General features: G+C 37.6%; 4 protein-coding genes across 12 annotated transcripts; all 4 read left to right on the top strand.

The window, feature by feature from the left end:
* The first annotated feature begins 13,344 nt into the window (after positions 1–13,344).
* Positions 13,345–25,803, top strand: LACTB2 (lactamase beta 2). 2 transcript variants are annotated; one of them, XM_081952425.1, is made up of 8 exons: positions 13,354–13,500; positions 13,621–13,771; positions 17,264–17,427; positions 18,917–19,040; positions 20,278–20,456; positions 21,772–21,920; positions 23,364–23,445; positions 25,357–25,803. In XM_081952425.1, the coding sequence occupies exons 2-8, from the start codon at positions 13,650–13,652 to the stop codon at positions 25,398–25,400; spliced, it is 864 nt and encodes a 287-aa protein (XP_081808551.1). In that variant the 5' UTR covers positions 13,354–13,500; positions 13,621–13,649; the 3' UTR covers positions 25,401–25,803. The 2 variants fall into 2 exon arrangements, with proteins under 2 accessions (XP_081808550.1, XP_081808551.1); XM_081952424.1 differs by having other exon boundaries at positions 13,345–13,771.
* A 2,540-nt stretch (positions 25,804–28,343) lies between these two features.
* Positions 28,344–42,385, top strand: TRAM1 (translocation associated membrane protein 1). The gene is made up of 11 exons (XM_081951011.1): positions 28,344–28,686; positions 32,350–32,413; positions 33,874–33,995; positions 34,156–34,272; positions 35,063–35,121; positions 35,413–35,497; positions 38,075–38,145; positions 38,447–38,551; positions 39,160–39,303; positions 40,729–40,886; positions 42,179–42,385. The coding sequence occupies exons 1-11, from the start codon at positions 28,564–28,566 to the stop codon at positions 42,250–42,252; spliced, it is 1,122 nt and encodes a 373-aa protein (XP_081807137.1). The 5' UTR covers positions 28,344–28,563; the 3' UTR covers positions 42,253–42,385.
* Positions 42,386–96,287: 53,902 nt separating this feature from the next.
* Positions 96,288–227,911, top strand: NCOA2 (nuclear receptor coactivator 2). Of its 7 annotated transcripts, none has more exons than XM_081951008.1 (24): positions 96,288–96,565; positions 106,441–106,517; positions 136,853–137,058; positions 169,626–169,730; positions 171,704–171,876; positions 185,468–185,571; positions 188,442–188,619; positions 190,291–190,479; positions 192,506–192,607; positions 192,710–192,850; positions 197,793–197,940; positions 202,485–203,751; positions 207,749–207,959; positions 209,153–209,359; positions 209,960–210,175; positions 210,542–210,671; positions 213,318–213,510; positions 214,399–214,677; positions 215,940–216,017; positions 216,914–217,139; positions 218,426–218,603; positions 219,421–219,619; positions 221,031–221,120; positions 224,327–227,911. In XM_081951008.1, exons 4-24 carry the CDS (start codon positions 169,645–169,647, stop codon positions 224,336–224,338), a joined length of 4,407 nt encoding a protein of 1,468 aa, XP_081807134.1. In that variant the 5' UTR covers positions 96,288–96,565; positions 106,441–106,517; positions 136,853–137,058; positions 169,626–169,644; the 3' UTR covers positions 224,339–227,911. The 7 variants fall into 7 exon arrangements, with proteins under 7 accessions (XP_081807134.1, XP_081807133.1, XP_081807131.1 ...); XM_081951005.1 differs by having other exon boundaries at positions 96,290–96,565; positions 106,444–106,517; positions 214,396–214,677; XM_081951010.1 differs by having other exon boundaries at positions 96,290–96,565; positions 213,345–213,510.
* An 11,268-nt stretch (positions 227,912–239,179) lies between these two features.
* Positions 239,180–250,529, top strand: PRDM14 (PR/SET domain 14). Of its 2 annotated transcripts, none has more exons than XM_081950325.1 (8): positions 239,180–239,526; positions 239,651–240,190; positions 241,578–241,634; positions 241,745–241,902; positions 242,273–242,543; positions 243,411–243,613; positions 246,421–246,522; positions 246,847–250,529. In XM_081950325.1, the coding sequence occupies exons 2-8, from the start codon at positions 239,683–239,685 to the stop codon at positions 247,075–247,077; spliced, it is 1,530 nt and encodes a 509-aa protein (XP_081806451.1). In that variant the 5' UTR covers positions 239,180–239,526; positions 239,651–239,682; the 3' UTR covers positions 247,078–250,529. The 2 variants fall into 2 exon arrangements, with proteins under 2 accessions (XP_081806451.1, XP_081806450.1); XM_081950324.1 differs by having other exon boundaries at positions 239,180–239,552.
* Positions 250,530–288,358: the final 37,829 nt, after the last annotated feature.

The following is a 288,358-nucleotide window of genomic DNA, read 5'->3' as shown; positions in this document are numbered from 1 at the left end:
AAGAGTCAACACCAGCTCAAAGACACCATAGAAAATTTGTTTGGATAATCATTTCTTTAGTTGACTTGAATTGTTCATCTTTTTATCTGATTCCAGCTGTCTATGATAACTTAATAATGGAATAACAGAGTTAGGAGGGACCTTGGAGATCTTCTAGTCCAATCCCCTGCTCAAGAGGAAACTATACAATTTCAGTCAAATAGTTGTCCAATCTCTTCTTAAAAACCTCCAGTGTTGGAGTACCCGCAACTTCTTGAGGCAAGTCATTCCACTGATTAATTGTTTTCACTGTTAGTTCTACATTGGTTCTCTCCTTGTTAAATTTATCCATTGCTTCTTGTCATGCCTTCAGGTGCTTTGGAGAATAGGTTTTCTTCTTTGTGGCATCCTCTTGGATATTGGAATGCTAGTCCTTCTTTTCATTAAACTAGACATACTGTACCTAATTCCTGCAACCTTTCGTATTTTTTATCCTCCCTTATCCTCTAATCACCTTTGTTGTTGTTCTCTAAACTCTTTCTGTGTCTCAACATCTCTTTTATATTGTGAAAATTGAATTAAGCCTTTTTCTTGATTTTTCTGCAAACTAGATTTCTTTTAATGGCAGTGGTATTCTAGTTGAACCATTCAAGATAGGCATTGTGAATATCCTAAAAACTGACAATGCTCAATTCCACATGCACTACCCAGATGTAGTTGGGGTGTGAAATTACCTGATACTAAAATTAATCTGATCTGTGACACTGGAAATATGAGGGTAATCATGTATTTAAATCCTCCAAATTGCTGCTGATGGTGCAATAATTTTATCTCGAGCTCTATTTTTGTTTGGCTTGTACTTCGATGATGGAACAGCCTTTATTCTTATGGTCCCCAATTCCCTAAAATGTGCCCTCTCTGCTCCATGAAGGAACTCAGCTGTGCTTTGGCTGCAATTTTTAGAACACTAATTAGATCCCCAAGGCTTGCAAGTGTCCAGCAAAATCTCCACTTAGAAGCTAAACCAAACATTAGTCCCTCACAACTAAGTCTCCATATGTCTAGTGCCCTGAGTAGGAAGTGACATGAAGAGAAAAATGAGCCAAAAGTGAGAGCTAATCAATCTTTCCTGTAAAACGTTTCCTTCATTAAATTATGTGTTTCACTCAGGATCCCATCTGACTCAAAAAATCCAAAGAGATGCTTTGGATAAAGGGGCTTGGGATTCTGCAAATATATATAAAGTGTCCTCTCCCTTCTAGCCTACTGCTGGATTAATTGCACCTTATTTTCTTGGAAAATAAAAAGTAGAATTTTAAACTGGTAGGATAGGGTTAGGATGGAACTGAAGCTCTGGAATACAGGAAGCAATAAAGATATTAGATGGGATTGTTCCTGAGATTCCTGCCCTTATCTGATAATGGAGGAAGGTTCATTCATTGATATAGTGAGGAGTTGCAAATAATAAAATCTTTGTAGCGTCACTGGAATGAAATAATCAGACATGGTTCTGAACTCAGATCTACTAACAACTTTGTGTACTTCCATTTGTGAAATGCCAGGCAGCAGCACTATTCAGAATTATCAGGAAAGGATGAAACAAAATACTGTGATTTCTTTATGATCAGCACTCTTGTCATTTCATGGATAAAATCATACCTATAGCTCCAGACTGAAAGCCAGATAGTCAAAATCCAATAGATTGGGAGGGGGGCCAGCACCTTGCAATGTTTTATAGAAGTGTCTGTAAGTCTATGCATACCAAAAATAGATCCTTTGTGATCCAGCCTGGCCACCCAGAAGATTCATCTGTGCCCCATCTATCTGGTTAAGATCCCTACACCACTTCAGACAAATGGATATCCAACATCTTCTTAAAAACGTCCAATGTTGGAGCATTCACAACTTCTGGAGGCAAGTTGTTCAATTGATTAATTCTTCCAACTGTCAGAAAATTTCTCCTTATTTCTAAGTTGCTTCCCTCCTTGATTAATTTCCACCCATTGCTTCTTGTTCTACCCTCAGGTGCTTTGGAGAATAGTTTGACTCCCTCTTCTTTGTGGCAACCCCTGAGATATCTGCTATCATGTCACCCCTAGTCTTTCTTTTCATTAAACTAGACATACTCAGTTCCCACAACCGTTCATATGTTTTAGCCTCCAGACCCCTAATCATTCTTGTCAACTCTCTCCTGAATTACTGTAATGTTCCCTAAGTGGACTACCTTGAAGTCACTCAGAAATTTCAGATTAATGTACATGTTAAACCTGTCACGATGTTAAAAAGTTTGCTAGGCCTGAACTGAATGAATTGACACTCAAGAGTTAAACTAAGAAAGCTTTATTGCGCAGGTCATAAAACAAAATGTTATCTGAAAGTGATTTATTGCGCATGCGGTTACACATTCCAAAAATCCTTTTTCTTCTTTGTTCGCCTGCTAACTTGGCAGACGTAGCTTTCATTATCAAAATGTAACCATTAGTTATTTTCTGTTTCATTTACTTTTATTATTTTATTATTAAAGTTTGTTTATTAATTAGAATACTTTCAAAGACTTTTATTTTTTCTCAATATCTCAAAAGATATGCGGAAGGGAATCAGCCACGGTCCATTGATCTCAGATATCAGGCGTTTTTCCCCTGACAACTTGGTTGCAGAGTTTGGTTTTGATGATACCAGCTGAGATGGTTACAATTTATGGCTGTATTTTCTCTTCGCGCTATCTTAAGATAACCGACTAAGGCTAATTAGCCATGTCAAAGAAGAGAAAGAAAAGAAAAAAACACGGACATGGAAAGCGCTCGAAAGAATCCATTCCCTCGGACACAGAGGAGCAAGATTCTTCAGGTGCCGAGCCAGATATGGGGGAAGGAGCTACAGAAGGCAAGATCTACGGACTGAGGTCAGTAAATGTCCCTCATTATCAAGATACAATTAATGAACGGCAAAAGTCTAAACGGCAACTGCCGGCAGAAAAAAAATCCTCCCACGCAGAAAGCAAAGTTTATGAAATCTCCCCAGATGATAAGCAAGAAATGCAAAGCTATCTATATCGATTAAAGCTGTTTGAAAAATATACTAGGGACGTGAGAGAGTGCTTTAACGAAATAAAGCGAAGTAGGAGGAGCTCCCCCACTCCCAAAATGTCTGAGGACGCCATCTTGTCTTCAAAACAACAGCCTAAGACACACCCCACAGAGTTCATTGGTCAATTAGAACAAAGAGACATGTACACGTCACCGAGGTCACGTGGTCCCTTTGAGTCAACTGAACTTCCGCATACGTATAGAAAGGTGAGGCAGCCAAAAAGTGAAGCTGCACTGCCATCTGCTGGCGGAGAAAAATTATTACAGCAAAAGATGAAGCAGTTGGACCAGATTTTTAGAGATCTGTCTATGAGTTTTACAGAAGCCCAAACTTTGCCCTCAAAGGTTAAGTCTTCAACACCCCCTGGCGGCGTTGAATCCTCCCTAGGTGGAAAAAGGCAAAGCCAAAGGCGAATTCGAGGAAGCCAATTTGATGTTGCCACGCAAAGGCCAATGATGCAACCCCAGCATCCCCTGGTTCAACAACCAGATTTGCAACCAGAGCAACAAATTGTTCCTCAGCAGGTATTCACAGTCACCCCCTTGACTGGTGAGTCCAAATTAAAGGAGTCAGGAGAGAATTATAAAGCCTGGGTCAGTGAAATTGTGCTCTTGCTTCGAAGAGAAGGCACATATTCCATGGTTTTTAATCCTCCCCGTCAACCCTGGACACCTGCAATGAGAGACCTCGAAAACAGAGCAATCACGACTTTACTCATGTCAATGGAAATTGAGATCCAAGGTATCTTTCCACCTGATGCAACTGCCCAAGAAATATGGGCTATTTTGGAAGATTGCTACAGGCCCGTTTCAATTGAATCCTCATGTATGCTCATGTCCGAGTTCCATGGTTCGAAGTTGAAACCTGGTGAACGAATTGGTGGACATTTGACCAAACTGAAAAGAATGAGAAGTGAATTGAGACAAAATGGCCATGTAATCGATGATATCCAAATGATTAGCATCATCATTAACTCATTGAATTATGAATGGAAAGATGCTGTTGCAAAGATTAACTACGTGCCTATTGCTCAACGCACAGTTAACCACGTTTGCAGACTTTTAGCGGAAGACGAAGCTATCAGATTAGCTACACCACATCTGCAACGGCCTCCAGCATCAAAGGCTCCAGCCAGACGTCCCTTCCGAGGAAGAGGCTACGCTCCAAGGATGCCAAAATGCTACACCTGCAACCGTGTGGGGCATGACACCCGGGATTGTCCCCAACGAGTTCCAGCTCCCGCCACGTACCAGCCCAGAGGAACAGATTCCAGAGGCAGAGGTAGAGGCGGAAGACAAGGTCGTCGTGGTCCAAGGCGTGATTCACAAGCTCCACTTGTGACACTGGCCATAACCAACGTTCCACAACCTGATCCAAAGTTCGACAGACGTCTTTTGTGGACTTTAGATAGTGGAGCAGCTGTGCACGTTACCCACAGAAGGGAACTTTTCACAGAGATGGGCGAACCAGAGCCCGAGTATCGAGAACTGTATTCCTTCACCAACCACACTTGCAAGGTTATGGGAAAAGGAACTGTTTACATTGAAGAACTCGATACACACATCCCTGATGTTTATTACATACCTTCAGCAACCAGTAACTTGCTTAGCCAAAGTCACTTGTCTAGAGAGTTAAAGTTCCAGGTTCACCACCTCGAAAAAGCAAGTTACTTAGTTAAAGATGGAGATATTATTGCTGAAACCATGCTGATTGGTGGTGTTTATTACTTAAAGCCAAAGCCTAAAGGGCAAGCACAGGCAAGTATGCAAACTCCAAAAAGGCACAACGCAGACCCAGAGAGAGTTGTCCCAGAGAGAGAAAACGTTACTGTGCCAAAGGCTCCTAAAGCCAACAAACAGAGAAAACAAAAACAGATTGCTCAGAGCAAGCCTGAGGGTCCTCATGAAACTGTTAATGTTGAGAATTCACTAACTGGTAAACCTTTACATTCCAGGTGTATTCACAAGTGGCACAGAAGATTGGGGCATGCCAGTTTCCGTGTTCTTAGAAAGATGCCGGAGTTCGCAAAAGGTTTGGATCTAAAGGGGTGTAAGGTGTTTTTGGATTGTGCGGTTTGCAAAAAGGCTAAATCCAAGGCGGCTGCAATTCCCAAACACGCTACACGCCTGTCAACACGCATTTTTGATTTGGTACACACTGACATAGTTGGTCCTTTCCCACCAACAGTTGGTGGCAGAAAGTATTTTTTAACAATTGTAGATAATCATTCTAGATATGGATTTGTATATCCTATGAGAGAGAAATCTGAGACCTTTCAGATCTTTAAAGACTTTGCAGCGTTTGTTTCTACACAATACCAAGTTCGCATCGCCAGAATCCAGAGTGACCATGGTGCAGAATTCATGTCTCAGCGTTTCCAGGACTGGATGCGTAAGAATGGAATTCTTCATCAGACATCTGCTCCATATACACCGGCTCATAACGGAGTCGTAGAAAGAAGACAAGGGGTTCTACAAACCATGATGCGTTGTCTTCTAGAAGATGCCAATCTCAGTAACGCATACTGGGGTGAAGCAATCAAATATGCAAATTACATTGTCAACCGTACTTGGAGCAGTGTAATCAATCAAACTCCTTTCTACATGCTGTATGGCTACAAGCCCGATCTCAAGAACCTCCATATTTTTGGTTCATATGCTATGGTGAACACTCCCTTAAGTCAAAGAAGAAAGGGAGGTACAGTAGCAAAGAGACTGAGATTTATGGGTATTGATGATAATTCAAAATGGTACAAATTCATTGATACTAAACATGTGATTGTCATTTCACAATCTGCTAATTTTGAGGAAGATATTGACTGGTCCAGGATTCATTCCAATGATCCTGAAGTTTATTTTCCTAGAGATGGTGTTCCAGATGCCACGCAGCCTGATGACAATTCGCAGGCAGATATTCCTTCTACCAGCTCTTCACAAACTGATGTTCCGTCTTCGCAAGCCGCGGATGCTGATGCTAGCGACGAACGTGAGGACGAGGATGATGATGATGAAGAAGAAGAAGACTGGTCTGTTGCTCCTAGACGCTCCAAGAGGGCCACAAAAGGAATCCCTCCACAACGTTATTCATGGCAACTGACAAAGTCACCATTACCTTTGATTTGCAACGTTACTCTTCCTCCAGAGACATTCACACAAATCAAACAGCTTCCTGATTCAGAACAAGACAAATGGTATGATGCAATGCAAGATGAAATGGACAGTTTAAAGAAACTTAATGTATTCACACCTGCAAAACCTCTAGCAAACAAGAAAGTCATTGGCACCCGATGGGTCTACAGAATCAAGAAGAAACCAAATGGTGAGTCTTTATACAAAGCCAGACTTGTAGCTCAGGGTTTCGCTCAACGTTATCCTGAGGACTACACAAACACTTACTCACCAACAGTCAGAACTGAAAGTGTAAAAATTGCTTTAACCACTGCAACTATTCTTGGTTTAGAAGTTTTCCAATTTGATGTGGACACAGCTTATCTACATGCAGACCTAGATGAAGAGATCTACGTGAGAAGCCCTCCAGGATTCCGAAAGCAAGAAGGGGATACCTGGTTCCTGAACAAAAGTCTTTATGGTCTGAAACAGTCAGGTTTAATGTGGTATTTATGTCTTACTGACAAACTAAATTCAATGGGCTTTATTAAGTCCGAAACTGATGAATGCGTGTTCACAAAAAGATCTAACAATGCATATGAGATAATTCTTGTTTATGTTGATGATATTGTTTATATTGGTCCAAATAAGAAAATGAGTGAGATTTTTGCTAAAAGTTTGCAGAGATACTTCACACTAAAATCTTTAGGACACATTAGCACTTATTTAGGTGTTCAAATTGAAAAGACACAGAAGGGGTTTAGTCTTTCACAAGAAGAGAAAATTGACCACATTCTACATCATTGCAACATGAAAGATGCTAGCACAACAAAGACACCCATGCAAACAGATTTTCACAACTTAACACATGAACCAAGTCCTGAGTTCGAGGATCAAACACTTTATCGTTCAGTCATTGGTTCACTATTATACATTAGTAGTTGGACCAGACCTGACATCGCACTTAGTGTTAATCTTTTATCACGACACGTAGGTAAGGCAACACAATTTCATTGGTCATGCATTAAGAAGTTGTTGAAATACCTGAAACACACTAAGCACATGAAGTTATTGCTAGAACCAACACACACTGATCAACCAAAGTTGATTTGTTTTGCTGACGCCGACTGGGCGAGCGACAAGAAGTCACGCAAAAGCACTTCTGGTTACATGATGTTCCTAAATGGTTGTCCTGTTTACTGGCAAGTGAGAAAACAGAGTTTTGTTTCATGTTCATCTACTGAAGCTGAATATGCTTGTGTTTCAGATGCTTGTAATTCTCTAACGTGGTTTGATGCTTTGATCACAGATATCTGGACACGTCCGATTCGACCAATCACCGTGATGGAAGATAATGTATCTGTTGTTTATATTTCTGAGTCACATTTCACAGGTTCTAGGTCCAGACACATTGACATTCGTTATCAAAACACAAAGCAATTAGTTAAGCAAGGTTTTGTTAAATTGCAATATGTTTCTACACATGATCAGATTGCAGACATGCTTAACAAACCACTTGCTGCAAATCAACACGAATATCTGCGAAAGAAGATGTGCCTTAATTGATGATTTGATGACGTCAGCCCAGACTAGCAAAAGAAGGGGTGTCACGATGTTAAAAAGTTTGCTAGGCCTGAACTGAATGAATTGACACTCAAGAGTTAAACTAAGAAAGCTTTATTGCGCAGGTCATAAAACAAAATGTTATCTGAAAGTGATTTATTGCGCATGCGGTTACACATTCCAAAAATCCTTTTTCTTCTTTGTTCGCCTGCTAACTTGGCAGACGTAGCTTTCATTATCAAAATGTAACCATTAGTTATTTTCTGTTTCATTTACTTTTATTATTTTATTATTAAAGTTTGTTTATTAATTAGAATACTTTCAAAGACTTTTATTTTTTCTCAATATCTCAAAAGATATGCGGAAGGGAATCAGCCACGGTCCATTGATCTCAGATATCAGGCGTTTTTCCCCTGACAAAACCCACCTAGTGGTGGGTTTCAAAAATTTTTAGAACCTCTTCTGTAGGTGTGGCCTGCTTTGTGGGAGTGGCTTGCTGGCCATGTGACCGGGTGGGCTTGCCAGGCATGTGGCTGGGTGGGCGTGGCCAACTTGTAAAATGTGGTGAAACTCACTTAACAACGCTCTTGCTTAGCAACCAAAACGTTGGCTCAGGAACTCTGGCATTGAAGTGTGCAAGTCTTAAAGCTGTCAAGTTACAAGACCTTTGCAGCCCTAACCCTTTAGAAAAAAAAAACCAGGGGTGTTCAAACTTGACAGCTTTAAAACTTGTGGACTTCAACTCCCAGAATTCCTCCTCTCGCTCTTCATCTTGATGGTGTGTGGACAGGCGGGGAGGGGGGGAGCTGGAACTGGTTCTAAACGGCACTTGTGGAACCTCTTCTATAGAAGAGATTAGAACTGGCAGGAGCCCACCCCTGTTATGAACTGAACTTCTTATTTTTGCAATATACCTAGGCGCTACACTAACTTCAAGTTTGTTTTCAAATGTATTTTAATATGCTGGTTCTTACCATAAATCCCTATATGACTGGGAATCTGCTATCTTCAAGATTGTTTTTTTCTGCCCAGAACCTGTCTGTTCAATACATACAGAATATCTTCTGAAGGTACACACTTATAAGACATTCAACCAGAGGGGGCAAATAACTTTTCTTGGCGTCTTCCCTTTTATTGGTTTAGTTTTCTACCCAAAGCAAGAATAGCCCTTTTCCAATAAATAAATCCTGTTTTTTCTTTTCCAGAAGGTCTTGAAGTCTGCTCACTAGACAGGTACATGCTGAGATCATGAATGATGGATTACCTTATATTTAGTATGTATATTATAGTATAAATATATATTGCTGCTGCTGCTAATGTTATGCATTCAGTCATCGACGAATATTGGCAATTCTATGGGCCAGGTATCACCACGTCTTCTGTCTTTCATTATTTCTTTGAGTTCTCTATGTTCTGACTGGTGTCCAGCCACTGTGTTCTTTCTTATATTGTCCAGCCCTGTGTTCTTTGATGACCTGGTTTCCTTTTATTGCTAACACTTCCAAACATAATTGAACATAATTGCTTTCTCCACATGACATAGCCAAAGTAAGTGAGATGTGTATTGCTATGTTCATGTTAGATTTATATATTAAATATTATTTGTATTTACTGATTTTTATATTTGTGGCTAGAGATGATTTAGAGTCAGTTGGCTAAAGATGGTACAGTGTAGAAGTCATATAATTAATAAATTTTCCCTGCCATTAAAGGACAGAGCTTCCATCTTTTCACCCCACATAATCTCTCTTTTCCACAGCTGTTAGCCAGGTTGATAAGTCAGAGGCATGGGGCAGAGTGACATGAGAGAAGGCACCTCATTCTTATTATCCTTCCTCCAACCTCATGACCTATCATCAAATTATTATTTAACATGGATTTACTATTATTTCAAAACAGGTTATGTTCAGAAATGCCCTGCTGACCAATTACATGCATAGAACATTCCATACCTGACACCAGTCAACTTTACAGGTAGATTTACTTGGTCATACATACCTAACGGAATAACAAAGTTGGAAGGCACCTTGGAGGTCTTCTAATCCAACCCCCTACTCAGACAGGAAACCATTTCAGATATACTGTCCAAGACATTGGCTGTCCAATCTCTTCTTGAAAACCTCCAATGCAGAGCATCCACAACTTCTGGAAACTGATTGATTGTTCTACCTAATCAGGAAAACAGCTAGGCCCATCTCACCCATTTTTAAGGATTTAGTTTGGTGTTTTCTTCCTTCCTGGCAAGATAACTTTTAGTGGAAACAAACTCAAGAAAAACCCATCAGTCAATTTCCTTAATTTGTCCAGGATTTAAAAATGCAAGAATAACAACAGTCTCCTGTTCCATTCTTCAGAGAAAATAGGGCTTGCCCAATAGGGCAAAATAATTTATTTCTTAGTTCAAGGATGGATTGCACTGTAAGGTAGCCATCTCACTATGCAGTGAAAAAGTAATAATGCCTTTGCTGACTATAGTATTATTTAAAGTTGGGGTGGGTAGATTGCCAGTAGATCTTTGGGGGGGGAAACTACAAATCTATTAATTAATGTTTCAGTATTATAAAACCCAAAAAGAGTCATATAAACTTAACTACACACAATATTACATACTTAAGTATACCTTGAAAATTTGATCATCTGCTTTGCACAGATACAATATTGGGGAAATTTTGCAATTTAACTTTCCCTACAAATTTTATTATGACAGTTTGTAATCTTCAGTGCTGTTACTGCCATCTACAGACAAAATGTGTTCTCAAGGACATGTTATTTCAATATCCTGCACAATAATGTTTGCACAGCTAAACATTATTTTTATTCATTTATGCAAATTATTTAATTACCATAAACCCAAGAAGCATACATATTTCACCTTTGCTCTCAGTGAGTTTATCCTCACCATAAACTGTGAGAGATCCTTGAAAAAAAAATCACGGAACTGTATCTCTCAGTATCTTCTACCTCTGCCAGTTAAGGATCTTCTGGGAATTGAAATTCCTTAATAGTTACAGAGATTAGACATTTCCCCAATCTCTATTCGAGGCAATAAAGATTAAAAACAGTAAAGAAACTGGAAATTGTTGAAGTGTTGAATCCCATAACATTTGCAGTCCTTATTGATTATGGTGAATTAAATGGGATCTTATGGTAACTGATTTATAAAACAACTTGAGGGTACCCAAAATATCCAGCTAGATGGAAATGACGAGGGTAAAGGAATTCCTTCCATGAAATTCTCCACAAACTCCTTTTTTGAGGGCTATCAGATATGGAAATGAACTATCTCCATCTGGGTGGGAAATTGGAACACCATCCATATGTTTTAGAATTCAATTAGTTTAATGCTTTGCCTTCAACAAGAATATGTAGCTTTTGTACCTTAGATTCAGTAGTTTCAATTTTATCTAGTAGCTCCCTATCAAATGCTAGGTTGCCTCATTATGGCACTCTCTCACTCTCTCTCTCTCTCTCTCACTCTCCCTCTCCCTCTCCCTTTTCCTCTCCCTTCCTCCCTCCCTCCCCCTCTCCCTGCTTCCCTTCATACTGCAAGAAATGAGCGAAGAATATAGGGAGCATATAATTTTTATTATAGCAATAAAATTGTATGTGTGTATGCATGTAAGTATGTATGTAGAGGTAAAGGTTCCCCTCACACATATGTGCTAGTCATTCCCTACTCTAGGGGACGGTGCTCATCTCCATTTCAAAGCAAAGAGCCAGCGCTGTCCGAAGACGTCTCCGTGGTCATGTAGCTGGCATGACTAGACGCCGAAGGCACACTCCTTCCCACTACCAAAGGTGGTTCCTATTTTTCTACTTACATATACACACATACATACACACACACATACATATATAATTGTATAATTTTTATTATACTATATTATTATAATTTTAAAAACAACAACAACAACAAGATATTAAAGTCCAAACTGAGTGGAGGAAACATCATAAAAGCCATAAATACGTGGGCTATACCTGTAATTCGATACACTGCAGGAATAATTGACTGGACCCAGATGGAGTTGGACAATTTGGACAGAAAAACAAGGAAGCTTATGACAATGAATCATGCTTTGCACCCTAAAAGTGATGTTGACCGATTGTATCTACCAAGAGCAGAGGGTGGTCGAGGACTCCTACAAGTAAAGCAGACTGTGGAAGAAGAAAGACACAGCTTGAATGATTAAATCCAGAAAAGTGAAGAACCAATTATTAAGGAAGTAAATAAAGGAGGCCTTTTGAAGACAACTAAGTTAAAAGCTGAATATAAGAAAGAAGTAATTGAGAAGCGAGCTGAAAATTGGAAAAGCAAAGCTATGCGTGGCCAATACTTGAAAAGTATTGAAGGCAAAGCTGACCAAAAACTAACTTGGAACTGGTTAAGATTAGGAGTACTGAAAAAAGAAACAGAAGGCTTTATTTTGGCAGCTCAAGAACAAGCCTTAGCCACAAACTGCATGAAGGCAAAAATTCAACATTTACCACCAACAGCAAATGTCGCCTCTGTAATGAGAAAGATGAGACAGTCAACCACTTGATCAGCGGGTGCAGCAAAATTTCACAAACTGACTACCTACAACGCCATGATCGCGTTGCTAAGATTATTCACTGGAAATTGTGTCAAAAGTTTGGATCTGAGTACAGCAAAAACCACTGGGACCATCAGGTTGAGAAGGTTTTAGAGAATGAGAAAGTCAAGATCTTGTGGGACTTCAGAATCCAGACTGACAGGCACTTGGCCTACAACACACCTGACATAACAATAATTGAAAAGAAAAAAGTATGGTTCATTGACATTGCAATACCTGGTGATGCACGAATTGAAGATAAACAGCAAGAAAAAATGACAAAATACCGGGACTTGCAAATTGAGGTTGAGCGACTGTGGAAAAAGAAATCATGTGTTGTCCCAATTGTAATTGGAGCCCTTGGAGCAATACCTAAAGGGCTACCTCGCTATTTGAAAATTCTAAATTTACCTGACCTGAACATTCTGACTCTACAAAAAACCACCCTACTTGGAACAGCTTATATCCTGACGTTACGTTAACAGTTCCTAGGTCCATAGTTAGGACTCAAGCTGTTGAGCTACCAACCAGCCCCAAAGGCTGTGAATCTCACCAAAGATTGACCACATAATAATAATAATAATAATATGCTGGGCATCACTTGGCTAACAATAGGAAAGGCATCATTTCATATGGCACAGAAGATTGAAATAGAGCAAACCACTTCTATTTTATCAGGCAAACCACACAGATGTCAACTATAAAGTGATTTAGTACGTTTGCATAGTACCTTATGGGGAGCATATATTTATTTAGCCAGAGGACCAGCTGATTACAATTAAAAAATTTATTCAATAATAATATTATAGAATAGATAATGTAGGACATTTATTGTTTCTGACATACATATTTTAGAAACAAATTTCTCCTATGATTGCTAAAAGCGCTCTCTCTCATCTCTTCTACATACTGGATCTGCTTCCCCTTCTCTCCCCAGCTGGCCTGGGAGGCGCCTCCTCGGGATTCCCGATTTCTATCCAAGTTCTGCCCACTTTGCTTTTAAGGAAGTATCGCGTTAACTCTTTCTTTGCATTTGTAGCCATCTTCCGTTTCCTTGCAAGGTTCGGCACAATGTGTGAACCTGGACCGCTGAAGAATCGCGCTCTTTAAAAACTCTGGATTCCTTCGTGCGCCAACCTATTCTAACCAGGGAAGGGCAAAGAAGAGCGCAGGAGATAAAATTATACTCAGTGGTGCGTTAAAAGAAAGCCAACAAGTAAAATCTCCAAAGTTGTCGCTCTACCCTTTTTCCTATCTCTATATTCTTGGCGCTCTCGCTCACTCGCTCGCTCTCTCTTTGCCCGACTTTTCAGGCTGGCCGCGAGCGAAGGTGGCTGCAAAGATGTTGTCGGTGCTGCCCAAAGTGGAGAAGCTGTCGACGCGTGTAATCCGCGTCCTGGGCTGTAACCCGGGGCCTATGACTCTCCAGGGGACCAACACCTACTTGGTGGGAACCGGGCCCAGGTAGGTGGGAAGCACCTCGGGGAGGGATAGACGCCGGTCCGCTCCTTCGGATCTGTTAGCTCCGGTGGGTAAAGCGCTATCTTCGCATGAGCCCTTCCGTTCCGTTTAGGAAAGCGAGACTCGACGGCTGCCCGGGAATTCCTATTGCGACCTCCTGCTTTTCACGCGCTGCTCTGAGTATTAATTCATACGATTCCTCTTTATTGTACAAGTAGTACTGGCCTAGCTTGGTGGCGGGAGAAGGCAAATCCATAAACATTTGGGGGCGGTGGAGACATCGCTGACCGTATTATTCTATGCATGTAATTAAAGTCGCCTTTGGAGCAGGTGAACGGCACACAAATCTAGTAAATAAATAAATGCAGAAGCCGTGAATGCAACCTAGGAGCGTTGCAATGCAATTTTCTCTATTCAGAAATCCTATTTTAACTCCAGGATCTTACTCCCCTAGAAGTGCAGGCTTGGGACTTTTCCATTGCTGTATTGAAAGTGCTGTTCTCCAGTCTTTAAGCTCAAGGAAATTTGTAAACATCTATTCGGCTTCATTGACAAAGCCTGTAAGTGGTGCTGTTTGCGGGACAAGTTAAGAAAAAGACTTTACTTTTGCCTTCCCAGTAGATTAAAGTGTCTCAAACGTGACAACCTTTAAGATTTGTTAGCTGCAATTGTTGAGATCAGCTTTGTCATAAACATGTTTGCGTGGTTTTTTAATCACTTTTAATTTGTTTTGCTATTCCCTTTCCCTTTTCCCTTGTAGGTTAGTTGGTGTTTTAATGTTTGACTTCGAAATTTAGTAACTTAAAAAAAGAAGAAGAAGAAGCAGCACTGCCTTAGGGGGGAAAACCACCAATGAGTCTCCTTAATGCTTAGTGGGGACTGGCTGGACAAGTGTAGGCAGATTCTTTAGTCAAGTTGCTCAACTAAAAGATTGGCACAGAAGAGCTGCACATCTATGAGGAGTTGGTTGGGCTGTTTCTGAATATGAACCTCACTGTTTTTTTAAAGGGTTCTAATCCTTGTGTCAGAAAATACCATGGTTCAGAGATTGCAGATGTAGAGAACAGGCCATGTTTAGAAATACCCAAAGTGACTCTAAATTAAAGGTAGTCTTCAACTTGTCATCATTTATTTAATGCCCCTTATAAGTCAGCACTGAAAAAGGTAACTTGTGAGTGTTTTTCAGTCTTACATCCATTGCCCAACTCTGTGATCAAAATATGGATGCTTGGTAATCTGACCGACTACATACACCTATGTAATGGGTATAAAATGTAATTGTTATAAGTTCTAATCACTATATGGAAATGTTTATGCCAGAAATGTCCCACTATGTCCAATGTTTTAAATGTTTATCTAATAAAAAATTTTATTTAAAAAAAATTTGGATGCTTGGCAACAGGTTCATATTTATGACATTTGCAGTGTTCCAGGGTCATGTGATACCTTTTGCGATCTTCTGACAGGCAAAGTCAGTGAGGAAGCCATATTCATTTAACAACTTTGTTACTAATTTAACGACTGCAGTCATTCACTTAACAACTGTGGCTCCCTGACAGGATCCGGATTGGAGTTGCCTTATTTTACATGGATCTGCAAGACTTGGCTTTGCCTGCCAGCGTCCACTCCCCCTAGCCCAAGTGGTTGGATTCACATGACATGTGAAGCTGGGCAGGAGAGCAGAGACAGACAGATAGATAGATGAGAGAGAGAAAGAGAGAGAGAATGAGACAGAGCGAGAGAGACAGAGAGAGATACTCCTTTCCCTCAGAAAATAAAACACCGGGAGCCACAAAACCTGGATAGGCATGGCGGGGGGGGGGGGTGTATCTGACTGGGTAGGAGTGTGGCATTGAGTTGGCCCACCCACCCCCATCCAGATTTTGTGGCTCCCAGTGGGTTTTTTTCCCGTGGGAAATGGGTCCAAATGTCTCTTTGAGTGTTTAAGGTTGTAGACCCCTGCTCTAAACCTAAAGCCTGGTGCTTTCAGAATTGCACTAGTAAACTTGTACTAGTTAGTAGGTAACAATAAGGAGCCTAGGTAACACTGACAAATACTTTAGAAAGAGCAAGTTAGCCATTTTATGGGAGAATGCTGATCAAGTGTCTGGAATAGGGCCATTCCCCATGGCCAAGGGGAGGGAGTGAACCCACGAGGGAAGGACTAATCCCTTCCCAGATCAATCAAAAAGTCAATGAAGCATGCTAAGTCATATTCACAGCGAAAATTGTGTCCAATTTAAAACTGGAATAACTGTAGCTAAATTTTAGTTTCCTTTATTGCAGGATAAATGAAATAAAGGCAGTCTCAGGCAATATGCTATTTTAAAGCCGCTAGACCTCGTGATGATTGCTATCTAGGGAACATGTCTGGGTGGTCTACAGAGCCCAATCTGGAATCTTGGCTATTACAATTTAGTTCTCCTCTTAGGCAATATAAGTCTTACTTGGAATCTCATTCAGCTTGTCACTTTTTATTTTGCTCTTGCTCTCCTCTAACTGCAATACTTTTCCCCTTCTGTGGACAAATTTCTCTTTATTACATTTTTATTGGATCATATTGGATCCATTTTGTTATAAAGTATCATTTCTTTTGTTCACTGGATTAGATTTATAGACCAAATGATTTTTTTCACTATTATCTCTTTTCTCATAGTCTTATTATGAGAATAGACTAGAACAGACTAGAATAGAGTAGAATAGAATAATAGAATAGAATAGAATAACAGAGTTGGAAGGGACCTTGGAGGTCTTCTAGTCCAACCCCCTGCTTAGGTAAGAAACCCTACACCATTTTAGACAAATGGTTATCCAACATCTTCTTAAAAACTTCCAGTGTTGAAGCATTCACAACTTCTGAAGACTACTTTGCAACAGCATCCCACTTGAAATGTGTTTTACTGGGTTTAGAAAGGCAATGCAATCTTGCTTTAAGAGTAGATATGTCCTTAAATATTTTTCTTTTGGGTATTTGAAAGCGTGGCTTATTTTTCCTGATATAGAATTTTATTTATTAAATTTATATGCTACCCATATCACTATCAAGTGACTGGGTGCCTATTGTAATTTTTTTTCATATAAAATAACGCATGTAAGCTGCTCAGTGAAAACTGGAATGGCATATATGACCAATCTGATTTATTGATTTGCAACTCCTATAATTTTCTTTAGGATTACGAATTACACAAAAGAAATGAGATATAGAAATAGAACGTAGAATCATAGGGCTGGAAGGGACCTCGGAGGTCTTCTAGTTCAGCCCACTTCTCAAGGCAAGAGTCTTATACCACCTCAGGCAAATGGTTATCCAAGCAATTTTTGAAACCCTCCAGTGATGGAGTATGCACAACTCTAGGAGACAGGGTATTCCATTAATTAATTGCTCTTATATTTCTTTTCATGTCACATTATACTTTTTTAACCTGGATCAAAAAGTTGCTAGCATCATTTTTTTATTAATTAACCCTTTCTTGGCGTAATCTGTTTTTATTATAGAAGGATCCTAATAGATACCGGAGAGCCATCTATACCTGAATATATAAGCTGTTTGAAAAAAACACTCCATGAATTCAACATTTCTATCCAGGAAATTTTAGTAACTCATTGGCACCATGATCACACTGGAGGCATATCCGATATTTGTGAAAATATTCCAGCCAGTAAGTATTTTCTGCAGTTTTTAAAATTTGCAAACTTCGCATACAAAGCAGGTTAGAGTTATATAGAAAATGTTATATAATAGACAGGCAAAGAAGGAAGGACGTCAGAAACATTGGACTTACAGACCCTTGTCTATAGACATGGTGGGGAATAATTAACCAGTTGTTAATATGCTTAGCCAAAATTAAAGCTGGAAAAAATCAGGTACAGGTAATCTTCAACTTAGAACCATTTGTTTAATAACTTTTCAAAGTTAAAACACCACTGAAAAGGTGACACTGAGGATTTGCTTAACAACTGTGTGTTTCAATTAACAACTATAGTGCTTTGCTTAACAACTGTGGCAAAAAAGGACATTAAGTGCAACTCACTTAACAACCATTTTGGTTAGCAACATAAATTGTGGTCTCAATTTTGGTAATAAATTGAGACTACCTGTATTATAAAAATATAACATTTGCCATTCTGTTAAACAGAGAAATTTATCTTAAATAAATTTGCCTGACACTTGCAAAATCAGTTCTTCATATTTATTCATAAAAATTGAAGGTGCCATCTTCTTTCTCTTGCTGATTTGGGAAGAGGCTGATAAATACACTAGCTCATATCTCATTACCCATTTTCATCAGTTTTGTGGATTTAAGTATACAAAAATTAGTTAAAATAAATACTAGTTAAAACTTCCACTGATTTTTTTAAACATTTATTTTAAATAGAAGGGCTTTTATCTCAAAGTATGTGTATGATCTATTTTTCTTTAAAAGTAAGCACCAACCTAAATTACATTATCACTAGGGTGAGCTGAATGATCTCCCAAACACCAAAACAAGTGTTCTTCCCAACTGTATTTGTTCAAGTTAAGATACTCAAAAATCCTGCAGAAATGGGTCTTTTCAAATCTCTTCATGAGAGGAGGAAATGGAGCTTCTTTGCAAAATAAAGAACATTGATTGTTTTAATATTTGTATGCATTTTGCTAATATGCATTTTAACAGTTGTTTCATTAGAACCAGGTAAGGTTGTAGAATTTGATATTCCAAAAAAGAAACGTTTTTTTCTTTGTTTGTTTGTTTGTTTGTCTAGTAAAGAACTTGCTAGACTAGTGAGGCTGTTACCACAATTATTTGAATAATAGGCAGCATGTATAGCATAGATCATACATTCTGCCTTGATTAATCTGCACTTGTATAATAACATAAATCCATTTTATTTTTTTAAAAAATCATTAAAAAGAAAACACTAATAACATGAAGCAACCTTGTAAATGCATTACCAGCTTCCAAAATTTGAAATCATTTGGAGCTATTTTATGTCGGTTTAAGATCAGAGATAGTCAGCTGGCTGGGGAATTCTGGGAGTTGAAGTCCACAAGTCTTAAAGTTCCCAAGTTTGGACACCCCTGATCTAGAAATACTATCTTTTTTAAAAAGGGGTATATGAATTTCCAACTAAATTCTGGTATGGCACATTGTTTAATTTTAAAATTAGGTTATGAATATTGCATAAGCAAGCTTCCACGGAACCCACATCAAGAAGAAGTAATAAAAGGAAAGCAGAAGTATGTGTACTTAAGAGATGGAGATGTTTTAAACACAGAGGGAGCTACTCTCAGGTAAATGTAAACATTTCATATTGCTGTTTGCAACTTTTTCATGTACAAATTTTTTTTTCAGCTCATTTACAGTTCATTTTTATCATTTCAGAACTAAAAGGGCTTGTGAGATTAGTTAAAATAGATTAGATGTTTTGCCTAGTCTTTAATGATAAGGGAGTGCGATGGCTCAGCAATTAAAAAGGCTGAATCTGTCAACTGGAAAGCTAAGAGACCAGGTTTGAGACCTGAACACCACATGAATGGGTGAGCTCCTATTATCTGCCCCAGCTTCTGCCCATCCAGCAATTTGAAAACATGCAAATGTAAGTTGATAAATAGCTACCACTTCAGTGGGAAGGTAGCCGCATTCCGTGAACCTTGGCATATAGTCATGCTGGCCAAAAGACCACAGAGTGTTTTCAGACAGTGGTGGTTCCCTTTTAGGAGATGAGCAGTGCCCCATAGAGTGGGAAATGATTGTACAGGGGAAACCTTTACCTTTAATGCATACAGTACATATATTTATCTCTGTAATATGTGACTATTCTTACTGGTTTCTGATAATTTCTGCACAACTTTCAAAAGAAATTTCTTCAAAACCCTAAATAAGTTGGGTTTCCATCTGTGTGTGTGCTCAGGCTCCAACATCTTTAAGTGATGCTCTTTTCTCAGTACAATTAGTCCGCGACATAGGACCACAAATGAATCATTGCAGGACAATGCAACTGTTATAAACATGAGTCAGTTGCCAAGCGGCTGAATTTTGGTCACATGACCACGGGGGAGGCTACAATGGTCGGAAGTGTGAAAAACGGTCATAAGTCACTTTTTTCAGTGCTGTTGTAACTTCGAACAATCACTAAATGAGCTATTGTAATCAAGGACTACATGATAGGGCTACACAGGTTTCTGTGCTTTTGGTGGATGGCAATGTGCATAAAATTATTCATGGTTGATTTTTTTGGAATGACTTTATCTGCCTTGTTTCTGCCTTTATCTGCTTTGGTTTCTTTAGGAAATTTATCTTAAGCTAGAAGTAGTTAAAGTTTGTCCTTATTTTAAAAATCCTTTTACAGAGAAAAAATTTGCTCATACCTCTGCTTCCACACAGTATAAGGATCATTCATTTAAATTGTGGATCTGAGCTTTTAAAAAGTATCTTCATTTGCCACTCTTAGAACTTACTTCAATTTGAAGAACTTGAAGAACAACTTGAATATTACAGTCACATTTCACTTCTCTTGTCACACTGCAGGGTATTATATACCCCAGGACATACGGATGACCACATGGTTTTACATCTGCTAGAAGAAAATGCAATATTTTCTGGTGATTGTATTTTAGGAGAAGGAACAACAGTGTTTGAAGATCTTTATGACTACATGAAGTCATTGGAAAAACTTCTGGGAATGAAAGCTGATTTAATATACCCAGGTAAGTTATACATTTGATATTAATTGTATTAGCTCTTTGCCACAAGTATAATTATTTTAAGTGTCTCAAACGCTGCGTTGCGGCCTGGAGGTTTTTTATCTCAATGTTTTGTAATCACGGATACTGTGGAAATAGGAATGAGTGTCTCTTATTGATTCCTGTTTGCAAAATATTTCGTATTTTTTCTCTCTCCATAAGAGACTATGCTATGCTAAAATGTTCCAGCTTTCAGAGTCTCTCACCTTGTAAATCTACATCTGGAGCTTCATAGAAAGTGGTCACTGTGGGAGGAGAGTTCAGATGTTTTTTATTTAAATAAAACACTATTTTTGTTCCCTTGTGCTTTAGACTATAGTAATATAATTTGTTGTTTCCTTTCTAGTAAATGAAATGTATCCTCTATTTACTTAACTTGTGAAAAGTCCTTTGGCTGCTAAAATGTCTGTTTTTTACACTCATTCTCTCTGTCTTTCCCCACCTCCCCAATTCTCCATAAGGACAACAGTTCAGAATTCAGCACCTCCAAACTAATCTATGAAAGAAATCATGGAACTGGAATATCACAATAATACTTAAGCCAAAAGTCTTCTCAGATTCAACCTGCTGTTAGGGGTGTAACAAATTGAACGCATTTTACAATACATACAGTTACTGTATTTCTTTATCCTGTATTTTTCTCTGGGAATGCAAGATGGTCCAGATGGAGTAGAAGTTCTCCATTCTATCCCCATACCTATTATTATGAAATGTAGATGGAACCAAAGCCATTGGGTAACTGCATTGGCTTCATATTCATCAAAGACTTGAACTTGTCCTTTTTTCATCCCATACAGTATTTTTATCACAATTCTCATTTCCTTGTTTACATAATATATATGCCACCAGATTCCCAACAACTCTGGGTGGCTTACAATTAAAAATGATTTTAGATAGAAGTCTCTTGAATAGCCCAAAGATTACATAGAATCGGGGGACGGGGGGACCCCATCTAGCAGGTCTCATCCTTCACCTTCCTTCAAAGCCTGGAACTATGCTGTAATTATAATATCAAGGCATAATTTGAAGAAAGCATTTAATAAGTTCCTGAATGTCGGGGAGGAGGGAACATCTGGATCTCTAGGGGTCCCACTCCAGAGGAAAGATGCTGCAACAAATAAAGAGACATGTTACAAAATTAGAAGCTGTTGGGCTGTCCTATGTTGACTCTGCAATATGAACGAATTATCTCTTCTTAAAAAGTATCCTGTACACACTATTAATTAGTAAGTTCTCCCAGAATTTTTTGTTAATGAAACATCTGTTGTTGTCTTTATAGGACATGGACCAGTAATAAAAGAAGCAAGAGCTAAAATCCAAGAATATATTTTACATAGAAATGCACGTGAGCAGCAAATCCTACGTGTCCTGGATGAGAATGCTGGGAAATCTCTCACAGCAAATGAACTTGTGAAAATCGTTTACAAGGTACAGATGGCATCTGGTTTAGGTTAAAAATAGATTTCAGTTATGCAGAACGCAATGCAATATAAAAGAAATTAATGATTCATAGCAAGAACAACATTTATCTAAAGAACACCATGTATGTGTACTTGCTTTCAGAAACCAGAAAGAAATACATATTGCACCAGGTTGTATGCTGGACAATACATAGTATTAATACAAAAATATTAAGATTATCATGCTTTCTTCATACTTTAAATAGCTCTTCCAAAATTGGACCATTTTTTTGTAAAATCCGCTAATGAGTTTTTTCCACTAGTTTTCCTTTTTCTTATAATAAGTTCAACTAAAGTAGAACAAGAACAAAAACACTATTTCTTGAATGCCTCAAATTGCTTCCAGCTTGAAGAAATTATTCCAGACACTATCAAATTAATCAATTTCACTGTGGTCTAGGAGGAGGTTCACCAGGGCCATGGGGGAGGGGATCATGGGGGTGGGGCATGAAATGTTCCTAAGATCTACAGAATGTTCTGCCCCAGAGTCAGTGAGTTCCCAATATCCCTGTTACCTTTTTTGCAAAGGATCACTCAAAATAAGAGAAGCGCCTTCTCTAGCAACACTGGTCCTCTGGAATGAGGTTCCCTTTACGATATATCAATATTCCTGCCCCATTTTACTGATGTTCCAAAGGGCCTTGAAGACTTGGCTCATTGCCAAGGACTTTCGAACATGTGATGAAACCTCCCCCCCTTTTTTTTGTTTCTATCTGGGTGTATTATCTCTATCAACTTTTGATTTGTGTTGTTTTCAGGGTTTAGTTGTAAGATTGTATTAGGAGAATAATTACCACTCAGAAATCTGTGAAACAAATTTTACGAATTTTCCTCTGCACTATAAAGTTGAGGATAAACGTCTAATAAAAAATCATGAGATGACCTAGAACCGTGATGGCAAACCTATGGTGGCACACAGCATATCTGATGGTATGCAAGCTGTCACCTCAGTTCAGCTCCACCACACATGTGCGCATGCCCCCCGCGGGCCAGCTAGTCTTCAGGTCTCTGCTGCACATGCAGGGGGTGGGGCACATGCGGGAGGGTCTTGCACGGGGGTGGGACATGTTGAGGGGTCTCATGTGCATGCACGGGGTCGCACACGTGTGTGGGTGCACGCATTGTATTTGGGGGGTTTGGGCGCTCTGGGCACGCCAACTGGAAAAGGTTAGCCATCACTGACCTAGAAAAAGTAAACGTTCTTCAGAGAAAATGTATAAGATTCATGATAGGGCTAAACAATTCCCCCTCCCCCAATTAAAATAGGAATTGATTGGTCAATTTCTGCTATTTGCATAAAAATCCTGAAAATGTTTTAATCTGTACCAAATTTGAGGAGTTCTGGTAATTGTTTTACTTTTTAAAAAAATGAAGTTCCATTAATATGCATTGTTTGAATGCTTTATCCCAGGACACACCTGTTCATTTGCATTCAGCTGCGGAAATTAATCTCTCACATCACTTGAAGAAGCTAGAAAAAGAAGGGAAAGTTGGTAAGTAACTTCACTGTTTATATATAACAATTACATCGTTGGATACGGAATGATGAAAGGAAGATAAAATTACAAGTCCTCACACTTAAGATAATCACAGCTTCCCCGCAGTCACGTGGTCAGGATTTGGGCTTTCCGCAATCAATGAATGTTTACAAATCTCTCGGTCATATGAACATCATTTATTTTTGCTTATTTATTTAATTTGCACGTTTCATAGCTAGCTACCAACAAGCAGAATCAATGGAGGAGCCTGCGAATCAAATTCACATGATGTCTCACTTAATAACTCTGTAACTTAGCAATGGAATTTGCCAGTCCCAATTGTGGTGGTTAAGGTTATTTATATATTTTTATGTGATGAAAAAAATAACGTGTTAAAAATATTATAAAGGTGATTAAAAGAATGATTAAAATTACCTGACAAAATGCTTCTCAACATATCATCATCAGAAAGTATGAAAATGACATGGATTTTATGATTTTTAATGTATTTTTTGAAAATGTACCGTATTTTTGGAGTATAAGACGCACCGGAGTATAAGACGCACCAAGGTTTTGAAGAGGCAATTTTTTTAAAAAAGTAGGTAGGTAGATAGAGGGATAGAGAGGGAGAGAAAGAGAGAGAAATACAGTAGGTAGGGAGGGAGAGAGAGAGAATAGTTAGGTAGGTAGGTAAAGGGAGAGAGAGAGAAATAGAGATAGAGACATACAGTAGGTAGGAAGAGAGTGTGTGTAGATAGGTAGGTAGAGGGATAGAGAGAGAGAAATAGAGAGAGAGAAATACAGTATATAGGTAGGGAGAGAGAGTAGGTGTGTAGGTAGATAGAGGGATAGAGAGAGAGAGGGAGGGAGAAATACAATAGGTAGGTAGGGAGAGAGAGAAAGTGTAGGTAGGTAGGTAGATATGTAGGTAGAGGGATAGAGAGAGGGAAATAGAGGGAAATACAGTAGGCAGGTAGGTAGGTAGGGAGAGAGAGTAGGTAGGTAGGTAGAGGGATAGAGAGGGAGGGAGAAACACAGTAGGTAGATAGGGAGAGAGAGAGAGTAGGTAGGTAGATAAAGGGGGAGAGAGAGAAATTCAGTAGGTAGGTAGAGAGAGAGTAAGTAGGTGAGAGAGAGAGAGAAATACAGTAGATAGGTAGGGAGAGAGAGAGTAGGTAGGTAGGTAGATAGAGGGATAGAGAGAGAGAGAGAAATACAGTAGGTAGGTAGGGAGAGAGAGAGTAGGTAGGTAGGTAGATGTTTCCAAGTGTATTTATCCATGTGCTGGAGAAGGAAATTGCTGACAATCTACAGCACCTAACTTTGTTCCTGCTGGCACAGCACTTGATCAATGTAATTCTCATCAATTCCAAGGGGGGGGGAGTTTTTGCACTCTGCAAACCTCCCCAAAATGGCCCGTTTTTTGCAGAAACGGCCTGGTTTTTTTCAAATAAAAGGCAACAATAGCCTTGGGAGGGCTTGCAGAGTGCTCCTGGGGGGGGGGGGAAACGAGCAAAAAACCGGCCCGTTTTTTGTTTTAAAAAACTGCATGCATAACCTTATGGAGGCTTATAGAGTGCTGCTGGGGGCTGGAGGGGCAAAAAACGGCGCATTTTTTGCTTATTTCTGCCCTCCCCAACCCCCAGGAGCTCTCTGAAAGGCTTCATAAGGCTATGCACAGCCATTTTGGAGAAGGGGGCGGGGCTTCAGGAGGCAAAAAAATGCTGTATTCGATGTATAAGATGCACCCAGATTTTCAGCCTCTTTTTTGAGGAAAAAAGGTGCTGCTTATATGCCGAAAAATACGGTCGTTAATATGTATATGCATTTAGGTGTTTTAAAATAAATATTTTAGATATTACCGTTTAGGGTATTAAAGTACTTTTTCTGATTACGTTACTTATATGATCCTTCTTTCTGTTACAGTATATGAAAATTCTCCTAACTTCAAGTGGAAAAGTGTTTTATAAATATGGCAGATACACAAGTTTGACAAACATGCTCTTCTATTTTCTGAACTAAAAGCACTAACTTTTAATATCAAAATTGCATATAAATCAAATACACAAATGGATCTGTATTTTGTTATTAATCTGATTAAATAATAATTTGTCAGAGAGCGATTAGAAGAATCATTCAAGGTGGAACAAGTGGATTATTTATTTCAAAGCAAAATATTCAAAATTTTCTTTGGATACTTGAATACTTTTGTAAAGAAGTTTGGTTCAAGGAATGTTATTATTAATTAAATTTGTAAGCTGCATTATTCTCAGCAATATGAAGGCTTAAACTTATTTCTTTATTTAAACATTGTAATTTCATTGCCACTATGTTATTTGTATAATAAATATAATAACTAAGCAATTTTGTTCACATGTGTTGTCTTCCTTTTTTATATATTGTCGTCATATACTTTTTCATAATCTTTTTTAACTTGACTGGAAAAAGACTAAAATCCTATAAAATAGAATTTCTATATATTAGTGAACACTGGCAATATAATATTTAATCTCATTTTAAATACAGTTGAATGAAAGTATGAAATGTTCAGATCTGAACTACATTTGTCTGCAAATTCCAATTTTGAATGTATTACGGTAATCATAAAATTCTGTGCATCTTCAAAAAAAGCATAAAAAGCATGGTGGCTGGATATAGGCAAAGATAAAATCATCAAATTCTAAAATTATATAAAGGAAGAAAAAATGACATTAAAAGCACAAGAATTAAAATTTATATTCCTAACTAGAATTTTTGACATTTCTTCAGATCAGCCTCCCCTGAAGCATTTTTTTCCCGTTTCAATTTTCCTGTATTCCTATCTTTTTGGAAACTTCAAGATTTAATCAAAGGGTATGATCGAGCAATGTTAAAGCCCTCACTTTTATATCTTCATGACAGTAACCTCTGCTTCCATTATTACAAAGGATCAAACCTTTTGTTATATCTAGCAGAGCAAGGGCCCCTATGTTCATATCACAGAAAACATCTTTCCCTTATGAATGTGAACTGTCTGTCTGAGCCTGTTTGGCCTACAGTCTGATAAATTGTTGAATGCCTGATCTTGCAGCCTTTACATTCATAACAATGGCACATTTTTTAACCAATGTGGGAAAATGTGTCTCTGAAGTGTTGATCTATAATTTTCAGCATTCCTTAGTAATAAGAAATGCTGAAAATTGTAGCTCAATAAATTTGGTGAATGCCTTAGGAAAAGCCTGTAAGGCATTAGAACAAACTGTGTAGTCTAGATATGTGGAGTGGCAGAAATAAATGCTTTGAATAATGATGTTGCATACTACTGAACATTGTGAAAAGTTGACATTGATTACACCAAGCATCTCATCTGAGCCCTAAAGGAGACCTATATGCTTATACTGCTGACAGCAAATCAGCAATATCCATGTCAAATAGAAAAAAATAAAATATATAGTATCTTGTGAAATTTAAAAAATAGCTATGAAAAAATAGAATACTAAAAGTTCTAAGTGAAAAATACATTCTATTTTGAGTTTAGAATTAATAGACATGTTTATAACATTCTGTCAAGGTATCCAAAGTTGCTACATGTTCTTTGATTCCCAAGAGCCACAGAAGTGGATTGAATTTCAATCCATGGTAACATGCTGTCAATTTTTTAGAAAAATTGACCTAAGAGATCATTTTAAAACAAATTTTGAAAAACTGTACTATAAATATATACAGTATATGTAGCTACTAAGGCACAGATGTCAAACTCAATTGCGTCATGTGATATCACATAACATATTGCGATGTTTTTTGCCTTTGCGGAGCTGGGGTGGGCGTGGCCTGCGCAGGATGCATCCGGCTGGCATGACACCAATTTGATATTCCTGCAATGTGGGAGAATGCTAACTGAAAGAAAATAAAGAGATATTGGGCATTATGGGCATTTTCAAAGAACAGATTTCCCACATTTCTTTAATTGACTACCAGGCATTGCAATAAAATAAATTTCCCTGTGCTAGGTTATCCTGACCTATTGGAGTGCAACTTCTAAAATAGATCATTGCTTATAATCTGAAAGAACAAGCAAGGAAAAGATAGAGAGAAAAGATCAGTGGAAAATGTCAATGTTTGTCCTCTAAAATCACCTCCTCTAATCAGAGTTTCCAAATATGTACACGTCAGCTCCCAAGCTAGTAGTTACTGCGGACAATTCTGTAGATCGAAGTCCACATATTTGGAGGGCAATGAAAGCTACTATATAGCTCCTTTCAAGTTGGCCCACTGCTGGAAACTGAATAAGCCCAAACTGTTTTGCTTCACAAGTTCTAAGTTTAAACTATTGCACACTAAGGATGCTAGTCTAATGACTAGTCTATTCATGTGTTTTCAGTTGGATCTTTTTGCATCTTTTCTGAAACCCAAAGTAAGGCAGGCAGGGATTTTTATTTGAAATTTTCCTGTAAGATTCACTTTCAAACAATATTAAGTCGACAAAAAGTTAACAGAAGAATTGTAGGCATTTTTTTTGTAAAACCTCTTGCTCAATAAAAGGAAAAGAGAAGAACATATTGGGTTAGGTGAATATTAGAGCCGGATTAACTCTCAACTCTCAAAAAACAACGGTCTATAATTCCTATTTGGACAGCCTCCATCTGGTGGACGACAATGGGGGAGACTGCACCTTCAGCAGACGAGACAATCAAAACCACTCCGGAGGCGCGCGCTTCTCCGCAAGCGCAGCCTTTTTGTGATTGGCTAACGTTCGTCCTGAATGTTCAAGTGACGCGCGAAAGGGCCGGGCAAAGGGCCACCCACTTTCTCTACCCTTTACGCCCCCAAGCTTTCTCAGCTGCCTCGTCGCGTCTTTGCCACCGCCAATCAGCTGCGAGTTCCGGATTTGGTCCGCCTATCCGAAAGGGGGTGCTGTCGCACATTCCCTGCGACTAACCCACAGGGAGCGAGGACCCTCCGTTCGCGTTGAGGGGCAGGAAACGACGAGTGGCGGTTTTTTGCCCGACGCTGGAGCTAGAGAGTCACCCCGAAAAGGCGGAGGCGAAGTTGGGCGGAGCGGCTGCCTGAGCTTTCTTCTTGTCGGGCCCCGCCGCGGACACACGAGGGAACGGAGCGAGAGGCCACCGAGCAGGGGCCGAGGAGGGTCTCGCCATGGCGATCCGCAAGAAGACTAACAAGAACCCTCCCGTGCTCAGCCACGAGTTCGTCGTGCAGAACCACGCGGACATCGTCTCCTGCATGGCCATGGTCTTCCTGCTGGGGCTCATGTTCGAGGTGAGAGGCGGGAGAAGGCAAAGGAGCCGCAAGACCTCCGTGGGGCTGCCGGACACCCGATAGGAAGGGCCGCGCGGAGGGTAGCGGGGATGGTGTTTTAGAGAGACACGGACGAAGGGGACCGAATAGGAATGGTTAACGCCAGGAAAGCCAGAACTGATTTCTAGTCGCAGGGCGTGAGCCTTTTGATGCCTCGGTTGCCGCTTCTCCTGCCGCTGCTGGAGTGGGTAGGGGTGGGGTAAATGCAGTGCCGGAATCGGTGTACGTGTTAAAGATACCCAAGTCTGTGAACATATGGATGGATGCCCCGTACTACAAACTGCTTGGCTGATTAGGAGGAGGAAAGCGATCGTCTCTTGCTCGCAAAACTACCCTAGTCGCTAGTGCAGAGGAAGATAAGATAACAGGAGTAAGAATATGCATGAATAAGAACACAGGAAACGGGCACAAATAAATGGGGACCTTAGGACAGGGACGTTAAGCACGCTGCTGCAATTGTATTATAATACCTTGTATTATTGCCTGTTCTTGTCTGAAAAGAAGGCGGGCAGGTAGAGCTGTACATAGTAATGACAGCAGCGAGGTGATGCCAAGAGCGTCTAGCAACTCAAAGGTGCAACCACCTGCCGGCGGGAGCGCTGGTCCCTTCTCCACGGATACGGCCGGTGGGGTCCTTGTCCCTGTTGGCTCATCAGACCGTTAGTCCCTCGTCTAAGAGGGTCTCCCACCCATTGCATCGTCTCAGTGGAGCGTCTTCGGGCAGCTGCAGCGTCCTGGCGAAAGCCCGTTCTCGCTTGTTTCTATTTTACGCCCCTTTCCTGGGAAATCAAATTGAACCGAACGGGTTTCGAAGCAAGCGTGTGCAGCAGCGACTGGCGATGCTGAGCTGCCCGAAACTGTCAGGGGAGAGGAAAAGAGAAAAGGGAGTTGCGTGTTTTTGGGAGACGGAGCTGCTCCCCGCACGCTCCGTTCCAGCGCGGGAGCTCCTGGTCTCGGGATAGGTTACGTGGCACTCGGAGCAAGAGCTCGGTGTCGGGGCGGGGGGAGTTGGCCGCCTCTGTGATTTCGGGGCGGGAAAGGCCGGCAGGGTTGGGGCGAGGGGGTGGGGAGGCTGGAAGGCGAGGCGTCTCCCATTGCCGAAGCTGGCGGGAGGAGGAGTGGCGAGGGGAGAGAAGACGCGCTGCCTTTTGTGTGCAGCCGGAGAACTACAAACCCCATGGGGCGTTGCGGCAAGCGACTCCTCTCCGCCGCTTCGGAAAAGGAGAAATGGCTGGTGACGTGTACGGAGAGCCGTCCGCGGTGCACATCAGAAGGGGCGGGGTTGGTTCACGCCCCTGAGGATGGTATGACACGTATCCAGTTTTGCCTGTTACAGCTGGAGTATAGAAACGGGTACCGGAAGAAGGGCTGCAGCATGCCCCAGTTTCACAACTTGCTTTTCGGGGGAGGGGGGGACACCAAAGCTTTGGAGCTTCACCCACCGTTAGAAAATTTGCTCCAAAAGATAATCAAGGATTTAAATGGCGTAAATTTTCACATTTCTAGTCCTGATCACTTTTACCATGGAGAAAATAGGCCGCCTTGAAAGGTGTGAAATTAGAATTTCAAGGAAGAATAGCAGTCTGTCTTTTGTGCTGAATAATCATTGGCTGGGGTTCCACACTTCCTAGGCTGAATATGCTGTGGATTATGGATTGGCTTTCAATTCAGATTTTTTTTTTCTGAATGCAATCAGTATCGTTAATGTAGGGCTTAGTGTTGTGCAAAGCCAGGAAATTGAATTGAGTAATCCATTTTTAAATCAGTGATGGTTCAGTGTGAACTCAGCCACTACTGTGTAAAATGTACTTAATCAGTATAATACTCTTTAGTTCTTCAAATGTGGAAGAGAATGCAGAAGATGAAGTCTGTTCGGTATTATTTTGCCAATTTGTGATGTCATAATGTAATGTCTGAATAAGTTTCTAATTAGCTAATTACCGCTTTAAATAAGGCTTTTGTGGTTAAAAATAATAATTTGATAGCAGAATTACCATTAATACAATTACGTTATTTGGACAGCAGTGGTTTATAGGTGATAGTTCATTTGCCATGCTGTAGATATAGTTTCCTTCCAGGTGACTACCGTGTTTCCCTGAAGATACAACATGTCCTGAAACTAAAGCCTTGCCTTATTTTTCTAGTGGGCAAAAATATAAGGCCTCCCCCGCAAATAAGCCCCCTAGACAACCGCCCACCTCTGGCCAGGCAGAGCACCACTCACCAACCTAGCGGTATCCCAAAAGTGCCAAGCCGTGGGAACCGAGAGGGGCGAAGGTGATCGCGTTGCTTGGCGCCTTCGGGATACCCTAGGTTGGTGAGCGGCTCTGTGCCCAGCTGAAGAGGGGGGTTGCCGGGCGGCTGCTGTCTTGCGAGCGGACCCAAAGAGACGGGCACAGCCTCAGGGGCGAACAGCTCTGTGGGGCTGTCGCAGCAGCGCAGCACAGTAGCCATGAAGCGACCACACTCACGAGCAGCCACCCGGCAAACCCCCTTTCCAGTTGGGCACAGCGCCATTCACTGACCTAGGGGTATCACCAAGCAGCGTGAGCTCCTGTTCTCTGCCACCCGGTTCTCAGGGCTTGGCGCCTTCGAAATTCCAGTGAATGGCGCTCTGCACGGCTGGTGAGGGGGATTGCGCAAGCGGCTGTTCTGCTCCCACTCGCGCGCCTTCCAGCCTCACGATGCCCTGGCCCAGCTCTCCCTGCAGAGCCAGAGCACCTCCGCTGCTGCCGCCGCCATCATCCCAGCATGGCTTTTTCGGCGGCTTCCAAACCGAGTCTTCTGGCAGTGGCCATTCTGGGCATACACTCTATGGTTAAGGGCCAGCTGCCGGCAGAGCGTAGTCCCAGAGCATACAATCATAGAGTGTACACCCAGAGCGGCCACTGCTGGAAGACTCAGTTTGGAAGCCACAGAAAAAGTCATGTTGGGATGGCGGCGGCAGCGGAGGTGCTCTGGGTCTGCAGGGAGAGGTGGGCCAGGGCATCGTGAGGCTGGGAGCCGTGCAAGCAGGAGCAGAACAGCCGCTCATGCAATCCCCCTCTCCAGCCATGCAGAGCGTCATTCACTGGCATTTTGAGGGCGCCAAGCCCTGAGAACCAGGCAGCAGCGAACAGGATCTCACGCGCTGTGCCCGACTGGAAAGGGGGTTTGCCGGGTGGCTGCTCGTGAGTGTGGTCGCTTAATGGCTGCTGTACTGCGCTGCTGTGACAGCACAACACAGCCGTTCGCCCCTGAGGCCATGCCCAGCTCTTTGGGAGCCTGCTCGCAAGAGAGCAGCCACCCGACAACCCCGAAACAATAAGCCCTCCCCTGATAATAAGGCCCAAGCCATATTTTGTGGGTAAAAAGAAAATAAGACCCGGTCTTATTTTTGGGGAAACACAGTAACTGGTCAAGGAAGTTTACATTCAGTTCTTCCCATAGCCAGCAGGCTAACAAAAAAAAAATTCCAGAATCCTTATTTGCAATTAGCCAGTCGACCTTTATTTTTAATTCGATCTAGTTCATTATTTTTCAGTCTGTTAAATGTATTTTTTCAGATATATGAAAGAATATTGATGTTCCTATGATTTACCATGCAATCACACAGTTTTATTCAGACAAATTGTTTTATTGCAGGTTACAGCCAAAGCAGCTGTTGTCTTTGTTACTCTTCAGTACAATATTACCATTCCTGTTACAGGTAATCTTCTAATAAAAGTTTGGGTATTCGTCTGCAATATTATTGTATACCAGGAACATATTGTATCTTAAGAGAATGATAACCAAATGTGAATGACATACCGAAATAGCAGCAGAAGTGCTGCTGAACATTGTGAAATGTTTGTGAACATTGTGAAAAATGCTCCAGTTGTGACTTAAGATCACAGAAGTGGTTTAGATATATAATCATATGGTTCAATTCTCTATCAGTGCTGTTTGAAAGGCTCTGAGATTTGGAATCTTCCAGTCTTTGCTAAATCCTCCTCTTGGGGATGGAGATTTCATATTTTCTTCTTGTTTTGTAGAAAATCAGAATTAGTTCTTTCATAAAAATAATAAAATATGATTTGTCTATATTTTTACCTTGTAGTAAGATGGGCAGCCAATAAATTTATTTGGTTGGTTGGTTGGTTGGTTGGTTGGTTGGTTGGTTGGTTGGTAGGTAGGTAGGTAGGTAGGTAGGTAGGTAGGTAGGTAGGTAGATAGATGATAGATAGATAGATAGATAGATAGATAGATAGATAGATAGATAGATAGATAGATAGATAGATAGATAATATAAAGCTCAAAGCCACTATTTTATTATAGTTTCTAATTTTGACTTGTACTTAATGGACAAGCATATCTTTTCCAGTTCCAACAAAATGACATATTTTGTATACTACAGATCTAGAAAGGAATCAGTTTTCTAGAAGAGGAAATAAATCTTGCAAAGCTTGTTTACATGGTTTGAAACTATGGTTTGGCATCTGCTTTGCATCCCCTAAAGGAATATTGCTTGAACTTTCTATAACACAAATTACTAAATGTTCCAAAAAGACATGGGCTTCCCTTCTTCTTCTTATATCAAAAGAAACTCTGTGATGAGTTTGTTTATAGTCATGTCCTCCATTTTAAAATAACTTTTGTATCAAAAAAAGTATGTCGAAGTACTTACTTGTTTACTTGAGCTAAGAAGTGAGCAGACTCTGGCCAACTGCCTGTTAGAGACCTTAGTGCACCAACAGCCAGCTAATCAAGCCAGAGTCCACTTTCTGTTTTCCCTCAGCCTCCCTCTTGCATCAGTGGTCAGCCAGCCAGCTAATTGCCAGTGAAAAGAGAAGGGCAGATCAAAGGCAGAGGATAGGTGTTGGCAAATCAACATGGAGATCCCTATGAACCAGCAGTGATCTGTAGATCAGTTTAGAAATCACAGCTTAAATTAAATCTTTATGTTTGCTAATGAACTTGTAAATTTAAAATTTGGACAGGAAGATAGTGAAAATCTGATCAATGTCAATATTTTAAACTGTTCCCTTGGTGGTTCTTCCTGTACTACTACTGTTTTGTATTGGCTTGGAATATAGAAATAAAATTAGATATGTTTTGATTCCTGATATAAATTTGATGAGGCTGGTTAAAACAGATGCATTCTTAAATATTGTTCTTTTTTCCTCTCAGAAAACCAGCCTACAGAAACAGTGACATTATATCATTACGGTATCAAAGATCTGGCTACTGTTTTCTTCTACATGCTAGTGGCAATAATCATACATGCTGTTATTCAAGAATATGTGTTAGATGTAAGTACTATTTGTTAGAATAATAACGGACACTACCACAGTAGAAGTTGACTGATTGAATGCATTGTAGACTTGCATTATGGACTTTTGATATATATGACAAGTAATTTACTATCTAAACTATCATAACTATCAATAATGAGATAACTTTTTTCTTTAGAAAATTAATAGGCGAATGCACTTTTCCAAAACAAAACACAGTAAATTCAATGAATCTGGACAACTCAGTGCATTTTACCTTTTTTCTTGCGTCTGGGGAACAAGCATCCTTGTGTCGGTGAGTAAGTTAGAGGAAAATATATAATGGGGAGTAAAATAGTTGACTATGATCACACAACTATGTTGCCTTGAAAGTAGTCATCACATCAAAAATGTTTTTCATTTTTTTTATAATTCCCTTTTGAGTCATTAGTTCTGATCTATGGTAATGGAATGCTCAAAGTAATGTTAAGTTTTCCAGAAGAATTGTAAATACACAGATAGTGCCATTCATTTTATTGCTTGAAAGGAAAGTCAAAGATAAATAATATACTAATAATGGCTACACTTATTGGCTGCAGTATACAAGTGAAAAGATCCAAGGAAGATCAATACTTTCCTGGGACAATAGATACCGAAGTTTAAAATGCTAAACCTAGAATGCAAAAAAAATATTATAAAATATGCTGCTAAATGAAATTATTAAGCGGGAGTGATACTTGGGCTGTATAAGTTATCAAGTCATTTATTTATGTGGACTTGTCAGCCAAGATACATTTGTGTCCAGGGAAGATTCTCAGATAGTTGTATGGTACAACAAGGAGTTCACATTTCGTTGAAGTTGTCTTATAAGCATCTGGCATTAATTTGAGTTTTATGAAATATGTAGTTCATATAAAACTGCTGCTTCTCTTTCTTGAATTTAGAGCACTTTGTTTAAAACAAGGAGATCACAGTTCAGTTTAAGGCTTGCTAAGTCGTTTAATACAGATTTCTATGTCAGCCTTCCATGCTATCAACCATGCTTAGAAAGAGATTAAGCAACTTCACAGGGCATTGGATTAATATTTCCTATTTCTTATTTTCAGGAAAACTATGTATCAGATCCAACATCACTCTGGAGAGACTACCCACACACATCAATGCCGTGAGTTATTTTAATTAAGAGTTTAATTCATAATTTCTTATTTTATCCCACCTGACTTTAGTAGTTATTAAAATAATAATCTACTTAATTATGTATAAAGATATCTAGTATTTTCAGGCAAATAACATAAATTATTTTATTAGCAATGCATCTATCGTAATCTTATGTCATTAGTTTTTAGGTGCTCCAAAAATATCAATTACTCCATTGTAAAAACTTAGCTCAATAAAGGTTTTTATATGAAATAATCAGTACATTTTAATTTTGATTTTTGCATGTTGTATTCTGCAGGTTTCAAATGAAGTTCTTTTATATCTCACAGATGGCATACTGGTTTCATGCCTTTCCAGAATTCTATTTTCAGAAGATAAAAAAAGTAAGATTGCATGTAATACCTTGTCCATGAGCTTACAAATTAAATGCATAAATAATAAATATGGTTATCCTGACAAGAAGAAGCAGTATTTTGTTTATGGGATTTGCAAAGAAAGGTACCTTTAAAATGGAGTTTGCTTGTAATCTGAAAAAAATGTCAAGAGAGAATGAATATGTAAGGTTTAGATATGTAACTTCAGACTCTCGTGCTCTTGTCCTACTTGCGTTTATGGAAGATTTTGTTTCCTGATTCAGCCAATCCAAATCTTCCTCTCTCTTCCCTGCTCTTGCAGCCAGTTCGAGCAGCGTCTCAAATTGAGAAACAGCTTCTTGATTAGTTTTAAAAAAACCAAGAAATGAAGCTTCTATAGTTTCTTCTTCTAAGAGTCTGGTTTAACATTATGACTCTTCCCCACTCTCAAATATTCCCCATATTCAGTTTTGGACTGTTGCAGTAAGATCTGTTACAGTGTGGAACTTAAGTTATAAATTTACCTATCCTGGAACTTTTGTGAGTGAGCAACATTATCATTTATTTTAATAAAAACTTATTTCTTACCGTACACTGAGACATGAATAAATAAACTGTTACAGCTTAGCATGTTATATACCCTGTTATAGTGTCCTTTTTTAAGATCACTACATAAATTAAACAGATTCTTTTTAGGCAGTAATGGAATAGTTTAAGTGTTTTATACCACTAACAAACATGGTATTTTCTATTAAAAACAAAAGTAAGCAAGAAAGAGAGGATTTATTGATCATACAATTTTGCAGTAAATTTATGAGTTTAATATTTTTTTCTAAGTGTCAGATAATGGACAACAATTCCTATAATTCCCAGACAGCATATTCTGCAACATTTGGGGCTGACAATTGGAGAGGGATATACAGTGGGGCAAAAAAGTATTTAGTCAGCTACCAATTGTGCAAGTTCTCCCATTTAAAAAGGTGAGAGAGGCCTGTAATTGGCATCATAAGTAGACCTCAACTATGAGAGACAAAATGTAAAAAAAAAAAACCCCCAAACAATCACATTGGCTGATTGGGAAAGAATTTATTTGCAAATTATGGTGGAAAATAAGTATTTGGTCAATATCAAAAGTTTATCTCAATACTTTGTTATATATCCTTTGTTGACAATGACAGAGGTCAAACGTTTCCTGTAAGTCTTCACAAGGTTGGCACACACTGTTGCTGGTATGTTGACCCATTCCTCCATGCAGATCTCCTCTAAAGCAGTGATGCTTTGGGACTGTCACTGGGCAACACAGACTTTCAACTCCCTCCAAAGGTTTTCTATGGGGTTGAGATCTGGAGACTGGCTAAGCCACTCCAGGACCTTGAAATGCTTCTTATGAAGCCACTCCTTCGTTGCCCAGGTGGTATGTTTGGGATCATTGTCATGTTGAAAGACCCAGCCACGTTTCATCTTCAATGCCCTTGCTGATGGAAGGAGGTTTGCACTCAAAATCTCACGATACATGGCCCCATTCATTCTGTCCTGTACACGGATCAGTCGTCCTGGTCCCTTTGCAGAGAAACAGCCCCAAAGCATGATGTTGCCACCCCCATGCTTCACAGTAGGTATGGTGTTCTTTGGATGCAACTCAGCATTCTCTCTCCTCCAAACATGACGAGTTGTGTTTCTACTAAACAGTTCTATTTTGGTTTCATCTGACCATATGACATTCTCCCAATCCTTTTCTGGATCATCCAAATGCTCTCTAGCAAACTTCAGACAGGCCCGGACATGTACTGGCTTAAGCAGGGGGAGACGTCTGGCACTGCAGGATCTGAGTCCCTGCGACATAGTGTGTTACTGATGGTAGCCTTTGTTACGTTGGTCCCAGCGCTCTGCAGATCATTCACTAGGTCCCCCCGTGTGGTCCTGGAATTTTTGCTCACTGTTCTTGTGATCATTTTGACCCCTCGGGGTGAGATCTTGTGTGGAGCCCCAGATCGAGGGAGATTATCAGTGGTCTTATATGTCTTCCATTTTCTAATTATTGCTCCCACAGTTGATTTGTTCATACCAAGCTGCTTGCCTATTGTAGATTCAGTCTTCCCAGCCTGGTGCAGGTCTACAATTTTGTTTCTGGTGCCCTTTGACAGCTCTTTGGTCTTCACCATAGTGGAGTTTGGAGTGTGACTGTTTGTGGTTGTGGACAGGTGTCTTTTATATTGATAACAAGTTCAAACAGGTGCCATTGATACAGGTGATGAGTGCAGGACAGAGGAGCCTCTTAAAGAAGAAGGTACAGGTCTGTGAGAGCCACAAATCTTGCTTGTTTGTAGGTGACCAAATACTTATTTTCCACCATAATTTGCAAATAAATTATTTCCAAATCAGCCAATGTGATTGTTTGCTTTTTTTTAACATTTTACCCCTCATAGTTGGGGTCTACCTATGATGCCAATTACAGGCCTCTCTCATCTTTTTAAGTGGGAGAACTTGCACAATTGGTGACTGACTAAATACTTTTTTGCCCACTATAGATAAGAAACACAACTATGAAAGCTAATTGAATATGATAAGAATTCTTGGAGAATTCATAAGCTTGCATCTCTTTCATAGGAAGACATTCCTCGCCAGATTGTTTACATTGGACTATATCTTTTCCATATCACTGGAGCTTATCTGTTAAAGTGAGTGGCATTGTTATTTTGCTGGGGGAGGGAGTCCGGTAATTTGTACAATAACAGTCCAATAATTTGTAATAAATAAAAGTTTACCATGCAAATAGATATGTGTTGTTCTTTACACAACTCAAAGGAAGGATGAGACAACACCAGTTTCCATCCTTTAGTTGCGCTGAGAATTTGAGATTGGTATTCTATCCTAGATGTACCAAATGTTCTCAAGATCCACTTTTATGACAAACATTTCTAAAGGTCTTTTGTTTCTTTGCCAATTAACATCTGGTGTATTCTTTTTCTTTTTTTATAGTTTGACTCATCTTGGTCTTGTTCTTCTTGTGTTACATTACTTTGTGGAGTTTCTGTTCCATATCTCCAGACTTTTTTACTTCAGTGATGAAAAACATCAGAAAGGGTATATATGCTTCTACTGTCATATCTCACATGTGCTATCTTTCATATTATAAATGTTGTATAGAACTATTAGTTAATACTTGCTGAATGCATAAATACATACATATATTGTATATAACAATACAGTGAATATTACTGGCTTTTAAAATAAATCAAAGATGCATACGCTGTATGTCATATATTAATAGCTGTGCTTATATGAGCTTTTTGTTCAAAATAGAATTAAACATGATTGGTATATTCATTTACATGCAAGGATGTCAAATTTGTTAATTTTAAAGGATGGTCTTGATATGTCCATACCTAGGAATACTCGCCTAGAATAGATCCTTCAACTGAAGAATACACAATAGCTTTTCCAGAAGGTTTTTTGTGCTTTATCAGTGGGGGCTAGCAATGTTGTATCAAATCCATGTCAGAGCTCAATAGCATCATATACAGAAGAATCTTTCCTGATACATTTCAAAAATGTTTTATCTTAGCAAGCGTAATTATTCGCCCAGAAAACTTAGTACATAATGCGTATAAATATCTGAAAGTGGAGATGTGAATAACACAGTCAGTGGATGAATTCTGATAAATCATGTATCTTTTATTTCTTCCTGCTAGGTTTACATTGTGGGCTGTTCTTTTTGTTTTGGGAAGACTCCTGACCTTAATTCTGTCTGTCCTTACTGTTGGATTTGGCCTTGCTAGAGCAGAGAATCAAACTTTGGATTTTAGTACTGGAAACTTTAATGTGCTGCCAATCAGGTATAATACAGATATGTGTTCATGGAGCATATGATACTAAAACAAAAGTTATTTTCAGAGAGATTTGTCTTGAACTAGTTGCTTGAGAATGCTGTTGTCTTTGTTAGGAATATTGGGTATGTTATTAGGAGAAATAAAATGAATATTTAAAATACCTTTTACTATATTCTTTTGTCATTTTTATGATGCTTTAAAATCATGATTTTCCTAACCTGGGCTTGTTTGAATTATCTACAGGGCCAAACTAAATTGTAATGCTCCAAATTAGCAGATGCTTGCTAATTGTACCATCTGTTTTGAATTAGAATACATAGGATAATAATTATATGATACAGGTAATCTTTGACTTGTGACCATTTTTTTAATGACTATTCAAAGATGCGATAAGACTGATCTTCACACTTACATTCACCGTAGCATTCTTGAAGTTCCTTGATTGCAATCTGGGTGCTTGGAAGCCAGTTAACAACACTTGCAGCATCATGCAGTCACATGATCACCATTTGTAACTTTCCTAGCCGGTTTCCGACAAGTAAAGTCAATGGGAAAGCCAGCAGATGGTCACAAGTCAGGGTCATGTAATGTCTCACTTAATGACCATGGTTAAGTTGCTTAGTGACTAAAAGTTATAAAATTGGGGGCAGTCATGTCACTGTACCACTTTATGACAAATTATTGTCGTAAATCAAAGGCCACTTGCAAGTTCATGGTTACCAAAATGTTTTAATAGTGAATGGCACTAAAGTTAAATGTCAGTGTGAAAATATATTTTTTGGCATATTCTGTTTTCCCCTTTAACAACTTTCCCAGAGGCAGCAGCTCTTCCTAGGTTCTTCAATGTTACGTTTTAATAGCTCAATTATAGTTTTATGGTAGAGTGAGAGTAACCACTTAGTGATGTCTGATAATTAGAAAGTACAAAAAGGAGGAAGAGGAGAAATAATAGCAAGATGCGTGATGCTCACTTTCAGAATAAACTTGTTTATTTTTAATTACAGAAGACTCTGGCTGTATTTGCAGTTCTTGGAAGCATGCTATCACAATATTTTCTATTCTTCCAACTATTATGCTGGCATTTATCTAGCCATATGGTTTGATCTCTTTCAGGAGATATAGTAAAAATGGTCTTCAGAATGCAGGACAGATGTGCCCTAGGTTAAACTATTATATCTGATCCATAGCATTCTAATTTAGTTGCTGCATAGAAACATGGATTTGCTATGTGACTTTTTAAACAATGATTCTCTTAATATATGTATTCCTATTTATGATCTTCCTTTTGCTAGTCCACCAATATACCAAATTGTTTACACCAGTAACAAGCAAATTAAAGATTAGTTAGTAGCTTTCCAGAAACATCTTCCTAAAAGAAACAGTTTTTCTAATCTAATATTCTAATTCTAATATTCTATTTGGTCTTTATAGAATCAGTGTGCTGGCGTCAATCTGTTTAACACAGGCTTTTATGATGTGGAAGTTTATTAATTTCCAATTAAGACGGTGGAGAGAACATTCTTCACCCCCTCAACCAGTGAAAAAGAAGTTTATGACAACAAAAGGCAAGCCCTCGAAAAAAGAAAGAGGTTTGTGCTTTAATGATTTCTGTATACTTTTGGCAGAAGTACAAAAGGGAAGTAGTTGCTTTGCACAGCTAGGAAACTATAAATGATGTGGTTTAATCTGATAACAAGTTTTCTAATATAAATCTGCAACACCTCATTGGGCATCTAGTACAGGCTATTTGGGTTGCTAAAAATCATTCATTGACTGTTCAAAGATACAACTTCACTGAACAACCCAGCCTGCAAAGTTGTGACTGTTGCACCATTCCTATGGGTTATGTGAATGGATACTGGGCAACTGGCTTGCAATTAGAATGGTTGCAGAGTCTTGCAGACACGTGGTCACCATTGGCATAATTACCTGCTGACTTCCCACAAGCAAAGTGAATTGGAAAGCCAGCAGGAGGTTGTAAGTCACTCATTCGCTCTCCATAGCACCCACCCCATGGTGCTTACTCTTGTTCCACACGGCACAACATGCAGCACTTTCCTCCCACATACGCACACCAGCCGGCTTGCCTAGAATTCCTGTCCATGTCGTCATGTCAGGTCCTCACTTAACAACCCACATGATTCTGGGGTTATGATGGCAACCAAGACTGTTAGGATTGCCAACAGTAAATAGTGTGATCACCTGAATGTTACACTTTATGACTGCATCTCTTAATGGTGGAAATTCCAATCCCAGTTGCCATCATAACCCAAGGACTACCCGTATTTTCTTGGCAGCTCACAATAAGACTATTATGCTTATTTTTTCTTGGAGTACTAGTAGATGGCTTGGCCAATTTTGTTACATATTTGGTCTGGGGAATGAAGAAAAGGGGGAGAGAGGAGCAAAATTGGGCAAAACTATTAAGTTCTTCAAGTGAAAGCTAAAATAGAATAAGGGGTCAGAAAAGAAAAAATGCATTGTTATCTCAGAAAATATGAGTAATGGCCCTGCATGCTTTGGGTACAATTGCTGAGAGAATGATACCCAAAGAGGGAGAAAACTGATGAGCTGTATTCTCCCCAGAAGGACCTGCTTTCTCCATTTCCCTAATGTTCTAAAGTGGCAGAACGTGATTCAGCAGTCATTTTTTGTTAGAGGCGAAAATGAATACGATTTTAAAATGGGCCAGTTGAAATCTCTGGACATTATACAACTAAAGCATCTGTGAAAAATATTCTGATTTATGATGTGCTTGAAGCTTCTTCCCCGGAATTAATTTTAAAGCTCTCTATTAAGATGCTTTAAATCTTCATAATCTATGGGCTTGGAATCCAGAGAAGAGAATTAATTATGTTTTTTTGTTGTGTTTTTTTTTTAGAAAATGGAATCAATGGAACATTAACCTCAAATGGAGCAGACTCACCTCGCAACAGAAAAGAAAAATCGTCTTAAAACAGAACTTTATTAAATTAATTGACTAATATCCCCAAAGAGAACTGCTTTTTACTTGGAAAGTCCTTCAACGCCATAGTTCCTACTGTTAACAAAAAATATATAATAAAATTAATGCCTTTTTGATTATTGATATCAGAATGTTTTGTGCAACCTTTTAAATGTTTAAATGAAAAAGGCCACTTTATTTTTAATAACTATAAACATCTTTTTGGGTATTAATGAGAATTCACTTCTAAAATCAGTACAGTAATACAGTCTGCCATTCCTTATAGTTTTATAATGGTTGAATTTAATCCATTTGAATATGATAGGACATTTTTTGTTTTAAAGGAGATGTTAAATCAAGGTTAAAGTTGTTCTATATTTTTAGGCATTCTCTAATATTTAGGTTTATATTTTGAAGTATAGCTTGAAACAAAATTTGTAAACTGCCAAAACAATCATTTTTTTGTAGATAATATCTACACTGATTCAAGAAATTTCCTTATTAAAACACAGTTGACTGATTAAAATGTTGCTGTGTATGCATTTATCTAGGAATCTCTTGTGTAATTCTGGATTTAGTAAGAAGTTGTTTAGGAACTAACTGAATGGGGGGCCAGCCACTGAGGCCAGTGAGGGCTTACCACCTCCCAGCCTGTTTGAGTGTTACAGTAGACATTCCATGACATGGCCAGAATTTTTCAGACTTTGCGAAGTTTAAAGGTGGAAATGGATCATGAAGCTGACTGCTGTTACTCTCACCTTTAAAATCTATACAAGATCTGAAAACTGGTAAAAATCTTGTTATTGAAATTCCTTTACAAGGTAACAGCACTTCAATAGTGCAGTTTGTGGAAGGAGAGATTTTAAGAGAGAAAATAGAAGTTTTCTGGATATCAGCCATTTTTCTTTGAATTTCAGAAATGTAATGGTGCTGACTATCCTTATGAAGTTCATTGATTCACAATCCTAATCTAAGAATATGAATATTTAATTAAGTCAAATACAACTTGTATGGAATTCAAAATAGTATTGAGTCTTTTATTGTTTTGTTATATTCAAATTTAGCCTGTCATTTTGGAGCTCGAGGCATTGATTTCAAAATCTCATGTGCTCCTTACAACAGCCCTTAGTGATAGATAGACAACATTTAGTGATGTGGCTGGTCCGAAGTTATCCCACGAGTATTATGATCTGTTTGTGATCTGAACTTGGGTTTCTCTAGACCCATGATTACACTTAAACTACTATTCCACAATATATTATATTATGATGATTGTTTCTCAGCTTTCTTAATTATATAATATAATTGAAGGAGATCAGACAGAAATAGGAGTGGCTAAAAAAATGATAACTTCCTAAACTGATGAAAAAAATCCATTTCTACTTGCAACCTCAAACAGCTTTGCTCTCAATTGTAAATGAGCAATGTGGACAACTTACTTGAAGTTCCTATCCCTATACTCTAAAATACTTTTGCTGGCCCAAAAAGTGTTGTTCTTACTGGATATTGGGCACAAATATGCTAAGTTTACAAATTAGATAAATTTATATCATTTATAAAATTGCTTCTAATTTTCTATATTATACAATTATCTTGAATAAGGCAAACCTAAAAAAAAAACTAATGAGACTCAATCATAGTCTATATATATAATGTTAACAATTCAATGTTACTCGATTGGGCCAGGATTCTTGAACAAACATCACCTATATCATCTTTACAGCATTTATTGAGTTTAACAAGAAATGTAAAAGGAGCAAAATGAGTCATCTAATCACCAGTAATGCCTAAGAAGAGCCTTTTTGCAACTAATTTATGTTATATATTTCTAGCTTCCAAATGGTTAAAGAAGCCAAACATCTTACTGTCTGGTACTTTTTTTCAATTTTTGCTACCTTATTTATGGATCAGGATTAACAGAAATGCTGAGTTTTGGAATAGCTATTGGGTAGAATGTAGTAGATCTACATGAGATTCAAGTTCACAGTTTAAAAGTAGCTGCTTAAATGAAAGTGTGAAAAATATATGAATTCAATAGTATAGTAGTTCTGAAACATGTTCAAAATTATCTTTTTCATGTAATTCTGCTCTTGATTATGACTGATTGTTAACAATATGATAAAAAATATATCCAATCTAATCTAACTAGATTCATTTTGGGGAGAAAAGACAAAATATTGTACAATGCCCCAAAAACCTTTTTTTTTTAAAGAATGGCATGCTGTCTTAAAATAAGTATAAATTGCTTGATTCCTAACTAATCAAAATATGTCTTTATGAAAATAAGGAAGAATCACAACCTTCCCTTTTTCTGTACAACAGTTATGCATTTAATATAAATGACTCTGGGATATACAATTTTCTAAGCAGCTAAAAATGCATTCTCTTGTTAGAAGGGTTTCTCTTCTGTCTATTTATTCTCTAACACTACTGTCTGTTTATCCAATACTAATCCTTTGAACCAGATTTCCCTGCCTTGTAACCAAGATACAAAGGGCTTTGACAGCAGTACTTTCCTGTTGTTGGAGTTAGGTGTCTCTATTTTTTGAAAAAGTCCTTACCTTGAATAATTGGATTATGTTGCTGATTTGCATTATGTGTGAGCTTTGTATCCAGGTAGTTTCAACTTTTCTACTTGAAGTGGAGGTGAAATAAGGTGGAGCTAATTTTAGCTATATTTTTGTTACTCTTATGATCTTTATTTTGCTTAATATTTCTTTCTTCTTTTCTGTATTTATCATGATATTGTTTATCATGAAAAGGAATAGAGTGATGGATGTTTATAGTCAAGCTTTTTCTTTCAGACAAATAGCAAAGAAATGAAAATCCACAGATTACTATTTAACTCTATGCCACACGGCTATATATTTCCCCCGGAAATGGAAAAGTTAAAAAAAGTTACATGCTGAGCTGAGATTAAGAAAGCGTTAAAGGAACTAGTTGCTTCTGTTTCTTAATAAGGAAACTGTCACACTTGGAAAGCTTTGAATATGGTGAATGGGTTTGATGTGGTAATGGGTATCAAAGCCATAACTTTAAGAGACATTGAAGTGAAATTTCAACTTTATGTCAACTCTGGCAGCTAGATTTGACATAGATTTAGATATTTGGCAGACAAAGTAATGCTGTCAGGATTCCAAGTAATGCACCCATTGAAAGTAAAACTCCGAGGCAGGTAGAGTCCTCAAAGAACAGTTTATTATTGGCTACATCATATCGGCACAACTAGTGAAAACCAACTCTGAAAGTTCCTGTGAATTAAAAGGTGAAAGATTTCCCCTTCTCCCAAGTCATCAATCACATTGTCCAATAGAGATGCTGGCCAATTACTTGGTTACTTCATTCCTCCTTTCCCAGCCACCAGTTGTAATGACCTTGGTTCCCACCAGAAAACTTTTTGTTTTAACTACAAAGCCCCGGTTAACTATCCCCCCCTCCTTGCCCCCTCTTCTGACTTGTGGCAACCCTGAGGCCGCAAAGATGGCTTCAGCCAGGTTCATTTCAGGGTTAACAAATGCTTAGATAACATTTGGAGAGGGAGATCCTGCAGCTAATCAGAATAATACATCTTTTAAAACTAAGAAAAGTTAACAACAGGTTTATTAGGGTGTAATATTACAAAATCCAGAAAACATTGTGGCAGAAATGAAAAGGAAAGATTTAGGAAAGGAGGAGGAGAAAGATTGGGCACACACTGTCTGAAAGTGTTATTTATCTTGAAGGATAAAATACAAAACAAAGGGGGGGGGACAACAAATTAACAGACACAAAAACAAAACCCATATGTACAAAAGAACTCCAAATATTGTGGGGAAATGCATGCACCACACTCAGCATGATACATACATGTATCTGCAGCAGGAAAATCTGACTGGATAAAGCATTTATCATAACCAGATCGTATGAAAAGGATTTAGAAACAGGTTGATAGCAACTGTAGGCTCTTTCATTAACCATATCTATCAGCAAAAGGTGGTGATATTGTGGGTTATTGTAATGGAATGCAGTGAGCACTATTTCTTTATGTTGCAAATGGGTCTTTTAGTTTAAATTTGTTACAAAAATGCCAGAAGTAATTTGATAGCCAGGTGATAAACATTCTCAAGGAGAAAGTTTGTAAGTTTTTTTGTGCAACAAAAAAGGGAAGATGGGGAGGAGCAGGGATGAAATGCTACCGGTTCGGGCCAGTTCTCCCGAACCGGTAGGAAAAAATGCTACCGGTTTGCCCAAACCAGTAGTAAAAAAAATGCTACCGGTTCGGGTGAACCAGTAGCGTTTTTTTACTACAGGTTCCAATGATTAGCTACGCGGCAATCAGCTGTGCCATGTGATTACAGCTGATTGTCGCGCAGCTAATCAGCTGTACCGCACAATTTAAATTTGCTAGAAAGCAGGAAATCCTGCTTTAAATAAATCGTGCGGCACAGCTGTTTTTCCCCCCCCTCCTTCACTGTTCTACTTACCTTTGCAAATTCAGAAAAGGCTTATTAATCCTCCTTTTTCAGCACTGTGTGGTAGCGCCTGCAGTGCGCATGTGCACAAAGTGCGCATGCACACACGAAGCAAACCAGTAGCAGACTTCAGAGCATTTCACCCCTGGGGGGGAGGAAGAGTTTATTTTATAAATGCTGAAGAAAAAAAATGACAGCATGTTCATGAAACATCAGAAATTCAAGATAAATAGTGGGATTGTATAGAAATGTATTTGCAGGATTTTTAGGCAGTATTTTTAAATCAGGAATAAAACTGTTGCCAGCATTTTTTTTTTCTCAGCAGAGCCATTCACTCATATGTTTAGGTTATTTTGTATTGCGGTTTGCTTGGAACAATAATATGGTTGATGTTCATGTAGATCAAGGTCCATTATTTGGCTGAAAAGTACCCGTAAACTTTATATTCTGTAAAGCAAGATTACGAACCATATTACAATCATTGTGCTGTAATGGTTAGAAGTTAATAAGGACCAGTTGTAAAATTACTTTTTCAGTACTGTTGTCATTTTGAATGGTCACTAAACAAGGCAGTTGTTAACCAAGGACATGTTCCATAATATTTTGGCAGCAGAATCTTGCCATTTGACAACTATTGTAATGAACAGAGGTTCTATAAAGTTCACTGTTTCCTATCTCAAGTACTTTGGAAGCTTATCAAAAGGCAATAGAATTTAGCCTGAGGACTCTTCTTGTTGGCATATGGCTGATGTTGTTAGCTATACAGCAACTGTTCAAGAGCTCTGCCATAGACGGGCAGGAGTTTTTGGCAGATGCCGTTAAAGAGAACTTAAACCAAATGAAAGCAAATACCACTTTGGTCTTGAAGAAATTGCTATATCAGCACATGTCTTGGCTGAAGGAATTAAACTTGAGCCAAAGAAGGTTGAAGCTGTTCTACAAGTTGCAACTCCTGAAAATCTGGATTAGCGGCATTGTTTTCCTGGCTACCTGTGTCTGTCTTATGAAATGTATCCCTAATTATGCAGATATTTGAGAGCCACTGTGCTTGCTGACTATACTTTATCTTAGTGAAAATGCCTCCGAACTACAAAAAGGACCATCGGCACAAGTTTACAACAGCTAAGTGCACCAAAATGCATTAACTTAGAAACATTGTCTAGTATAATCAGAAAAGATCAACATTTGTGGTTAACCAGTGCCACTCCTGTGCACTTGGTTACATTTGGCTATAGACAGATCAAAGAAACCTGTTCCATATGTGAGCTTTCTTTTCTGAAACAAAGATTTTCCTAAATTAAGCCTGAAGCTTGGGATGTACACAGTTATACAATTCCATATATTGTGGGGATGTCCATTTGTGCTATTAATAAATTACGAATCCATCATATACAAGGGACAGTGACAAAGCAAATAAATCATCAGCCCTTTTAAAAGAAATATTATGTTACCATGCTACTATTAAACCATAGTTTTAAAACTGGGAATTATTGGAATATGTGGCTAAAAACTGACCACGTGATCATGTTTAATCAGTGTATAATATTCACTATATTATCCTTCAGAGAATTTCTACACACATATACACACGTTTTTAAAAACACAAAAATTAAGAAAAACTTAACACAAAGTAAAAATGAGAAGAAAGGGCAGTTAACAGCTTAAGGATGAGTCAAATTAATGATGGCCTCAGAAATTATGCTTTATGCACTGCAAAACACTACCAACCGTTGCAGAATTTATTCATTTATATCCTAACATTTAGAAAAGGGTATTTTTCTAAACTGATTTTTTTCTTTGAACTAATTGACACAACTACAATAGTGCTTTAATTAGAAATGTCAACTGTTTGAGAAAGATTGCACTTCCACTAGAATACCGAGAAGTAGTAGTCTATTCTACTTCTGATGTGACTACTATACTTCAGAATGCTGGGGCCAGGAAGGGCAAATCAGTAGGAAAAGCTGGAGTGCTAATCCACCTAGGGGATTGACAGCTGGAAGTGATGGACTTTTATCAAACCTTCTAGTTTTCATGACATGTTTACAAATTGTCCTTGCTTAATAACCATTTGTTTAATGACCATTCAAAGTTACAACAATACTGAATAAATGGTAAAGGTTGGCCCTTAAAGTCCATTGTAGTTGGGGAACTACATTCACATAATCAAAATTCAGGTCCATCCACATTTGTGATCGCAGTGTGTGTTTCACCTTCCTCCATTTACTTATGTTTGCCCCATCTCTGCCCTTTTGGCTGCCCTGCTCTTTATCACTGCTTTGTACCACCATTCTCAGTGACTTTCGCTATCTTTTCTCCAGCTGCTGCTGATGAGGCGCAAAAATCAAGAACAGAGTATCTGTCAAACTTAAGTAACTACTTACTCTGGAGTCTGTGTTAAGAAACTTCTAGGAAGGAATACAATAAGAACATTAAAAGGAAGCAAGCTGAGGAATGGCTTTTAGAAATTGTGGCTAAACAAATTTAAACTTTTCTTTGTTAACCCTAAACCAAATGCCTCCAACTCAGCCATCCATGGTTGAGTTTCCTATCCTTGTGGAAAATATTCTTGTTTGGCTATAATAAATAGGATTTCATCTCTAGCGTCGTACTGTAATATTTTTTGATAGCTGGTGAATTGAGTTCATATTCTTTCAATAAAGCATGCTTCCATGAAACATAGATCTTTCAAAAAGCTAAAATGTTCTCTCTGCCTATACTTTCATATTATGTAAAGAAGGCCTGTCACAATTTTGGGCCCTCCAGGACTCAATGAACTATCTATAAAGGTAATCAATGGAGTGAAAGAAAGAAATGTGGAAGTTATTGTTCCTTCCAATGCTGAGGCAAATGTTACAGAAGAGATTGTTCCAAGGGTGCTTTTTTCAAGAAAACAACTAGTCTTTCACTTCTCATCCAAGAAACTTCTTCAGCTCTGACTGGATGCTGGTGAATGGAAGGATCCATCCAGTCAGAGCTAGGGAGGCTTCTTGGATGAGAAGCAAAATGTCTTCAAAGAAAAACCAGAAAGTTACACATTAAGGTACACATGGGTAACACAATTCTGCTTGTTATTTTGGAATCTGCTACTTGAATACACCTGACACAATTGTCTATATATTTATGACGAATCCTACTGCTGTGTCTGCATAAAGTTATGCACTTTATGACAATTACTGTATATTATTCTATAACAAATGCTATTCAAAGTTAATCATCCAAAATCTGGAGAGAAACATCAAAAAGACCCTCTGGCAGGTTAAAATTGCAATAATCAAAGAGCAGAAGTTGAATTTTACTTGAGTTATTTATAGCCAAACGTCTACTGCAGAATACTTATCAGAAGATTGGGGAAAAAAACTTCAACAATATTGGATAAATATTTGTTTAACAAGATAATTCCTGTGTGACTGGCAAGTGAGACAAGGTTAGCACAGATTATTTCAGCAGGGAGGGGGCAGCACTAGGTCAACAAAGTGTAGGCAGCATGACACTGGTTAATATTTAGATAGAAACTTCTCAGAAATTTCAGTTTTCCCTAGGTTTGTAGGCTAAACCGAGAAGTCAAATATCACAGAAGGTATTTCAGAATTGTTGCCAATAAAAGTATATTTCTATGTCCATTGAATAATTAGGAATTGAACTTGACTGGAAGGATATTTTCTGTTTTACAATAGTTTGCATTGACATGTATCAACTATTATAGTGATACAATACTTACCATTAGTCTTTCATCAAATTTACACATAATGGATTCCAGCTACAGAAATTGCAGTTCTTTAAACACTAGAGAGGGAATCCGAAGTTTGGCTCTAAAGGGGTATCAGTGCCGCAGCATGTACAATTTTTATTAGGAATTTTGATTATAATAGTAAAGTATAATTCAAACTAAATTTAAAGAAAAAAAATAGAATAGAAAAGAGTAAAAAGTGCAATTAAAAAGAGGAAGAAGAAAGAAAAAATAAGAATATAACAAAAACAAAAGAAAAATATAAATAGGTCGCTTCCAATCTTCATTGCAAGCATAAACAAATTTAGTCGCTTTTCACCCCCTCTAAGGTTACAAAATGTATCTCTTCCATAATCTATTCCTTACCTATAAACAAATCCATAAAGCATCATGTTTTCCATCCTGTGTCAAAGAAGTCCATAAAGAGTTGCCAAAAGTTCAACATTTCTTATTGTAACCTTAATCAAGTAAAGCAACTTTATATTTTTTTCTTTTAATAATCTTAATACTCAATTCATTCAAATACTGCTATAGGATTTGATTTCTCTGTACTACTTCTTTATCTCATCAGCTAAAATTCTTCAAAGTTTTTGCCAGTCTCTTTTGTAAATCCAGGAAGAAAAAGTATCCAAATCATTCTTTTGATTTGTCATTTTATTTTCATTTTAAATTTTAAAACCTTAGCTAATTTCATTTGTAGATCCACTGAAGCATCCTTTTCTAAATCATTCTCTTGGTCTATCAGTCATAAATCTAGTTTCAATATCATCTCTATCTTGTCAAATAAATTTTTTTCTACATCTATAATTTATTCAATAACATCTTTTGGATGGTCTAGATCAGAGGTGTAAAACTCAAGACCCAGGATCCAGATCCGGCCTGCGAGGTGTTTAGATTGGCCTGCGGGCCCACCCTGGAAACAGTAATGGACCAGCCCGCAGTGCCTCTGCCAGCAAAAATTGAGCTCGGAAGGGCCATGCAAGGCCCACTTGGGCTCCATTTTCAACTGCGACAGCCTCCTGTAGCCCTCTACCAACGAAAATGGAGCTTGGGGAGGCTGCACGTAATCCATCCAGGCTTCATTTGCAGCCGCAATAGTGTCCTGTAGCCCTTTGCCAGTGAAAATGGATCCCGGGTGGGCTACATGCAGCCTCCCTGAGCTCTATTTTCACTGGCAGAGGGCTGCAGGAGGCCATCACAACCAAAAACAGAGCCTTGATGAGTGATGTCAAGCTGGCCATAACCTTGGCCAGATACACACACACACACATGGCCCCCTGAGGTCAAACACAACCCTGATACTGCTCTCAATGAAATTGAGTTTGACACTAATGGTTTAGATTCTCTAGATTCTAGAGTCCAGAAGATGACATTTTTATCTTTGATTTTTTTTTGTAAAACCAAAACAGAACCTATTTCCCATGAGTACCTGTTTTCTTTATAATTAATTTCACAATCCTATTATAAATGTTTCAGTTTTATTTGGACCCTTAGTCTATTTGTCACTTTCTAAGATCAAAATCTTATTTAGCTTTTTGCTGTTTATTTAAGATTCTTTACATTCTTAAGCTTATGATTATTATTTTTTCTTTCATTCAAAATTGAAGACAGACTCACCTGGTGCTTTCAAACTTGTTTTAAGTCTCTAATAGCTTAGAAATAGTTAATGAGCAATTTCTGAAAATGATTAGGGAGTGAGGTTTGGGAATTGAGTGCCCTTTAAAAGACTCAGCCATGGTTATGAGCAAGCTCACTAATCCCATCATCTCCTGGTCACTCCGACCTGCAAAAATCCACTGTCCTGCAGCCTCCTTGTCAGAATTCAGAGCACATGAGGGTGATCTTTTGTTCTCTTCAGAGACATTTCAAAGAACTAGTCTACTTACTTGGTATTTGCTGTGATCATTAGCTTCGCTTTCATAGAACTGTCTTCAGTTCACCATCTCTCTCCTGAAAACCAAAAGGGATATTAATACTGATAATATTACGGCACATTTTTGGTTGACCTATTCATTTTACAGGATTAAGAGTGGGTGTCCAAACTACAGGTTTAAAACACGCAATAGAAAATACTTATTCTGCTCTTTTAACAATAGAACTCAGAATTACAATGTGTTTCCTTGATAGTTGTGAAACGGGCACTGATATTTTTGATGTTAAACAGAAACTTCAGGTACAGATATCACAGAGTGAATACCATCCAATTCAGCTCTGGAATTGGAAAAATAGAGGAGAAAGGCCAAAACCTCAGACTTGTCACTATAGGAAATAGGATACTGGATTCTATGGAGCTCTGGACTAATATTTTGGCCATATAGGTTGGGTCCCCATGGAGATGAGGGAAATATTCAAAAGCCATTACAAAATTAAAAAAGACAAAATCATGTCCTGAGAAAGGAGATAGTATTAGGTAGAGACTTAGGCTGGCTCTTCTCTGGCTCATAGATATATAAGAGGGAGTGGAGGAGAAACAGTCAGTCTTGCAAGACTCTATTACTATAGCCTATTGCAGGGCTGTCAAACTCCCGGCCCAAGGGGCGGATGCGTCACACACTGGCCAAGCCCACGCCCGATTTAGCGAAAGGGGAAAAAGTCCCAATACATCATGTGACGCTGCCATGACCACATGAGTTTGACTCCCCTGCCTATTGCAATAAAACTTACTTCTAGTCTTCTTGATAAGTCAGTTTCCGGATCTGAGCAACTTTGTAAAGCTCACAGGTTGCAAACTGCTGTAATAGAATTTTGCAATGTGGTTTGTTTTATTCTTCCAATGAATCAAATGGAAACAGTTTCTAATCAGAACAGAGAAGACCCCGTTCTAACCATGGGCCACTGATAACGAAGCAACAAAGCCAAGATTAAAAGCCTAAATGTAAATGTAAAGAGAAACAATTACTTTCCATAATAATCTCACTACTTTCCATTTAACTTAGTTCAGGTTTTAAACTTGCTAATTGAACCACATTTGCCTTCTGAAAATATCTGCTTAAAGCACAGATCTACTACAACCTCCTGTGGATCAGGGTGTTTTCTATTCTGGCCTGTGACTGTTACTCTTTAAACTGCCTGAATTATATCCACAACATGATCGTGGATATAATTGTAATGGTCACTCAAAGTGCAACACGTCTTTTAAAACTGCATCACATGTGAGAACAGGAAACCTATTTCCTGTCACCGTAGCCCAGAGGGGAGAACACTTATACCTATAATAAACATATAGAGGAAGGAATTTGTCATCCATTGATAAAAAGTGTACTAGATATAAGGCAAGCAGGAAAATTTGTCAAGGACTCCCAAGGCCTGGCCAACCTGTGTTGATTAGAATGATCATCTTGATGTGCCATCAAATCAGTATTGGCTCTCAACAACCAATGGATATTTTCTATGGCAATCTGTCCCTGATTTATCTTTCAACACTCATCAACACCGTAACTAAGTCTTCCACCTTTCCCAGCATTAGAGTTCTTTAGAGCGTTGAATCTTCACATAATGAGGCACACAAATAGGATAATTTGAGCCTGATCACTTGTCCCTCAAGTGACAAATCTGGATTGATTTGCTTAATGATCCATTTGGTTGTTTTCTTGGCTATTCATGGTATCCTCAACAGTTTTCTCCAATACCAAAAATATGATATTCTTCCTATCCCGAGAAAGGCCATGAAAGCAAGCAAGCAAGCATTTTTTATCATATCCAGAAAAACACCCTAACATGGATATGTAAGACAGCAGACGTCAAGCTACATTCAAGGCAACTTTATTTTTTTTTATTGGTACCACCAACTCAATAATGAGCAGCACATTTCCTCTTTTCGTTATGACACATCCAACCATGTCAAGGAAAATGTGAGATAATTTGTGAGCTGCACATTGTGATCAGGTTCACAGATCATGTTAAGATAATTTGCTAAACCATAGTTTCAATAAACCCTGTTATCTGGTTTCATGCATCCTGCTAAGTTGCAAAACAATTTTCATAAATCATACTGGCCACCTTTGTGCAACATAGTAATACAAAAATAAATCATATTGTGGTATAGGATTACAGTTCCAAATTATCTCTGCCAGTTAAGTTCTCTCCAAAACAGGAGCCCACACTTAAAGCTGTACCATGGCACAGGGCCTAGTTACCTGCAGGATCGCATTCTACCACATACATCCCTGCGACCAATTCGCTCACACAGGGAGGGATTCCTCCGGGTGCCGTCCACCAAGCAATGCCAACGGGCGGCGCCTAGGAGTAGAGCCTTCTCTGTGATGGGCCCAACCCTCTGGAATGACCTCCCCCCCCGATATTAGAACTACTACCTACTTCCGCTCCTTCCGACAAAAACTTAAGACTCACCTGTTCCGACTAGCCGGCCTGGCCCACTTATAGTTCTACTCTTACCTCCTGGCGGATATTTTATTTGGGATAGCTTTTAAGGTTAATGTTTTTAACTTTTTAAAAATTTTTAAAAAAATTTAATCTAACTTAACTAAATTGTACAGGGAACTTCTACTACCTCCTCCAGTCCTATTTTTAATTTATTTATTGTATACTTATAACATGTATATTTACTGTTCAACTATTTTAATATGACTGTATACCGCCCCGAGTCTCTTTTGAGAGAGGGGCGGTCTAGAAATCCAATAAAGTTAAGTTAAGTTACTGGGTCAAATACCCAGCTTCCTTTGCATGTCATTCTATTTAAACAAGGTTTCTTCATAGTGGTTTTGAATGCTATTAATTTGGATGCAGAAGTCCTTCATTAACACAGAGCTCTCCCTCACATCTGTGCTTTCTCTTGTCCTTGAATTCTGAGGAAAATGTGTTCTATAAAATGTTTCCTTGCTTTACCACAGCCTTCAGCAAAGGAGTCAGTAAAAGCTGCTGCCAACACCCACACTGGAGGTGGGGTAAAAGAGTGGAGTTTCAGCAAAAGCAAGAAATATTCACAATCACATGACAGGAAATCCTTATTCTTGAGGATTTAAACAAAATAAAATGTGTTTGACATCTTGCAGTCTAGCCCTAGCTTCTTTTCTTTTCCTTTTATTTTCCATTCCTGCATGTACTGTACTCAATCACATGTACCAATATCTTTGTTGCTTAAATTATTCTGTAGGTCAAGGAATATACAGTTTTGAAGAACATTCCTACATTTATCTGCCATGATTGTTTTTTGGTGTGTGTGTGTGTGTATGTCTGTGTCTGTGTCTGTGTGGTGTTGTTGTTTGCTCTTCTCAGAAGCAAAATTGCAAAACAATTGTTATGAAATTGGCCGAAAAAGTAATTTACCTGGTAACATTCTGTGAAGTATCCTACTTGTAGACTATCTCAATAAATTTCGGGGATCAAATTTGAAGACCAAATATTAAATTATCTTTTTTCACTTATTTTACATGGTTTTTGGGTTTTTTGGGTTTTTTTTTGGCTGATCGTAAGTCTTCAGATTTTTCTCAGCACAGCACTGCCTACATTCCATAGACTGTAGCTAGCAATATAATATAATCGATGGGCACTTTGATGCCAGTATCATTTCCACTCTTCAATTATGTGAAAGTATTTTGAAGCTGATTCATAGTTTTCACTGCTGTCAACCTCATAGATTAAAAACCCATGAACTATCATTGCTCCCTTCAACTCACCAGCCAGAGGTTGAAAAACAGTACATGTAGTGAATGCTCCCTCTCTATGTTTTTATTTCGCATGGCTTCTGTTAGAAGATACCTTAAAAACCTGAAGAAATACTATAGCAATGGAGGTGTGGGGGCTACAAAGTTTCCAAGACATTATGTCTTTGGGTATTATAAAAAAACTGTGAAATAATAATGTCTTTGTAAGATGTTGTGGAGATTAATCTTCCACAATTTGGGGGGGGTTGGTTGCTATTTTTTTTTCTTTTTTTTTTCTTTTTTCGTTTCTGTTATAATTTTGCACCAATGAGGTTGAAACCAATTTCGTTGTATTTAAGTACAATGACAATAAAGATTATACTTATAAATGATTATTAGATTAAGCCCAAAGGCAGGAATTGGACAGGCAAGACTTCCCACCAATGGAAATTGTCTGACATTCACCATGTGATTGAGGGTAATTAACTAAAAATATAAAACAAGCAATGATAAATAAAAAAGTAGAGCATGTTGAACTAAAAATAATTAATGTATTCAGCTAAAGTTGGCTCAGATTGACTCAGTACTTGGGGGAAGAGCAAAGTCTCAAGCTCATCCGGATCTCAGATGGTTTGCTTGTAATGCTGATTATAGCTAACAGACATGGGAGCTTGAATACTTCCAAATTTGCTATCTTTATATATTATGAACTTCTTCATTCTTAAAGCTTTGGGGTCAGGGTTTGAGTTAGGGAAAGAAAAAAAAAACCCTACACTACAGAAAATGGCTTTTCTTTTTCAATGCATAGGCAAACAGGAATCCTCTTTTTCCAGAAATGCTAGGCTAGATTTTCCTGCCAGTTTCTATTTACATCTTAATATCTATTATTCCAGATTCCACAATCTTCCAAACCATAGGAAGTTTCAGGCAAGCTGCCACATGCAGGCAATACCAGAGGTTTACAGTGATTGTGTTAGATATTAGCATATATCGGGGCAAGTCTCCTCTCTGGTCCGCTGCTACAGTGGGAAACAGGTATCGTTCTGATTGGTCGAGGGGCGTACCCGATCCCTATAAAAGGGGAACCCTCCGACCACAGAGCAAGCTGGATCACTACTACTATTAATAAAGAGCTGATAAGTCACTCCGTGTCCGCAGTCTGTTCTCTCGTTGCCCAGATTTAACATTGGCGATGAAGGTGGGATCGAGAGGCAGATAGGACGAAGAACGCTACCTCCAGAATCTCCGGATTTGATCCAGCCCAGGAATTCGGCAGAAATTCCGGCAGCCATCTCAGGTCACCGCAGCGCGGCAGATTCAAACGAAAGAAGATGGCGATGCACACTCCCCCCGCTCCATTCGACCCAGCGAACGACGAATGGGAAGCCTTCATGATTCGTTTCGAGTGTTTTCTCGAAGCGAACGAATACACGGGGATCACCGACGCCCGGAAGAAAAACATCTTCCTCGGCTACTGCGGGAAAGAAGTCTTCAACACGGCCAGAGACCTCACCGCGCCCACTCCAATACAGGCAGTAACATGGACGGCGTTGCAACAGGCTCTACAGACCCGTTACGCGCCAAAACCTTCCCGCCATGTTTGCCGAAAGGAATTCAACACGCGGAACCAGAAGGCGGGAGAATCAATCAATCAATATGTTGCAGCCCTACGTAAAGCAGCAACTCACTGCGAGTTCAGGGATCTGGACGAGCATATCTTAGCGCAGCTCATCTGTGGGTTAAGAGACATTTCACTACAAAAGAAGCTGTTGGCAAACCCGAATTTAACCCTACAGATAGCTCTAAACGAAGCAAGAGCGTCAGAGTCAGCAGAGAAATCATCGGTAACCATACAACGAGGTTTCAGCGTAAACCAGCCAGTACCAAGGCAAACCAGAGTTCACTACGAAGACACAAGCCCCGACTACGAGGATTCCGAGTTCGAGGACAGCCACCTGATGCGAAGCAGTCACATGAGGCCTGGGGGGAGACCCGGATCCCGTTTGCCGCCCTGCGCAAGCTGCGGAGGGAATCACCCCAGGTCTACCTGTAGGTTCAGGAACGTTGTTTGTTCGCACTGCAACAAACTTGGGCACATCGCACGAGTGTGCCGGAGCGAAGTCCATGCCTCACGGCAGCCACCCATGTACCGCCAACAGAAGCCCAACCCAGGGGCTTGGCGAAATCAAAAAGGGCGCCCAGAGAGAAATCCACAAGTGTTTACCCAGAGAGAAAATTCCCAAAGAGCTGAGCGAACGTATCCCCAGAGAGATTACTCACAAGGAGCTGAGCGAGCGTATCCCCAGAGAGACTACACACAAAGTGCTGAGAGAGCGTTCTATCAAGACGCTCAACGAGAGTATTTTCAGGATACAGATGATGAGATAGAGTTGACCCAGAGAGAGGAATTGCGAACGTATCTCACATCAATAAGCCAGGTCCGCACCAAGCGGCCTAAAAAGCTGAAAGTCACAGTCCTCTTGGAGGGCTCACCTTGCGAGCTGGAAGTGGACACAGGATCATCCCTGACGATCATTTCATGGGCATCCATGAAACAGGCTATCCCTAGCCTCAAAAAGAGCCAACTACGCGTTCCAGACATCCTGCTACGAGACTACCAGGGGAACCGAGTCCCCATCGTAGGCCAAGGCACGTTCCAGATCCGTTTCAAGGACATCGTAGCCCAGCTGCCCATGACCATCGCCAGCGCACCATTACAAAACCTCGTAGGACTGGATTGGTTCGAATCCTTGGGGCTAGAAGTCACCGGAATCAACGCCGTGGAAAACAGCAGCGCTGAGCAGATTTTTAAGGAGTTCGAGGATGTGTTCAGCCCCAGTCTTGGTAAGTATGTGGGTAAACCGATATCATTCAATTTAGACCCCAAAGTGGCGCCAATCCGACTTAAACCGAGACGAGTGCCCTTTGCACTCCGCCCAAAAATAGATAAGGAAATAGATAAGTTAGTGGAGCAAGGAATCCTTGAGCCGGTGGATCACACGCGCTGGGAAACACCCATCGTGACCCCAGTCAAACCAGACGGATCAGTCCGCATCTGCGCGGACTATAAATGCACAATTAATGTCGCGCTACAACAGAGCGCATATCCTGTGCCTGTAGTACAGCACTTATTGCACTCGTTGGGGCCAGGAAAGGTATTTGCTAAATTAGACATGGCACAAGCTTACCAGCAACTGCCAGTTGATAGCGCCACAGCGGAGGCCCAAACTATAGTGACGCATAGAGGAGCATTCAAATGCAACCGGCTACAATTCGGTGTGAGTATTGCCCCAGGATTGTTCCAGAGCGTCATGGAACGACTTTTGCAAGGGATACCGGGAGTCGTCCCCTATTTTGACGACATCTTGGTGTCCGCTGCAAACGAGGAGCAATTAAATAAAAGAGTCAGAACTGTTTTGGCCAGAATCAGAGAAAAGGGTCTCCGCCTCAAAAAGGAAAAATGCCAAATTAACGTGCCTAGCGTAGAATTCCTGGGTTATAGAATCGATGGTCAGGGAATACACCCCACTTCAAAGAAAATTAAGGCGATCCAGGACGCCCCCACACCACGAAATCAGACCGAGTTGCAGGCCTTCCTCGGACTACTTAACTTCTACAGCGTTTTTCTGAGGCAGAAGGCGGCCGTTGCTGAGCCACTACACCGTCTACTCAAGAGGAACGCACCATGGAAATGGGGACGATCCGAAGCTGCAGCTTTCGCCGGAGTAAAGCGCCTGCTCACCACTGACTCACTGCTTGTCCAATACAGCCAGACCCTACCGCTGGTATTGACCTGCGACGCATCACCCTTCGGAGTTGGAGCAGTCCTCAGCCACAGGATGCCCGACGGAAAAGAAGCACCCATCGCCTTCTACTCCAGGACTCTTTCATCGGCCGAGAGGAATTACAGGGAAGCGCTAGCTGCTGTAGCTGGAGTAAAACGTTTCCACGAATACCTCTACGGCTGCAATTTTGAACTGATTACAGATCACAAACCGCTGTTGGGACTTTTGGTGGGAAACCGCCCCACTCCGGTCTCCCTTTCTCCACGCATGACCAGGTGGACTGTTTTCCTGGCTGCGTACTCCTACAAGTTAATTCATCGACCGGGCTCCACTCTCGGACACGCAGACGCACTCAGCCGTTGCCCATTACCCGACATTCTGCCAGACCCCACTCCAGAAGTACCGGTATTGCTCATTGACTGTTTGGACTCTGGACCGGTTTCTTCATATGACGTTGCAAGATTCTCCTCTAAAGACAATTTAATAAAGCAAGTTCAAACTTGGGTTTGGAGGGGGTGGCCGAAGGGAAACGTGGGCCCGGAATTCAAAGTGTTTTGGTCAAAACGGGACGAACTCTCAGTGTTACAAGGTTGCTTATTGTGGGGGGATCGAGTTGTTATTCCGTATGTTTTACGTAGGAATGTATTAGATGCTTTACATGTGGGTCATCTGGGGATTGTTAGGATGAAGGCGTTAGCAAGAAGTTACGTTTGGTGGCCAAACATGGACAAAGAAATAGAGGAGTGGGTGGCCACTTGCGACCCATGCCAGGAATCGAGACCAGCACCCCCGGAAGCGCCCGCCACAGAATGGGAGAAACCTAAAGCACCTGGTCGCGAATACACATCGACTTCGCAGGGCCATTCCAAGGTCAGACTTTCCTTATAGTTGTGGATGCATACTCGAAATGGCTAGAAGTAGTCCTAATGACTACAACCACGGCAGAGGCAGTCATTAAGGTTCTACAGCGACTTTTCGCCACTCATGGCCTGCCCGACCTCCTGGTCTCCGATAACGGGCCCCAGTTCACGGCCATGCAATTTGAGACATATCTAGCAGGACAGGGGATTCGGCAAGCCCTCGTCGCGCCATTCCATCCGGCATCAAATGGACAGGCGGAGAGAATGGTGCGATTCGCAAAAGAGGCCCTCGCTAGGATGGGTCCAGGGGATTGGCAAACACGCATTGACCATTACCTCTTAATTCAGCATATCACCCCAAGCGCAACGACGGGTAGGAGCCCCGCTGAACTACTCATGGGCCGCCGTCTACGGTCTCACCTGGACCGTCTTCACCCAAATTACTCTGCCACAGCTCCCCCAGACTCCACAAGCAAAATTCGGTCTTTTAGCATAGGGGATTCAGTATACGCCCACAACTATGCAGGGGGAACATTGTGGATGCCGGCAAAGGTCATTGGCATCACGGGTCCACGATCGTATCTGCTGGAGCTGGAAGATGGGCGGAACTGGAAAAGGCACATCGATCAACTTCAGGGTCGCCTAGCACACTCAGACCTTCGAAACGAAGACGAGAGTTTCCTGCCAACGGAAAGTCAGCCACGCGAGAGCCCCATCATAGAGAACTACGACACCTGCGAACCCAGGTCGGAACAAGAGATCGAGCACGAAGCAGAGCAAACCCCAGACAACGCAACCGAGCAGACTCCGGAACGCCCTAACAACGAAGGCACGAAACCTCCCGAACGTGAAACAGGAAAAGCATCCGATCCTGCAACCACTTCTAACCAACCCGAACTGCGACGCTCCTCCCGAGTAAGGCAAACCCAACATACCTAAAAGACTATGTTACTAACCGCAACGTTCCGTCTAGGAGGGGAGGGGTGTTAGATATTAGCATATATCGGGGCAAGTTTCCTCTCTGGTCCGCTGCTACATCGGGAAACAGGTATCGTTCTGATTGGTCGAGGGGCGTACCCGATCCCTATAAAAGGGGAACCCTCCGACCACAGAGCAAGCTGGATCACTACTACTATTAATAAAGAGCTGATAAGTCACTCCGTGTCCGCAGTCTGTTCTCTCGTTGCCCAGATTTAACAGATTGTATAATATTGTATTGGTGACAGCTGCACAGCCTTGAGCTGCTATGAGCAAGGAGGGACAGAAGCAGATGATATTGTAATCCCAAAGCACAACAGCACCTAGAGTCAGGACAATGCCAGAGAGCAAGTTGCTTAGTTTATTATCTGAGCTTTCTGAAACTTGTTTAAAACCAAAATGCAGACAGACCTTCTATTAGAAGATTGGTATGATGCCCAAGCTTTTTCAGAAAAATATAAAGTGAATTTAAATGCTTTCAATCCCTTTAAGCTTGAGCACTGGACTCAAATTGTGATAGTCAAATTCTCCTGTTCTGATCTGAAATCCCTCAGTATTTACTTGGAAAGTATTTAGAAAATGTTTGCCTCTTTTCCCATAGTCCTTTCCTGGCTCCACTGCTGTGCACACATATTAAATACTGTGCAGTACATGCACTTCCACCTATTATCCACAAGAAATTCTATTACTATTTTATTCCTGAAAACTATAGTTGATATCGTCTGGAAAAATGGATGTCATTCCATTCTGTACGAAAGAACAATATTTGTCACACACACACACACACACACACACACACACACACAAGTAGGTTATAGCACAATAATTCCAACCAGTACTTTTGCTTTCAGATGTGAATCTTTTATATCTGTAATTTAAAACTATTCCATTCTAACTTTATGTCTGCCATCCTTTTGATGAAAAAGGGAAGAAGTTTGTCTCTTTGAAGAAGATTGACAATCCTGATCGAAAATATTGTTTACACAATAGCTACTATCCTTACCAGTTTGACAATTAATAACAGGTGCAAAAAATGCCAAATCCAGACCCAACATCTGGCTGACTGTGCAATGACTTATCATAAAAATATAATGAGAGGAGACTGCTAGAATTGGTGCAACAACTTCTGAGCCAGATACCATGTATTCTCGCTGTGACCAGGTTAAGGTTAAAAAGTTGATACTATTAAGGGAAAAAACCACCTGTAGGTGTTAGGATAAGCACCTTAGCTTATAACAGAGTTTAGTGTTCAGTGAATAAAGCAGCAGTGTAAAAGCAAGTATATTTATGGGTGTACAATATGTTTTTTAAATACTGTTTTCCTCAGCTAATTATTTTTATAGATGTATGACAGCATAACATCTGGCTAGTTAAGTCCTTCTGAGCTCACAAATTGCTAATGATTCAGATGACTATTTGTGACATGACATTTATCTCTTTGGGTACACACAGGAAATGGTTTTAATTGTAGCAGGTGAATCATTCTGAGTTAGTATGGCCATTCATACTATTCCCTTATTTTGGGCCATCCCTAACCAAGTTTGGTTTTATTATGTCCAGCTAAGTATTCTGCTCTGTTTCTGTTCCTTTTGACTGCTAAATTACAACAGTGTGCTTCCTAAAATAATCCATCATTTGTATTTAATAAATGTATTTATACAATTCCAAATTATATATTGGCTTGTTTTATAAATCTCACTAAGCTCTTGCTTATTTTAACTATGGTTAGTTGAACAAACTGTAATGGATTGTTCAAACACAGCCCTAAGCCAGTTTTTCAGTTGTCTACCTCAGATTTGAAGTAGTTGCCCACCAAAACCAGTGAGCTAAAGGATGGCTCCCAAATAACATGAGATGCACTTGAATGATATGAAAGGAAAGCAGTAGACAGAAATGCTTACCACAAAGCAACATATAATTGAAAGTTTTAAAAAGCAAGAAAACAAACAGAGGGGAACAGAGCTGCCCTTTCTGGAAGTGCTTCCAGCACTATTAACCACAGGGTGTGAACTCACATTGTTTCACCTGCATGAATACCTGTTTTTGTAGAATTTCCTGTATTCCTTCTAGGAAACTCAGTTGGCTTTACATTCAGAGTTCTTTCTCATTATTCAGCCACACACACCAACCCAGTTGTCTTTGCTCGGACAACTCCCCGTGTGTCAGACAAGCGGCCTGAACTTGCATGGCACCAGTGGTGGGATTCAAATAATTTAACAACCAGTTCTCTGCCCTAAGGACCAGCTGGGTAGGTGTGGCTCAGTGGTCATGTGACTGGGTGGGCGTGGCCAACTCAATGTCACGCATGTCAATGGGCACTTCACCGTAGCTGTTACAATGTAATAAGGGGTTAAACGGAAAGGCAGTTTCTGTAAGCAGGGTAATAAAGATTAGGCTAGAAACAACACCAGAATGTTTCCTTCCTACCTTCCTTACAGGATTAGCCCTGTAAAGTGGGAAAAAACAAAATGAGATTTCTTCCAACAACCCGTTCTCCTAACTGTTTAGAAAGATAACAACCGCTTCTCCCGAATAGGGGCAAGCTGGCTGAATCCCAGCACTGCATGGCACCATGATTTCAGTTAACCTTAGGCAGTGGTGAAATTCAATTTTTTTTACTACTGGTTCTGTAGGCATGGCTTGGTGGGTGTGCCAGGGGAAGGATACTGCAAAATCTCCATTCTCTCCCCAATCCTGGGGGAAGGATATTGCAAATTCCCCATTCCCTCCCCACTCCAGGGGAAGGATACTGCAAAATCTCCATTCCCTCCCCACTCTTGGGAGAAGGATATTGCAAAATCTCCATTCCCACTCCACTCTAGGGCCATTCAAAACTACTCAAAATTTCTGCTACCAGTTCTCCAGAACCTGCTGAATTTCACTCCTGACCTTAGGGCTCCTTTAAAAGGATCAGTTCTCCACCTCAGCATATCTTGAGCTCCTAGACTGACACTGATAACATTCATTTCAGCACCCTGCAGAGTGAACAAAAGTACTACTTAAAGACAACATGTACTTAAACTTTTCAGCTTGGCATACCTACCATGTTAACCTTATTATGCAATGTTATTACCATGGTTTAAATTTAGCCAATACACAAGTATGTTACTAACATGAGGGATGAGCAGGCTTTCCATTGATAAGATTATCTGGATCATTTTGCCCCAGAATAAAAGACGAGACTTTTTGCAACCTGAGCTACGTTAATGCAGAATGACCTGTTTAATTCACCTTTAATATATTTTTATCCTACTGCCACAGCAGGTTAAATGGTAGCATTAATAGAAATAAAAACAAGCTAAAACTACCTGACCTATACTGTGAAATCCAGACAATTGCTAGGTGCCAGCAAAGAGACAATGAGCCCTCTTAACTCATTACTACCCCCTAAAGGTATTGAGGATCCGGGAGCAAAACTCAGACTGGGTAATTCAATAGCCTTGAGAAAAGTAAAAAATTGTCTGGCATAAACAGCAAAGGATGCCAATGATGGAAATAAATTATTTTCCTTTTCATGAAATTAAATTAATTAATCTACTTCTTCTTTCCCTTTCTTTCTATCTATCCTGACTACTTGCCAGAAAGCATAATATTGTATACATCAAATATGTGAGATAGATAGATAGATAGATAGATAGATAGATAGATAGATAGATAGAAAGAAAGAAAGAAAGTAGATAGATAGATAGAAGCACATGCACCTAAAATCTATAGTCATAATGAAAAGATAAAAGTAAGCATAAAATACAATTAAATAACATAAAAGCGAGTGGTAATACTTAAGATAAGTATAATTCAGTTTCAATAACATTTTCTTGGCAAGGTTTTTACAAAGCGGGTTGCTAGTTCATACCTCAACCCTTCTGATTTATCCAGGCTTGGAATTGGCATGCAACATTTGAGTTGCGGTGTTGGAAAAGGGTTCTGCACATTCCTTGGACTGCAAAGGTGGCAAGTAAGCAAGCAGTGGAGTGTATAAAGCCTGACATATCACTGGAGGGCAAAATCACAAAATTCTGCCTTACTTACTTCACCCATGCCATATGCTCAGATTCACTGTTTGATGTTTATAGTCACGTTTGGAATGATCAGTGGTAAAAGAAAATGGTGCTGCTTAAAAACCTAGTGGCTAAACACCATCAAAGCTGACACCAGTCAGAACATCAAGCCACTGAAAGCAGCCATCGAAGATCAGAGAACGTGGAGAGAGATGATCCATAGAATTGCTGAGAGTCCAACAGGATTGAATTGTTCATCATCATCATCATCAACATCATCATCATCATCATGTAAAAAGACAAACAGAACAAATAGAAGCACAAAATCTACCAACCTTTGAGAATATTAGAATCTTTATCAAACAAGAAAAGCAATTAAAAAAAGCTTTGAACTCTCTGCCAGCATATTTTTCAGGATGTCACTTTAGTGTGTATGGTGCAAAAAACCCTGCATGGGCATATAACGTGATGTAGAGGAATACTTTTATAATGCCCCACAGGACTGCAGAAAGTAGTACAGTATATTCAGTCTTGTCTAGAGTCACTCTGCCAGCTTTCGTGCCTAAATGAAAAGATGCAACTGACTCAGGCAATCTGGTTTGAACTCCATTAGAGGCCTTTACACATGATACTTTACATATCAACTTGTTCTGAAGGAAGTCAGTAAAGGATGAGATAACTCCAGACTCCTCCAGATGTTTTGGAATACAATTCTCACAGTTTCCTTACTAGTTGGGGCTGATGGCAATTGAAGTCCAGACACCTGGCAAGAATCAAACTGCTCCCCTTTGATCTAGAGCAGGAGTGTCAAACTTGGGTCATCATGGTGGCATCATGTGATGTTTTGGGACTTTTTTGCCCTACGTTAAACCAGGTCTGGCCAGCGCATGACGCATCCAGACCACATGCCACGAGTTTGATAGCCCTGATCTAGAGGAAGAATGGATCTTACACATATGGCATATAGTTACTGTATATACTTAGCCCAACCTTAGAAAGGAAGATGCATCACATAGTACAGTAGTGTACTGCAACCAGGCTACCTATACCCTGCCTCTGGTTATAAGAAGACCAGGTGAGTAGCACCTGACAAGCATAAGAACAGATACCCATGGACTGTGTAAAGGCTGTACTATGCATTGAGATGTACAAAAATAAGAGACAGATTTCCAGCTAATCTTGTTTTGAATATTCTGCCTTGAAACAGAAACTGGGTTCTGCTGACAAATAGATACATTATCAAACAGATCTGTGTCATACTAACTAAAAGTACTCGCACTACACATCAGATTGTATGATATTAGGCAGTCACCATGGTTATTGTGCTTAATGTATTTGCTGAATCAGTGGCTAGTAAGATGGTTTAGAAGAAAGAACTGTTGTCCTTTCTGTAAGTGAAAAAAAATGGCATTATTTTGAAATTTACCTAGTAATGATGATTCATTATGAGACTATTAAGGGCAAGAATTACAAGTTAAACATTATGCAGATATGAGATAACTTGTCATCAGATTATAAAAAGCTGCTTCAATATAATGGCCTCCCATAGGTATTGAATTGCACCAGCTAGCTTTTATGTTCTTTTCCACTTTATTTATTTATTATTGCCACTGAATCAGAACTCCCTCACTTTTGCACACAAATTACATTAAGAGAACAAATTGTAAGCATCTCCAGAAAATGGTTGCTCAGGGGCTGTTTGCTTTTTTACTAAATGACTGCAAAGTATTGTGTAACCAGTGACATTACATTTTTGCAGAAGGAAAACTCTCTACGTTCCCTCTGCTTCTCTAAGTTCCACCACTCCAAGATGCTTCTCCCTTTAGAAGATTAGACGAATGGATGAGGCGAGAGGCAGCTGAGGTAATTGAACAGCGTTGATTGACAACAAAATGACAGTAGGAACTATATACACGCGATTCAACACCTTCCCTGCTTGACAGCTATTTATACGGAGCTGTCAAGCAGGGCAGCCAATAGGAACGACGTAAGCAGCCCGCATTCAGCCAAGCCGCGTCTTAACCAATCAGGCATGGCTTGGCTGTTGCTGGCTGCCAGGTCGTAAGTCGAGGACTTAGCACTCCCTATCCTAGTTTAACATCTGGTTAAAGCTACAAAGAATCAGATACAGCAGATGTGTCAAACTCAAGGCCCAGGATCCGGATCCTGACCGCGGAGTACTTAGATCTGGCCTGCAGGATTGCCCTGGAAACAGCAAAGGACTGGTGCTTTTGCCAGTGAAAATGGAGCTCAGGAGCACTTGGGCCACCACAGGAACCCCCAACATGAATAATTTTGAACTGGCCATGGCCACCCTGGCCATGCTTCTTCCAGCCCCCCCCCCCCAAGGTCAAATACAACTCTGATGCGGCCCTCAATGAAATCAAGTTTGACACTCCTGAGATACAGGGCAAACAGCAGGAAGAACGTCCTGACTTTATAACCTATATGACCACCAAACAGCTGCCCCATGAAATATTAAGTTGTTCTTTGTTAAAGCTCTTAAAATAGGCTACATGATCATCTATTGGAGGTGCTCAAGTAGCGGCTGGATTAACTGATCTTCCTTCCAATAATGATTCTATTATTCTAACTATCTTTTTTTTATGAGTACATAAGCATACTTTCTTTCCAGATCCTTATTTTTGTTTTCAAGGAATGCCTGTAAGATATGGAGCTACGTATCTTGGAAACAAAAATGATATTGAAAGCTTCTACAAGTAGTTTGCCCCATGCCAGCTTCTCATTTATTTTGTTTTCATTTAAACAGTCCTTTAAAAGCATTTTAAAAGCCAGCTGGGCAAAGAAATTTTGTGGTCATTACATTAGAATCCATGGAAACATTATTGCATTGACTGTTTATGTTTATGTGTGGTTTTGGTTTTTGTTGTTTTATTATAACCTGGATATTTAAATAACATAATATAATGTAATAATGTAAAACAATAAAAATTATGCATCCCTTGGTGCTCTCTGAGCTTGAGTGTTTGCTTGCAGATATTTTGTTGCTCAACTAAGTAACATAATCAGTGCAAGTAAGTGTGGTTTATGCAAGTAACTGTAAGTTTGCTCTCTGCTTATACACAGTAGCTTACCTTGCCAATGTTGGTGATGTTGTGGTTTTCTCCTTGGTAATTTCTTGATTAGGGTGTTGTTTTCTTTCTGATTGTTTGTCTAGAGTTAGTCGCTGCTTATTTAGGTGTTGCTGCTGGAGAGGATATCTTTCTGGTCTTTTTGTTTCCTCCTTAGCTCTTTTATTCTCTATTTTAAATGGGGTGCAAATGTGGCTTAACTTTATATGACTATTGATGGAAGATGTATCTGAGTGCCAGACTTCCAGGAATTCCCAATGACTTTTGGATTTAGCTTGGTCTAGGATGCTCACAGATTCTCTGTTGGAATTATGGCAACATATCACCATGGTAACAAAACATAATTTAATGTAAATACATGTTTAAAAAATACAAATGTACTCAAAACCATCATGCAATGTAACCCAGTAATTACTATGACCAGCACACCCCAATACAATCATTTATTTACCGTAATTCCTTATTCTCCAATGCGCCTTGAAAGAGCTACCGTATATTTCGGATTATGAGACACACCAGAGTATAAGACACACCATGATTTTGAAGAGGTAAATATGAAAAAAAAGTGTTTCCACTCTGCAGGCCTCTCAAACCCTCTGCATGCCTCATTTTTTGCAAAAAAAGGGGGCATGCAGAGCTTTGGGAGGCTTGTAGAGTGTTCCTGGGGACTGGGGTACAAAAACAAATATGTAGAGGGATACAGTTTGATGTTATTATATATCAATAATACCATACCCAACTCCAGGGGTCTCAGATAAATTTTAAATTAAATAGGAGGGGGGGGGGGGAAATCAAGACCCATGGCATCCATATTAAAGTGCCTGAGGACCAAATATCTCCTCTTTTACAGATGCAACTGGAACTATCTAGTTCAGGAAAAATACCACCATAAACCATTACCTCCCAAATGGCAACCCTTACTGACAATCCAGAAAAGTAAAATAATTGATGAAACAGAAGGTTACCAGACATCCAGCTGGCCTTTTAAAGAATAATAGCATTTTATCTTTCTGCAAAAGTTTCACTCTTTATCCAGGTGTCGTTTCTGGCATTTGATCTCTTTCAATAAATCAAGGAGATCCTAGGTCTACCTGGATCCATTTCAGTCGGGTTTCAGGCCCGGGTACAGCACGGAGATGGCATTGGTTGCATTGGTTGATGATCTCTGGCGGGCCCGGGACAGGGGCTGCTCCTCTGTCCTGGTCCTATTAGACCTCTCGGCAGCTTTCGATACCATCGACCATGGTATCCTACTGCGACGACTTGGGGGGTTGAGAGTGGGGGGCACCGTTTTACGGTGGTTCTCCTCCTACCTGTCGGATCAGTCACAGTTTGTGTTGACTGGAGGGCAGAGATCGACCCCAGGCGCGTCACTTGGGGGGTGCCCCAGGGGTCGGTTCTCTCACCCCTCCTGTTCAACATATATATGAAACCGTTGGGCGAGATCATCCATGGTTTTGGGGTACGGTATCATCAATATGCTGATGATACCCAACTTTTCATCTCTACCCCAAACCACCCAAACGATGCCTTCGACGTGATGTTCCGATGCCTGGAGGCTGTGCGGATCTGGATGGGGAGGAACAGGCTTAAGCTCAATCCCTCCAAGACTGAGTGGCTGTGGTTTCCGTCATTCCGATTTGTACACCTTGTTCCATCTTTGGTGACAGGGGGAGAAATTTTAGCCCCCTCAGAGAAGGCCCGCAATCTGGGAGTCCTCCTGGATACGCGGCTTAGTTTAGAAGAACATCTGACGGCTGTGACCAGGGGTGCCTTTTACCAGGTTCACCTGGTACATCAGTTGCGCCCCTTCCTGGATCGGGATGCTCTGTGCACAGTCACTCATGCCCTCGTCCTTTCTCGCCTGGACTACTGCAATGCTCTCTACATGGGGCTGCCCTTGAAGAGCACCCGGAGGCTTCAGCTGGTCCAGAATGCGGCCGCGCTGGTTGTCATGGGGGTACCTAGGTGCTCCCATGTTACACCCCTTTTAGGCGTCCTGCACTGGTTGCCGGTTGTTTTCCGGGTGCGATTCAAGGTATTAATTATGACCTTTAAAGCGCTCCATGGCTTAGGCCCAGGGTACCTGCGAGACCACCTACTGCCACCAGTAGCCTCCCACCGTCCAGTATGATCCTACAGAGTTGGCCCCCTTAGGGTGCCGTCGGCCAGACAGTGTCGGCCGGTGACCCCCAGGGGGAGACCCTTCTCTGTGGGAGCGCCTTCTCTCTGGAATGAGCTGCCCCCGGAGCTTCGTATAATCCCTGACCTCCAGTCCTTCCGACGTGCCCTAAAAAGTTGGCTTTTCCAGCAAGCCGGCCTGGCTTGTTAATTTTAACTCATTTTTTAAATGTATTGTTCTATAAATTCGATTTGGTTATTTTGGGATATATATTTAATTTCTTTTTAACTTTTCGGGATGTGTGTTTTTTAATGTTGTACGCCGCCCTGGGTCCTTTGGGAGAAGGGCGGCATATAAATCCAATAAAAACAAAACAAACAAAACAAAACAAATGTAATGTCAAGTACTCTAAAGTATAGGCCAGTCTAAGATATGCTACTGTGCCAGTTCTTTCTGCTGATCTTTTCTGGTATAGCAAGAATAATCTGAGTAATGGCAGTGTTCAAAAAACTTAGTGCAATATGACCCCTGTCTTAACCATTTGTGTATCTTCCTGCATTATCTTTCTGGCTAAATACTATATTCCGAAATTCAACATGAAGGAAACTACCATCTGGAAAATCCATGAAAGAGCCAAGAAAATAACTAGAGGGTGGAAAGGGTTGAGATGAAGCATAGACTGGCTGTGATTCATTTTCTGTTAATAAATTTATAGTTTAGCGAACTCAGATTTTCCTTCACTGCCAATGTAATCAATTTGTTCTCCTGCTGGCTTGCTAACTTGTTTTGGCTTTACTTCAATAATATCTGGTGTGTAATGAGGGAAATGGGAGCCTATAATCACAACAATGAAAACTGCAAAAACCTGTGCTTTCACTATGTAGAATCTGGCAGGAGGAGGTGTTCTGCAGGAGCTCTATGACTGTGAGTAAGCCCCATCTGTACAACCTAATTATGGGTCATTGTGATGTGAATGTAGTCTATTTGTCTTATTCATTCTCAGCCCAAAGAAGGACCATTGTGATTACTAGGTTGTAGTAGTTGGGAAGCTGACTGTGGTCCTATCTATGAATGGAGACCCCTGGACTCTCCTTGTATCTCTCCTTGTACCTCTCAGACTAATCTCTCTCACCAGTTTGTGATGGTCAGAATAAAACTGGATGAAGGAGTCATAACTATACCGTCCTGAACTCTCAAGGGAAAGATTGGGTATCTATTTAACAAACAAGCAAATAAACAAATAAGCTACATTAAGAACTGGCAGCTGTGATTTCATATTACTGCATATGTAATAATAATATTAATATAGTGATAGGTAACAGTAAAATCCAGTTCTGTTTTATGCAGCTCTAAAGTGCACCTACGCACCTCCCCAGCCACAAACATTCCTCTTGAACTTTTATCGCTAAATTGCTTCAGAATCAAACTATTTTTATGTTTGAATGATGAAAGCTTACATGAGCATAATTGTCTTTCATGATGCAAAATTGCTAGTCAAACTATGTTTTAGGTATTAAATGATCTTACTAGAAATCTTGGACAGATTACAGAGAAAATAATATGCCATAATAACTACTGGGTTGTTTTTTCTTGCCTTCAGTATGGCTAAAAATTATACCCTCTGCTATGGGTGTGTTCAGCCATTCACTTCTAAATGGCTCCATTTTTCCAACACTGTGGATATACTAGATATTAGTTTAATATACAAGATAAACAAAGATTATCTTTTTTTAAAACAAATGGTGTTCTTGGCAAGTTATCTGCACCTCCCTATTTATATTTCTGACTCCCTTATAATTTTAGAAACATATTCTATGCCTGGTTGAAGTGTCTTATAAAAATAAAGGAGATAGGTTTTTATATTTATATAAATTATTAGCATATTATTTATATATGCTTTGTTTTGTTTTAAAATAAAATAGATTGTATATTTTTATATTGTTTTTTTTTAAAGTCCACTGTCATGTTTTAGCCCTTATAACTGAATTCAAAACACAGAAAGATAGTTAAAGAAGGTTTCAGTTCAGATTTGTTATTGTCTGCATTATTTTAAAGTGGGAGAATTGAGGTAATGTGATGGGCAACATTTTGTATAAATAGACAGAGTTATTTTGGCAGAAGAGAGAATGCTTCAAAGAGACGTTAATAAGAAGCATCTAATGTGGTGCCTTTTATTTGATTATTTCCTCCATGTGAAATTTTTATTCAGGCATACCATTTATATTCTGTTGAATGTAAATCACAAAACAACAAAATCAGAAACAACAGATTATATAATTAAAATAAAAATAATGTCAATATCATATCTCATAACAAACAGGTGCCTAACAAGATTTGTAGCATTAATTCCTAAAGAACACCCAGTAGTTTTGACTGCTTTGCCAAAAGATATGATGGTGGGCACCAGACGAAGGGTAGGTTCCTGCCAGTTCTAACCTCTTCTATGGAAGAGGTTCCACAAATATACAGTGCCATTTAGAACCGGTTCCAGCTCTCCCCCCCTCCACCGCCGCCCGTCCGCACATCATCAAGATGAAGAGCGAGAGGAGGAATTCTGGGAGTTGAAGTCCACATGTCTTAAAGCTGTCAAGTTTCAACACCCCTGAGGTTTTTTTTCTAAAGGGTTAGGGGTGCAAGGGTCTTCTAACTTGACAGCTTTAAGACTTGTGTGCTTCAAATGCCAGAGTTTCTGAGCCAACATTTTGGTTGCTAAGCAAAAGCGTTGATTTTCACCACATTTTACAAGTTGGCCACGCCCACCCAGTCACATGGCTGGCAAGCCACTCCCACCCAGTCACACGGCCGGCTGGCCACTCCCACCCAGTCACATGGCCGGCAAACCACTCCCACAAAGCAGGCCACACCTACAGGTTCTAAAAATTTTTGAAACACACCACTGCACCAGACTAACATTGAGGAATATGAGGGATCTTTATTTTCCAAAGATTGGACACAGCACAGTGTAGAAAAGTGATGGAAAATGTATAACAATAGCACTTAGACTTCTAGACCTGCCCATAGTGCTTTACAACACTCTGAGTGGATTACAATGTCAGCATATTTGCCTCCAACAATCTGGGCCTCATTTTACTGACCTGCAAAGGATGGAAGGCTGAGTCAACCATGAGCTGGTTTGTAACAAACTCTGGCTGTGGTAAGAGTTAGCCTGCAATGCTGCATTCTAATCACTGCACCACCATGGCTCTTATGCACATATGACATGCGTGTCAAAGATGATATGCTATGATATTTGGTTAGTATTCCAGTGTTTACCAACATCCAACAACAACAACTATTTTTGAAAGTACTCCCTTTTCTCCCATGATTGTTAGAGGCAACAATGGAGAGCGTTGAAGAATGAGGTGTGCTCAGAAGTTGCATAAAGAATGAGGTGTGCTCAGAAGTCGCATAAAGAGGCCATTATCTTCTGTAGTTTCCAGAGCCTCCAAAAATCATGCAATAAAGGGTTGTACATGGCTTTCAGAGGCTGCAGAGGTTGCAGAAGAGCATTCTCAGAATCTGCTTCAAGAATGAAATCGTCCCAACCCACAGCAGCCTTGAGTAGGCCACAGGGGCCTATCAACAGAAAAGGAACACTGCCTGGAGGTTAGCAGCACATAGGAAATCCTGGGGAGCTCAGGGCCATATGGGACAATTACACAAGTCTCCAAGGCTCATGAACTTTGGGGAATGACAAAGATGGGTTTTTTGAGCAGCAATGATGGCATTGAGGCTGAATAATTTTTGGCTCACCAAGCCCAAAAGGTTTGCCATTGTTGGCAAGGAAGATAATTGTACAAAACACCTTATTATAGCACACACTTCTCCTCTTGCCTTGAGTTAACTTCAACCTCCCAGGCAAATTGATGTAGTCACAGAAATAAATCTTCGATGCATAAATTGATGTAGCCACATAAATAAGTTTTACTATAACAAGTAAAAGTCTTTAAAACTTCAAGTGGCATACAACCTTTGCCTCCCTACTTGCAATTGTTGGGATTAGGTGCTGCCTCAGTGTGGTTGTTGCTCTTCTAGTTGCTACCAAGCTCCAGACCAAGAATCCCAGCACAATGAGCTGCTTGCTGTATCATGTGATTCTGCCAATTGACTGATAGCTCTTGCTTGCCTGTAATAATTGTACATCACAGACATCACTTTATGCTTTCTCATCTGCTTATTGTCGTCTTCTTTTTCTCTCCTGCACACCCACACGTTTGTAGGCTGTGTGAAGCTGCTTATGTTGGCACATTCCTGAAAACTGCCAGGGTGTGGCTCCATTAGCCAGACACCTGAACACCAGCATGGGTGCTTGTGAGTAAGGGGGGAGGGAAGATGAATGAATGCATGAATGAATGAATGAATGCTTGTATTTCTGGCGCTCTAAACTTTTACACTCCTTTGGGAAATGGGATAGGAGCTGAGCCTTAGGAAAGTGATGGTGGAAAACTGACTACAGCTGCTTTTCCCAACTGCAAACAGCAACTCCAGCTTCATTTCCTCAGAAGCAGCCATTGTGAAGAAACTTTGCCTCTAAGTTTCCGTCAACATCCCCAACTAGATAGGACAGTTTTATCTGAAAAGGTGCAATACGTAAGGGCAAAATCATGTGGAGTTTTAAAAATCAAAAACACTTTTTAAATTGTACATAGGACATTGCAAAATCTGGAATGTAGATATGTGGATGAAATGATCTCATCTGCCATACTGGGGCAGCTTATGTATTATTTACAGTTTTGTCTTCAACGGGAACTCTAAGAAGGGCACGTTTCATGCATATGGTATGTACGATTCAAAGCATATTATTTTTAATTTTTTTTCATAAACTTGAAATGAAAATATTCCTGCAAGGTTTTCTTGAATAGAAAAATCTGGTTTCATACAGTTGTTACAGCATAAATTAAAATGACTGATTTTATCAGAACCAAACAGTATCATTTTCTGTACTATTTTTATCCTAGCAGAATGCCAGGTTGAAAAATACGCTCTATTCCGTATATAGGGGCCAGATAATAATTGATATTGCCAATTATGTAACCTCAGCATTAGTTTGGAAAGTTACAATATTTTACTTTACCTTGGCTCGCTTAAGAAGGAAGCTTCTGCTGAGGGATGAACACTACAGCAAAGGAATCCTATGCTGTCCTTGTTATGCAACTAAACAGCAGGTGTCCAGAATTAGGAAACTTGGTTAGATGAATCCCCAGTCTGGCTCTTCTCCGTCATGATTTCAGATAAGATTTTGTATGAAGGGATAGCTGGTCATTTTTAAAAAAAGTACCACAACATCATGAAAGAAAGGAGGGAAGGAAGGAGGGAGAGAGGGAGGGAAGGAAGGAAAGAAGGAAAGAAGGAAAGAAGGTGAATGAGTCTTAAATTACTCTTCTATGCCATCTTAACAGTCACTCCTTAGGGCAGTATTAATCTGTTCAGAGTTGTACTTTGGAGAATATTTGGTGGCAGAGAAGGGAAAAATCTCTTTCATATGCTTGTTAGCATTTGTCAACAGGTATCTCTTGATTGCAGAAATCAGCAAATTATAATACAATATGTGCCTCATGGAGACCTGCAGAAGTTGGCAAGAATCCTGTTCTGCCATATTAATGCTTCATACAGGAGAATATCCAACCATATGCATGCCTCAGGGTGATTGGATTTACTTGCATGTAGATAACATAGAGCAGCTGTTAATTTACTTAACCTTAACCTTCCTTAATTGTCAATCTGGATAGTTTTCTCATTATTGCTTTCTTCTAAAATGTCTGCAAGCTCATCTATTTAGAAAGCTTAGAGTTATAGACCATTTATGCATTTAGCTTTTATGAAGCAGATGTTTTAAACTCTCACCCAGATTGAAGTAAAGAGATTTCAAGCATAATATATCAATGAAAAATAATTTTCATGTAGGCTTTCCCCTATCCTGCTATTAATGAAGCACAAAGAAAAACATGTGAAAAAGCCTCACTTCTTTTCAACCACTGTTTTCATTCTTTTCCTGCCTTGCCAAATACATGACAAGCCGCCTTTAATTTATCTTTGGGAGGGTATATATTCAAAATGTTTCATCTTTTTTTTTTGTTTCCCCAAGATGGTGGCACACTTAGACACTGCGGCTTTGAGCTTCTGGTGCCACAGTAGAGTTAGGCAAAAACTAGTCTATACCCGCAGGGAGTTATTAAAGATTGGATCTTCTAGTCGATTAGATATTACCAGCGACTTCCAGCAGTCTCATAATATACCGAGTGACATAGTAAGACTGCCAGGCTCTCCATGGATCATTGTTGGGCCTAGGAGGTGGAGAAGAGAGCAAAAGCAGAAGCGGGGATGCAGAGCTGGTTTGCTAGTTCGGTTATGGAAGCAGCCTCACAGACCAGCATTACCAAGCATTTTTCTAACCAATTTTAGATCCTTTGTCCACAAAACTGATGAACTAGAGCTATGGATGGCAGCGAATAAGCTCATTTGTGACTGCTGTGTGATGATCATCACAAAGACCTGGCTTCATCCACTTGTACTGGATGCATCAGTGGAGCTAACTAACCGCACCACACACTGCTTTGACAGAAACAGCAACTCTAGTAAAAGCAAAGGTGGAGGACTTTGTATTTACACACCTAATAACTGGTGTACTAACAGTAGAATTGCTTATACTCACTGTTCCGCAGATGTGGAATTCTTAGCTGTCATTTGTCGGCCATTTTATTTACCTAGAGAGATTTCTGTTATAGTTATCACTGCTGTCTATATTCTATTTGATGCAAATGTTAGCGCAGCGCTCTCTAAGTTACATGACACCATCAAGAGGCAGCAGCAAACTTTCCCCGAGGGCCCTTTTATTGTGGCTGGGGATTTTAATCAAGCCAGTCTAAAGTCTGTTCTCCCTAGGTTTGTGCAGTATGTGCAGTGTACCACCAGAAGTAAGAATACTCTAGACCAGTGTTTCTCAAACTTGGCGACTTTAAGTCCTGTGGACTTCAACTCCCAGAATTCCCCAGCCAGGCTGGGGAATTCTGGGAGTTGAAGTCCACAGGACTTAAAGTCGCCAAGTTTGAGAAACACTGCTCTAGACCATATGTACTCAAACTTAAGGCAGGCATATAGAACAATCCCCCTCTCCCATCTGGGTACGTCTGACCACATATCTCTTCTACTGTGCCCAAAGTATATCTCCCTTAGGAAAAGGATACGACCAATCTTAAAAACTGTCAAAATCTGTCCGGAGAGAGCACTCTGCCAGTTGCAGGACTGCTTTGAGACTATCGAGTGGAGTATATTTGAACATTTGGAGCTGCAAGAATTCACTGACACTCTGCTCTCATACATTAAAACACACACAGACAATATAACAGTGAATAAGCGCATCAGAGTTTACAGTAATCGTAAACCCTCAATGTCAGCAGAGGTACAATCACTTCTGAGAGCCCTACCTTCAAGGCAGGAAACGAAGACAAATAAAATGAAGCCAGGGCAAACTCGAGAAGAGGCATTAAGGCGGCTAAACAGAAATACAAACAAAAGGTAGAGAAGTATCTAGAAGATAATAACTCAAAACAGGTATGGCAGGGGTTACAACACCTAACCAACTCTAAGAGCAATATGAAAAAAATAGCCAATGCTAATGCCCTGCTAGTAGAGGAGCTAAATAGCTTCTTCACCCGCTTTGAGGTCAAAAAATCAGTCTCTGTGGCTCTAGCCCAAAGGCCCTCTGACCTCCAGCCACTCAACCTGGATGAACATCAAGTGAGAGCTGAGCTGAAGGCTGTAAATCCCAACAAAGCTGCAGGTCTAGACGGGATGTTGGGGAAAGTGGTAAAAACCTGTGCTGACCAATTAACAGGGGTCCTGACAAGGATTTTTAACCTCTCCCTTCAACAGGCTAGAGCCCCATCATGCTTGAAAGCAACCACAATTATCTCAGTTCCAAAGAAAGCAGCCATAAAAAGCTTGAATGACTATAGACCCATTGCACTGACGTCTATAGTGATGAAGTTCTTTGAGAGACTGGTCCTACAACACTTCAGGTCCTGTCTTCCACCAACTTTTGATTAACACCAGTTTGCTTATAGAAGCAACAGGTCAACAGGGGACGCCATCACCACTGCTCTACATATTGTACTGAGCCACCTTGAAAAATCTGGGAATTATGTCAGAATGCTTTTTATAGACTATAGCTCGGCTTTTAACACCATCTTACCAGGAATTCTCATTGAAACGTTGACTGACCTGAATTTCCCTCCCCTCACTTGTGAATGGATCAAAGACTTCCTGACGGATCATCCACAAACAGTAAGGGTTGGGTCCTTTACATCTTCCACGCTGAAGCTCAGCACAGGCTCCCCTCAGGGCTGTGTGCTCAGCCCATACCTGTACTCGCTGTATACATATGACTGCATATCCTCCGTTCCATCCAACATCATAATAAAGTTTGCAGACGACACAACAGTACTGGGTGTCATAACTGGAGGGGACGAATCAGCACACAGGGAAGAAGTCCAGAAGGTATCCGCATGGTGCTCAAGAAACAACTTACATCTAAATACTAGTAAGACAAAGGAGATGGTGTTTGATTTCCAGAAGCACAGAGAAGAACCTACCCCACTGTATATCGAGGGAAGCTGTGTGGAGAGGGTGTCCTCTTTTAAATTCTTGGGAGTGCTTATTAGTCAAATTCTCACCTGGAAAAACAACACGTCTCTGGTGATTGAAAGGCCCAACACAGACTTCATTTCCTTAGAGTCCTGTGAAAAAATCAGATGGAACAACGGCTGATGACCTCTTTCTATCGGTCCACCACAGAAAGTGTCCTCACATATTGTATTACAGCATGGTATGCTGGTTTAACAGCTGCAGATAGGAAGGCACTAAGAGAGTGATCAATTCAGCACAAGAAACCATTGGTTGCCCTCTGACACCACTTGATGACATCGCCAGATCTCGCTGCTTTAGCAGAGTAAGGAAGATACTCAGACATGATTCACACCCTGGTCAGTGTCTCTTTGCACTTCTACCATCAGGCAGAAGACATCAAAGTATAGCCAGCCGAACAAACAGGTTTAAAGTTTCTATCCTTGGGCTGTGAGATTTTCAAATACAACCACAATCACTCCATGCACATGCTAGTCTTTTTATTTCTTTTTTCATTTCTGTTATAATTTTGCACCAGTGAGGTTAAAACCAATTTCATTGTATTTAAGTACAATGACAATAAAGATTATACTTATATTTATACATCTAAAAAACAAAGAGTTTAAGATCTGTTAACTAAGAATTAAGTGCTTACTAACAAAGCACTGAATGTAGGATTTCTCAAGTTATATTTTGTATCATAGCATGTAATTAGCAGGAAGGAGGAAATATCCAAATATTCTAAAAATACACAGAACTGAAAGTATTTCTTTCCTAGTTTCATTTTGTGTCACATTAGTAGTTAAGCTACAGCAGAACACATAATGTATTATTGCAAGGGGGGGGGGGAACGTAAATACGTGTCATTGCTCTGTTACTGTAGGTACAGTGTAGTGGTGGGATTCAAAAATTTTTACTACCGGTTCTGTGGGCGTGGTGTGGAGGGTGTGCTGTGGCTTGGTGGGCGTGGCTTGGTGAGCATGACTTGCTGGGTGTGGCAGGGGATGGATACTGTAAAATCTCCATTCCCACCCCTCTCCAGGAGAAGGTTACTGCAAAATCTCCATTCCCTCCCGTTCAGTTGTGACTCGGAAGGCAGAGAATAGATGAGGGCAGGGCCAGTCAAAGGTGATACTTACCGCTTCTCTGAACTACTCAAAATTTCCACTACCAATTCTCCAGAACTGGTCAGAGCCTGCTGAATACCACCTCTGGTACAGTGTTATTCTTCATTTCTTAATAGAATTTTAAGAGCATCCCTGTCATATGACAACTTCATAATCCGTTAATCTAGTTATCTTTAAATACAGATTTGGGTTTTTTTTTCATGGAACAACATTCACCTAATGATTTTGTTAAGGGAGATGGAAATCTTGTTTACATGAAAATATGTCAAAGTATGGGCAGCATACAATGAAGAGACACAGAGCAGCTGAGGTGACTGGTGTGTTATACTGTTCTTGTACCATAGACCTTTTGTTGGAAATACGTTTGTGCCTCAAATATAACAGATTTCATCTCCGTATAATTTGATGGCAGGAAATATTTAAATAAACTAGAAAGTCAATTTTCCACTTTCTCCTAGAGAGAAAATGGAGGTAGTATTGCATTTCTACAGAATGAACTGCAGATTGCAGGTTAGTTGTATTTTAAAAAGAAAGTTCTGCTATTGCAATTTCTGTGCCATTTTCCACAGTATTATACGGAATATAGCTATCTTCTGACTTATTTTTATACATCACTATTATGTTTCTGAGATGTGCAATTTAAACTCAAGTCTGACTTGCCCTACATAAAAAACTGAAAACAAAATGTAACACTGATATAAAATATTGTGTTTTAGTGCAGTCTAATTAAACTCCAGGAATATAGTAACTTGCAAAACTGATGTCTGTCCTTTCAGGTAGTCCAGACAAGCACCAATCGTTAGTAATACTAGCTTTATTGTAATGTTACTGTAACATAGGGATGCCAACCTCACATTGTCACGTTGTCATCAATTGATGTATCGCAACTTCTTTCCCCTTTGCTAAAACAGGGGTGGGCATGGCCAGCACGTGATGTGCCTGGCCCACAGACCATGAGTTTGACACCCCTGCTGTAACAGAATCTTGCAAGCCTGAAAATACATTTCCCCTCCCTTACTTTTAATCTCCTAAAAACTAGGGAATGTCTTTTCTGAGATGCTTTCTCCACCCTCATCTCTCCTTCATGCTCAGATTTTATCAGACCACTGTTTACACTAAAGCTCTTCCTGCACTGATGATGTTACTTACTTAGGGTAATGAAATGTTTGAAAGAAAACAATCAGGGTCAGAAAGTGTTAAGGACCCAGTGGTGGGATTTATTTATTTTTTACTACCAGTTCTGTGGGTGTGGCTTGATGGGCATGGCGTGGCTTAGTGGGCATGGCATGGATGGTGGGCATGGCATGGGAAGGATACTGTAAAGTCTCCATTCCCTCCCCACTCCAGGAGGTTACTGCAAAATCCCCATTTCCTCCTGATCAGCTGGGACTTGGGTGGATAGATGGTGGTGGGGCCAGTCAGAGGTGGTATTTACCGGTTCTCCAAACTACTCAAAATTTCCATTACTGGTTCTCCAGAACTGGTCAGAACCTGTCAATACCACTTCTGCAAGGACACCTCATTTCAACCCTGAGATAAAAATATTCTCCTTTATCGAAGCTCTACCTCCTGACTTCCAGAGTAATTCCCCACGTGACATTACCCAACCTTTAATAATATACAAGGATCCATTGTACATTGTACAGGATGTGGAATGAATTTGAATAATTACTAAATATTTATTTCCCTAAAATGGAGATGGGCAACTGACAATATCTCCAGATGTACCTTGCAAAATAAATTGTATTTATTAATCAAATTATATTTCCATATTACGTCAGTATATAAGTTTTAAGTTTACTTGTAGAACTTCTGCATTCTATTGCAAACTACAGATTTTGAAAACAAAGATGGCACTTTCAGCCTCCCTTTATTCTTGAATTTAACATACTGCTTGATGAAAATTCTTAATGACCTTCAAATAAAAATGATTTCTTTACTGGGAATTTTCTGTCAGTTCATGGACCAAAAATGTTATAAAAGCTCTTGTATTTAACAATTGAACACTTTGAAGTAAATCCAACTGAGTTTAGAAACATTTACTTCAAGCATTACATCTTTTGTGAAAATGTATGTTTTGTGAACATGTGTTGGCAGTTTATCAAACAAAGCAAATATTCCCGTTTATTTCATTAAACAGGAAAATAAATGTGCACATCTCTGCAGAATGTTCAACTTTATGGAAGGAGGATATAAAGAATGTTCAAATCACAATCATGGAATGAAAACTTATTACTTTTATTGTTGCTGTTTTAGAGTGTCCAGTGCCTTAAAAATGATCTATGATTTAATACATCGAGTTTAATGTAATGATTTGTTGTTGCAAGACAGTTGGTACATGATTATTATATTTCTTCAGTAAAACATGATGTATTTATAGAATTGATTTAGGATGCCTATGAATACATATGGAATAGAATTACTAATTGACAACATGCCGAGATTTTGGAATTCTAAAGATTATTGGACATGTGATAAATATTTTGGACATGTGATGTGACACCCAGAAAAATGCAGCATCCTTTACTTAATCCTCCAGGGAAAGATTGAAGGCAAACGAGGTCCAGGCCGAAGAACATCATGGCTTCAAAACCTAAGGGATTGGTTTGGACAAAACTCAGCAGAATTTTTTCATGCTCTTGTTGACAAAAATAAGATTGCCAACATGATCGCCAATGTCCAATGACGGATATGGCACAACAAGAAGAAAAATCATTGTATCTTAGTACATAAATGTTACGTACGATTTCATTTTTTCTGCAAGTTTTAAATTATTTTCTGATTTTATTGATCAGGCATCCATTGTCAGTTTGACCCTGTGCATGCTGGCAACATAAATATTGATTTGTTATAGATCTCACTTCAACATCTTAAAGATTATTTATTGAATATCATACAATTGTTTCAACCTAATACTATTATATCATTTAACTCAGCATGGTGTACTAGTGATTGGTTTGTTACTTTTCATTAGCAGATGTATCATTAATTTATTAATGAAGTCTGATAATTTTGCTTCTCTATTTCTCTTTGTTGTTAATTTTACAGTCATTGTCAAATAAGAGAAATTGTGGGATATGACACAGACATGAAAAAACCTGGCCTGATTCATGTACCATACTAACCTATAATAATGTAAGCATCTGGTCTGAGCTTAAATATTAATTACACATTGTAATTTGTAAACTATAATTTAATATATTAGATGATTTATTCTAATTGTAGCTTAATGAATAAATCATGATTTTTGGTCTGTAATTTTTGTAAACCAAAAAAATCTCAATAACCTAATGCAAAATATTACGCAATTATCAATTTCAGGACATTTCTAATGCTGGTGTCAAATACAGTTCAATTTGCAAGATAGTAACATAGTTTCTGAAAATTAAGAAGACATTTTATCAAATTGAAAATCTACTTATTCTCTCTTGGAAAAGAAACATTTGAAATGTAGGAAAATTAACAGCAATTCATTGTTGAAATTCAAGCAGATTTATCCTTTCAGTGTTGAATTATAATTTACTTTTCCACTTACCAGTTCCAGCCAACAAAGAAGCAAAAATGGAAGAAAAAGTTTAATATCCTTCAGTTACTTACTACTGGAAGGAAGTATGTGAAATACCCTGGCACCTCCAGAGTCAGAGATGGATGAGCAGAAGAAAATGGGGAAGAAAACTTGCAAATCAGCAATTCTCCATCTTGGTGTAATTCTTACATAAATATTGAATAGGCATGGCTCATTTCTGATGATTCAAAAAATGAAAGGAAAAATTTAAGAACAGAATTTAAAACTGGGAGTCTTGAATTCAATGTTCTGAAATAGTAGATCTCTTGTATGTTGTGGCTACGATCCTGGCTGCAATTTATCTAACTGTTCATGACTAAGCAATTATTTAATGTTTAAGTTAATTGTTTATTGAGTTCACCAGCATCATATAAACTCTCTGGTATATTGTTCCATTTCTCAACCAATAACACAGCATCATCTGCATACAAAATGTACATATATTCACATCCTGTCAAAAACACTTCTTATGTCACCACAAACATTCATTTCAGTTTCCAACTTTCTTTTAGTCCACATTATTACATAACTTATTTTTGATTATGTTCACTCTGCTACAAATCCTTGTTCAGCCTTACCTTCTTCAAGTATCTTCCAGATGGGTGGGCTTTAATCCACAGATTTTAAAGCAATAGGTACAGCAGCTGGCTATTCAATTGTTTGAAATGTACTCAGAGGGTAGTTGTTCTAAATTCTTCAACATTTTTACCACATTACTTCTAGTACATGTAGTCCTTGACTTAGAAGCACAATTGAGCCCAAAATTTATGTTGCTAAGTGAGAAATTTGTTGTTAGTTAAGGCAAGCATTTTAAATTCCAGGGAGGAGCCTTTCAAATTAGACTTCTATATATCGTTGAATGACAGGTTACTGCATCCTAGATCATTGACTATGCTGATTGGGCCCTTTGGGATCTCAAGTGCCCACCATCCCTCATCATTGTCCATATTGGTTGAGCTTTATTGTATATTAAGTTCTTGATGATGAATCACATTTTCTCTCCCTCTCTCTTTCACTCAGACACAGCCCTGTATGCAAAGAATGTTTACTGAATAAGCACTAGTTATCATTTTTTCCACAATTCAAACAACAGTCAATATATATTTACAAATAATAACATAAGGCTGGCCAGGCTGTTTGCTGTTTATCACAAGTAAAATGCACAATTTGATTCTGGTACAAAGTGGATGTTTTTTCCCAGTAGCTTGTGAATTAAATAATCCTTCCTACTTGGTGTTCCATTAGCACTGTATTCTCATTACTACAAGAAAAAAAGGTTAGATATCCAGCTGAATGCCATTGAGCATGTCTACCTCTCTCTCCATTTAGGCCAATTGACTTGTATTGCCATAAGTCTACTCCATGTACTCTGTATTCAGTAACTTCATCTTGACTAGCAACCCAAAGGTGCTTTTCTAAAAGGCAAGTTGGCTATCTTGATTTTTTTCCTTGAAAATGTTTTGCTTATCATCCAAGAAGCTTCTTTAGTTCTGATGTTTGGTTGAGAAGCAAAACATTTTAAAGGATAAAATCAAGAAAGCCCACTTGCCTTTTGGAAAAACACTTTGGACATCCACGACCTGGATGAGTGAGAATCTCCATAGACACTCGGCTAGCAACATTATAAGGAAATATTTCCCCTAATACATTTGGAGAACTGGATTTAGATCTTGTCCTTTATTCCTTTGTTAACACAAAGCTCCTCATTTAGTCATGATCTGCATAGATGTCTGCATGTAGCCAAAATTATGAAATTTCTGTGTCAGCATTCCAAGTAATGCACCCATGGAAAGCAGAAATCCGAGGCAGGTAGATTCCTCAAAGGACAATTTATTGGCACAACTGGTGAAAACCAACTCTAAGGTTCCCATGGTTTTCACTCCATTAAAAAGTGAACGTTTCCCCTTTCCCCAAGTTATCAGTCATATTGCCCAATAGAGGTGCTGGCTGGTTGTTTGGTTACTCCACTCCTCCTCTCTGCAGGCACCTGTTGGAATGCCCTTGGTTCCCACAGAAACCCTTTTTCTTTTGACTATAAAACCCCAACTATCTATTCCCCCCTCCCTGTCCTTTTTTATTGAGCCAGGTTTGTGTCAGGGTTGACACTCTGGTTTTTTTGTACATGCATGAAGGGACAGAGGTTGAATCACACTGTCATAATGGACATTTCATCACTTGCCTTCCTATGAATGAACACACAAATGTAAATGAACAGTCTAAAGTGTAAGCCCATAATATGCGTATTAAAAGTGGCATGTCACAACGTTTGGATGACATGGCAGCATTCATCAACAGCCGACAAAAGCACATCCCCTGCTCACACAATTTTAAAAGGCTACGAGGGCCATATAGAATGGAAAGTATTGTTCCATATTTTCTGGACCCTCTGGAAGTCACAAAAGAAACTTTGTTAAAGGTAACATAACAATTATATTTTCTTCCTTAAGCTAACACTATCTTATCACAATTTCAATTAATAATACTATTGTCATCTAATGATGTGGAATTTTCCTCCAGTTTAAATAATTACCTTTCACATTTTTGAACCAGCTATCTCCTTGAGAGAGACGCTTTTCCCTCTATTTATATCATACCATCAGCATCACTCCGTTTTTTATTCTTTCCATATTTCTCACAAAGCAGAAGAGAGAACAGATTTCCATTATTTTATTTGGAAAAGAAGGGGTATATTTATGCTATTCTCCCTTAACTATACTTTAATATACTTAGAATGCATATGTTGGGGAAGGAGGATGGACTGATAAAAACAGTGTTGTGATACAAGGCTCGCTCCTTTCATACAAGTATCATGACATCATACACATGTTCAAAAGGGATGGAGCTTGTATCATGACACTGTGATTTTTTTGTCATTTTGTATTCCATCTTTTCGTCAATGAAGTGTCCAGAAAATGTGGGATGTTGAATTGGGCCTTTGTTACTTCTTTGTCAATTTTCCTATAGTAGAGAGTTTCAGTCCCTTTCTCCATCCTTTCCTTGAAGAGAGGTCGTTGCTCAACAGTTAGTCAACCATAACTATCTCAACCAACTTGATATAGTTGATTCCACAATTATGGTAGGTTGTGCCTCCCTCTTGTCTGTTTTTTTCCCCAGGTGTTCTATCTTACATTATTTTAATTTGAGGTTAATCTCCAATGAAGTTTTGGAGGAGAAACAAATCAACCAGCCGGGTGAAAACAGATGAAAGTCCTGAGAAATGTGTCCTTTCCAATTTATACTGAAAAGTTTTGGGTTGAGGATGTTTTCTTTGTAGCTGATAATGTGCTGAAAAGGCAGATGACAATACCAGTCCGCATGGCTATGATGACAAAAGGCTAGATAATAAGCAATTTAATTCAACAGTTGCTCAAGAGAGATGCAGTAGAAGTAGGATAAATATTGGCAGTGAGGAGAGAAGATATTGTCCTGGCATTACTTTGGGACAACTTAAGGAAGAATTTAAAATATTTTTATTGAATAATCAAGAAACACTTTTTCAAATCTTTCCCTTTATGAGCAGTTTGATTGTTTCTTTTGTATTATTTCAGAAGTATGTAATAGTTGAAAAATAAAATAAAATGAAGTGTATGTTTATTTGACTTGTTTAATCAACACTTATAATAAATGGGTATATGGGAGGGAAGGAGGAAGTTACTTCTTGTAATGTTCTATTTTACATATTTTCTTTTTACTATTTCCTAGCAGATTACAAATGTACAATAAAACCAAAGTACTTACTGTACATAGTTTTTGCATATAAATAGCAGTGTGTCTAAAAGTTTCAAAAAGAACCCAATTAAACTACCACTAAAGCATAGGAGAAACCAAAGGAAACATGTTACATTACAATGAAAGTTTTATTTGTATTATAGAAAATAGATGATGTCCAGCTTAGATGACATTGATGTTTCCCACAAATTCACAATGTTATTTCACTATCTATTTTGTCATGAAGACTGAATGATTAGATGTAAGGTTAGTCTGGTTGTATAGATAGCCCACAACTTATAACCACAATTGAATCCAAAATTTATGTTGCTAAGTGAGAAATTTGTGAAGTGAGTTTTGTCCACTTTTACAACTTTTCGTGCCACATTTGTTGTGAATCACTACATCTGGTAAGTTAGTAACACAATTAAGTGAATATGGCTTCCCTCTTGACTTGTTCAAAGGTTGCAAAAGATGATCACATGAGCCCAGGACACTGTAACTGTCATAAATATGTACTATGATCTTAATCTTAGCAACTTAAAGCCAGAGTAAACACAAAATTAACTCATTTCTTCTGATTTGCTGTTCTAGAACATTTGCTATATCGCCTTGTGGGACATTATCTATTCAATACTGTATCCCATGCAAATCTTAAACTTCCTCTATGTTTCACATTATATAGCCATTTATTTGGGATAAGTACAACTGAATAAATAGGCAAGTATTGGTTTGAACTGTAACCCTTGGAAGGATCAAGTCAAGATGGACTGCCTTTCAAAAACAAACACTAAGTTTTCTTAGAATCGTGCAGCTAAAATGCAAATGAAAAATTGGTGTTTCTCCAGATATTATTGAACTCTTGCTTCTACCAACTGCTATCAACCTGGCTAATGGTCATGCTTCTTAACAACCACCCCACTCCTGAATTAGAAAAAAAAATGGTTTCAGATCCATTATCCCTTTCCTCCATTATTTTAGCTAATGAGACCAAGAGTGATTTGAAATTGTTTTTGAAAAAAATCTTTGTGGACATTGTCTTTGTAAGAATAATTATTTGCTTAGCCATGCTTCAGAATGTTCTGAGAAGTAATGTCTGAAAAAATAAGATAATATCCGCATCAGCTGTGAATTTTTTTTGCCAATGGCTCTTTCATTCTTAGTTTTTTTTAAAAAAAAACTTATATATGTTTTGATTTGTCTCAAGCTGGGATCTATACCAGGCAGAAACAATAAGGGAGAACCATCTATCTACATAAAGTACAAGGTTGAGTATATATACTCCTGATAATTAAGAAGCCTTAGGAGACGGCAGCTAGTGAGATAATTAGAGTATGCTCTGAAGTAGAGAACAAGCAGTTCATTAAATATGAAACACTACTCCACAGTGTCAAAGGCTTAGTCTGAAAGCAAGGAGCTAAGTGTATTTGGCTGATCTTTCCAACACAAATCATTGTTGCTCTTTCATCCCCAAAACTTAAACTGTCTTAATTCCAAAGTTTGTGTGTGTTTAAATTTTGAATCACCAGCCTGTTGCTTTTAAAATCAGTGAGATTTTACCTGCACACAAAATTTTAGCTGAGGCCTAAGGGAACAGGTATTCTTTGACGATAAGTGGGATTTTTTGAAATAGTAAAATAATTCCATATACCTCTTACATTTATTTATTTATGTAAAATATATATTGCCCTCAACTCGGTCATGGCAACTCATATTTGGTGTTAACATTATTTCTTGAAAAAAGTGTGTTTGTTTATAAGCAAAATATTAGTTGTTTTTTAAACGCCTCTTGATATGTAAGCTTGATTTCTAGCAATTTAGTGTTATATGAAAAATGTTTGCTTACAGAATATTTTGTAAATGAAAAGAAAATGTTGAGAATCGGGGGTACAAGACATCACCATAGTTGACGAGGCGATTCATACATCACACTAAGGTACAATTTTTAAACCATTGTTTGTTCTCTAAGACACAGTTGGCTGGGCTCATATATCATGCTAAACCATAAACAGTGATTTGCAAAACACAAGAGATAGGTTTGCACATTACATTTAGCAAAACATATTAAACAACAAAGCATATTGTGGTTTAGTGTAATGTATTAATGTTTGGGCCAGGAATTATCATAGAACACTAGAAAGGGAAACCTACACCTGTTCTGGCCCATTGATATGTGTTTATCCACCTATGAAGGTTTTTTTTGACAAAGGAAAAGAGAAAGACTTTTGAACAATATGGTCAAAGCTCTTGGAATTCTGTTAATATACATTCCCTCCTCCCTTGGTGCCTTCCTATAGTAAGTCTGAAACGATATTATTTCATTTGCTCTGTTATATGTATGTATGATTTTCTTCTGTTAATTAAACATAAAAGCATTAACTATAGTTGTGTGAACATTATCCAGAAAAAATAATCCAATTAAGTCTTGCAATCATATTTTTCTATGAACTTCTTAATGTACAGTTGGTAAGAATAGCAACAATTGATGAAGCAACATTGTTCATGCCTTAAGTTGTATGAAATCCATTTATATATGAATAGGTCTCATAGCTCATAGCATTCATGGCTCTAACAAGCTTCAAACCACTCCAGAAAGAAATGGAGCCCCATGTCGATTATTCAATGCCATCACTAGCCAGTTCTTGTAATGCCAGATATTATCTTCCTTCTGGGATGATAAAAGTTTTATCCCATAATAATAGAAGTAAAAAAGCATGACAAGTTAGGACCTGGCACAATGGAAAGTATCAATGACATCATCAATTGATTGGCAGGGGACTCAATTTGCTATCTGCATAGGTCTGAAACCACATCTGGCAATGCCTAATTAAAATAACCACATGGTGAAGCCAATCAAATGTGTTTTGCTCCAGAAAAAAGAATGCTGACATGATTGTCATGATATTCAGGTGGATTACAAATAGCCCTCAAATACAGGACATTTGTTTAGAATAATATTGCACTGTTTTTAAGATTACAATTTCTGCCATTATTTACAGAGTACAAAATAATTAGAATCTACTAACTGAAAATATCACACATTCCAATATCACTCTGTCTTTCTGTCTCTCTCCCACCCTCTCCCAATTGCTTGAAATACAATCCAGTTAAATAATGTAGCATCCCACAGATGTTTGAAGGTTAACTACGTTATCTTAAAAAGTTTAAGGTCACAGGCATGAAACTTTCCTCCTCTACGTTAATAATTTGGCGTTATTAGAGAGGCTAATTTGGTCAAGGCCATATGATATATTTTACGGAGGAGCTGATATGAATGCTCCCTGGCCCAAGTCAATACTCAAATCCAGCATATCTTCGTCCAAGAGCACACATATCACTCTGATTCCAACTCTAAATATAGTAGTGAGTGTGATATACATCTTTAGGGCAGCCTATACTTTGCAGTCCAATTTTACTGTAGTAATTTGTACTTTTTAATAGTTCTTTTTTAAAATGCAAACTAGCATGGTGTCTACAGTAAGGGAAACTATTCCAAATAGATTTGGAGCTGAAGCTTCTTCAGAATGTCACTTCTCTGCAATTTTTTAAAATGATTTTTTTAAAAAAAGGTCCTCAATGTTTCACGCAAATGTCACACTTCTACAGTAGCCTCTCTTTTTTTCAGATTACTGCTTAAATCTAAAATGAGTTGTGGCCAATTTATAAATCATAATCATCATCTTTAACCTATTACATTTTTTCAGGCTTCTATGGAAGCCCAAAACAAAATCTACCTTAATGAACAGGAGTGGGATTTAATAAATAGCAATGAGACATTGTGCTTGAACAAAGTACTTCTGGATAATTTTCAAAATGTTCACCCGTACAGCTTACAATGTAGATTCTCTCACTTTTCTTGGGCTGAAGAAGAAATAAAGGCAATATCAGGAGAAATAACTGTTGCCAAGGCACAATTTTACTGTGGTTATATTAAGTAGGAACATAGCATTAGACTGAGTTGCACTAACAGTATTTCCTATCACTTTCAAATAACATCATATGAAATTTTTATGTTCTCTACTTTTCTTCTACTTTTAGTTATGCTATATGTCAATTGATTCTATTCAATTGAATCTAAAGATTTAGATGTAGTACTTTAAAGCCTGAAAAATTGTTTTTCTCTTTCAGAAACAGGATGTTCTGCTACTTCCTGCTGTAGACTATCAACACAAATATGTTCTGAATGAAGATATTAAATGTATGACACACAGCAGTCCCTGTAAGTTTCACTCTTGCAAGTTATACACAAATTTTAAATGTGTTAGTAATATTCAGAAACAAGATTTCCCCCCTTACACGGACAGAATCCAATCAGAGTTTCAAAGTGGATAAGGATCTGTTTCTATACTTTTGAGGGAAGTCAGATGACAGACTGACAGTGACTGAAACCAAAAGCTACAATAGGGGCATCATGGGGACCACCGATTTCATGCTTGCATTGTTTAAGCTGAATCTGATTTACAGGTAACATTAGCAAACAAAAATCACCTGGTAGCATAAAGCATCTAAAACCTATAGTATTACAGTAGTTCAATGCACTGTAAGAAATAACGTATTGGTTTTTTAAACACTGTTCAAAATGTTATGCAACGAAATACTATTTTTAAAATACAATGGATAGGATCTAAAGAACAGTCTGCTTGCACCATAAAATCTTCAAACGTGGTTCTTAATACCAGCCCTTCCATCATGAAAAACTGCTGTTGAAACTATGGATAATTTTGAAAGCAGTTTGTCTTGTGGCACGAGTGTTTTTCAAAACAAGTATTTTTTTTCTTAGCTGCTATATACAGGTAATCCTCGAATTACGACCACAATTGAGCCCAAAATTTATTTTGTTAAGTGAAACATTTATTAAGTGAGCTTGCCCTATTTTATGACCTTTCTTGCCACAGTTGCTAAGTGAATCATTGCATTTGTCAAGTTAGTAACATGGTTGTTAAGTGAATCTAGATTCCCCATTGACTTTGCTTATCAGAAGGTCGCAAAAGCTGATGACCCCAAGATACTGCAACCGTCATAAATGTGAACCAGTTGCCAAGCATCTGCATTTTTGCATTATAACCATGAGGCTGCTGCAATGGTCCTAAGTGTGAAAAACACATCATTTTTTCAGTGTTGTTGTAACTTTGAACAGTCATTAAACGAACTGTTGTAAATCAAGGACTACCTGTATTTTAATTTTTGCATTGTTGTATGTTATCCCAACCCCCCTCTGGGTAAACAAGAAAGGAAACATGACTTGATGAGCTAAATCTACTTTATTGTAAGGCCACATTAACAGAAACTTGCAAGTCTGAAAGTACAAACTTCCCACTGTTATTTTTAACTGCTTGATCCATTAGGGCGGGTCCTTTATAACTTTTTCCCCCTGATTATTAAGTCACTGGGGGCTTTTGCCTCTCTTGTCTGATTGTTTCCTAGGCAGCATGTCTTTCCTCCTTTCCCCAAGGTCATTCCCACATTGTTTTACTTTTATTTTAATTTTGTTTGCTGCCCAGAATAATCTGTTGAGATGAGTTGCTATACAAATTGAAAGAGGGGGGGAAGGGGAAATGAATGAATTGCAGTAAAATATCTTTTTTTACAGCATTTATTCCAGAGCAGCAATTGAACTGCCTACAGACCTACAATGACAAATGGCATTGTAGAGGCACAGAAAAAAAATCTTGGTTTCGTGTAGTCATTGTCTGTAAGCTGATCAGTGATTATGGAATCTAGAAGATAGTTTGAAAAACAACACAGTAAACAACACATTTCACACCTTTGTGAAATAACTATAGCATTCTATACCAAGTTCCATTTGTAAAAATAGAATAACCAAATGAACACAACCATACCAGATATGTTACATTGAACATACTCTGTTGGAAAGATTTCTAGCTGAACTAAAGAAGATTTATTTCCATCAAGTGATATACATGAGATTAGGTACAAAGTTTAAAATAAAATTATTTATCATGCGAACAAGGAGAGGTAGAAAATTAAATTGGTCCTTGACAAGATTAAATTGCACATAGCAATTTAATCTAGTGACTTCCTTCAGATGTTAATTTTCACTTTAAACCTATTAATAAACACTACCTTGTTCTATTTTAAACCTCTTTTAAAATGACGTATCTCATACAAAAGCAGGTAAAAAACAATTGATTCTATTTAATTGAAGTCAATGACAGAAGGATCTTCTGCAGGTTTATGAACTACCCAAAATGAAAGGAAGAACTGGGGCATTAAAAAAAACAATAGACCTTAGCCTCTGACTTTTCTTCCACTAATTTCCACTGGACAACCTTTTTGGTGTAGGTTAAAGCAATACAATACAATACAATACAATACAATAGTAGAGTTGGAAGGGACCTTGGAGGTCTTCTAGTCCAACCCCCTGCCTAGGCAGGAAACCCTATACCATTTCAGGCAAATGGCTATCCAACATCTTCTTAAAGACTTCCAGTGTTGGGGCTTTCACAACTTCTGGAGGCAAGCTGTTCCACTGATTAATTGCCCTCACTGTCAGGAAATTTCTCCTCAGTTCTAAGTTGCTTCTCTCCTTGATTAGTTTCCACCCATTGCAAGCAGCTTTCCACCAACTCAGTATTCTCCAGTTACAGTATGCTGACCAGTACAGGTAGTCTTCGACTTACAACAATTCATTTAGTGACAGTTCAAAATTATAACAGCACTGAAAAAAGTGACTTACAACCGTTTTTCACACTTGTGACCATTGCACCATCCCCGTTCAGAGGATCAAAATTCAGATGCTTGGCAATTGACTCATATTCATGACCGCTGCAATGTTCCGGGATGATGGGATCACCTTTTGCAAACTTCTGACAAGAAAAGTCAATGGGGAAGCCAGATTCATTTAACAACAGTGTTAAATTGTTAACTTAACAATTGTTAACTTAACAATTGTAGTGATTCACTTAACAACTGTGTTCTAAAATGGAGCAAAACTAACTTAACAAATGTCTCACTTAACAACATATATTTTGGGCTCAATTGTGGTCATAAATTGAGAACCTGTACTTTCAGCAATAGACTTGCTGGCTGGGGAATTCTAGGAGTTATAACTGGCTTGCGAATTCTGGACATTGCAGCTTACACATTTGGGAAGCATATTATTATTTAGAGAAGGCTGGGCTAAGGCTCATTTTTTCTAGGTTGTTAATGTTCTGAGCCTTAAACTGTTTAAATCTGTACACACACACACACACACACACACACACACACAACCTTTTGCAACACTTTTAGTGTGAAATGCCTATGGTATCACTTGAGTGAAATATGCTATACAAAAGTGTGGAAACAAGATTATCTACTGGTATGTAATTGATCTTAATTTTATTGTTATGTTCTGAGTGTTAAGGCAATATAAACTCAAATTATTGAAATTCACAGTGACTGCAAACCAGTATGAAAAATATCAATTTATCAATTTCTACAGATAAACTAGAATATTCTTTGCACATTTCTGCATTTTTACAGTGTAATTTTTAACAGGAAAAACTTGATAAAAATTGCTGATGCTCATTCTATCCTAAGCTTGCGTAAACTTTATGTTTACTATGACTCCAGTCCACAGATGTTAAATCTTTGTATTATTGATCTTGGCTTAGGCTTGTATAGATCTGTGATTTATGCAACAAGCTCTGGGTGAGAATTCAACCAATTCCTTCATAAGGCAACTTACTCAAAGCATATCTTAGTAAATGCACCACCCTATAGGCATATCAAGATGAACAGGAAATGTTAGTTCAAATGCCAATAGCGCAACAGTTTTAAAAAAAACTAAATGGAAGTGATCATGACCTAAGATCATGCAGTTTTGGTGTCATACCTGACAGGCCTGGAACATCCTGAACTTTCAAATAGTCCCCAAAGTACATAACACATCAGTAAAGCTGTGTCTCTGCTGAAAGGTGTCATTGTTTTGTGTATTCAAAACCGCAAGGATTTACTTTCAAACCGCGCGGCATGCCTTCTCACCCAGCTTATACGCGGTGGGGCGTAATGTTATTCCTCCACAGATTTATAGTGACAGAACTCGTGTTAACCTTAGTTAGAAAAGCGTTTCATCTTGAGACAGACGGAGAGGGAGGGAGACAGACACAGCGCCAATGTGCTTATTATGATCATCTGGTCTTTTAAATGGTTCGGCAAAAGAGCGCCCTTGTTTTCTTTAGTCGTCCAAGAAAAGGAAATCGATGCATCACACCGATTGGTTTCCATTTCTCTTTTGTTAACGACGCGTACAATGGCATCCTTTCCTATCTGCCTTCTTGCTTAGGTCACGGCTCGTTTCGGGTTTTTCCCCCCTCCCTGTTCCAAGACACCGGTTTACGTCCCGGCAACCAGCGTTAAGTCGCAAAGGAAGTTTCCTCTCGGCGAACCGCCCCGCCAAGACGACAGCCGCGGACGGGCTAGGGTGCGCGCGCCCTCTTTCCGTCGCAGGGAGTGGCGGCGGCGGCGGCCCTCCCAGTCCCTCCTCTCTGGCTGGGGAGCTTTGCGGAGAGGAGGAGGGTGAGCTGTGGGAGGGTCTCCATTGAAATAAACAAGCAGCCAGTGATTAAAACGGGAACATGGCGGCCGCGGAAGACTCAGCAGCTCCAGCTTCCTCTTACAAAGCAAAGGTCAGCGCTGGCGGCAGCTTGAGCGAGAGGAGCCGGAGACTTTACTGACCTCGGTAAATGGAAGCGCTTGTGCGCCCCGGCCGCGGGGCCCCCTTCTCTGCGGAACAGGCGCGGGTGGGGGGTTTGGGCGCTCGCGGCTGTGCGCTGTCGGATAACCCGAGCTTGCGCGCGACGCTGCCGGGGAAAGCGAAGGAACTGCCGGAGCTGATGCCGGGAAGACCAAACGGGGGAGACGATCTGGCAGACCGCTTCCCCTTCTCCTGCCACCACCACCCCCCCAGCCTCCGCGAGAGGCAACTTGGGGGGATCTGCACCCGAAAGGGGGAGGTGTCCGCCTGGTTGTCTGCTGCTCCTTAATGAGGGGCGTGCGGTTCCCTGGAGCGGGGAATGAATAATGGAAGCGGGGAGCGAACTGATCTGAAGTTGGGCTTTTAACACCTTCCTCTCCTGCTTTCTCTTTAAAGAGAAGGGGGCGACTCGGCCGTCTGGCTCGAAGGGGTGGGAGAAGAATAGGGGAGCCGCCTGGGGAAACGGGGGTGCCGCTGGCAGGGAAAGAGCTGGCTGCGCCTCCTCATCTTCCTCCTCTCCTCCTACTCCTCTCGGGGGAGGGTCGTTCCGCGCAGAAGAGATTTTAGGGGTGGCAGCTGAAAGCGCGCCCGCCTCTCTCCGAAGGCTTTCCCCGGGGAGCCCCCATCCTGCCGTGTGAGGGGGGGGGACCGAGCCCCTCCAGGAAGGGGGGGCGTGCAAGGGAGGTGACGGCGACGGGCTGTGGCGATGCAAGTTGCCTCGGCGTAAAATTGAGTGGAGGCGACAAAACTCTGCTCCCTCCCCGAGCTTTTGTTGTGGTTAACTTCTCCAACTTTGTGCGCGGCGGCGCGGCCTTCGCAGTCCCCCTTTCCCGGAACCCGACTAGGCCCTGCCTGCTCGCCGCTGGGTGCGAGCGCAGCCTGGGGAGCCGCATTGCTGCTTCGTGTGCCTGGGTGGGTGGGGGAAGGGGACGGCGGTAGTAGTGGCGGAGGCGGCTCCGGCTGCGCTGTCGTCCTCTCCGCTGGGCGGCCTAAGCAGCCGGGTTGCTGGCCGGTGGGTTGAAGGCTTCCTGGGCGCCTCGGTTTCGGAACAGCCGGGTGTTCGGCGCTTCTTTCCTCCCTTTCTCTCTCTCTCTCTCTTTCTCTTTCCCTGTCCGTCTGGGCGGAATTGATCGCGCTGTGTACAATTATGTGGGAATAGAGATGGAAGCGCGGAGAGAAGCGTCACCTTGCTTTCTATTTGGGACGCATTTGGTTTAATGGGTCAAAGAGAGAACCGTATTTCGACCTCCCCTCCTCTTAATTGTATTTGGAGAATTGCGTACGCCTCCTCCTTTCCCGTGGCGGCGAGGATGTGCGCCTAATCCCTTTTCCACCTGCTCCCTGAGCTTTCCTTGTGCAAGGGAGGGTGTTGGACACAGCACATTTTTGCTGTAGCTTTCTATGGAAGGTGCACGCAGTACCCAAGGCCCTGATTTCAAGAAGCACGACGATGGCGTTTTTGCTTCCTGATAGGCAGAAGCTTTTTTATTCCTTGCTCCTGCTGCTGCAAAGGCATCCAGGGTTATTGGTTGTCTTGGTAACTTTGACTTTGTTCCTCTGTAGTATCTATTTTTCATCTATGCCACTTTCCACATATTGTTGTCATCGGCCTGATACTGCGGCTTTCTTAGGCTCATTGTATTGTGTGAAAGTAGATGACTAAAGCAAAGTTGAATAATAAAAATGGAATAATAAATTCAAAATTCTTGTTTACCTTTAAATCACATATGTATACTTCTTCTCTCAATGACAGATTTGTTTAGGGGACTGTAAACATGTTACTATGAATATATTATGAATATAATTCCAAAACTTTGATGAAATAATAATGTGACCAATTCCTTTTAAAAAATTCATGCACTAAAAACAGTTCACTAATTTAGAATTTTCATGAAGAAAAGCTGTTTGGTTACTAAAGAGTTTACACTGACTTGATGTGCATAGTAAAAAATTTAGAATTTCATCTGTCTGGGACAGTCTCTTGTCAAAATTCTGAATATCCTGAATTACTAATTTCTAAGTGAATGTGAAGAAAAGAGTACAGATTTTAAAAATAAACATAGAACACTATGCATAAATGTTTGAGTAATTCTGGTTTCATTATGCTTTTGACTTCCTTTTTTAAAAGGAAAGCTGGACAGTAAAGGTGTTTAAAAAAATAAAAAAAGATTTACAACTTCATTTGTAATTTGTGTATGTAAAAGCTACTTATCTACACTAAATCTCTCTACTGGGCTAAGGCAGTAGCTCAACTTTAGTCAATACAAATATATTATGTGGCATACAAGACTGTTGATACTTGGATTACCGAATAACCAATTCTTAGTTACTTGTTCCATTGTCATTTACTGTGTTTCTTAAAACAATGACAAAATTTAAGAAAACTGATTAATAAAAACGTTGCTCTGTAAGAATCTTTTTGTGGCTGCAAAGTACCGATTTTCTTGTTCAGATGTTGTTGTTGCTTTTGTATAGTAAGGATTTTTGTGGTAGTAACAATCACATCCCTTGTTATTTGTGTTTTAAGCGTGCAGTTTATTACATAATAAAATTACTGGCTTCTAAATTGTTGGGGGCCTTTATGTTGATAGATTTATCTTTTTTATTTGTATATAGATTTATAGGTAGTATCTATAGATTTAAATCATGAATCTCATTATTAAAACTCATCTTCAGTAATGACAATTAAACTGCAAAGCAAAAACTGCTTCTTTGTGGCCTACTAAGGATGCTCCCATTTATTCTTAAATTTCTCTTGGGTAACCAACATGCTCAGTGTTACAAGTTGCCATATACATTCAATAAAACAGTTTCTAGGATTTTTGTGATACTGTATATCATGGGTGTCCAACCTTTTGCTTGCCTGGGTCTTATTGAGTGAAGAATTGTCATGGGACACATATAAAATATATAATATAGTTAACATACGTAAATAGCAAACTTCCTTTAAAGGTTTATGATCTACTGGGCTCTCATTACTAACAGTCCAAAGTTATATGTGGGTTGGACAAACCTGCTGTATATACTATCTTTTATTTCAGAAGAGGACTCCAGTGGGGAATAGCTGACATGGAATCAATAATTAAATTTGATTGTATTCATTGTGGTCTGACCAAGAAAATGATACTGTCATATCTTTCTATTTATTGTTTATTAATTTATATCATGCCTTCCCTCTAGGACCGTGAGGGCGAACCTATGGCACAGATGCCAGAGATGGCATGCAGACCCCTCTCTGTCAGCACGTGCACCATTGCCAGCTGCTCTTCTGGTTCCGGTGCCTTCGTGCGTGCCAGAGCGCCGGAAACCTGAAGACCAGCTGGCCAGTGCACTTGCTCGTGCGTGAAACCCAGAGACCAGGTGGCCTTTGGGTTTCTGGTGCTCCAGAGTGCCCGCTCCAGTTTGGGCACTCGTTGCTGAAAAGGTTCACCATCACTGCTTTAGGAGCTCCCTCCTCCAGTTTTTACCTACAATAACCCTGTGCAAAGTATTGAAAAAGGCCAAACCCTCTCAAGGACTTAGTGCAGCTGCTTCAGAAGTGTTCCTTGGTTTCTTATATCCCTATGCACAGATAATATTTTCAGTGGGATGTTGGTGAAGTGGCTATACAGGCACTTCGATATGGGAATGATTGGGGAAGATTTCAGAAGAGCTACGCTGAACCTTTCAAAGAACACAGCTGCTTTAAAGCTTCAGGAAGTGCAGGTTTCTTTACACAAATGTTTCAGAAAACACTTCTTTAAATACTTTAAGTACTTTGCATAGCCTGCCATAAATTAACTTACATATTGCAAATTTACATATTGTATTTATAGGCTTAGTTATTATATAACCTTTAGGTTGCTTCTAACATCTTTAACATTTGCTGTGTCACTATTCACTTTAACCTTTAGATAATTGTGAACTGTTTGACAATCTAGAATGCTAAAAACGTGCTTTTTGTGATGGGACAATAATTCTAGTGTTTGGTTGGAAAAATAATATAAGTGATAGTTATGCTAAATGAAGTTGATAAAATGGGTTTAAAATAGACTTTGTTCTAGCTATTCTACAGTGTTCATTGTCTTCTGTCACCTTTTGTTGATGATCTTGCCTCCATGTTGACATCTGTTGTAGTTTGTAGCTATAATGAACTCTCCCAGGGTGGATTCACAATGCAAAAATTTTGAGATTTGATCCACAAGAAAAATGTAGGTGTTCTGAAATATTTTATAAATATTGTGCTCTAAATGAATTGACTTACACATGTTTAATCCTCTTTACATAACAGTCCAAAATCCATTTGTCTATTTGGCAAGTCCTTGGTGTTCCTTTCTCTGTTTGTTCTTGTATTAAAGAAAGATTCCAATAATACAAGATGTGCTAACGTTTTCTTAAGAATTAAAATCTAGGTATGTTTTCCAGTTATGGTTCATAAGTATTTTATTGCTTTCATATTTAAAATAATATGATTATAGGAAAATTTTGTGACCCACCAAGATTTTTCTGTGATTGCAGCAGCACACAAATTTAGTACAATAGTACAATACGTGTGAGTGCCTATGTATGTGTGTGTGAATGAGTGAGTGAGAGAGAGAGAGAGAGATAAGTCAGGCTTCCTCATCTGCACCATAAAATGAAACCTTACTAGGTTAAAACTATGTGTATGAAACAGAACATCCATTATCTGATTATATTCTTTGACAACCTTAGATAGTTGCAAATACTAGGCAGTGGAAGGAAATATGGCTACAGTTCAAAGGAATTACTTGAACGTATGTGTATCTATAGAAAAATGAGTGTGGTTGATTATAGCTTTATAATTTGCTCTCAGGTGCATACTATCTTTTTCAGTGGGCGATTTCAATTTTACCAAAAATGTTTTGACTTGGAAATAAAGATAATACATTTTAAGTGTAGCTTACTAGTAATATGTCCTGTTAATTCTTCCAAAATATTATTCACTTAGGAAATGAAAGTGAATCTCTTAGCAGCTACATGTAAATTAAAAGATACTGTAAATAGCCTTACTCATTTGGGAGGAGAGTAAGCCTTGTTAATATGTTACTGCTTTTGCAATTTAGAAGCTTATGCCATTTAAGTGGTACAAATATTATTTCAAATAAGTTCAGGATTCTCTCTTTCTGTCATAATATTTGTAGTGGTTCCAGGACAATGTTAGGTAGTAAGTACACTTGAGTAACCATTGAAATATCAGATTCATAAGTAACCACTGAAATTAGAGCTGTTCAAACTGAAATAAAATAATTGCTTGTCATGTATTTGACCTTTCATAATGCAAGGTGGATGCATGTCATGAGAATCAAAACAACACAATTTTGCTGAATTGTATGGCTAATATCTATTTCATTTCAGTACATCTATAGAATGTATTCTATTGGCTCTTTTGTGGGGAAATATAGTTGTTTTGTTACTTTATTTTCATAGGAAGGCATAGAATGAGTGGTCACCTAAAAATACTGCAGAAAAATCTTCTGTTCTCAGCTGAACTTGAAAGAGGAAGTGCACCTGTATGCTACCAATATTGCATAAAGCTGCTTCCTGTTCAACATTGAAGGTGTATCTTGTTTTATAACCACAGTTGACTATGTGGGTGAGCTGATTATATTACTTTTGGTCACATTTTACAAACTTATTATTTTCCTCTTATATAACTCACTAATATTTTAAAAATCTTTACTAAGTATTCTGAGCGCATGTTAATAAAGTGTGAATGTGCTTGTATTATTTCCAGGTACTTTGGAGGTACCAAAAAGAGTAAGCCAAGTAAAGTCCAGTTCAGTGCCAGATTCACCACGTTCAAAAGAAACTGTGTTGCAAATTCAGATGAGCAGTTTCAAATGTTGTTGTTGAAACAGGCAATTCTAGACTTTTATATACAGGTAATCCTTGATTTACGACCACAATTGAGCCCAAAATTTCTGTTGCTAAGCAAAATATTTGATAAGTGAATTTTGCTCCATCTTACCACCTTTCTTGCCGCCCTCGTTAAGTGAATCATTGGAGTTATTAAGTTAGTAACATGGTTGTTAACTGAATTTGGCTTCTCCATTGACTTTGCTTGTCAGAAGGAGATCACATGACCCCGGGACACTGCAAGCATCATAAATATTAATCAGTTGCACAAGCATCCAAATTTTGATCATGTGACCATGGGAATGTTGCTACAGTTGTAAGTGTGAAAAACAGTCTTAAGTCATGTTTTCAGTGCCCTTGTAACTTTGAACAGTGACTAAACAAACTTGTAATTTGAGGACCACCCGTAGTCAACTGCAGTTCCATCTCCTTTCTTCTCCCATTCAGATAAGTTTTCTTCTGCTTTTCATGTCATCCGACTACTAGGAAACACATAACATTTTTCTCATGTACTATGACATGTAATCAGCCTATCTTTTAAATAATGTTTTAATATAAAAGTTCCATATTGTAGACATTATAATGAAGGTGGTCTTTAAGATTGGTTTTTTCCTTGCAGATTATCCAAACTAGGGTAAAATGCTCTTAAAGAGTGAGGTTCGCTCTCAGCTTATATTCTAATGGCTTGGTTTGTCAGTATTGTTGGGGGTGTCTTAGAAGTACTTTTGTTGGGTGGTTTACTGTTAGTTTATTTGGCAGTTTCTTGATCAGGATACTGTTTACTTGATTGTCCCAAATGTGCTTTTTCAGGAGGCATCTGGACTTTTTTTTTCTTTGAAGATGTTTAGCTTCTTCGGTTCTGACAGGATAGTGAGGAATGGAACACCCTTTGAATGGTGTGGGAGTAGGAATGGATTTTCAGAGAATAAAATGCAGACTACAAGAACCAGGAGGATTACTTAGGTGACCCTGAGGACACAGATAAACTTCCAAGTGCTTCAAGGATCCTCTAAAAGGATCCAAATGACCAGCTGTCTGCAAGGAATATAAATGTTTCCATTCCCATCCTGTTAGAGCTGAAGAAACTTCTTGGATGAGAAGCTAAACATCTTCAAAGAAAAAAACAAGAAAGTTCAGTTGCTTCCTTAAAAAGCACTTTTGGGACAGCCATGACCTGGATGACTGAGAGTCTCTAGAGACTGTTTACTTGATTGTTGGTCTGAGGCAGTGATGGGTTTCAAAAATTTTTAGAACCTCTTCTGTGGGTGTGGCCTGCTTTGTGGGAGTGGCTTGCTGGCCTTGTGACTGGGTAGGACTGGCTTGCCACCATATGACCGAGTGGGAGTGGCTTGGCAGTTATGTGACTGGGTGAGCATGGCCAACTTGTAAAATGTAGTGAAACTCACTAACGCTCTTGCTTAGCAACCAAAATGTTGGCTCAGAAGCTCTGGCATTTGAAGCACGCAAGTCTTAAAGCTGTCAAGTTACAAGACCCTTGCACCCCTAACCCTTTAGGGGAAAAAAACCCCAGGGGCATTCAAATTTGACAGCTTTAAGACTTGTGGACTTCAACTCCCAGAATTCCTCCTCTCGCTCTTCATCTTGATGATGTGTGGATGGGCAGAGGGAGGGAGCTGGAACCGGTTCTAAACAGCACTGTAGATTTGTGGAACCTCTTCTATAGAAGAGGTTATAACTGGTATGATGTTAATCTTGTGGTTAATCTATGCTGATCTGGATGCTGATTGCTGGTGGAGAGATGCTTAAGTCTATTTGTTCCCTTTTTGGTTTGTTGTCTCTTTTGCATATTCTATAGATATTGTTTATGTCTGTGTCTATTGATGGCAGATTTGTCAGAGTGCCAGGTTTCTAGAAATTCCCTAGCATTTTTGGACTTGGCTTGGTCTAGGACTTTCCAGTTTCCCAATTGAAACTATAGTTAAGTATGTCCATATGTTGTGAAATTAAAGTGCTTTCATCATATCTTCTGACTGCTAGTTGGTGTTCATGGATGTGTTCTGCCAGTCTTCTGCCTGTTTGTCCTACATAGTGATTGTTGCAGTCCTTTCACTGCATGTTGTAGGTGACTTCTGATTTTTCTTTTGGAACTGATCTAAACCCCCACAACAATAAAATGCATAAAAGTTCAATATTGGAAGAGTCAAAACTTCTACAGCAGCTGAAGACATTTATTTAAAATTCTATATCTAGTGTATTGCCTTGGTCTTTCCTAGTAGTTTCCCATTAAGTAACCACGTTGCCACCTATAACATAACACTAAAATATTTCAGAACGTTGAACAGTTCAACACACAGGCAACTTTAAAAAAACAACAATGATTGTTGATGCCAATATATGTTACCTTATGGAAGAGAGCTGTAAAAATTAATGAGAGGCAATAATGCATATATTATTTCTTTATTTTTAAAAACTTGATGGTGGAAATGGCCAAAGATATTTTCATTCTTCTTACTTTCTGTTTATGTGAGAGCTGTATATATTAAGAATTCTGAAAAGTTCTAGAAAGTGGTGTCAAATTTGCATTGTTACTGCGGCATCAGGTGATGTATCAACTCCCCCCTTTACTAAACTGGGTGTGGGTGTGGCCAGCGTGTCATGCATCTGGCCCGTGGGCCGTAAGTTTGACAGCCTGTTTTAGACATAGTTAGTTTTTGCAATCCATTGATCTGAGTATAGAAAAGGCTGCAATCTTATGCATACTTATTTTTTTCAATAAGACTTTTACCGTATGCTTAAAGTGTAGATGAGTTACAGTCATTTATTTACTGATTCGAATGTTTTGTTAGATCTCACATTTCTGCACATGAAGACTAGCACAGGGAATTTTTTTTCCGGTTCATGTCTTACTATACACCTTTTCATACGCTTGTCCATATCTTTGAGGAACAGAATGCAACTTGTTTTTTCTTGGTTACTTGGGTTCAAACATTGTGCCATGGGAGGACTATCGATATAACATCTCTTAATAGTCTGTAGAGTCTCCATTCCATAAATTATAGAAAGTCATATTAAAAATAATAATAACTTGTATTCTCTATTGAAACATTGGAGAGGACACCAGTATTTTTTGAAATATTTGGTAATGAAATTACTGAAATTTCATGAATTTTTGGCTATTTTTAATATATGGTTTTAGCTTTAGTGCCTATAAGCCAACTTTTAAAAAATCACTTGCCACAGTTTTGTTCTGAAACAGTTAAAGTAAAATAATCTGTAGGTTTTTCATGCAATGATGATTGGAATACTAAAAATTGTTACTAAATGCTGTAATTGTAGGAACTTGCCTTTATTAGTCAGAAACTAGGATCTTAGTTTTTATCAATATTTATCATACTAAATTTTCCAGATATCCGTACTGAAGGATATTTAAATTTTTGATGTTATAAAATGTTTATCTGGAGAATGATTTGATTAAGTCTATTTTCTGAGTTGATTTTAAGCAGGTTAAATATGATAAGCAAGCTCAATTGCATCAATATCTTGCTCTTATTAGAGCAGAATGTAGCTGGTTGGATGTAAGTAATGCTTGTACATCAATCTTTTAAATGCTCTATTGAAGAGACTTTGTTGCTTGCAATATGGAACCCTGCATTGGATTGGCTTTTTAAAGCTAAAATTTCTTTACATGTAAATGATTTCCACACAGAAAACACTGGAAAAAAGAGAATAATATCCTTTACAAATGGTGGCTTAAATTATAAAGAAAAGGGTAATTTTATAGCACTTTAGAGCAGGAGTCCCCAGCCTCTGGACCGCAGTTTACTACTGGGCTATGGCCTATTTGTAATCGGACTGTGCAAGGTACGCGGGCATCGGCCCACCGTTCTCACAATCCGGTTCTCCTGCCCGGCCTTCGCCAGGCCGGCAAGTGACAAAGGTTGAGGATCGCTACTTTAGAGTGACAAAAAATTAATGTGGCAATATAAAATAAGCAATAGAATTTGGTGTGAATGTTTATTGTGTTTTTCTTTGTTTGTTTATAGCAGGCTTGAGATGTATCTGAAGATTGAAGTTTTCAAATATACAACCAGTACTGATTTAACTGCCTCATTGAATCTTGGTAAGTTATCTTTATTAAATTATCATTATCAGGAATGAAGCATATGGAATGAAGTGTTCCACAAAAAATAGTTCATGTTGTGTTTTCATTCTCATCTAGATTTTTTTCTGTTGAAAAAAAGGTTTCATATGTTCACACAATAACAAGACTTATTAGCTAAGTCATATTGAAAAGCAGGCCTTGAAACAGATTTCCTACCACAGGTTTGGACTCTCCCACTTAGGAATCCTCTTGGTTCATGCCTGGAGTGCTTGGGACTGGCCATCTTTCCTCACCTTGTGGAGCCTGAAGTGGAGATATCCAGGCCCTAATGATGGAGTATCTGGCTCCATTATTCTTCTCTTACCACTCTTGCCAAAGAAAGTTCCTATCAGTTTTTTTCTGTAGTGGAAGTTCTAAGAAGGAACGCTAAAACAGAATCCAAAGCAAAATATTACTATTATTTTGTTTTGGCCTTAGTAGTAAAAAATCCTGCTGTTGCTTTGCAAAGCAGGTGTAAAAGTTAGTTCTTACACATTTCTTAACATGAAATCAAATCTGACCATTGCAAAAACAAGGGACAGATGAAAACCAACCTTTTCACACAAGAGAGGAAATGGGTAGCCTATTTCATAAAACTTGCTCTTGAAACAGAAAACATTAGATATATTTCATTATGGCTTTGAGTCTTTTTTTCAGTACAAGTAACTTATCAAAAAGTCTTATATCATGTGAGCTTGGCTAATTGGTTCCAGTCCTACCTGTTGGACTGGAAGTGTGACAACAGCATCAAGGTATGCTTTGTTGGCAGCTTTGTTGAAGTGAGGCACTTTTTTAAAAAGCTTGCATTGGCTTCCTCAAAGTTGTATTTTGAGTTTATGTAATGACACCTTATTGTAAAAATTTTACAATTTCAATTTCATTTCAGACCTTTTTCAAAAAATTATAAATCTTTAAAACTTTGCAGGCAGACAATGAAATGAATAAAAAAGTATCACCTTGTTTTCAAAGATAATGCCCTTGTCTTGGGGTTATATCTGATGGATTAAGAGTAATCCGTCAGAAGATTTTCTAATGGCTCAATCAGCATTCTACCCCTGATAAAATCAGGGGTAGAATGCTACCGGTTCTGACCGGTTCACTAGAACCGGTAGCAAAATATGCTAAGGTTCGCCCGAACTGGCAGAAAATAAATGCTTTAAAAAGTGTAATAAAGAGGGTCCGACGATCGCACAGCTCACATCGAATCCGTGCGATTGCCGGAACCATTTTATTCTCTTTTAAAATTATTCTTTCCCTACCTATTCGTCCGTACCGGTAGGAAAAGAATGCTTTAAAAAGTGAAATAAGGAGGGTCCAACAATCGTGCGGCTCACAGCTGATCTGCGCGATCGTCAGAATCTCCCCCCCCCCTTTAAAGCATTTTTTTTCCTATCTATTTACCCGAACCGGCAGAAAAAAATGCTTTAAAAAGTGGGGAAAAGCTGGCCACGCCTGACCCCCACATCAAGCCACACTCACAGAACCAGTGGCAAAATAATTTAGATTTCACCACTGAACAAAATATAGAAGAAACAATAAACAGTAACTATTTAAATATAAATATAATCAGATCATTTTTGTTTACATTTGCACAATTTCCCTTTACATAAATTTATGTGGCTTGAGAGAGAATGACTTGGTTTAGTTACAAATAGATTACTGCTTGTATAACTAGAGGCCAATGTCTACCACCAGCATGCCTGGAATAGAATTTACTATCACTTTTCCAAACTATTGTTTTTACCAGGTCCACTTGAAAACAAGGTAAGATTGAACAAAAAGTTTCAGGAGTTAGCATAGGCATACAAGAATTGTTTGTCCTTTTCACAATTACTATAAATCCTTTTCTAGGTTGCTGTGTTAGGATTTTGTCTTGTCAAAGCACAGTGCTTCCCACTGCTTTCTCATCCCATCAGTGATTTTTTCCCCCTCCCATTAGTCTTTCTTCTTCTTCTAATGTGTCCTATTGTTACTCAGCCTTTATATTTGAACCAACATCATCTTCCCATCAAATGTAAACATGATTAGCTATGATATATAAAACATAGTATAAAGCACAGGACGGATAAGTCTTATGTTTTGCCTGTTTCCCATTATTTTTGAATCTGAAAGTAGCATTAAAAGAGGTGTGTAAAAAAAAAATCAGAAATTTTCTGATATTTAAAGTATTCTATTAAAAGAAAGATCAAACTCTTGAACCCCCTAAAGTAGATATTTAAAGCCTACACCTTTTTTTGCACGTCTTAGGATTTTTAGAAAATGAACTTTAATTTTATGAATAATAACAGTGTTGGCCACAATATAGAGTTAGGAAAATGGGATAAACTGTGGGAGAGAAATTATAAATTTACGAAGGCAGCAGCTTACAAAGAAAATCTCTATAAAATGTTTTATAGATGGCATTTGCCTCCAGCGAGATTGGCCAAAATGTACCAAATTTATCCCCTAATTGTTGGAAATGCAATCACAAGCCTGGAACATTTTATCACATGTGGTGGATGTGCCCCATCACAAGGAAGTACTGGTGCAAAATTCGAAAGTGGTTAGAAGAAATTACTGAGCGAAAAATAGAACTCAAACCAGAAGCATTCTTATTAGGACTACTGGATCAAAAAACGGACAAACAATCTCAATACATAATCATACATATACTCACTGCAGCCAGGATTGCCTTCGCACAAAATTGGAAAAAAATTAATACACCCTCAGACGAAACTACAATCAGGAAAATACTTGAATGTGCAGAAATAGACAAAATGACAATAGAACTAAAAGAAAGAGAAGAATCGGACTTCTATAATGTATGGAATAAAATATACAAGTGGCTAGAAATCAGAAGCCAAAACAGGAAATAGAGAATACAAATAGATGGAGATACAAATAATGAATATTACTATAAGTGTTTATATTATGCTTGTTACATCATAGGACAAGTTTATAATAATAGGAAGGCAATGCAGAAGGGAGAATTATAAAAGCTAGGTAGGAAAGCCGATATTGAAAGCTGTAAAATTACTCTATATGGTTATGTATGTTCCGTGTTTTGTTTTGTTTTATTGTGTTTTTTTCCTTGTGTCTTTTTTACTGTTTTTAAAGATTAAAACATTCAATAAAAATTAATTTTAAAAAAGTTTTTTTCAAGTATGTGTTTTGATATACAGGATTCTGATTGTTATTGCTTATTTTCTACTGTATGGTATTATATTACCTGGAAGAGCGGGTGATAACGAAAACTGGCAATCATCTCTACCATCTCCAAATGACTAGATGAAGGCAGATTTGTCTCCAGTGTCTGAATGAAGATAGTGAAAGAGCTACCCAAGTGACTGCTTGACAGTAACTGGTGCTAATTAAATACAGAGTCAGATAATGACACTGATTCCTGGATGAAGGCCAGATTTTGTTTGGCTTTCAGAAAACTTAATTTTCTAGCTCTGTTTATCTGTCAGCTTGGTGTGATATTGCAGCTGAGTTGAATTCATAGTGAAAACAATGCGTATCTTCTTTATGAAATTAGTTAATTTAATATTTATGCATTTGACAATGCATTGAGCAGAGTTGTTGATATTTTTAAATAATGATGTATCATTGTGCTCCAGTCCATCCAATATTTCTTCTACACTGCTTGTTAATAGTTTGATTAGAAATCATCAGTTGAGATTATGCTATGTTCATATACAAAAGTATTTTATTTCTCTGAAATGTATATTGTCTAATGTTTGCAAATTGACACGTTCTATTACTTCTGTGCAACTGTAATCCCAAGATTAAGTCTCCAGGTTTGTGGTTTGCACTGCTGAAACAATTTACTTGTGTAAGAATTGCACCACAAATGTAACACAAAGCATTACAGGTAATCATTAACATGCAGCCACAATTTAGCCCAGAAATTTGGTTGTACAGCGTCGCAATTGTAAGTCAAGTCACCAGATGACTGGATTTGATTTTATGACCATGTTCACAATGTTATTAAGAAAGTCATTGTGGTCATTAAGTAAGTCACTTCATCATTAAGGGATTCACATGGTGGTAACTCCAAATCCGATTCATTCAATGGATGTTCTTTTGCTGAAAAACAGCAAAAGGTTTCAAAATGTGATTGTGGGATGCTATAACCAGTAGGGATGATGAAGTAACTTCAAGGACAGGTGTAAGTGATGTTTTCAAGTCTGTCATAACTTCTAATAGTTATGTGACCAGCTGTACATTAAGGACTACCTGTATGAAACAGCTGCTATTCAGCTTTATTTCATGTATTTGAGGTATGCTTGTTCCAATAAACTTAGTATTGTATTGGTAGCAATACAAGTTGCTGAAAGGGTTTTAGTTTTGTATATATTTTGCTTAATATTTGCATTTGTATGCCAAGTGAGGATATGTTGTGAATTCCAGAAGAACATATAGTGGATATACAAAGTCTGCCCACTTATTAAAATGCCAGTTTTTTGAGATGTAAAAAAATCAGATCAAGGTAAATCACTTCAGGATTCTTTCCACCTTCAATATAATGTATAAATTACAGTTCAATTGAAAAAGAAACTGAAATCTTTTAGGGGGGGAACATAACAATAAAAAAGCAGAATAATGTGGCTGCATAAGTGTTCACACCCTCTTATAAGTGGGGATATGGCTATGTTCAGTTTTAACCAGTCATATTAAAATTGATGCTAAACACCTGCCATCAATTAAAGTGACTCTAATTAAGCCCATATGAATTTCAACTGTTTCAGAAGGGTTTTTTTTTGTTTGCATTTACTCAGTTGCCTCTTACAGCAAAGTCCATCTTCTGTAAAGAGCTTACAAAGCATCAAAGGGATCTTTTTGTAAGATACCAGTCAGGAGAAGGGTACAAAAATGCTCCAAGGCATTGGATATACCATGGAACACAGTGAAGTCGGTCATCAATAAGTGGACAAAATATGGCACAACAGTGATATTAGCAAGAACTGGATATGCCTTCAAAATTGATTTTAAAAAAAACAAGAAGAAAACTGGTCCAAGAGGCCTACAACTATCTAAAGGAGTACTGGTTGTGTATTATATGTGACAATAATCTCCCGTATCCTTCATATGAATGGACTATGGGGTGTCAATACGGAAGCATTTTCTAACAAAATATCCAAGCTCAGCTACATTTTGCAAATGCTTACATCAAGTCTGACAAAAGCAGGTGGGGAAATGTGTTACAGTCTGATGAGCCCAAGGTTGAACTTTTTCGACATAATTCCAAAAAGTATGGCACATAAAACAGCATTGTGCATCACTAAAAGTACGCCATACCCACAGTGAAGCATGGTGGCAGCATTATGCTTTGAGGCTGCTTTTCTTCAGCTAGAAAGCACTTTAACCTTTAGTCAAGGGTAGAACAGTCCAAGTATCATTCAATTTTGGCACAAAAGTTGCTAAAATGCTGAAGATGAAGAGAAATTTCAACATGACAACAACTCAAGCCATACCTCCAACCCCCCCCCCCCCAAAAAAAAAAAGAATGCCCTTATTAGAAGATGAGCAAAGTTTTGGAATGGCCTAGCCAGAGCCAAGACTTGAATCCATCTGAAAATCTGGGCTGAGCTGAAGAGGACTGTGCACAGGAGATGCCCTTGCAATCTAACAGTTTTGAAGTGCTTTTGAAAGGAATGTGTCACGCAGATAAGGCTCCTACCCCAAAAGACTGAATGCTATCATAAAATCAATATGTGCTTCAAGAAAGTATTACCGTATTTTTCAGTGTATAAGATGGACTTTACTCCCCCCAAAAGTGAGTGGAAATGCCTGCGTTTTATACAGCGAATGTTGCCAAAGTCCCACCTACCCACTGGCTCCACCCTTCATCCTCTGCCTCCTAGCAATGTGCCTCCTTGCAGCAAACAGCCTGGTCAGCTTCAGCACAGCCTGATTGCATGAACAGCTGATTGGTGGTTGGACCTGCCTCCTGGAATACCACCTATCAGCTGTTCCAGGCTGCGGGGATCGCCATCACCGCCCATCACTGCTGCCACCTATCATTGCCTCTGCACGCCCATTTTCTGCCACAGTGCGTCCCGTTTTTGACCTCCATATGTCCCATTTGGGACCCATTCTATGCGGCAGGGATCACCACCGCTGCCTATCCCCACCACCTGGAACAGGCCAAAAATGGGATGCATAGAGGTTGAAAATGGAACATACGGAAGCCAGATATGGGGCATGTGGAGGCGGCGATAGGTTGCAGCAGCGATGCACGGTGGTGATCCCCACAGCCTGGAACAGCTGATAGGCAGTATTCTGGGTGGCAAATCCAATTGCCAATCAGCTGCTCATGCTAAATCAGGCTGTGCTGAAGCTGACCTTGATGTTTGCTCTAAGGAGGCAAATTGCTGGAAGGCGGAGACAGATTTTTTTTTCTTGTTTTCCTCCTCAAAAGCTAGGTGCATCTTATAGTCTGGAGCCTCTTGTAGTCCGAAAAATATAGTAATTTAAGGGAGTGCACACTTATGCAATTTTTAATTTTTTCCCCTCGAAAAGATTTCAGTTTGTTTTGCAATTCTATAGCTTGAAGGTAAAAAAAAAACTGAAGTGATTTATCTTGGTCTGATTTTTTTACATTTTTTACTGGCCATTTCAACAAAGGTGTATAGACTGTCTACATTCACCATACAAGAATGTTCTGATAACATTTAGCCATACCTTGCCAACCCTAGGAATATTGTTGAAGAACTGAATCAATGCTTGGAAACTATGAGGATCAAAATGGGGTAAAATAAGCTTATTTAAACCCCTTCAAGATGGAATTGTTATTCAGATGGCACCCTAACAATAGTGATTCCAGTAATTATTTTGGATTGAGTTGTTCTCTTCCTGAATGAGTTAGTCCATGACTAAGTGTTCCTCCTGGGCAACTTTGAACAGCACATGGAAGGTTTGGCTGGTTCACCAGCTATAGTCCTACCTTACACAGGGTTGCCTCTAGAGATGGAAGGTAACAGCTGGTAGGGAATGGATCAGCTAGAGTGGTGATGAATCAGTCCAACAAGTGAAGGATGACACCTATTTATAAGTTGCTGTTAATACCACTTTATAATGCCTTGGTAAGGCCACACTTGGAATACTGCATTCAGTTCTGGTCGCCACGATGTAAAAAAGATGTGGAGACTCTAGAAAGAGTGCAGAGAAGAGCAACAAAGACGATTAGGGGACTGGAGACTAAAACATATGAAGAACGGTTGCAGGAACTGGGTATGTTTAGCTTAAGAGAGAGAAGGACTAGGGGAGACATGATAGCAGTGTTCCAATATCTCAGGGGTTGCCACAAAGAAGAGGGAGTCAAACTATTCTCCAAGGCACTTGAGGGTAGAACAAGAAGCAATGGGAGGAAACTAATCAAGGAGAGAAGCAACTTAGAACTGAGGAGAAATTTCCTGACAGTTAGAACAATTAATCAGTGGAACAGCTTGCCTCCAGAAGTTGTGAATGCCCCAACACTGGAAGTCTTTAAGAAGATGTTGGATAGCCATTTGTCTGAAACGGTATTGGGTTTCCTGCCTAGGCAGGGGGTTGGACTAGAAGACCTCCAAGGTCCCTTCCAACTCTACTATTGTATTGTATTGTATTGTATTAGTTGCTAGTAGGTTTCCAGACCCAATGCAGAGTGCTGAATTGTTGTATTTAAAGCACTACATAGTATAACACTAATTTATATCAAGTAATACCTTGTCAGAATATAATTTCCCTTCTCAATTTGGTCATTGTATGCCATTTCAGTCTCTGTCTTTCTTCTCCTCACCCTCCTTTAAAAGTCCATGAAATACATTCATGTGTAGTAGCCCGTTTTTCTGGAAGCTTTGGAGGAGGGTAAGTTCAAAGTTTGGATCAAGTTAATAGGATCTCTTAAATAGTTTTATTAGGATTTTTTGTAGAAGTTACAGATTTATATTAATTGTATTGTCTTTGTTCCACTGTTCACTCTCCAGAGTTCAAGAGTGGGCTGTAAAATAAGTAAAATAGCAATACAATACAATAGCAGAGATGGAAGGGACCTTGGAGGTCTTATAGTCCAACCCCCTGCCTAGGCAGGAAACCCAATACCGTTTCAGACAAATGGCTATCCAACATCTTCTTAAAGACTTCCAGTGTTGGGGCATTCACAACTTCTGGAGGCAAGCTGTTCCACTGATTAATTGTTCTAACTGTCAGGAAATTTCTCCTCAGTTCTAAATTGCTTCTCTCCTTGATTAATTTCCACCCATTGCTTCTTGTCCTGCCCTCAGGTGCCTTGGAGAATAGTTTGACTCCCTCTTCTTTGTGGCAACCCCTGAGATATTGGAACACTGCTATCATGTCTCCCTTATCCTTCTTTTCATTAAGCTAAACATACCCAGTTCCTGCAACCGTTCTTCACATGTTTTAGTCTCCAGTCCCCTAATCATCTTTGTTGCTCTTCTCTGCACTCTTTCTAGAGTCTCCACATCTTTTCTACATCGTGGCGACCAAAACTGAATGCAGTATTCCAAGTGTGGCCTCACCAAGGCATTATAAAGCGGCATCAACACTTCACATGATCTTGATTCTATCCCTCTGTTTATGTAGCCTAGAACTGTGTTGGCTTTTTTGGCAGCTGCTGCACACTGCTGGCTCATATTTAAATGGTTGTCCACTAGGACTCAAAGATCCCTCTAACAGTTACTACTACTGAGCAAGGTACCACCTATACTGTACCTGTGCATTTCGTTTTTCTTGCCTAAATGTAGAACATTACTCTTTTCACCATTGAATTTCATTTTATTAGATAGTGCCCAATGTTCAAGTTTGTCAAGATCCTCCTGTATCTTAAGCCTGTCTTCTGGAGTGTTAGCTATTCCTGTCAGCTTGGTGTCATCTGCAAATTTGATGAGTTCCCCATTTATTCCCTCATCCAAATCATTGCTGAAGATGTTGAAGAGTACTGGGCCTAAAGCAGAGACTTGAGGTTAGCAATAGCACTTAAACTTACCGTCTTTCAGAGTATAAGATGCACCCGAGTATAAGACGCACCAAGGTTTTGAAGAGGCAATTTTTTTAAAAAAATAGGTAGGAAGATAGAGGGATAGAGAGGGAGAGAAAGAAAAAGAAATACAGTAGGTAGGTAGGTAGGTAGAGAAATAGAGATAGATAGATAGAGAAATACAGTAGATGGGGAGGGAGGGAGGGAAATACAGTAGGTAGGTAGGAAGAGAGATAGTGTGTGTATGTAGGTAGATAGGTAATTAGAGGGATAGAGAGAGAAATAGAAAGAGAGAGAGAAAAAATACAGTAGATGGGTAGGGAGAGAGAGAGAGTAGATAGGTATATAGAAGGATAGAGAGAGAGAAATACAGTAGGTAGGTAGGGAGAGAGCGAGCAGGTAGGTAAGTAGATGTTTCCAGGTGTATTTATCCATGTGCTGGAGAAGGAAATCGCTGACAAACCTTAAGACTTGTTTCTGCTGGCACAGCACTTGATGAATGTAATTCTCATCAGTTAAAGAGATTTCCAAAAGGGAAAAAAAAGTTTTTGCACTCTGCAAACCTCTGAAAAATGGCCCATTTTTCGTGAAAACGGGCTTGTTTTTTTTCAAATAAAAGGCGTTAATAGCCTGGGGGGGGGCTTGCAGAATGCTTCTGGGGGGGCAAAAACCAGCAAAAAATGGCCTGTTTTTCGCGAAAACGGACCTGTTTTTTGTCAAATTTTTTTGCATGCGTAGCCTTATGGAGGCTTATAGAGTGCTGCTGGGTGCTGGGGAGGCAAAAAATGGCCCATTTGTTGTTCATTTCTGCCCTCCCTACCCCCCCCCCCCCCCCGGAGCTCTTCATAAGGCTATGCACAGCAATTTTGGTGAAGGGGGCGGGGCTTCGGGAGGCAAAAAGTGCTGTATTCAATGTATAAGACGCACCCAGATTTTCAGCCTCTTTTTTGAAGAAAAAAGGTGTGTCTTTTACTCTGAAAAATACGGTATATACCACTTCATAGTGCTTTAGAGCCCTCTCTCAGCAGTTTAGTGCCAGCATATTGCCCGCAACAATCTGGAACCTCGGAAGGATTGAAGGCTGAGTCAATCTTGAACTGCTCAGAATTGAACTCCTGTAGTACTGCATTCTATCCACAGTGCCACCACGACTCATGCATTGAGTATAGGTAATTATTTTGCATTTTCACAGCTTGATAGAGAATATCATAGACATCTGATGAAGGTAATCAAAATACCTAAAACTCAGTTGTCTACAAAAAGGGAACACTAAATTAAGATTTGATTTTTAAGTTTAATACATATTTTGGATAGAGCTGCTTTATTTCATCTGAATAAGTTTCACAAACTTGCCAAGAAACAAGCCAGCGCATCTTTAAAAGGCAAGGCCTTGCCGCCAAGAAATTTATCAAAAGGTTCGTTTCTAATTTGTTTCAAATTGCTAATTCATACTTTTGCATTCAGTAATAATGGAACAACCTTCAAGTTGTGGCCATAATGTGCCCCAAATTCTAAATTGGTTCAGGAAGAGAGGGCTTTTCTGAATTGGGAAACAGATGATACACCCTCCAATCCATCAATCTATTGTATTTCTTGCAAGCAGATGATTTAAAATGGAAGAAAAGTAAAAAGCAAAAAGCAAAAAACCCTTTCTTCCTCCTATAAGCTCCCCTTTTCTGCATCAAGTCCTTGGGTTGCAATTCTTCATTTGGGTTGTTTCAGCACAAACAGCATGCCTAAGAAAACGGAATTTTGTGGTATGGTAAAGTCTAGCAAATTCATAATATAAGCTTTCGTAGCTCAGTTTTCTTTAATCATAAACATATATCTTAGCCTGAATTATATATAAGTATATATGATTAAAGGAAATAAGAAATAGGGAGTTCAGAGGGTAAGTGAAATAAGATTGAATAAATTATTGTAATTAATGTATTGCCAATCACACAGCATATCGTGAACATTTCAAAACCTTCTGAAGTAGATTACAGTGCTAAAATTTATAACAAACTGTAATAATAATATGCATATTTTTGCAACAGATTTGCAACATAACTGTCCTGTTTGAAATTGCATATTCTATCCCAGGGGAATGAATTTAGGTGTTTGCTACTTTGGTGCATATATATAAAATAGTAAATACAGATGTGCATAAATAGAAGTGCTTCTTGACTTATGACCACAAGTGGGACCAGAATTGCAGTCATAAGTTGTTGTGGTCATAAGTTGAGTCAGGCTTGATTTCTCAACTATTTTTAAAGTGATCATTAAGTGAATCAGAAAGTTAAGTTAATCTTCTCCTATGGTATTGTTGGCCAAAAATTGTAAAAAAAAATGCAAATCCATTTAATTACAGGATATGCAACTGGTTGTAATCCAGTTGCCACGTACCCTACTTATGATTCTGTGACCAGAGGGTGGTGTGACGTTCATAGATGTGAGTGCAGGCCATAAATACTTTTTCAGAGGCAATTGTAACTTTGAACTGTCATTAAACAAATGGTCATAGTTTGAAGACTTCCTATATAATAATGATAATAAACCTATTTTGCTTTGATTATTTTAATGTTTTTCAGTTCCATATATCTGGGGGGGCCTCGAGCATTATTGGCAATATATATGCAGCTACGTACTAATGACTTATAGCTTTTTAGCTACCTACTCGATTTTCAAAATTAAACACTTTAGAAATTACATTGTTGCTCATTTTTTATTTTAATTTTATTTGCTTTACTCAAAAAAATACTGATAATTAATAAAAGCAATATCCAAAATATATTTCTAGAATGGTGGCATGTTTATATCAGCCTTTCAGGGCATTTTGTTCACATTTCAGACGAGAAATTAATTTTTAATATATTTTACAATGACTTTTTAAGTCATTGTACATCAGTATAAAAATTTGGTAAGAATCATAGTCAGATTATTGGAACAAACAATAGCTGATTAATATTTCAGACTACATTTTATTCCTATTATATGTTGCTCTACTTTTTAACAGCTAATTGTGACTAAAAAATTCCCTATTAAACATTTTTCTATACAATTTTAATGTCTGGATTCATATTATGCAAATAATCATGGTTTGTTGAATATAAGATAGATAACATTCTAAATTAAAATCAAGTATGTCATACTGTTTCAGCAATATGTATCAATGCTCTAATATCTTAATTTTGTAAATTTTTCCATAGCTTTGCTTTTGTTTTAAAGCTCTCTAAAGTTTTTTATTAGAACTTAGATAATGATGCTGGTTTGGACTTGGATGGAATTTGTCTCTAGAAATTCTGATGTGTGAATATTGAAATTTGAAAACATGCAGGATTTATGCTACAAGATTTTAAAAGAAAGCATACAGATGAATGAGAATGGGCCATTTTTCATTCTTAAATATATATTAAATGTAGGCTAAATATAAGGAGTTATTCAAGATTTTACTGTTTAGACTGGTCAAACTGGAAGTGTAATTAATAAATCCTGATTCTTTTGCTAAAGAAAATCCAAATCTGTGTCTACCCTAAAAGATATTGAATCAGGCTTAAATGAGAATTTATATGACTTATAAGCCCACTACCTTTTAAAAAAAATACTGGAAAGTTTAAGAATATGGTAATCTATAACAAGGGGTGGTTTAATAATAATATATTCAGAAACTTCATCTAGAAATTACACTTTTCAAACGCATTTCTAATATTGGCATTACATTTATAGTTATACTACTTGATTTCATACATTTGTCCCCAGTAAAAGAAAATCTACTTATATAGTAATATGTAAAAAAAGTTAATAAGAATATTAAAAGTATGTTTAGGACTGAAATTAGATCACTTCTGAAAGCTGTGCAGCAGTTATTTTGTCTTGTTAGTCTTTTAGATAAGTAACGAGTCAACTGGGATGAAAATGGAAGAACGAAACATTTAGTATGTCCTTGGTTCAGATCATTATCTAAAATAGTACCTCTACTCTGCGCAACTCAGAAATGAAGAGATGTTTGTGTTTCTGTTGAAAATATTGGCATATTGTAATATTCAATAATATAAATTCAATATAATTTATATTTAAATACATATTTATTTGTTATTTTAAGCTTAATAAATATGACCTAGAACAGTGAGGGCAAACCTTTTCAGAATCAATTGGAAAAAGCTTGTATGCGCAGAAACATCTCTTTGTTGCATGCGCTCGTCAGGGCCGCGCTCCGGAAAAGTCGAACTTCAGGGTTCTGGCACACATGCACACCCAATAATCAGCTGGTGGGCACGCATGCGCATACCAATATTTTGCACTGCCGCACAGGCAAAGGACATCTGATCATTGCGCACACATGTGCTCCAGAAACCCAGAGACAAACAGACAAGGCCATGGGTGCCAGGTGACATGACTTTGCGTGCCACATGCGTGGGCATGTGTGCCATAGGTTCGCCATCACAGATCTAGAAGATACAAAGAACAATATGATTTCAAAAAAGAAAATATGAGTTAACTTTCTCAGTACATTCTTTAATTGACACTGATATTAATGTTTTTCAAACTCCTTTTCCACATTTTACATACCCATTTGGTTTTAAAAGTAATATTTTAAAATATATTTTTACACTGAACTATCTTGCATCAATTCATCTAGTCATGTATCTGATACTTGTGGCTGCATAAGCAAAAACTGTTTTTTGAAACTCTCCTCATCTTGTTCATTGCATTAGAGATGTCAGGATTGATTGTAGACCTGTGAGGACTGTCAAATGTAGTAATTTAATTACTAAGTGCAACAATAGTGGCAAGGCTGATTGCTGAGAACTACTTTCCATACGTCATAGCATCTTTCCTTCAAAAACAGTTAGCTATCTGAGTAGTGTGAAGGTTATCAGTGCAAGATGTGCAAAATATTTTTTCTCTTAAATAGAAAATCAGTTTGAACTAGTTTCCAGAGGGAACTAATTTGGCATACGGTACTGATTAAAGGCCTAAGGCTAGAAGCTGGAAGACCATGAGTTCCAGCCCAGCCTTAACTTGAAATAAACTGAGTGACTTTGGGCTAATCACTTACTCTCTTAGATCTAGGAAGAAGCTAATGGCAAATTACTACTGAAAATAATGCTAAGAAAATTCCACAAACTTGTTCAGTTTTGAATATTGTAGTTAAAACATTAGGATAATTAATACTCTAATATGTTAGTACTGATAGATGTTTTAATAGCAAAATTACTTTAAAGTTATGCTATATGATACTTCTTTATCAGAGTGTGTTTTGAGAACATAGGATGGGTTGTTGGCTTCCAGTGTCTTAATTTAATCTACCTAAATCCCAGCCAAATGTCAGTGAAGGAAGTTGTAGTTTCAAATGTCTAGAATATTAATTTTTATCCAGCAGATGATCAAAATGAAGTTGAAATCTGTTGTTTTAAATATTTATTTTAAAGGTTTTTTTTTTACTTTTGGGTTATACTTTTTAAATCTTGTTTCATTATATATTGCAGATTTTCTCATAATGACAAAAGAGTTTATTAACATGATAATTTCATCAAAGACAAACTGTAATAGTTAAAAAAACTTAATTTTAAACAGTTAAATATTTCAGTTTCAAAGCATATTTTTGCAAACTATTCTTTAACTTTTAGGATTAAGTAAAAGTCATCTAAAATATGTGTTTAAAATTGCCAATAAAAAGAATAACAAAGAATTATATAGTGCATAATTACTTAGTGAATTTGTTAAAATACAATTGATAATAGCTTATTATTCAAGAAGAATGGATAAATACTGGGATATTGTCATATTTCCTAAGAATGATAATTTAAACACTTAAATATTTCATTCTCATTCTAATCTAACAATACTATTAGTCCTGTTTTTGACACATCTGTACAAAATTCTTTACAAACATTCATTTGGTTTCTGTGTTTATAACTTTTATAAAATAAAATAATATACTTTCATAGAATTCCACTGAACTCATGAGATTTTAACTAAGAATAATATTCAATAATACAATAATACAATAATACAATAGTAGAGTTGGAAGGGACCTTGGAGGTCTTCTAGTCCAACCCCCTGCCTAGGCAGGAAACCCTATACCGTTTCAGACAAATAGCTATCCAACATCTTCTTAAAGACTTCCAGTGTTGGGGCATTCACAACTTCTGGAGGCAAGCTGTTCCACTGATTAATTGTTCTCACTGTCAGGAAATTTCTCCTCAGTTCTAAGTTGCTTCTCTCCTTGATTAGTTTCCACCCATTGCTTCTTGTTCTACCCTCAGGTGCTTTGGAGAATAGTTTCAGTATAACTTTCATCTGTAAAACAGACTTAGCTATGTTTGACAATACTGCTGATGCCTTGAAAATATTTAAACTAATTGTAAACTTGAAGCAATGTATATCTGCATTGTATGCCAAATGGATATATGAAGTTCCAGTCCGTTAAATTAGGCATTCTGGTGCACTCCAGATGTTTTGGATTTCAGATATCATCAGATTCAGATAGCATGAGTAATAACAAGTGACAGTAGAAATTGCAGCTCAATATAGCTAAAGACACCAGGTTGTCATTCTCTTGGTTAATAACATTGTTATCCAAAAATATTCAATATTTGCATTTTTGTGTGATTTATTGAGTCAGTGATCAATCAGTCCTGGTTTCCAGAACAGTTAAATGTATTTGTTCAGTAAAATGTTTTAGTCTTGTTATTTCCACTATATCTATTCAAACACAAATTGCAATCTGTTTATTTCCCAAAAGAGAGCAAGCACTATCCCCATTAAACAAAAATGCACCGTAGCATATATTTGAATTTCATATAGCCTGTAATTCCTGTGGGGATATATTGAGGAACTAGTTTAAATATACAGTAGTAATTGTTTAATAAAGTTCATCAATTCCCTTAACGTAGGTTCAATGAATAACCTTTAAATTATATTGCTTGTAGCTTTCAAAACTGGAATTATTTCATTTGTTTATATTAATCATTAATCAAATTTTGCAGCTCTTTAAGGGCTCTAAGCATTTACATTAGTTTAAGAGCAAAAGCTACTCTCGCCAATTAGATTCTTAAGCCAATTAGAAGATTCATTTTGCACTCTACTCTAAGCAGTTTTATAGTTTCTTTAACTTCAGTATTTAATGCTTCAAATTACACTTAAGTAATTCATTTTAAGCTGGTGTTAGAGTTATCAGGCTTGTATAGTCTAATATCTCTCCTTCCAGATGGAATACCTAACCAGATTTTATGAAAATAAAATAAACTTTCATATGTAGAGTGCCACACATGAATAGTAATGTTTAATTTTTTGATATATACTAATGTAACTGAATAGAGAGTTGTCTATGGCCATGATGGCGAACCTATGGTATGCGTGCCACAGATGGCACCAGGAGCCATTTGTTAGGGCACGCAAGGCGTTGCCCTGTCAGCTGGCCAATATGCATGCACGTACTGGCCAGCTGACTTTGGCCTTATTTTGAAGCAGTTTTTCTCCCTTTGGAGGCTTCCCTGAAGCCTCCAGAGCGTGAAAAACCTGCCCTAAGGTCAATCTGGAAGTTCAGGAATGGATTTCCAGTTTGCTCATAGGACCATTTTTCGTCCTCCAGAGCCTTCAGGAGGCTTCCTGAAGGCTCCGGAGGGCGAAAAATGGCCCTACAGCCAAACCAGAAGTAACCATTCCTGAACTTCAGGGTTCCCTGTAGCTCCATTTTTCACCATCTGGAGGCTTCAGGGAAGCTCCTGAAGCATCCGGAGGGCCTTGGGGGGGCAGGGGAAGCTGTTTTCACCTTCCCCAGGCTCCTAGTGCCAAAAGCGAGAGGGGCACTGGTAGAGTGCGCATGCACGTGGGATGTGTCACGCGGATAGCAGCATGGGTGTGCCACGCCCGCACACTACTCTCCCAGCATTGCCCCTGCTTTTGGCACGGGAGCCAAAAAAAAGGTTAGCCATCACTGGTCTATGGTATGCCCTAATTTCTGCTGTGGGTAATTGACATATTCCCTCTGAACACAAGAAGTATATGAAGAGTGTCTACTGTAATCAACTACAGTGTGCCTATGGGAATTGAAACCAAACCACTCAGACTTTCAACATCACTTAAGAGAAGTCATGTTTATCACTTCTGGCATATTAAGATCTATACACAAAAGTATACTCAAACAATATCCTTTCAAACATTTTTTGCATTATTGTTCTCTAATACTAAAGTTAGTAGTAATGCAAAATTAATAGAAAAATAGCTCTATGTTTAGACATCTTTGTGTTATTGAACCTCAGGCTGATGGCTGATATTGGGAGACTATTCATAAAGAATCAATCACTGTAGCCATGGTAGCTTATGTAGCCAAAACTATGGTTATGTTTAGTTTAGTAACAGCAGATTTTCAGACTAACATATTTTATTAAAAATTATATAATTTTGTGAGTTATAACTCACCTCATCCGATGCAGTGAAATTTTTACAGTAGTATTTAAATTGGGGGGGATAGACGGAGAAAACAGAACGCAGGTTAGTTTGTATGTCAAATTTCCAGGACATTCCATTACAGACCTATGAGCAGCCATCTTGGGAAGAAACACTTTTACAGTACAATAGAGCGAGAGAGTGTTGAGCCCGCATATGTCTCAGGAGACATGAACAAATACAATAGATTAACACAGTGAAATTGTTAATTGATAAGGCAGTTACAATATGTTTCACAGGTAATCTACATTTTCTTATCCAACTTGTCTTCTCTCTCAGCCTCCTTTTCGCCCTGTTCCTCCCAATTTAAATTTTATATCAGTCTAGCAATTCCATCACATCTGGTGAACTGTAGTGCACACAAGTTTATGCTTTTTGATAAATGTGTTAGTATTTCAATTGCCTGTTCATAAACATTTAAGTATTTTATTGCACTATGCAAAAAAATTATTAAATATCAAACTGATGAAAAACATGATAAAAGCTTTCTGAAAATATGAAACAAGCTTAGTCTTATTTGAGCAATAGCATAATTCAGCAAAATAAAGTATTGAACAGAATTCTGTATTAATAGAGATGCTGCATTGATTGGTAAAAAATGAATGTTCATTTAATTTACCATAGATGGAGTGTTTGCAAAGGATATGGTCATTTCTCCCCTTACCCAGACAATACCATCAGAGTATTATAAAATAAGTCCAAAACTATATCCTTCTTTAGTTTTTCCTCATGTTGCATTGTTAACTAGATGAGAATTCTAGAAACTGTAATCTAACTTCACATTGGAATAGTGTCACTATCTGTAAAAAATTGTGAACTGCTGGTTTCATGTATTCATGTATTAATTTGTTATGGCTTTATATATTTCATGAGTCCAGTACTTATGAGGAATAAAGTCCTATTAGAGTAAATTATTATGTATTGTAACTGTGTTGTATAGGTCTTTGCAGAATGAGAATAATAAGGTAGAGAGTTACGTGTCAACACCTTCCTGTCAGTGGTGGGTTCTGGATCCTGTTGCAACCGGTATGGTTGCAAAGGGGCCCGGTGTCCTCCACCTGAACACAGGCGGCGCGTGCGCATATGTGCGCAGTGCACGCATGCATCTTACCATCCAGCAACACCTCCACAAGCTTTTGCGACATTCCACCTGCTCGACGGAGCGGCGCGCAAGCACTGTATGCACCATGTGCATGCACAGAAGCGCCGAAGGGTTTAAAGACAGGTAAGGAGGGCGGGCAGGCGGGCCCTCCGGAACACCGCAACAGTAGCCGGTGCTCCGGGCAGGCTCTGGTACGCCCGTACCGGGGCGTACCGCCTGCAACCCACCACTGCTTCCTGTTTACCTTAATTTATATGCTTGAATATATCAGTAGAATATTGGATAGAAAAGAGGAATCTTGTGATGTCTCTTTCTTATTTATTTGTTCCTTCAGTGAGGGAGAAGTAGGTTTTGTTCCCATTGACTGTAATAGTTTCTCAATAGCCTTAGTAATAATATACAAAATGTTTATATTTAGAAATGAATTCCTTTTATTTATGCTATGTTTTCCATATAGAAGAAAAGAATTGTGTGCAAGCATTTTAAGATATAGCTTCTTTTCTCATCTGAAGTTTGAAATGAGGCACAGTGACTTTCCTCACAGAGCAATAATATTGATTGTAATTTATTCAGCTTTTTTTTTGATCAAGTACATAATTCAATATGGGTTTTATTGTGCTTTTTTGTTTACATAGAAAATAGACACTCGTACAAAGAAAAATGAAGGAGGAGAAAAAGTGAAGACTACATGGAAGTCTAATTTTTATCCTTCATGAGCATTCTTACATTGAAAAGAAAAGCAAAACTTTAAAATGGATATACTTTAAAGCATGTCCATTTCCATTCTTCAGTATTAAGTGTCCCTGATATCTTTCCTGTGGCTTAGATTTGACTTGTATCTAGGCTTACCAGTTTTTTTAGCTCTTTTCCAAACAGATACCACTTATGTGTATTATATATTCTAGATTTGCAGAAAATAAAAATTAGACAATGCAAAGAGTATCAAATCTTCAAGGCATAAGCAAAGTTTGCATGAATGCATAAAGCATCCATGTATCCACAGACAGTGGATAAATTAAATGGTGAAAGGGAGGGGAAATATAATTATAGTTGAAAAGAATAGCAACCTGTGAGGTTGTTAAAATCAATGGTTTTGCTTTTTTCGGTGGCACAATGATTTAAAAAAATACTAGACCTATTGGGTTACCATTTCAGACATATTACCTAAACAGGTAAACAGAATGACCAAGGGCAAGCCAAAAAGCAAAAACAACTCCCAACTTCCTTCCAGCTTCCTCATTGAGTTTCCTTGTGAGAATCTGGCAGGGAGTATTGGAAACCTTCCCTTCCCCTCCCCCCTCCCCTTTGGTGAGTGGAAGGAATGGGTGGGGAAGTAGTAAGGGATTGGGAAACTGTCACGGAATATTAAAAACGAAGAAGCCAGAGCCTAGCAGCTACAGCCATTAAACTAATACAACCAAAGCTTTCCCAAATTTCATTCCCTTGGAGTAATGAGTCCTGGATTTGGGACACATTTGTAAGTTATCCCATTTGAGGTATCTTGGTTCAAAATTGTTGCCCCATGATGCAGCATTTCACCCATTTAAAGGTCATGATGACAAGAATTTAATTATATATATATACATAATTCATATATATATATGAATAACAATAACTCAACTTGTGTCAAGTGGCAGCTCCTGTCCTGCCATCTACTGCCTTCATTCCTAATACATCTTGAAGTGGTCAAAAGTATTCATCTAGATTTTTTAAACTGCCTATGTGTCTTTCCAAAGAAGGATTCCTCCTTCATATGGATACTTTTTTCAAGGTGTCCTGTAGAATCTGCCTCACTGGAGTGAATAATTTTAAAGTTAAACTTTAAACAGTATTTGCTGCTATCAAACAAAAGCATCAGTGACTAGGTTTGTGCAAATATCTTGAAAAGAGGTATTTTGCAACACACAGGAGCATATACAAAGCACCCTTCTTCAGATCAATAACGCAGTGACATCAGAGCTGCTGTGTTTTGTACATGCATATGGGAGCACTTGTAAAGCTTGGGAAAAGAGAGATGGCTGCTTCAATGCTTTGTATGTACGGCTATGTGTTGTGAAACAACTCTTTCAAAGGATTTACATAGATAAAACAGTAATATAAGTGATCTCTGGAGTTTTATGCTCCATATGCCTTTCTTTAAGAAAAGAATCCTTAGGTTTGAATAAGGAGGTGGCCTAAAAATGCCTAAAAGGCTTTAATTTGGAAAGAAAACAAAAACGACTGATTAGAGAAAATCAGTTAATTGTTTGCTATTATGATGACAACTAAAATGCCAAAAGGCTTAAAAGCAAAGTCAATATAATGAGGAGGAAATGTATGAAAGAGAATTAAGCCTTGTTTTAACTTGTGTTTGTGAAGGAGTAAATGGTTTTGAAAGTTCAGGTGTGCATTTTAGATGTAACTTTTGGTAGTTTAAATCTGGCATATACTTTAAGCGTAACATATATTTCATTAGTATGTCTATCTATGGAAAGAAATAAAGATGCCCCATACAATTTTTATTTCTATAATATAAATTGTATTATGTGGAACTTGTCATTAAGTTTTGCCTCTTTATTTTAATCTTGTTCTCTACTACACAACATATAATATTTAACCTTTATTAAACGTTTAGTAATGAAGCCAAGGAAGTATCACTTATTTCTTCCTGTTGCCAATTCTTTCAAGTTGTGCTAGCCAGTTTTCCTTGTGATTCACAGCGGTAGTGCAAACACAATACTAAACAATGCATAAACAAATGTTATAAGACTTATGCTAAGAATGAGTGTTCTTCCTCCTGTGATTTAATTGCAGGAATAAAATAGGAAGCTTTTCCTTCTGTTTTCATTAAATTGATTTTATTTAACCTGTGCAGTTTTTGTTAGTCTTAATTATGGTTAATATTAAAAGCTGCTTTCAAATCTTGTTTTGGATCTCGTTGCAAATGTGATCATGGACCCCAGGACACTACAATCATCGTTAATACGTGCTGGTTGCCAAGCTCTCAAATTTTGACCATATGACAGCAGGAACATTGCAAAGTCATAAGTGCAAGGACCAGTTCAGAGTCAAATCTTTCAGCATTATTGTAACTTTCAAACATTTGTCAAACGAATTGCTGTAAATTGAGGCTACCTGTGTGATTTCCATTTTATTTTTCCTAGAACCTTATCAGATATTCTCCCTCACTTTTTAAGTTTTTAAAACTACAAAGAACAATCCCCATATCTGGTAATAATCTTTTGAGATTTGAGAAAAACTGGATTTAATTGCATGCAAAGATATATATCATTTAGGATACAGATGGGAGTATAACTTACTTTTCTTTCACACTAATTCTCATTCTGTGGTTAACTGGGTTTAGATTTTTTTACTGTTATCTGGTGTCAACATTTCCTGACAGCATGACGAGAGATGGACTTCTAACCCATTGGTCATGCTGAACTTGTGGTGAAAATGGTTATTCTAACCTTCCTATGTTTTTCTGCAAGAGTAATGTTTACCATTTATAAAAAAAAATACCTTTGATAGAATCCTATCAGTTACTGAGCCATCCAGGTAGACTCCTTTTCATTGAATGTGTTGAAATGTAAGATAGACACTCTGGAACTCTTTATTTTAGATTCTTGCCTTTGGAGAAGAATTTGACTCGGTGGCGTAAATGGGACTTCCAGCTCTAGGTGGATCTTAAGAGAGTAAAATGATATGGAAACAGATTGTAGCCAAAGAACCAATGCTATTGTATTTGAGTTTGACAAAGATGCAGTTGTGTTATTGAAGACTTACACTCTTGAATTCTTCTTTTCTATTTATCTTAAACAAAATGAATAAGAGCATTGGCACTGTCCATTATAATTATTCCTTTTCTGACCTTCTGATTATGGCATAAAATGAATGACACTGAAAAGAAACATATTTTTAAAATATACTGATAAGGGACCGGTATTGCATTTCTTGTGTTTTTGGAATAGTTGGCAAAACTGATGGCATTCCTCAGATTTAGAAAACTGTTATCAAGTAGAAAAAATATGCTCTTATTTTCAATCTTTTAAACTTTTTCAAAAATACAAATTGAAATTCTTGAATGTTTATGTAAAAGATATTCCTTGTGACTCCATCCTTTTCCTTTTATCATTTTTTTCAATTATTTAATGCTAATATTCAATTACTATGAAGTGTAAATTTCCATCACATTGAAGAAATTACAAGTAGTCTTTGACTTACAACGGTTCGCTTAGTGATCGTTTGAAGTTACAATGGCACTGAAAAAAGGGATGCCGTTTTTTTACAATTATGATCATTGTAGCATTCCCATGGTTCCAAGATCAGAATTCAGACACTTGACATCTGACTCATATTTATGACATCTGACTCATATTTATGACGGGGTCATATGATCACCTTTTGCAAATTTCTGACAAAAGTCAATGGGAAACCTTAACAAACATGTATTAATAACTACAGTGATTCACTTAACAAGAAAGATTATAAAATGGGGCAAAACTCACTTAAATGTTTCACTTAGCAACATAAATTTTGGGTTCGGTTGTGGTTTTAAGTCGAGGATTGCCTGTATTTCAATATGTGATATTATTAAGGTAAAAAAGAGAAAAATTGAACCAGGGATTGCATTTTTTTTTTGAACCTGAGTTTTGAACCTTTGAATGTCAATTATAATCCAATTATGTCAATTATTATCCATTATGATCCAATCAAATCTTAGTTTTTTGTTACTTATCTATTTTAATATTGTATATTAGAAATCCCTATTTAATACAGTTTGATAGGTTTCTATGACTGATAGCTTCCCACCTAACAGGGAAACTTGAATCACAGAGTTAGCAATTAGTTTAATGTATTGGTAACAGTATCCGTACGTAATACGTTTAGGAAAATCTTGGTGTAAACTGATGATAAGAATATTTTTATCAGTACTGTGATGTAGGCTAGATAGAGAAACTTGTTTGAGTACAGTTCAGTTAGCCTTGAGACTCAGTGGAAATCTGATGCAGTTATGGTTTCAAGTTTTAAGACAGTTCTTAAGAGAATACATTCATTTAATTATGATCAATGTGTTTTTAATGTTCTCTGTGATTTTCGGAGACTAACTAGGAACTAATTCGACACACATTTTTCCCAGACTAAAGCATAGTGAGTAGGATTGGGCTGCTATATAGTTGGGTTTGCTGCCAAATATGGATGAGGCAATCCACAATGATTGTGTGGAAGGCAATACAGTACTCTCCCAAAGTGGCTTTGGTGATTAGTGGTGTACTTTGGCAAATATTGAGTTAACTTTAAACTATGCATTGAGTTTTTATTAGCCATACCATTACCTCTCTGATTTGGATTTCATAGCTTTCTATGAACAAAAAAATCCAACATATTTCAATATAAATAATATTGCTTAATTGTGAATGCCCCAACACTGGAAGTCTTTAAGAAGATGTTGGATAGCTATTTGTCTGAAATGGTATAGGGTTTCCTGCCTAGGCAGGGGGTTGGACTAGAAGACCTCCAAGGTCCCTTCCAACTCTACTATTGTATTGTATTGTATTGTATTGAATGTTTCTTTTTGCTTAAGTTAAAAGCTGGATAGACACTTTCCCCACATTAGGCCTAGATAGCTCTGATTACCGCTGAAAAACTAGTCTATATAAATGTAATGGGAAGAAAAACCAATTTAATTATTATTCTCAGTGGCATTATATTTCTAGCTACCATTGTAAGGTTTTATTAGTGTAGAAAATAAGAGTATACCTGAATTTTAATGACAAGTTTTTTTTTTTAAATGGACATATTCTGAATTTTTAATTTATGATTCCAAAAATTCTATTTTGAACCATATTTATACATCAAAAACCTATTATTACTGCTGTTCTAAGAATTAAAGGACAAGAATAGATTTTCAATCTGTATTTTGAAGAAAAAAAATCTTGCGTCAAATTGAGATGCATTTAATTATCTAGCCATCGGTCAAACTATTATACCTTTTTTTGCAATCGAAATGGTTGATCACTATATAATTGCATTTGATTGGATTTTTCCGTTATTGAAATTTAGTTACTGCTTCTCATTATTTTCAGATATTCTACATCCCTCCTGGGTTAGTTACTATTTCAGTTAGCAACCATTTGCAAATATAATGATAATTAACAATAATGAAACTGGTCATTTTCTGACCAGTGTACACATTTAGGATCAAATTTTGTGTCTCTGCAAAGAACACATACTGGAGTGAGAATAATACTTGTGCAGCTGTATTATTTGATGAGAAATCAAATAAGAAAACGTATCTGAATGATGGCAGCAATCAGCAATCCTTAGGGGGCTCTTCCCATTCACATATTCACCATTTTAGTTAACAACCTAGTCATTGGAATGAAATTCAGTCACTAGAGGAACAGTGGGTGTTTGTTTTCTTTACAATTGTTTCTTTAGTATTCATTTGTATGAGATTTATAAATATCTAAATAAACAAACAAATAAATATATAGCCCTTCCTCTGAATGGAATGTATTTTTAAGATGACTGTCATCTGTGTAGCTCATTCTGCTGTGAGAATGGGATACCCAGAATGATTGTCAACCTTACTTTCAGACAGATTTTTTTTTGGTGGGGGGAATTAGCAGTGAATGTCATAGTCATTCTGAATGTATCTAATTGAAAATAAGTATAATTAACCTTCTCGCAGGAAAAAAAAAACATTGCATGTCAGTAAAAGCAATAATAACAAAAATGTATTCATAAAAAGGTGAATAGCCTTTTAATTAAGAATCCCCTCTCCCTCCAGTAATGTTTCTTCCCTTTCTTTCATTTTCCCTGATTTCTTTTGACATGGTATAATATTGAGGTAATATGGGCTTTGAATACAACTTATATTTGTACTACTGAGGAATGTATTTACGTTGTGTCCCCATTCCCTAATTGCAAAATGGCCTGGTGTCCTAGTTTCAGGGTAGTGGCTCTAGACTCTAATTGTTACTGTTTGCTACCATGGGTGGGGTGAACAAAATGTTGTTATATAGAATCTAGTTGGACAGCATTCTCTTGGTCTAGAGAAGGATTCCCTTGGTGGATTTTTTTCCCCTCACATAGTTTGTGAAGAGTTTTCTTCTTTATGTCCTACTTATGATTAATAATTTGGCCTGAATTCTATAACAACCTGTACTGCAAGGATTGTCATTTTATCAAATATCAGCATGATTTTATCTCCTGATCAAATTTTGGGTTGAATTAATTACTTTTTTATTGTTTTTACAGTACTGTGGTTTTTTTAGCCTTTCATTCAGTTTAGGTAGCCTTTACAATATAGGGTCTTGTTAATCTTATTTTCTTTGAAATATATATTCATTGACTGGAAAAATAAACTTTTAAAAAAGTTAACATTATTTTCCCTGATTTTACTGTTCCTTGCTTGATTATAATGTACTGCTTTTTAGTATTCCCTTTTAGTACTGAAAGTTGAAACAAACTTGCTTTAATTATGTTGCTTGTATTTTTGCTTGTATTTTTTTGAACCAAGACACCTGTATTTCCAAAGTAAATGTGATTAATTGATTGATGAATTGTATCAATTTATGCAACTATCCAAATCAATTGACTCTGGGTGGCTTATAATAAAAAAATCAAATTAAAAAGCCCAACTGATAAAATTATTATTTAAAAAAAACAAGAAAGTCAAATAAAATTACTTCTCATTCCAAGGTTTGGGAAAGAGCCAGTTTACTTCAAAGTTTACTTAAAGAACAACAGGACAATTATTATTTAAGACGTGCCTATTTTATTTTTAGAGAAAAGAAATTGAGCAAATCTGTGCATCAGATGCCTATTTTTTCTCATATTTAATGAGTATTAATATTTTTTTCCTTTAAAAATAAATATATGCCAAATGATGAATATTGACTTAAAAATCAATATGCCAAATGATGAATATTGACTTAAAAATCAAAATGAAGTATAGTTATCTCTCTGAACAAGAATATCTCTATTACTGTAATTATTTATTTATTCAATTTATATGGCCCATCCTAATAAAGCAACTTTTGGCAGGGAACAAAGTTAAAAACAATAATATCATAATTATAAAATAAACAACTTATACTGTTGTTGTACTGTGGTATATATAAAATATGTGGAATATCACCAAATTATATTACAAGTAATTCAGAAATATAATGTCCAAAAACATTTTCTATGAAATAGTTATTTTTTGAGCCAGAAAACTTATAATAGAATAGAATTCTTTATTGGCCAAGTGTGATTGGACACACAAGTAATTTGTTTTTGGTGCATATGCTCTCAGTGTACGATTTTGGTTTGAAGTGAGTTCTGTAAGATGGCATGAATAGGAACCATCAGTAGTAATTTTTGACATAACTAGTTTTCGGTATAATTGTGTAAGACATTGTCTGTATACATAAAAGATGTATATGTTGTAAGCCACCCATAGCCATGTATAAGATGGACAACAAATTTCATGCATGCATGCATGCATACATACATACATACATACATGTCTTCTTCAATTGATTCAATTGATTTCTCCCTGATGTATGCTGAATGTTTTGAACAATTCACTTGAATGTTACTGAAAGAAATACACTTGATGCTAGTACTGTTGAAAGCTATTTGGAAGATACTGCTACATGTTCTGCCCACTTACGGCTATTGGTATTGGAACATTTATGACAAGACAGGTTTTGACACCCAATCTCTTTCAGCAGTTAAGAAGCAAGATAAATATTCTTGTTTTATTATTAGAAAGAATAAAATCTAGTCCAGTAGATTGACAATATAATTCTGGAGCTTCCTTTACTCATTGCCCAACATAAATCAAGGCAATTGTTCTTTTCTTTGCTACTACTAATATTCTAATCGACCTTTAGAGGGACTCCTCCGGGTACCATCCGCTAAGCAATGCGGGCGGGCGGTGCCCAGGAGTAGGGCCTTCTCTGTGATGGGCCCAACCCTCTGGAACGACCTCCCCCCCGATATTAGAACTACTGTTGATCTCCGCTCCTTCCGTAAGAAACTCAAGACCCACTTGTTCAAATTAGCTGGCCTAGCACAATTGTAATTAGAAATACAGTATAATCTAATCCTGACCCTCCTGGATGGCATTTTAAATTTTTAAATTTTGGGGTTTTAATTGGTTTTAATTGGAACTATTTTAACTATTGTTAGTTTGGTTATTGTACGGACTGTGTGTTTAAGTTGGTTTGTCTGGGTTTGGTGTTTTGCTTTGTTGTTTTACTGTATATTTATTGTCTGTACACCGCCCTGAGTCCCTTTGGGGAGAGGGGGCGGTTTATAAATTTAATAAACTAAACTAAACTAAACTTTGACATTTTTATGCCTTCTAGATGAAGGACACACTATTATCAAAATGATTTTCCTTACTTATATGTCATTATTATTGTGATTGGTCTTATTATTATTTGAACAATGTTTCTAAATTATTCTTAAGTCTACATCATTAACTCTTTAGCTGTTTTCTTAAGTTATATGTTACTGATAGATTGCAATGAATATCACATGTTTAGGAAGTGTTGACTGTCCTCCCTTACTTGTGAGGGATTATTGATCTAAGTTCACAGAATATTATGTTAAAATGTGATATTAGATGTCTTATAAGATCTGTGTTGCAATAGGTGGTAAATTCATAAATTAATCCATATTTATTATTTTATTTTATAATATCTTAATATAAAATATTAGGTATTATGAAATGAAAAGTAGAAGTGTTGCCACATGTTGCAACATAGATCCATGAGTATTTCAGCATGGTTAAACACCAAAATGAAACTAAGATTCTTAAAAGTGTGAACTGACCTTCCCCAATCTGAGTCTTTATAGATTTGCTTGAACTGCAACTTTCACAATTAAGTTCAATATTTGTAGCTCATGAAATGAGAATGATGATGTTACCTAGTTAGGGTAATGAAACATCTGTAAGAAAACAAGCAAGCTCAGAGAGCACCAAGGACCCCTAATTAAGTTCAGTTAAGTTTATTATGTCGTACCCTATAACCAAACCAGAATATTTATTTCATGTGATGAAAAAAAAATATGTGGTAAAACTAAGTAGATTTCCAAAGAAAATTTACAACCTGGTTTCCAAATGTCTCACATTCTGGTCCATTGGACAGTCACTGATATAAAAACAAAATTCAAACCATCTTTGACATAAGTTCTCTCTAACTTTAAGTTGTTGGACACATTTGGAAAATTGAAAACGTGGTCACATCAAATAGCTACCAAATGGCATATGACCAATTCTAAACAACCCATTTAGATGAAATAATCTGGTAAAGTTCCTCCCCAGTGCATCCTGCTCAACTTTGTGTCTTCTAAAATAAGACTGCTTTTGAAGAATGCAAGTCAATGCACAAATTATATCAACAAAAGTTAATTGAAATGTCTAGCATATTGGGAATTTATAAAATGTTACTGGAATGTAATTCTTATTATTTCTGAGATAAATTGAATTACTTAGCATGATAGAACATATAAAAGGCCTCAGGAAGCATAATTGTTATACCAGCTTTACACATTATTCTTCCTGAGTTCCAAATGGCCTTGACCCTGCCTACTTTTGAAGACCTGTTTTTCCATTGCGTCAAGGTGACCTTTGAACTCATCTGGTTATATTGTTCTGATGAATTGCTTTCGCATAATTTTTTCTTATGTTTGACTATATTTTATGATTGTTTATTTACTAGTGCTATTACTTTAATTATATGGTTATCAGAGTTTTTTATATAGCACCATATAAATAGACTAAATATAAATAAATCCTGAAGTAATTTGCCTGATTTAATATCAAAGTATTTCTGTGTTTCTTGAGTGAATGTTTCCGGCTAAGTATCGGTATAAATCTCTCTTGAACAGATGCTAACTTTTTTAGGTATTAATACTTTCTTCATTAATAGTTTCATTTGAGCCTTTGTTTATATCTTACTGTGGCCTCAGTGTAGCTTGTGAGAACTTCAGTGGTAGATCAGGTTCAAATACATATTTGTGAACTGACATACAAAAGCTATAAAAAGACTTTCTGTCCAAGGTTGTTTTAGACCTGGATTCAGCCTAATATTTATCATCTTAATAGTGAAGATTTCCCCTGTCCAGTCTCATGTCCAACTCGGGTGGACGATGTTCATCTTCATTTCTTACCCGAGGGAGCCAGCATTGTCTGAAGACATTTTGTGGTCATTTGGCCAGCATGACTATATACCAAGGTGCATGGAATGCTGTTTCCTTGCCACCGAAATGGTACCTATTTATCTACTCAACATTTGTATGTTTTCAAATTGCTCGATGGGCAGGAACTGGGGTAGATAACAGAAGCTCACCCTGTCTCACAGTATTTAGGACCTGAATCCCGGATTGTCAACTTTCTAGCCGGCAAGCCCAGCATCTTAACCATTGAACCATGGTGTCCATCGTCTTAATATTAAATTACTAAAGTCAATGTCTTTTCAAAGGAAATATAAAAATATAAGCTATACTCATTCATGTAGGTCAATTTACAGCTCAATGCTCTTCTTGTCTATTTAGAAAGAAATCCCATAGAATTCACAGGAATCTAGGAACTTAGTTAGTTAAAGTGAGAATAGGACTGGGTGAAGATGCTTGCTATCTGATGGAGAGAATAGGTAGTCCTTCAACATATGTTTAAAATGTATTCGAAGTAACGAATGTATTTCAAAAATATACTTATAACATAATTGTGACCAACAAGACACCTCTACAGTCATGTGACCTGGATTTATCTCATTTGAAGTGGTGGCCATTTTTAGTTTTCTGACTGCTCCTTTTCTTCTGGTATTACAACAGGCAATTTCCGAATCTCAGATGGTCAGCTTGCTTTTTCCCTTCCTGGTCACATGACCAATCAAGATCGGAGTCTGCAGCCAGCCAGCTTTTTTCCCCCTTCCCCATTGCTTCTGGGTAGACAACTAGAGAAGTAAATCACTCATTGCTGCCCTTATTGCTTCTTTTGTTGCTGTTGCCTTGAGGACTGGAGTACTGTAGTTGCCTTTGTAAGTACTTTAAGATTTTCTTTTTCATTATAGTACTGTGCTTGTTTGTAAGTAATTTACAAAGATAACCTTTTTTCATTAGTGTGTTTGTCTGCATTTGCATTTGCCTGACAGAACTTCTAGCTAGCATCCACAGAAAGCAGATTTAGTACTGTAAAGTTCCTTTGCATTACATTGTACTGTTTGTTTGTTTGCATGTAGTTTTAATTTACTTCCAGAAAGATCCTTCACTGTCCTGTATATTTGCATGTAGTTTGAGATTGCTTGCAGAAAAAGGCTCTGCAATCTCCTGTACTGTTTTGCCTTGAGAATTAGTGTGTGCTACTGAAGATTGCATATAGAATAGATGATGGGCAGGTGTCAGCGGAAGGAAGGTGGCTCCACCAGAATCCTGTAAATTCATCCATCCAATCCAACTTCAGTCTGGGCACCTGTCTGTATGTGCTGTAGTGTGGAAGTGGAGGGCCACCTGGTCTTGCCAGAACAATTTTTGGACAAACGACATCCCCTCCAGAAGCTCCAGCGGGGGAGCCCTGCAAATTCTCTAGCCTCTTGCTTCACAAACAATGGCGGAGCAAAGAGCAAACCCATTAGGGTCGTAACTGGAAGAGTACCTGTAATATGGTGACAGCCCAATTCCAAAAAATGATTCAAGGGTACTCAGTCTTATTTAAACATGGGCAGTAAGTCATTGCCTTGTATCAAAGTTGTAGGCCAGTTTAAGCATGTCAGGCCATGGGGCAGCAGCTACAGACAACTGCACAGGAGCCAATGTGTGTCATGTCATACAAATTATACATGTTATATCATTTTATATTAAATATACAGTAGTTGTGTGATAAAGATGGATGATAAATAGATAGATGATAGATAGATAGATGATAGATAGATGATAGATAGATAGATAGATAGATAGATAGATGATAGTATCATTTTTAATTTTTCTAACAGACATTTGTGTCTACAGCTATGTCCTTTAACAGCTCACTATTACTCCCTGTCAAAAGCTGTTGCTTGAAGCTCTTGACTCATTATTCCACCTATGGTGGCATTGACCCTTAAGTGCAGAAATAAAAATAATTATTTTGTCTAGTTTATTTAATTTGATTATACACTAAATACAATTTCAAAATTGTATGGAATTTATCTAATATTTTTGTGACAATATACTTTGAGGGATAGTCAGAGATTATACATGGAACAGGTTTTTATGCTAGAAAGTAAAATTGTACCATTTCTGCAATTGAATCTATACAGTCCTTACAGATCTTAAGACATCATCAGCTTTCTGTACTTTTGGATCTCAGAAGCACTGAAGAAAAATCATTAATACCATACATACTGAGTTTGTATTTTCATCTTATATTTTTTTGTATACTAAGAAACTAAGTACTAGTTACTATGCTTAGTAACTAAGATACTAAGAAACTAGGAAAAAGTACAAATAAAAAAGTATTTTTGCTCTTAGTTAATTAATGATGATTTTTTTGCTTAGCAAATCATTTTCAATATAGTGAATTGCTTTATATTTATTTATTTTTGTATATTCTACTCAGAAACATTGATTATCTGATTTCAAAGAGTTTCACTTTATTTTGTTGTTCATATAGCAAGAGGTGTGATAAATTTATCTCAGTAATAGTTTCACTTACCTGTCAAGTTATACATTATTTTCTGTTCGTGACTAAGTTAGTTTCACCCCACCCCCCACCTCAGTTGTTTTGCAATCAAGACTTTTTCCTCAGATTTTGGGGAATAAGAAAAATGCAGTGCATTAATTCTTCCTAATAAACATTGTTTAATAAAATTAACTTAACGTGTACTGGATGAACTACTTTCAGATGCTAGTGGAGTAAACACACTGAACAATACATGCTGAAGCTTGTACTTAATTTAATTATTGTAAGCATCTGTCCTAAGTGCATGGTAGCCATGTCCATACCTGTTCCAGGAGAGCAGCCGAAAACTTCCAGGCCCTTATGGTGATATCATAAGAAAGTTCTAAAAATGCAAAACAATGTACTGAAGATACAAAACAAAGAACATGAAAGACAGTGAATATACACAGAAAGATTGGGAAAAAGACAATGGAGTTACACAAAATAAATTGGGGAAACAAATGTTGTGAATTTATAGAGAACAGTTGAAAAAACAATTAAAAGTAGTCACTTCTCTTTACAAACCTATATTGTGAAAGTTCTTTAGTGCATTAGTGTTATATATAGCAGAAAGATACGATATGAGAAAGCTTCTGATCACTAGTAGTAAAAATTTATTTGAAAATGCTTTAGAAATAGGAGTGGCAGTAGTAGTCTTTTTTCGTTTGCACATATTTTTAGAACTCTGCATCTCTATATTAAATGTACCTTTGACAGTATTCTATAACTGTGTGAGAATACACAGTCTGGCTAGCAGAAGATTATTTTGGGTGGAGTGCTTGAAAATATTTAAATGAGAACAGTGTTGTGAGTCTGCATTTATAATTCTGTTTCTATGCAGTCTTTTAGGTAGAATAGATCAGAACATTTTTAGGCAATTATAGATGTTCTAATATGGAATGGTGCCTTATGCTAGCTATATTTCCTAATGAGATAATAGTTATAATGTAGAATCATTTTTCAACTAAAATTCAGTCTAGAATTTTAAATGTGAAAAGGAATGATAATTATAAATCTTAGTATATATGTTTTGATTTTTCTATCAAGTGCTTGGCAGCATTTATGAGGAAGTTTGATCTCAGGAAAAGTTACAGATTAATTAAGTACATGTACTTTGGATTACCTGAGTGCATAGTTGTTATTATAGTTTTTGCTGTTATTTTGCTGTATTGTTATTCACAATAGGTTTCTTTTATCTTGACTGTTAGATTTTTTATCAACTCAAGGCGGCAAACATATTTAATATTCATGCTTCCAATTTTCACCACAACAACCCTGTGAACTGGTGGGATTCAGCCAGTTCGCACCACTTCGGGAGAAGCGGTTGTTAACTTTCTGAGCAGTTTGGTGAACTGGTTGTTGAAAGAAATTATAGGGCAAAGAGCAGAGAAACAGTTGTTAAATTATTTGAATCCTATCACTGCCTGTGAAGATGTTCGTCTGAGAGATAATGACTAGCCCAAAGTTACCCAACTGGCTTTCATGCCTAAGATTTCCTAAAAGTTAAAAACAGCTTGTTATTTTCCCTCTGATAAAGCAATTTTCCCTTACCTGGAGAGAGACCATTAAAACTTAATCTTGTATAGTATTTCAGTTCTGTAACTGATCATCCTTCAGAGACATATTGGCTGATTTTAAAAAAAGGTAACTAAACCAAATAATTCTCAGTTGAACATTTTTAGAACCCATTTGTGTACACTGTACTTGTGTTATTAATTCATTATAAATATTGAAGATTTTCTAGGAAATTATTTAATTCTGTACCATAACAATATGATCTAAGCAAAAGTACATAACGGTTAAAACTATTAATGTCTTTGCACTAAAAAATACTTAATTTGCAGCATAGTCCAATATAAGACTACTCCAGATTTTGTTTCACTAAGTTCCTTTGGACTTGCATCGCACTGTTCATGTGACATATTAAAGTCAAGAGGAAATTAAGTCATTGTAGAGATATTATATCCCTGTCATCTAACTTCCCCAGGTCATTGTGGTAATATCATAATCCTGTCATCTAACCCACCCATTTATACAAAGAGGCATTAGACTTCCCTTGCCTGGGCTTTTTGGAGTCACTCTGACCCCTCCATTATTTAACTTTTTCTCTGCTCCTGAAACAAAAAAATGACATCCTATAATACTTACACAAAACAGGGCTTTTAAAACTTCTCATTCTGATATGTTCATCGTGAGTATTTCACCCCCCAAAAAATCAAGGGAAGATAGCTCCCAGTGAAAAGTTGTAGCCATTAAGTGATTGGTGATTTCATGTGCAGCCATGCATTTCCAGGGCACAGTACTTGAAATAATTGCCCCAAGGAGAAGTCAGTCATGTCACCTCAATAATCCTGTATATCACGTGAAAAAGAAAGCCCTTTTTATATAGCAATAATCTCTTTCGAATAAATATGATAGTAGTTCATCTGTGCCTCAGCTTGTTCACCTTACAGACTAGTGTTGGCCTCTGAGAAAGTCAAATGTCAGGTTCATATTTCTGATTCAGAGAAAAATGTAAGTTTCTCCCACAGCGCAAAGAGTGCAACCATTCAGGTCTTTTTCAGATGTTTCTATGAAAAGTAAAATGGCTGCATTTATTCTGGTCTGTTTTCTACTTAATATAGCAATATCATAACTTTTTCAAAAAAGTATGTGAGGTTACACAAATAGAATGTTCTTTTTAGTGTTTTTAATGTAAATAACTGTAAGAAATCGTGCTTATGATAGATAGTTGGAACTATGATTATCGAAGTGTGATAATCCCCCCCCAAAATGTTATTGATTACGTTTGTTATATTGAATGTTTTATTTGTTACATATACGTTTTAATAGCTGGACAGCTTATCCAGAGAATCTTGATGAGACAACCACTTATTGTGGCTAAAAGACTTATGTAAAGAAATACTAGTCCTAGGTATGTAATATAAACTCAGATTTTGTCAAATACCAATAATGCTAAACAGTCTCCAGTTAAAAGTCATGAATTTTGGTGACGCTTATTTCAGTTAAAAAAGATGAAATTACCAGGTTGAAAGATAGTAGAATAGAAGTATATATCGGCCTGTACAGTTTTGGTAGGGCAGGGTAGCTTTCAATTTAATTTTTAATGCAAAATTATAGTAGAGTTCTTTATATATTCAGTTACACTGTTGAAAATTTAAGATGCCTTTTTCTTATTGAAAAAGGGTGTCTGCCTTATTTGAAAGGCTTTTTTCAAAGTGTGAACAGATGAAATATAATTTTATCTTTCACATATACAGCATGATTACGAAAAAAAGCATCCTTCAAAACCTGGGCAGTTGAATTATGTGTGTGTGTACACACACACACACACACACAGTGTATTCAGAAAGTATTTAGACCTTCATTTTGTCAAATTTGTTATGCTGCTTCCTGATTCTGCAGTTGTTGAAATTCATTTTTTTCTCATTAATTTACACTCAGTATCCCATAATGATAAAATGAAAACATACAATGCAATGCAATAATAGAGTTGGAAGGGACCTTGGAGGTCTTCTAGTCCAACCCCCTGCCTAGGCAGGAAACCCTATATCGTTTCAGACAAATAGCTATCCAACATCTTCTTAAAGACTTCCAGACATGTTTAGAAATGTCAGTAAATTTATTAAAAAGAAAAAAACTGAAATATCACATTGCCATAAGTATTCAGATCCTTCTGAACAAAAGTACTTTGTTGAAGCACCTTTGGCAGCAATTACAGCCTTGAGTCTTTTTGGGTATGACATGACAAGCTTTGTACACCTGGATTGGGGAAATTTTCTGCCATTCTTCCATTGGTGGGCAGCCATTTTGAGATCCCTCTAGAGATGTTCAATAGGATTCAGGTCAGGGCTCGGCATAAGTCACTCTAGGACATTCATAGAGTTGACCCTAAGCCACTTCTGTGTTGTCTTGGCTTTGCGCTTTGGATCATCGTCATGTTGGAAGGTGAAACTTCAGCCCAGTCTGAACTGTGGAAGGTTTTCATTGAGAATATCCCTGTACTTTTGCCCCATTCAGCTTTGATGATAAAAAATGATCACCTTTGTTTTCACTTTATCATTATGGGAGTACCGAATGTATTTTAATGAGAGAAATAATGAATTTGAACAACTACAATATCAGGTTCTGCAGCATCACAAAATTGACAAAAGTGAAGGAGGTCTAAATACTTTCTGAATAAACTCTACATATTTTTAAATACATATTTAAATTTTAAATATTTATAGTATATTTAAATAAATAAATATGTTCTCATTCAGCAGGTACATTGACAGAAATATATCGAATATAATCATGTTTACTTTTGGGGAATAAATCTACTTGTGTAGTTTGATTAATATTTGGGGGGGGGATATATATTAGCTAATCTCAAATGTATCTGAAAAAAGTTTCAGTATGACAGTAGCCATGAAAATCAGTACGTGAGGTCGGAGAACTTAAAAGGCTTTTAAATTTAAAATGTAAAATATTTAAAAGCTGCATAAGGATCTGCATGTCCTTTCAAGAGCTTCTATGTGACCAGTCTTCTTTCAAATGAGATGATTTCAAATTTCAGGCAGTTTATTGTGGCATTTTGTAAACCTATACAAACTCCATAAAATAATGCATCCTGTATCCCACATAAGGGACGGCCTACAGGATGTGGGCAGCCTATAGGATTTTATGGATGCATAAAATTAGTTGTTAGTTTAAAAATGGCAGATTTGTGCAGATTTGTGCAAACAAAATGTCACCAAAACATTTGTCAGTGAAGATACACAGTGAAGAGAAATCCACAAAACTGATCTACAAAAGTTTGCAGTAAACAATTCATGTCCCCTAAGCTATTTTGCTTTTAGAAAGTGAACTTACTTTTCAACTTTTGCTGTGATTTTTATTAGAACATTAGGATGGTAACCATTCGTTAATGTATGCTTCTAGATGGACTTTGGAGATGAAAAATCAGTTCCTTTACAAAATCTCTGTTTTATAACAGTGTTTAAAGCAAAAAAAAAATTGCAATCAAATACATCTGTTGCAAGTGATAGGAAAAATCCAGAAAACTGTTTAAAATACAGCAGTCATACATACATCTAAAACTGAAATTATGTAAACCTACATGTTGAATTAAATTCCAAAAAGGTGAAATGTTCTTGCAAATTCATTTTACAGTGAAGGCAGTTTTGATTTGAAAACTGTTTCAAGTAGTTGACACTTCCCTTGTTTTGCAGAAGTAGCCTTGCCTTAATTAGAGTTTCAACATCAGAGTCCCATCCACTCAAAACATAGTAAACAGAACTTCTGACTTAGCAAAAACAAAGAACAAAGTCCATTATGGACATGTCTGTAGATTTTTGTTAACTACTTAATAGCTTTCAACAACACAGTTGAGAATGTTGAAGACATTTTCTATTTTTTATTTTTATTATTAAATTTTTATCTCGCTTTTATATTTTGTCAACACAAAACTATGGACATACCTAATATCTGGCTCCTATTTTCCACACAATAACCCTGTGAGGTGAGAGAGAGTGACTGAGCCTATCATTCAGCCAATTTTGACTTACTTTTATTTTCTAAGCCAACACCTTAACCAAACTGGTTACCAAACATTTTCTAATAGATTACCAATCAATTAAAATTGTAAGTAGTTTTTCATAAAATCAAAGAAGTGATAGATATCTATTTTATGGAAAGCTTTTGTCTTGTTTTGTCAGATGTCGCCAAAAGGCTACTAGTATTACTACCAGTACTCCTTGACTTACGACAGATCACTTATGGACAGTTTGAAAGTTATGATAGATCTCCCCATAGCTACTTATGATCCAATTTTGAAGTTCTAGTGGGACAGACACATGATTGCGTTTTGGGTGTTTGCAACCGGCCCATATTTGCAGCCATTTTCAGCATCTGACTGTCACATGACCACAATTCCCCCCCCCTTTTTTTTTTGCCAGAAACTGGTTTTTACTTCTAGTTTCTGTCAAAAGTTGCCTATTGGCTAAAATGAGTTCATTTAATAACCAGCACATTTGCTTAATGACCATCACAAAAAAGATTAAATTGGGTAACTCACATATCTGCTTATTGATCACCTTGACTTGCAACCATAATTCTAAGGTCAGTTATGGCTGTAAATTGAAGACTATCTGTATATATTTTCGCGAAAGTCTTTCAAAATTAGTGAGCCTTAATTTCACAGTAATGATGTAAGATTTTAATTTTTTATATTATATTTTAATGTTTATTTGAAAATGCGAGTAGATTACATTTATTAAAATTGATAGACAGATGTATATTAAAAACTACTTAAATTTTTAATAAGGTTCCATAGGTTCAACAACATTGCTTCATCAAGGAGCTGGATATTTCTTACACAAGGATTATTTGAGGAATATCATCTGACAGGCAGATACCAGCAATTGAAAAACTCCATCATTTAGTCTGAGTATATCACCTTTTGGGCAGATTCTGAATATCCACAATTTCTGAAAAGCCATTATTATCAAAATCCAAAATAAAAAATTGGACAATCTAGCAAATTTTTTTCATGGATTAAAGAGATTTTGCAGGATCCAATCTGGGTCAGTCACTGGGACCAGAGGTTTTGTCTTCCGAGTTTTCTGACTCATGCTGGAGCCCATTTTTAGGGAACTTCTGTGTAGGCTAACACAAGTCCGAAAGCTTGGAAGACAAAATCTTTGGTCCTGGTGACTGACCCAAATTGGATCCTGCAACATTATCCTGGGACATGTATATTCGCCTTCATGCATAAAGAAATTTTGCCTTTCTCAGTTTCATCTACGTTACTGTGTTGCATTTCCTCAAAGTTATGGATGTACCTCTTGAAGTTCTTATTGCAATAGTTGGTCAACACCTAAATATTTTGATAGAATATTTGAAGAGAAAAAGGAGTGTCTTTGTCAACATTTTTGTTTTCACTTGTACAACTCCATTTGCTTTATGTTAAGTTCATGACACTATTAGTTTTTATGACTATTGACTTCTAAGAGCATCTTGTGCTGGTTACATACATATATACATACTTATGCATGTGTTATTTCAGGAGTTCCCAATTTGGTAGTATATATGCTCAAATCCAGAGTTGAAAATAATAGTATAGAATGAACTCAGTAACAAAATAGTGTTATGATCTATTCTGGTTAGGACAGAATTAGAAATGCAGGACAAATTTTCTTTTAAAGCAATACTAAAATACATTTTTAGTATCAAATCACTATGCTTAGGCAAAACAATATAAATGTTTAGAATTTTAGAAGTACAAATTTCCTTTGTAAAATTTATATAATTTTCTTTAAAATCATTTTTCTGGGGGGAATGTCAATCAGATTAATTTTCAAAGGGAAAATTTTTAAAGATTCTGGAATACCTAATATCTCATTTAAGCCATGTACAGAAATTCTGTGGCAGTATAAAATTATCTTTCAGTTTTTGAAAATTCAGATAAACACTATCAATTGTGTTTACAAAGAAAGCAAGGTTCCAGAAAATAAAAGCATATTTTATTGAGCATGATACATGATGAATGCATGGATACAATCTGCAGTTTTCTTATCAACAGTCTAGATACGCTGTGCCATTGTCTTCTTACAGAATGTTTTAAAAATCGCATTCCAGACCAAGCCTTGATATTTCCCAGTAATTTCTGATTTGAAGATTTTTAAGCCAGATCCTGCTTAGCTGGTGAATCCTGATAAGATGCCTCCAAGACATGTATAAAACCTTTTTAACAGTTAATACAAGTCTTGCTGGCTACTTAAGGGCTAAAAACCAATGACTACATTTCAGAGTCTTATCAGTATAGCACTTCATGTGTTAATAATGCAAAGCTATGTACTTCAAATAATACATTTTATAGATGTGTAAATCCATGCATTCCTAAACCCAGAAATTACTATATAGTTTCATAGAACCATAAGGCTAAAATGGACCTGGAGGTTTTCTAGTCCAAACCCCTGGCCAAGGCAGGAATCCTTATATCAATCTCGAAAATCCTTTTTTTAAACGCTCCTGTGATGAAACCACCCACAATTCCAGAGCAAGCTGGTGCCATTGATTAATTGTTTTCACTGTTAGGAAATTCCTCCTAATTTCAAGGCTGAATCTCCCTCTGACAGGCTTCCATCCATTGCTTCTTGTCTACTCTCAGATGGTATGGAAAATAAATCAACACCTTCTTCCCTGTGACAGCCCTTCAAGTATTGGAAGACTGCTATCATGTCTCCCCTGAGCTTCTCTACATTAGGCTAAAACGTACCTATTTCCCTTAGCCGTTCATCATATGATTTAGCCTCCAGACACCTTATCATCTTTGCTCCTCTCTGTACTCTTTCTAGGGTCTCAGCAATCTTTTGCACCATGGTGACCAGAACTGGAGACAGTTCAGGTAGCCCTCAATTCACAACAGTTGTAAAAGAATTGTATAAGGACTCCTGCCTTGAGCAGTGGTTGAATTAAAAGACCTCCAGGATGCCATTGGAAGTTACAATGACACTAGAAAAAGTGAGTTATGACCCTTTTCCCCACTTACGACTATTGTAGCATCCACATGGTCAGATAATCAAAATTCAGATGCTTGGCAACTGGCTCATGACCATTACAGCAACTCAAGGTCATGTGTTTACTTTTTGTGATCTTGTCACAAGCAAAGTCAATGAGGAAGTCATATTCACTTAAAAACCATGTTACTAACTTAATGACTGCAGTGATTCACTTAGCACTTGTGGCAAGAAAAGTCATAAAATAGGGCAAAGTTCACTTTCATTAGCAATAGAAATTTTGGGCTCAATTGTGGTTGTAAGATTGTGGTTGGGCTCAATTGTGGCCGAGAACTATCTCTATTTCAAAAATGGCCTCACCAGTGCAATATAGACCAAGGGATGTTAAGTAAGACGTTTATGGGAACCTTATTTTTCTGGTTTGATACATACTTATGAACAGAAAGATTATGAACAAAAAGATGATTGGTGTTCTAGAACACAAAACATCCTGGAATTACAAAGTACAGCCTGGATGTATTTTATAGTTAACTTTGAAATCATCAATCTGTGTTATGTTAGTTGTGATTAGGGGCTATATCCTCAGACATCTTGTTTTATTTCTTACCTAAGGAAACAATCTTGTTGACAAAACAATGTGTCAGCAAATCATTGCAGATGTAATACCATGTGATCTACTGTCTGAACTTATTAAAATTATATACAGATAGGGCCATTGTTTTAGAGATTCCTTTAAGTGTAATATAGTCCATTGTAATATATATTATGTATAAATTAGAACACCTTTGAAGTAGATAAGATACTCAAATTCTAATAATTTGAGACAGGATTGGGCTTTTTGGAGGGAAGCAGAAGGACCAAAATAATTGGATCAAGGACAAAATCTGGCTGAAGCAGGGTCATAATTTTCATTGTTTCACTGACTTGTAAAGAAGATAGTACGCTTTCTCCCCCTTTAAATCTTAGCATTACAAAGATTCATATTTTGAAATAACAAAAGTTCAGATGAAATATTCTTAGAAATCTTGACACCTCAAAAAATGAGTTGAGGGTCCTATACAGCCCTAGGGCTGTTAATTTCCAAATCTAATTTTAGGCAGAGACTGAAACTGTTCACTGAAAATGTTAAAGTGTGGATGAAAAATTATTTTGCTAATATACTTGTATGCCAAATTAGGCAGATAGTGATACAGAGTAATATTTTTTCTGGGGTCCTTTTCCTTTAATTCAATTTGCTGCTGTAGTCTCAGCTGTACATGGTTGAATACTACCTGTTTTTATTTGTGCTAGTTGTTAACAATGCTGGTACTTATAGTTCTTTATATTATTTCTGCTTCTTTTCTATTGCAGTATTGCCTTTTGCTACTATATTGTAATATATTTCATATGATCTGCAGTTCAGTACCTAGTGTCTAGCCAGCAAGCTGTTATTTTGTACATGCTCCTTTAATTTTACTTCCCAAGTGGGTTACTATGTATTTGTCCTTGTAGAAGCTCATTTTATTTTTCACTGCATGTCTATTTCTTCTTCTGCAGTGCTCACTATTCCACCTATGTTCATATTGTCTGCAAATTTAATCAGTGGGCTTGCCACCCATTCCCTTGAATACGTGTGTCTAATTGGGGAGGGGCTAGACTGGAAAGGAAGTGCTTTGCATGAATAAAGAAATATGACAGTTAATATTGCTAATTAGGCTAATATAGCCTTTTGTGGTTTCTTGTTCACAATTGCCTCTTTTTAAATAGCATATATATTGCAATATTTAAATTTCATTTAAATAATATTGGCATTGATTTTTTTTAAGACGTGCAATGTTTAAGTAACATCTGATAATAATTTTTTTGTACAATTTGATTCTGTGTTATAATTTTCAAAAAAATGCGTAAAATCAGCTTCAGATTTGTTACTGGTATATATCATTTTGATACAGTTTGCATCCCTAATTGAAAATTTTGAAACAATCCCCACCCCAAATAAAAAAGAGTGGCTATAGTTAAGAAACTGGGCTATGTATTAAGATGTTACTATTAAATTTATATTTCAAAATTCCACCCAGAAACCACCCAAAGCAGCTAACAAAAATAAATGCAAAATAATTATTTTAAAACAGATTAAAAAATAGTAAGTTGCATTACAGGTAGTTCTTGACTTACAACAGTTCATTTAGTGACTGTTCAAAGTTATAACAGCACTGAAAAAAGTGACTTACGACCGTTTTTTCACAGTTATGACCTTTGCAGCATCCCCACGATCATGTGATCAAAATTCAGGTGCTTGGCAATTGATTCACATTCATGACTGCATAAATTGACAAGCAAAGTCAATGGAGAAGCCAGATTCACTTAACAACCGGGTTGCTAACTTACCAACTGCTGTGATGCACTTAACAACCGAGGCAAGAAAAATCATAAAATGGGGCAAAACTCACTTAAGAAATGTCTCGGTTAACAACAGAAATTTTGGGCTCCATTGGTCATCAGGATTACCTGTATTAACTAATTCAAATTTAAAACGACCTACAGGACTTGAGGTTGATTGCAACTCGTTCAGCATTGCATTCCATCACTTGGAAACTACAGGGAAAATGGCCTCCTCTTAGGTGGCCAAGAAATAAATCTTGAAGCCAGTTTCAGACAGCCTTTCCAATGATATTAATATGCAGGTTGATTCTAATTGAGATAGGCGATCCTTCAGATAATCGTTTTCTAAGCTATTTATCTTAAATCCTGTTCTGTATCTATGCCATGGATTTTTAAGAATCTTCTATAGTACTCTTGAGTCTTCGTGTACCACATGCAAGATAGCGATAATATTTATATACTTTACTGCATTGTTATTAGTAAGATAATATATATGAAATTATTTGGATATTTCAATTATATTGATTTATTTTGTAAAGGTCCTTACTTCCCCTTTTATTTTGTACATTATGTACATAATGCTTCCTTCTCCTGTGTTCCCTACCACAGCTGTGTTGAGAGGTGCGTTGGCCCTAAGTCACCCAGTCAGCTTCCTTCTAAGGAAGGACTAAAGCTGATAGTCACCCTTTTTCTAATCCAGAGTCTTAAACCATTGTAGTATTACTCTACAATTCTGTTTTGTAAAATCCATGCAAATTGTAATATTTACGGTCAAAACAATATAGAGTTGATAAGCAGATGTTATTGCTATTATTATGGTTTGAATATAAACTTTACTAAAGTTTTAGCATTATTTTGTGCCAGCAAATAAAATCAAGTTTTCTTAGTGTATTATATTTCGTCACATATTTAATCACAGACCAAATGCATTTCATTGAATTGTTTTTTTATAGCAGTTTGACAACAAAAATCAAAAATGTCAGTTTTCATCCTAGTGGCTCTCTGACATTTTGAAACAGTAGAATATCAGACTTAGAGGAGTCCATATTTTTTTTTTTTATTAAAAGAGTTTTGTACAAACAGATTTTCCCCCTTTTCACCCCCCCCGCCATACAATGTAAATCTCATACAAATGCTATGCCCCCCCAACCCCCCCACAAAAATTCACATTCAAATATTATACCAAATACTTTGCCCCCTCCCTTCCCCCCGTCTTAAAGTAAATTACTCATATTGTATCCCCTCTCCTCCCAACAAACACAATGTAAATTTCTCTTAGATTAATAATAGTACATTGATCCCATCTTCTAAGCTAATTTAACATATATAACTCTTAATATAAATTTCTCCTAAAATAACATTGTTTCGTTAATCCCATCTTCTAATTTATTCATACATATATAATGCCCTAACCCTCCCCCACCTCCCACACAAACCCACCCCCCTGACTTCCGCTGTATACCACTCTAACAATTCCAAACATCCCATATATTATTTACTCTGATCATATATCAATCTAAACATTCTTACCTAAAGGCTACATAATAACTCCTAGTCTGGTATTTATTCTCTATATAATCAATCCATTTTACCCATTCCTGTGTATAATCCTCCTGTTTCTGAGCTTTTAAGTAAGCTGAAATTTTTGCCATTTCGGCGAACCCCGCCACCTTCTGAATCCATTGATCAATTGTCGGTAAAAAATCTTTTTTCCAGTGTTGCGCAATCAACAACCTAGCTGCTGTGACCATATGCAAGGCCAATTTTATTTCCCCTTTGGAGAAATCCTTAGCTATACCCAATAAAAACATTTGCGGAGTGAATTGTATTCTTTTCTTAAATACATTCTGCATAACCCACCATATTTTTATCCAAAAAGCTTTAACCTTGTTGCAAGTCCACCATACATGAAAAAAGGTAGCATCTAGACACCCGCATCTCCAACATTTTGGTTGAACATTTGGGTACATGCATGATAATTTTTTAGGATCTAAATACCATCTGTAAAACATTTTATAAAAGTTCTCCCTTAAATTCTGTGACTGTGTAAATTTAACATTCTGAACCCTAGGAGTCCATATATTAAACCTTGTATCTTGCGTTAATAATTGAGGAAAGGGTTTAACCCATTTAAAGCTTGCATGTTTTGTGTGAGTTATATTTAAAGCATGCATTGTCATGAAAAATGAATTTTACATACTTCTAATCAAAAAGGGATCTGCTATGTACATTATATTTACATAATATATTATTTAAGAATAAGATTTTGGTATAAGATTTTGGAACAGTCATTGCACAAAAAAGATTTTAAAAAAATCAGATTTAAGAACAAAATAATACACATATTTTTACTATATGTGACCAAGGACAAAGGAGAATATTAGGGAGCCAAAAAGAAAAAGCTTCAAATAAGCTTAAGGCTGAAAATCTAAAGTATGTAAACCAAATAATTACTTATATCTTCTAGACATCATGTATAATATTGTTATCATTCTACATTAATTGGTTATTGCTAGGATATATGCATTATTGAAAAGGAATAGCATCAGAATGCTTTCTCTTTTTCTTCTGTCTCTGTATCTCCCCATTTTTTTCCCCTTCTAAGAGATATACGATGTTGGCACTTTACTCTGCAAAATGTTTAAGTGGGTTTTAGAGAGATGCCCTTCTTAATAGCAGTAGAAAGGGGGAGGGAGATCTATTATCATAACGCTGTGCTAATGTAGGTTCTGAGTCATGTGACTGCAGAAAAGGCTATTATCTCAATGAAAAGGAAACTGCCTTTTAGAGGAGCAGGAGAACAGAAGCAAGAGGAATTTTCGAGTGCTCCACCATGCTGGATTGTCTATTTGATCAGCAGCTAAAAAAGGATTAGTTGTGGCTAGTTTATCAGCTGTCATTAGAAGCAGATGAGCAAGGAGATAAGCTGCTATGTGCGCACATCCTCACTCAGCATGTGTTTTAGTTTAGGGCAAGACAGTGATAGTTTAAGTTAACACATGACTTATTTTCTAATAGGTTGCTATTCATTGTTGCTTGCTTTAATAAAACAAGCAGTATAGCGACATGTGTAAATAAATATCATAGCCTGACAATAAAGGAAAAGCTGCTGACATTTTTCACTGAATGGCAGAGTCTGTGGAAGATTACAAGGAGTGTTTTCAGAAGTACAATGACTTCATATTTGGTATGTTCATGTCTTTTGTATAATATAGAAGATGCAGATCATGACAATTGATCATTGGCATTCCTTAGCAAATAGAGGGAGTGTGTCTAGCATATTCATTATCCATTTTTCTCTCTTAAAAACTATTATAGCTTCATTAAAAATTCCCTTGTTAATATTTATTATGTTATAATATTATGTATTCCCTTGTAAATATATATGTATAAAAGTGTGGAATAGAAAATGCTGAACACTAAAACCCAGCACTTATAGTAAAGCCAAGTAAAATAAAAGCTTTTTATATATAAGCCCTATTTTTCAGGCTGGAGAAAGGCTGAAGAATATGTATGCTTAAATTGCTGTATAATTACAATGCAGTACTTGTATTGTTTTAACTGCTAATTCTAAGATAAAAGGAAGATAGGTATTTTATTATCCTTGTATTTTCTGATCCAGGGCTTAAAATAGGTCACATACTGTAGTAGTAAATGTGACCACAATTAGTAACTTCATTTTTTAATCCTTATTGCTTTAGTCTTTTGCTCCTATATGGACAGTGGCACTTCAACTTCAGTCTATGTATCTATATGATGCTGAAATTTGGATGCATTTAACTTATGACAATGCTTACCTTTCTTTTAACCTTGAAGAGAAAAATAGCTTTATAGATATTGTTAGATAATATTTCTCTGCAAATCTTATTTTTAAACCTTAAAGGTGAAGTGCTATTCTTAATCAGTTATCCTGTATGTTTATTAATATGAGTAATAAGCCCCCCATGAACTCATGGAACTTGTTTTTCAGTAGATATGCATAGTATTATACTGCTAACCTTCCCCCCTCCTGCAAATATTACTAGGTGGGCGTTGTCAAATTACTAATAGCTATATAGTGTTGAATGCTTGTTAATTTCTTCTAAAGAAATAGTAGACATCTTTAATATTGAACTCTTACATGATTGACCTTTTTTTTTACTGTAACTAAACTAAGTTCTGCATTTTTTAAAGAGTAGAAATCCAGACACAAATATAGTACTAATAGGTGCTTTTAAGATTTTCTTGAGATATTATGATGCTAACCCAAATATTTTGTTTAATTTTCAAACAAATGGGGAAGGGTATTACTTATGTTAAGACATCAATGGGCGATGGTATATAAAGATGGAGTGCTAGGCCTCCCTTGTGGAAGGAAAGCCAGTTGGGTGACTTTGGGCAAGTTACTCTCTCCTAACCCAACCTATCTCACAGAGTTGACTACTGTTGTGGGAAAATCGAAGGTAGATTTATTCAGATCTTTGGGTATGTTCACCTCCTTGCAATGAATACATATGTGGGATAAATATAATAACTATGAAAATTCTATTATGTTCACAAGAATATTTAGTGTAGCTTATTTGTTTCTGGGTGAAAGTGGTACATTTGTATTTGGAAAGTTCATATATTTTTCATGAAAACTTAGCTTTATATACTGCTATACATGTGTATTGCTTAGATATGTTATACATTCTATTTTTGAAGAGTTTACAGTGAAAAAATTGTCAGACTTTCAGTGTATTTGAACAAAATGTACTGCATAAATCCTTAAATGATTTTCATTATTTTTATTCTTATTTATTTTGCTTTTTACTTTTAGCATCGCATCTTCATTATTCTAAAGTTTTGTATAAGCTGCTTTCTTCTTTCATAAATGGCTATCAGATGTGCAGATTTTGTTTGAAACCAAAGGTGTGCTTTGAAGTGTAGATGTTCCAACACCTGCCTGTAACTTCTTAAAACATCTTCATCCTTTCTTGAAATGATAAATCTGTTTGCTGCAGTTATAATATATACTCAGAAAAAGCCACACTTGATTTAAGATATTGCAAATAAATTCTACATGCATTCCTTCAACTGATATGAAACACATTTTTGCCTTTGAACCTAACTACACCAAACTGGATTTATTTGAGGGCCATATCAGCATTGTAGTTCTCCATGGGCCAGGGTGGAAATGGGACAAACATTTCTTGCAGTATCCTATTGGCCAAAACGGGGCGTGGGGGTTGCACGCAGCTCCTTGCACCCCATTTTGGATGGCAGATTGCTGCAGGAGACTGCGCGGGCCAAAAATGGGGCATAGAGGGCCCTCATGCAGCCCTTGTGCCTATTTTGGATGGCAAAGTGCTGCAGGAGGCTGTCTGAGCTGAAAACAGGGTACGGGGATTGTTTGTGGCCTGCCTGTGCCCCATTTTGTTCTGTCAGAGACACCACGAGCTTCTTGCTATTTCCAGGCCAGCCCTACAGGCTGGATATGGCCCGTGGGCCTTGAGTTTGATACCCCTGTACTACACTATTGCCCTAATACAGTGATGGTGAAACTTTTCGTAATTGCATGCCAAAATTGTACGAGTGTGTGTGATAGCATGTGTGCTGCACACCCACAATGCAATGTGCTCCGCCTACCTGTGCATGCATGCATGACCCCCCCCCCCTGCGCATGCACATGCAAATCCCCACGTGGAGAGAGGAGTTTTCTTCCTCCCCAGGCTTCAGGAAAGCCTCTGGACCCAATGGGCAAACCAGAAGTTCAGAAATGATCCGTTTCTGGCTTCCAGGGGAGGTCATTTTCGCCCTCCCCAGACACCAGGAAAGCCTCGGAGCCCCCGGAGGTTCTCCGGAAGTCAGAAATGGATTGTTTCTGAACTTTCGGTTTGCCCATTGGGCCCATTTTTCACCATCCCCAAGCTCCTGAGGTTTTTCTCTTGTATTGGATTCTGGGCTTTCATAAATTAACTACTGCTTAACTGCTGATATTTATGTTGATATATTTTGATGCCATGGGTTTTAAGTTCAGGTATGTATGTTATAATTGTAACAGCCTATATTATTTTATAAAATCATTGCCTGACAGGGATGAGAAGACATCCAAGAGGGAAAGGTAACTGTGGAGTATATTTAATAACATCACTAAACTGTGTGTGGGCAGCCCAAACAATTATGGTGTAGATTAGTTACCTAAAACATTTAGTCCTGTAGTCTACTCATCCACCCAATGCAGTGCCACCAGATTTGAGTTTTTCTCCAAGTATTTATACATTACTCACATTTCAATAACCCTGATCAAATTCACTTAATTATAGCTTCTCCTCAGTCTGCTCCTTTGTTGAGGGATAGGTAGGTTACAGTTCCAGACATCACCATATTTTCCTGAAGTAGCCACATATTCCTAGCAACTCATGAGGTACATTAGGCCCTTCCAGAAATTGAACCATCCCAAAAAGAATGACCAAGAGTTTAAGGTTATGGTGTATAGTCCAGATTTTCATCATGAAGGAGTAAGTAGAAAAAATGGTCCGATGTTCTAAGTTATAAACTAAATAAACACATTGTAATGTTCACTTTAAACATTAACATCTTTTAACTGAGCAATATTAGGATGGATGAGGTTTATATAAAAATGTTTTAAGACTTTCATCACATGTACTTGAATGAAGGCAAACAATTTTGACTTCCAGAAAATTAGCAAGATCATTCAGGTGGCTCCTTCTCTTTGGAATATCATCCTTGTAGAGATTAGATTGGCATACTTTGATACTCTTTACCAAGGCCCTGAAGACTTAGTTTTGCCAAAGGGCCTGAGGATCACAGAGTGGGATGGAGTTTGTGGCTTTTTTGATTGATTCTTGGTTTGTGTGTGTGTGTGTTTGTGTGTGTGTGTGTGTGGTTTTTATATTAGGTTTCTATTCCCAGAGTCTCTGAGAATGGGTGAACAGCTATACATACACATTGTCTTAAATAAATAAATAATAATGGTCTGGGTGAATCGGTTGCTGGTTTGGTGTGGATGGTCATGCTTGTTATATTTCATGTATTTATTTATGTTGTTTGTTCTGATCTCAGGGCAGCAGTAACAAATGCAAATCACAATATATGCAGGCAAATTAAGAAGTAGTTACTAAAATAATAATAAAAATTTAAAAGCTTGATGAAAAAGATACATTTTATAAAAGGGGGGAGGGTGCGGGAAATAAACCACTAACCTAGGGAACACATTCCATAGCTTTCAAACAAACCAGAAAAAAGTTATTTCCCAAGTATTCTTAGCATCTTCTGAATGGTCATTCATACCGATCTAAGTAACTGGCCAGGCACATAGCAGGATAGGCAGCCTTATAATCAACATCTATATGCTATTTAGATTTTAAAGATCAACATCAACAAATTAAATGGTTAGATCATTCAGTACAGCATGATATGATCCTAGTACTATGTACTAGTTTGCAGAGTGGACAGCATGTTTTATACAATTTGCAGCTTCTGGACAATTTAAAAGGGCATCCCCATAGAAAGTGCACCCCAATAGTTGAGTTGATTGTAACTAAGACATGTAAAACTTATATCATCATCTGAGAGATAGCTAGAACTCAAGGGCGAAGTCAGAAATGAGCAAATGGCAAAGTGTTGGCATGGTTCTTGTTGGTCTATATGGCTTCTCCTTGACATTCACTAGTGTATTTATCCATCATAATTCTTTTAGTATTCTGTGAATATTCTGTTATTTGTAACTGAACTGTTGATTGGCACAGAGCAAATTGCCAGTCTCCAAATACATCCCCATAGGACAGATAACTGGGCAGTAGCTTGAAAAGTTGTCAACTCCTCCATTTGAAACCCATCCTCCCTTCCACTCTCACATGCTCTAGAGTGGAAACTGTTTTGAAGTTGTAAAGAAATTCAGAAACCATGTTCTGATGCTTTCTCTAATTAGTTATTTCCAATCTAGCAGAATCTTGGAATCAAGTTTTGTAAAAGCAATCAAATATTAGCACAATATATTTCTGAACAAAAATGAACCAAATTATTTCTGCAAACATAAGCCAGCAAAAGAAAGATTGAATTTAAGTGGGCCAGATCATTCTGAGATTGTGGAGAAAATGAATCTAGAACAAAAAATCACCCAAATAGAAGAGTCATTTGACTGCTCCATACTAATTCCAGAGCAGGGTTGTTTTTAAGATGTTGAAAAAAATTCTTAAAGCCATGTTACACATGCTTTCTCTAGCTTATGTAAGGACTTAATGGGAACTAGAATAATTTCCCTCCTCTCAAAGAGATTTGATAGATTAATCCATTATGTATCAAACCATGATTCTAATCAGGGCTGCCCACTTGTAACCTCTGAACTTCTTCATTAGTTCCATGGAAAGTTGAAGGAGGAATAATTTTCCAGCCTTGCTTATTAGTGAGTACTATAAATGGGGGAGAATGTTAACAGACCATACTCTACTCCAACTCATTATTGTCTAGAAATATATTTCTTCAATGTAACTGCTGGTGGGTTATGGGTTTTTAACTTTACACCTTATAGTTTCCTCGGCTTCTGTTGGCTGGACTATCTTTCTGTATACTTATTTATGGCCTTCAGCTTGTGTTGGTGACTCTTTCATGCACTTTGGCTATCTGTTGTGGTGCAATACAGGGACACCTTGTTTACCAATCAGTTTAGTAACAGGCCAAAGTTACAATGATATTGAAAAAGGGTAACATCTGGTCTTAGAAGTTATGACTGTTACAGCATCCCCATGTCATGTGATCATGATTTAGCTTCTTGGCAACTGGCATTTATTTACAATGGTGACAGCATTCCGTAATCACTCCCATTGACTATGAGAATGTGTAGATGCTTTCTTGACAGTACATAACAGTACATAAGTGGTTTCCTATTGTCCTCTGTCAAGAGTTATCACAATTTGCAACATTCATAGTGAGCTTCTAGCCAGCAAGATAGGAAGATAGAAGGGAAGTGACAATTTGCAGTCACACGATTTACACTTAACAACTGTAGATGATTTGCTTAATTACTGCAGCAGGAGCATGTCATAAGTCAGATGCACTAATGATGTGTCCATTTACAAACATGTGTTAAAGTTTCCAGTCCCAATTGCAGTTAGTAAGGGAAGACTGTTTATACTAAAGTGTTAGGGGTTTATTACATTAATAAATAAGAATGCATCCAAATTATTCTGTTTCAATTAAAGTTGAAACTGAATTGTATAAGCAATGCTCTTTCGGTGGCAATTTAGTGGCTGGTTGGTGTTACCATAAGATTCCCATCATGAACAAATTTATATATGAAGGAGGATGTAGGTCACTGTATTGCTCAATTAATATTTCACCTAAGAGAAAAACCCTGTGTTAGCTTAGGCAACATGGAGCAATCTGTTGAAAATGAAACTTCTGTATGTGGTACATACCTGGATGCTAGGATGTTAAAAACAGCAATCTACAGTTGTAGTTCATCCAAGTTAATTGAAATATGCAAGTTTAATCAGTATGGTGTTATTTTTTATTTGGTCAAGGGTATTGAACTTGTAATTAGCAGGCTAGAATGAACGTACAATGTAAAACTCAAAATGTTGTAACTAAGATTTTTTTTAATGACCTATGATTGTTATAAATTAAAATGATCATCATTGTCTTTCTAAAGAGTCATTTTAGCAAGATAATTTCTGCTTACATGGCAGTATGATTTAACCTTTCTGGTATATAATTTACCTTTCCTATGACTCTTATGTTTTGCTACACAGATAGTCAAGTGGAATATGGAGGTAGAGAACTTTAAATTCAATATGAACTGCTTGGCTTCTATAATCTATTATATACTGTGATATTATTTCAGTTGAATGATATTTAAAACTGATCTTCATTAAAATATTTGTAACTACCGTATATACTTGAGTATAAGCCGAATTTTTCAGCCCACTTTTTGGGCTGAAAAATCCACTTCGGCTTATACTCCAGTGAACAAAAAAAAAAAAAATGTGGCTCTTTAAACATTTTAATGCGGCTCTTCTGTGTGCCGGGCGCCCGCTTCCCTCCCTCCTCTCGGGCTTCGGAGGGAAGCTTCTGCATAACCCCGGCGAGTGACAAGTCTCCCAGGCTGTAATTTGCCGAGCTGTACGCGCGCGCCTGTTTTCCACGGCGTGGAGCAGCGGCGAGATTCTGGGCGGCGAGCGATGATTCCGGGGGCCATCAGTGGGGGGGGCAGGGTCCCCCCTCGCGTTCCTCATCTTCCCGGATGGCCCCTGGAATCATCGCTCGCCGCGCAGAATCTCGCCGCTGCTGCACGCCGTGGAAAACAGGCGCGTGCGCACAGCTCGGCAAATTAAAGCCTGGGAGACTTGTTGCCACTCGCCTTTGCAGAAGCTTCCCTCCGAAGCGTTCCGAGGGAGGGCTGTAAACTTCCCTCCAAAGTCTTGGGATGTTCTGAGGAGCCCCCTAAGGCAAAACGCCGCTGCCAGGTAGTTAAAAGTACGTCTCTGATTCGTCTCTGTCAGTCTCTCTCTGATTCCCTCTCTCTCTCCCTCTCTCTGTTCCTCTGTCTGTCTGTCTCACTCACACACACACACACTTTTAGCAATTTTATTGTTATCTACCTGTATTTTTATTTTTGAAATTTACCGTGAGCTGCTGCATTTCCCAGCCTCGGCTTATACTCGAGTCAATAACTTTTTCCAGTTTTTTGGGGTAAAATTAGGGGTCTCGGCTTATACTCGAGTCGGCTTATACTCAAGTATATACGGTATATTCTAACAGCACATTGCATCTGTGTTCAGTTTCATACTATATTGTGGGCACATCAGTTACAAGTATATAAAATCCATATTCTTCAATTCTGTTATAGAAACCTTAAATCCTTGATAGGCAATACAATATACAAATGTATACTGTGTACATTACTCCCAAATACCTAGCTTTTTGCAGAACTACAAGTGTCTGGTTTTTTTTAAAGACCACATATGTATGTGAGTATAAGGTACAAGAAATCAGGAGTCCAATTAGATTCAAACTGAGTACAAGTTTATTCCATGCTTACTCTAAAGAAGAGTCTGAATTATGAACCATAGGTCAAAGCAAATTGGTGGTTGATAAGAGTCATTGGAATTGAGGGACATTTGGACTTAGAGTTCTTCTGACATGAAGGGACTCCAAACTGATGACACACTTGACTTCTCCCTTGGGCTCAGCGAAAAGGGAACTCGGGTAGGCTGCGTGTGGCCCTTCCGAGCTCCATTTGCACTGACAGAGGGACCCCAGGCTGGTCCTTCGCTGTTTTCTAGGGCAGCCCCATGGCCCAGATCTAAGCATCCCGCAGGCCGAATCTGGCCCATGGGCCTGGAATTTGACACCCCTGATTTATGTATTAAAAAATTCTCAGCCTAACGGCACTACTCACACAAAAAATACTGCCTAGAACCCTAAAACTCTTTCTGATAGAGAACCTAAAATGGAGGAGGATTCATACCATTCATAGAGAAGAGAATTGCTTCTCTCTGGGTGTGTCTTTTATATTAATGTTACCGTTGATATTATTTTGTGGGTTTTATTTCTTGAACGTTAGCTACCCATAGGCTTTGAAACTGAGAGGCATGTAAATATTAGTAAATAAATATTACAGTGTGAAACACTATACAATAATCTTTGTGGTGCCCTTTGCTTTTTAGCAAAAGATGTTCCATAATTTGGCTGTTGCTTTATTATAATTTTGAATAATGACGATCTTAATTAAATGAGTGATTTGTTACCCCCAATGCCCCTATTACCTTCATTTCCCCCTATTTTAATAGTATTTAAGCTTGTTGCTATAATTGTTATGATTCAGTCAAGAAGCATCTTAATATCAGTTGCTGAATGATTTAATCAGAATCGGATTCCTGCACATTGCTTAAGGAAAGCAATTTTCTGTTTTAATGTTACAATCTTCACTTGCTATTTTGGAGCTTATTAGAGGGGCTTATTAGAGGTGGCTGACGTACTTTAATATGTAAACAGCTCAGTGAATAGCTATATTAGGAACCTTAGCATATATGAACACAGAAATTAGAAACCATTTTGTACTACAGTATTGATGTCAGGCTAGAATTTTTGTTGTTGTTGTTGAATGCATATGTAGCTTTCAGCAGAAAATGGCTAGGTAAAATATACCAGAACTGAAGTTATCCATATTTGAAATGATTTTAAATATAACAAACTGCAGATAGATGCTTATAAATACCATTATGATCATGAATATTAACTCTGCACCTGTGATAAAAAGTTCCTTTTGTACATTTATAGCTTATGTTTTTTATTATATTATCTTCCTATTGGCACCTCTTTGCTTTAAAGAAATGAACAATGTTGGCTTTCAAGAAGACATTGTAAGGTTATTCATTTTTCTAATACATTGCTTTAATGTTAATATGAAAACATAAAGTCTATAGTATATTGAAACAAATTAACAACAATTGAACAATTCAGTCCATTGTCAAGCTTCTGCTAACGTGGTAGTCAAAAGTGGCCTGGAAGGATGAGGCATAGATAAAAGGAACACTATTTCCCATTTGAAAGATCTATTCAGATTTCTTGGGTGTAATAAACATTACTTATCTATATACCTGTGAAAGGTACTCAGGAGAATGATGATAATCATTTTTTGTATTGCAATATTGCAATAGTCTGGTTTAGTCTTTCCGGTATATAATGTATATTTTCTATGGCTCTGTTTTGATACATACATAGGAGAGAGAATGAGAGAAAGAGAATTTTCTCTGTACAGGTAGTCCTTGACTTAAAACAGTTTATTTAGTAACCCTTCAAAGTTACAACAGCACTGAAAAAAGTGACTTATGACCATTTTTCACAGTTGCAACCTTTGCAGCATCCCCATGATCATGTGATCAAAATTCAGGTGTTTGCCAACTGGTTCATAATTATTACCCTTGTAGCATCCCAGGGTCATGTGATCACCTTTTGCAAATTTTTTGACAAGCAAAGCCAATAGGGCAGGGGTGTCCAAACTTGGGAACTTTAAGACTTGTGGACTTCAACTCCCAGAATTCCCCAGCCAGCATAGCTGGCTGGGGAATTCTGGGAGTTGAAGTCCACAAGTCTTAAAGTTCCCAAGTTTGGACACCCCTGCAATAAGGAAACCAGAGTCACTTAACAAGCGTGTTACTAACTTACCAACTGCAATGATTCACTTGACAACTGTGGCAAAAAGTGTTGTAAAATGGGACAACATTCACTTAACAAATGTCTCATTTAACAACCTGCTTTTTTTGTTCAATGGTGGTTGTAAGTCGAAGACTAGCTGTATTGCTTTAAAATGGCTAACATGCCTGATGAGCCTTTTTAAGATGTATCCACAGAAGAGATACTACTAGGGAAGAGTTGTATTCGCTGTCTATCATACTTAAGCTATAAACTATACAATACTGGGAAAAGGCCTAAAAAAGATCCTTTAAGCTCTAGATTTGTGCACATGGAGTCAGGTGATCACTTGATACCAGGTCTTGACCTGAAGTTTTTAAATTGATCCAAAAGCAGACTAAGGTACGAAAAATGATAAGGTTCCAATCTAGAAAACCCAGTTCACATTTTCTAAACTCACTTCTCAGCATAGAGTATATTCTGAACTATCCTATATGAAGTTTCCAGATTTCCAGTTCCATTGACAGTACATTAACAAAATGATAAACTCCCACTGAAATTAGAGGTGGATTACTGCCGGTTTGGCCCGGTTCAACCGAATCTGTAATGCCTCAGAGCATCTGAGAGCAAACCAGTACGCCCGCCCACGTTCTATACCTGTTTTTATGGCAAAAGGCTAATTGTGCACACGTATACAGCATGCGTCGCCTGTGCAAGCCCCGACAATCAGGTTGTGGATTGCGCACATGAGAGCATCACGAGACAAGTGTGTGCGCAAACGGAATGCACGCACGCACAATCAGCAAACCGGTAGTGAAGTTAAGTGCAACCCACCACTGACTGAGATAGCTTAAGTAAGAATAACATCTCATTTAACCGTATGTCAGACATTGGCAAATTTTGTACGCTTGTAGAACTAATGAATTCCATAGCCACTTATCTGAAATCTATATTATGATTATCCATACCTGAGCTTTGAATTTTTTGTATGGATTAAGCATAATCAGATTCAGTTAAAATATAGCATATTTTAATTGTAGGTTTGCTTATTTAATATATTTTATATTTACCACTCAATTGTTTCAATGTGAACTCAGACATTCCATTGCATAGAACCTTTCAGTTATATATTAGGGCTTTTTTTTTCTTCGGTTCAGTTGTGTCCGGTTCTCAAAGTTTGCCTTTCTTGGCAAAATTTTTCAGAAGTAGTTTGGCATTGCCTCCTTCCATGTCTGACAGAAAGTGACTTAGCCCAAGGTCACCTAGCTGATTTTGTGCCTGGTAGGATTAGAACTCACAGTCTCCTGGTTTCTAGCCTGATATCTTAATCACTACACTAAACTGACTTCACTAATATTTATCTAGAAAAATTTAAATCAGACACACAAGTCAGTCTGTAATTAGAGACATAAGCTATTAACAGTGAATGTTTTTTTCTTTCTATGAATAGCAAAATGATGTTTTTAGGAAATTATTTGCAAAATAATCATTCTGGGATATAAAGAGAAATGTACTAACTCTGGCATATTATGATAGCAGAAACACAGTATTAAATTATATAGACGATCTTATATGCTTATGCTTTTTACTAAAATATATTACGTTATGAATGGCACAATTTAAATGCAAATGAAGCATTTTAATAGTTGAATATTCCTTAATGTCAAAAGGCTGTTCATTTAATCATAATGAAATGTTTCATTTTACTTTTACTTTTGTTTTTATTATTTTTAAGAAATATTGAACTTATAAAACTGATTTTGAACTTCTCCACACAGTATAGAAAAATAGGAAATAGGGCACAACTTATATAATGAAATAGAAATGTGTTGATGAGGCAGCTCCGTTCTCTATACCAGGAAGGAAAGTTGATGAGTTGAGAATTTCCCCACTCTTATCTAGTTCATTGCAATAAAGAAATGTTGAATGTGTTTCACTTTTATTTATTTAATATTAAAAAAGGAAGGAGAAGGAAGACGCCTCTCTGTCTTACCCAGTTCTGTCTTTAGGGTTGTAACTGATTTACAAGTGCACTCAGTATAGTTCTTGGAAATATTGTTAGGAAATTTCATTTTTGTTGTTTATTTTTTTAAAAATTGTGCTCAAAGTCAGAACTGTGAAAGAATTTTACAGCTGACTCATCTAATCTGTTATGGCCTGTTAAAGTATTCAATACAACATAATTGTGGTCAGAATGGTGTCTGTAGAATACATTGTTTCTCCTTTAATTTGCACTGTGTAAATTGTGTTCCAAAACAACCATTCCCCAAGGCTATTTCTTTATAGAAACAGTTTTCCAATCTAACTTTTTAACCAGGCCAACTATTGAAAGAGAGGAAGACATGTGATTGATTGTCCTATTTAGGTGTGCCTTTAAAACCAATAGATTAACTCACTAATTGTACCTATTTTTGTCATTGGATTGGGGAATAACCAACATAAATTAATTCTTTAATATTCTGAAATAAAAATAGATTGTGTGAGTATTTACAAAGGAAACTGTTAAGACATATTAATTTGATTCAGCAACTTTGTACATCTGAAAACCGAAAATGCTTAAAAGAGAAGAATACTTAAAGAATAATTATAAATAATATTATAAAGAAATATGAAGAATAATTAAAAGCAGAATTGTCTGCTAATTGCAGAACACAATTACAATGGAACCCCAGTAGGGGCACTTCAGAATTTTAGCTCCGTTTCCATTCCCAATTCCCACACCAGTCTTTGACACTAATATTTGAACATTTTCATTTCAACTAAGCAGGGAGCACTAAGAACCATTCAATTTTCCTTACAGCTGAGAAACAGGTTTTAAATGTTGAATTTAAATCATATCCTACCCATGACTAGGAATAACAAAAATATTTTGCCCCCATTCAACCAGTGGTGGGATTCGAAAATTTTTACTACCAGTTCTGTGGGCGTGGCTTGGTGGGCGTGGCATAGCATGGCTTGAAGGGCATGGCAGGAGAAGGATACTGTAAAATCTTCATTCTCTCCCCACTCCAGGGAAAGGTTACTAAAAAAACCCATTTCCTCCTGATCAGATGGGACTCAGGAGGCAGAGAATAGATGGGGGTGGGGCCAGTCAGAGGTGGTATCCACCTATTCTGGCTTTCAATATGCATAATATGTACAGTACTTCTCCATTTGTGTGGTTATTTCTAAGAAACTTAAAAAGTGTAAGAGCAGTTGTTATGGGGAAGAGATGTCCTGGAATAAAGGCTTTTTAACTGATAATGGAAGCATAATATGACAATATTTTTGCAACTCAGTGTTATTCACAATTGCTCTAATTATTGTAGGTTCATATTAGAGAAGGAAAAAAACACTCAGCATAAGCGATGAGAAATTAAATCTCTCTCTCTCTCTTTCTCTCTCTCTCTCTCTCTCTCTCTCTCTCTCTCTCTCACACACACACATACACACCAGAAAAATGAACCATAGCAGCTTTTCATTCACTTGTGGGACTAATTGGAAGGGTGAAGATCTGTTACTTCATGAATTCTTCTATACCTTCTCTAGCATAGTTAGGCTGCAATGAACAAGGGTTTGCTTGTGTCCTGAATTTGGGCTGTATAGTGAAACAAAAGATCAAAGCAATACAAAAATAGTTTTAAAGTTTTAAAGAGTGGTAGGGTATCTATATTTGCTCTACTCTCAGATAATACAGTGTAAAATGAAAAAAAGTGATGATTCAGTTCTTGAAACAAGCTGATGTGATGAGGCATGTGCAGTTAGAATTAATCTGCAGCAGTGCAAAACACAAACATTAAGGGATCCCATGTTTTTAGGTGTAAGTTATATTGAAAAAAGTTACCATATTTCAATTTATATTAATATAGAAGCTTAGAAAACCTTGTAATTATAGTCATTTTAAATAGAGTAGTACCTACTCTTTTTCATTCTTGAAAAAGGCTAGGCAGAATATAAAATCTGAATATACTCACTTTCTTGAGTAATAAGTTTTCATAACCACTTAACATTACAAACATCCCAATTTATTCCATTAAATACTTAGAGCAATTTATTGAAGTTAAGATAAATACTGATAAATGTTGTATCACTCTGATTCTCAACTAATGCTATATTAGCATATAAATAATCTAAATGTCAAGGCTAAGCTATTGAATTTATGAACTACCCACATGTGGTTATTGTTGTTTCTTTTGTTCATCCATTTTTATATATTCCTTTTATGTGTGGATATAGCATTTGTGTCAAGTTTTGCACACACACACACACACACACACACACACACACTTTACATCAAAGGCACCACAGATAAAATCAGCAAAATTCTCCACAACACAATATCAAGACAGCCTTCAACACTGACCAAAAAATAGCCAACATCTTAAGAAACCCCAAAGACAAAATTCAGCTAGAAAACCAAGGAGTCTACGAAATACCATGCAAAATCTGCCCTGCAACATACATAGGACAAACAAACAGGAGAATGAATGCACGCATCGCAGAACACAAGAACGCAGTAAGAAAAAAAGAAAAAAACTTCCTCCCTTTTCCAGCACCTTAAAGCTACAGGACATGAAATTAATTTTGAAGGAACCAGGTTAATCTACAAAACTGAACACTGCAACAAGAAAATAATTATGGAAGCTATTGAAATAGAGAAACACCCCCACAACATGAATAAATGTGACGATACCTTCCAGACATCTAGAAACTAGCCCTAGTCAACAAACGAGCTCCACCTACCACCCAGACCGTTACAACACAAAACAACAATAGACACACAGCCAGCACCAATCAGCACCAATCTACCAATCATGATACAACCACATAACCAATCATTCCACTTACTGAAACAAAGCCAGCAATCCACACACACATACCAAGATTTATAGAAGGACGGTAGCTCCGAAGCCCAAAACCCAGCATGAAGATGGCGAGTGAGACCTCGCTGAAACGTTGCCAAGATAATCTCAATCTTACATGGGAAAAGACCTGAATACAAGACCAGCATACCTACACCCGTGAAAATCTACATATATATCTGATAAGACACGAAGCTTTTTCAAACTTATGAAACAATTACAATTAACGTCATGACAGCTTTTAAATTTGGGAATAAAAAGTATACAATGTAAAATCACAACTGAACCTACTATGTTAGCTTTCAGTTATGAATGTAATGGATTAGGTTTATTCATAAAATCCCACCTTTTTTTAGTAACCCAATACATTTGGATTAAATATGATGTAACTTTACTTTTCCTAATGGTATAAGGCCATGATGATGAACCTATGGCATGTGTGCCGGAAGTGGCACCAGAACCATTTCTCCAGGCATGCCAGCCGTCACCCGTTGCTCTTCCTGGTTCTGTCACACACATGCTCATCTTTGCATGTGCCTGCGCGCCAGAAACAGGAAGACCAGGTGACCGGCACACATGCTTCCTGGGGAGCGCACTTCCCAGGGAACTGCTCTTCTGGTTTCTAATGCCCCTGCACATGCACGTGAGCGCTCCCGGTGCCAAAAAGGTTCACCAACAGTGGTACAAGGTCTAAGAAGGCCATCAACAACAAATATCTAGTGTGGCATTCATCAATTAAGATTGAGGATTAAAACTATAAGAGTGTATTTATGGTAATTACATTCTGTAACATTTGAATTTTTAAAAAACGAGATACCAGAAAACTAAATATGGACCATTAATATATTTTGGGTTTTTTGTTGCATTCATTTTTTTTCTTTTATTTTGCAATATTTTTCTACTTTCAAGTTTTTGTATTTTAATAAAGTGAGATTAGCAATAGGATTATCATTGCTTATATTATATGCTCAATTTCAAGATGTAGAGAGGATGTGGATAAGTGTATTCTGTCACTATGAAAGCAAAAATTTTTGTTTAGTTACTGATAACAAGGAGAGATTGGAAACAAGCTACGTTCTTTCACCCAACATCTGGTGGAAACTAGATTGTTCTCAATCACTATAATTACATCTTGAGAGCATACCCATATAACATTTTGTTTAATGTTCATGAAAAAAGACCTTATATTTCCTATTTTAACAGTCGGAGGAAAACTGAATTTTAAAAAACATTAAAAGCTTACCCTTGTATCAGAAAAGAACATCAGCGCTACTAAGATATTTGACAAAATCATATTTTTTCCTATGTGCCTTTTAAATTCTTTACACTGTTTTTGAATGTCTTATACTGTATATTTTAGTGCTGCTCTGTAGGCCATTACATTTTATATTAAACCATTTTAATGTAGCTATTACACTCTGCTGACTTCTTTCATTGAGTAAATAGCAAATACCAAGTTTAGCCAATGCATCCTGTGGAGAATAATTGTAATGTGGTACTTGAATACTTCATGAAGTCAAGAATCAACAGAAACATAAACAGCTTAAACAAAGCCTGTTGTAAATGGTGGCATACACAATACGTATTCCCACTTCCCTGGGAATAAATCTCAATTATGTCCCTGTTATTTTCCTCTGATTCAAAAGTTTATAAAAATAAGAATTTTGTGGAAAGATTATTTAGAACTGTGAAAATGAAAACACAAGATGATATAAAATAGTAATAAATGATATCAAATTTTAACATCATTTTATAATGAAATATTTTCAGTTGAATATTGATCTGGCATCTGGTCATTGACAATCATAGCAATTATCAAGTTTCAATAGTGCAGTTGTGGGTTAGGAAATACATGCAACTTGAAAGTTAGCAATTGGCAATGAAAATCTAATTTTAGCTTTAGGTTTCACATATTTAAAAGTCATTAATTAGTTTTAAAAACTCTCTCATTCTTTGAATGCCTATTTGGGTTGACTTACACATGTACATACATGTATGTGCCAGTATGTCTTCATGTCCTGCTTGCTTGAAAAAATAATATGAATTAGAAAAATGATGTGTTTTTCTACTGACTTTTCTGTGTCTTTCAGTTGCTGATATGTGTTTAAGATGAGTGGAATTGGTGAAAATACCTCTGACCCAGCTCGGGCAGAGGCGCGAAAACGTAAGGACTGTCCTGATCAACTTGGACCGAGGTTAGTTTGGATTTGAATGTGAAGTTAAGTCTGCATTTTCATGTTCCCAAAACATTATTGCCTTGAAATATAACAATTGATGTATAGATTCTGATCATAATACTTATTTGCTGAAGAGTTTGGCTTTTTTTTTCTTTGTCCACCTGTGCAAAGTATAAAGTTGAGTGAATATTTTAAAAAGGAACAGGTCTTCAATAAATTAAATCTTCAGTGTCTTGAACAGTGAGCATCCTCTTATAAAGCAAACAACAAATGTATGCAGGAGAGCTGTTTCAGAAAACACTGCAGGTAGTCTCTACAGTATTTTCCAGCTGAAAAGAGACAAAACTATTCAGTTTCACACCTTGAGTTTTTGTTTGCCTCCTAATCTTTTCCCCATTGTTTGGAATGATGGAGGTTCAGCTTACTGTCTTAATACACATTGAAAGAAATTCAGTTAATTTTCCCCCCTACTCTGCAAGCAGATCAGAGATATTGGAGAAAAAGAGATTTCAAGAAATACTGTAAGCTGTTTGCAGAGCGTGCCAAGGGTTGATTGTGTGCTTGTTGCTTTTAATGGTAGAAGAGTAAACAACTTGATCTCTTTCAATCCCTTTCTCTCCAATGTCTTTGCTCTACAGTGGAGGTTGGGTGGGTGGGAGAAAAAAGAACACAGGTCAAGCACAAGACAAATGAGGTCTTGTCAGGCTCAAAAAACCAAGACCCCACATGAAGTTCCAGCTAAACTGATTTAATACAACTCATCCCTAGGCATAGGAATCTATTCAACTAACAGTTAACATTATTTTTGCAATAGCTAAGGATCAGCAAAATTCAAGGAGTTGATTAGTATGTATGTGGCTACATAGAGACTCTAGTCTCATTCTTCTTTTGACTCTGCCCCAAGATCTGCCACTTCTAATCTTATATTACTACTTATATAGCAATATAAGCAATCACTTATATAGCAATCACTGTAGCCTGCACTTCTTACAATTATGTGGATTTCAACAGTAGGAATTCTCTGTCCTGATCATGTTGATTGGATGCCAAATTCTGGAAAGCAGTGTTTATATAACCTATAGAGCCCAAGCTGTTCTAAAGTATTAATTGGCAGAAGTACTTTCTTATGTATCAAGAAATTACCTTCTATGTTGCAGGCTAAAAATAAAGTATATGGACATACTGTCCGTTAATGTACATGCTGTATCTTCATGACTAGTTGTAAATATAAACTTGGGCATTAAAATGGACAATTATGAGGCTGTGATAAAAAAAAATAGTTTTAGAAATTGGGACATTATCCTTTTGTGCTGGTAATATCAATAAATTAAATTTGCTAGCTAACTAATTAGAATACAGAACAGGATTACAGGTAGTCCCTCCTTAATTACCCTAATTTACATCAGTAAATGATGCAGTCATTAAGTGAAGCATTATATGATTGCACAGTTAGCAATAGCAGTTCCGGTAGTCCCGATTGTAATTGTTAGATAAAGGCAGCATTGTTGTTAGGCCAATACCTCACATTTCTGCCCTGCTGTATTCGCCTCAACTTTAACTGTCCCCACCTACTTAACTCTCCCCATCTCTGTCCTTCTCGCCACCCTGTGTTCTACTGACTACTCCCGCCAGCCTCAGCTGAACTTCTTCATCTTTTTCCTGCTGCTGATAAGGCATGCTGACCACGTCAGCTGGTGAGGATTGGAGAAGGAAACAGTTAAAACTCTGAAGTGCCCTACCGTAGTTTCATTGTAATCCACATCTGGAGTACTGTGTTCTGCAATAAGCAAAGAGTTTTGTATCTAATTTTTTACAAAATACCACTGCTTTCTTTAAAAAATTTTTTTAAAAAAAAATATATTTACAAGATATTCATTTATTAATGGATTGATTTTTCCTGTATTTTGCTACTCTGATTAAAACTACTCTTTAATCAAAGACTCTTTAATGACTTGCAAATTTTTGAGTTTAACTTTAAAACTTTCTTCCAGTCCTAAAAGAAGCACTGAAAAGCGTAATCGTGAACAAGAGAATAAGTATATAGAAGAGCTTGCAGAGCTGATTTTTGCTAATTTTAATGATATTGACAACTTTAACTTCAAACCTGACAAATGTGCAATCTTGAAAGAAACTGTGAAACAGATTCGTCAAATAAAAGAACAAGGTAGGGAAATGGTTTTAAGCATCTTGCTATGTATATGCGTGTGTGTGTGTGTGTGTGTGTATGTTTCTATCAAAAATTTGGGTTACCTTAGTATCTCCTACTTGAAATTGTTAAGCTCACGAAATATGTTTTCATCCAACAGTGTTGAATTCTATAGAAATTGAACTGAATGAAAAGTAATCAGCAGATTGAATCTTCAAAATAATCTTAGAAGATCAGGGTATAATGATGTCATTGCCACACAAATGTTTTATAGCATCTTACAGCATTGTACAATTATCAAATTATTGATATATCAGTAGTCAATAGACCCTAGATGACATAATACCCTGTTATAAGTCACTGTTATAAAAATATGCTTCATTTAGAATGAAGGGACAGATCTTAAAATATTTCATAAATTTAAACTTGGAAAATTAATGTTTCATTAGCATATTATAAATATGTTAATATTCTTAAATTATCTTTTACAGTCAAATCTCTTGAGGTACAGTAGACCTGAAAGCCCTTGTTCAAAATGCTTCTAAAAAGAAACTATGAGATTTATTGCAGAATTATCTGTTTTGCATTAAATTCAAAGGCGTTTCCCAGAAGAATTAGAAATAGATATGTACAACTTAGATGTGATACAAATATATGTATGTATAAAGTACAAAAAGAATACATACACAGCAACAATAATTTTGACAATGTGTGTGTATGGGTAAAAGAGGGAGAAGAAAAGAAAAAAGGGGCCTGCTTGGCTGATATTGGTTAAAAAAGGCTAACGCAAGTCTAGGCCACAAAAAGATAATAAAAGTTATTAGTGTGGTGTTGGCTTCTTAAAATCTGTCTTATTGGCTTCTCCAAATCTGTTATAGCTAATTTCTGAAATCATTCAGAGCTTTATAATATAATTTTTATGATGAAAATTGAAACGTAAAATAACTTTTTAGGTAGCTATAAATATGAATTTAACAGAATTACAGAGTTGGAAGGAACCTTGGAGGTCTTCTAGTTCAACCTCCTCCCCAGGCAGGAAAAACTATACCATTTCAGACAAATGGTTAGCCAATCTCTTCTTTAAATCTCCAGTGTTGGAGCACCTGCAACATCTGGATGCAAGTTTTTCAGTTTCAGAATACTGAGATGCCTCATATTCATTGTTGAAACTGCTTTCTCTCAAAATATTCTAAACCACTGTAGCAATCAGATTTGCCAGGATATGGAAAAAGTATAGGATTAATCCTCAAATTAAGTTGAATGGTGGAAATAATTTAGCGAAATTGAAATCTTAGTACATATTTTAATAAGTGTATTCATTCTGAACAGGAATATTCAATGAAAGATTTGAAAATTTACTAGTAAACAGTTTAAGAATAAATGGGATTAACAACTGAGATATATGCTGTAGTAGTTAAAGTGCTGGACAGGATTGGGGAAATCCAAATTTGTTCATCAGGTTTAGATTTCACATGGTTAAACCAGCATGTGGTAGTTATTGACTTAAATCCAAAAGCATAAATAAATTTTAACAAGCATGAAAATATATGACAACATCATGATTACAGGGTGTCCTCAAGTTACAACCATTCATTTATTGACCATTTAAAGCAGGGGTGTCAAACTGAAGGGCTGGGGGCCAACTTTGTACCTTGTGCTCACTGGCTGTACTGCCCTGTATTTGCTGACCATGTCGCCTCCAACTGCCGGGTCTCTTCCTCCCACTGCTTATGAGGCATGCCCAGCCTGTTCCTATGTGACGCAACAGTTGGCTGTGACAGTCTTTTCCTAAGGTCATTCACTCTGTTCTTCAAATAATATGCACCTTTCCCGTGATGCTTTAGACTTCTGAGGCCTTTTAAAGCCTTGTAAAAAGGCTGTGTGCCAACTGTTTTCCAAACCATCTGTAGGAGAAAGACAGTGAAGATTAGCTGGAGGTGGCAGACCCTGGCAGGGCCAAGAAAATGCAGAGCAGCAAGGCTAACGGAGGCAGTGGAATGCAAGGTGGCCAGAAATGCAGGGATGGGAGCGGGAAGATAGACAGGTTGAGGGAAGGTCAGGAGGAGGCCGTCCCTTGCTTTACTGAAGTTCTAAGATGCCAGGGCTCAAACCAGGAATGCTTTGGATTGGAGTGGTCCTCACCTAACAGTTGGTGGGATTCAGTTAATGATGGTAACAGAGAATGCTGGGATTGCTATCACTCAGAAATGTAGTCACATGACATCACACTTTATAGCTGCATCACTTTGCAACAGAAATTTTGGTACCAATTAGTATTATAACTTAAGGGCTACTATATATACCATATTTTTCAGAGTATAAGATGCATCTTTTTCCCTCAAAAAAGAAGCTGAAGATCTGGGTGCGTCTTATACACAGAATGCAGCATTTTTTGTTTCCCGAAACCCCATCTCCTTCACAAAAATGTCGTGCATAGCTTGTAGGAGGCTTTCAGAGAGTTCCTGGGGGCTGGGGAGGGCAGAAATGAGAAAAAAGGGTTGTTTTTTGCTCAATTCCCCCCCCCCCAGGAGCACTCTATAAGTTTCCTAAAGGCTTTGAGAAAAAACTGGCCTATTTTCACAAAAAATGGCCCATTTTTTGCTCATTTTGCCCTCTCTTCCAGGAGCACTCTACAAGCCGCCTAATGGCTATTTATGCCCTTTTTTTAAAAAAAAACTTTTTTAAAAAAATTGCCTCTTCAAAAACTTGGTGCGTCTTATACTCCAAAAAATATGGCAATTGAGAAGTAAACATAGTAAACAAGCAATAGAAAATTCAGGTGGATCTCTATCAAAGAAACTCAGTCGGTAAGTTTAAGTCAAAATTAAGTCATTTTCTTAGCCCAGTTACAGTGTTGCTGGGAAAATAAAAAATAAAAAGTAAACGGTGGATTCCTGGAAAATAAAACATTTTGTAAATCTAAAAATTCTTAATGAAAAACACAGTGGTATGTATTACTAACAATGGATTTCAGAAGATGAATGCTTTGTACATAACATATATTCTCAAATTCTCTATTTGGATAGAGAATGCTTCATCAATGGTATTTCCCTATAATTTTTATTTTTTTATTGAAGGAACGTATTGTCAAACTAAACACGGAGAAATGTCATATAGTATCAGGGATGCTTAAGTATATCCTTCATTTAAGAGGGGATCTATAATTCTTCCAATAGATGACAGATTTATTTATTTATGTTGAAATATTAACTAAATATGTGCTTGAAATAGTAAATTGTATTTACAGTTAGCTGCACTTAGAGTGAACTTTCTAAAATAAATCAGAATTAAATCCACTAATTACTTTAGATATACTTCAAATATTGTTAGTTTGGATTTAGCTCAATAAGAGTGCAGTATAATCTGACATTGGTGGCAGTTAGCAGATTAGCAGTTCATTATATTAAAAATTGGTTATTATACTTGGTTAAGTTTATATTTAAAATCAGCCTCTCCCTGTGATTATGAAAACCACAAGAAGAGTGATTAATTTTAAAAAGTCATTATCTGTTACAGCTGCAATGTGTTTCTGGAACTATTTTTGATTTTTCACAGTCACTGTTTCTAGGATATAAATTGGATATTCTTTTCCAAATGGAAATATTTTCCCATTTCTGCTTCTATAGCTGGGAATGGATACTCGAATTTCTATTAATACATGGCTATATTAGTCTAGCCATTTATTTTATTGTTTACAAGCCATTCTTTTCCTATTTTAAATAATTTGTAGTTCTGCAGGTATTTCTGATCCAGATTAAATTTGGTTTCCATTCAGTAAGAATTTGACAATAGGATGAATTATCATTATATATGTCCCTTTGTTCTTTCATAACATGCACATTAAATATAAATTATCTATGCCCATGATGGCAAACCTATGGCACACATGCCCAAAGTGAAACCATGTCGCCTGGCACACCCGGCCTTGGCTGTTTGTCTTTCAGGTTTCTGGCTCACATGTGCATGCAACAATCAGCTGTCCTTCATGCACATGGCAGTGCCGAAAACAGCCTGTACATGCGTGCCAGCCAGCTGATTATTGGGTGAGCTAGAATCCGGAAGTTCAGCTTTTCCGGAGCACTGCCCTGACGAACACACTGAAAAGTTTCGCTTTTCCGGAGCACAATTCCTTCGCATGTGCGGCAGTGCCAAAAACCAGCCTGGGTAGGCGCGCCAGCCAGCTGATTGTCATGCGCGCTAGAACCTGGAAGTTTATCTCTTCCAGAGCATGGTACCGACGAGCACACGTGCACACGCGTTTCATTTCCACGTGACGAAAAGGTTCGCCATCACTATATATCTACCCCAAACAACCAACAGAATAAAATAAAAAAACCAATTGTTATCAATGTTTTGTAATAAACAGGTAGTCTTTGAATTACAACCATTCATTTAGTGACCATTTGACATTATGACAAAACTGAAAAAAGTGATTTGTGACCTTTTGTCACACTTATAACCATTGCACATTCCCATGGTCACGTGATCAAAAGTTGGATCTTGGCAACTGGTTCATTTATATGATGGTTGCAGTGTCCCAGAATCACCTTTTGTGATCTCCTGACAAGCAAAGTCAATGGGGAAACCAGATTTACTTAACAACTGTGTTATTAAGTTAACAATTGCATTGACTCACTTAACAACTGTGGCAAGAATGTGGGGGGGGGGAGAATGGGACAAAATTCACTTAACAAATGTTTCACTTAGCACAGAAAGTTTTGGCTGAGGTGTGGTGATACAATACAATATAATACAAGAGCAGAGATTGGACCCCCTGCCTAGGCAGGAAACCCAATACTGTTTCAGACAAATGGCTATCCAACATCTTTTTAAAGACTTCCAGTGTTGGGGCATTCACAACTTCTGGAGGCAAGCTTTTCCATTGATTAATTGTTCTAACTGTCAGGAAACTTCTCCTCAGTTCTAAGTTCCTTTTCTCCTTGATTAGTTTCCACCCATTGCTTCTTGTTCTACCCTCAGGTGCCTTGGAGAATAGTTTGACTCCCTCTTCTTTGTGGCAACCCCTGAGATATTGGAACACTGATATGTCTCCCCTAGTCCTTCTTTCTATTAAACTAGACATACCCAGTTCCTGCAACCATTCATCATATGTTTTAGTCTCCAGTCCCCTAATCATCTTTGTTGCTCTTCTCTGCACTCTTTCTAGAGTCTCCACATCTTTTCTACATCGTGGCGACCAGAACTGAATGCAGTATTCCAAGTGTGGCCTTACCAAGGCATTATAAAGTGGTATTAACACTTCACGTGATCTTGATTCTATCTCTCTGTTTATGTAGCCTAGAACTGTGTTGGCTTTTTTGGCAGCTGCTGCACACTGCTGGCTCATATTTAAATGGTTGTCCACTAGGACTCCAAGATCCCTTTCACAGTTACTACTGTTGAGCAAGGTACCACCTATACTGTACCTGTGCATTTCGTTTTTGTTGCCTAAATGTAGAACCTTACATGTGTATGTAGAACCGGATGATTCAAGGATTATCTGTGATTTTAAATTCAAAAATATAAACCAAAATATATATTAAAATGTAATTCAGGCAACATAAAAGTAAATTTAGAACCACAACAATAACAACATCAGTGAATCTGCACGTGAGCCATAAAAATACTCATTAAAAACCAGTCAAAATTTATTCAAACTTTTTTAAATATGCCAAGAGAATTTCATTGGGACAAAGTTCATAAAAATATGGCCACAAACTTAAGATGGCTTTGTCAGAAGTGTCCATCAATCTAACTGATTTTTAAAATGAGCCTGTGAGAAGGGATTCCTATTCTGGGGTGACTGTAATATGCTCCTTCGTTACTGTAATATGACTTCATTATTAGACATCACTTCATACTTTGAAAAGATGATATCCATAGTCCATGAAACCCCATTTGCTGCCTGCCAGTTGATTGTTGAAGCTCTGATTGCCTGGGACCCTGTTCAGGATTGGCTGTTTTAATATTCTGTGATGGGAAGAGCAAGTTAATGACCTGCACTTAGGGAAGAGCTCAGGAGGTGAGATGGTGATTCAACATTGGTAGTATGGCCAGATTTTGGTGTTTTCTGGAAGTGCTGTTTTTGTTTCTAACTGCTAAAAAAATACCTGGACATACTATATAGTTTCTAAATGTTCCCTTCTTTATAAATAGCAGAAAACCATGTATTTGCTTTTATCAAAAGTCAGCAGTGGGTTTGGAAGGATATCTTCAGGCTGCAACAAAGTGAGGAGCAACATGGAACCTTAGGGGAAGCAAATTGTCTATTTTATTCAAAAATGGCCATAGTTGTTAATATACTTGTTAATATACTACATATTGTATATTTGTATAGTGTAATATGCCTTTGCATAAAGGAGATCCTGCCTAGGCACTTGTCCAGAGAGAAATGTTATTCCCTTTAAGAAGTTGAAGATGAAATTCATTCTACATAACCTGTTTCCCCGAAAATAAGACCTCCACGGATAATAAGCCTTCCCAAAATATTGCAACACAGCAGCAGTCATGAAGTGACCATGCTTGCCGCCTCCTGCAGCTCAAAAATAATAAGATCTCTCCAAAAATAAGGCCAAGTGCTTATTTCAGGGGTCAAAAGAAAATAAGACCCTGTCTTATTTTCATGGAAACACGGTATTTCTATTTGTTTATTTGTGTTCTAGTTTAACACTATCATGAGCCCTTGTGGCGCAGTGGATAATGCAGAATTGCAGGCTATCTCTGCCCAAAGCCAGGAGTTCGATCCTGACTGGCTCAAGGTTGACTCGGCCTTCCATCCTTTCAAGGTTGGTAAAATAAGTACCCAGATTGTTGGGAGCAATATGCTGACTGTAAACAGCTTAGAGAGTGAGGAAAGCACTGTGGCACATTATATAAATCCAAGTGCTACTTCTATTGCTTTGAGAATAGGAAGTATAGCTCTGCACACGATACGTAAACATCCATAATATAAGAATTAAAATATATAAAAAGCGATGCTAGTAATTTAATCCAATACAAAGACTCCTATCATCAGAACTCTTTATCATCTTCAGAAGAACTCTATTTCATTTTTTTCATAAGACCCACAATGCTGGGTCTAATTTAGCATCCTGGGAAAAATTGTTCCACAATCTATCTGCCATTATGGAGTAATGGCTCCTCTTGGTCTCAACCCTTCTAATTTCATAGTATACCACTTAATTTGCAAGCAGTGTAGGTATCATTTAGGTAATGCAAAATCACAGTTTCTGTTTTAGCAGTAGTAGAATGAAATGTTCCTGTTGGTATGTTCAGTTAGATTTGTAAGTGTGAAATTGCAAGTGATTTTGCTAATACAGCTAGATTGTATAACCAGGAGACTGATTGTTATTGTAGTTACTTGAATGATGTTTTCTCTTTTTTGACCTTCCTTGGAAGTAAGTATAGGGTTCAAGATAAATGTAATCATGTTTCCACTTTTTTTGAGATCTGTTGTTTTCTTGCCTAGCAATTTAATTTAATGCATTTTAAGATTATGTGTGATATAGTTAAAAGGTAAAACTTTAATGCATGCATATAAATTTGCATGTATTTTAAAAACTTTTTAAAATAGGTTTCTTTAATGGCATTTTTGCTAGTGTAATAAATAATAATTTCTATCATTTCTGTGACTTGTTGAAAAATATCTCTTGAGTTCTGCAGTAGAGAACTGAGAAATATAGAGTAAATATAATTATTGTTTTATTCAGTATTATTAACAAGAAATTTAATGCATAAGTATTTGGCATAGTAGATGTAAAAGATAATCTGATTTTCCCATTTCCATTATTCACTTCTTTATGAACTAAAATGTAACCAACAGGAAAAATTACAATAAATCCATAGCAGGTGAGTAATATGATATTGGATTTTTGATAGGTTTTTGTAATATCTTTTCTCAGAATGAACTGCTCATTTATTGGCCCATAACTAAAGTATGTGTATTGCATGAGTATTCCACCTTGATTTCAGATCATGAAAGAATGAGCAAATTTTTATACCTGTGAATAGATACAGTGAGTTTCCGATACCTGTCTAAACCTCACACAACTATTTTCTTATTTGGCTTTTAAAATTATATATGATAGGCAAAACAGACTTGCAAATTGATTCTTCATTACAGATCTCAACAAACAATCTTTTTTTTTTTTGCAGTGTACAGAACAATGTGCTGGAACTTTATACTGCATAAAATACGTATAGCTATAGTTAATAATAATTGTCAACGAAGTTGACTTTTTTCATATGATATAATACAATTTTAGCCCATGGTTGCTCATCGAGTGGTCTCATTACACAGTAAGCATGCTCAGTTCACTCAATAACATATAATAACCTCCCATTATTTCTCTAGCTCTAACTTTTACATTACACTAAACTTCCAGATGTTGAGTAAGATAACTTAATTATCTGATAATCTATGCACAGAGATGATTAGGTAAATTATGCAGCATTAATACCAGTAACAGAACAACTTTCAGAGCATGACGTTTTTCACAGATATTATACTAATATAAAATAAACTATATGCACATGGGCTGCACATAGATTTGCACATTGATAAAAAGGACTGTCAGTTTAGAAAATGTACAATCTATGCAATATTTTGCTCCCCTTTATCCTTAAGATTAGAGTAAGAAGAAGTTACAGGATCTAAGATATCTGCCACCAATGGTTTCTGGCAATGGCTTTTACTGATGTCTTAAGGCAACAGTTTGAAGTTAAACAATGAGGGAAAAATGAATAAGGCTGAAAATTGAATAAGGGTGCAATTGACTCCTTGATGTTTGAGGATTTGCTCAATATGTAGTAATTTTTAGCAACAAATATGTTCATAATAACCGTCCCAGTCATTTTCTGTTGTATAGGCAATTGCCACACTTGAAGGCAGTATCTATGAGATTGTTTACTGAATAACAGAAGATGCCATGTATTCTGTTCGATGTGTTTTCATTGTTTAATTATAGTTGGTTCTGCCACATACTGTATGTTGCTTGCATTTATTCTTAAATTGTTACTAACTTTGTTGTTTATAAAAGCATGAAAAATTCTTCATGCCAAATTTAAGCAGAAGAGATCTGAACTTCCACCTGTTTCAGTAATTTGACATTGATAGAGAACATTTTCTGCACCAAGTGCCCAAACCAGAACATGTGTGCCAGAGCACCTGAGCTTCAGGTTTCTGGCACACGCGCACTGGCCAGCTGGTCTTCAGGTTTTCTGAGATCACGCCAAAAACCAGAAAATCAGCTTGCGACAGTGTGCGTGCCCACAGAGAAGGCTCTGTGTACCACCTCTGGCATGGGTGCCTTAGGTTCACCATCAAGGCTATAGGATTCATGTTTATAAGGACTAACAAGTAGTCCTTGAGCGTTTTAAATTATACATATTATTGCACTAATTTGCTTTTCAAGAGGAAGAACTCACCTACAGGATTTAAAGAGGTATCAGTTGATATGTTTGAAAAACATGAAGAAATGGAGGCAGATTGAAGTATATCTTGGGAATGGAATAAACTGACATTTTAGAGCAATTTGTTAAAGAGATTATTGATATGAAGAAACATATATATCAACATTTATTCTAAAAGAATGCCCGCAAGGAAATTTGAAATACATCCTAATTTACTACATTATTTTATAAAATTCTTTTTCTGAATGCAACATATGTGTTTTATCATTGTTATAATTAATAGCAGGACTATATTTGACTGAAAGAGATCAACATTTTAAATGTATAGAATTCTAACATACTTAAGGATGCCTGCCTTGTTATTTTGCAAACTGAAAAGTGATTGTCAGCAAAACAATGAGGCAGCATGTTTCCTCTTTGAAGGAATATAAAATTAAGAAAAGTTATCTTCAGAAATAATATTACCTGATAAGAGTCCAAATTACACGGGCACAATATAATTTTATCCTGGCTCACTTTTGGGAAACTATTTATACAGTACTTATAACACATCCAAATCTCAAAAGAATCTGGGTGGTATATTATATATGTATTAAATATCTCTGAAAACCACTAGGGGCCAAAGGTTCACCAAATAGTATAGCACAACTTGTTTGTGAAATATTAAAATGATAGAGGCTACATAGACCTTCAGGGGTAGAATTCCACAAAAGGGAAACTGCTACATAGCAGGTATGTTGTCTAGCATACACAATTTTTTTGTAAAAACTTCCTTATTTGTTTGGTGCATGACCTTTGAATATTCTTAAGTATTCTAACATTTTCTCTGGAAAGAAATAATTAATGAAACTTGAGCTTACAGGACCTGATTTTTGGTGCATCTTATGTTTAAAATCATATACAGAATTATTAATACCGTATATCCAAATTTATTTCTTCCAGTCTATAGAGCTGGCAACATATCATGATAATACAGTTTTGGATCCTGACTCTTAAAGAATGATCTCGTGTATTTTTTTCTAGCATATTTCACTTGTTAAGTGTCAGTTTTAGCCATTATTGGTTTGCAAACACTGGTATAGATATATACTGATTCATATACTGAATGAAAGCATTTTGTATAATCTCGATAAGATAACTTTTTGTCCTAATAGAATCTAAATATGTTAAAAGTTTCAGTGTCTCTCCACTGTTATCCAGTCCTAATTAGATGTATTTTAAATATTATTTTCCAATTTCTTATGAGCTGTTGTGTTTCTAAATATTTGCTATCATGCTTCTAATGTAAAAATTGTTTTATGATTTCTCAAAGAAAGACAAGTGAACCTATTTATCACAACCTCATGTAGCACATCCTGCCAATTCAGGATGTAAATTCTACTGGAAAAGAGTCACTGACTTGCAAAGAATGAGCCAGCTAGCTTTCAACTCATGGATATCTCTTGGATTAATCCATTTACCCCCTAGTTTACACTTTGATCACTAAGGATAAAAGTGAAAGCAAGACTGTATTCTATCTCAGCCATTAGATCTGTAACACACACACACACACACACACACAAACAGAGAGAGAGAGAGAGAATTAGAAATGTAGTATCATTCATAGTTTAGGATTGGCTGGTACAACCGTCACTCAGCAGATTTTTAGACACTTTCATTTGCTGACAGGAAAGACTGTGCATAAAGAAGGGAGTGAAGCAAATCTTTACCCTTGAAGCAAATCTTTACCCTTAAAGCTGATCTCAGTAAACAAACTGGGAAATAGTGCAGCTGTGCTTTTAAAATATGCACTGCAGGAGATTTCAGCAAGCTGATGATATATCGTGCATTAATGTTGAAAAGATAAACACAATTGGAGATTGCAGGAAGGGGCCTTGTGTTTTAATGTTGGCAGAATGCTTCCTAATGAATAAGAATGTGCTGCTGGCTTCACAGCGCCATATGGCAGCTTTTCTAATTTTAGTTCAGTACAGATGCATAATTCTCTCCCTTGTTTTACCATTTAAAATCATTCTGCAATTGTGTCTTTTTTGGTAGCAATATTTTTGGTTTTTATCAATAAGAGTGCCTGTTACTGTGTGCAGGTTGTAAAATGTAATGAGAAGGTATGCTGTTTTTTAAACAAAAGGTAAACATTGTTAGGGAGGGCGTAGCGTTCCTGCTGAGACTAGAAATTGGAACGGCAGCAAATAATTTTATAAACTCTTCTGAAAAGCTGAAATCTTGTGAAAATAATAAACATTTCCCTGCTGATTGAAATGCTAAGACATGATTATTACATGCTTTTTATAAGATTTTAATGCAATGAACAATAATGTAGTGAAAAATATAGTGAAAAATAATATTAATAGTGAATATGAATAATATTTGAATATTTCCTTACACAAGACCTGTTTGTTATCTCGTCAGACTCAAATATTTATGAAAGTGTTTGATTTTGGGGTTTTGCCATTTTGTTTTAGTTGAACAATATTGTGGATTCTTATTTAGAATTATTTGAAGTTTAGTAAATAAAAATAAATCCAGATACATCAACTACCATCATGTCAATATTAAATATTTTAAATGATTGTATGCTCTTATCGTTCCCATTTTGCTCTCAATCCCCTCTGTAAATTGTATTTATGAAATGGAATAAAAGGATTTTTAGATTCTGTGGAAGCTTAGTAGAAATTTGTTCAAATATATATTGCAATGATGTAAATATGCTATTCTGTTTTCTTGCAACCTGTACAAACTTCTTATTTTTTTCTAGTTTTATACTCTTGTTAGCTTAATAATAAAATGGGTTGAATTAAAAATACAGAATGTAAATTAAAAATTAAGTATATATTTAAAAATTGCTCCATTTACTTTGAGATTTAATATATGTTAAATTGTGTTGTATATTTCTTCTGAACTCTTTGATATAAATACACCAGATAATTATCTCTCTCTTTTTCTTTCTTTCTCATTTCATTCACTCCCTGAATCTACTCACAAGTAAATAGGATGGCATCATAATTATCTAAACTTAATGGAATATATTATAAATCATATTTTGTATGTGATATAGCTGTTCTTTCATGATTAATGTTTTATATTTTCTAGCCTTAACTGTTATCCAAAAGCTTTATATTTAGTTCAGTAATTATCATCAGTGTGGGATTTCTGCCTTTCCACAGATGTAGGAAGTGTAAATTGTTGATGCAAGTAAAACATTATTAGTAAATCTTGATTTGCCAGTTAGTCTTAAAATGATGTGTGGATCTCACATTTATTTTTAGCAGCACTATTTTTCTTTTGCTTTTAATAGCAATAATTTGCTTTTATCCAATAATTTGCATAATTAAAAAATCCAATAAAATTAGATGATCTAATAGTATTTGTAGTGAGTTTAAATAAGTTCTAGTTGAATTATTGAATCATTTGGCTGGCACATGCTTGCACATGGCTCAACTTTCACTCTCTTAGGTAAAAAAGCAAATTGATAACTTTGCACCAGTCATGCCCTTTCTGGCCTAGGAGGTGTCTCTGACAAACCATCTCCAAAAATGTTGCTGAGAAAACTGAGTTGACTAATCCATGCAGTCACCAGAGACAAGGCTGACTTCAAGATACTCTCCATACTGTATATATGTACATAAACTTTTCTCTACTTAAGGAATGTATTATTTGTAATATTTAGGGTGTCCCTTTTGTGAGGAAGCATCTCAAGCTAGATTCCAAAGTAAAAACCTAAGTATTAGTATATTGTAATAATTAGTGAACTAATAAAAACATAGCAATAATTTAAAAAAAAACATATTCCGCTTCCAAACTATTCGAATTCAGTAAGAAATTACAGAGAAAGATCCACTAAAAGGTTATTCATGAGAGTTCAAAGACAAAACATGTATTCATTAATTCACTGTAATGAATTCCTGATAATAAATATGTACCACTGAAAAGAGACTACTGTGAAAAAAAACCCTTTTCTTCATTCACAGTAACCAGTCTGCTCATAATTATTTGTACTTGATAAACACTAATCTTGCAGACAAGAGTTGGCTCTGTCTGAATGAATTTTAAAATGGTGATTGATTCCAACTGGGTTCATGATACCCATTTTCTATAATGCGTATCAAGCATAATCTTACATATTACACTGCACTCTGCTGTCTTGCGCTCAAAACCATATACTATAAAGTATGTATTTTTTTCTTCTTTTTATGTGTAGAGAAAGCAGCAGCAGCCAATGAAGATGAAGTGCAGAAAGCTGACGTGTCATCCACAGGTCAGAGTGTAATTGACAAGGATGCACTTGGACCAATGATGCTTGAGGTAAAGTGCTGAAAGTTTTAATATTTAGAATTATTTCCAATATTCCATTTGATTCAGCAAGATAACAAATGGATTTTGTTTCTGCAAAAGCAGTATATGATAAAATCTTGTGTGATCCTATAAACAAGCATATGACCCAAGCTTTCTTTGTAAAGATCACTTTATGAATTGTAGTTTATGGGCTGCATGGATTGTAAAATTCGAAGGCAGTACAATATGCAAATAAATATAATAAAACTTTGAATATATGATACGTTAATTTATGGTTTTTTCTGTGTTATTGTTATAGTTCAGCTTCAGAGCACTCGGAAGGATTAATAGTTAACTTGCATTGTTTTTCTATAGTTTTCTATAGAAGAGTATGCCCATTTAAATAATAATCTGACTCAAAAGTATAGCAGTAAATAATACATCACAGTGTAAAAGATATGATCAAAGATGCTTAGGAAAACAGTATCTTATGTAAAGAATTTCTGCAAGAGAAAAACAAATATAGAGGCAGTGATAACATAAAGTTGTAATAACAGTACTCTAGTCATTTCATATTCATAATATCAATTATATTTATAATGAAATGTCATTAAATATACAATTAACAAATAATTGTATATTTGTTAATATATAAATAGACTATTTAATAACATTCAGCTTATTCTTCTTCCTGAGCCATATGTACCTATATGGAAAACAGCAGGCTATTTATTGTTCAAATTTTTTTTTTACTCCAGTTTGAAATGATTTGATTCCAGCTAATTGAGTGGGCAAAATTGACATCCTCTAAATTTAATCCCAATAAATCAAGTACCTAGTTCTCATAGATTCAGAAAAAGAAAATAAATATTTCCTATAATTTATTATGTCATTTGTCCTGCCCGATAGTTAAGATCTGAAAGATTTGTAGTGAAGACATCCCAGCTGTCAAAAGCTCATTTAACTGGCATAAAGAATAGGCCTTCTCCTGTGTCACTTCTAGACTACAGAATGCACATCTTTAGAACTTGCATTTTATCCTTTCTGTTTGTCTTTAGAAAATCAACTAGAACGTAGCTCTTTCACTTAGCATTTAATTGTTTTAAGTCTTTTCTGTATTTTAACTATTGACATCATTGACTGATAACTTATGCAAAAAGCTGAATCATATCATAAACAAATCATTGATCCCATCTTTCATTGTCATATAAAAAATCCAGAATTCAGATGCAAAATAAATTACTGATAAGTAGAGATAAGAAAGGTTAGACTAACAACTCAGTTACCACGAGATACTGCTTCCTTGTTATTTTTATTATATTATATTACATTACAATTCAAGGGGTTGAAAAATATATTAAATATTTTTTAATATTTCCCAAAATATATTAAATTCTTGTTTGAGTTTCTCACAATCACAATTATATCCTTCTGAATTTTGGGCATTAAAAAGAAACCCAAAGAGCCATATCCAATAGCAAATCATCCTGGTACCTTTTCGAGTTTTGTACCATTGAGGTCCCCATTCCAAACTCTTTCCAGCCTAGCAAAGTTAAATCTATCTAATGATTTGGTTTGTTCCGTCCAACCTGCCAAAATAGAAAACTATGCTATTTGCAAAAACAGGTCTATTTATGACTCTGCCTAAAGACAAGATTTCTAAACCTAAGACAAAAGAGTATAGATTTCTGTCACTGAGTGAAGACATACTTCAGTGCTATTTTATGCTAAAATCTGGGAGGGGGGAGATTAAAAGAAAGATTTTATACATACCAATTTGAATTTATGGTGAGACATTTGTGCATCTAGATTACTACCAGAATCTTAACATGGTTTTAGTTCTGTGAGTCACTAATTAAATTAAAATAATGCATATCTGTGTTTATCAACCAAGGAATAAGATTAGTTAGTACAGTGAGGCTTCTCTTACATTTGCAGCCTAAGTTATTAAATATGCTTTTAAATGTAGCTTATTTTTCAGTATAAATAATTCAATACATATTATGACAAATAGTTTTAGCATTTAGATATTCATAATTCCATTGATCTCCCAAAATTTCAGGTTACATTTTAATTTTTCCTTCATGCTCCAGAATTTTGCAACTAGCTTTTCTACTCTACTTAGTCACTAGAACAGTAATGGTGAACCTTTTCAGCGCCAAGTGGCGAAAAGGGAGCGCGCACACTTGTCTGGACTGCAACCCGGAAGAAGAGCTGTCCAGGGCGCATGCATGCACCCAAAAATAAACTTCTGGTTTCTGGCATACCCATGCATACCAGCTAGCTAGTCTTCCGGGTTTCTGGCACACATGCGTACATGACGATCATCTGCCCGGTCGCATCCTCATACAGGAAAATGGAAGACCAGCTCTTCCAGTTTCCAGCACTGCCACACACATGAAAGCCAGCTGATTGTCGCGGGTGCATGCGCACAAAAAACACCAGAAGAGAAATGGGTGACGCCATTCCGGGCGCGCATGCCATAGGTTCGTCATCACAGCACTAGAACTTTGTATCTTTAGTGTGTCTGCTGAAAACTCACATGATAAATTTAAGCCAAGTATCTTTTCTTGTTCCCAGCACAATATATAGCACATGAAATTCAGCATTAATTCTAAGCTTTAATGTTCAGTCATGTTTGAATCTGTGCTCAGTCACGTTTGCACCTTGTTGTTAAGCATAGTAACTTGTGTAAAAACTTTCTTTAATTATTTTAATAAAAAGGGATGAGAGCATTTATCCCTTGTTTTAATAAAAAAAATATCAGACAGCTTGAATCTTAATGTTATAATGAATAAAATCTTGCTTCTTTTTAAGAGATTTCATCAAATAGTAGTAGTATTGCTTTCATCTTGTATGGATTCTCAGCAGTGTTTTAAAACGTCGTTTCCTAACTTCAGGCCCTGGATGGATTCTTCTTCGTAGTGAATCTAGACGGTAATGTTGTATTTGTATCGGAGAATGTGACACAGTACTTACGGTACAATCAGGAAGAACTGATGAACACACGTGTATATAACATCCTACATGTTGGAGACCATAATGAATTTGTCAGAAACCTGCTGCCAAACTCTCGAGGTAAGTGTTCTAAAGATACATGTTGTAGTGAATATGATTTTTTTTACTTTTGTATTTTTGTTTTGCCACCAATTGGAATAGATTTCAAATGTTTGCAATTTCATGGCATACATTCATCAAGGATTAGTAATCTTTTCAGACTCTGGGTCCCATAACAGAATTTCAAGGACTAGTCGTTAAATTCATTTTTCAGTGCACCATAACTTTGAATGATCACTGAATGAATGGACGTAAGCCTAGAACTTTCTCAGTCAGATGGGACCCACCGATGGTGATGGGCACTTCTGAGCATATCCAGTGAAATCCTTAAAAATTAAAATGGATGGATAACAATGGTATGCCCACCATGATCTCTGAAATCACGCACACACATAAGCCTCCCCTGCTACACATGCCCAACCCACATTTCAAGGCAAAGTTCACCTCAGATCATCAGACTGCAGCAGGAAATGAACATTTTGTTCTTAGCTGGGACTGGCCATTGTCCATTTCAGCTGACTGGCAGGTAAAGCAGAGAGGTTGCTTTTAAATTGAATTCTTTTTAACACTGATAATACCAACAAAAATGACAAGATCACAAGTGCTTTTTACAGTTGTTAATGGATTGATTATGTATCATTGAGTTGTTATTGGTAGATAACATAACAGTAGATTTTATTTGTGATGATCTGACCGAATATGTTCTTTCAAATCTCCCAATGTGCCCTCATCACCACTGTAACTGACTCCATCCTACTTGCTGCTGATTGTCCTCATCTTCTCTTTCCTTTCACCTTTCACATCATTAGAGCCTTTTTCAGAGAGTGGGCTTTCATATAAGGTGTCCAAGGTAGAATAATTTGAGCCTGTTCATTTATGGCTCAAATGAGAACTCTGGATTGATTTGTTGATTGATTGGTTTGTTTTCTTGACTGTACACAATATTCTCAGAAATCTTTTCCAAAATCAAAGTTCAAAAGGTGTCAGTATTATTCCTAGCCTACTTATTTGAAGTCCAACTTTCATTTCCATAGAGTGTTCCAACCAGAGCTTGCATGATTCTGATCTTTATAGGTGTAGATACTTCATGGTATCTGAATACCTTTTCCAAGCTCTTCCTGAGTACTTTCTACACTTATAGTTTGCCATTATTTGAGAGGGAGGGAGGGAGAGAGAGAGAAGTTTCATTTGCATGTTGAACTAATGGTTTTTGCTAAGGGGCATATTTCTTTTATTTTGACACTCAGAAGTTAGAATATGCTAGAATTGAAATATTAAAGAAACTCTTGGTAGTGGTAGCTGCCAGAATTATTGCTCATTTCAGGTACCTAGAAATTATACATTATATTTGTCTGCCAGCAGGTACATTCTGTTGTGTTTAAAGAGTTCATTTTTATATCCCAATATTAAGCATACAGGAAAAAAACAAACTGTTTTTTTGTGGATGCCTAATATTGTTTTACCTCTGCAGATGAATTCCACTTTCTGTTGGAAATAATGTTCATCAGCTTGTTCCCCATTATGTATTTTTTTTCTTATTGTGATGCAGTATTGATATAAAAACCATATGGACCACTGAACTAAGGAATAAGTGCTTATGTTGTGGCAAATTAATTTTAAGGCTTTAAATATTATTGCTCATAACATCTTGGTAAGCACCTATTTATTCTATATGAACTTTGTTTTATTTAGTGAATGGCGGATCTTGGTCTGGTGAATCTCCTAGGCGCAATAGCCATACTTTTAACTGCCGGATGTTAGTAAAGCCTTTAACTGATTCTGAAGAAGAAAGTCATGAAAACCAGGAAGCACATCAGAAATATGAAACTATGCAGTGCTTTGCGGTTTCTCAACCAAAGTCCATCAAGGAAGATGGGGAAGGTACATTTTATCTGTATTGAAATAGCTTCCTCATCTGTCTTTTTTTCTTGGCACAATTTAGTTACTAATAAACAACAAACACAATTTGGTTACTAAACAAACTAACAACTGATTTAATAGCCTTTCAGGAGTCTATGTATAGTTTCACATTCAGTCCAAAATGCATTTACCATAGAGGAGTTTAAAGTAGGCAGAAACCATAAAACAAAGACTGAGAGAGTTGTATGTGAACCATACATTACTTATATGATCTAAATTAATCTTTATTTACATAAATACAAGACCACAGTCAACATTTTATATTTTATGATCTCTCTAATTATCTTATTGACTTATACAATGTTAGAGTTCAAATTAAACATTTGCTGATACTCCGAACATGCAGATTAGTATGCATATTATTTGCTTATTATATATAAGCAATGGTAATCTGAATACTCTTAATGTGTTCTCCAAGCTGACGCTGTAGAATGCACATATCATTGTTTCATGGAACTTGGTCTAAAATATGCATATCTAAAAAGGTAGATAGAATTTGTTTAAGTTACATAGGACTTACTTTTTTATAAATTACAACTTACATCTTACTTTATGAAGTTTGTTGTATTAGTTAGTTCATTATCTTTCTTAAAATGAAAGCATTTCAATTTTCAAATTTATAAGCATTCCCATGTAAGGCATTTTGAATGAAATACTAGTGAATGAACATGAATAATAGGAAAAGCAGGTCAGTCTCCAGCTGTATAAGCTCACTAGGTAATTATTATCACTGGGTTATAATTGTGGAGAAAATAGTAGAAAGGAATGTAATGTCTGTCACCTTGAGTTCTTGCAGACTACAAATCTAACAAAAATAAATTAAAGTACATCATTCAAGATAGGTGTGCTATACAGGTGAAAAAGGTAAACTAAACATAGTTCTTTAATTTATATTATGGTCTTCTAAAAGGATGAAGCTAAAATAAATTGTACCAGAATATTTTGATTATTAGCTAGTTGAAAAGTGGAAACTGGAATGGATTTAGTCTGCAAGATTCTTCTAGACTTTCTTTGCTTGACATAGAAGCCTATTTGACTTGCATATAGTTGTCAACAAGCAGTTGCTTCAGCATTAAATATATGCATTCAGGAGTTCTTTGAGAACTGCTTATTAGTAGTTTCTTAAATTTAGTATTACTCTAAGGCAGCGCTGTCATTTTCTATTTAGAATGCAGATCAAGTTTATAAGGGAGCCAGAGAAAAACTAAGGTTATAAGGAGTATACATTAAGGAGTAACAACTCATGATTTGCAATTTGTAAAAAAGGCTATTGTGTTACTGATTGCTGAGCATTGAAGGAAAGAATTGTTTACGCAAATGAATATTTGTGTTATTTTAAGCTCTGGGTTTAATGGAATTAAGTCTGGTTTAACCTGCATGGCAGAGCATGAATAATCAAGATACATAAGGAAATTTAAAAAGCATTGCAGAGTTTTATTTTTTCTTCTTTATTTATGTATTAATAATTTTTATAAAATAAGAGACAAAAGGAGGAAAAACAAGTCTAAGAATTTTTTTTAACAAAACTAGATTAAATGACCTTACATTCTTTTCAACAGATAATTGCAATCTTAGTGTCTCTTCTTTTGCTTTAATATTTTGCAGCCTCTTATTTAATCATCTTTCTTAATATTCAAATCCGTATATCATTAATTCATTTTTTTTCTTCAACAAATAGTACAGATAAGATTTCCAGTCTTTCAAAAAAAATTGTTTATGCTCTAACCAGAGTTTTATTAATAACTACTTGCAAAACAGTTGATTTGAGGAATACTGCCATCCTCATATAAGTGAAATTTAGTCAAAAGAACTTAGAGATACCTTGGGGACTAAGGAACATCGCTATAGTAGTGAAATAGTCCTTTCTGTATGCCATTTTCCTGTTTGCTTTCTTGTTGTAATTCTGTATTACAGAATTGTTCAGTGATTCTGTATTACACTAATAGATACTTTTGTTTGATTAAAAAATATGTTTGTTCCATTAAAGATCTGCAATCTTGCTTGATTTGTGTGGCACGAAGAGTTCCAATGAAGGAAAGGCCACTTCTGCCCTCCTCAGAGACTTTTAGTACTCGTCAGGATTTACAAGGTACAAAGAACACATTAAAATATTTACTTTAAAAAATTCACAAGTCCTGAACAATCTCTCGCATCGGTGTCTTCATATATGTCTGTGCATATGTATAAACAGGCAAAATAACGTCACTGGACACTAGTACCATGAGAGCAGCTATGAAACCTGGTTGGGAAGATGTGGTGAGAAGGTGCATTCAGAGATTCTATGCACAACATGAGGGAGATATATCTTTTGCTAAGAGGCATCACCAAGAGGGTAAGGATATTCTTTTTTTTACTTGATATATTGAATTAAGGTTATGCAGTACCTGTCGTGGCAATTAAAAATAACTCTTATGGAAAAATTGTTATGTGAAATTGTCATTTATTAAATAAAATTTAATAAAGATTGCCAACATTGTTAAAAACCAGTAAAATAAAGAAAAAGTGAGAAACTTAAAAATAAATCAGCAAACAGATTGAAGACTGTATACGGTAGAATAGATGCATTGTATATAAGTTCTTGCTGCCTGAGCTTGGCTTTGTTTGCAGACATTTCATTACCAGAACAGTTGACATTATCAGTGCTAGTGAGTTGTGGGATAGCTTGCCCTACTAATATTGACAGGGGGTGTGGTATATAGTAGCTTGCCTGGGGGTGTGATTTTCTCCTCGGTAGTTCATTGAATAGGGTATTGTTTTCCTGTTTGATTGTTTTTCTGGCGTTAATCCTGCTTATCTGGGTATAGGCTGCTGGAGAGGATGTGGTCTGTCTTTTTCTTTTCTTCTTAGCTTTTTATTGTCTCTTTTGAATGATATCTAAATTTATCTCTGTGTCTGTTGATGACTGATTGATGGCTGGTACTATTTATGTAAATAATTTTGAGCAGCACCACTGTTGTTGACAAAAAAAACATTAGAATATTTTAAACAGAATACCAAAGTTGTAAGAGAAGAAAATAACAAGTGTTAAAAACTAAAAAGATTATTTAAATAACAAACCACGGAACATGCTTTTTTCATATTAGAACCCCATACCATTTATAATAGTTTCAATGATACCATTTTCTGTTAGAAGTTTGGATCAAAACTGGTTTAATGTTTACAGTTTGGGACAGGGAAAACTTTTAAAATTAGTGACACAGTTCTTTCTCTCAAGATCTTTCAAGTATACACACACACACACACACACACACACACACACGTTGTGTTTCATATACTTCAGACAGTGTAGTGAAGAAAACCTCCCGTTAGTCCAGCCTAGGAAATTAGAGAGGAAGGATTTTTCCCCTCAAAAAATCTATAAAGAACCTAACAAAGGTCCCTTGGTGGAGAGGGAGCGGCCTATAAATTGGATTAATAAATAAATAAATAAATAAAACTTTATGAATCCTGAGACATAAAGATTTCCTGCACATACAGCCACAGTTGCGAGTTGAATGAGAAATTTCTTTTAAAAGCAATATATTCATATCCCTAGAATAAAATGACTTAATTTAGGGCAGTGTTTCTCAAACTTGGCGACTTTAAGTCCTGTGGACTTCAACTCCCAGAATCCCCCAGCCAGCATAGCTGGCTGGGGAATTCTGGAAGTTGAAGTCCACAGGACTTAAAGTCGCCAAGTTTGAGAAACACTGATTTAGGGAAACCGAGAAGGCAATAACCTGTAATTCCAAATAAATTCAGTAAATTTTGTTTAGCTAAACTACTTTCATATTTCCTGATGGAAACAATAATGGATTTCATAGCATAGTGCATACTTTTAACGTTTGAGTCCTGCTCAAATGCTTTATTCTGGTCTTGGTTCTCTGGGGAGCTTTATCCTCATGATTTTGCCCACCAGTAGAGCCATAACGCTCCTCCTTAAGATTCTACCAATGAATTTTAACAGAACAGATTAGTTTTAACTGGTAAGGACAAACTTTAGAAGCAAACTGGTACAAAAAAACCTGAATTCTGGTTACTATATTTAAAAAAAAAACATTGTGGCATTTTAAAGTTAAAGAACAAGGCTTTGATCCTGTGAAATAGCTCTGGCAGAATGCGGTAAGAACTGTAACTTGTATTTGCAAGATTTTAAGGATCTTTTTCTTTTAATGTTTTTATATTGACCGTTCTGTCTGAAAACCCAATTTATATGCTATATACTCTGGCTATGGAGTTACTAAACATTATTTTCCTGATATAAGACTGCCCTTTGTTGATCAGTAGGTAAAGTTAAACATTGAAAGGAATACTGGGAGTTATATGTCACATGCTAAGAGAAAGACAAGATAAAAGCTAACAGCCATGACATATAATGTAGAGGTTTGAGTTTTACTGCTGTTGTTATTACTGCTTTTATTTGTCAGAAAGCCTTTTTCCCCTCCTTCCATCTCTGCTGAAGTATAGAGCATACTCCCAGAAGACCAACTTCACATACATGTCATATACTGTTTCTGTTGGTCAAAGGAAGAGGTATTTCTTTATTAAGCCTTTGCCTAATCTAGACAGTAGAGAAAAGTTATGTCTGCCACTCCTGCAAATATTCTGGATAGTCATTGTGAGAAAATTATAGACTAACAACAAGAAGATGAGGCTTGGTGCATCCATAAGGGTTTTCCTTGTGATCTTGCACCTGTTTAATGCATTATATATGCCAATTCCAGAAGAGCAGGGAACTAGCTTTGGGACAATATGGATCTTGACAGACTTGAACACTGGGCCCTATCTAACAAAATGAAATTCAATGTAGAGAAAAGTAAAGTCCTACATTTAGGCAAGAAAAACCAAAAGTATACATATAGACTGGGTGAAACCAGGCTTAATAGCAGTAACTGTGAGAATGATCTTGGAGTTTTAATGAACAACCAGCTAAATATGAGCCAGCAGTGTGCAGCAGCAGCAAAAAAAGCCAATGCAATCTTAATCTGTATCAACAGAGAGATACAATCAAGATCAAGTGAAGTACTAATACCACTCTATAAAGCTTTGGTAAGACCACACCGAGAATACTGCATACAGTTTTGGTCACCACATTTTTAAAAAGATGTTTTGAGACTAGAAAGAGTGCAGAGAACAGCAACCAAGATGATTATGGGACTGGAGGCTAAAACATACAATGAACCGGCAGCGACCCAGGCTGGCCACACCCCTGAACTGGTTCCCTTGTTGTCGTCGCCACGACCATCTTTTTTTTTTAGTTCTGAACATGCACAGAACAATTTCCCTTGAACTGCACATGCACGCAAAGCTCGCACACGAGCGAATCTGCAGTAACGCCGTTTGAAACCTACCCCTGGGTATCACACATAGTTAAAGTTACGTTTTCTGATTTCCTTCTGCCAAACTTTTCGTGATGAATGTTGTAAGAGGATAAAGGCAAAAACAGATTAAAAAACGAAACGAAATCCTGCAATACCAGTGTGGCAAGTCTGGACAAGAAAGAAAAGCCTAGAATTGTCAGCTTTTTAACGTCATTTGATGTATCAGCTTTTTCCAACTTGGTCCTTCAAAAATTTTGGATTATAACTCTTGTCTTCCAGGATAATGTGCTTCTGGAAGGTAGAAAATTGTGGAAGGATATATGATATGATTAATATAGGAAAACTGCAAAACTACAAACTGATAACAGGCCAACATAACAAACTGTGCTTTTTTGCACGCTAGCCATACTCTTACTGGGATTCGAACCTAGGCTGTATTACATATTAGGCAAATGCATTAGCCACTAAGCCACAGGCTCTCCTCCTTATCAGCTGAGCCAGGGAAATAGGTATGTATTTGTGTTACAACCCTCTGTATGCCCAAATATGGGAGGGAACTCACTACTCCCCCTTTCTATCGGCTCACTGCAGGAGACCATCCAGGCAGAAAACCATATTTTTAATGTTGCCTTTTTATATTTGTGTTGTATTTGTGCTGATAAATAAATAAAGGGAGAATAGTATAGATCTATTTCAAGCTATTTAGCTTTAATCAGCTAGCTTTACCCTTACTGGGATTCGAACCTGGGCTGTATTACATATTAGGCAGATGCATTAGCGACTAAGCCACAGGCTCTACTCCTTATCAGCTGAGCCAGGGAAATAGGTCTGTATTTGTAACAAATACTAGAAGCCAACTTACTGCATTTTCCAATAAAGTATCAAAATAAAGGTACAATAATCAGATTTAATACTTATTTCTACTAGAGAAAGAAACAATATGAAAAATCATGAGGTATTAAATTTGATTATTGAAGTATTCCTCTGTATTATGATGTTTGTGCTAGTTTACTATATAACCTTGTATATTTTTAGGAAAATGTAGCTCTTCTGGAACTATAGTTTTAATAGAATTATAAATAGAGACATAAAAATAATCAGGCTTGGCCCTCCGGAGTGGCCTGAAAACATGGCTTTGCTGTTTGGCCTAGGAACGGACAGTTGTAGAAGAGAATCTGAAAAATAGCTGTACTGTTAGTAATATTAATTGTTCTATCCTGAAGATAATGCTTTTTATTTTTAATAACCTTATTGTTTTAGTATTTTTAATTTTTTTTTAGTTTGGGGTTATATGTTGTATGTGTCTCAGAGTCCCATTGTGAACGAGTCCCATTGTGAGATGGTGGCGGTAGGTTACGGTGGGAGGAAGGAGAAAGGGAGGGAAGCAAGAAGAGAGAGATAGCAGAATGAGAAAAAGAAACAAGCTTTTTTAGAGGAAACTCAGTAGTAACATTTTCCAGAAGAGCAAGGCCAATCTATAGCAGAAATGAGCAACAGTAGCCATTATAGAGACTATACAGCCCACGTTGTTTAATACCTCAATTGCTAATAACCTTTTTGACAGATACCACTTTCCAGCCATTTTGAGAAAGGAACATATGAAAACTGTGTGGCAAATCTCAAATTTGCTTAATTCACTTTACAAGTATAAAAACAACATTCTGTTTTTAAGAAAAAAGTTTGTGACCTTATTCTTGTATGTGATATAAGCCCATCCATTCATGTATAGGTACATTGCTTTATCAATGTTGGCAACATTTCTCTTTCAGTTAATACTTTACTCCACTTGCTCTTTGGTCTTAACTCGAAAGAACTTTAATATTGCCTTGCTGTGTTTGTAAAAGAAATTGCAGATTTTTTTCTTGCGTTCTAAAGTAAGAAATAATATTAGTGGACAAAGACCATTTTAATGCGATTATTCCTATAGTGGGCTGTGTGTCTTTATGCTTTGTTTTTGTTTTTGCTTGCTTACAGTGCTGAGGCAGGGATTAGCATTCAGTCCTGTGTATCGATTTTCTTTGTCTGATGGCACTATAGTTTCTGCCCAAACGAAGAGCAAGCTCATCCGTTCCCAGACTACTAGCGAACCTCAGCTTGTAATATCTTTACATATGCTTCACAGGTAATTCTATAAACTTTTTTTTAATCTTAAAAAATTCATTAATTACAATTGTAATATATTATAAGCTTATATATCTTTTAGCTATAATTATAGATTCCAATAATAAGCTAAGTTGTTTTTGCTGCTTTTGTTTTCTTAACGAATTCTAATGTCACAGATCTAAACATTATTTTGAAAGATTATCCTGTTACTTGAACACAATGTATAAGTAAATGAATTTGTGTCTGTAATTCAAAACGCTGAATGGTGTCTTAAAGGCAACTTTTCACTACGAGATCTTTATCTGTTGTAATTATATGTATTCAGACTAAATCAACAGTTTACTTTTTTGTATGACTAGTTTACTCTTTTAATAGCATTGTTCCTATAGTTCTGTTTTCAATTTGGATTTAATCCTATTACTTGAAGATCAGAGGGCAGGGACCTGCAGTGGGAATGGGCATCTAGCAAAGTCTTTTGCACATTTTTATTGATATACTAATGAAGTCATTTTGCAAGATACTTTGCAAGCAAATAGCAAAAATAACTGATGTGACAGTGCTTCAGATATGCAAATATTTGTTATTGATTTCTAAATAATTGAAATACCTCTAGATTTTCTAAAGGAAGGATCTTTGTGTGGGAAAATGCCTTTCATGCACACAAATGGTAAATTAAAATAACAACCTTTCTCCATTTTTTCTGCTTTTCAATTAAAACATGATTTAACATTATTTAATAAAAAGATTCACTGGCATGTCTAGTTGTTTTGATTATACTCATCTGAAGAATTGTGGTCTGTTTGACAATTTCAAACTGTTATTTATTTGTTCATTCAATATATGTATTCATAATCTCATAATATGTAATACAAGACAGCTTACAATAAAAAGATGACATTCACAATATAAAAATACATAGGAACCAAAGTATCATACCCTTACTTATTAACAAAGTAAGAGAAGGGATTTATCACACTGAAAGATTGGGATCTCTTTTTGGTGGTAGTTCTTGAAATGATAAGTAAAACATGTAATTTTAGACAATTTGAACATATACTAATATTTTTTAAGAAAATATTTTAAAATTAATCTCTATATTTCTTGTGTTTTATTTTTCCACTTCAACTCATGCTTGATTTTCATCAAGTTGTCATGCCACAGAGAGAGCAAAGTAAATATTTCAGATGGGAATCTTGCAATGCAAAGTTTTATCTACAAGGAATGTCTACATTACTACCAAAATGTTTTGAAATATAGTTCCTAAATATTTTTCCATCAATATAAATTGTGTCAATTTACTTCACAAACTTTGGAAGAGGGAAAAAAATAATTGGAAAGTTTCCTTAAATTGTTAAGAAAAGGAACTGACTATTCATATATCTTCCAACACAAAAAAAACATGGAAGATCTTCAAATATTTTGTCATGCATCTTTGCAAAAAAAGTGCATTTTTGAAAGAAATATTTCCTCACAATTTTGTCTCTGAAAGACAAAAAATACCCACCCACCCCCATAAAAAATTCTCCCCGTTTAGAAGATAAATGTGGAATCTCTAGTTGTTAAATTATATTTTCTTCCTGGTAGCATGGTTAGTGGTGAGGCATACTAGCAATTGCAACTCTGCTCCATCTGGAGGATTGCAAATGTTCATCCTGGTATTGGTTATGGTTCCATAGATTGTAGAGCCCTCTTATATGAATACTTGGAATGATGGAAATCTGCAAAGTGACATTTTAAAAAGAAATTTTAAAAAAAGAGTAGGAAAGAAGTTATCCTTTAGTCTTTAATCAGAAAGCCCAGTAGGATTTAAAACAAACTTTCCCAAATTCTCACAAAATGTCCACTTGCATCTTTTATAAGATATGATACCCCCAAGAGCATCTGCTCATGCTCTAGAACTACAAGATTGAAATGGTAGAGGATGAGATACATCCTTTTTTAAGAAGCTGCAATATTGAGAAGAGGTTTCTCAATATTGCAGCTTCTTAAAAAGAGCTTCTGTGTCTCAAACCCAAACCATTGTCCTGTGATTCCCTAAAATAAGCCTTAGAATGTAAATTCCTCAACAGTATTTCCCAGCAGATAGGTTGGGTTCCCTACTTGGTGGTAACCTTGAAAGCTTTGTGTAACCTCTGCTTACACTGAAAGTTGCATTGAACAAGCTATTGTATTTTGTAAAATATTAAGGGAGAGCAATCACACAGTACATGTTTCTTTGCAGGCTAACTATCATTCCCTCCCTCTATCATCTATTGTATGTATATGGAATATCATGCTGCTACTTGTGTAATTTTTTTTTGAAGGATAAAATGTGGTTGGAACAGTTCAGTCATGCAAAAAAGATTCCTGTCTACTATTTTCTTCTGAAAATGCATGCATCAGCTTGTGTACACACACACACACACACACACACACACAAACACAAACATATTCACCTAGAAATACAAATATTCCTAAAATTAGGTGGATCTCATTCTAAGTTTTTTGTTTTCAGAGTTCCTTATTAAGAGGTATTCTATTTTAATATTTTTGGGTGGGAGGGGGTGAAAAGTCTCTACAACATGATTTTAAATACTTGCTTTTCTCTGTAAGTCTTATTAATTACTAGAGCAGCTACAGATTTGAGAAAAATATATTTACATACATTTAAATGTTAGCAAATTCTTGTCACTTTTTTTTTACATAGAGCTGTCAATTTGTGCATTTTACTTACCAGTCAAAGAAATATGTAATGTTTATGGAAAATACAGTGTGCTTTGTGAATCCTTGTGAATTTTCAACATTTCTACATAAATATGATCTAAACATGATCTGTTTGCCATATAAGTCCTAAAACTAGGTAAAAAGATACCAATTAAACAACTGAGTCAAAAATGTTACATTTGTTCATTTATTTATTGAGGAAAAGATCCAAAGCTAAATGAAAAGGCTCCTAATGTTAATTACACTCTGTGTACCCACAATCTTTCTATTTTTGTATGCAATATAAAGTTAGCTATTAAAGTGGAAATACATTTTATATGAATTGAGTATATATACGTGCTACTTTCTATATTTTGTCACTATCTTTGTCATAGTCACAGGTGAATATTGGATTATTTGCTGGTTAAGGAAAGGATTTCCTCTGATGAGGACGGATATATGCCTGAGGAAACACCACATAGCTAACTGGAAGATAATGTGAAGAGGCAGGATGCTTGCTTAATCAGCGCTGTAGCCATTAAAGGGAATAACTTAAATTGCAATTTTAAACCCAGCCTCTTTAAATCTTTTTTCAGAGGCCTTATTGTTGTTCAACAATCATTAAATATATGTCATAAAAATAACATAGAAATATATATTGAACTGAAATTACAATCCTGACCTAAAATACAGTATAGTTCTGTATGCATGAAATGTTATATATTTTTTTATATTGCTGTATAGTGTTTTTAAATATTTCACTTAATATATAAATGAGTAACTTATTTATTATAAAAGAACCTGACATAGCAACATTATAAAAGAAGCTGACATAGCAATGTATATAAAGCAATGAAGTAAAAATAAATTGCTTATCAGGGAGGTGCAGAATCTAATATTCTGGGCACAAAGAATCTGTGATTCTCAATAATTCTTCTTTTGTTCTGAAATGTGCTAATCAAGATTGAATTAAAAGATATTTTAAATAGTGCAAACCATGTACTGATCCAGATTTACTTAGGGCAGGGGTGTCCAAACTTGGGAACTTTAAGACTTGTGGACTTCAACTCCCAGAATTCCCCAGCCAGCCATGCTTGAAGTCCACAAGTCTTAAAGTTCCCAAGTTTGGACACCCCTGACTTAGGGCAACAAAATATGAACCACTACCTAAATGGCATAATCCCAGAATGGCACTTCTTTCCTACTTCTCTACACTAACTGAACTCCTCTATATCAGCCCCCATGTTAGAAGACAAAGGTATTTAGGCTTTTTTTAAAATAACTTCAAATGTCCAATTTTGTTTGTGACATCACGTCTTTGAGCCCTGAATACACTGGGGATACTGGTAGCCTCCCAATTAAGTGATCTTCATCTGCATACGTAAAATGAGAATTGTATAATCTGATACCAGTATAGCTAGCTAATGACTAATTGTTTCTTATTGCAATTACCCTCCTATAGATCTCATGATCACAGTATCTGACCTAATTGTTGTACTTTGCTGCTTCAGCCCTATCACACAAGTTTGTTTCCCCTAACCTACTATCTTCTAGACAAATCAAAGACTTAGATAGCTTTTTTACATAATAGGACAATACATATATTAGAATCAACAGATGTTTTTATCACCAATCAGCATATCTATCTTTTTTTTTTTACTGAAAAAGGTTAAGGTATTTGTTGTAAGAAATAGTTTCTGCTCTGTTTATTTTTGCAAATAAACATACAGGTTTTAAGATATAGTAAGATTAAACAAATGTTGCACTTATTTTTGCATATGGGATTGATTATGAGCATAATATTTTATGGCATCTTTTTATTAAGCTGTTTTAATTTAACATACAATATTATAGGTATTTTCTTCTTTTTTCACATTGTAGGGAACAGAATGTCTGTGGGATGAACCAGGATTTAACTGGACAAGTACTGGGAAAGCCATTGAACACAATTAGCTCTAACAGTCCTGCCCATCAAGCCATGTGCAGTGGGAATCCAGGTCAGGATATGACCATCAATAGCAATATGAATTTTGCCATAAATGGCCCAAAGGAACAAATGGGTATGCCAACAAGCAGGTTTAGTAGTTCAGGTGGGATGAACCATGTGTCAAGTATACAAACATCCACTCCTCAGGGTAGTAACTATGCACTAAAAATGAATAGTCCTTCTCAAAACAGCCCTGGCATGACACCTGGCCAGCCAAACTCTATGCTTTCCCCAAGGCATCGTGTGAGTCCTGGAGTGGCAGGAAGTCCTCGGATCCCACCCAACCAGTTTTCTCCTGCAGGAAACTTGCATTCACCTGTTGGAGTTTGCAGCAGCACAGGAAATAGCCATAGTTATACCAACAGTTCCCTCAATGCACTTCAGGCTCTCAGTGAGGGGCATGGAGTCTCTCTGGGGTCTTCGTTGGCTTCACCTGATATTAAAATGGGTAATTTACAGAATTCCCCTGTAAGTATGAATCCTCCCCAGCTAACTAAAATGGGAAATCTGGATTCTAAAGATAGCTTTGGATTGCATGGGGAACAATCGGAAGAAACAACTGGACAAGCAGAAAATGTCTGCCATTCAGGAGAACAGAAAGAAAATAATGACAACATGCCCCAAGTTGGCAGTGAAAGACCTGATGGACAGAGCAGACTGCATGATGGCAAAAGCCAGACAAAGCTCTTACAGCTGCTGACCACCAAATCTGATCAGATGGAGCCTTCATCTTTGGCTAATACTATGGGAGATGCTAACAAGGACTCCATGGGAAGCTTATCTGGTTCTGGCTCAGCACATGGAACCTCGCTCAAGGAGAAGCATAAAATTTTGCACAGGCTCTTGCAGGACAGCAGTTCTCCTGTAGATTTGGCCAAGCTCACAGCAGAGGCCACAGGCAAAGAACTGAACCAGGAGACCAGTAGCACAGCTCCAGGTTCAGAGATAACTGGTAAACAGGAACCCGTGAGTCCCAAGAAGAAAGAAAATGCACTACTTCGTTACTTGCTAGATAAAGATGATACAAAAGAAATTGGTTTACCAGACATTACCCCCAAACTGGAACGGTCGGACAGTAAGACAGACCCTTCCAGTAGCACAGTAAAGCCAGTATCTATTAAGACTGAAAAAGAAGAGATGCGCTTTGAGCCGAATGAACAGGTAAGAACTTGTGGGGGTTATATTTCATTTATTCATTTGTTTATCTTATTTGTATCAGAGATGGGTACAGAAACAATTCTTGTTCTGTATCTCTTCCGACACAACGTTCTTTGTGATTAGAATCACTACTATTGTTTCTGTTGCCAAGACTTCACTGGCTGAAAAATCTGATCTGGAAAGTGCCACTTAATTTCGGCTTTGGAGATGAAAATGTAAATATGGGATGAGAATGACACCCATTGATAGAGGCTACACGAAATATGTAACATTCAGTCTTAACACCTGATTTAGAATCATAAAATGTAAATTGAGCAGGAAGCAAAGTACTGTTCAGGGATGCGGGTGGGGATGCAAAACTAAAAGCAAACAAAATGTTTTGAACATAAAATACCTAAGCTTGTAGATGCTTCTACGCAAAGACTAATTACAAAGTGTACAAATCAAGATTTATACAGAAGCCTCATTTTTACAGGAAACATGATCCAAATATATTTGAAAGTTTTGGGTTCTTTGTGTTTGCAGTAAGTTTTGCATAAGAAACAATGTTCTTAATTTCTGGGTACATTTTCTCCTCTATAGCTCAAAAGTAATTTGCTTGGGTTACAGAACTTCTTTTACTTTGCCTCTTAAATCTCTGCAAAATGAATCCCATGTTTCTACAGTAGTGGTATAACTTATGCTGTCCTTGAGCTTTGTCATTTTATTTCCACATTGTTGGTACAGATTTTATTGACTGCATCATTGTACATTCTTTTAAACATTCTTGGGTGAAAAAAACTCTGTCATAATATTCTACTAGTACAAAAAATCATAGAAAAATAGAGAGGAACTATTAACCCAGCTCTTCCTTTCACCCCCTCCAATACTTACACGAAGACACAAAAGAAAAAGAAAGAAAAAGAATCTGGCACAGTGTATACGTTATTCTTTGCAGAATAGAAAAAAAATGGTTTTGCATAATTTTTCCCTCTGCAGTTTAATTTTTGACAGTTAAGTTTGAAAGTTTCTGATGTAGTTTATTTTCTTATGCATTACATGGCAAATACAAGTGACAGGTTTTACCTACATAATCTTTGATATATAGAAGTGATTGTAAACTAAAAAGGTGAATTTGGAAACAGTGCAGCAACTACATGAAAAACTGTGATGAATCAGATGGATCAAGTGTACCCATCCAAGGACTATGAATTTCAGTATTCGTAGTACTCAGAGCAATTTTTAACCAAGGTTCAGGTCTGGAACTTGCCATGTTCAAGCCTGGGAACCTGCATGGGATTTTAATGAAATGATCAACCCTAAAGTTGATCCCCTTATTTCACATAATTTTATCGAAGTTACATAACTGATAAAGCTCATAAAAAAAATTAAGGGAGAAAATGGTGGTGACCATTTCTCCCGTTTCTTCAGCTGCTTACATAATTTGTTGGGAAACATTAAGGCTGGAACTGCTTGAGAACTATTCTTGACAAAACAGGAAAGACTCTTCCATAAAAGATGCTTGCCTCATTATTCAGGTTGGGCTGGTAATATTTAGCAGCTGTGATATTTTGAAAAGCTGTCCTCTATCAAAGTTACCACATAACACTCATCTAGTAAAAGCAGCATTATCATATATTTCCCTGTCTCCATTCCATTTACTAGCTATCACTATTCATTGTGAACGGTATATAGAAAAACTGGTTAGGTTTGTCTAAACACTATGAGATGTTTCAGTGTTTGACAGCAACCCAATACTGCATTTCCTACCTCCACCCAAAATTAAGATGGGAATATTTCCAGCAATCAATAAAAAATTCTAGAGAATTTCTCTAGACTTTGCAGTTGGGTCAAATACGATCAGTGTGATATGTGGGTACAAGAGCAAAATGATGCATATTACTTAGGAACGTCCCAGCTTAATATGTGTTTGAATGGCAAAAGCTCTTTTGAAAAAGTCTGAGTCATAATAGAACACTCACTGACAACAGACCGGTGGTGCTTCAGCAGTGGAAATGTCTGCTGCTTAAGTGTTGAAGACATTGCAAAAAAACCTTTAAATTTCTGTACTTAGAAACAGGAATTTTAATCTTCCAGAAGTGGCTTGTTTTGTTTGATGGATTTTTTTTTTTACATTTATCAATTTGTTCTGCAGATCCACTAGGTAAAGAACACCAGAAAAAAATACACAAAAGCATAATTTATTCTGGTTATGCTGACACTGGCCACTAGTCCAGACATTTATCTTCTCTAAATAAAGCAGCTCCTAAAATTTTCTGGCATGTTTTTCCAGCCTTTCTGCCCAAGAGTTTTCAAACTAGCATTTGAGTAAACTTTGGATTATTGGCCTGCTGATTTGTCACTCCTTTCTAGTCAAGGTCTGGGTATAGCATGAGAGCACAAGAAGCAATTCCTTTACTATATTTGTTGCTTTTATTTTTTTTTGTTTGGAGGAATTACTCATTCTTAACATAATCATCTTTTACATTTTTAATTAATGTTATTGAACGTCGTAAAAACATAATAGGTAATGCAAAGGAAATGTTCATAGAAAATATTTTCAACAATGTACTGTATATTAGTAACCTTTAATTATCTTTATTTTTCAAATGAATTATTTTTCCAGTATGTGGTATTTCTTATGTAGTCCATTGTTGTCACTTTACTTTTTATACCGATCTCTTTTACTACGTGGGGTTGATAATTTTCTGGCTTTGTTTGTTTATATTTCCAGCCTGTTCTATACCTGTTCTCTAAGGACATGATTCACCTCACCCTATCCCCGCCTCCAATTTATATATTTGGTTTTCTGTCTACAGATTAACCTGAAAAGTCTAAAGAAGCCCAGTTACCAAGGGAGCTTCATGGCCCCCCAATCCTATTTTAGGTGTACAAACATACTTTGTAAGCCATTCTGACACGGGAGGAAACAAAAGAAAGGTTTCTCACAGCATTTGATTTGGCTATTTTTGAAGTATTGTAAAGCACAGACATTTGTTGTCTAGCTTGCTTGTGCTGTGCCATTTCTAAAGCTAGTAGAGCTCATATTTGGAGGATGGGACTGTTAAAGCCCAATCCTTTAAAATTATTACTTATAAATTCAGGGCATGCTAGTAACATGTGCAAGGGAACTAACATGCCACAAGTGATGGTGTGTTTGCAAAAGAAGCACAATGCTTACTATAGTATTATCCTCCATTTGAAAGGAGGCTCCAACTCTATTCTGAGGTAGTATGCAAAGTTCTGGAATACTGAGTTTTATTACACCTATTATACCTCTTTTGTTGGGTTTAAGGGGATTATTGCCTATTGGGTTTACTAATACTCTGTGACTTCCTCCTTTTCTTTTTTAAAAAATTTTTTTGGAGATATTTCTCTAAACTTCTCTCAGCCTAGGTTTTTTTTTCACTCTTAAATTTATTACATGTTGAGCAGTAGTACATTGGTTCAACTTTCAAGTTTCCAGCCACAAAAGTTATCTTATTATATTTTCTTTTGTCTTCATTTCTTTAAATGATTTCTTTCATTTCACATTTTTCTGTCAGTGATTGAAAGTTCAGAAGGAACGTAAAATGTTTTTAACCATGTGGAAGTAACTATTACATAGAACATTTTTAGTCCTGTTATAACCAAGCAGAATTACAGTAATGACAGAGTGTTGATTTCTGTTGAACAAAGATTCTTTGTTACATCCGTGGAAATCTGCATCCTCTCCCCCCTTGGAGACATCTCTCTGCCAATTCATGGCTAAACTACCGACAAAGAATTTTACTAGTTAGTTTTTAAGAGAGCTATATTTTGGCCTATTTTGTACTTCTAGAAGGCACCATGATAAGGAACACTAAAGGGTTATGTGTGTCCTGGTGTCTAGTTTAAGTGAGACACAAGTAAATCTCTTTCAGGAACAAATTTCAGAAATGTTTTTAATGCTGAGGTATTGATTCTGTTTCCTAGTATTTTGGTCTAGCCAGATTAAAAGACCTATGAAAAATGTGTGTTTTCTTTTCAAATTCCATGAAAGCCTGGCAGCGAGCTTGATAACCTGGAAGAAATTCTAGATGATCTACAGAATAGCCAGTTGTCACAACTTTTCCCAGATACCCGACCAGTTGCTTCAGCAGGATCAGTTGACAAACAAGCCATCATCAATGACCTCATGCAGATTACAGGTGACAACAGTCCTGGCACACCTGTTGGATCCCAGAAACCCACAGGGAGGATCTCTCAGAGCAGTGAGTCTGAACTATTTATCAGGTTTTAGAAACAGATAATAGTATTGTTACAAAAGAAATGAATCTTTTCAAAAGCCACCATGCCAGTTTCAGATTGTTGCTAGGCTTTATAAGTCTTCAGTGAACAAACAGCACCACCTGCTGTTCACCTTAATAAATCAGAGCATGGTGAAATCTTCCAATTACCGTAATAGAATATTGTTTGATATTGAAAGTTGTATTTTATTTCCATCAATAATCTGTGATATTAACACATGGTTATGACTTGCACTGTACAATGAAATCATCGAACACCTACATTCTATCAGTTCAATTCTCACCAAGGCACAAAAATAAAAGTGTTTCTTTAATGTACTAATTCATAAAACATGATTGTGTCGCAGTTTAAGAATTTAGAATTCCCATCCTAGCTCTAAAGTGAAACTTAACAGATTATTACTTAAGTGGGCAAGGAAGGGAGCATCAAACATATTTTTTACTTTTCTCTGTTGCATGAAATCCAGAGTTAGTGCTATGAGGAAATGCATTTAATCCATACAAGTCAGGTCTTGGAGAAATTGTAATTTATATTAAGTTTCATTCATTTTAAATGCAGTATTTTATTAAATGACAAGATTAATATTGTAGCAAGACAGAGGCTGAGCATGAAAACAATTTTGTAAAACATTAACACATCAGAAATCAGTGCAGGAATCTCCAGCTGAACGATGGACATTGGTAGAGTAGATGGTGGATTTTTTCATTTAGTTTTAAATTCTCTATGGATTCACATGAAAGTCTAAAAATAACTTTTGTCAAATGTCTGTAAATATCTGCATTCGTTTTTGAAACCTAGCTTTTAAATTAATTTGAAAAGAACTTAATGGTATATATCAGTGGTGGGTTCTGGATTCCGTCGCAACCAGTACGCTGTGACAGGGCCGGGTCATGTGCATGCCACCGCCCAGCGACACTCAGTTGCTCGGCGGATGTCTCAGGGCTGTGCGACCGTGAGCAATTGGCCCGTTTGCATCAAAAAGCGGTAAGGAACGCGGGCGGGCCAAACGAGTCACTGTTCTGGTGCGGTGGCTGCTGCTCCCACCTACCACCGGTACGCCTGTACAGCCGGGAATCCACCACTGATGTATATTTATAATGTAACTTTCAAAGCTCCGTTTTCTCTTTTCATCTTTTCTCCCCCCTCTATTTTTCAGCTTTTACCAATGCAAGACAAGCGCAGTTGGGAAGGATGTTGCCGAACCAGAACTTGCAGCTTGACATCGCTTTGCAAAATGCACAAGGTGCTGCAACATTTCCGCCCATAAGAAACAATAGTCCATATTCAGTGATACCTCAGCCCAGCATGTTGGGTAGTCAAGGAATGATGGGAAATCAAGGAAACCTTGGGAATAATAATCCAGGTAAAAAAATAATACTTGGTGGGGGTTTTTTCTGTGATAACACATTGCTTCTAATATAGAAAGAACAGGCATCTGACTACAAGGATCACTTACCCCAGCAGTACCCTAAAACTAACATAAAATATGTTGAATTGGGTCATGAGACCCTTACCCAATGCTGGGCATTTTTATTTTCAGGAGAATTTCACTGAGTACAGATAAATGTATTTTCATCGGATTGGTTATGCTATAATATTGCAGTTTTAAAGTATAAGCCTAAGGATGTTTATTCAGAAATAAATTCTGCCTGAACTATTTGAAATCTGAGCAAATTAATATGATAACACAAGGATCTCTGGTTTTTCTAATTATAAGAATGCATATTTTACTGGATTATTATTTTTTGCAGCACCTATTTGTGAAGAAATATGCTCAGATACTTATCCATGGCTCTAAACTGGCAGTGGGGCAGAGATGTTGCATCAATGCCAGTTGCTACTTTTGAAAACATTCTTGATTATTATGGCTTGACTTATGAGCTGATTGTAAAAGTGGCATTGAAAACAGTTTAGCACTGGGTTGAAGCCGTAGTTCAACATAACCATATGTGTGTTTTAATAGGAATGATCGCTGGTAATACTCCTCGGCCCACTATGTCATCAGGAGACTGGGGTAGCCAAGCTGCTGCTGTGAGAGTGACTTGTGCCGCAACAACAAGTGCCATGAACAGGCCAATCCAAGGAGGCATGATACGTAACCCAACACCCAACCTTCCCTTGAGACCTAACAGTCAAGCTGTTCCAAGACAGATTTTACAATCTCAAGTTATGAATATGGGTAAGGTGGAGTCCAGTCATAGTCTGCACAGTTTCAGCAGATACTGAATATTATGATATTAGCAGGGATGACAAATACATTTTAATTAGATACAAATGCAGCTGTGGGAGTTCAATTATACAGTAGACAAAAGATGTGCTTGAATGTTTTTGCATAACATGCTGATGATATAAGAACATATTTTTATTTTCTTTTGAAGCAGTCTTATTTGAATGGAATTTGTCTCTGACTAATCCCAATCCAGGTTTATGTAAAAAATATTCATCTATAGTGTATAGGGAAATATATACAATAAGCAGCAGATTGTTGGTCTTCTGCAACACCTGTAATTCCAGTGATATTTTATTTGTGATGGTTGTTCTTCAGGCGGTTCAGAACTGGAGATGAATATGGGAGCCCCTCAGTACACCCAACAGCAAGCCCCTCCCAATCAGACTGCTCCTTGGCCTGACAGTATATTGCCCATTGATCAGGCATCGTTTAGTAGTCAGAACAGGTAAGTCTTAACTGTTTTGTATTTTTTTGCTTTATTTAATTTGTTCTGTTTCTGTATAGTATGTTCTTTTTGAACTGCCTTGGTACTGTTTGTTGGACTCCAGAATTGAATTTAAATAAATATATAATAAAATAAAATAAAATAAATGAACATAGGGAAAGTAACTATAGGTGTTTCACATTGTTCTTATTATTACCATTTGCTGCACAAGGAAGGCAGCAAACATCCCTTGACTGAGCCAAGGATTTTCCTAGACTGTGACAAACGATTGGCAGAGTAGAAAGGGGTTGTCAACTTAAAACTACACCTACGCATCATTCTTCCCACATCATCTTCCCAGGCAGATGTCTCAACATGACCTGTTTAGCTAGACCTAGTACAAGGAAGGTGCCATTTCCAATAGGATGAGAGAAAGGAGTACATTAAAATTGAATTTATTTGATTGAGATTATAATTTTTAATATTATTCATTTTTTAAAAATATACCAAGATCAGTATCTTAGGTAATCTTGTTTTTCCTTTTTTTTAAAAAATGAGCTCTTCTGGAGTTTATTTAGATCTATTTTTCTATCTATCTATCATCTATCTATCATCTATTAAAATTATATCCCACACTTCTCATTTTCAGGCAATTCATAGGTTATAATTATTACTTATTTTATCAGGTTGATTGTGTTTTATGTGTTTACATGTTTCCTAATTTCAAATGAAGTATGGATCTTTTAATTCCTATGGTATGTCCTACCGGTATGTACCCCTAGGAGCCTTCAGGATTGCAGTGGAATAAAACTTTTATGTTTTTAGTATTTTATTTTATTACTTTAAATATTTTGTTAACTCCATTTACATATTATTCAAGGTAGCATAAAATCTGCTATGAAACTATAAGAATTTAATCATTAAGTAAATTACCATGTAAGCACAAATTACTCTCTCAACAACAAGCATTAAGCAAAATATTTAGGCAAATGCAGCCTCATACTATTTACTTGTAAAAATAGGGCACTTCCACATGGAGTCCATACTTTTCTGGCCTCACATTGTGGTCTGTGTTTGGCAGAAAAGATAGAGTACTCCACAGTCAGTAGAGATGTATCTAAACTTACACACAAAGTAGTCTTTCTGTTTATAGAAAGCTTTCAAGATCTTTTGGATGGGCCATTTTTTCATTAGTGAGAATTTGGTCTCTCTTATCTTCCAGTTGTTGAGCTCCAGCCAGTCTCTAGTCTCGATCCGCAGACATTCAGACATTGTATGAAACAAGATGTAGAGCCTCAACAATTCTGCATCCCCCCACCCCCAATGAGCAAGTTGGTGGGTTGGTTGTTCATTGGCAATGATGTAACAAATGTGTGCAACATTCAGTTAAGCTCTGGGTGTAGCACTGACTGACTGTCAAACTTCATGTTCTATCATTGCACAGTTGAATGGAAAAGCAGATTGTCTATTAGTATTTTCAGATTTTAAGGTTAGTAACAGTGGAGTTGATCAATAGTCAGCTTCAAACCACTTTGAGCAATTGGGAACAGTGTGGTGGAACTGCCCCTAGATTTTACCATATCTCATATCTGTGGCTGAACATGTAATTTATGCTATAACTAAAAAGTTACAATTTTTATGAAGCAATGGGCAGTAATGGCAATAACATAGGATAGCTAAGGAATAACTTTAGTAGGTTTCCATTTGTGCAACAGATATGATCATCTTCCTTTCTTCCTGCACATGCCCCAGTTCTGTTCTGTCATTGGACAGCATTGAGTACAACCCAGGAGTGATTGCTTCACGTCAGCAATTTTTTATTTCTGAATTTCATGAACAGCGAATTTGTATCATGACTATAATTTGTTCAGCATTTAATTTTTCCTTCATGTATATTATTTTGTATATATGATCACACCAGCAACTGCTTTTTACTATTTGCTGATCTCTGTTTTAGGACTAATTAGATTTCATCTCCTTTTATGATAAAATAGTACTCAGTTTCAGTTATTTATTTCTTAGTTATCAGGATTTCCTAATAGACTGTTTATTATTTTTTAAAAAAATGAGAAGCAAAATCCTGCATTCACAGATTCAAATGATTTGATTAGGTCTGTTATGTAACTTATTACAAAATTAAGCTGTCAAATTGAATACACTGTCATAAATATGAACAAAATTTATTGTTGCAAATCATTGTTATACAAATTTCCAAATCAGTAGCAATTTTTCTTCTCACTTCCTAAATAAGTCTGTACAATTACATTCAGGTTTTGACTGAGAAGTTTCGAAAAAAGTAAGGGTGTGTTAGTGTTAGTGTGTGTGAAGAGAGAGAGAAAGAGAGAGAATGATCATGATAAAAAGTATTTTGCCATTTTAAGTATGCTTTACCTAGACCAGGGTTGTCCAAACTTGGGAACTTTAAGACTTGTGGACTTCAACTCCCAGAATTCCCCAGCCAGCATGGCTGGCTGGGGAATTCTGGGAGTTGAAGTCCACAAGTCTTAAAGTTCCCAAGTTTGGACAACCCTGACCTAGACATATTGAGTTCTAGAGAATTGTTGAGTTTGCTTTCAACTTATCTGCCTTACAAACTAGCACACCTAATGTATGTAACATCCAGTTAATTTGGAATATCTAAAGAGTAAATGTTTTTGCCCCCTCAAGTTGCTCATCAAGCTGTGCCCTTTGTAGGCAACCATTTGTAGGCTCTCCGGATGACTTGATGTGTCAGCATCCTGCCTCTGAGTCTCCAAGTGACGAAGGAACTCTCCTTGATCAGCTTTATATGGCACTAAGGAATTTTGATGGTCTAGAAGAAATTGATAGAGCTCTTGGAATACCAGAACTTGTCAGCCAGGTAATTGCTATATTGGATATTTCTAAAAATGTATGTTCAAACTTTCTGGGTCCTGGACTTAAGCTTCTTGAAATTAACTATATGACAATTACTTCCTTGTTTCAAACACCATTCCTCCTCTGCTATTCAGAGCTACACCAGGTAATGTTGACAATATGCTTCATGTCCTCCGATAGGATTGTTGTTGTAATGACAATATGGGGGATGAGGGCCCATGGCTTGTCTTTTAAATCACGGCTTCTTGATTGCTGGAAGGGACACCTGCTCAGCGAGTGTTTTTTTGTGAAACACCAGCAAGCAAAGGCTAAAATATTTTAAATATTTTTTTATTTTTTAAAAGAACCCTCACCTCTTTTTATGTTGACCTTCCCCAGCTACTATGCGCTCTTTCAGTTTGTGATATAGTTTTTAAAATTTATTTTAACAAATGTCAATGGGAAACTGTCCAGAAATATTTTAAATAATAAATATATTTGTTGTTGTTGTTATTGTGTGGTCAATCTTTGGTGAGATTCACAGCCTTTGGGGCTGGTTGGTAGCTCAACATCTTGAGTCCTAACCAAGGACCTAGGAACTGTTAAGGTAACGTTGGAGGATATAAGCTGTTCCAAGTAGGTTGTTGTTGTTGTTGTTATATTTATTATTATTTATGCATATATTATGAATTTCTAGAAAAAGCTTCAGCACAGAAAATAAGTATTAGACAAACATTACAGAAAAATGATGGGAGGGAGGGGGAGATGAAGCTATATATATCACTTTTAACCATAGGCTGCATAGAGTTCTGTCGCAGCTGTGTCTCAGCTATGTTTCTCCGTGTTCTCTACATATGTGGGCTCCAAAGCTTTATATATATATATATTTATGCTTTTTTTTTTTCTTCAGCAGACCCAAGGAGTGGATCCAGAATCATTCTCAAACCAGGAACCAAACATCATTCTAGAACAAAAGGCACCAGTTTTCACACAACAGTATGCATCTCAGGCTCAAATGGCCCAAGGCAATTACACACCACTGCAGGACCCAAACTTTCACCCAATGGCACAGCGGCCAGGTTATGCAGCGCTACGGATGCAACCTAGGCCTGGTCTGAGGCCTACTGGTCTAGTGCAAAACCCACCCAATCAACTGAGATTGCAGTTGCAGCATCGGCTTCAAGCACAGCAGGTACTCATTTTATGTTTCTTTGACCAGCACCATGTTTGTCAATGGCTTCTAGAATATTTCACTATGTATGAATGAAATGTGAACCTATCTGTAAATGTTCTTTTTCGAATGCTATTTATTTATTTTCATCCAGAGTATTCATTTCTTTCATATGTCTTCGAAGCTTCGAAGTGGTGTTTTTGATAACTCTTTAACCTTGTAAACCATAGGACGTATATTACTTTCATTTTTTAAAAAAATAACCAGAAGTATTTCTTCTCATAAGTTGTAAGATATTACATCAGAGAACTTGCTTGAATTTAAGAACAGAACAAAATAACATTTCTTTCCCTCGAGATGGCAAATACATTTTGCCAGCATTTTTTTTTCTGGGTTTTCCTCAACTTACAACCATTTGTTCAGCAACTCTGCAAAGTTACTGAAGTAATGGTGGTTACAACTGATCCTCAGGGTTTCTGCACCCCTATGACTACTTGATCGCAATCTGGGTGCTTGGTAACCCATTCACACTTGTGACTGGTTGCCAAGCACCCTGTGATCACATGATCACCAGTTCCATGCCATCTTCCCTAGAAAGTCATAGGAGAAGCTAGCAGAAAAATTACAAGTTGTTGGGGTAAGTCTCCCCCACTCGCACACTTCCCCTAGCCTTCTGCATTCCTGCTGGCCACTCATGCATTCTCCCCAACTCACACAGTACCTCTCTCATGCTCCCAATCCATGCAGTGCCGGTCCACCCTCGTCCGTTCCCAAGGTGCCTCTTGCATACCCATGACACACTTGTTGCGCACCTTCTCCAACTCTCCTCCACACTCCTCCACACTCCTTTGCTCTGTCTCACACCCAGCAGCAGCTACTTACCTGCCTATAGGTCTAGCACTTGTAACTTCCTACCAGCTTCCCCAGACTTTGATTGGAGGAAGCCAGGAGGAAATTAACTTATCTAATAATTGTGGGATTCAGTTAATGATGGCAACTGGGACTGCAGGGCTTGTTATTGCTAAGTAATAGAATCACACTTTACAACTGTATTGTTTAGCAATGGAAACTCTAGTCCTAATCTTGTCCTAAATCAAGAGTACCTGTATGTGTTACATTTCTGTCACTGAGTGTTGTTGGTGTAATGAGCTATTCAGATTGAGCTGCACAACAAAATATGATATACTGGTAATTATGGTCTTTATTGAAATGGCACTTTCATAAAATCCATTTCTTATTCCTATTGTGTGTGTATATGTATCTGGATTGTTTTTCTTACCTAGAATCGCCAGCCATTGATCAATCAGATGGGGAATGTTTCCAGTATGAACCTGTCTCTAAGACCTGGAGTACCTACACAGGTGAGGGAACAGGTACTGACAATTTTTCTTTTCTGTAGATTTTTACTCATTTCATAATTTCTGCAACTGCACCATATGTTCTAGTATTGTACGAAGTATTTATTTATTTAACTTGTATGTGGCCTATATTACTTAGATCGTCCTTCTTTATATGAGAATATTTTAAATTCAATACCAGCTTGAGTAGTGACTATATGAAAGAATATAGTCCTGCTGTGCAAAACGTTTTTAATTGAACAGTTTACATTTCAGAGCGCATTATTTGGAACACAGAATATTCTAAACAAATGTTTGATTGTTTCTAATGCAAAATGGGCTATTTTGAGTGTTTTGGAAGTCTTCTGTAGCTAAAAACTGTTTTAAGCATGAGACACACTGTTTCAAGCATGCAATATTATCCAAACACTTAAAGCAGTCCATACCGCCAAAAGCCATTTCACTAAGACAAGATATTTTGAAGTTTAAAATGTTTGCTTCAAATTCTTAAAATATAATTAAAACTAATTATAATGTGTATAAAGTGAAAAACGTTTCCTTGAGATAACTTCAAACGAAGTGTCCTTCCCACGGAATATTTCAGTGAATCCACCAGTATTTTAACAAGGAAAAACAAAATCGAAATACACACACACACACACACACACACACACCTTTTTAACCGAGACATTTATTTATAAGATAAGGTACAACTGATTTTCTTAGATTTTTTAGAATTTATTTTCAAACAACAGTTTGAATGCTAGTCTTAATATGAATAGGCTTTACTTGCTTTACTTTAATTGCATATCAGCAACATATTTATCATGTATGTCTTCAAAACTGTCATCTGTGCTAAATCAGACTCTGAAAATGCCTTCCAGCTACTTACACTGATAAACACTTTGCCTTCTTCGTAGGGAAATATTAATTCTCAAATGTTAGCCCAGAGGCAGAGAGAGATACTGAGCCAACACCTGAGGCATAGACAGATGCACCAAGTTCAACAGAGAACACTGATGATGCGGGGCCAGAGTATGAATATGACGCCAAGTATGGTGGCCTCTGGGGGAATACCAGCAACCATGAGCAACCCACGGATTCCCCAGACAAACACCCAGCAGTTTCCATTTCCTCCAAATTATGGTATTGAGCTTTTTTTTAAAAAAAAGTTTTCGTCAGACTTTACTGCCTATAAGAGTTTCAGTTTCTTCTTTGGATCATAGTTTTTAATCTTATAATTGCAAGGAAGACTCTTAGAGTAAGATAGCTCACTAAGAGTCTGGAAAATAATTGTGGAATGAGGACCACAAAGAGATATTTTAGCTTGCAAGCCTTTTGAAAATTCTGCCTGCCTGCCATCTGTCTGTCTCTAACTATATCTATCTATCATCTATCTATCTATCTATCTATCTATCTATCTATCTATCTATCATATATATCTATCATCTCTCTATCATCCATCTATCCATCCATCCATCCATCTATCCAGCTATCATCTATCATATCTACATATCATCTTATCATATCCTATCTATCTATCTCTGTCTATCTATCCATCCATCCATCTAATCTTATCTAGCTAGCTAGCTAGCTATCTCATATATATCTATCATCTAACTATATCTATCTATCTATCTATCATCTATCTAACTATCCATCCATCCATCCACCTATTTATCTAGCTATCATCCATCTAGCTATCTATCATCTATTCATCCATCCATCTATCATCTATCATATTTATATCTATCTATCATCTATCTATCTATCTATCTATCATCTATCTATCTATCTATCTATCTATCTATCTATCTATCTATCTATCATCTATCTATCTATCGAAGCTACTTTTATATTGACCCAATGTCACATCTTGGGTAAAACATCCGATTTTTCAAATTTGGAATCCTAAGTTAAAATCAAAATAAAAGGGTGTTCATTTCTTCAACAAATGATTTCTATGAAATGACAACTCTAAAAGTATACATGAGTTTGAATGGTTTTTACATGTTGTTAATGGTATTAAGCATTGTATATCAACACCTTGTTTGTCATAGTGTCATTTCCACTTATTTAATGAGATTGTTTGGGTATTACTTGATTTCTTGATCTATTTTTTATATAATATATAGGCATCAGCCCCTGGAAGAGGGTTTTTTTTTTTTGGAAAATTCTTCTTGAATATAGTCATATAAATATCTCCAGCAGATGTCACTACCTGCTATTGATCACAATGAGGGCAAATTAAAACAGTAAGCAAGCTCTGCAGTATATATGATAGGAAAGCAACAGTAAGGAACAATTGAAAGCTTTGTTATTGTTCAGTGAATCCTCTTCAAATAGATGAATTCATAATGGACATTTTGTATTACAGCATGTAGTCTTAATTGTCCTGTAAACATGATTGAAGTTCCTATTATCTTTTCTAGGAATAAATCAGCAGCCTGATCCAGGCTTCACCGGAGCTACCACTCCACAGAGTCCCCTGATGTCCCCAAGAATGGCTCATACTCAGAATCCTTTGATGCAACAATCTCAGGCCAATCCTGCCTATCAGTCTTCTACAGAGATAAACGGATGGGGGCAAGGCAATATTGGTGGAAATAGGTACTTTTCAAGATTCAGAATGTATTTTGGCTGCATTTTGTAACCTCCTGGTTTGAATTACTGTCACATAGCTTCTTTGTACACTCTATTCACCAACTGCCTCACAATGGGAAGACTTTTAGAATTCTTTGTAACTTTTTTCTTATAATATGATCTGAGTTTTATTTGACCGAGAAATAGATAGAGATTCTGATTAAACAAAAGGATGGATCGCCTTTTGTTATTGGAAGAGATACTTATGCGCATCCAATCACATAGGTCCGTGATGGGCAAACCTGTGACACGCATGCCACAGGTCGCACCTGGAGGCCTATCTTCTGGCCCGCGAGCCGTCACCCCATCTGAGCTCCACCATGCATGCACGTGCTTCCCTCTGGCCAGCTGATTTTTGGGTCTCTGCAGCGCGTGTTGTTTAATCTAAATGCAGTTAAAACACTAAACAAGCTATCGGGAACATAACTATATACATCCAAAAGGAACAGGAAGTGCCTCACAGGAACAGATAGAGGTAAATCCTAGAGAGGCAGGAAATACATCACTGAACAATGGAGATGAATACTAGAGATGAATAAAGTCAGACATAACACCTATAACAGTGTAGGCATCCACGGGTGGCAAGGAGAGCGAGCAGAGCGGGTCACATATGCATTGTATTATGGGTGTGGGCATGCGCGTATGTGCACGCACTTTCGGCACACAAGTACAAAAGGTTTAGCCATCACTGACTTAGGTGATTCCTTGAAGAGTTCAGGAATATGTGAGTCCTATAAGTGTTATCTTTCTGATTCTGACATGGCCATTGTACTTTATCCTGTAGCATGTTTTCACAACAATCTCCACCACACTTTGGGCAGCAAGCAAATGCCAGCATATACAATAACAACATGAGCATCAATGTGTCCATGGTGGCCAATAGTGCTGGGTTGAACAACATGAACCAGATGACAGGGCAGATCAGCATGACCTCTGCAACCTCTGTGCCTACATCAGGGTTGCCCTCCATGGGTCCCGAGCAGGTGAGAATCTCAGCCTGGCATACTTAAAAATAGATTTACTTTTGACATCAAAATATTTTGCTAATGTTGTACTATAAATCATACTAGTTATATTAAAAGTATGAATTTCAGGAATTGCTCATTCTTCTAATGGATGTGCAGTATAGTGGATTTTCCAAATATTTACCACTCCATCGAAGTCACAGATGGGCAACTGCAATGCAAGCCCAAATGGTCATTTCTGGGAAGAGCTGCTTGTTCTTTTCCTGACAGAATTCTGCTTGGCAATTAGAAAATATGATGTCAGAAAGAAAAAAGAGTGGGTGACAAGCAGGGAAGAGAAAGTGACATGTAACCCCTTTCTCCACTGAGATGCAAAATCCATACATTGCCCATACTGAATGAGATTTTAGAGCATTGTTCTCACAAAGCATTGGAGGACACTTATGCAACCTGGGCCAGTTGGTCTTTAGTAGAAAATGGGGATTTGAATCAACCTCCTTCCATCTCTCAGTAGTTAAAAGTATTACATAATCTACTTCTGGCTCTGTTTTTTGACTAAATCCAATTGTCACCTTAAAACTACCTTTAATGTCTTTCTCTGTTTATAAATTGTAGTTAAATTAATGATTGTTCAGTTTTATTAATGATGTTTCTATGTTGGTCTATTCTAAAATGTCAAGTGTTCATGGTAATTCCAGTGTGATCTCTTTAATTTATTTAATATGTGTGTTCTAGCCATGCTTTTAGTGTGCTGCAAGCATATTTATTTATTTAATAATTTATTTAATTGTTTGTTTATTTATTTATTTATTTTAGCAGATTTTTTTTTATTTTTTCTGTTTATTTATTTAATGTATTTATTGGATTTACATGACCACCTATTCACTCTCAGTGATTATGGGCAGCCTACAAACAATAAAAAAATCCAATATAAAAGGGGATAAACAATAAAACAATAATCCCCCACCCCCTTGGTGACAACAAACAATCAGTGAGCCATTTTCCAATTTCCCAGACCCATTGGCAAAAGCAGATCTTTGGGGTGTTGTGAAATAGTGTCAGTATCAAAAATACCATTTTTTAAAAGCCTCTGACAAAGCTATATCTCTATGAAAGTTTTTTGAGTCAGTTGCAATAAAGCTTTATTTTATTATATGCTCATTTTCCATCTTTTCAATCTATCTCCGTTTGCTGTCTCCTGTTTCAAAATAGCAAACTGACAGTAGGACAAGTCAGAAAATTATGCAGTCAAATAATAATGTGTTGTAGAAAACAGAAAGAGATTCAAAGATAGGCATGGTACTAAAATAGATTCCTCAACTATCAGTTGGGAATATTTTATTAAACAAAAGGAAGGGGCATGAGTGAAGGTTTGGATTTGTTATGCCTTTTGTTTCTGTGACTGAGTTAAAACATTGTCCTTTCTCAGGTCAATGATCCTGCGATGAGAGGAGGCAGTCTTTTTCAAAACCAACTACCTGGAATGGACATGATAAAGCAGGAGGGAGATGCATCACGGGTATGAAGTAATAAATATTCCAACTGTGACACTAGCTCAATTAGAGTGGGTAACTTTAGTTAACCTTGGGCTTCACTTAAGTTTGTTGAAGGTCTAAGGACCATAATTGATGGCCATCCAAATGGTTAATAGCATGAGTTTCTTTATGACTGTCCCTGGAGTTAAGTCTTATTATGCCTGTTGTAGGTCTTTTTATGAAATTGCTACTACAAATGGCTGGCAACTGCTGTCCATTTTCAATAGTCATATTCAGAGTGAGCTAAAAGGTGCTCATGAACTGATACAGCCCTGAAATGTGAAGTTGTCCATTTCCTGTTTTAAATTAAGTTTCAATTATTTCCTGGATGAAAGCTAACAGAATTTTGTCAAGAGAACATCCTGGTCATAGCAAAAACTCTTTTCCAACCCAAGAGGTGACTCTACATAATATGTAGTACTTATGGACATCACCAGATGGTCAATACAGAAAACAGATTGATTATGTACTTTGCAGTCAAAAATAGAGGAGGTCTATACATCAGTATAAACAAGACCTGGAGTTAACTGTGGCTCAGATCGAGAGCTTCTTATTTTAAAATTCAGGCTTAAATTGAAGAAAGTAGGGAAAACCACTAGACCATTCAGGTATGACTTAAATAATATTCCTTAAGAATATACGGTTGAGATGGTGAACAGACTTAAGGTCACGTAGAGAGGTATGCAGATGATATCAGATGTGCAGATGATACCATTCTAATGGCAAATAGTGAAGAGGAACTAAAGAGCCTCTAGAACAGTGGTTCTCAACCTTCCCGCGACCCTTTAATACAGTTCCTCATGTTGTGGTGACCCCCAACCATAAAATTGATGTCTCGGTTCCTAAGATCATCGAAAATATGTGTTTTCCGATGGTCTTAGGCGACCCCTGTGAAAGAGTCGTTCGACCCCCAAAGGGGTCCCGACCCACAGGTTGAGAACCACTGCTCTAGAAGAAGTTGAATGCAAAAGTTGGCTTGAAACTCAACATTAAGAAAACTACGTTCATGGCAAATAAATGGGGAGGAAATGGAGGTAGTGACAGATTTTATTTTCCCGGGCTCCAAGATCACTGCAGATGGGGACTGCAGCCAAGAAATTAAAAGACGCTTGCCTCTGGGGAGGAAAGCTATGGCAAATCTAGACAGCATACTAAAAAGCAGAGAATACACCCTGCCAACAAAAGTGTGTATAGTCACAGCTATGGTTTTCCCAGTTGCAATGTAAGGCTGAGCGCCAAAGAATTGAGGCCTTTGAACTATGGTGCTGGAGAAGACTCCTGCAAGTCCCTTAGACTGCAAGGTGATCAAACCGGTCAGTCCTAGAGGAGATCAACCCGGTCTGCTTTTTAGAAAGCCAGATCCTGAAGATGAAACTCAAATACTTTGGCCACCTAAGGAGAAGGAAGGACTCACTGGAGAAGAGCCTAATGCTGGGAAAGATTGAGGGCAAAAGAAGAAGGAAATGACAGAGAATGAGGTAGCAGGATGGAGTCACCAAAGCAGTAGGCCTGAGCTTAAATGGACTCTAGAGGATGGTAGAGGACAGGAAGGCCTGGAGGAACGTTGTCCATGGGGTCGTGATGGATTGGACACGACTTCACAACTAACAACAGAGTGCCTGAAGAACTATATTTTTCGATTGTTTGTGTTATTGAAGATTCTTGAGTCCCTTTAACTGCAAAGAGATCAAATCAGTCAATCCTAAAGGAAAACAACTTGACTGTTCTTTGGAAGGACAGATATTGAAGCTGGAGCTCAAATACTCTGGCCTTTCCATGAGAAGAGAAGGCTCATGGAAAAGACCCTGATCTTGGGAAAGGTTGAGGGCAAAAGGAGAAGAGGACAACAGAGGATGGTATGGTTAGATAATGTCATTGAACATGAATTTGGGCAAACTCCTGGAGACAGTGGAAGACAAGAGGACCTAGCAGGTATGGTCAATTGGGTTGCGAAGAATTGGATAGAACTTAACAAATGAACAACAACAAAATTCCTGGATAAAAATAATCTTGGACTGTTCTTTAAGTGCAAGGTAAAGGTTCCCCTTGTTCCTGACTCTGGGGGGTAGTGCTCATCTCCGTTTCAAAGCCGAAGAGCCAGCATTGTCTGAAGACGTCTCCGTGGTCATGGACAAGGTGCACGGAACTCTCTTACCTTCCCACCAAAGATGGTTCCTATTTTTCTACTTGCATTTTGCATACTTTCAAACTGCTAGGTTGGCAGAAGCCGGGACAAGTAAAAGGAGCTCACTCCGTTACAAGGCACTAGGGATATACACTGTGTGTGTGAGAGAGAGAGAGAGAGAGAGAGAGAGAAACATGCTCAAAAGTTTGACACATATATATGCTGAAGTCCTAAATGTTTTAGGACTATCTGAAGGGCTGAACCTCCTATTAAAAATCTTTCTGATTCTTAAGATATGCTGAAAAATTATTCTATAATGATGCTGCTGCAGAAACCTATTTCTGTCCATCTTACGGAGCTCTCCTACATGACCCCTCCCCCTCCAGGCTATGAAATGCAGTTTCTTGAAAATTCAGCTTGCCTCTTATTCAGTGTTAAATAATGTTTTATTTATTTGGTTATTTATTGATTTATTTAATTTATATGGCCACCGACTCACAGAGCAATTTAAGTAGCTAACAAGGTTAAAACAAATCACAATACAAAAGCATCATTTATTTTTAAAAAATTATATAATATTGTGATCAAACCTGACACCTGTATATTCACACTACACCAGTTCAGGTCAACATGTCCTAGTGTCTAAGGGAGAACCAGGTCTTCCCGGTGTTCTTAAAGAGTGGCAGGATTGCAGCCAGATGATTTTGGGGCATGGGATGGTGTTCCACAGACAGGCAAACAAGAGAAGACACAAATCCTGGGTCCAATCAGATGATACACTTTTATTGATGGATTTTGGATAATACCAGGATTTTTGCAAAAAGGACAACATCTTTTTCATTAATTGTTTGTTTGTTGATTTTAGTATTAATTTTATGCTTCTAGGTTTTCATTCAGTCATGTATTCCATCATCGGTTGATGGTGTTTTGGAGATTGTTCCTTACTATATCTTAAGTCAGCCTAAAAAGCTCTCTGTTTTTTTCTAATTATTTGAAGTCAGCAAAAGATAAAAGTGTACGCTTAATTAATTGAATAATTATAAATGTTCTTGCTTTCTTTTACAGAAATATTGCTGACCCTGAAGATTGACTGTGTCTTCAATTGATTGGGCTCCCCATTCTGAACTACTTGCTAGTTTGAAGAGAGGCCTGTGTCTGTTTGCTTCATCTTTTCTGCCAAGCACGTCGTACTGGAGAAATGAGAATTGAGTGCTGCAAACAGAAGAGCGTCATTCTTGAGTGACATCAAACCCTTCTTGGTGGAAGAGCAGTCTCTTCTTTGACAGTCTGAAGCTAGCGTACAGACAATTGCTCAGCCTGTTCACTGCATTCACCTTAGTGCAACTTAGATCTCTCCTGCAAAGTAAATGTTGATAGCCAGTTTTCATAAAACGTGTCAGATTGAATGTATTTAAATGTATGTATTTAAGGAAAACCAACCATGATCTCATTCTGTTCTGTTTTAGATTTAGATTTTTATTTGGGCTTTTTTTTGTTTTTGTTTTCCTTAGCTACACGGTCAAGTGCAAAGGATTCAGTTTCATCTGGAAATCAATGGTTTGTATTAGGACACTTTGTGAAGTAGGGAGTAGACCAAATTATGAATTCCAGAGTGACAGATGATAAAATGAGGAGAATAGGTATATAATCTAGTGGCTAGATATGCTATTCTATTGAACAAACTTACTTGGTTTTGAATAGATTTAAGTCTATTTAAGTAATTTTAAATGGGTTAAAACATCTTCTGAGAGGGCTTTTAAAGCTTTTTTAATCACTTTGGGATAAAATCATGAGTCAGTCACAGAATTTAAGTTCACATGTTGATTTCGGCTTCCTTAAAATTAACTAATCTTAGTATCCCTGTTCTCCTGCCTTCACTTGGACTTTCTGATAGGTTAGCTAAAAGTATAATCCCCGTTATAGTCCTAGATATGTTACCTAAGTTCTAGGTTGCAGGTAAATTAGTTGCTGAATAATTTCATTTGAACAAAGGTGCATTTCTTGGTGATGGAAGTGGCAGGATTGTGGCATGATATCAGAGCCAAAGGCATCTGATTTAAACAATAAATTTTCTACTTTCCCATCTCCATATTTAGGGAAAACAATGACTTAAGCTATAGCAGATATCACTACAGAAGTAACCATCATGTGTTCAATTATTTTGAAGCAGTGTGGACTTTGAGGAAGTTTTGTAAGGTACATACAAAACAGTTTCTATGTAAACAAGCAATAATTTAAGTTGAAGATTTTAGTGTTTTAACTGTATAATTTTGTGAGGTATACATGTTGTGGAGTTGATTTCCAAATGAGGTACTTCAGTATTAAATTAGATATCTTCATAACTGTGCGTGTCTCCTGGGGAAAAATGTGTTTTGTAAAGGATTACAATGCCTTGATTAGACCTAATTTGTAAGCTTGAGACTTCTTTTTCTAAATGCAATTCTGCTCATAAGTCATTTATCTAACCTTATATGCAGCCAGTGTAGGAGCCAATTTTTGACTTTTTTTGTATGTTTATATTCTTTCGTAATAATCTTAGCAAAACTGTTGTTCAGCCGACCACTTCTGAAAGTGGTTATACTCTTACCAGCTGTGGTCTGAGTATTCTTTTAATATAAGCTGACATCAGTTTTTGAGGACTTGAAATATCAGGAAACTGATTGTTTTCGACCTCCTGTTCTTCTGTTCCACTTAATCTACATTTTCATAACTGTAACTCAAATTTTAAATGTTACTTAAAGTGCAATGCATTTTATATTTTCTGTGTCAATATTCATGTCCTTGGAAATAGAAGGCTTGTTATCTTGAAACCTGGTGTTTGCTTGCAATGAGAGTTAAAATATACAAAGGAATTGACTTACATAGAATGCTGAAAAGAACATGCTATGGAATATATAGAATGCATTTCAAATTATCTGTTTCCTGTTGAATGGCTTTCTTACCCCTTAGAAGGGAAAACTGTATTTCTCACTAGTCACCAGACTCAAAAGTTGGTTATTCAAACATCCGAGCCATCTGGTGGAAATAAACAAAATGTCAGCCCCGAGCTCTATATTATTGAGAGAATATGAATACCAATAAATAGAACAACACACACATTATCTGAAGATTAACGGAATTAAACTATTCTAAATTGGACGATAAAAATAGTTTTGAAACGGATTATTTTTCAATCATGCTTTAATAGATTAGTAGGCAAATAAATTATTTTAAATAAGACCCAATTCAAAATATATTAGCACCGTCTAGTGATAATTTCAACTGAGTATAAAATGAAGTGTTTGTATTATCAGCAATGTCCAGGGAATCGCTGATTTTTCCTTTCATTTAAATTAATTAAAGGCAGTGGTTTTAAGCATTTTCTGAGTATAATATTCACACTAGGTACAACAGTAATGATGCCAAGTCAGTTGTTTTAATTTTTTTATAAACAGTATTTCTTATTCAGTAAATAAAGTTGCTAAAGATAGTAATTGGATTTATGTTGGAACATCAGTGTTCTCTCATACAAAAGTGTGAAAAAGCAAGATGTATTAAGTCAGAAAAATAGATAATTCTACAGGGCAAAGAAGCATTCAATCATGTCCAGGTAAGCTGATAATAAACATCTTGTTCAACATTTCACTAGTTATTTCAAATATTTCTCAAACTTAAAAGATTGCCCCTCTCCCAGTCTTTATATTGGTCTGTATTAACTAAAAGCAATGCTTTTTGCCATTTATACAAAGCATTTTTAATCTGTATTTTTAAAAAAACAGAGTTCATATGGGCTTAACACATGAAAAGATGGTTCAGCTCTACTTGCAAAACCCAAAGATACACAATCAGTTTTGAAATGCAATTTAAGCCATTAATTGTTGGTGTGACTTTAAAGTTTTCTAGTATTTGTATGGTAGTATTGCTGCCTAAGAGCAAAAGCATTCTCTGCACAAAACAAAATTACTGTAGTGGCTTTGGTTTTTAATTAGATTTTTTCTCCCTGGTGTTTCTTTGTAGACTAAAACAAAATCTTTTAAGTTTCTTACTACAGGTAAAGCTATGTGCAAGAACCTCAAAATGCTAAAATCTAGCATAATGCCTTAGATCTGTTTTTAAGTCTTGTATATTCCTACATAGCTGTCTGATGTATTATATTTGTATAGTGAATTGTGTACAATTTTGGAATAAGCGCATCATCACTTAGCTTTCAGTCGTTGAGTAGAGATGATGGACACATTACTTCAAACATTGACTTTTTTTTTTTCCTTTTGGTCATTCGTGAGTTTTATTTGTACAGTTCCTCATGAAGTTACATCTGAGGTGTGTATGAGTGTGTGTATATGAAAAGATTATACAAGGGTAAAACTAAGCAATATATAAACTATGGTTCTTCAGGAGAAAGCTTACAGTGTTTTCAGGTTGTGATTTATTTTCAAGACTGAGTTAACTTTGAACATCACTTTGTTCACCTGCATTGATGTTTGTATTTCTAGTGTGAGCAGTTTATGCAAAGTTAGATATATTCAGAGAAATTTTAAATACATTTATGCAAGTTAATATTGCTTTGCTGATGCTATTTGCTTATTTGATGTTAAATAATGCTATTGTAAATAAAGAATTCAGTTATTGCATCATTTAATAAATTTTAATGCCTTCGGGTTTTACATGGTTTTAGATATAGCGATATTTCTTTTGTTGTGCCTTTTGTGTGTGTTGACAGCTGGTACCAGAATGGTTAAACAAACGTCTGTTCATAAATAGCTGAGTGGGAACCATACTGAATCCTAATCACTACCTTTGTTGCCTCCACATCTTGGCTGTAAGCAACAGCAACCAGTAATCGCATCTTGACATTGAATAGTAATGGAATGCTGTAATCTATGCCTTGGAAAGAATAAGTTACAGCTAGTTCTTGGCTTATATAACAGTTCGTTTAGTGACAGTTCAAAGTAATAGTGACACTGAAAAAAGTGATTTATGACTTTTTCGCACTTATGACCATTGTAGCATCCCTGTGGTCATGTGATTTACATTGAGATGCTTGAGAATTGACTCACATTTATGACAGTTGCAGTGTCCTGGAATCAAGCGATCCCCTTTTGTGATCTTCTCACAAGCAAAGTCAATGAGGAGATTAATTTTGCAACTGAGTTATTCATATAACAACTGCAGTAATTCACTTAACAAATGTGGCAAGAAAAGTCATAAAATAGAGCAAAACAATTTTCTCACTTAACATAAATTTGGGCTCAATTGTGGTAAGTTGAGGACTTACCTGTATAGGTGACATTTTCATAATTAACGATGTAGCCTACTAAAATAGCCTTCCCTTTCTTCCTAACCTTCTGCCTTCTTCCCTTTAACTGTTGTTTAATGCATGCAAGAAAAACCTAAAGGGTGATCAGTCTATCAACTGGACAATCGCTAGATGTGTTCAGAATATAGTTACCTGTCACGAATGTTCACGTTTGAGTTTAATTAGCATTAAAGGGCACAGTGAGTTGACCACTTTCATGGTTCCATGTCTGCCTTGTCCCAAAGAACTGAATATAAATTATATTATTGAAAAGAACTGAAGAAGCTTCTTGAACAAAAAGCAAAACATTTTCAACCATAAGCCAAAAAAAGAGAGGTTCACTTGCCTTTTGAAAAGCACCTTTGAGACATTAGTTTTTACAATAAAAAAATATACAGCACATCTTTACAACCAATAGGATATAGACATAGAATCAACAGAGTAGTTTGTGATCTACATTAGATCTCTAAATGCTCAGCAACAAATTTCTAAAGGTCTCTGAGCCAAGTAGTTCAAAAACTGCAAGTAAACTGAAAGTTTAAAAAAAAACACAACGAGCATTTCATTCCAATATTCCTTACCTATAAGATAATTTAGGTCAAGAAGTACAATGAAAAATAATGGCGCTAAAATGTTTTTTTTAAATGACTACTAGCCTTAGAATTGACATTGAAGATGTCAAAGTTACCTGCGGGATCGCGTCCTGCCCCATACATCCCTGCGACCCACTCGCTCACACAGGGAGGGGCTACTCCGGGTGCCGTCCTCTAGAGAGTGCCTGGGGACGGTGCCCAGGAGTAGGGCCTTCTCTGTGGTGGGCCCTACCCTTTGGAATGACCTCCCCCCAGACATCCGGACAACAACCGATCTTCGCTCCTTCCGTATGAAGCTGAAGACCTACCTGTTTTGTCAAGCCGGCCTGGCATAACGTTACTATCTTGCCACCCCAGGTCATTTTACAATGGGAAATTTTGTTTTTAATATTTTTGGGGTTTTAAACTTTGTAAGTATGCTTATTTATGGACTTATTTTTACCTCCTCTGCACGATTTTATGGTGCTATCTTGATTATTGCTCTGTACGTCGCCCCGAGTCCCTGTGGGGAGAGGGGGCGACTAATAAGTTCAATAAATAAATAAATAAATAAAGTGGCAGATAACTTGTCTTTTAGGACCAACCATTAATAACAAAGGAACTAGCTGTTAAAACATATACTGCAGATTAGCACTCAATAGAGCTGCCATCCATAAAGGCCTTTGAAAAAATATTTAGATGCTATGATGTGTCTCTTCTTGTAAAGATCAGAATAGTGCAAGCCATAAAGTCCCTGTGACACTGGGGAAGTGAAAGTTGGACTCTGAAGAAGCAGGGTAGGAAAAATACTGATGCTTTTAAACTTGGGTGTTGGAGAAGACTCTTGAGAATACCATGGACTTCCCCAAAAATAAACATCATCAAACAAAGCAATGCAGAGTTTATTCAAATTAAACAAATAAGCAAACTATTCTCAGCCAACAAATCAACCACTTGAATCCCAAATAACCAGGATCCAATTGCCGTACTTTGACATAGCTCTCTGGAAAAGGCTATAACGCCAATGATGGTGAAAGGAAAGAGAAGAAGGATGGAGTGACTGTCTACAACAGCAATGAATGAACTACTGGAACACTTAGAGGTCAGATCTGGGGAAAGATTGTTATGGAGAAAATCTATATAATCAATTTGACACCAACCTCATAGCATAGGAGTGTCAAACTCGTGGCGTCACATGATGTATTGGGACTCCCCCTTTCGCTAAATTGGGAGTGGGCATGGCTAGCGCATGACACATCTGGGGCGCAAGTTTGACAGCCCTGTATGGAGGCTACTCACATCAACCTTCAGATATTAATTTCTCTCTCACTACAGTCTGAATCAGACTCTTAGCAATATAAAAAACAATACAATGAAAATATTAAGATGCAAATCTTAACAGTTCCAAAATCATGCTAATTGGGAATGGTGGAAACTAAAGCCCAATTCCTAATAATAAGAGTTTTTTTTTAAATTGCCTACTATTGCATAGTGTGGATTTTCTAAAATTTAAAATAAAAGCTGGAGGCCCTGTACAATCAATAAACGGGATAACTTGATTCCCGCTTCTCTTTGGCTATGTTTACATGATAGACTGAACCACAAATCAGGCAACACTGTTTAACCAAATTTGTGTAAAACCAAACCATGTAATTATCATTAAATATGACATGAAGCAAATAAATTAATTGTTGGTAAGCATACTGCGCAAATAGCTCATAATCTGCTCAATTATGATACCACAATTTATAGTGATATCCAGGCAAATAAGCATCTGAATGGTAATCAAAATAGAAATTCACAGAGACGATTCTCTTGGAACTTCAGGTTAGTCTTCTTTCCATAACTCCTAAGCAGCAGAGACATAAAGAGGCAATTATACTTTTTAAAAATATTATATATTAAAATAGTATGATTTATAGACTAGAATCTAGATCAAGTGCTTTGCAGCATACAAAAAAAGGTTAAACTTTTTCAGTTAAACATAGAGTCAAAAATTATCCATCTTGCTTAACATTCACCTGGATCAGGCATTCGATTGCTAAGATTTGTTTATGATTCTGCTATCACCCTGGGAGATCAAAAATCTTAAGACAGGAGTAGGACTCATTTTCCCAACCCTTAAGATATTCATTGGTGATGCTATGCAGTAGCGGATTTTTTTTTAAAGTACAGCCAATCTGGAGGGCCACTTCTTGGAGAAATATGTACTAGCTAGAATTAAACCCAAAATTTCTTAAATATGAAAGAATAGAAGATTTGTCCTAAGCTAGTAATGGATCATGAGACTAGGTGTTCCACCAGATATCAAAACTGAACCCTGGCAGATCTTTGATTAAAGGAACAAGTTGGTAAACAGGACAATGTACCTGAAGTTTGACAAGTACTTTCAGAAGATTACAGTAGAGGAGATAAAAGTCAACTGAATTTCTAGAAACACAGGAACATACTTTAAGAGTTTCATGTTTCATACCATCAAGCAGTTTTACTCAGAGCAACATAAAAATGCTTGTATGAAGAGCTTGGGATCATTTGGCTGTGCTTAACTGCAACTCCAGGTCGAGACCACTTGGAGATGTCACCACCTCATCACCATCATTTAGATCAACTAACACCAACAAAAATGCAAATTATGATTTGCACATGAAGAAAAATGGCCAAGATTCATACTGAGCAACTTATTTTCCAACATTAAAATAGTCCCTTGCTCATTCGAACTGTTTCAGTTGGTTTTGTAATTTCCTTGGTACACCTGAATTTGTCAACTAACAAAATGAGGCAGTTTCTTCTTGTGATTATAAGGTCCCATATCCTCTTTCCCCCCCTTGAATATAAATTGTTACACAACCGTTAATAGTTAAGGCAAAGTTTCTCAACCTTGGCAACTTTAAGATACGTGCAGTTCAACTTCCAGAATCTCTGGGTCCTCACATCTTAAAAGTTGCCCAGGTGAGAAATACTGAGCAAGATACAAGAGTATAAGAAACAGACTGGCCTATTCCACAAAAAATTGCTGTGGGCAATTCAGGGCCAGATTTAGATGGAAAGAGGCCCTAGAATATTCCACTTATGGGGCCCTTTCACCTCCCATTTTTAAGTTTGTAAATTACATGAGAGATAATAAAATACATCATTACTGTGATATATATCAATATATTAAATGAAACATGTTGTAATTGGTACTAACCTTTATAAAAAATGTGGCACGGATAATAAATAAAAATAAAAGGCCCCTCTTGATCTTGAGGCCCTAGGCTGAAGCCTAGTTAGCCTATAGGAAAATCCGGTCCTGGTGGGCATCCACAAGTCTTAAAGTTGCCAAGTTTGAAGACCTCCGAATAAAATCATTAAGGAAAAATGATGTAGTAATTTAATAAAATATTCAACTTGTTACAGTAAGGGAAGCTTAATAATATGATGCTTTGCACTCCCCCAAAGGACTTTCCATAAAGACTCCAATAAAGTTGTTTTTGAAAGCTCCCTTTAAAAAAAATCACCTGGGGGGGGGTATATTCAGAGTGCTGGAATCAACAAACAGTATCGGACTGCAGGCAAAACACATTTGATTGCAACAAACCCTTTTACTTGTGTGCAATGTCTGTTTTACACATGAGTTACTTATATTAGCAACAGAGCCGGTTGAGTGCAGCAAGTAAGGTGCTAGAGTAGAGACGGTCCTATTGTGAGGACGAAAGCTGCACAGAGAACTTAGGGGGTGTCTCAGCCCGATCCACCTTGCAGGATTGTTGTTGAGGGGCAAAAAGGAGGTGAGAGCTGCTATTAGGCATCCTATCTGAAGTTATACAAAATAAAGGGAGGTGATAAATCAACTCCTAAATAAAGAAGTCCCCAACATCTGCTTTCTGCAAGCAAGCAACTGTCATCGTTCATCCGGAGGTATTGCAGAACAGTTCCTCAATTTCCTTAAAGTTAAAGAAGACGGATCACCGCCAGGGTAGGAAGTTAATTTTCGGAGGCTCAGGGAACCGGAATTTCCCCACGTTAAAAAACTCTCTGGCTTCCGACCGCTTCTAATATCCCCTTCCAGAGCGGATTCAGAATCGGTCTTTTTTTTTCCGGGTGGGAGCGAAAACCCAGATATTCACTCCCGATGTTCACAATCCTCCCAAACAGGCGTTTCCGCGGCACTCTCTTCCAAATCAACCACATTCAAAGAAACGGAGCAAGTCAGGGTTCCTTCCCCAGCGCGGCTATGCGGGCGGTTCGGTTTAGATGAGTGAGGCTTTCATGCAACTCAGCGGACTCAAATGTAGGGTCTTTGGGACACCTTGCGTGTGTGAACTCAATTAACGCGACCGTTAGTCATGTTGCACTGCTGAAAGGTTCTGTGAACCTAGCCATTTGACTAGGTGGCTTAGTGGCTAAGACATTGAGCTTTTCAATCAGAAAGATCGGCCGTTCCGAATCCCTAGTACAGGTCTCCTGCGTGAGCAGGGGGTTGGACTAAATGACCTCCACGGTCCCTCCCTACTATGTTACTGTTAAACCTACATAGTTCAGGCACAGTAACCAAACTGTGAGCAAGACTTCTTATGTCTTGGATATTTGCCTAGCTTCTTCAAGATTTTTCAGATAATTTCTGTCGAGTTGTGTTTCACATTACCAGCCAAAATATAAATTTACTAGTTTAGTCTGTTTTATGAACTAAATCAATTGGGTTTATTCCATAAACTGTGGTAACATAACCATGGCTTAAGGTATTGTGCGAACTGATGTAACTAGCAGTATAGATGTTGGAGGAGGACAGCACTGATTGTGTTAAATCATGAGCAACACCTGGCAACCAGATTTTCTCTCCCACAATTTGCCCTTAACCTGGTATTTCAGGTCTTGAGCCATATTTAACTGCACTCCCTTCACAGCTGCTAGGAGAAACGGGTCAGCCCTTTATTCCCAGTCCCACAGAGGGCTTGGGGGTGGGGGAAGGATCTGGAAAAGGGAGTGTTATCCAAGCTGAGTTGGAAGAGGAGGAGGCTGAAAAGAGGAAGCATAATTCGAATACCTCAAAAGATAGCTAACTTTCTCAAGTGACCTTCCAGGTGTTATGGACACAATTTAACATGTCTATGTAGATACTTTTTAAAAAATGTAGCTATTCTCTTAGTTGCTTGATTGAAAGTTTAATGGGGTGGCAGTCGTACTCTGTTTCTTAATCTATTTTCCCTGTATATTTTTAATACATTAATGTAACAAGGACTTCCTCTTTACAGCATGCCTTGTGTACAATGCTTGAGTGTAACCTGGATGTCTTTTTAAAATGCATTCTGAATATTACAATGTTTACTTGTAATATTCAGTTGAAGATCCTTGGGACAAGCTAGTGCGATGAAGCAAAAAAACAGTTCAGTGGAGTCTGCATTTGAATATATAATTATATATACATAGTGCCTATGGAAAACTTTGCAGTTTTATAATATATTCCACTGTATTTCTGTATTTGTGAAAGCTACACAGTCTGATCAAATAATGTGTATACTGAGTGAGAGTAAATGTAAAGAATTGGTGGAAAGCTATGCCCTTCATGTTAAAATTTCATTCTAAAATATAAACTTTGCCAAGAATGTTTCCAATGGGACTCGATTTCCTTCCGAACCTTTGTGCGTAAGGCACAAGGAATACAATTAAATGGGCCGATGATGATTCTTACAACTTCCCAGTTAAAGACGACAGACTTGATATCTCCCCTGCCTCCACACACTTTTTACCTTTTCAAACGGTAGCCCTTAAGTAGTCCTAGATCAAGGTTTGAATGGTCTCTAACCAGAACTCTGGGGGAAGCTCAGATTTAATGTTTCATCGACACCCCTTCCCCCACCGTCCCCCCGCGCCAATGGGGCGATCGTATCTTCCGCCCGGTTTCTCCCGCGGGATTATCTTCTCGGTGGACAGAACTCCTTCCCGCCGGTTCTTATTACTCAGCTGTGGGAAATCTGAAAAACGAGCGTTCCTCCCCGCCCACCCCCTTCCTCCCTCCCCGCGCTTCCACCCGAGAGCAACACCATAAAATCAAAAGAAAGGTGATCCAGTTGCCTAAGAAGAACCTTTTGATTTAGACGCGTCAGCGTGGGTCTTTCTCCCTTTTTCTGATTCGTTAACGGAGGGTCAATGTTAGAGGAAATTTCTGTTCTGAAGGGGGGGAATGCATTTTTTCCCCCTGGCCGGCTCATTTTTAGTTTAAAGGCGGGAGAGAAAGGCGCCTGAAATTGGTCAAGGCTTCAGCAGGGCTACTCGTCGCATCGAGACAGAAAATGGACGGTCTCATTTTGGTATCGCCAATCGTGTGAACTCCGCATGGCTCGGAGTTCATGTCGGACCAACGTGGCTTATATTTTGGGTACGAGGCGTGCACCAAGTCATTTGGGGCTTAGCCAACTACGGTTTGGGAAATGGTAACAAGCGTTAATCGAACCCGGAACTTCGGAAAGACGCAGCCTTTCTCTCCTGGATGGATTCATTCTTTTCGTTAATGCTCACTTGGTATCGATTGGAAGCGTTGCGGGGAGTGCGGCCGTGGATCCAGCTGCTTCCCCCTCCCCCTTTTCTCATGGCCAACGTTTAGTCGAGCCTTTTATACACTCCAAGAACGAAGGAGAATCTCGGAGGGACTGGTTTTGTAAGCAAAGAAGAGGTTTACAAATACAACGTAATAACATCATTTTCCACAGCGCTTGACAAGTTTTTTTTAAAAGTAATGAACAAATAGTTAGACCAGGGGTCCCCAAACTTGGCAACTTTTTAAGACTTGTGGACTCCAGCTATGCTGGCTGGAGAATTCTGGGAGTTGAAGTCCACAAGTATTAAAAGTTGCCAAGTTTGGGGACCCCTGAGTTAGACGACCAATTACAGTCCCGCTTTCACAAGAAAGCGCCAAGACGAATCCCTGGAACTCGTGGAGGAAGGACGCAACCCGGAGCGATCCATTTCGACGGAAGCACTTTTGGATATTTTCGAAATCAATCCTTTCTCTGATTTCCGACTGCTAACTCCTAAAAGGCTCTTGGTCGGGAAGGGCGGGGACTTTCTACGAAACGATTCGAGGGCCGGAAAGGGGGGAGGGGAAAACCGCGTGTCCGAGGCAAAGGACGCCCGTTAAAAACCCGCGGGGTTGCGAAGGCGGCCCCTTTTCTCCCACAATAGGAAAAAAAAAACCCAAGGTGGAAACCTCGGCTTCGCAGGTCCTTCGATTTTGTTTCAGGGGAGTCCGTAGCGCATCCTCTCAATGCAAGGGAAGTCCGAAGGAAAACGGGACCGGCTCCCAGCGCTCCCCCCTTCCACTTCGGCCCATTCGTTTAGCCCTTGCTTATACATCTCGACGCCTCGCTCGGTCTCCTCTCCGTCTCTTTTTAGGGCCCTTCGACAGGAAAATCAGACCAGCTTATTTGCGCTGCAGAACTTCTGGCGAACACTGGGTGACCACGAAGACTAGACGGGCGGCGTCTCTTTGCTGCCACGAGACGGTAGTCCGGAGTTTTGCACATAGAAAGTGGCTTGCGAGACCTTTCGAAGCTTCCGCAAGGGAAGCCGGAAGCTATAAGGCCGACTCTGCTTAGGGGGCTTAGCCTCCTCGAAACTGCGAGGTTTGGGCGCAGCGGAAGGTTCAGGAAGGAGCAGCCAGTAGCTGGCTTCCTCGGGACTGAGAAGTTAAGCAGCATCACGCCTGATGGGCCTCTCTTGGATGTGACCCCACCGATTGTAAGCTTCCCATGGGATTCATCCAGGAACTAGAGTCGCTGCAGAACGACTTTTAATTCGGGGAGGAGATTTAACTTTATACAAGGAATCGCCACACCATTCTTCACGAGAATGTATTCTTCCCCTACAGCGAGATTCGGGTTCACGGGTATCCGCAAGGGCATGGTCGAAAAACGTAAGATGGCGGCCCACGAAGTTGAGATTGAAATAACTCCATTTGTGTGCGGTTCCCATATTTCCCACCCATTCCCCCCAATGGAGCGGAAAGCCCATTGAGTAAACCAGGCATTGTTTCCAAACCAGGTTGCGTTTGACGTCGAGTCGGTCAGACTTTGGGTTAATCAGTGCCTGAAGGAAGCCACTTAGTAAGTAGGGTGGCTACAAATTTTGAGTGGGCGATTTTGTGCGAGCACAGCTTGGATCTGTTCTATGCTTCTGGCACTTGCGCCCTCCTAACTCCATCTCTTTCACCAGACTGAGTCGGTTTATGGTTCACCCTAAGAGTCTACATTATTTGTGGAAACCACGATTTACCTCGATAAGCCCGTCGGATGAAGGCAGGAGCTGGACACCTACCCTCCGCCGGCAGGTAGTTGCGGGAAACGGTGCCCTGGGACCGCAGGCCCGAGAGAAGGGCACGAGTAATAGGTGGGCCTGCGGAAGACGCGCTAGCTACCCACGCAGAACCCGCGGCTCCCTCTCGGCTGCAGCCGCTGATTATGACCGGCGAAAGAAGCACCGCGCTCTGGATAGCAAGACGAGGGAGTCGGGGTGAGCCACTGCCCTTCCTTGGGAAGGCAGCCTACAAAGCTACGCTTGGAACCTCGCCCTTCAGTCCCCACCTTCCAGAAGAGGAAAAGCATCGGCCAGAGAAGAAAGCTCCGGGCCTGCCCTGTCTAGCGGCTGCCGGCCTTCGGGGGCCACTCCGGCTGGATGAATCGGGCTGCTTAAAGTGGTCCAAAGCTGGGAGCTTGAGGGTCGGTCCGGTCCCTGCTCTCCTCCCTCGAGCGCTGCCAAAGAGCCACCCGTGTCTCTAATAGACGGCGGCGTACAGGCTCAGCTCCGCACGCGGAGGCGCTGCGTCTTTCCCGAGCCTCCGCCTTTTGTTGGTCTGGCTGCTACGGGAGGGGTTAAGCGATTCCCGAAGAAACACGAGGAGCCTTTTAAGGACGGCGATTCCCAAACATGAGACCGCAGTTCCCCGGCCAGCAAAATATGTCCTCTAGGACCCGCGTAGGCAAAGCAGCGCTCCTGCAGCTGAGCAGAAGGAAAAACGTGGTTTATTGTAGCGGGAAACTACGTTAGGTGTAAATTAGGCGCTTTCTATCCGTTTCTTTTAAGCGAGTCCCTCCGGGGAGAGGGGGAGGTCTAGAAATTTAATAAATTATTATTACTATTATTTTCTCTGCCCTCCTCTCTGCAGCTCTCGTCCATCAAGGTTTGCCGGCACGATTGTCCTCGCAGCCGCCTTCCCTCGGGAGAACCGCCTTGTAGCAGCTGAGCGTGCGAACGTATAGTTCTGCACTGCAGAAAAGCCGGTAAAGGAAATGAATCCTCTAATGATCCTTAAGGCACCGTCCTCTGCCGGTAGTTCTCATTCAGAACAACACGTCTTACTCTCCAGGAGGCAGGACTTAGATTGCATTGGGAGCCCCCAAAATCGTTCCGGAAATGTATATTCAAACCATAAGGCGCCATCCAGGCAAATCTACTCAGGAGTAAATTGTGTCACAGCTTGGTCCAAAACAGGCATGCATGGAAATACGGCTTTAGAAGAAAAGTGTTGTAAGTCTTAACATAGCTGAGTCAAGGGACCTCCACACACACACACACCCCCGAGAAACAGGTTTGCGGTATAATCCTATCCAATTTACCTATTTAGTAAATCTCATTGTGTTGGAGATTATTCAGTCGGTTTCATTACCGAGTTCTTATTCGTACCTCTAGAAATGTACTTTTAAGAGCCTTTATAATTGCAAAGTTAGAAAGGATTCAGAAAAGCCGATCGAAGGAGACAAATCTTCCCAAAACTAACCTAGGCTGCAGTCCAATATGCCTTTCCCAAGGGATAAAATCCATATAAATGTATAGCACACTATCCAAATTATTTTTTCCTCCCGGGGAAAATGGGAAGATTTGGCTTGCTTAGAATAAAGTCCCGCACCCACGTACCTGACACTAAGCACCTCTGAAAGAGAAGGAAGCGATAAGGATTGTCAATTTTTAGGGCTGTTCACGGATAGCGAATAGCAACCCTATAAAAATCTATTGCCCGCCCACCCTTTCTCAGGTAGCCCCTTTCATCGCCCCAGGTGCGTTTCCCAGTGATACGAGAGAGGCAGAAACAGAGATCACACTTGTACCGGCCTCTATATTTCTCTCTCAAACGCATCAATAGAGAATTGCCTTCCCCGGGAATGGCAATATAGAACCCAACAATCTCAGTCAATACGGCCCACGACGGCAGGGTTGAGCGTTGTAGCCTAATTCGTGTGAAGGACACAGGAAAAGGGGACGGCTGCGCTTCCCCTCCCCCACGGGGCCTCCGAGCTTGAGGGCCGTTGGATCGCCAGCCAAGCTTCCGAAGAAAGTTCCGGAAGGTTCTGCCCCCCTCCCCCTCCTTAAAGAGAAGCGCGCCGGAGGCGGAGTGACTCCCACCGAGGGGATAGACACGCGCCTGCCGAGCCCGGCTCCCCATCGCTGAGGCACCCCCGGCTCTTCCGCCAGACAGGTTGGCCCCACACTTCGGCTTCTGGGCGGGGATTAGGGGCCTCAGCCGCCCCTCCCCGAAGCGCGCTGCCTGAGCTCTGCCTTTTCTCCGCCTCACAGGTGCCGCGTCTTTTCCAGACGGGCGCGCAAGGATGGCTTCTTCGTTGGCGGGGACCGCGCCCTCCAAAGAGGCCGGCGTTGCCGAGGGCGCCGGCGGCGAGTCCATGCTGATGCTGTACCACAGCTGTCCCGCCGGTGCCGCTTCCTTTGCCCCCGCTCTCCACCCGCCGCTCTTCTTCGACGCGATGCCGCCGACGGTCGTCTTCCAGTCGCCGGCGTCGGCTGCCGGGGGCCTGAGCCCGGGCTCGCCTCCGCTGCCGCCTTTCCCCTTCCAGCGGCTACCCGCCACTTACCTGGGGCCGCCGCCGCTGCCACCTCCGCCGCCCACCCTTCCTCTTCTCCGGCCGCCGCCGCTGCCCCGACCTTTGCCAGTCTTGCCCTTCCCCGGGAAGAAAGCCTCGCCCAGAAAGAGAAGCAGCCTCGAAGGAACGCCGGACTCGGAGCAGCGCCCGCCCAGCTACCGCTTCACGGCCCAGGAGCTCCACGCCGTCCTCTACGGCGCCCTGCCCGGCGGGAGGCAGCCGCGCGCCCTCTCGGCAGGTGGGCCCTAGTCCGGGTAAGGGAGGCGGCTGAGCCGGCGCTTTCCCTTCGCTTTCTCTCTGCGGGTCTTGGGGCAATTCTGCCCAATTTCGACCCCGAAAGCCTCGCTTCTGCTTTGGGCGAGTTTGAAAGAGAGGCGCTTTTGCTCAGATCGCCCTCGACTGCTCCCTTAATTGTATCGCGCCTGGCTTGCTTTGGGGGGAAAACTTCTCGTTCTCGGAAGGGAAGGGAAGGGAAGGGAACGGAGTGACGCATTTCTTTAAGGTTTAGCCCCGCTAATCCAAACCACGCAGGAAGTTTCCTCTGATACTTAGGTCTCTAGGTAAGCCGGGCTGAAGCCCAAGGAAAGATGCCCTGGATCCCGAGGGGTAGGAAGCGGCCGGAAATTCTACTAGGAGGCTGGTTGAAAACAGATTTTCTTCTAGTAAGAGGCTGCTTTCTCCTGACTCTGGATCCCTTCCTCGAAAGGCTTAGCAAACCTTTGGTCTGGTGCCTAAGGAGTTCTCGAACCTGCCTTAATCTTAGTTGGTAATGGTTTTTTTTTCCAGTTAGTTGTCTGATTCCTGGCAAAAGCAAGCATCGATTCAAAGCATCAAGGATGCTGGTTGGCAGGAGAACTACTATATATCGGCAGCAGCACAGATCCTTTTTCTGCAGCAGGAAGGATGTTAAAAAAGGGAGGAGAAGGAGAAGAGTAAAATGGTTTAAGAAGGAGAGCTTCTGTGTACTTTGATGCGTTCAGGGGTGGGATAAATAAATGCCTGAAGTGCCCTTTATTTTAAAAACTGTATGTTAAAAATCAGTAGCCTCTGCTGAGAATGCAGCAACTACCAATTGTCCTAGTTATAGTTACATTGTTCTCATTGCTCTGGCATGTTATGTTGGACTGGGCATTGATGTTTTTAACAAAATATTGGGTGGGGAATATCATGAAATATTTCATTATTTTCAATAAACTTCTTCAAGATAAAATGGTCCAAAATAAGCATATCTAACATCCCTTCCAGATCCATTGGTTCACAACTCTTCTGACTCCCAACCAGGATGGTATAGAGTTTTATAATGTTTTTCTGAATGTTGCCTTACCCTCTTTGCAAGTGTCCCCTTCTTTGCAAGACTCAGAGGTTCTCCTTGTAGAAAAATATCAGTTCAGTGGCAACTTGAACCACTTTGCTCTGTGATTTATCGCATAGGCATTTCAACTGAGGTAGTTAAAGTGGACATACAGTACTCTATGCATATCTGGTAGAGCTACTGCTCTATTTATATTATGGCAATTTGTGGCAGCTTATTTTGGATTAATTCTAGTTTAGCAGTGTTTTCAATTGGAGCACACTTATTCTTGCTTCTTAAAGACCTGTCGACTGTATCTCTGCTTTTCTTTCAGGAGATACTGACAGTCAGCCCTCACTGCTGGATAGATCAACCCTACAACTTCCCAAAGGTAGTACATTTTTGTTCATTTCAGAAGGATGTTTGCTGTCCATCACTGAATTCTTTATAGATAACATTTCTGCCTTGACTTTACTAATCAATTTGGTTTCTTCCCTTCAGGTCTGACTGTATTGCAGACTGTATTTATCGATGGTCCACAGTTGGGTGTCTTCTGCACAGAAACCATTCTTAAGGGTATTCGGTTTGGTCCTTTCCAAGGCAAAGTGGTCAACACTAGCGAGATTAAAACTTATGATGACAATTCTTTGATGTGGGAGGTACTTGAAATTGCACCTTCTGCCTTAGAACAATTGAAAGGTGGTAGGGATCGAGGGGGGAGGGAAACAAAAACAATGTACATCCCACTTCCATGCCTGCTATGCATGGTACAGCTGTGTAGGTTAGATACCAGCCTCTCTATCCCTGAATTTGTTGGTTTTTTAAAAAAAAATCCCCAAGAAATTTTCCAAAGAAAATATATATAATTATATTCACCTTCTAAGTCTGAACATCAGACTTTTTCCAAAGTCAACCATTCAATTGTTTGGGTGTTAAAGATGGTTCAATATTGGGTAACAAGGTGTTTGAAAGCCTTGCCCAAGAAATACCTGGATGTTTGCATTTCTTAAATGTGTGTTTGTTTTTCAGATTTTTGAAGATGGTCAATTGAGTCATTTCATTGATGGCAGAGGTTCTTCTGGAAACTGGATGTCATTCGTGAACTGTGCCCGCTTCCCAGAGGAGCAAAACCTGATAGCCCTTCAGTGCCAAGGCCAGATCTATTATGAGAGTTGCAAAGAAATTACACCTGGCCAAGAACTTCTGGTCTGGTATGGTGATTGTTACTCACAGTTTCTTGGCATCCCTATCAGCCTCAAAGGAACAGCAGAAGAAAAGCGAACCCCAAAACATACTGAAGGTTAGTTTGCAAACCTTTCCTCTCTGAATAGCAGTTAAAGTGCAAACTATTAGTCATCTTTTGTCTCTTGCATGTTATGAGAACCTACTACAAATCTTTTAGGGAATTGAGGAAACACAAAAAAACTATAGTTAGAACAAACCATCATTAAGCTCACTATGGGTAGTACGCTATACAAGCAAGCAAATGTCTCGACTTGGCCAGTATTCTCCCATAGGCTAATGGTTGGAAGCAAGGATCCTTCTTTCTTAGAAAACTGAGGACTGAGGTGTTCAGTTGGTCTCAGTGTTGAGACACAAACACAGTTCTTGATTGCTGGAGGAGGCTAATGTTCTTTAAAGGAGTACAGTAGCTAGACTTGGTTTTCTGCAGCAAAAACATATAAAGTGAGCATTAAAGGTGAATTAAGTCATAGAATATATTTTCAGAAAGGGAAGCTGGTTTTCATTGAAAATACTAGCAACCTCACCAATGCAGTTGTAAGACATCTGTATGTTTTCATTTAGCCTTTACCTAGTCATTTCCTTTATTATACAGAACAACTTTGTCCCAAAAGTGCTTTTTAAAGAGGCAATTGGGCTTTCTTATTTTTCTTTGAAGACCTTTCACTTCTCATCCAAGAAGCTTCTGCAGTCTCTGAAGAACTGAAGAAGCTTCTTGAATGAGAAGCAAAAGGTCTTCAAAGAAAAACAAGGAAGTCCAGTTGCCTCTTGAAAAAGCACCTTTGGGACAACCATAACCTCGATGACTGAGAATCTCTATAGACAGAACAACTTTGTATTATACTTACCTTCTGATTGCTGCTCATGTCTTTTGCTATAAGTTGTCTTTACGTCCTCAGGGTGATTTTTCCCTCTTTCTTTGTAGAATCTGTGGAGGGTTATGAATGCGGACGCTGTGAAAAAGTCTTTGCCTACAGATACTACCGGGACAAACATCTGAAATACACACGGTGTGTGGACCAAGGGAACAGAAAATTCCCATGCCATCTTTGCAACCGATCTTTTGAAAAACGGGACCGTCTGAGGATCCACATTCTCCATGTTCATGAGAAGCACAGACCTCATAAAGTAAGGCATTCAGTATCTTTATGTTATTCTAGTAGAATCTCAGGGGAGTCTTCCATGATTTACAACAGTGGAAGCAGCAGTGATGAGGAGAGTGGGGTTAAGCATAATTAGAGTGTCATTTCATTTCAATTTCTCAGGACTTAGGACTGGGCTTTTGGGACAGGCATGTCTTCATTAGCACGAGACAAATGAGAGAGATGGCATCTCTGTTCTGATTATTTTTCTGTTGGAATTCTCCTCAAGAATCACTCAGTGAACAATCTTACTTGGAATTAAAATCTAATACCATAAAATTTATTACAGGCTAAATATGGTTCTAGGCTTTTAATTTGATGGCTTGAACCCAAGCTACCATTTCTTGTAATCTTTATTTGTAATCTTGTGTTTTCAAAGAATTGAAAAGGTTTTTTTATCGCAAGTCATGCTCTCTCTAGTATTTTAGTAGCTCACAAGTACATGTGTGTGAGGAGTAGTCTTCTAAATTGTGGTCTTCATTTTATTGATGGGAGTCCAAGTGAAGAATGTTGGTGATTCTCTTGCTGGTTTGTGCTAGAGTTGCAGCACCTCGTCTGGTTTCAACCAGAATTCCTGAACATCACCAGACTAGGCTGCAAAAATCAAGAAACCTGTTTATGGCAGAAATCTCCATCTAGTTATCTAGTGGTTGTTCTGCCCAAAGATGTACAATCAGCATACAGTTGATATCACACCACATGGTGACATGTTGATACCTCCTCCAGAAGTTTCATATAGATGTTAAACAGTAATGAAGAAAATACCAACCCTTGAGAGATCCTGAAAGGTAAGGGTCAGATTTGTCACCCCTCATCAGCACTGAGAATAGCCTCAGAGAAAGGAAGTGAACCAGGGCAGCACATTGCCCTCCCATCCCTGGAACCATTCCAGAAGAATCGCATGGATGATAGTATCAAAAGCTGCTGAAAAAGTGAGAATAGATAGACACTCTTACCACCATCTCGCTCCTGCCAAAGATAATCAAAAAGTGCAACCAATGCCATTTCCATCCCATATCCATGCCTGAATCCCAAGTGAAAGGGATTCATACAGGACCCTTTGCAACTGCAGCATAACCACCTTCTCAAATGGGAAGGTTGGAGTCAGGCTGAAAATTATCCATACAAGTGGCATCAAGCAATGGCTTCTTAAGAAGGGGGGAGAATCATAGCCACCATAAAGGACTAAAGCACCACCCTCTCTACCAGAAAGACATTTATCATCCCCAGCAACTACCAGTGCATCATCTCTTGGGATGCCAGGAATGTCAAATCCCAAAATCCTCAGGGTGTCATCCTCAAAGCAGCAGCATCACGTGATATATCACAACTTTTTTTCCCTTTGCTAAAATGGGTGTGGGCATGGCCAGTGTGTGATACATCCAACCCACACGCCGCAAGTTTGACAGCCCTGCCTTAGCCTGTTAGGAGCACAATGCAAATGAACTAAGCCACTGAAATGGAAATGATTTCTTCATTTTTAAACCATGTTTGTTTCCAAAAATTGAGGCTTTAAAAGAAATTAAGAAGTAAATTAGATATATAATATTCTGAGTAGATTTTCAATAATTCAAGCTGTCTGATTAAGCAGGAAACAAGTGCAATATTTTTTTAAAAAATATATTATTTTAATGATTTCTGAGAGAGCTTTCATTGAGATAGCTAGAAAGAATTTTGTAATTTCATCCTATGGAAGCTTAAGTGAGACTGTTATATTAGTTTTTCTGCAAAGGAGCTATGATTGCAATTCAAGTAAATACATAGTGGAAAGTAAGTGCAATTTAATTCATTGGGGTATACATTTAAGGAGGCATGCTTAGGATATGAGCTGCCTTTCAAAACTATTTTGCCAACAGGTTATCAGATTGTCTGGAAATAAAACATGTATATGGTTTTTTAAAAAATAGATGAAATATATGTGCATCTGACATAGAGAATATACACCATGACACTTATATACACCATTATACATAGTGTCTAAAATTAATGTTATAATTTAAATGATTAGTTTGCTTGTCTTACTTTAACTTTTAAATACATATGAAGACAGTTTGAATTTAAGACAGCAATTACATATATACTTCGAAGTTTTACTGTATTGTGCATCTTCCATATACATGTAACACCACAGAAATTAAATATTTTCATATAAATTGAGCAGATAATAGACTGGGAATAAACCAAATTGGGCGGGGAGAAAAGAAAAGGTAGATCATCTTTCTTATCACAGGGAAAGACATTTTTTGTACCTTGATGGCAATTATGTATCCCAGATAAATAAAGAATGCTAGAATAATTATAGAGAGCATTATGAATATAATTCAGAAGCATCTTGTGGGAAAAAGCTGTTTATATTTCTAAAAGTAGTGTAGTTAAAATATGTGTGCCAGGTATTAATGTGCATGATTTGGGGAAAGACAGTTATGTTCTTTGGGAATGTCTGCGGCATGTGCATAAGACCAATGAAAATTGTGTTGCAGTGTTAACCCTACTCCCACTAGGACGTTGCTTGCATGCCCCAAAGGGATAGAGTATAGTTACACCTTTTTTTTCAAATTCTGAAATCCCCAAAAGATTGTTTGCTTCCAGAATAACTGAAGCACTTCTTCCAAATAATTTTTGAAAAGTTCTGAGCCTCACATGTATGTATATTGTTATGCAATGACAGACTGCTGTAACGTGTGGTAATTCACCTGCATGAAATGAATGTTTGCACATTTCTACATCCTACCAGAATGGGATCTAACTGCTTCTGCTGTTAGAGAATAATTAGATATTTTTTTCTCATTTTAGTGCTCTGTGTGCGGTAAAAGTTTCTCTCAGTCTTCTAGTCTAAACAAGCATACGAGGGTGCATTCTGGAGAACGACCATATAAGTGTGTATACTGCAGCAAGGTGAGGAGATGTTTCTTGCAATGTTTCAATTTTTCATAAATTGGAATATTTGGTCCCCTCGTTAGCCATTTGGGTCATCCTTCACTAGAATGATGTAGTTGTGGAATCATTCTGAGTTTGCCCCATCAGCTGCTTTTCTTTTGTTTGTAGCAAAGATGGATTAAGGAGAAGTTTTCACTCATAAGCATGAGATTTAAGAGTCCCCACAGTTATGAACGCTGCAGTTACTGAGATTGGCCCCCGATTATTACAAATATTTCATGTTTCTAGCATTTTGTTTCTGGGGTCTAATTACTTTCTCATCTATTCCCTTGATCTCTACAGGCCTTCACTGCATCCAGCATCCTCCGTACTCATATCCGCCAACATTCAGGAGAGAAGCCCTTCAAGTGTAAGCACTGCGGTAAAGTGTTTGCTTCACACGCTGCCCATGACAGTCATGTGAGACGCACACACAATTCTAAAGACAAAGGCTCTAAATGTACGCTGTGTGATAAAATATTTCTAGAGGCAGAAGAGTTTCGCTTCCATATGAAATTCCACAAAACCCTTTAGCCAGCAAAATAATGGTTGGCCCATCTCTGCTTACCTGTGATGTTATGTACATTTTAATATTGTGCTGTATTCACAGGTAGGCAGAATGAACTGGTCAAAATGCAGGACATTGTGGCCTCTGCTGTTTCAATCCATATATATGGCCTTGTCTGCCAACCATTAATAAAGATATTGCTGCAACTTAGATTTCAGTTTGTTTTTTTATTGTGGCCATCATGGTTGTCTTTTATGTGACCTGGGAAATAATGACTGTGACTCTTGGCAATAGTAACCTAAACTGGAGATGGGCATATGTAACTAAGACTTCGTTTTGTCAGACAATGTCTTTTCCACCCAGATAAAGTTTCTACTGATTTTTTTCTCAATGATTATTTCTCATCTTCCGCTTTTAGTTTTTGTTTAGACCTATGTTTTACCTGAGTAGCCTGTATATTCCATCTAAGGACAAAAGATTAGTTAAAGTAACTTCTGGATTTTATATTCATGGTGCAAATAGAAATTATTATTGGCACAAGGGAGAGCCTACTTTTAAAGTCTGCACCTTCTCCCACAATGTCATCCTTTAACTGATCTTGCAGACCTTATAAACAAAATCCATTAACTTCATTTCCCACCACCCTTAGCTTGTTTTCTAACGAAGGCTAGATTTGGTTTAGCAGGTACTAAACCGGACATTGGTTTAGCAAGCACTAAACCAGGCATTGTGACTTTAAAACATAGTGTATGATTCATGTCCATTATAAAGCTGGTTGTGGTTTGTTCTATAATGATTAAACTGGAGAAACTTGGTCTTTATGTGGATTTGGTGACTATCAAAAGTAGCATGCGTATGTAGTATAAGAAAAGTAACACAAAATACACCCATTATTGATGTATATAGGGCTATTGTACCTTGGTTGCAAAAGTTTGCAGAATTCTCTGATACAGGTAATCCTTCAGTTACAGAATTGGGACCAGAATTTCCATCACTAAGTGATGGGAATCATAATATATAACATCACATGGCTGTATCATTTAGTTATGGCAATCCTGCCCCACACTGTTAACTGAATTCCACCAGTCATTACCTGAGGATCCATCCCAGTCCAAGCCTTTCTGGGCTTGGTCCCTCCAACTCCTGAACCTCATTTTTGCTAAGGTAAGGGACTGCTGCCCCTTTAACTCCCCCTACTGCCTGTTCTCTCCATCTCTGCTCTTTTGGCAACACTGCACCTGCCTTGCAGCGAGGGAAGCAGCCCTAGAATTGTCTGTGTCTGGGACTTCTTGGCGCACCATAGCAGCCACTCTTGGAAGCTGCAGCCACCACAGCCCAGCAGCATAGTGCAAAGGGACTTAAAGGCGCATCACCCCTCTAAGGCTCTAAGAAGCCCCTGAGCCACAGTGCAGTGCAAAACCCTTTGCAGATCAAAGTCCAGCCTGGTCCAGCAGCGCAAAGCTGAAATCTCCCTAGCCAAGTCACCCACACTACTGAGGCCCTTACTTGCCCCACTGGCCTTCACTGTCTTCTTGTTTCCACTGCTGATGAGGTCTGTCTGCCCTGGCCTTTTGTGAGGCAGCTGCTGGCCATGTGAAACCTTTTTCCGTAGGCCTCATGAAGACACTTGACAAGTGCAGTTTGCCGAAGAAAACCTTTTGAAAACCTTGTTCAACCAGCAGCTGCCTTGCAAAGGACCAGGTCAGGCATACTTGGTTAGCAGCAGGAGTAAGAAGATTGAGGCGGCAAGAGCTGTGGAGTGCCAGAGCCTGAAAGGGAATAGAGAGGGTGGGATAAGCAGGTAGAGAGTTGAAGCATCTCTGCAGCCACCATATGATCATGGAAGCACTGCAGTGGCCCTATCTTAAGGGACCAGTTATCAGTTCTTTCATTAGCAGGGCCATAACTAAATGGCGGCTGAACAAATGTTTGCAAGTCAAGGACTATCTGTAAAGAAAATTCTGTTCTTCTATCTAGCAGAAGTCTGTATTTTTCAGCTCTACAAATCTAGTATGGCTTTTCCACACAAGGATGCTTAACTTGAAGGGAATACTATTTGTCGGTTAGGGAACATTTGGCCTGTCAGAAGCTTGTCAATAGAGCAAAATACTGGTGGTGAACCTCTTGTGTATAATCAGTTTTTCCATTGGTTTTTTTCTCTCCTACTTGATTATCTATTTACAATTTCCCCCTGTATCCTCAAGTCACTGAATGTCATCTATTGGTTGAACTAGTTATAATAAAAATTGTCTTATCTTATTAACAACTGTCTTATCTTACTCAAGGATGCTACTTAATAAAAGGAAGACAATAAAGCAGAGATGTGTCTGAAGTGGCTGTATAAATAAATTTTCTTAGCATTGTAAACAACATTTAAAGCAAAAACTAGTAAACATGCACAATTATAAGTGAGAAACAATATAAAGTAATCTAATAAATTGCATGGGGAAACAAAGGCATGAAAACGAGTTTATTCTTAGATCAATCAATATAAAAATGGGTTAATTTTTTTAAAAATACTGGTTAAAAGAAAACGGCTCTAAACAGAAATATGCTAATATGGCAACACATATTTATATCCTTCCTTTCCCTGTGGAATAAATAATGCATACAATTAGCACATGTTTACTAAAGAGTTAACTTGCTCAAGATCATTCAATAAAGAATGGAAAATGAGTGATTGTCATTTGTTGATCAGTCATAGCAATCCAGTACTGAAAATAATACAGTTGAACAATGACTCCAAAGTAAAACAAGTGTATTTAATAAGCATGCGTACAGGGATTTAGAGTAAAAGATGGATTGCATTTTAAAATGCAGAAGAAAATATTTTGTTATGAGGAATGTTATTTTAAAATATTGAAACATTTATTTCAGCCAACTGAGTGCATTGTCTCTTGCACAAGTGAAAACAGTGGGGATGAGATAATGATTGAGAATTGTTTAAGTATAGTTAGATTCTTAGCTGACAATTGAAATCAAAAATTTGTATGCTTAGGAATGATTTACCAAATGGTTTGCACAAACTTTTCTGTTGTTTATCAGTCCTGCTGTTTTGATGTTTGCAATCTTATAAAAAGATGTATTTATAAAATTATTATATGAATATTAAGGCTTGTAAAACAAATACATAACTGAATAGAACTACAGTTTTTAAGAAACAGAAATGTGCACTAGCCTTATGCTGCTCCTTTTGCTTATTTGTACTTATCATAAATGTGTAACTTCAAAGACATTTGCACTGAGCTGTTATAATAGGCTTGCAGAGTAGTGGTGAAAAGATTCATAGTTGTTTACTTCAGAATATGCTAAAACGAACTTTCCTTGATTTTTGAAGCTATGCTGCTGTGTTTCTGTTTTGCTTTTTCCATATTTTGTTTGATAAGCATTGTGTTTTTACTTGTTAGCTTTCTTTCTGAGAACATTCATGTGCTGAAGATACAGGATACAAAATAATTAAAATAATCAATTTGATCTATTATGTCTCTTTTCTTGACATCAGTAGTAAAATTATACATTTTTGAGACCACAAAATTTTACCTACTGGTTCTACTGTGGGTGTGGCTTGGTCATGTGACTGGGTGGGCGTGGCCAACTTGTAAAATATGGTGAAATGCACTTAATGCCTTTGCTTAGCAACCAAAATGTTGGGCTGAATTGTGGTCATAAGTTCTCTTTCCTTTTTCTTTCCCTTTTTTCCCTTCATTCTCTTTTCTTTCTTTTACTTTCTTCCTTTCTCTTTCCTTTTTCTTTCTCTTTCTTGTCTCTCTCTCTCTCTCTCTCTCTCTCTCTCTCACACACACACACACACACACACACACACACGGTCTGGGCACGTAGACAAAACCCTTCCCGGGGATTTCTCCTGCATTGATGCATGTGGCGGTGGTGGCAGAGCTTGCCTGGGCTCTCTGCCATTCCAGAACTGTGTCGTACCAGGGATTTCTCCTGCGTGGCTGCGCATGGCGGTGGCAGCGGCATCACACCCTGCCCTTCGGGGAGCTGTTCCCTCGGCCAGATAAATCATGGTGGCACAAGCATATGGCAGGATGTTCTTTTGGTGGCAGGAAAAGGAAGCAAGTGCTCCAGGAGGGCAGGCAGTGTGCATGTGCAGCAGCCCCGGGACAGCCGCCTGGCGCCTGCCCTCCCGGAGCACCACCACTGCCCCTCAGCCCCAGAGCAGCAGCATCTGCATGTCCACCAAAGACCACCCACCCACCCACTGGTCAGATTGGGCTGGACGCCAACCTCTGAAACCAAGCGGGCATGGGGAACCACCAGGAAGGCTGTATGGAAGGCAGGCAAGCAGGGCTACAGGGAAGGAAGTAGGGGAGGCAGGCTGATATGGTAGAAAGTAGGGGCAGGGCGAGCGACCAGGAGACCAGTTCAGGGGTGTGGTCAGCCAACAGTCTCTACCAGTCGTGACTCAGGCCCAATGTCCACTACCTGTTCTCCTGAATCGGTCCAAACCAGGAGGATTTCATTCCTACTTTAACTGACTTTTGACAAGCAATGTTTGAATATGGAAAGTTCCATGTTATCAGCCCTGTGAATCAGCTTTCTCTAAATTTGGCATTCTCTAGATTTGTAGTGTCTATAGCTCTTGGTATTTGTAACCAATTTTTTTGAGGGGGGGAGAGGAAGGGAGAACAAATTGACAGAAAACAAATACATTGTTTTTGGTGACACAAACAATGCTTATAAAAATGTAAGTAGGTACATAAAAGATTCTGCTGCAACCCATTATTAATATATTATTTGCTGACAACTTATTTTTTTGAATGTGGAGAAGGTCTTTATATGGGTCCATAGGTTCATTAACCTGGATCCAGACCCCTCAAGGGGTACAGTTTGGGATGTTCCTTCATAGTGTCAATTTTTGCTAATTTTTCCAGGTTTTAGTATGGAGGTGAGAGCCTTATCAGGGATAAGATGATTATAAAATCTGCAAATATTTTCTAATCCAACCTAGCTAGATACAAGTAGAATTTGTATTATACATTTAGTTTTATCCTTGCCACGAATTCAGGCTCATTTATTGCAAAACAACCATCACCCATTTGGAGCCTTTTAGAGGGCAGCAATAATGGGTGTTTAATAGAGTAAAACATTTGAAGCACACCTGAATTGACAAATCTGATGAAATAACATTATTGCAATTAACTTTTTAATTCTAGGATTATAAATCCCCTCAATTCTTCAGTGAATTGATAAAAAGTGTTCTGACGGAGGCCACCCAAAATCATGAAGCAGACTCCTTGTCCCGATAAAACCTCTTTATTTAGGCTAAAGGGAATTCTTCTCCAACAAAGTCCCGGCCAACAGTTTTTCATGAGAATTCACAACTACAGACCTTTACCAGGCTTGGAGAGTTGCCAGGGCGATATCTTCCAAATAGCACGCTGTAGCGGCAATTACTTGGCAAGAAGTCAGGAACAGATCTTCACCCTAATGAATTGAACTAATTATCTCCTGCAAACTCCCCTTTCACTCCTCTTTATTCCCTATGAGAAGGGCCATTCATCATCCACCTATGCCTTCACTCCTGAGTCAGCCCTTGTTCCTTAACTGTTCCCTTCTGGCAGCTCTGCATGTACACATTCGGAACAGGCTCCAGCTGTTCTTCTGTCCCACTGATATCCAACTCTGAAGGCAGCTTATAACTGTGGGATGGCCCTGGCCCCATCTCTGTCTCTGACAAAGAGCACTCATCAGAGCCTACCCCAGACTCCAGGACTGGCCCATGTTCTTCCTCACTGTCTGAGTCTGCCCCCAGCTCCCCTGGCCGCTGGCCGACCACAACAAAAAGTTGGAAATGTGCTGCAATATGTGGATTCCCTCATACTTTTAAACAGGACATCGTCTAAGTAATGAACATCTGCCTTGTTAAGCTTGGAAACGAATACAAGGGTTTGTAGCCAAATCAGGTATTCATTTCATATATCCACTTATTGAATGTTTATGCTTAGAAATGAATGCACTGCTCTTTGAACTGGCTTGATCCCAGAGGGTCAATATGCTTCAAATTTAAGTGCAGAATATTGATATTAGAATAATAGTAAATTCTCAAGATCCCCATTCTATTTCCCTCCTTCGGCAGGTGACGAGACAGCTTGCAAAATGCCAAACAACTTGGGCTACTTCCACTATTGTTTTACTGTAGGCTGAGAAAGGGATGCCCATAATCTCTGCCCTTTGGGAGTGAAGGGAGGGGAATTCTTCCCCTCTTTCATGATGTCTGATATTGGTGAAAGTTGAGAACTAGGAGAGCTGTACTCTTCCAATATTAGTCTTCCACAGATGAGCAGTGTAGTTTCCATGCCATATCCTGACCTGAAACCTGACTGGCAAGGGCCCAAATAATCTAGTTTCCGTGGCTTCCTGAAGTTTCAGGGCCGCCACTTTCTATAACCTTTCCAAACAGGGAAGATTAGAAACAGATCTAAAATTACACCCCCTAGATAGGTCAAGCAACTGTTTCAGGGGCAGAAGGCACAGATGCAGTGGGAGCATTCTATTTATTTATATCCTGCCTTTATTATTTTTACAAATACCATAAGTCAAGGTGGCAAATAAATCCAATACGTCTTCCTCTTTCTATTTTTCCTACAACAATGGTAGTGCGAGATGGATTTTGCTGAGACAGTAACTGGCCCAAAGTCATCCAACTTTCATGGCTAAGACAGAAGTCATGTCTCCCACTTTCTAGCCCCATGTCTTAACCACTCGACTAAACTGGCTCTCTTAAAGTAGTGCTGACTCTCTCTGTCAAAGTAGTGCTGATTAACATCCCACAGGAGGCTATATAACCGATATGAGGAACAGAGGAACAAATAGGAAGTGGCTTCACAAACTGAAGTAATACAAAGCCCCAGTCTTACCCATTGGCATTGCACATGTGGAGTCCAACTCCTTTTTAAATCTGAACAATTCTGCCAGCCAGCCAGTCTCAGAATGTTTCACAAAGGCAGTGATCGTCATATTTTCTTAAAAGGGAATAATGCCACTTTAAACAGCCATTGGGCAACACACAGCAGATGCAATCAGAATGATGAAATAATCCCCTTTTTGATATTCTTTGTCACTGTGGACAAGAACCCAGTGGTAGGTCAAACCTGACATGGGTCTCCCTCCAATGATGTTCTAGGTATGTCTTCTGCTTCATATTTCTGAGCTCCTGATTAAATCAAGCAGCAGCAGTGGGTCTGTGAGAGGAGAGAAACCAGTCCAGTACAGTCTGATCATGTGCCCAAGTTCCCCCCTCAGTCTAATGGGTAGCCAGTGAACTTAGTTCATCAAAGACAAGTGAGACAAAAGCTTTCCTGAACAAGTACTAGGTACACTAAGTAAGGGTCAACAGATTTAACTCAGACCAGACAAATAGTGTTGGGAAATCAACAGCTAGGAGATTGGCATTTTATCTACTGTATATTACATCGAACTGTTCTACTGGTTAGTAGTTTTCACAGTCAGAAAGATTCTCCTTATTTCATGTTTACTTTGCCCATTGGTTCTTGTCTTACCCTTGGATATAAGGAAGAAGAATCCCACATTCTCTGCTTTGTGACATCTTTTCATGTTTTGGAAAACTCCTATTATGATAGTTTGAATGCATCTTCATAAGATTGGATAATTTTGTTTAGACCATTGCAATGTTTTCCCCCAAAATGGTCTGGAAACTAGTTGCTCTGCAGGGCTGGGTATTTTGATCATATTATACCACAACTATCCTGAAGGGCCTGGATTATTTCAAATTAGAAATCTGAAAGACTGCCTTTTCCTGTTTTAGATCTTGAAATCTCTAGAGCGGTGCTGGCAAATCTATGGAATGTGTGTCAAAAGTGATTTGCCACAATGTTTTGGGTGATATGCCAGAATTCACTGATACCTGATCACAGTTCTTTTGAATGGTTTTCAGAGGCTGCAGAAGACCCTCCTCCAAAGCCTTTTCAAGAACAAAGGCCTCATGCAACCTGGAACAGTCTTGGGTAGGCTGTAGGGGCCTGTCAACAGAAAGAGAACAATGCCTGAAAGTAAGCAGTGATGGCGGATTATGAGGGGTGCTGGGCTATGGGAACAATTGAATGGTGCAAGGCAGACTTTCTGAGTGGCAGCAGTAGTACTAGGTCTGGAGTCAAGGTTGAGTCTCAACTTCAGGCCCAGCTTTGATGCTGCTATTGTGCCTAGATAATGGAAAGTTAGAGAATGGTTTCTTTTTGGTTTGGAGAGAAGTGTATATGACACTCCAAGTTAGACAGAGGATCTTTTGTTAGTAGTAATCTTAATTAAGCAATTAATCGTCTCCTGATTCTTGACTCCTGGCACCTTCTTAACTGATGTTCAGCATTAAGTGATAAACTTTATTTAATTAGACCTCTGTGATAGATAGGTGATATATAATTTTGTGGTGTGTGTGTGTGTGTGTAGAGATAGGTAGGTAGGTAGGTAGGTAGGTAGGTAGGTAGGTAGATAGATAGATAGATAGATAGATAGATAGATAGATAGATAGATAGATAGATAGATAGATAGATAGATGAGAGAGAGAGAGAGAGACAGATTAGAGAGAGATGATAGAGATAGACTGATTATACAAGTCTTCCAATTTCAGTTTTAAAATTATATTAAATACAATTTGAAATACTGTATCTGAAGCTATAGGATATAAATATAGGACATGACTAAATGTCAAAGAATTTATGAAGAAGACTGCAGGAGTACTGCTGAGCTACATGAAATTAAGATATTATTAATATGTTCTATTGCTAGTCTCTGTTCAGCAATATTAATACATATTAATACAATATTAATACATTAATTTTAACTCATTTTTAAATGTATTGTCTTATAAATTCGGCTTTTGGATATGTATTTAATTTCTTTTTAACTTTTGGGGTGTGTGTTTTTTAATGTTGTACGCCGCCCTGAGTCCTTTGGGAGAAGGGCGGCATATAAATCCAATAAAAACAAACATATACATTCGGCTTTTGGATATGTATTTAATTTCTTTTTAACTTTTGGGGTGTGTGTTTTTTAATGTTGTACGCCGCCCTGAGTCCTTTGGGAGAAGGGCGGCATATAAATCCAATAAAAACAAACAAAAACAAATATCATGTATTATTTGTGGACTTTTTGTTTTCTTTTTGTCTAAGACTTCCATGTCTGTCAGATGGCTAGACAGGCATTTATATAAACCTCAATCGGAGCCCTCCTTATCCCTACTGCATGAAAATAATGGGAACTGTAGCTCCACCATTGGGGGGATGGGGAATACCTTGTTTAGAAGACTCTTCTCTTTAAAGGAAGAAGGATGACAAAGATTCAGCAGAAGGTCACCACAATGAATTTAACCTGCAGGACCAGCTAATTGATTTCACTTGCTTTGCATGATCTCTGTAAGAGTATTTTAAATGCTGAATGGGGAGTATTCTAAACAGAAAGGACAAGAGGCTTTTGGCAAACTCAGAAGTGTCATTGGGCTTTAAATGGAGAGGAATGGGTCCCCCTGTAATGTGAATGACAATAGAACAGTAATATGGTCCTAAAGCTCAGGCTGAAACAAAAGCAACCAGAGTTAACATCTGCTACCCTTTGGCTAATTCCAGCATGTCACCAAATGGTCTAACCTTTTCTTTCTCTCCCCCACCTCTTTTTCAATAGTCTTGCTCTACTGTACTTAATGGAATGGGGTGAGGGGAAAAAAAAGAAAGAGAGTTGTTTCTCCCCACGGAATGGAAGAAAGCAGCCAAGAGATTAGTGAGTTACAGATAATGCAGCAAACAAATATTGATTAAACCAAACTGCTCATTAAACAAAGAAAACCATTCAATCCAATAGACTTTTATTTCAGAGCTGAAGTAATCGGCACTCTTGAATTGCAGTTTCCAAAAGCCAGGTTTGCACGTCGGAGTGGGAGCCATTTTCCCCACAGGGTCTGGTTGTGAAAGTATATTAAAGCATGGGAGAAGGTCTACTTGAAGTGCAGATTGATGGCACAGTTGTGTATAGAACAGTTGTATCCAAGACAAGGGGTGTCTGCAGTGTGCAAGATGGTAGCCATAATGGGCCAATTGTAGTGTCACATGTTTTTCTATGTGCCTCCATATAAAACACAGCTGGAGCTTCAGTTGCTCTGTTGAAGCTGTTGTATTACCTTTTTTTTAAAACCAGGTTCAGCAGATATGCCTGAACAGCCTTTACAATTTGGAACTGATTTTGGTCCTATACTCATTCATATCCACACCCTGGGCAATCCTCCCATCCTCCCTTTAAACCTATTTTACAGATAGATAAGTAATAAAAGGCAGAGTCTCCCGTGAGTCCTGTTCAATCCCTGGGTACATGGACAGCAATATTGCAATTGTTTGACCATTGCCTTTTTTGAAGAGGAGGTCAATTTCCAACTTACCTTACAGCTCTGGTATTCCTGGCAGACTCCTAGCATAAACCGATTAGACTTTCCCCTGTTTAGGTTTTTGAGAACAGCAAGCCGCCTAGTATAGCAAGTAGAAAACAAAATTGCATTTAAATTATAGCCCGAAGTAGCTATCTCAAAACATCCAGCATTAGGACATTCACTCAAGAGGCCAATTTTTGTTTGTTTGTTGGTTTCTCAGCTACTTCACCTCATCTTCACAGGGGAGGAATTGTCCTGGATGCATCCTAACAGTCCTCTGAAATCGACAGAGTTGCACTGCTGGTCCTTTGGTAGCCATGTAAGGTCACTTCTTTTCTTTGAGAAGTATGTGTCACTGTGTGGTTGGAAGGGTGTCTGGCCTTTGGATTCCCTTCTAATCTCCTGCCCCACAGTAGCAAGGAACCTGCTACTGTTGCTGGTGGGGGTCCCTCAAGGAGCTTCACTTTTCAATGTGTTTGACTCACAGGCTCTTTCTAAGTGGCTACCTGTCAGTTTCCATTTCAGCCTCACCTTACTGTTTACATGAGTGCTGACCGCTGCTGACATATTACCTGTATTGATTCTCTAATAGCTGTCAAGGTGGAGAGAAAGACTATTCTAAGACGAGGCTCTGAGCTCTTAGTTGAGTAGGATCATAAACGCCACCTCATCCCACCCACCCACCCATTACAGCTTCCATTCAATAACAATCTTTACTAAAGTAAATGGACATCAGTGATCTCCCCAGCAAGCTGCCTAATGCAAAGGCCATTATAACAGAGGGAAGCAGCGATAGAGTAAAATTATGGTGGTGGTATCAGTTTCATGTTTTCAAGCATTTCCTTTAATGAAAAGCACTTATTTCTTCCTCAGGGTCATAATAAAAGAAACCTATCTCCTCAGAGTTGCTTAGGAATCTCCTGCTCAACTTAAGGGCAGAGCTGCCAAGAAAAATAAAAAAGGCATTCTTTCTGTAAATGTTCATTTAGGACAAAGAGGAGACAAAGAGATTTGAGTTTGCTTGTCCTAAATGTAATAATGTAGTTTTCCCCATCCTCTCCAGGTATGTTGGATTTCAAGTTCTTTAATCGCTAAGCAACTAGTCAAGATATTATGGTTAACAGTGGCCGTGAAGGATTGGAAATGAGATCAAATATATTTGGAGTGCACCAGGAGGGGGAAGCTTGAGATAAACCTTTTCCTTCTCTTAGACAATTGCCTTGAGAAACATTTATTCCTGTTACAATACTCTTATTTTTCAAAGGATCTATGTCCAATGATATGTTAATGTCAGAACCAGTTTTTGGTTCTTAGGCTCTCCTTCCTTGATGTAGCAGATGTCTTTTCAAGGCAGCTGTTGGCAATTTGGGTGACAGAAGATGCACCCCTTGATTGATCAAAGTTCAGCTGAAAGCCTGTTCTGTATAGTATTTGAGGCTATTGTGGTTCTCATCTTTACCACCCAAGCCTGGTGTTTATAGTCTAGCTAGCCCATCCTACTGGTTTCCTCTATAGTACAAGAGAAATTGGAGTAATGAAAATTAAAAACAAGCAAAGCAATGTAGGTCCCTTAATTTCAGAGAGTGAAAAAGCTCTTACAGCGAAATGTTTGAATCTGTAACAGCAGCTAACCCAGGACTAAGGGATATTATTCCAATTCATTTTGAATGCCATTTCAAAAACAATTTAGCTCCCCTCACATTTCACGCTTGTTATTTGTTGTGCATTGAGAAATGGATGCTTTAGTAGTTTCTCTTTATTTCCATCTACTGCTTGAAAGAATGTGGAACAGATGACTTTACAACAATGGCAGATGGTGAGCTTGCTTCTGGGATAGCTGATTAAGATGGCATGTTTTCTTCTTGCCCCCCAAGGTATTATTTACCTTATATAAAGACTTACCCCAAAAGCTGCTGTCTGGTTATCGTCTAACTCTGTCCTTGTGAGGTTAACATCCATACCAGACTGAAACAGTCTACTCATATGTGGCATGGTCACTGATGGTGTAAATTCAAAGACTAGTCTGTAAAAAAGACTTATTAATGCTTTAGTTAAACATATTAGTATTGATCACACAGAGACTTTCAGTCATAATTTTAGAGGTATCTACAAGGAGCAAAACAAGGGTCAGTTGGTGAATAGTTCTATACTTTAGGTCAAAGGTGAATGTGTTCAGTCATTAAAAACCAATCACAATAGATTAAATGCGTTCCTTTAATTGGTAATATAAGGTAGTTTTCCTGAAACAGTTAAGGTATGATTGGCTCTTTAGCTTGGCCAATAATAAGATAAGTTAGTCATTCCTTAAGGTCTTTTATCTGAGATCTGAAGGAACAAGATTATTAGGTCAGCTCAAAAAGACTACTTCTATAGAAATCAATTTAACAGTAAAGGTAAACTTTAGATGTTGACTGTAGGGATATCAGGTCTATAAGGTCTGGTACAGATTCAATTCAGAAAACTATTAAATTTTTATTATTGAATAAAGTTATGTGAAATTTGATAGCCCTTTTTATCACTGCAATTTCTCTATAGTAGGTTTGTTAAATATCTAACATTTGATATATAATTAATAATCTGACAAGAGATAAATGTTTAATCAGATTTTCTTAATGGATTATGGTTTAATATATTGCATCATGACTTTACTCTGATCCAAATCACAGGAATGGGGTCACTTACCACCCCTTTGCCCATTTTACGTACAGAAGCTGACCGAGCTAATTAGCATTGAGTTCCAATTTAGGAATAGGGCACCATCCTCCACTGTCAGGAGCAGTTTCAGTTAAGGACATTGGACAGATCATTCAGCATTCAGTTCTTCAGGTTACTGGGTTGCCATAATCTTAAACTTCTCTTACCTCATTCTACTTGCCTTCTGTTAGGGTGGGATCTAAAAAGTGTGGTTGATATTTTAAAAGTTCCTCCAGCATTCATCATTCTTTAAAGAAATAAATAAAATGCCTTCAAAGGCTGAGCTGTAATCCTGCCTCACTTCTCTCAGTTGAAAACAGTGGGATTTTATTTTAAATGTAACAGCTTTAAATTACATTTGATATTTCCCACGTGCCTCATGAGCAAGGTTTAGATTTCATCATCTCTGCAGAAGAAAAAGACGTGTAAATTTGCCAAGATAGATTTTTTTAAAATGTACATAGACATCTTTCTTTCATAATTTTATTAGGATAGTTAAGAAAAGAAGATTTTCCTTTTTAAAAGTGCATTGGCCACAAATCAAATTTACACTTAAAATTCATTGGTAATATTTGTGTGTGCATAATGACCCTGGAATATGTCCATGCTTGAGAGCGCCTTTTTTAAAAAATCAAATAATATGGCTTAGAACCAATGAGTTTTTCTACCATTGTAGAAAGCAGGTAGATATATAGTCTACGGTTGTCCACAAAATGATAACAAAGGTTTGGCAAGAGAGTGTCCATCAGATTGATGGTAGGGGCAATAAAATGTAGGGTATCAATAAATGTCACTCAGAATTAACAAAGCTGATGGGAGTGTAGTTAGAAGGAAGGTTAATTTATCTTCCCACTAGCTTCCTTCTCAGCTAAGCTTTATTGCCCACACTAATAAGGCCTTTGGTCTTTTCCTGATAGATGCCTGGAATCAGAGGCAATAGATTTCAAGATAATCATGACAATGACTGTAATAATGGTTGATCTCCAGTTGAGGGAATGATGAGTTAGCCTCAAAAGAAGCCTAAGACAAACTTGATCACTTTCCTGTGGTTGCCTCCATCTTTCAGAGGTCTATCTAGTCTTAAGAGTCAGCTCCCTCTGTGTTGACTGTTCTACAGGAAAGAAATTGACAGGTAAGGTCAGGCACATTCTTCGCTCTCTTGGCTTCAGCACAATCATCTCTGCTCTCAAATGCAGAGATGCCCTCAGTCTCTAGGGCAGGATTTACCATTGTTATGGCTTGTGGTAACTGTGGGATGCCTGATCGGCCAAGGTGTCCACAGAGGCAAAGCAGACTGGAACAGAACTATTGCAAGGAGACAAAGATGACAAAGCTTTTTTGTTTTTTGATTGTTTTCCTTTTCCCTCCTCCTTTCAGAGGAGGTAAACCTGCATGTGGAAAACTGGAATATATAAATACATTCAAATGCTATACAATTATACTATACGATATACAAAACAAAATACAATACAAAAATATGTACAAGTGCTGAACAAATATAAACAAAGGGGCAGTTTTTGTAATAATTTGTAGTGGGTTGGGCAGATCCTTTATATTTGAAACTTAAAGAACTTTAATTTCACATTGAAGAAATGTTACATAACAACATTGTGGACAGTACCCTTAAAATACAGTAAGGGCTTCCCATAATTGGATGCTTCTCCACATACAATATTCCCTGCATATAAAACATGAACATATTAAATGAAAGGGCTTTAGTCTGGCCTTAATCCTTACTTTCCACACAAAATAATAGTTTAGGAATGTTTAAAAATTGCAGTCATTACACTCAAAATCTCAACATTAAAATGTAATCCTTCTGAATATAGAAAATAACTTTACTATGCAAGGAAGATATTATCACTATGAATACCGAGCCCTATTATATTATTTCTCTTAATTACAGGGGGAAGCTCTCACTACATTTCTAAATCTTATGGAATAATTTGTTAGATGGTAGAAATGCTCTGCGGCGGAATTTCTAAGGATACATTTGGAGTTCAACAGGTAGCCATAGCCAAGAGTTCCTTCATCTGGAAATATTTCAGGACAGAAACCTGCATACAACTTGATGAATTGAGAAACAAAACTGTTTTGCATTCCTGATGACAGACATTTTGATGCAGCGTAATAGCCATTATTCCAGAAATGGCTGTAATGGTTTTTTTGAAACTCTTTAACCTATTTATATGTAGATGAACCATGGAGCATTGCATTCCAAGAAGATACTTAGCAAGTATAGCCTCAGGATGTTGTGTGTATGTGTGCATGCATGCACATCCACACATGGTAATCAATCAATCATCTCACATGGCTCCTATGTTCTTTCTAAGTGAGGGATTCAGTAAGATCAGAAACTAAAAGGAAGAATTTTTACTAGGCTTTTTGTTAGTTAAATACAACCTTGCTGTTATTTGTTGTTTTATTCTACTGTTATTATTTTGGTCTGCCTTTGGTAGAGACACAATAAAATATTTCAGTATGAAATATTAGTTATTTCCCTGAAGAACTTCTAGAAAACTTCAAAAATTGCTTATTCCAGACTTTTTAATATTACATTAATTGTCCTACAATACATTCTGGATTTTCTTTTCTCCATTTGTAATGCAACATTTCCAAGCAAGGCTTAGCCTGTTTTATAAGCATCAGGAATATCAGGAAAAATCCCTATTAAAACTAGGCTCCTTTTATGGGTGGTAGGACCCATTCAGCTGATAGAAGTGCAGCTTTGGATCTAATAGGTTGTTACTTGTTGCATTTGATTCTTTACGTTTTCAATTCCGTACTTTAAATTGTCTCCTATCTTACAACTCCTAAGCCAAGTTGAGAAGCAACAAATGTTGCTTATCGCTGATTTAAAACCATCTTTCAATGGAATAGTTCTGTGAATCTTTTGCTAGTGTTCCAGGAATGCAGTTTTGTCCTTGCCCACTTTTCATCAATAACCTGGTCTAACGTTCCTTCTGCAATTTTTCTGTAGTCTCTGTAAGAGGAAAAGAAAACAGATGGGAAGAACATTTGCTCTTCTTCATTCTGAATGCTTCTTGCTAGAAATTGATTTCTTGATTTTGTTAATGCCTTTTAGCATAAATGCCCCCATTAAATTTCATATTTGAAAAAGTAGCAACAAATCTGATTGACATATTCAAGTAGATGTCTGTGTGCTGTACCTAGTTTTCTAGTTATGATATTGAACATGCTTCATTTTAAGAGGAATGTCCTTGAGTTGTCATTGTATTAGAAATCTCACACTGGTTAGGATGCTTCCATTAAGGTCCTCAGGTAAAAGCTACAGCCAAATCCCCTCGGGGAAACATGAGGGATAAAGGAATTTTATTGTCTTCTGGACACTAAATCCATTTGTTAAACTGTATGGTAAATGTAATGGAGAAGTTGTAATTATTTAATTCCATTGTGAAATAAGTTAGTAAGAAAGATTACATCTCATTGACGTTCTATAGTATCTATACCAATGGTTCTCAATCTTTTTTTGGCCATGCCCCACCTAAGCATCTCTAAAATCCTGATGTCCCTCCTGTGACATATAATTCTTACTTTACTCAAAAAGTGAACTCTACTTACGCGGAGGAAGACTAAAAGACCAATAACTTAGTTTAAACAAGGTTCAAATTGCCCCCATTAAAAATCAAATTGCACCCCACATTGATAGCCACTGATTTATACTATGAAATTTGGGGCTAACTCTTGTCTAGGAAGAAATCAGTTAATAATGTGTGAATGAAACAAAGCATAAAGAATATAAGATAAACGTTTCTGTCCTGATATCAAGCAAGCAGCAAAGTTTCACTTTGTATGATCTGAATTTACCACCACTTCAGAAGCTATTCTTTAGACTAAAGTTTAGAAGGGTTAAATGTTAATCTTAGTTTCTATACATAGGAGGAGACATATACTGAGATTGAGGGAAGCCCAAGCTTACCCGGTAAGAGGACTTGGAGCTTATAAACAATTTCTTGCTGTTTGCTTCCTTTTTATTTCCCCCATTTAAACTTTTCTTCCCAGAAAAATTAAAATAACTTAAAACCATCAAGCCATGGTTGGACCTGCCTTGTTCATAAGCAAATCTTAAGATTGATCAGGATCATGACTGAAATCTGACCAAAGATCTGTGAGTAGTACTGCATTTTGTACTGCAGTAGTATCACATTTTGTAACTTGGGTTATTTCTCAACAATTTTGAAGGACAGAAATCGGTGAACACGATATGAGTAAGATTATCGGGAAAATACATTTGCTAGATTCTGCTTTTCACGTACCGTAGCTTAGTATTAAATGTCCCAGTAATTTCTACAAAATAAAGTGTCCTCGAAACATATCCTATGAATAAAACCAATTCCTCAAGCAGAACCTATGTAAATTCTCTCTCTTGAATATTTATGAAGATTGACTTACATGAAACTTCCATTTATACTGTTTTATCTTTGCAGTGAGATCCCTTTTACAGTTTAGTTAGCAAAAATCTATAGAACGTTTTTTAGAGCAAAGTTAACGCAGACATTGCCATAGAGGTAAGTAATACTGAGCATTTGTAAATTGTTTTCAATTAATGTTACCATGGAATACTTTGAAACCTGTTTTTTTTTAATGACAGAGAGAGGAAAATAGGAATTAGAGAAATTTCCTTGGGATCCCTTGTTAAAGAATCTAACTAGTCTAATTAGTAAGAGTGGAAAAATATTTGCAGATAACACTACAACCCCAGCTGATAAAATATGATGGCTGCTGTTAACAAGTACAGTTAGCTTTTGACTCAGAATATTTTGCAGATGCAGATATTAGGTTAATTCAGTTCAGTTAACCACGAGACAGTGTATTGTGTAAACATCACCCCATTTTTGACAGAAAAAAAATCTTCCAACTATATTTTTTATACTGGAAATCATTTTTACTCTATAAAAGTAGAGGTATAGGTGATTACTTCCCCTTTATCGGGTAGGAAGAATAATGAAAGAGTATGGATTCTTTTTTAGAAAAACAGGCCATGACAAACTCTATAGCTTGTCAAAAAATTGATGAGTAGAGGTAGACCTTGACTTAATGCTACTTGCTTTGCAACTGCTCTGACCGTGCTCCCTAGGCCTACTTATGACCCAGATTTGAAGTCCCAATGGCCAAACCCTCCCCCCCACAGTCACATGATCAGATTTTGGATACCTTAGTGTAGCCAGTCTCTGCCACAATCCAGTTCCCTGAAATACTGATTGGTAGATTATCATATTTTTCGGAGTATAAGATCCACCGGAGCATAAGACGCACCAAGGATTTGAAGAGGCAAATTTTAAAAAAAGTTTTCGCACTCTGCAAACCTCCCAAAACAGCCCATTTTTTGTGAAAACGGGCCCGGTTTTTTTTTTCAAAAAGGCATGAATAGCCTTTAGGAAGTTCTCCGAGGCGGGACAAAATGGCCCATTTTTTGCTCATTTCTGCCCTCCCCAGCCCCCAGGAGCACTCTGAAAGCTTCCTAGAGGCTATGCACGGACACTTTGGTGAATGGGCGGGGTTTCAGGTGGCAAAAAATGCTGTATTCGGTGTACAAGACGCACCCAGATTTGAGGAAAAAAGGTGTGTCTTATACTCCGAAAAACACAGTAGCTAATTAAATCATATCCTCCCTGCCCATCTAATATACTGCCATGCACTTGAGATTTTCTCAGCTGATTTTTGATGGCTTCACTATTAGCTTTCAGTATTTTAAAATTTACCCAATATGAACATACATACCTTCATATAAAAAAAACAGGCTCAGCCTTATCATGAAGTGAGCTGTGGAAGCCCCATGCCTTTGTCTCTGTATGAAGGCACATGCCATGAAAACCAGGAGACAGAATTTATGCAGCCTAGATGGAATCCATGGGCATTCTTGGAAATCAAGAGGATTCTGGAGAGTTGTGCTTTGTTTTGATGCTTATTTGCTTCCTTTTGTTAGTTTTGCTTAATTAGACTTTTTAAAATATGGGATTGGAAAAACCTCATGCCTCTGTACCCATGTGCAGCTGTTTTGATCCACTGAAATAACTAGGAGACCTTAACAAAGCTTTGAAGAAGGGCAGGTAGTAAACTCATTACAATTGTGTGCATTCTGATGAGCTTTCCTAACAAAACTATTTGTTCTGTCTTTGATTTGGGTACAACTGTTGGGATCTAATTGCTAGGTATCTTTCTACAATTCTCCTTGTACGGAAATGTCATATTTTCCTCAAAAATATCCTTCCCTAGATTTTCTGTTTTTGATATTACACCAATGCTCCACATTTTCAATATTCTTTGAAACAACTTAAAGTACATAGGAAAAGAAGGCTAACAGTTGTATATGTATTTAAATAAAAGCACTATCCTTAGTATGCCCTTGTACTGTTAAGCATCACCGCCTTATTGATTGAAATTTGGAAGTTAATAAGCTTTGGACTAATTAATCAGATGGGTAGGGACTGGAACTGCACTGCAAGGCTTAATCAAGTCATCAAAATTCTCAAGCCATGGAAAAGGTAATTAGAGAAAACAAATATGCTAGTTATATAGTAACAGGAGTCTAGGGGAAAACATAAAGGAAAGAAAGAAGATAGAGAACCCTCATTTTCTTTTGTGCACCTTTCTGGTATAAATCAGTCCTATGACGAAGAAAGTGCTTCCAGGTTGATTTTAGCAAATGGTGCCAGACAAATACATAAATCAGTCCAGAAAAGTCATTTACTTCAGCTTGTCGAATTGGCAGTGAAGTTATGTTTATTTGAAATAGATTTATTTTGGTACTATGGAGGCCTTCAGCAGAAGCTACTTGTGCATGTGCCAGTTTTCTGCAAGGCAGCTTGATTTACTAATGTGTGGCTTACAAACCTAATGAATAAAGTTTATTTGTTAAGACAATAGATAGATTAGGCACTGGCAAAATGTCTAGTTTAATGTAAAATTCCAGTCCTTCAAATATATATCACATTTCATAAGCTATATTCTTACAAGTAACATTTGTGGACAATATACCTTAGATTCTATGTCATTTCCCTCTCAATTTTTTGGCCAAGTTTACACCATTTTTCTGCAAAATAACCAAGTTATTATACAACAATGGAAGAAGAAAAATGAAAAACCACAAGGCTTGTAGCAACATGAAATCTTCAATGCTTACATGAAAATGTTGGTTCCAGAAAACTTTGTATAATTCAATTTTTGCCTGAATTGGGTATTTAAATTTACCTTAGTCCTTTCTTAGGTAACCCAGGATGAGTAATGTATATGTTAATACTTTCCCCTTCTACAACTGGAGTACTGATTGAAGGGAGTACATTCTTCCATCTTCATCACCACTGACAAAGACCTTTCACAATTATGTGATAACCAGCCTTTTCCAGAAGCCTTTTCTTCCGTTTTAGTAGGCAGATAGGTTCCTAGCAAAAGAAGTAGTTCCATTGTCATCAAACTTTTCAATCATTTACTGTTTAAATTTTTAAATAAACAAGTTGAACTGAAGCCCAGAAAAACTGACAGTAATTGCAAGTCTTCTCAGATGATTTTCAATAGTTTTTCTAGAACTGCTATTTGAATATGAACTTTGTGCTGTGCACCAGTTACTGGTAATTTCAGTTTATTCAGCGTCTCATAAAATTTTGAGCAATATGTCCAAATGCATTTGGTCCAATATCTTTAACTCTTTATAAGTGCTAATCAAAAGGCTAAGGAGTTCCCTCCCTACATAATTATTAATTATTATCAGAGCCATCCATTTAATCTGGCTGTTATGTTCTGGTGAAAGTTGGCCTACCAATGCAAAAAGGGTACTTAACATCACGGTGCATGCTTCAACACTTCTATTCCTTATTTTTTCCTCTTGACATTGCAGTTATTATTGACTTCATTTATGTAACATGATTTATCCATAGTAGTTGCCATGCAGCAGATTGTTAAAAGAATACAGTGGTGCATTTTTCTGGTAACCTCAATAAGGCAAAGTGGTGGGATGGAGAAACTTAGGTTCATGTTTGGATCCACTGAAATCAATCATCTACTTGAAGAATCATGCTAAAGGATTATAATGAAAGAGTAGTGCTCCATCAGGGTCCTTGCAGGCTGTTCATAATCCTTCAGAAGATTCTGAACTCCTGAGTGTTTAAGTCAGAAAAGGCCTAAATATTTCTTTTTACATTTTGTCCCTTTTGATTGAATGTCTGAAGGAGGTGCTAATAATTGTTATATTAGTTATTAGTAATTGATATTGTGACAACTGTCAGGGAACCAGTTTGATGTAGTTGTTAAGGTACCAGGTTAGAAACCAGGAGACAATTAATTATACTCTTGCCTTAGGCCAACTGGGTGATCTTGGGCCAGTCATTCTCTCTCAGCCCTAGGAAAGAGGAAGTAGCAAGTTTTGACATCTTAAAGGAAACTTGCCAAGAAAACTGCAAGGATTTTGCATACAGTTGCCAGGAGTCAACACTGACTTGAAGACGTGCACACAATTGTCTTAATCTCAATAATTAGTAGTAATAAATGCTTTTTAAAAGCATTTGGTCAAAAATTCTTGGCCAAAAATGGTACGTCAGCCTGATTTGCACCAACAGTTCAGTCCAAATCCAACATATCTTGTGTTAATGAAAAAAATATATTGCCAAAGTTACGTTCTCCTTCAGGACAGTCACATTTGTTTCATGGACACATTTCAGGCCTTTCTTGACAACAAAGTGGAGGATGTCTTAGTTTGCCATAACCTCCAATTGGAATCCCCCCCTCCTTTCCAGAATATAGTTTTGGTATTATTGGTAAGTGCAATTCTCTTTAGCTTTACCACATCCACCAAGACTAGTTGGATGTTCTGTTTCTAGGTGAAAAAAAAAAGTATAATACTTTCAAAATAACTCATGTTTATTAGATCTGCAAGTCATTAAAATTGTCATAATGTATTTGTTTAATGTTATAATTAGTAAAATGAGCATCCATGCTTCCAATAAAAATAGATGATATTTTCTATTTATCGTTCAATGAAAGTGTAAATACAGAGACTATAAATCATGAATTTAATCACCATCTGGCATGTGCAATATGTTTACCTAAGTGATACATTAGCATTCAGAAGAATCTGACATTTTTATAGATAATGATGGCTTTATTACAGATAATTACTGTAGACATGCTCCTCAATCAGGTACGGCATGCTGGTTTGAGTCAGAGTAAAGTTCCTGAAAGTCAAAATAGATTACCCTCTTCAGTACCATGTTGGTTCCAAATTTCTTACCAAGTCACTGCATAATAATTAGGAAACTTCATATAATTAGCAGAATAAGTATAAGTGTCTGTAATTTTCACTCTGATATAGTCTGTTTTCATATAAAGACATAGATATGCATTGTGTATTGAATTCAGTTAAAAAAGAGAACAATTCTATTTCCCCATAGCATGCAGCTACAATATGTTTGAGACTCCCAATGGGATATACTTTCCCCAGCTAACAAGTCATTAGTAGAACATGAATACTTTTTTCATAAATAAATAGGTACACACATATGTATCTACATGCCTTAAGAACACTGAGTGACTTGATTCAGTCTGAAAAGAAAATGATAATTATCATCCAAATAAGTACCATGACATTTATTTCTTCAGATGTAAGAAGAACACACAACAGATCAGAACAACTAATAGGTCTCTTTGGGCATTATCTAGGGAAAAATCTTCTTTGGAACCACTGGAACTGAGGTCATTATCATGAAGATTGAATCATACTGAAATGGAACAATTACAAAAAATTGCTTCCTTACATTCAGACTAGCTTAGATTACCTTCAGAGCTAAAGGGAACAAAGGGAAAACAAAGAAAATGTTGTTCAGGTTGCGAAATGTGACTGAGTGGGGTGAGGTCGCTTTCAGAAAGCACCAGAACGTTTGGAAAATAGCAAAGGATTTATCTCAAGAGAGTTCATTTGTCCACCTGTTGAATTTTGCCCTACCTTCTCTGACTTGGTACTCTTCAGAGGAGATGGACTTGAATTCCCATTATCCAATTAGTCAAACAGTGTTGTTTGGAGAGGATATCAGTTGATGAATTGCCTATGGGAGTCCATACTTTCATATGGTGCAAGAGATATCTACAGGGATTGCTTTTCTGCTGTTTGAAGCATCTAATATACCATTGATAAGCAGTCCTGCCTTATCCTTGCTTTTTCTGTGTTGTATACAGTTCTCTGATGTTAACTTAATTTTTACCTTCCATTTTCTATGTAGGTGTTGAGATTGATAACTGAGGTTTTTATATCTCAAGAATAATACTAAACACTCTCTGAAAACCTTTTCAGAAGTCTTGGAAATGTGTAAGGTAGGAAGAATAATGTATTTCCTTCCCGTAAAGAGCCAGTTTGTATGTTATACATTAATTTGGAAATGTCTTTTGATTTCCCAGGCAAGGGTTGCCACATAGGAATCAGTAGCACCATATCTGATGCTATTTTTTTAAAAAAATCTGGACTTTAATATTGTTACAGGCATGTAATCTATACAGCTGATGAATGGAAGAATAAATCTGCCCACTGTTCCAAGAGAACAGATTTTTTAGAAGTATAGTTAACATGAATTATTTTAATCAGATTATAAAATCCTAACTTGGTAAAGTGAGATATGGAATCTCTAATGAGATATTAAAAGTCAAGATGGTAGCCCCTACTGCATAATCAATCCCTCCCTTTTAATGTGCACTGTGCATATGACACATACACAAACCTACGGTACCATCTTTGCTAATATAACCCTTCCCTGCTCAACATGGGATCTCAGGGAATTATATCTCTCTCTCATTTCTTTTTCACTCCTCCTACTATGGCAAAAGCAAACAAACATGTGAATCATAGTTTCCTCCCTCTGAACTAAAAAACTATACCAATTTACAAACAAATGCCTAGACTAGAGAACTCTGGCGCACCACTAGATGATGGCAGAAATACAAAACACAGTAACAGTTATTGCTATCTAAGGCTCATTGGATTTTGAGAGCCCTAAATAAATAGGGGTATGGAACCAAACAATATCTTTGTTTTGAATTCATCATTTATTTGTGTATTGATTTGTGATTCATATGGTTGCATAACTTGAAGACATACAATTTCTGATAGCAAATAGTGCCAATCACAAAATTACAACGTTCTCAACAACAAATAACAACAAAAAGGTTTATTAAAGCTTGCTATGTCTTTGGTCATCCAATAAAGGACACACCAAAATGTGCACTCACTAAAAAGATTTGTGGTTGGCTTAGCTTAATATGAAGTCAATATGATATTGTCTGAATGTGGATTATGACACAACTAGATGTTTAAAAAAATCAAGAAATAAAGCTGCATATAGATTTGTAGACACAAACAAATAGATATAGAGTGGGAAAATAAATGCATGCTAATTTCTACTGGAGAATTAAAAGCATGCATTATGTATCAATTATTATTTTTTCTTCATGTTGTCTGGAATACTTATATAAGACATATATGATGGTGAATGCTTGATGACAAACAATTCATGGCATGATACACCAAAGAACAACTTGTAGATCTTTACTTGATATGTTGATATATAATTAATTTGTGATATATAATTAATTTATTTACAGCCAATAAGTAAGGTATATTTTTTACATGATGATCACTTTCAAAACAAAAATTCTTTGCCCTCTAGAATTAATGCTTACTAATCTTGGTCTATTTTGACAAAACAAGACCACCTTTCAAAATAATGCATGGTTTAAAGATATTGAAGTCTTCAAAACCAGAAAGGTCAAAGGACATGTCAGTCTTTTGAAGTCTTTTGGGAAAAGATCAACTTACAATACAATACAATAGTAGAGTTGGAAGGGACCTTGGAGGTCTTCTAGTCCAACCCCCTGCCTAGGCAGGAAACCCTATACCGTTTCAGACAGATGGCTATCCAACATCTTCTTAGCAAGGCAGGAGGGGGAATTGAGAATATGACAGACATCTATATTAGAAAACCTCAAATGTCTATAGAACTAGTAGTGGAACTGAACCACAAGGTAATGTGAGCAGAGGTGTTGTGCTGCTGTTCAAAAGGAAAGATTGATGATTTATGGAGAGCAGGTTTCCGCAAGTGGCATCTGACAGATGTGTTGGAAGTTCTAGAATTTGAAATGGCTGCTATTTTGATTCAGGAAAACTAATGACTCTTCCTCTTCTTGGATTTCCTCAAGATCAGAATGTGTTGCTTGCCATTTCCTCTCAAACAGAGTGAATAAAAGGAGCAAAGCCTCAGGTTGTTAGCCATTGAGTCTTCAAGCTCGTGTTTTAGTTTGGGCTATTGATCATTAAGAATTGAGAGTTTCTTCAATATATGTATGATTTTTTTCATGCTAATTTCAGATTATTATTTTTTATTCTTTTTATAATCGGCCAGTTGTGGTCTTTGTATTTCATTTATTTTTATTTCTATTAGGCTTGCATGCTGCCCATCCTGTCTAGAGGTGACTCTAGTTTATTGAAACTTACTTAGTTTCAATAAGTTAAAATGTATTCTGTCTCTTTCGCTTAACCTGCAAGTCAGTGTTGACTCCTGGTGATTGCTTGGACAAGATTTCAGAAGTATCTACTTCATAGAGATGAAAGTGAGTGACAGGTCCAAGGTCATTCCACTGGATTTGTGCCTAAGAAAAGATTAGAACTCATGGTTTTTATCCTAATGCCTTAACTACTGTGTTTCCCCGAAAATAAGACAGGGTCTTATTTTCTTTTGACCCCTAAAATTTTGCTTGGGCCTTATTATCGGGGGGGGGTGCTTATTGGTTTGGGGTGGCTGGTGGCTGCTCTCTTGCGAGCGAGCGCCCGAAGAGCCGGGCACAGCCTCAGGGGCAAACGGCTATGTTGCGCTGTCACAGCAGTGCAACAAAGCCCCCATGAGGTGACTACGCTCATGAGCACCCACCTGGCAACACCACTTTCCAGCTGGGCAGAGCACCACTCACCGACTCAGTAATAACCCAAAGGCGGTAAGCCATGTGGCGCTCTGCCCGGCTGGAAAGAGAGGTTGCACGAGCACTTGTTCGGCCTCCAGCTTGCATGCCTCCCTGCCTCACCGTGCCCAACTCTCCCTACAGGGCTGGGCCAGGGCGCGGCGCTGCCACTGCCCCGCTGCTGCCGCCCCGCTGCCGCCGGCGCTGGCATGCTCCGAGCATCACTGGAGCATGGTAGTGGCAGCAGCGGCAGCGGGGCCACAGCGGCGCTGGTGCCCTGGTCCAGCCCTGCAGGGAGAGTTGGGCATGGTGAGGCATGGAGGCATGTGAGCTGGAGGCAGAACAAGTGCTCGTGCAACCTCTCCTTCCAGCCAGGCAGAGCGCCACGTGGCTTAGCGCCTTTGGGATATTACTGGGTCGGTGAGTGGCGCTCTGCCCGGCTGGAAAGGGGTGTTGCTAGGCAGTTGCTCATGAGAGCAGCTGCCCAGCAACTCTCCGCTCCAGCTGGGCACAGCGCAACCCACCAACCTAGCAGTATCCCAAAGGTGTCAAGCAATGTAAGTGCCTTTGCCCCCCTCCCCCTGGCTCCTGCAGCTTTGTGCCTTTGGGATATCACTAGGTTTGTGAGTGGTGCTCTGCCTGGCTGGAGGGGGGGTTGTCCAGGGGGCTTATTATTGGGGGAGGGTGTATATTTTTGCCCAGAGGAAAAATATGGCATGGTCTTATTATCAGGACATGTCTAGATAGAATGATGTGGGCCATATCTACCCATTCTTCTTGGCTCATCTGTAATAATAACAAGACCCAGTTCACTGCAACAAGACATGTACAGAAGGACGTTCAGTGGTAGAAATACACTGCATGCAGGAGAAAAACATGAAAATCCATACCTAAAGCAACATGAACTGAAACAGTTTTGTCAGCCTTCTTGAAGGGAAATAAATACTTGTCCTCAATGCAAGACCACTGCATTCTGCCCATTTAGATGATCTTGGGTCATGAAGTATAAAACAAGTGTTTAACTTCTTTTGGAAGTTTTAAGCGTATTGAGAGAATTATCTTACTGCTCAAAATGCTCAGTGGCAAGAATATTTGATCAGCTGATTCTTACCAACTGAGCCTAAACCTAGAAACAAATGGATCAATTAGGCATTGATCTACCTGGTCCTGATGGAGTTCTTTGGTGAGTGAATACCTATGTGATCCAATACGGATATGAGAGCTAATAAAACTCATTATCTTCCAATCTTTTCCTTTTCCTTCTGGCTACAAAGAGGGTGTTAATTTACTTTTGTAGACTTCTTTTAATTAACTTTTACTGGCGCCTGTACTGATTTCATACAGATACTCAACTTAGGAACTGGAATTATTAAATATTAAGTAAGAACAATTATTTTAATTTTACGGGGAGGTTATTGTAAAATGTGTGATATAACTATTCACTGTAAATATAACTCCTCTGTTACATGTTTCAAATTCTTTTTAAGATGTTCATTGCAATTAATTTATTAAGATTTTAAAAAAAATCTTGCTTGTTATGATTTGTATGGCAAATCAGCAGAATAAAATTTTATCCTCCTGGAAAAACTGAAACGAGGGCAATTGCAGTCCAGCCTGGGGAAAGTTTATTAAATAAATCCCAAGTATTAAGATCTTACAGTATTTCTGAATAATGTCATTGGATGCTTACTAATGTTCTGAGCTTAGGAAAATAATTTTTGCAGATTGAAATATGGGAACTAGTATGGAGTAACTGTTGGTCAAGCACGGAGTAAAGCCAGGTTCAAGTTCAGCCTCAGTTATAGAACCTTACTGGATTACCTAGGGCCAGTCATTCTTTCTAGGCCCAAACTAACTTATAGAGCTTTCTTGTCTGCGTTTCTTGTGTCTGCTAAACACCAGGACTTGACACCTTATTTACTTACCATGGAATAGGAACTTATTGGTTCCTGTTCCAATAACCTGAGCAGCTTTCAAGATTTTATACATTGTTTAATATTCTAAACAAGTGATAAAACATTAAAATTGATGCTAAAGCCTTTCAAATATTACAACTACAATTAGAATATGTCTTTCTAGACATATAGGTAAACCCAAAAGCTGTTTGTTTTGCAATATGGACGCTACCACGGAGTTGACTTGATAGATAGGATCATTTTTCTGGTTGGACCTGCAAAATGTGCCTTGTTGAAATCTGGGAGAGTGCAGGAACTTGGGCCTTCAACAAAGACCTATTATCTGCTGCTTGTATGAGTAATTTAGGCTTAAGATGAATGGGGGTTTATATACTAAAGTGTGCATCTTGAATTTGGGTTATCACAAATGACAACCAATATATTTGAATGCGCAGCAATGTAGCAATTCTTGATTTGCACTCTATGTCAGAATGCAAATCAATTTTCAAGTCCCTTCGCCTACATAGGGTATGACTTTGCAATAACCTTTTATCTCTCAAAGCCTTTCTCTAACAGGTTCAAATACAGGAAGACTATTTTTATAAGAGATGTCAATCAGAACTGCATCTAGCTATTTGTCCCAGATGGTTCTTATTTAGAAGAAGTTTTGGAAATTACTGAGAAATACAGTATTTTGCTGGGTCTAAGAGATCCACTTGAAAAAATATTCTTTAATTGTGCCTTGATAATACAAAAAGCCTAATTCTGATTCTGATTCTTCTGATTCTGAGAAGGGGGTATAATAGAAGTATATCACCATGTTTACCTCCTTGCCTCATCAATTCATTTCATGAAATTAATATGTAATTCCTGACATCTGAGAAGGTGTGTACTCGTATCGTATCATTAAAGCTATACCACAAATTTCTGTGAACAAGCATATGGTACACATATTCTAGCAAATCTAACACCTATCTGCTTATACAGTTCTATCAATATTGTTTTCCTGGCTGTTTCAATGTAATCAATAGGTTTTATTTTCATGTAAAAAGGCTTAGTATTGGGGTATAAGTCATTCTGTTAACTGGATGAGTGATCTTTATTCCTTGGAAATTGTCTCTTGAAATATAGGCCCTGGTGTGACCTACAACTTCTTCATTAACCCAGTTCTCAGAATGTGCAATCTATTTAGCATACTATGCCTAAACAAGCTATGGGGTCAGTTTTAAATAGGGTTAACTCCCATTGAACATGATAGCTACTTCTGGGGTAAAACATACATAATATTGTACTATTACTTTTTATATAATTAATTTATCATAATTCTATATAGTAAATTATTTTTATCCCAAATGTAGTCCCTTAGAAAGGCCGATATTTTCAGTAAATTTCATTCACAGTTAACCTATTACCTTAGGTTATAATCTGATAAATGTAAATACTACACAGTGATTCAACACCTTTAGTTCTTTTCATATTGTTTTACTCTCCAATCTTCTCTAATTGCCCAAACCAGTTTTCATTGTGTGTTTAGATTTAGCCCCTTAAGGTTCTTATTGTAGCAAAAAAACTACCTCCCTATCAGATTTTTCTAACAAAATGGTGCAGATGAAGCCCATCACTTTAATCCTGCTGAGCCATTGTTTGATTTCAAGTGCATCCTGTTTTTAAATATGCCATCTGTGATGGATCTATGCACATATAACCTGAAAAGCCCTCATCAGACCTTTTGTTAGGCAAATGCAGGAATCTAGAAACTCTTAATACACAAAGTCATGGCATTAAAATATTAATAAAAATATTTTGCATTATAAATCACAATTTGTATCAAATCCCTATGGTTTGTAAATCATGATGAATGGCTCAGCGGGTTGTTCAAAACCTACCAACTGTGATTTATTCACTATATCACGTTTAAATAAGCCCAAGTTATAAAGTTATGTGAACCAGATCAGCATAATTGCAGAAATCCACATTTGCTTATTTGGTTATACATAGTATGGCGATTTGCTCAACTCTGATACCTAGACCAGTCAGTTTCTAAGGGGAAGAAATTAAATGATTGTTAGTAAAATATAGAAGTCATATCATTTATAAGATATCAATAGTACAAGTAAATTTTCCAATGCAAATAGATTTTAAAAAACCAAGAAGAATTTTGTATCAATGGCCCAACTGTCTGTCAGTCAGTAGAATAAAAAGTGTTGGTGAAGTGGATTTGCCTTCTCTCCCCCCGCCTCTCCTTCAGACACAAAGAAAAGAGAACCAGAACTGGAAAGAGAGAATAATAAAAAACCAATGAAGCTGGATATATAAAACACTCTTAAGAGAAGGGGAGCATTTTTTTAAAAAAAAGGAATGGCTATACAACTTTTTTCCTGAATCATGTTTTCTGTCCAATGTAGGACTGCTCACAATTTAACACTGCTATCAGTTTAAATAACTAATGGTGGAATTTAACATAGTTCAGAAATATCTTTTATTTTAATTTAATTTTAAAAAATTCTTAACTTTGCAAATCTATTGCCACATAACCCACTGAACTTCGTCACTCTTGAAAATAGAACTGCATTGTTAACATAGTTTTAAAAAAATCTTAAATGCATGATCCAGTTACAGTTGATGTACAGTTTAAATTATGTGTTTCGAATATGGGAGATTTAGATGTATAGTTGACTCTATCTGAAAATCAATCAGAGTTAAAAATCCCATTGGTCATTGACTCTTTAATTAACATTCTTATCTTCCTGGCTATTGCTGAAACTGTTGTCATTTGGCCCTTGCTGGAAACTTTATCAATTAGTTAATGGACCAGAAAACAATCTTGATTAAAAAACATTATCATCTGAAACTTAATCAAAGAAAAGTAATACAGAGCTGGTTTGATAAACTTCATGGATTTAAAAGGGTTTAGAAAATACTAATTCTAAGTAACACTTTAGGAAACTGAAAACTATAAGACACTAATTTGTTCTAGGGAGAACAGTTCAGACATGTAGATACATATGAAATACATATATTTCTATGGACTCAAACATTTTCAACTTTGGACAGAAACAAAATAGGAAAAAGGGTTGCCTTAACAAATTGAACTAAAAGCAACCTAATTATATATAACTCTTTCACCCAGGAGCCCAAGAAGTATAGCGTTTTCAAGTCTTATCAATGTTATTAAATAATAAGGTGACCAACCGTCCTCCTTTAGGGAGGACAGTCCTTCTTTTGTAAGTTCTGTCCTCCCTCGAAAAGTGTCCTCCTACATGTCCTCCTTTTTGACATTTGAAGACTAATCTGTTGCGCGTTATGTGACGTATTTGTATTTGACATGACAATTCGTCAAGACTCGGTATAGTGCGGTATAAGACGCAATTATGAGATGCATGCGCTCTGAACGGGAGACCTTGAGAGAGAGCGCCGCGTGCAAGTGGCTTTGTTTACTTCTTACTGAAACACAACACGGCACATAGGCACGCAGTAGACTCACGGCACGTCGGCAATTGAATGACTCACGGTAATTATTTCTTTCTCAGTGAATATTCAATTATACAGAGGTAAGTACAATTCATGTTTTATTAAACAGTTTTTAATGGTGTTTTTTTTACTTCATCGCAAGTATATTGAACAGATATTGAATCTTGTGTTGAATTTTTATCTAAAGAAATGCTAGACATTAAAATAGACAACAATTGTCTCTTTGAAGAAATTAGAAGACTGAATGTATATTTAAATTCTGAAAAATTAATACAATGGGAAAATCAACATGTTGAAATTGATAAAAGATGGGTGGATATTTTCAGCCATTTCAAAAATGAACATATTCCATGCGAACATTTATTTATACTTGTTCAATTTACGTTGTGCTACCCTGGAACTAATGCAGCAGTTGAAAGAGTTTTTTTTCAATTGCCAATGATTTTTCGAAAAGTGAAAAATCGAGATTGGATGTTGATATTCTAGCTGCAGCACTTGCCGTAAAATTCAATATGAAGGATATTTCTTGTTCAGATATTTCCAATATATTGTTAGAAGATGATACATTGACAAAAAAATTAATTCAATGGAAAAGTACTCATTTAAATAATAATTAACAGGCATGTAAGCATAATTACAATATAAAATGTTGCAAATGTTTTTATTATGAAGATATCATATTTTAGTGTATTATTGTTGCAATGAATAAAATATTTCTTTTACTTACGATATATTTTTCCAATTTATTTGTCCTCCTTTTCATTGTAAAAAAGTTGGTCACCTTAGCATTTTGGACAATAGAACGTGTTTTGTCCTCCTTTTCATTGCAAAAAAGTTGGTCACCTTATAAATAAGATACTGAATATGAGTCACTCAATTTGTCTGGTTTCCTGCTAGGTTGCTAGTCTTTCATTAAAATGATTCACTGGTGCCACCTGCAGAACAATAATAGCATATATACATGGACTAAAATCACTAAAGATATATTGGGATGTTTAGGGATCTATACAGATCATCGCTAATTTAGCTATGTAGATATGTGAAGATTGTCCTTCCTCAATAAGCAATTATTTTGATGTAGAATCTGTGAGAAGGTAATTATAAGAATCCACTTCTCAGCAATAAAGAGAAAGGTTTCCATATCCAGTCATGTCTGACTCTAGGACGCAGAGCTCACCTCTGTTTCTTGGTCTTGGGAGCCAGTGTTGTCCGAAGACATTTTCTGTTGTCATATGGCCAGCATGGCTATATGTCAAAGGTGCATGGAACACTGCTACCTTTCCATCAAACTGGTTCCTATTAATCAACTTGCATTTGCATGCTTTCGAACTGCTACCTAGTGACTAATTATAAAAAAATCATCATCTTCATAATCCCGAATCAAACTATTGCAGAACGAAGACCTCTCCATGATTTTATTTTCTTTCCTCTATAAAAACTGTTTTCCCCCCTTTTTTTATCTTAGTATATTCAGTGCAAATCAAAATGCACTATTAGTTAAGCCATAAAGTAAAGATTGCCCCCTTCTGGCCAACTCTAAAACAACGGTTGTAGATTCAGACCATGAAATCTCCTTCTCTGTATTATTTTGAAAAAACCAGCTTTCAAATCATGATTTTAAAACTATATCTAGTCTTTTATAATTGATAAACTTTCTATATCCTTTGTGTAAATGTTATATTTTAGTAGTTAAGTAAAGTTAATGTGTTTTGTAGTTTACAATCCAAAGATAAGTGTTTCATTTATCATTTTTCTTTTAAGCTTAAGAGGAAATGCTGCGTTCCAAAAAGGAGAGAATGAACAGAGGCACATGGACTACATGTAGCCCTGCTTCCTAAGCTTCTCCAAGATTGAGCTCCTGAAATTTGAAGAAAGAAAATGGGCATGTGATTTTTGCTCCTTTCTCATAAATTAACAAGTATGCTAAATGTCTATTTGGGCTAACACATTTGAACTATGGTGCAGGAGAAGACTCCTGCTAGTCCTTGGACTGCAAGGCGATCAAACTGGTCAGTCTTAGAGATCAACCCTGACTGCTCTTTAGAAGGCCAGATCCTGAAGATGAAACATATAATTTGGCCACCTAATGAGAAGGAAGAACTCACTGGAGAGGAGCCTAATGCTGAGAAAGACATGGAGTCGCGATGGGACGGACACGACTTCGCAACTAACAACAATAAATTCTTGTTACAGTCTATGTTGAAACCTATGCAAGCATCACAGATAAAACTTAGTATGTTTAACTTTGCATGTGTTTTACTCCAACCTCCTTTTTATGTTGAAACAAGCATCTAACCCCATGATGGCAAATCTATGGCACGTGTGCCAGATGTGGCACACAAAGCCCTCAATAAAAGATAATTAGGAAAAGTACCTTTATCTGGCTGACTAGCCACCAAAAAAGAAGTTGAACCCCCCCCCCCTCAAATTTTTTCACTGGTTGCAAAAGTGTGCCTATTTCAGGTCCATGGTTTCAAGTTTAGTGTGAGTGCAAGTCAGTTATGGTTTGATCAGGCAACAGTGGCTTAATCTGTCTCTCAAATCGGAATGTCATAAATCTGCCTTTTTTATTTTTTTAAATTCCAAAGAAGGATTTTCCGCCTGCTTATTTCTGATTCGTGTAAAAAGTGTCTAAAATCTATAATACTTCACTACCCATGTCTTAGCTGCAGTCCAATGCGCCTGGAAGGTGAAGCTGGGAATAATGCTCTAAAATGTTATGTTAACATAGCAACTCATGTTGTTTTCTCCCTCTTAGCTAAAAGTACTCTTCCACTTCCCTAACTATAGCAGATCTATCTGTAAATCATGAAGCACATCTCTGTGGGTAATTCCTTTCTTCCTCCTTTGCCTAATCTTCTGATTCAGTCTTTTGGAGTCTTTCAGAATGGGCAGCTATAATAAATCTAACCACACTAGCATGTTCAGCTGGGTAGAAAAGGCCTTTCCCACTGACTCAAACTGGGAAGGACATACAAATGTAGGTATTCTGATGATAGGAGAAGCCATGCACTGAACATATATTTCAGACTCCAGGATATTCACATGCAGAAATAAAGTATGAGAGGAAGAACAGCATTTTGCATGTGAAACAAAGATAGAGTGCAACAGCTTTGTTCTCCCTTATTACAGCACCCCACGTTGTGCATATTTTGCTGACAACTGTTGGTGTTAAAGAGAAATTGTAAAAATATTTGAGGGGAAGTCCATATATACAAAATAGTCTGTTAGTCAGACATTGCCAATTTGCCAAATGTTGGTCTGCCATGAGTCAATGCTATTTGGATAAAACTGCTATGGATGCATCGATGGTGAGATAGGTAAGAGGTAGCAAATGACAAAATGTATGCTATGCCATCAAAAACACAAATCCTGTGATTTATATACTTGCATACAACTGTACATGTCTTTTTCATTATTGTCCCTTGCTGCAATAGACCTGTGAAAGCTGACAGTGCTAGTGGACTTCGTTAGTGTTAGATTTCCAACAGCTGTTTAAGAAAACCAGAGTTTGTATATCAGTTCTGCACAGACCTTTGACACAACAGAAATAGGGATGAGAATGACCTACTTGCTGCTTTAAATAAAGGACAACATGATATTCCCACTGCTACTTGAACTGTACAGTATTTCAGTTCTGATAATCAGATAGCATCCTTGAGTAAAATTGGTAGTAGAAACCCAAATTTAAATGTGCAATGTATACTTTTGTATGCAACAAAGGGAAATGGCTGGAATGCTCAGAAGGAACAAATAGGCATAGCTCTATTGCTGCTACATTATTTTGCATAACAGTAAGGACAGTCCAAGCTAGATTTTCTCTCCTTTAAACAGAGAGGGGCATTAACTAGCATAATTGCATTGTAAACATTGCATGCAAAAATGTGAAGATGAAGACTAGTTGTAAATAGTTTTCTAGAATTTGGAAAGGGATTATTCATTGCAACAAATTTTCACTTGGTGACTTTTCAACAACTCTTTGAAAATAAAAGAGGAGTCTCAAAATTTGTAGGACTGTGAATCTGTAAAGGTAAAGGTTCCCCTCGCATATATATGCTACTTGTTCCTGACTCTAAGGGGCGGTGCTCATCTCTGTTTCAAAGCCGAAGAGCCAGCACTGTCCGAAGACATCTCCATGGTTATGTGGCTGGCATGACTAAACACCGAAGGCGCATAGACACTGTTACCTTCTCATCAAAGGTGGTTCCTATTTTTCTACTTGCATTTTTACATGCTTTCGAACTGCTAGGTTGGCAGAAGCTGGGACAAATAACCAGAGCTCACTCTGTTACGTGCCACTAGGGATTTGAACCACCAAACTGCTGACTTTTCTGATCGGCAAGCTCAGTTTCTTAGCCACTGAGCAACTATGTCCCATTTGTAGGACTGTATATAACCCCCACACTCTAGGAAATACAGCTATTGGACAGTGTTCCTGCTATCCTTGAACAAGTCAACTGTCTGTCCAAATACAGAAGGAGTGCAGCCTGGCAAAAATTCATATGTGCATCAGTGCAGCCAGTGTGTATACCCAAAATTGTATTGGTTTATTTCTCCAAAATTGGAGCTTGCTCTGATTGGACGACATTTATTGGTTTTATTGAATTTAGGATTTAGCAAAGATAATCATTTTATGTAGGTAGGAAGAAATGTGTAGTTTTGATGTGAAAGAGCAGCTTCTTTTTACTTTACCCATTTTTGAAATGTCTCTATATGGACTCATATTTAAAATGACTGTCTATTCCAACTAGAACTGATCTTACAGTACTGATCAGATTAACTAGGGAGAATTGCAACAAGTCCCACATTTCTGGAAGGTGTCCATGTGGGGTGGGGTGATGAAGCAAGATGTTGCTTCCCTTTGGTAGTGCTGATGTTAAGCAATTAATAGAAATTAGGATAATCTCTCTTTTTTGATATTCCCAAAAGGGTTGAAGATGGAGTGTTTCAGAGAGCCTTCTCCTGATTCTATATCACTGTATTTAATTCTTTTTATTGTTTCTATTTTAATGTTTTTGTTTGGTGCTATTTTTAGTATTGTCACTTGTGAAATATTTTATGCGGCTTTAGATATTACTATGAACGTTTTTAATTGTTCTATTATATTTTATGGAATCCCCCAAGAGTTATTTTTATTGCTTCAGGGTAATAAATCTAGGCAAAGGACTGAACTAAGTTAATACTGATACCTTATGAATCTCTTTTTCTTTTCTTTCTCCTCCCTATTATGTGTAACTTTTTTTGAATGATTGTTGTTGCATTCTTTTTTTGTTTTTAAATAAAATAAAATTAAAATTAAAAAAAAGCTATTATTCACTAAAATGTCTTTGGGAACTCATACCTACTGAGAGAGACATGGTCATAAATCAGATGCTTTGGCTATTTTATCTCCATTCTCTTACAACAGTAACTAAAAGTACTGGGTACATTCTACTACATAAAACTGTGCTAAGTACTTTCCAGACAATTGTGCTGAAGTTTATCTACTCTGGGACTTGGTTTACATTGATGCCTCCCTCTGTGTCTATAATAATACTGTCCACATTAGAATTTGTCAGACCTTACCTTTAAAACGCTAGATGCCAACACATTATTCATTTTAAATACTACAGCAGTAAAATGTCATTTTAAATGTGAGAAAAATGTTTATTCCATTATTAAAATGGAATAGTAGTTATTTTAATAAAAAAGATAGTGTTTAATTAAACCAGGATATCTTTCAAATTTCCATATTTGTAAAAGCCCCTGACTGCACAGTTGTTTAGAAGGACCTTGAAAAACTGGCTCCTTGCCCAGGCCTATGGTGCTGAAGAAGACCCTTGTTCTTGTCTACCCTGTCATTCTTTAAAATAAGTACATTTTTATGTATTTCTTTTAAACTGGTTATTATTTTATCTACTTTGTTTTAGCTATTATGAGCTGCTCCGAGTTATTGTGGATTGAATGGCTTTTGACTTTAAAATAAATAAATAAATAAATACAGGGCACCTATATTTAGATCGTCTGCAGGCATTGATTGATCACGTGCCTGTTATGCAATCACTCAAAAAATATTTGTAAAAAAAAGGAGAAGAAAAGGAAGCTTCTGCAGCAATTTAGACAGCCAGATTTTTTTTAAAAAAAATTGATATTAAACTTAAATTCTGAAATGACATATAAACTCTTATTTTATTTATTTCAGGTTAATCATATAAAAGCATATGGCAAAATCATAGATTTCATTTATTCGGATATTCCTTTGTCTAAAGACCAGCCACAGCTAAGGGCTTAGTATCTTCTACATATGGACATAGTAAACAATATAATTATTTTCCTTTATCTGTATGACCACCTCTTCTTCTGAGGCTTAAAATTATTTCTACAATCCTGATCTAGTGGACAGAATGTAGACTGGAATAAAGTAATATTTTATCTTTTGAATATTCTTTACCATTAATTTTCTTTAACATTTTTCCATCTCCCCCCCCCCAATTGCTTTTGTTTGTTTTTTTGTTTCAGACAGAAGGATGTAGGGAGAGGAGAGAAGGAAACCTGCAGCTTGACATGCTTGCTCAGACTCCATCTGGCTGTTAAATCTGCTTGTTAGCACTTAAGTTATACAATAGATTACAAGATATAAAAGACTCGCATGAAGTGAGATGCACAAACAAGGTATAGAGAAAATACCAGTCACAATCCTTGTTCTTGTTACTGGAATCCCTGCATGTGTCTCACTATGCATCCATTTTGAGATTTCTTTGAAGAGATCTTCAAAGAAAAGCAGAAAATTGACTTAGTGGTATTAAATTACAGAACTTTGTTTTATTTCCCATCCAAACATTTAATAATTTAAATGTATTTCTGTGCTTTGTAATGTAAATTAAATTAATGTACATTTTGGTTTAAAAGGATGCTTAATATAAACAAGTTTCACTGATTTCTGAATCATGGTTGTTGTGAATAATCCACTGGATTTATGTAAAGTGAATGCCTCCTTGCCAGGATGGGATGAGATCGCAGTAATAAGGCGTGTGTGTGAACCGAGACATAGAACAGGACAACGGTATCGCCCTCCTCCCTTACATCAAAGGCACCACAGATAAAATCAGCAAAATTCTTCACAAACACAATATCAAGACAGCACTGACCAAAAAATAGCCAACATCTTAAGAAACCCTAAAGACAAGATCCAGCTAGAAAACCAAGGAGTCTATGAAATACCATGCAAAATCTGCCCAGCCACCTACATTGGACAAACTAATAGGAGAATAAATGCACGCATCACAGAACACACGCAGTCAGAAAAGACGAAAAAACGTCCTTCTTCTTCCAGCACCTTTTATGCAACAGAACATGAAATTGATTTTGAAAGAACCAAATTAATCTCCAAAACTGAACACTTCAACAAGAGAATAATTATGGAAGCCATCGAAATAAAGAAACACCCCCACAACATGAATAAACGTGACGATACCTCCCACCTACCAGATATCTGGAAACTAGCCCTAGTCAACAAACGAATCCCAGCCACGAAAACTGACACCGGACTCAGAACAACACAGGATGCAACCACCAATCGCCCTCACCAGACTCAAACCCAAACCCATCCCATAGACCAAATGCAACACCATCCAGAAGCCAAACCAGAGCGGCATCACCAACTGCTGCACCCCCCTCTGATCCCCACATAAAGCAAACTAGCACATGCCATGAACACATGGCCAGACCACAAACTCAGAGCCAAACCAAAGCCCAGGATGTTACACACAGCCAACTGCTCAGGACATTACATCACAGAACTCAGGAGGTTACAACGCAAAGGGTCAGGATGTTACAACGCAGCCAACCCCCCAGGAGGTAGCAGCACAGGACTCAGGATATCACTACAATAGAGCTCAGGATGTCATCACACAGCCCATTACCCAGGTTGTTACAACACAAAAGAACAATAGGCACACAGCCAGTACCTCAGCCACACAGGATGTTACGAAACAGCCAACTAATCTGCAAACATCAACTCCATCAACTAATCAAGATGTTACAACACAGTCAATCAATCCGCTTACAGCAACAAAGCCAGCACTCCACCCCCACACCAATATTTATAGAAAGACGGCAGCTTCGATCACGCTTTGCTCACACAAGCACGAAGCCGAAGGCACCAACCTGAAGATGGCGAGTGGGACCTCGTAGAAATGTCACCAAGATACTCCGAATATGCCAAGATCTGCATATGATTTTATATATATACTCTTGATTAAATCAATGCAAGGAATGATTTTTTTTAACCCCTCCAAATCCCATAGCAAATGGTGATCCATTATAAAATGTTATTTTATCTGAAGCTTTCCCAATTTTAGATGGGAGTTTAGTTTCAGCGCTTAATTGGGGTAGAAAAATCAGCATATCTGTCCTTCCCATTTTATTGAAGAAATGTGGATTCTGGGGAAGAAAGGTATTTTTTTTAAGGATGGGAAAGGGTTTTGAAAGCTCCTTCCTAAGCTATGGCTGACTTCGCCAAAATCCAAGAAGAGCCAGGACAGTCTCTTGATAGCCAGATGACTAGGGCTGATAGCCAGCCCATAAATAGGGTTTCATCGGCCAAACATGTAGGTTAGCTTGGAAGCCTGACTTGCATTGGAATGAGAGGCCAGGGCTAGGCCCTAATCTAGCTGTTCCCCTGTTTCTATATGCTGATATTTTGGAAATTCTGGACTCTATTTCTTTTTCTAATTTTATAAAGGTTGTGCAGTATTTTGGAAAGTATTCTGGTTATAAAGTAAATTGAGATTAATTTTGTTTATTTCCTATGGACTCAATACAATTATGTAAAAAGATGGGTTTTGTGATTTCTACTAATTATATCAAATATTTGTGCTTTATACAGTGTAGTAAAAAATTATTTCTAAATATGTGGAAATAAATATGATGAAACCTTTTGAACTGGGTATTATTAGACAACTTTGGATAATATTAGCTTAAAATTCCTTTACGCTTGTGGAGCAAAATTAAAGTTACTAAAATGAATATTATCTCTTATTTATGTTCTGAGAGGTTTTCTTATGTTAATATCAAATAAAAAAGTTACTTAGGAAATTTATTTGTGATAGTGGACCACCAAGATTTACTTTAGCTATATTGAGATTATCATTTGAACGAGGTAGCTTGATTTACAAAAATGCCATTCTGCCAATATTTTATCAATTATCGGTTTGTTGGTGGAATAGCAATATAACTGAATATTATTTCTCATAGGCTAAGATGGAAACCTATTATGTATTTCCTTTGCAATCAGGCAAGTGCTGGGAACAGCATCTGGCGGAAAAGATGTTTTATTTCCAAGGGTATGAGCAATAAGAAATCCTTGGGCCATATTGGCCCATACGGTAAATTAAGTTTTGATAATGAGGCTCATCAATATCTAACCCTTTGGAAAAATTTTACTTTGAAAATTGGTGATACAGTCATCTTCACTTAAGGATGGGGATTCAGGGATCGTTTGAACGTGATAGCACTGAATAAGTGATACTTACAATCAGTCCTCAAAGGTCCAGCCATTGCAGAATTCCACTTCAGCAGCTTCTTCCAAGCAAAGTCAGTGGGAGAGCCAGCAAGAGATTGCAAATGATGACATGATATCCATGGTGATTTCCTTAACAATGTCAATAGGACGTGCTGGCAACTAAGACTTTAAATTAAATACTATTTAACAACTATTTTAAGGATTTTTCCTGATTTCAAATTGAATTTAATCTTCCCAATTCATAAGTTTACCTTCAGTTTAAACATGTTCAAATGGATAAATATGGATCATATGCTTTTGCTGCTCAGAGACACCTAAGCTGTTTTCTTATTTGTATCCATAAGAAATAAAACCTGTAACATTTTCAGAGTGAACATTTTTGGGATATTTTAGACATGGAC

Source organism: Natrix helvetica (assembly GCF_964273705.1).
Source record: "Natrix helvetica genome assembly, chromosome: 4".
Taxonomy (NCBI): Eukaryota; Metazoa; Chordata; class Lepidosauria; order Squamata; family Natricidae; genus Natrix; species Natrix helvetica.
The sequence above is the reverse complement of the archived record's forward strand: the minus strand, read 5'-3'. Positions and strand labels throughout refer to the sequence as shown.

What these genes read in the sequence shown, in the direction of transcription:
- PRDM14 (XM_081950325.1), top strand. Translation starts at nt 239,683, where the DNA reads ATGGCTTCTTCGTTGGCGGGGACCGCGCCCTCCAAAGAGGCCGGCGTT. An exon ending in AACCCTACAACTTCCCAAAG is followed by an intron (nt 241,635 to 241,744) that starts GTAGTACATTTT and finishes TCTTCCCTTCAG; the next exon opens with GTCTGACTGTATTGCAGACT. An exon ending in ACAATTCTTTGATGTGGGAG is followed by an intron (nt 241,903 to 242,272) that starts GTACTTGAAATT and finishes TTTGTTTTTCAG; the next exon opens with ATTTTTGAAGATGGTCAATT.
- LACTB2 (XM_081952424.1), top strand. Translation starts at nt 13,650, where the DNA reads ATGTTGTCGGTGCTGCCCAAAGTGGAGAAGCTGTCGACGCGTGTAATC. An exon ending in TTGGTGGGAACCGGGCCCAG is followed by an intron (nt 13,772 to 17,263) that starts GTAGGTGGGAAG and finishes TTTTTATTATAG; the next exon opens with AAGGATCCTAATAGATACCG. An exon ending in ACAGAGGGAGCTACTCTCAG is followed by an intron (nt 19,041 to 20,277) that starts GTAAATGTAAAC and finishes GTCACACTGCAG; the next exon opens with GGTATTATATACCCCAGGAC.
- TRAM1 (XM_081951011.1), top strand. Translation starts at nt 28,564, where the DNA reads ATGGCGATCCGCAAGAAGACTAACAAGAACCCTCCCGTGCTCAGCCAC. An exon ending in TATTACCATTCCTGTTACAG is followed by an intron (nt 32,414 to 33,873) that starts GTAATCTTCTAA and finishes TTTTCCTCTCAG; the next exon opens with AAAACCAGCCTACAGAAACA. An exon ending in TTCAAGAATATGTGTTAGAT is followed by an intron (nt 33,996 to 34,155) that starts GTAAGTACTATT and finishes TTTTTTCTTTAG; the next exon opens with AAAATTAATAGGCGAATGCA.
- NCOA2 (XM_081951007.1), top strand. Translation starts at nt 169,645, where the DNA reads ATGAGTGGAATTGGTGAAAATACCTCTGACCCAGCTCGGGCAGAGGCG. An exon ending in TACTCGTCAGGATTTACAAG is followed by an intron (nt 192,608 to 192,709) that starts GTACAAAGAACA and finishes ATGTATAAACAG; the next exon opens with GCAAAATAACGTCACTGGAC. An exon ending in TCTTTACATATGCTTCACAG is followed by an intron (nt 197,941 to 202,484) that starts GTAATTCTATAA and finishes TTCACATTGTAG; the next exon opens with GGAACAGAATGTCTGTGGGA.